The 272,712-nt window shown below is 44.1% G+C and overlaps 3 protein-coding genes and 2 long non-coding RNA genes across 8 annotated transcripts; 2 read left to right on the top strand and 3 right to left on the bottom strand.

Annotated features, from left to right (window-relative positions):
* Nucleotides 1-40,639: 40,639 nt before the first annotated feature.
* On the top strand, nucleotides 40,640-224,483 carry KCNE2 (potassium voltage-gated channel subfamily E regulatory subunit 2). The gene is made up of 5 exons (XM_073009604.1): nucleotides 40,640-41,366; nucleotides 44,696-44,867; nucleotides 45,217-45,275; nucleotides 144,411-144,486; nucleotides 223,930-224,483. The coding sequence occupies exons 4-5, from the start codon at nucleotides 144,484-144,486 to the stop codon at nucleotides 224,311-224,313; spliced, it is 387 nt and encodes a 128-aa protein (XP_072865705.1). The 5' UTR covers nucleotides 40,640-41,366; nucleotides 44,696-44,867; nucleotides 45,217-45,275; nucleotides 144,411-144,483; the 3' UTR covers nucleotides 224,314-224,483.
* LOC140709767 (uncharacterized) lies at nucleotides 223,978-228,867 on the bottom strand. Of its 2 annotated transcripts, none has more exons than XR_012090492.1 (2): nucleotides 228,801-228,867; nucleotides 223,978-224,624 (listed from the first exon to the last, which is right to left on the bottom strand). It is a non-coding gene; the product is annotated as an uncharacterized lncRNA (long non-coding RNA). The 2 variants fall into 2 exon arrangements; XR_012090491.1 differs by having other exon boundaries at nucleotides 228,741-228,829.
* Nucleotides 228,868-228,979: 112 nt separating this feature from the next.
* SMIM11 (small integral membrane protein 11) lies at nucleotides 228,980-255,180 on the top strand. 3 transcript variants are annotated; one of them, XM_037990601.2, is made up of 5 exons: nucleotides 228,980-229,082; nucleotides 232,084-232,159; nucleotides 232,906-233,016; nucleotides 239,327-239,493; nucleotides 242,666-243,150. In XM_037990601.2, exons 3-4 carry the CDS (start codon nucleotides 233,005-233,007, stop codon nucleotides 239,489-239,491), a joined length of 177 nt encoding a protein of 58 aa, XP_037846529.1. In that variant the 5' UTR covers nucleotides 228,980-229,082; nucleotides 232,084-232,159; nucleotides 232,906-233,004; the 3' UTR covers nucleotides 239,492-239,493; nucleotides 242,666-243,150. The 3 variants fall into 3 exon arrangements, with proteins under 3 accessions (XP_037846529.1, XP_072865711.1, XP_007962425.1); XM_073009610.1 differs by lacking the exons at nucleotides 232,084-232,159; nucleotides 242,666-243,150 and adding an exon at nucleotides 254,523-255,180 and having other exon boundaries at nucleotides 228,988-229,082; XM_007964234.3 differs by lacking the exon at nucleotides 232,084-232,159 and having other exon boundaries at nucleotides 228,988-229,082.
* Nucleotides 239,112-244,687, bottom strand: LOC140709766 (uncharacterized). Its single transcript, XR_012090490.1, has 3 exons — nucleotides 244,614-244,687; nucleotides 239,627-239,757; nucleotides 239,112-239,216 (listed from the first exon to the last, which is right to left on the bottom strand). It is a non-coding gene; the product is annotated as an uncharacterized lncRNA (long non-coding RNA).
* C2H21orf140 (chromosome 2 C21orf140 homolog) lies at nucleotides 252,758-254,516 on the bottom strand. Its single transcript, XM_007964244.3, has one exon. The coding sequence runs from the start codon at nucleotides 253,518-253,520 to the stop codon at nucleotides 252,765-252,767; it is 756 nt and encodes a 251-aa protein (XP_007962435.2). The 5' UTR covers nucleotides 253,521-254,516; the 3' UTR covers nucleotides 252,758-252,764.
* Nucleotides 255,181-272,712: the final 17,532 nt, after the last annotated feature.

Raw genomic sequence — 272,712 nt, 5'->3', positions numbered from 1 at the left:
ACGTAGAACAAAGCAACACTCTGCCTTCTTGCTCCAGCTCTCATACTGTAAACAAGCGTCTTTTTCACTATTTAGTGTCATGTGTTTTGCATTTGTGTGCTTTTTTGTGGTGCTTTTGCTGTTTAAAATGGCCCCCAAGTGTGGCGCTGCAGGACTGTGTTCTAAGCGCAAGAAGGCTGTGATGTGTCTTTTGGAGAAGATACATGTTAGATAAGCTTGTTCAGCCATGAGTTCTAGTGCCATTGGCCTTGAGTTCAATGTTAATCAACAGTATGTAGTAAACGTCTTTAAAACGAAACACACATAGCCGGGCGCAATGGCTCACGCCTGTAATCCCAGCACTTTGGGAGGCCGAGGCGGGCGGATCACAAGGTCAGGAGATCGAGACCATGGTGAAACCCTGTCTCTACTAAAAATAGAAAAAATTAGCCGGGCGCAGTGGCGGGCGCCTGTAGTCCCAGCTACTCGGGAGGCTGAGGCAGGAGAATGGCGTGAACCCGGGAGGCGGAGCTTGCAGTGAGCTGAGATTGCGCCACTGCACTCCAGCCTGGGCGACAGAGCGAGACTCCGTCTCAAAACAAACAAACAAACAAACAAACAAACAAAAAACAAAAAAAAAACAAAAAAAAACGAAACACACATAAAACAAGCTCATGTATTGATGGGTTGACATACGCGTTGTGACCGGAGGCTAACCTAACCCTGTATTTCCCCTAGGAACGACGGTTCAGGGTTCTCTTAAGTGTTGATGGCAACTTTAAAGAACGTAACTACTGCACATTACAAGAATTAACTGTGTTTGATGCTGGAATTTTGCTTTGTTTTCTGCTAAGGGTCTCTTTGACATCTGTCTGTAAATCTCCAACTTTTATCTGCAATAAAGGGGAGTTCGATTCCCACTATTTTTCTTATTCTGCTTGTTTGTCTCTCACCATCCTGCTTCCTCTTCTCATGCACACAAACTTTCATTCTCCACCATCTCCCATCTACTAGGCAACTATGACATCTGCGTGAGCCAGGGGACTTCTCTTTGAAAGGAGCCCTTAGAAAAGTACCTTGGCAGAGAGTTTGGTGATGTGGCCAGAAAGGGCCAGACTGTACTAGGAGAGCCTGGATGCAGTGCTCCTGTTACCTTCCAGCCTCAGGAACAGGCAGATTGGATGGGGTTTAGTGAGGCCGTGGAAAGGGATAATTAGTAAATATAGCAACTCCCCTCTGCAGGCACCATGACAGCTCAGGAGTTTTTGAATACTCTCCAAATACAATACATTTTAATTACTTTTAAAACACCAGCAAAGGGTCATTCACAAAGCAAAATCAGAAGGGATTTTAAAGGCGCTGATTTTATAAAGTTAGCAGTTAAAACATGTTTTAAAAGCTTGTTCCTCTTCCATATACCTTACCATATCTAAAAATAATATGAAGAAGTTATTTATAAATGTGGCTAAGTAAAATGCTAAAGAAATCTCTGTTAACTGCCTAGCCATAAAGAAATGGTTTTGGGGTTAAAGCTCTGTTCTGGTAAGCATGACGCTGTAACAGTGAGTGTCCCCACCGTGTAGCGCTATTCATACTCCCTTTCCTTTCCTAAAACTGGCACATGGATTGAGAAAATAGAAACCTATGTTTGTAAAAATCCAAACATACCTAAAAATAACAAGTTAATGTAACAAATTTGTGGAACTTACCACTCAGATTTAATAGATTTTTTAATAGATTTTCAGATTTAATGTATTTTTGCTGTATATCTTTCAGAGCTTTTATTTTAAAGAAAATATTAGGTATAGTTGAAATTCTTTGTACCCCCTCTTATCCTATTCCTTCCCTCAAGAGGTAGCCATGTCTAAAGCCAGTGTAATTGTTCTTGCACTGCTGTGAAGAAATACCCGAGACTGGGTAATTTATAAAGAAAAGAGGTTAAATTGGCTTATGGATCTGCAGGCTGTATGGGAAGTGTGGTGCCGGCATTTGCTCAGCTTTTGGGGGAGGCCTCAGGAAACTTACAATCATGGCAGAAGGAGAAGTGGAAGGAGGTATGTCTTACATGGCTGGAGCAGAAGGAAGAGAGAAAGCAGGGAGGGGCTATATATACTTTTAAACAACCAGATCTCACGGTAACACTATTGCCATGACAACAATTAGGGGGATGGTGTTAAACCACAAGAAACTGCCCCCATGATCCAATCACCTCCCACCAGGCCACTCTTCCAACACTGGAGATTACAGTTCAGCATGAGATTTGGGCAGGGACACAGACCCAAACCCTTATCAGTCAGTGTGTATCATTTATATCCGTATTTTATATTTTTGATACATATATATGCAGCTACAACTCATTCTGTGGATTTTTATTCATGGTATGCAAGCTTCAGTAATAGGCTTTTTTTTTTTTTTTTCATTCCTTCACTCATTTTGAGATCTATCATGTGGATACTTGTTGGCCTAGTTCACTGATTTCTCCTGTCATATAGTATGCCATGTGTGACTATATCCCAATTTGTCCACTTGTCTATTCATGGGCATTTCCAATTTGACAGTTTCAAGCAATGCTGCCATGGACTTACTGCTAGTTAGCTATCTCCCGGAGCATATATGTGAGTGTGCGAACTGAGAAGAACTGCTGGCTAGAGAAGGGAAGAACTGGTTTGTTGGGTATTTTCATTTTCATCTCTGTTATTAACAAATTTCTCTCCAAAGCCATTGCATTGGTTTACGCACCCATCAGCAAGATTTAAGATTTCAGTTTTCAAGTACCTCCCACTATATGGTATTATGTTTTTTAAAGCCTTGCCAGTCTAATAAGTGTCAACAAGTGTCTCTTTAAACTTATATTTTCTCTATTATTAATAAGCATGAACTTTCATGGGAACGGTCATTCTGAGTTTTTCTCCCTGTTAATTGCCTGTTTATAATATTTTATAAACATAATAATTTGCTGATTTCCTTCCTGGATTGTTTGTCATTTTTCTGACCTAAGAAAACAGAAAAGCAATGCTTACTATACAAGTGCAGTTCAGAGAGGGTTTAAGACCACTACCATGAGGCCGGGCGCGGTGGCTCACGCCTGTAATCCCAGCACTTTGGGAGGTGGGCTGATCACCTGAGGTCAGGAGTTCTAGCCCAGCCTGGCCAACATGGAGAAACCCCGTCTCTACTAAAAAGTACAAAACTTAGCCGGATGTGGTGGCAGGTGCCTGTAATCTCAGCTACTCAGGAGGCTGAGGCAGGATAATTGCTTGTACCCGGGAGGCGGAGGTTGCAGTGAGCTGAGATTGTGCCATTGCACTCCAGCCTGGGTGAGGAGAGCAATACTCTGTCCCCGCCCGCCCCCTGCAAAAAAAAAGACCACCACCATGAATTCTCCATGCTTCCCCTTGCACTTCTGCTTCCCTCTAACAGACCCCTGCTTCCCACCTCCTGACCCTCAGAGCCTGGCTCTACTAACTACCTTGAGAACTTTGGGACTAATATTACGATGCCCTTTATTCTTGTTTTTTTTTTTTTTTAATTTATTTATTATTATTAAACTTCAAGTTGTAGGGTACATGTGCACAACGTGCAGGTTTGCTACATATGTATACTTGTGCCATGTTGGTGTGCTGCACCCATCAACTCGTCATTTACATCAGGTATAACTCCCAATGCAATCCCTTGTTGATGACAGTCACCGTGAGAATCCCAAGCCCTCCAGATGATCCCTCACCCTTAGCGACCCAGTCTCCACTCAGCTTCATACATTCCTTCCTTTGACTCAACTTCCTCTCCAATCCTGAAACCTGTTCTCAGTGCCCCTGGAAGTCACAGTCATCAGTGGTCTCTGATCACCACCTCTTCTGTAAACATTTCCTGCTTGTTGCTCCAATGGAAACTGGGGCCCCTTAAAGCCCCTGCGCTTCCTCCGTAGCCCTCTCAGGAGTGGCTCTTTTCTCTCCTGTGATGCCTAGAGGTAGAGCAGGCGTCTCTGATCCTCTTTGTTCCATCCAGACCATTGCCCCCTTGCCCTTCTAAACCCTTAGACATGAATCTTATGCCATTGGGCTAAACCGTCAGGGGTTCTGTCATCTGTGGTTCCCCAGGCCACCTCTTGTGTTCCTTGAAGGCTTCAGCCCCCAGCCACTGTTACTCTCTCCAATCCAATCTCACATGACCCTGGGTGACTTAGGTGATCCTTTCCAAAAGCCTGGCCTCCTGGCTACCCAGTCTCCTCCCTACCACCCTGCCATCCATCCACCATTAGTCAGCCACTCCCGGGTTACACCTCAGGCCCTGTCATTGCCAAAAATGACAATATCCAGAGTCCTAATTTCAAACATCCCACTCTTCCTCCTTGCTCACTCCCTCTTATACCCTGACTCCAACCCCATTCCCTCAACCCCACAGGGGCCCCACTCATCCCACTGGCTATCCATTGTCTCTCCTCACGCCCTCACTGCCCTCCCACCCTCCTTACATTTCAAGTCTACCGCTGCAATCAACTCTCTGGGCCTCTCTTGCTATTCAGACTCGACCACAGCCTGCACCTGTGGGCTGGATGTGCCTGGGGAAAAGCACATCTCTGCTGACTGGTCTCACGACCACAACCACACAGGGGCCTGTGGTGCTCCTGGGGGCACACGGCTCCCCAGACCTCTACCTTCCCAGGGAACTAGGTCCTTCTTTCCCTTCTCAACCTTCCAGCACCTTTGAGCCCTCATTTTACTTCTGCTGATTGGCTTTGTTCCCTATTTTACTGAAAAAATGGAGGAATCAGAAGAAATATTCCACGAATGTTTGAACCACTTCCGCTGTCCTGTGTCTGTGACTGCCCCCTCCAGCCCCGCTCTGGTGAATGTTCCTGATGCTGCGTCTCACTGAGGTGGGGGTCGGGGGAGGGGTGCTCCCATCTCCTATGCCCAAGGTCCGGTCCCCTCGGATCCGCTGGGGACTTCGCCCCACAAATTTCCCCCACCCTGCTGCATCAACAAATTGGTCATGCAGTTTGATGGTCATTCCCACCAGCAAGAAACTGTTGATTTTTCCCAGAAAAAACTCAAAAGAGGCCAGGTGCAGTGGCTCACGCCTGTAACCTTGGGAGGCTAAGGCAGGTGGATTACTTGAGGTCAGGAGTTCGAATCTAGCCTGGGCAACATGTTGAAACCCCTCTCTACTAAAAATACAAAAATTAACCGGGCGTGGTGGCATGCACCTGTAATCCCAGCTACTCGGGAAGCTGAGGCAGGAGAATCGTTTGAACCCGGGAGATGAAGGAGGTTGCAGTGAGCCGAGATCTCGCCATTGCACTCCAGCCTGGGTGACAGAGTGAGACTCTGTCTCAAACAAACAAAACAAAACAAACTCAGAAGAGTTAGCTGCAATTCCTGTCATTTCCTCTCCGTCTCTTTAATGAAATAACGGTTAACGAAGAGAAGCCAAGCTTTGTCCCGAAAGCGCTCCCCACGCCCCTGGGACTCCCCTGCCTCGTGCTTTGCCCCACAAAGGGAACTTCCTTGGGGTGCCGTGTGCCCCACGGTGGGTTTACCAAGCTGTCTACATCAGGGCTGTAATGTGGGCACCAGTGTGGTAACCGAAGGAGCAGTTTGGTGGCCCGGAATGGCGTGCTTAGGGCCAACCCAGGCCTTCCTTGCAGATGACCCTCACGCTGGCTGGTTTTCTTCCAAATTGGTGCCAATCTAATGATGTTTCCATGCTCAAAATTATGTCAATGGGGAGAATGGGGAGATATTGGTCAAAGTACACAAAACTTTAGTTAGACGGGAGGATGAAGCTCAAGAGATCTGTCATACGGCATGGTGACTAGAGTCAATAATAATATATTGTATATTGAAAATTGCTAAGAGAGTAGATGTTAAGTGTTCTCACCATAAAAAGTATGGGAAGTTATGTATGTGTTAAATAGCTTGATTTAGCCATTCCACGATATACGCATGTATCAGAACATCAGGCTATACACCATACATATACACAATTTGTACTTCTCAATTGAGAAATTAAAATGTATATATACATCTCAACCCAAGCCTTCCTGTCTGAGCACTGTTGTGTGCTTGTGACTGTGTTGTTCTCCCACTTGCTGAGCTGATTCTCTTCAGGGTAAATGAATCAGTGTGGGTAGATCCATTTCATTTTGCCTCCTAGGCCTATCGGAACCGCTGCGAGGACTGGTTCTGATGTAGGAGCTGCTTTTGTGTTGAATTGGGTTTGTGACAATGGTGACAGTCAGATGCTGTGAGGGGTGAGGCCACCCTGAGCTGGGGGAGGGTGTGGGGCACTAGTTGTCTACCCATGTTCCATGTTACCATGTGAAAAAGTAGGTTACAGAGCATGTCAGTACAGCCTGTTCTCTTCTTAAAAGAAAATTGGCAGGGCACGGTGGTTCATGCCTCTAATTCCAGCACTTTGGGAGGCTGAGGCGGGTGATCACCTGAGATCAAGAGTTTGTGACCAGCCTGGCTAACATGGTGAAGCCCTGTCTCTACTAAAAATACAAAAATTAACCAGGCGTGTGCTATTCAGGAGACTGAGGCATGAGAATTGCTTGAACCCAAAGAGCCGGAGGTTGTAGTGAGCCGAGATCACACCACTGCACTCCAGCCTGGGCAGCAAGAGCAAAACTCAAAAGAAAAGAAAATTATCTGGGAAAAAAAGACTTCAATGCTGAGCACCAACATATGAGCTGTTGTTATCTCTGAGTGTGATGATAAGGACTTTATTTTCTTCTTTTTAACTCCAATTCCTAATTTTTAAAACCAAGGACCCTGTGTTAAAAAGCCTATTAGAAAAATTTCCAATGACAATCAAGAAAGACAGGACTAGCAAAATAATATAAGAAACAACCTAAATGGTGATCACAGCAAACTTCCCTAGGTTGTAAACGTGAGAGAAATGCCAGGCTTTTATTTAGAGAAAGCTAATTTGATTTGGAAGATCGTCAACCTGGTTTACGAAGTCATTGTCCCTGGGGCCTTATTATGTTCTTTCTGTTCTTAGGAGAGACCTGAACTGAAAAGTTCTCAGCAAAGCATAACTAATAATAGAATTAAGATGATAACAGTTTGGATTATTTAGCCTAACAGAAAATGATGGCTTAAAAATGGTCTTTAAGTTAGTCAAGAGGTTTTAGGCGAGGATACTGACCAATTGTTAGCCATCTTCATAGAGGACAGAACAAGAAGAAATGGCCCTAAATTCATAAAGGGAGAGCTTAAGAGCGATCCCTGCCAGGGAGGCTGATGACACACTGGCTATTGATGAGCACTGGGCTCCCTCAGTCTAGGAGGACTCAAAAGAGGAGGCTCCATCTGTCATAGAAGATCGTGGGGTATTTTCCTGAGGCAGGCTGGCCAGAAGGTTCCTTCAAGTTCCAGACCTATGATATCTTGACGAAGGTGTAAACGTACCTAATCCATTCCTGAATGACCTGTCCTGGAACTCAGTGTCTCTATTTTTGGCCAGGCCCAGTCCTGGGAGAGCTGGTGGCCATCTGTGTGATTGGAGAGCTGCCAAAATACCATTCCTACTGTCAGGCCATGTCTGAGATCCTACCGGGCAACAGTTACTTTTTGGTCATCAAGAACCCGATGGGGCCTGGGCGCCGTGGCTCACGCCTGTAATCCCAACACTTTGGGAGGCTGAGGCAGGCAGATCACAAGGTCAGGAGATTGAGACCTTCCTTGCTAACATGGTGAAACCCCGTCTCTACTAAAAGTACAAAAAAAAAAAAAAAATTCGCCAGGCGTGGTGGTGGGCGCCTGTAGTCCCAGCTACTTGGGAGGCTGAGGCAGGAGAATGGAGTGAACCCGGGAGGCGGAGCTTAAAGTGAGCTGAGATTGCGCCACTGCACTCCAGCCTGGGCAAGAGAGTAAGACTCCATCTCAAAAACAAACAAATAAATAAATAAAATAAAAAGAACCCAATGGGGTGTGAGTGATGCACTTATGGTTTTCTTCTTATTATTCTCCTCCTTCTTCTTCTTGAAGGAATATTTGGGGATTTTGAGATAACTAATTAAGAATTTTCTCTCTTGAGGAATTGTTAAGAAAAATTATCCAAAACTTAGAACTAAGGCAAAGCAGAAAGGGGCATGTCCTTTCAATGTTGTGCTGGGATGTTGTTTGACAGGCTGACCCAGGAGTTACTTTATTTTGAGGGAGAGTATACCTGTGTTTAACTTTACTGTTTACTAGATGATAAGCCTAAACACAGTGAAGTCACACGTTAACTTGTTAATTTCTGTTTCCTAGAAAAGATAACCAGAAAAGTTGTGGTCTTATTCCTGTGTAGGACATTAACCAGTTTGTGTGTGTGTGTGTGTGTGTGTGTGTGTGTGTGTGTGTGTGTGTGAGTCATGGCTTTGCTGTGTCACCCAGGCTGGAGTGCAGTGGTGCAATCACAGTTAACTCCAGCCTCCACCTCCCAGGCTCCAGTGATCGTCCGCACTCAGCATCCCAAGTAGCTAAGACCCAAGGCTGCTCGCCACCTACACCCAGCTAATTTTTTTTTTTTTTTTTTTTTTTTGGTAGAGACGGCGTTTTGCCTTGCTTCCCAGGTTGGTCTTGAACTCCTAGGCTCGAGTGATCTACCCACCTCAGCCTCCCAAAGTGCTGGGATTACAGGTGTGAGCCACTGTGCCTGGCCTGGTTTTGTATCTAACCTAGCAGTCCTTCTCGCATTCTGTTTTGTTCTTAAATGCTTATGAATTCCACAAGTACTCTTTGATTCCTCTTTACTATCCTATTGGCTTGCTCATTAACAAGTTCAATGTTCATTTTATATTTGTGTGAGAGTCACGTGTTTAGATTTTGAAACTTAATACTTTGACAGGAAGGAGAGGAGACATTAAGGCAATAACTTTAAGAGTGTGACGTTGATTCTCCTCTGCCTGAGATGAATATATGGTCATTCCTTGAAGCAGGAATATGCATCAGTCCTCAGGTGACCCATGACTAGTTAACCCCTTGGTGAGCAAGAGCTAATTGGATTTTTTTTTCCAACCTTAACAGCTAGCTAAGCAAGGTCTGCCTGGTGGGTTGTGGGTGAAGCCACCCTGGGAAGCCAGGGTGGGAAAGAGGGAATTCTTCTTTGTTGTTTTTCGAGACAGAATCTCGCTCTGCTGCCCAGGCTGGAGTGCTGTGGCACGATCTCAGCTCACTGCAACTTCCACCTCCTGAGTTCAAGCGATTCTTATGTCTCAGCCTCCTGAGTAGCTGGGATTACAGGCACGTGTCACCACGCCTGGCTAATTTTTGTATTTTTAGTAGAGACGGGGTTTTGTCATGTTGGCCAGGCTGGTCTCAAACTCCTGACCACAGGTGATGCACCCACCTGGGCCTCCCAAAGTCCTGGGATTACAGATGTGAGCCATCATGCCCAGCCTGGAAGGAGGGAATTCTGGCTCCTATTGTGACTGGGGTTCTGAAACAAGAGCCCTGGCGGATGCCAGGGTCAAACTGGAGAATCAGATTTCAGAGGGGAAGGAATTCAGGGAGAGACAAATTCTGGTGCAGTTGCGGGAGAAGGTGGCTGAAGCGGGGTGGGAAGCTCATTGGAGCAGAGGAGTTAAGGCAGAGAGTGGCTGGGAGCCAAAGGAACCACCTGTGGGGGCGCTGAGCTCCCCCCTGATGGTGACAGGCCCTGGGGTGGCAACAGTAGCACCTGCTCTGGGCTGCCTGGAGGGAAGTGGAGCGCTTGGGGCAGAACAAGGCCTCAGCTATGGCCAGAGGGTGGAGCGGCCCCGAAAGGGAAAAGGGTGTCAGCGAAAGTCTCTTTTAAACAGAATGGGGGGAAGGAGTGGGGGGTGGGGGTGCATGTTACAGATCTATACGGGGAATGAGGGTCTAGGACAGAGTTGGATTTTGTTTTGTTTTTTGAGACAAGGACGCACTCTGTTGCCCAGCCTGGAGTGCAGTGGCACGTTCATGGCTCACTGCAGCCTCAACCTCCTGGGTTCAAGTGATCCTCCCACCTCAGCCTCCCAAGCAGCTGGGACTACAGGCACCTGCCATCACGCCTGACTGATTTTAAAATTTTTTTGTAGAAACGGGGTTTCACCACATTGTCCAGGTTGGTCTTAAACTCCTGGGATCAAGCCATCCCGCCCACCTTGGCCTTCCAAAATGCTGGGAGTACAGGCATGAGGCACCTTGCCAGGCCAGGGCCAACATTTTGGACCAAGTCAAACGATTTCTAGGATGAGACGCATGAAGGGAGGAGGCCATGAGAGACCCATCCATCCACCGTGAAAATTATCTGGTGACATCAACAGAGGGTCTGAGTGCCTGAGTGAGGTCGCAGCCTACCCTGCCCAAGCCCAAAGGCACAGGGAGGGCAACCTCAGACACCCGCTTGTAGGGCAGGGACGTCTCCTGTTAGGCTTTTCTCGGGAAGAAAAAAGGGAGGAAGTGGCCTCCCCTGCCTCACCCGCGTGCCGATGTTGAACGTTGGAGGCAGCTGAGGCACCTGCCCAAGCCATAGAACGCAACAGCGGTGCCTGCAGCCTGTGTGCCTGGAGGGCTTATTTTGCTGGTGGTCCACGATCTGCAGATGGTTTAACTCCACTCCTGTCTCCCACCCTGGGGCTGCTAATCTGTCCAAAACTCAGCTGCCTGCTGGTCTCCACTGCGGAGGGCTTGGGGCCCCCACTCAAGGGGCCTGAGCTTCTCAGAGGCGTCTCCTGAATAAAACAAAACGCCGTGTGCTGCGCGCTTTGTGTGAGGACTGCTTCACTCTGTGTCTCTCGATCACAGCTGCAAATTCCAGTTTTATCTGTTGCGTTTTGAGCCTGTTTGCCTTTGATTACAGTTTGGTTTTGAAAGAGAAGAGGCACACACTATCCAGCTCCCTTTCTTCTCTCTCAGATGGAGCAATAAAGCTTTTTTATAGTGGAATTGGTTTTTTCCATTATGGCGCATTTAATTTTATTATTCTACTGCCTTGCATTTTGAATTGCATAGGGGAAGAAACACATAAAAGAATACTCCCCCGCTCTGCCCCCCTAGTTGACTGTGGGGGAAAAAAAAAGATGTAGCGTGATGATTTGTGCCTGTGACCAACAGAATTACATTTTAGGTTTGAAAGGACTCTCCATGTGAATGCTGTTAATGCAACAGAAGTGGATACAAGATTCAAAGTATGGCCAACCCCTGGCATCACACGCGAAGTCCATTTCCTCCATTGCTCATAGTTCTCTCCAAGGCCGCCATGTGCCGCAGAGCACGGTCGCTTGGGCTTCTGAAAAGAAACTGAGTACACGATTCAGTTTGCACTTCCGCCTTTCTATTGAAACCAACTGAAAACATCGTTTAATTCTAGCTTTGGTTACAGCCACTGTGGCTCCCAGTTACTTCTTCATCACCCTGGTCTTTGCTTTCTTGCTCTGGAAAGATGACAAGGAAAACGTCTGTCTTTGGAATCAAGTGTGTTCCTTACTTGCTCAAACAGGCTTGTAAAAGATCTGGTTGTATTTTACACGAAGCCTTGTTACATTTAAAGTTTTCATTCTTAGGTCCGAATCTACATTTTTCACCATTTTCTTTTTCTTTATTTTTGTTTTTATTATTATTATTATTTTTTTGAGATGGAGTCTCACTCTGTCTCCCAGGCTGGAGTGCAGTGGCAGGCTCTCCTCTCACTGCAACCTCTGCCTCCCGGGTTCAAGCAGTTCTCCTGCTTCAGCCTCCCGAGTAGTTGGGACTACGGGTGTCCACCACCACGCCTAGCTAATTTTTATATTTTTAGTAGAGACAGGATTTCGCCAGGTTGGTCAGGATGGTCTTGAACTCCTGACCTCAGTTGATCCGCCTGCCTCGACCTCCCAAAGTGCTGGGATTACAGGCGTGAGCCACCACACCCGGCCACCATTTTCTACTGTGTTTTCTTATGACAGAGCTGGGCTGAGTAGGTGTTTAAATAAGGGGCTGATGCCTGTATTTCTAGTAAGGAAAATGGAATCACAGGGGAGGGCACGTGCCTTGCCTGAAAGTCCTACAATTTAGGGGAAAGGCTTCGATCACACCCTATTGCTTCTGTTTCAATTTGTACAAATAAAAGAGAGGCAGCCAGCCATATCTAATCTGTAACGTAGTTTTTTTTTAAAAAAAAAAAAAAAAAAAGGGAAGCAGATGGCCAGGCACGGTGGGTCACGCCTGTAATCCCAGCACTTTGGGAGGCCAAGGCAGATGGATCACGAGGTCAAGAGATCGAGACCATCCTGGCCAACATGGTGGAACCCCATCTCTACTAAACATACAAAAATTAGCTGGGCATGGTGGCACATGCCTGTAATCCCAGCTACTTGGGAGGCTGAGGCAGGAGAATTGCTTGAACCTGGGAGGCGGAGGTTGCGGAGAGCTGAGACCGTGCCACTGCACTCCAGCCTGGACAACGGAGCAAGACTCCGTCTCAAAAAAAAAAAAAAAAAAAAAAAAAAAAGAGGTACATCTAATTGCTGTTAGGTTTAGGATAAGGACGAAGACTGATCTGCTTCCTGCTGACAGGGGGTGCCGTTTTGGGGAAACGGCAATCGGAGCTCCCTCAGAGGCCTATGTAAGGGTCCCTGGCAGAAGGGGCCATTGTCAGAGGCTCCAATTGCATGACCGCTTGGAGTTTGATGGCCTGAAGGCAAGAAGAGACAAATGGGGTTATTAGAAAACGTGTACCAATACGAAACAAGTGGAGGGGTAAGGACAGCTCAGAAATTCCAAGGCCTTTTACCAGTTTGCACAGGGAGAGGGAGGCCCAAAGCCCAACTGGTTAAGAAAACTTTACCCTTTTGCCAGCATGTTGGGCTTCTGGGTTTCCTTCTCCTGAACCCAGTCCTAAGCCAGCCAGTTTAAGGTTTGAGAAATTAACTCTTTCCAGTTTGGAGGATGCATCTGAGGGGAGTGTCCTGTAGTACAGAGACACAATTGCCTATCAGTGAAGAGAGGACAGAGGAAAAGAAAGGAAAAAAAGAAGGCATTTTTTTCAAACGAGTCCCAGGGGTTCAGAATGCATTTTAAAGGGGTACAGACTGAAGATGAATGGCAACTCATCTAGAAAGAGGGGAGCAGGTATCCCTGGTTCCCTTCTCTTCCTAACAGATACCCGGGGTACTTGAGGGAGAAGGGGAAGAGCATCCTCTCTCCTCTTCCATCCTTGCATTCCCCAAGTCCAGGTGACCTTGGCAGGTCCTGCCGTGAGTGCCAAAGTGACTTGCACCGGTGAAGCAGGGAGGGCCTAGAGAATAGAAACTATCTGCTCTCGCCTATGTCTCTTTCCCACCTACTGTCAGTAACCTTGGAGTTCCCTGGACCTCATTTATGCCATGGATATTAATGTGGCCTTTATCCATGAAATAGGAAACTTGGGCTTGGTTTAATCGGCAGGAATCAGGCACCCTCACCTGTGCTGTGCCTTTTAACTTCTGTTTTTGTCTGCATCTGGATCTCTCAGATCCAGTTTTCTTTCGTAGGACTTTGACCCAAAGCTTGGAATTGAGTTTGGGATAAAAATATGTCTCTGGGCGGTTGCATGGACTTCTTATCATAAGCTGAATGCTAAGGTGAAGATGTGGAACTGAGTCCTCCAACAAGAGAGAGGAAAGGATGTCCTGCGACACACCCAGATAACTGGTAGCTATAGTTATGCTTTCTGGGATTTGGGTGCATGCCACTTGGCTTTGGTTAGCTCCCTTGGCTTTACCTTCCCCCCAAAAAGCCTCTGGGTGATGGACATCCTATTTATTCCCATCACCTGGCAGGATTTGCAGGATGATTACTCAGAACTAGAATATTGATCCAGATTTTTACGTTACCCATCCCTCTTGTTCTTTCTGAGCTGCAGCTGGAGATTGCTGGTTGGAGAAGCAGGGTTAGTCTAAAATGTAGGCAAAAACATAAAAACAACTAGTGAGTTGAGAATTTAATGACAAATATAAGTTTGGAAACATGATTTCTCTCTCTCCAGTCCTCATGTTTGTTAAAAAAATCAAATTATCATAGGACTGAATGGTTTGCAAAAAAAGTTTAGTTTATTCTTGGCTTGATTATTTGGGTAAAGTGCAGCAAGAATAATTATTTCTACATAGGCCTTTTGGATTGGCTTTGATGGAAGTTTGTTCCACAAGAATTCTCAGATAAGACCTTTTAAAGCTGAGCCCAACCGTGGGTTTTTATCCTCAAACACCTGTGAGTTGGGTGATTCTCTCCTCTTAAGGTCCCAAGATAAACTTGGAGCTCCTAGACCTGTTAGAAAGTGACATTCTTTACTGACCACAGGTCAGGAACCCTGTACAGAGACTGCACAGATGAGGGTATGAGGCCAGTTTCCCCCATGGGGCTTTTATCAGCTCTGCAGATTGAGATTGACTCCTTAAAGGGAAGCATACCCTTCCAGTCAGAGCCTTGGTAAAATAATCGCTTTCTCCAATTGTGTCCTGTTGCAAAAGAAAAATGGATTCCTATTGCATTGATGCAAATAACTACATTGCCTTAAGAATACTCACAGATAGTTTCCAAATTCTACAGGAACCAGGCAGAGAGAAACAAACATGCTCCACATTTTTGTTCATAGAAGTATACATTACTCAATTACTAAAGGCCATAAATAGTTCAAAACAAGTTTCCTTGACTATGAAAATCAAAACAAGGATCAGCAATATTCCAAGAAAAAGTCAAAAAGTTTGCCTCAGCTTCTGAGCTCAGCTCATTTAGTTAACTCCACTTTTGCTTGATATTTGTGAACATTTCTGCTTTTTATGAGTCCTGTACATTTTCCTTTATTCCAAAGTCACAATCTCCAAACTTATCAGAAATCTGATCGTCTCAAATACAATCAGAAATTGTATCTGAAAGCACCTGTCAGAGTCTTGTAGCCTGTTATAAACCATCTTTTGAAAAGGATTAAAACAAGACAACAATTGTCTATGAATAGCAAAATGTCCAGAGTAGTTACAGTTAGAAACACAATTGACAAAGAAGTTTGGTTATCTCCATGGTTTACAATAACATAAAAACCTTAATTATGATTGATAGCATATACTCAGACATTAGAATTTTAGAAATCCTATACAATTTTGGAACATATATTAGCATTATTTTCCAAGATATAACCTAAAAAAGATTGAGCATCATTTTGGCAATCCCATGCACCTAAACATGTCAAATAATCCTGTTTACCTCTCTTTTCTGGACACTCCAGGGGACATCTGAAGTATTCAAAAAGCCAGATGTCAGGAAAGACAATTTTGAAACTGAAGTTTGATTTTGGGAAGGCTAGTAAATGTTCAAGGTTTAAAAGATTTGCTATTATGAAATAGAGTTCCAGATTACCATAAGTTATTTATTTTGCCAAAATGATGACTTAGAAATTTAAAGAAACAAAAAGCTTTTATAAATCTTTATAAATTTTGCCAAATAGCAGATTAGAATTTTAAGAATTCCTTGTTATGGTTTTATTTCAATGCTCAATTTACAGAAAAATCATATGTTTGAAATGTTTGTTCCCCGGTGCCATAAAGAAATAGTACTTGAACATAAATTTAATTTTCTCAGCAAGACCATTTTTATATTTTTTGCAGAAAGGGTACACTTGCCAGCAATTTTGCCATGAGAGTATATCAAACAAAGGAGGCAGGGCCATTTATAACCTGACATGTCCACCCTACTGTTATGTCTGGTTTTCATTGGCTGCAACGGGACCTTACGTTTTGTATTTGTCCTGATTGGCTAGCAACTTAGAACTTTTTGAAAGAAGCAAAGGCAGAGGAGAACAAAGAAAGGAGGAAGTAACTTGTGGAATGCTGAGAAAGGTAAAAACACCTTTAAATAAGGAATAGGGACAGGCTATGACCTAATGCTTACTTGGACCTGTATAAGCATGCCAGGCAAATATTTAGGCTAAATTGTGAGACCTAAGAACATAAAGTATATTGATTTTTTTATTACAGCTAGCAGCTATTTAAGAATGTTAGCACAGGTCTTTGAATAAATTTTGCTTTTTTTTTTTTTTTTTTTTTTGAGATGGAGTCTCGCTCTGTCACCCAGGCTGGAGTGCGGTGGCATGATCTCAGCTCACTACAAGCTCCGCCTCCTGGGTTCATGCCATTCTCCTCCCTCAGCCTCCCGAGTAGTAGCTGGGACTATAGGCACCCACCACCTCACCCAGCTAATTTTTTGTATGTTTTTAGTAGAGACGGGGTTTCACCATGTTAGCCAGGATGGTCTCAATCTCCTGATCTCATGATCCACCCGCCTCAGCCTCCCAAAGTGCTGGGATTACAGGTGTAAGCCACTGCTCCTGGCCTAAATTTTGCTTTTAAGAGAAGTTACTATTTTTTCCTAATTAGATCGGGAGGAAAGTTTTTGAAGAGGAACCTTTACTTTACTTTTTACACATATGATACTCTTTTGAATTTAGCTAATATGTTTGCATAGAGACCCTCTTATGCAAGATTAATTTCCACAATTCTTCCACCACTTCTTCGAACCTTCAGTTTCTTCCTTATTTAAGTCAAAACAGTCTTTAAACCCTAGGTAAAGGTTTACATTTCCGTGTCTTCTTATAACTTTTTACCAAAAAAACATATTTTACTGTTCTTACACACCTTGCATGTAAATCTATTTCTAGTAGTTTCAATTAACTCCTAGCAATTTTTAACTTTAAGGTAAATTTGGTAAGTTGCTTTATTTGTGTGCTAAGTGCAGCCAAGGTTTGACTCCAGCATAATTAAGGGTGTAGTTAGTTCCATATGTCCCCAGTCCCTACCAGTTGTGAAGCTGACAAGTCGAATAGTTCTCAAAACCCCAAAAGCATTTTGTAACCTCAAAACAGTTAGCAAACCTTGCATCTGACTTGCATTTTACCAATAGTCTTTAGGGCTGTTTTTATTTCTTAATGATTAAAGTCACGTGAACTGAAAGGTACTACAGTTTTTAACTTTCCTTTAAAACGTTTTAGATCCAACAACTCTTTTTCCAGGCATCACACACAGTACACATACAGACAGGCAGAAGAGAACCCAGTCGCTGGGTGGGGACCTTTAAGAGACAGGGCTAGGAAAACATGCAGGTATCAAACCTGAGTGGGCTGATCCCCTCAGGCAGGATTGCCAAAGCCTCGCCAAGCAATTACCAGCTATGCCCCCAGGATGTAAAGCAAGGTGGAGGCTTGCAACATAAACCATACAGACATGTAAAGCACACTGGATTGACCTTAGCCCAAGACTAGCCCCACAAATCCTTTTTCATAATTAAAACTTTACAGAAAATACAAACAGTTGTAGTTGCAGGGAACCTGGACTAGTAAAGTGTCTTCTAAAAGAAAAAAACCTTTAAAGGTTAACTTGTTGACCAGGTAGATAAGGGGAAAGAAAAAAAAAACAAAAACAAAAAAAAAAACACAGTTTAAAAATGCCTGGGGAAGAACCTCTTATTCTTATGCAAGTGGTTCCTCCACCAGGAAGACAAGTTTAAGCTTAATTACTATCCAATAGGGTTAAACCCCTTGACCATGGAAAGGGAAGGCTATGGCAGCGGCATGTGGCTGGGAACCAGCCAGCAGGCTGTGTGGGACCTTAGGGCCATACTTTCCAGCCCTGGCAGGGTAGGGAGCTGCTGCTTAGTGGTAGGTCCTGAAAAGGAAGGAAAAGGCCATGAAAAGGCCCAGGAATGACGGGGAAGAAGGGGTGGGGGGGGGCATGGAAAAGGCTTAGAAGCAACAATGAGAGGTTTTGAGTCCCCATTTCACTCACTGCTTCTCTAGCCCCACGTTGGGCGCCAAAAATATTGCAGGACTTTTCTTTAGTTCGGTTAAAGGTGGGGTTCTTCAAAAATTCAGGCTCGCAGACAATTTGAATGGTGAATAAGACAGGATCTTATTGAGTGAAAAGGAAGCAAAGGGGGAAACAGGGACTCTTACTAGGCCAGGGTCCCTGCTAGAGTGCTTCCCTGCCACTGCTCAAATTCCAGGCTCCATACAGGAAGAGGAGGGGCCAAGCTCAGGCTCTCCCAGCTGCAAACGTTGTGAACTTCCTGAGGCTGCACCTCAGTAGGGAGGCTAGTTGGAGTTTCTCCAGGGACCCTCTCCCACCTGGCTGTCTCATCATCAGGTGACCCCTCTTCTCATCCCAAAGCACTGAGCTTTTGTCTATAAATTACAAATTTTGTCAGGAATTCCAGCAACATATTGAAACTAAAAATAAAAACAAACCACTGGGGGTATTTTTAAAACTTCAAATCTAGTAATTGATTTATACCAAAAATGTCATCATCATAATACTAATTTGTTTGTTATCGTTATTATTCTATCTAATGCATGATAACCTTCAAAAGTAGTTGTGATCACTCCCGTTTTCAGATGAGGAAACTGGGGTTTGAAGAAGCGCAATCCTTTTTGAAAATCTCCCCAGCTCTTGTGTCTCCAAAGCCTGGCCTTCCTCACTATCTTACAGTCTGCCTTCTGACAGTTTCTCAAATCTGCAAGGTCCACCATGTAGCTGGCACCACGGTGGCATTTTCAGAAGGGTGCTGCTTCCTGCAGAATGCACTTGACCTCGGGCAGCACAGCAGGGTGCAGTAATGGTGACAAGAATCAGCTGCAGTGTGGTTTTGATGTTTTCCAACAAACATTCCTCCAAGTGTGGGAGTTGGGAGCACAGTCCATGCCACTGTCTCCAGTGGGTGCAATTCTACTTGGTAATTAGGTAAAAGATTTGGGCACACGCAGTTTTGCATCTGCACCCCATAATGAATGTGGGGGCAGTTCTGATTTCAGGGACAGGAGGAAGTCATAATATATTCATTCATTCTAATTACTTGGGGGTTGTTCTTGCAGGTAGTTCTTTTGCTATCCCCCAAGGTTCAGGTTGGGTCTGAGGCAAGCTTCCTGGGCCTGTGGGTAGAGTTCTAGTTCGGTTTCAGGAGCAAAGTCACTCTGAGTAACTCCTATCTTTATGCCAGTGGCTTCTTCTGGTTCCCAGTCTGGCCTGCTCTTCCTGTGTGGACCCAGAACCCCAGCTCAGCTGGCTAAACCTATATTTGACTTTTATGGGCCTTGGACTGTTTATAAGACTTTAGCTACGGCTCACTGTTCTGCGTTATCCTTTATTTCCGGGCTTTCTGTTTGCTTTTGAGCTCAGTTAGGTAATAGAATTCCTTCTTTTTTTTTTTTTTTTTTTTTGACAAGGTCTTGCTCTGTTGATTAAGGTGGAGTGCAGTGGCACAATCATGGCTTACTGCAGCCTTGACCTCCTGGACTCAGGTGATCCTGCTGCCTCAACCTCCTGAGTAGCTAGGACTACAGACACTGGCTACCATGCCTGACTAATTTGTCTTTATTTTTTGGTAGAGACAAGGTCTTACTATGTTGCCCAGGCTGGTCTCAAACTCCTGGACTCAGATGATCCTCTGCCTCCTGAAGTGCTGGGATTACAGTCATGAGCCATCACAACTGGCCTATAACAGAATTCTTGTGTTTCATTCTCTTTCTCTGGTGGCTGGATTTTGGGAATTTCACCAGATTATGTCCAAGTGGGATTCTCTTTTTTGCTTTTCAAATTATTATTATTACACTTGCTTGGTACTTATAGTTTACATTCTGGTCCCCAAATTGGTTTTTATTCAATTAAGGAGCATTTTCTTCTATTTGTTTAAGTTTGTTTCTCCATATCTTCCCCAACCCTTTTTTCAGGAACGCCTGGTATTCAATACTTAATAGTCAATATTCTCCCAGTAGCCAATATTCTTGAAGCTGTATTCCTGTCTCTTATATTTTTATTTATGATTTTCACTTCACTGAATTTTTGCTCCATGTTCTGAGACAGTTTCTCTCTGATCATTCAGATCAGCTTGTTTATGGGTACCATCAGGAGATGGGTTAAGGCTAGAGGATGGATGGAACTCTGCATTTTTCATGCTCATTGCTCAGGGATGGTTTACATCTGGATGGCAACAGGATCCCAGATCCCTTGTTGGGGATGCTACTTTGGTAAGTGTGCAGCTTCAGATTCTGAGTCTGACCCCAGATGGCATTTCCAATCTGATGGATCCCAGGATGAATTTAGCTTCTAGAGGGAGTAGCAGTACAGACAGTTTTGAAGTTAACTTTATCCTTTGACCCTCTTGGTTATTTGTTGGACTCAGTTCTCTCTGCTGCTTAAAGGACCCCTGCTTGCTCATTACTCTGCCGCCTGTTCTGGTTATTGTCACTGCTTGTCTCCAGGTCAACTTCCTCACAAGCCTGTGGGTTCCATCCACCTTTGCACCTGTTTTAGTCTGCTCAGGCTACCATAACAGGATACCACACACAGACTGTGGGGACTTCAACAACAGACATTTATTTTCTCACAGTCCTGGGCACTGACAGTCCAGATCAAGGTATTGGCGGGTTTGGTTTCTCCTGAGGCCTCTCTGCCTGGCTTGCAGATGGCTGCCTTCTTATTTATTTATTTACCTTTGAGACAGAGTCTCGTTATGTCTCCAGGCTGGAGTGCAGTGTGCAGTGGTGTGATCTTTTGCTCACTGCAAACTCCGCCTCCTGGGTTCAAGTGATTCCCCTGCCTCAGCCTCCCAAGTAGCTGGGACTACAGGTGCGTGACACCATGCCCAGCTAATTTTTTTTGTATTTTAGTAGAGACCAGGTTTTGCCATGTTGGCCAGGATGGTCTTGATCTCCTGACTTCATGGTGTGCCTGCCTCGGCCTCCCAAAGTGCTGTAATTACAGATGTGAGCCACCACACCCGGCCATGTCTTCTCGACATGTCCTCGTGTGGTCTTTCCTCTGAGTGCTGCACTCCTGATGTCTCTTTCTGCTGTGTCCAAGTTGTCTCTTCTTCTTCTTTCTCCTTTCTTCTCCTCCTCCTCCTTCTCTTCCTCTTCTTCCTCCTCCTCCTCCTTCCCCTTCCTCTTCTTCCTCCTCCTCCTCCCCTCCTCCTCTCCTCCTCCTCTCCTCCTCCTCCTCTCCTCCTCCTTCTCCTCCTCCTTCTTCTTCTTCTCCTTCTCCTTCTCCTTCTCCTTCTTCTTCTCCTTCTCCTTCTTCTCCTTCTTCTTCTCCTTCTTGTTGCTCTGTTGCCCAGGCTGGAGTGCAGTGGTGCAATCTCAGCTCACTGCAACCTCCTCCCCACAGGTTCAAGCGATTTCCCTGCTTCAGCCTCCCAAGTAGTTGGGGCTACAGGCGCATGCCACCATGCCTGGCTAATTTTTTTGTATTTTTTGTAGAGACGAGGTTTCACTGTGTTGACCAGGGTGGTCTCAAACTCCTGACTTCAAGTGATCCACCTACTTTGGCCTCTGAAAGTGCTGGGACTACAAGTGTGAGCCACTGCGCCCAGCCAAGTTTCTTCTTATAAAACACCAATCAGATTGGATTAGGGTCCACCATAACAACCTCATTTAACCATAATTGCCTTTTTAGAGACCTTGTCCCCAAATATAGTCACATTCTTAGGTACCAGGGGTTAGGGCTTCAACATAATGAATTTTGGGGAGACACAATTCAGTCTATAACACACTCCTAGAGCTTAGTGTAGGCTTGGCTTATAGGAGGTGCCCAGTAAAGGTTGAGTGCCTGATTGAAGCTTTCCCAAATGTATTCTCTTTCACCATTTTGATTTTCAAGCAAATTGTGATGCCTAGGATGGCATCACATTTTTTTCTTTTTCTTTTATTTATTTTTACATAGAGTCTCACTCTGTTGCCCAGGCTGTAGTGGTATAATCTCAGCTCACTGCAACCTCTGTCTCTCAGGCTCAAGCGATTCTCCCACCTCGGCTTCCTAAGTAGCTGAGACTACAGGAGCACACCCTCCACACCCAGCTAATTTTTAAACTTTTTGTAGAAAGAGGGTTTCACTATGTTACCCAGCCTGGTCTTGAACTCCTGGTCTCAAGATATCCATCTACCTTGGCCTCCCAAAATGTTGGGATTACAGGCGTGAGCCACTGTGCCCAGCCCAAATTTTTTCTTATGCTAAATTAAGAACTATTACTATCTGTATTGCCTATTTTCAGTTTATCCTTAGTCAGTCATTTTTTTTTTTTTTTGTAAGCAATTCTATAGTGGTGTGGATACATGGTCTTTATATTTTCTTGTATTTCATGGTGAAGAGATGAGCTCTATGCCTGTGGTCAGTTTCAGCTCATAGTCTCTGTGGCAAGACCACTGAATTTTTCACAACAGGCCTGTGTATGTTTCTCTATGGGGATTTGAATTGTATTATAGCATGCTGGATTTACCTTGTTGGGAATTTAGTTTCTTTTTTTATTTCTAAACATGTTTTCTCCATTTCATTGTATTTATTCTTGTGCTCTGCCTTAAGCTCTGACAAATTTGAATTTTTCAAAAGCACAGAGAAATGCATTATGTCAGTTATTTGCAGGTGTTCTAGTTTATAATAATAACAAAAAGGTGGAATTAAACATCTTTTCCTTTGGCTATTCCATTCTTTTGCATTCTTCATTTTGGTATTTTGCTTTGTCTCCTCATTGAATTTTTGATCTCTGAAATAGCAATTTAAAATAACTATCCAATGGTATATGTACCCACAACAGTTTGTTGCCAAGCATGCAAAATGAATGGATTCCTTATTCACATGTTAAATGCCTACATAGCAGAGTCTATGTATAGAACTGAGACGGAAGTCTGGAATTGGGTCTGATGAAGGATACCATCAAGATGACAGCTTCCAGTGCATTTAGAATTTCATTGAATGTAACAGTTCACCAATGCTATCTGATAAAACAGTGTGATTCTCTTCTTTACATGGCCTCAAGAGCCCATAGAAATTCACATTCTGGCCATTCTGAACTTCTTGCAATGACCCACACTTTCTTTTTTCTTTTCTTTTTTTTTTTTTTGTTTTTGAGATGCAGTCTCACTCTGCCACCCAGGCTATTCTGCCTCCTGGGTTCAAGCGATTCTTGTACCTCAGCCTCCTGAGTAGCTGGGATTACAGGTATGTACCACCATGCCCAGCTAATTTTTTTTTATTTTTAGTAGGAACGGGGTTTTACCATGTTGGCCAGGCTGGTCTTGAACTCCTGACCTCAGGTGTTCTGCCCACCTTGACCTCCCAAAGTGCTGGGATTACAGGGGCGAGCCACCACACCCAGACCATGACTCACATTTTCTATGCTCTGGCTTGTGAGCATGACTTTCTGCCTGCTGAGAACACTTTTCCTCCCCTGCTCACTGGGAAGCCTTCCCGAACCCAAACTAGCCTAGGTGTTCTTCAAGCTCTCTTCAAGAGCTTCCAAAGATCCTTGCTGCTTCTCCTGAGCATGTACTGGTTTGCAAGTAATTGTCAATATGTCTCTTCCTTACTTTTGGCTAAGCATTCTTTCTGTGCTGTGGACCATCCTAGGCAGCTGATGAAGTCTATGGATCTTTTGCCAGAGTTATGTTTTAAATGCATAAAATAAAACACATTGGGTTCTAGTTCAGGGCAAGATGGAGTAAGCACACTCCACCCTGATTCCCGGTGAATGTTGCTATAAAACCTATACAAGAATGTATGAAATAGCTACTTAAAGACCCTGAAAAGCAAAGGGTAGCCAGCAAATTGGTAAAGAAGACAGAACTCAAGTACCACTGAACTGGTGGTGAGTTACCATTTTTCCCCCCTCCAGAATCACCTGGTCTGGATTCAGTGCAGTCTGAAAACCCAGAAGTGGGCACTGGTGCAGACAGAGAGCCCAGGTGGAGCCCTCTAGTGTGGCTTGAAGGAGGGAGCAGAAAGGAAGTCTCCTAATACTTAGAAGGAGTGAAGAAATCCCCTATTTTGTTTTGCTTTTTCTTTTCTTCATTCTCTTGTGTCCCAGCACCCAGGCAATCCTGTGGTAACAGGGGCACAAGAGTTCACAGGAGCCCAAAACTCTGAGGCAGGAGAATCTTTCCTGTGATCAGAGGAGCTGCTGTCCCAAGAGAGTGAAGAAAACCCCCAATGCTTTTTATTTTTCCACTCTGTTATCCTACTGCTTTTCCCTGGACACAGATACAGTTGTGGGAAGTATATAGCAGAACAGGCTAAGTAGAGCCCCCGCTTTCTGACCAGATAACCGAAATATTGAGCTCCTGGGAACAGGAAAGTATTGGAAAGTGGGAAGACCTGGGAAAAGCAACCCTATAAAGTTGTTTATGAACTTCTAGACTTACCCCTGGGATATACAAGAATAGAACTTACCCTAAATAACATACATAGACTAAGATAACTGAACTACAAAATAAACCACTGCCCAGGTCTCATACTGGTCACTGGATCATGTACATGTACAAAGGGATAGATCTGAAGTATTGGAAAACAGAACTGATATTGGAACCATAATCCATAGAAGACCAGTGGGACTTGTGACCTGAACTCAGCCAGATCGATTCCCTACTTTAAAAACAAGCAAAACAAAACAATATTCTCTATAGGATTTAGATAAGATCTAGAGTCTTATAATCATCAAAATATCCTGGATACAATCAATAATTACTCAACACATATGAAGAATTGATAAAATGTCAACTAGTATGGAAAAAGATGATCAATATGCCAATGCTGAGATGACACAGAATTTAAAGCAGCTATTATAAAAATACTTCAACATGTAAGGGTAGACATTCTTGGAATAAATGAAAAAAAGTCTTAGAAAAGAGATAGAAGATATAAGGAAGAATCAAAAGGGGATTTCAGAAGTGAAAAATACTGTAACTGAAATAAAAACATCACTGGATGGACTCGATGGCAGAATGAAGACAACAAAGAAGAGTGAATGAATTTCAACATAGACTGATATAAATTATGAAACCTGAACAATATGGAGAAAACAGATAGAAAAATAAAGGAGAACCAAGCTTTATGAACCCATGTGGAAATACCAAAAGTCTAACACTCTTGTAATAGGATTGGTAGAAAGAAATGAGAAAAAATGTGGTACATTAAAAAATTCAAAGAAATAATGGCTGAGGTCAGGCATGGTGTTTCACACCTGTAATCCTAGCACTTTGGGAGGCAGGCTGAGGTGAGTGGATCACCTGAGGTCAGGAGTTCAAGGCCAACCTGGCCAACATGGCAAAACCCTGCCTCTACTAAAATATACAAAAATTAGCCAGGTGTCATGGCGGATGCCTGTAATCCCAGCTACTTGGGAGGCTGAGGCAGGAGAATTGCTTAAACCTAGGAGGCAGTGGTTACAGTGGGCAAAGATCGTGCCATTACATTCCAGCCTGGGCAACACAGTGAGACTCCATCTCAAAAACAACAACAACAACAACAACAAACAAACAAAAAAAGGCTAAAAATTTCTCAAATTTGGGGAAAAACAGAAACTTACAGATTCAAGAATCCCAGGAAATCTCAAATAGAATAAACCCAAAGAAATCCATGCCCAAACACATTCTTATTAACTGCTGCAAACTAAAGAAAAATATATTTACAGTAGCCAGAGAAAAACAGCACATTACTTATAGGACAACATAATTCAAATAGCTACAGATTTTACAGAAGGAAATGGAACATTTTTTAAGTGCTAGAAGAAAAAAACTATCAAACTACAATTCTATATTCAGTAAAAATATCCTTCAGGAATGAAGATAAAATAAACACATTCCCAGGTGAAAAAAATGAGGGCTTCATTATCACCAGCACTATTGTTACAGGATGTTCTTCAGGCAGGTGGGAAATGACATCAGAAGGAAAGTTGGAATATCAAAAAGATATGAAGAGCAACAAAAATGGTAGATACCTGGGCAAACATAATAGACTGTTCTTCTTCTCTTGAATTCTTTAAAATGTATTTGATGGCAGAAAGCAAAAATGGTAACATCGTCTAGTCAGTTTTCAATGTATTTTGATATAACAAATAAGACAACCACAACATAAATGAGGGTGGGTAAAGAAACCCATATATGGTGGTAATATATCACTTGAAGTGGTAAAATATACACTGACTATAAAAAGTTAAGAATATATATTTTAATCCCTAGAGCAACTACTTAAAAATTACACAAAGGGACAGTCAACAAAAATGCAATAGGTAAAATAGAGAACTAAAAAATATTTAAGTAAACAAAAAGAAAGCAAAGGGAAAACATAGAAACTAAAAATACAGAGACAAACAGAAAACAAACAATAAAATAATAGGCTTAAATAAAAACATCAGTAATTACATTAAATGTAAATGGATCAAACATACTAATTAAAAGATAGATATTTAGAATGGATTTTAAAACATGACTCAATTATATACTGTCTACAAGTATATAAGTAATACAAGTGTGTTAATTGTACTCACTTCAAGTATAATGACATAAGTGGGCTAAAAGTGAAGAAATATATATTCAAAAGATGTATATTATTAATCAGAATGAAGGTAGAGTGGCTATAGTAATATCAGACAAAGTAAGACTTCAGAGCAAAGAAAATTACCAGGGATAAAAAGGGGCAATACCTAATACATTTCATCAAGAAGACACAACAATCCTAAATCTGTATATACTAAACAGCAAAGCTTGAAAATACATGAAGCAAAAACTCACAGAACTGAGATAAGAAATACACAAATTCATAATTATAGTTGGAAACTTCAACATTCCTCTCTCAGTGATCAATAGAACTTAGTAAACAGAAAGTCAGCAAGTGTATATTATAGAAAATGGAACTAAATGATAAACAATTGTTTCTAATTGACATTTATAGAATACTCCACTCAATAACAGCAGAATACACATTTTTCTCAATTTCACATGGAACTTTCACCAAGGTAAACCATATCTGGGGCCATAAAACAAATTTGTCACACATGTAAAGAATTTAAATCATATAAAGTATAAAAAACAGAATGATAAGAAAATGTACGAACCCTTAGAATTTAAACAACACACTTGTACATAATCTACAGGTCAAAGAGGAAGTCTCAGGGAAGTTAGAAAATATTTTGAACTAAATGAATATAAAAATATATCAAAATTTGTGGGATGCAGTTAAAGCAGTGGTTAGATGGAAATTTCATCATTACAATGCATTTGTATTAGAAAAGAGAAAGGTATCAAACCAATAATCTAAGTTGCTTCCACAAGAAATTAGAGAAAGAAGAGCAAAATAAACTCAAAATAAGCAAAAGAAAGGAAGTAATAAAACTAAGTATATAAATTTAAAAAATGAAAACAATTTCAAAAACAATGGAGAAAAATAATGAGGAGTTCAATAAACCTCTGGTGAGACTGACAGAAGGAAAGATAGAACACAACTTACTGATATCAGGAATGAAAAAAAGGGTTATCACTACACACCCTACTCATAAATTTGACCATTTAGATAAAATGGATGAATTCTGCAAAAGACACAAATTACCAAAATTCACTCAAGATGACATGTAGATAACTTAAATAGCACTATTAGTATTTAAAAAATTGAGCTTGTATTTTAAAACCTTCTATAAAAGGATTCTTCAGGCCAAGATTCTAGCACACACCATATAGCATATGCTACCAAATATTTAAAAAAGAAATATGATAAGTTCTACCAAATATTTTCTAAAAATAAAATGAATTGTACATAATCTCTTCCAGAAAATAGAAGAGGAGGGAACACTTTTTAACTCATTTTATAAGGCCAACATTACCCTGGTACTGGAACCAGACAGATGGTACAAAAAGTACAAAACAATATCCCTCATGAACATATATGCAACAATTCTCAACAAAATATTAGCAAATATCCGTTAATACATAAGTATACAAAGAGATAGTCAATAATATTGACTTTTAGGGAAATGCCAACTAAAACCCTGATGAGATATAACCTATGGAATGAGACACACCTATTGAATGGCAAAAGTAAAAAATATTGACAATACTAAGTGCTCACAATAATGCAAAGCAATTGGATTTCTCATACACTGCCAGTGGGAATGCAAGATTGTACAGCCACTCTAGGATCGTCCCGCTTCAGCCTTCTGAGTAGCTAGGACTACAGGTGGGTACCACCACGCTTGGCTAATTTTTAGTATTTTTTGGAGAGACAGGATCCAGGTTGCCTGGGCTGGTCTTGAACTCCTGGCCTCAAGCTGTCCTCCTGCCTCAGTCTTCCAAAGTGCTGGGATTACAGGTGCGAGCTATTGTGGCTGGCCCTACTTTGCAGTTTCTTATAAAGCTACACACAATTAACATATGACCCAGAAATCCCAAGTGAACTGAAAACTTGTATTCAAACAAATCCTATGCATGAATGTCTATAGCAGCTGTATTCATTATCACTAATAACAGAAAACAACCCAATGTCTTTCAGTGGGTCGATGGGTAAGTAACCTGTGGTACGTTTCTACAATGGAATACTACTCAATTTAGCAATAAAAAGGGATGAACTATTGACACACCCAACAACTTGGATGAATCTCAAAGGTATCGTGCTGAGTAAAAGGAGCCAATCTCAAACGTTGTACATACTGAATGATACACTTTATATAAAATTCTCAAAAAGGTGAAACAAGTGACAGAGAAGAAATCAATGATTTCTAGCAGTGAGAGGTTAGTGAAGACAATGTTGTAATTTCTTCCCATCTAAATTCCTTAGACCTCTGCGTTCTAATTATGAACCACTGGGAGGGAGGGTCTATGTGCCCCAAGTAAAAAGCCTGCTGTATGCTATATGCTGTGTAGGAATTGTATCTTTTTGTTCATTCTTCTATGCCTCATGCCTAGCAGAGTAAATTGGCATAGTGTGGGCACTCAGTTATCTGGCAAACAAAAAAATAAATGAATGAACAAACTATGAAATGATTTCAACATCCAAAAATGCATTGAGAGGCTCTAAAACTTTAAGAAAAATGGGCACATTTTGTTTAACCTAACACGTGATCACTGTTGATAACTGTGGGCTGCACTCTCTCTAATGACTCTCCTAACTGTATGCTTCTGTTTGGGTTACTGACCAGGTTTTGTCTTGTGTGGTTCTACCTGCACCATTTCTGAGCATTTCTCCTGCTTCTGTCTTGTTGAAGCAACACAATTAGATATACAAATCCCTTCTCCAGAATTATGCAGCTACTGTCATCAAAGATGGTAGATAACTGCCAATGATGTACACATTGGAATTAGTGTTTGAGATTTATCATACACTAACATATGAGAGGACTTGGTGGGCAGTGCTGAGATAATAATGAGGCCTTGCAAATGGCCATCATTCAGCATTGCAGGGAGTCAGGCAGGACTAGGCTAGCTCAACAGAGTACTTGACATGAGGGGGCAACATGAGAAATGTATGGGGACTCGAAAATTATAGTTGCTATTAGAGCCAGAGGCCCTTTGTCTCATTCCTCACCAGGAGTAGGGGCCCATAGAGAACTCAGTCACCAGAAGGTTCTGGGAAAGTTGTAGAGACCGATTAAGTTGCTACACTACTGACCCTGCCATGTGCCAGCAATCTCCTTGATGGTCTCTGGGCAGTCTGTTTCATAGACCTGAATAAAAGATTGGGAAAGCCTACAGTATCCTATTTCATCAAGTCCAGTCTACAATGCCTTGATGGTAAGACCAGCCATTATTTTATATGCCAATAGGAGAGGAAAAACACTGCCAACACACTGTGACAGATGCCTTTAATGACAGTCCTGAATGACATATGAATCAATGACATCAGATTCCTTTTAAATTAATCTTCATCTCTTCTAGAGATTTGGCAATGAAACAAATAACTCGGCAATAGAAAGTAACACAGCGTGTCCAACTGGTGGGTATCTTCCTTTGCGAGGTTTCTGGTGCCGTTGGTTGTTTCTTTGCAAGAAAATATGGACTCATGATCATTCCTTCTGTGATAAATGTTGTTCACTAATACCACCTTTGCATCCTACTGCTTGGTTTCTGTACCTTTCTGACTACAAAATAGTTTGTTATTTCAGTGCTGAATCATAGTGAAATTTCTTTGGGGAGATTCCTACACAGCAGTTAAACTCTGAGGTTAAACTAACAAATGCACAGATCTCAATCAAAGTGGTGACAATGTGAACAGCTACAGCTGGGTGGATGCACATGGCCGATGGCTTTTGAAAGATGCTACTGATTAAGATGCATCTGGATCTCAGCGATGTTAGCCTGTGAAAAACTGTGCCTCTTAAAATCCATAGAATACAGTAATTCTGTCCAATTCAGTAATTTGGTAGGGAGAGTTCTGCACTTATGACATGTTTTTTGGACATCCTTTGTTTGCTGAGGAATGTTCTAGGGCTTCAGTGGGAAACAGGCTGACTCCCCTGCCCACATGGAGCTCACACTGAGTAAGGAGAACAGACAATAAAGGAATAAACAGGACAATGTTCATGTTATTTTAAGTGCAAGGAAGGAAATAAACAGGAGGCTGAGATGGAGCCTCACAGTGGGGCGGGTACAGGATGTACATGAGCATTTGTGATGAGCCTTCTGATTTCCAACTAAGTCAACACTTGGATTTTTGTCTCTAAGAGTCACTGGCAGCCTGTAGGGTGATCATGTGTCCCTAGGTTTGCCTGAGACTGAGGGATTTCATGGGATATGAGCCTTGAAGTCCTATAATGGGCAGACGCCAGCATACTAGTACAGTTCATCCCCCTATGGGGATTCTAACTCAAGTTTCCTTGTAGTTTAATATTTTTATTACTATTTCCATGTCTAATGAAGTCTAATACTTAACCATCCACTGTGGCTTTTATTTTCTTTCGCTCTCATCTCTCTTATTTTCATAAAAAGAGATTAATTCACTAGTACAACTAAAGTCTTATAATTCTTAAATGCAGTTACTCAACACCACCAGTTAAACACCTACTTGAAGTCCTTCAGGGGCCTCAATTGATAGGTCAGGGTAGCTATCAGGGGTAAGAAGTGTCCATCGACAGCTAGAAAATCAGGTAGTGGCACAACAAGCGTCCACCAAAGGTTCCAGCTGGGAGAAGGTGGGTGTTTACTAAGCAGGGATGAGGGCAGGGCGAGCTGCTTTGTTTTTCTAATTTTATTTTATTTTGGATGAACAATTCCAACCAAAGGCTTTGAAGAAGAGCAATTTTCTTTGCCTTTGAAATGAGTTAAAGGCAAAAACAACTCCATCCTTTCATGTTAGGAATCATTTTGGTAAAATAGCACGGCTTTCTGTTTTAACTAAATGACAAGCTGAACTCTGGATTGCAAATGCTTTCATGGCTATTAGAAGTCTAGTGTGTTTGTTTTTTCTCTTTAAAACAATGAAATGCAAATTCTTGGCTTTCTCTTCAAGCAAGGAGCGGTGAGGGGAAGCCACTCTGAGGCTGGATGCAGATGTGTCGTTGTCACTGACACTACAATACTTCTTAGTTTTTGCAAAGTCCCAGTGAACTTCATGTTTGTTCCCTGCCTTTTTAGTCTCAAGGTTGATGTATAACGACTCCTGTGCCTAACGTAATATTCCAAAACTACTATGTCCTTTCCATTCTTTCCCCCTGACCCCGTTGTGTTTCATTTTCTTTTTCTTTTTTAAAAATTTAATTTAACTGAATTTTAAGTTCAGGGATACATGTACAGGGCGTGCAGATTCGTTACATAGGTAAACATGTGCCATGGTGGTTTGTTGCATGTATCAACCCATCACCTAAGTATTAAGCCCCACATGCCTTAGCTATTTATCCTAATGCTCTCCCTCCCCCAACCCTGCTGTGTTTCATTTTCCTCTCATATCTCATGACCACATAATTCCTTCTTCAATGACAAATTGTATTGAATGCAGTGGCCAGTCTTACAAGTGCTGTAATCTGAATGAAAAAATGAAGCTTTCCACTTGATCACTCTGGTATATTATTATTTTTAAAAAGATGGAAGTTGTCATATGACAATGGAGGCATTAATTCTCTAACCTATTCAAAAACTGTAGCTCATATTTGCCAAGAAAACAGAATGCGAAGCCATGTTTGTGCTTGAGGCAGGAGGAAGCAGAAGGAGGCCAAAAAGTCGCCTTAATGTTAAGCAAAACTTTGAATCAGCATTTAAATTAGATATGCTTTAACGGCTGATGTTATTTGAAAGCTGAATAGCCAATGTCAAAAATAGATTTTCCTTTCTTTCCAAAGTGCATATGGGGTCCAGGAAGGGGCTAAAATAACCACATGCCTTTCTTGGACTCCTGACTCTCACCCCCCAAAGGGTTTTCTTGTGTAGGAACCAACAATTCCTTGGATGGAAACACTGGATAGGCTAGTCATTATTTTGAGATTGAAGGGACTGCAGATTCTTGGCAGACCTCTGTTGTTTTTCTAGAGTTGTAGGCAAGTAGTTGGACAAAAAGCAAGAAGCTGATCCATGTTGCTGGCTTTGGATTCTTTGTGAACAAATGAGACAAGGTGAGTAGCTGCCCTGCTCAGCTCCCTCTTCGTTTCGGTGTGGGGGGAGGTGGGGGAAAGGTTCTGATGACTGCAATCCTGGTGTCAGATCTTGGTCTGTTGGAAAACAACGGGCTCGCCGGCCCCTGCAGGAAGACCTAGGCAATGTCTGCATGCTGCCAGTGCAGCCCATGGAGGGGTTAGAAATAGTAGGATTGCTTGTAGAGAGAGAACAATCACTCAATTGTCAGATTTTTTTTCACTTTTCATCCACACGCTGGGTGGCTTTGTAGCACAGTCGGAGATACTGTGTTGAGGAGCCTCTGCTCATGGCAATGTTTCCTCTGTTCACTTTCTGCTGCTTGTGCATTGGAAAATTCCATCATTTAACACTGGGATTATATGTCACCGTTGCTGAAATCATAGACAGAGTCCACTTAATTTGCTACGAGCATGAGAAATAGCCAGAGAATGGGTGAAGCATAGCATTCCCCTGTATAAAGAGAGGATTGAATAAGGTCAGTGAACCAAAGAGACGGCAGGTCACAAACCCTCAGAGGGTCATGAAAATCTTCCCGGGTTTCCTGTCTTTAGGAGCAAAACGGATGCCTGATTAAATTTTTTTAAAAAAGTATTGAAGATTAGCCATGATAGTTGTTTGAGCTGGGTGAGATATTTGAGGGCTCATTATACTAGTTTCTGTACTTTTGCACATTTTTGAAAATTTCAAATGATAAAACATTTTTTACGAAATATTTAAATACCTCCCTGCTTCGTGTCAGAATTCCAGAGCCCCTGAGTTCGTCCCATGCACGCATGCGCGGCAGTAGGGGCTGCTCAACTGAGCATGCTCGTGATTTGGCCTCAGTCAATTTCACCGTGTGCTGAGCCCCTAAAGATGCTAACTCTTGTGCGGTTTCAAATGGTCTTTATTCTTAGCCATATGTTCTTTGGCCCATATCCTGAATGGTTCATTTGTTAAAGTCTAGAAGCATTAGCAACACAGATGTTGAAATTCATGTTAATAATTCAGTAAATTGCCTCATCATAATCTTCACTTTATCTGAAGATGTCCTTTGTCTCGTCAAAGTCTGCCCCTGGACCTCAGAAACCCAGTGTTACAGAAAAAAAAAAAAAGACAGGGACTGTTATGTCTAATTTTGGTTTTAATTTATAGAGAACAAATGGTTGTAAAGAAGTGATTACAAATAGCAGCTAGCTGATATTTTAAGCACAAAATATAAGAATTTCAGACATGAGGTCATGAAAGCAATTTTTGATGCCTCAATTCCTGGTTAATTTCAATTTTTATTTTAATCTGAGCACCCAACATCTGACACAAAATAACTTTTATTGACGTCCTCCTTGTGTCTGGTGGCCCAGAAATGGTTATCTTAAAATGTATTGTGTAGTCACTGTTTCCTGGACCTTGTGGACACAGAAATGGTAGAAGGTTCTAGAAATGAGGCATGTAGGCACATTGTAAGATTTATGGGTTTTAGCCACTCACTCTTGAAACTTGATGTTAATCTCCACATTTGATTAAAAGTTTAAATATATTGATTAAAGATTATAGCTAACATGAAATTTATGTTGATGAAATAGAAAATATTTTGACTATCATTTTCTGCTTTTGCATACACACTATACTGGACATCTGCTATGTGTATCTCTCACCTTCTGACCCATCTTCCACACCAGCCATTGCTGGGGCAGCCAGCTTAAAATAGGTATAACTAGAAGGTGCCTTGTTTCAGCCGCACTGTGTGTCTCTCTTTCTGCCCTGGGCCTCTCTGATACAGTATCCTGGTATTGAGGCTTGTGCAACCTGGAAGTATAAGGGAGTCAACACTCTATGAGGAAACTCTTGGCCAAAAGGGGATGGGAGTCTATAAATTCGTGCTCCCTTTTTTCTTCCCCTAGGCTGCAAATTCAGAGGATCCTCCCAGAAGATGAGATGGATCAGGTCACCACATTCTTTCCCTTCTTCCCTGCTTCACACCCTCAGGCCCCGACTCCTGTCTGCTGAGATCACTCTCCAAACCAATCTTCCTTTACAAAGCCCTTGTTGCAGGCTGTGCCTTCTGAGGGGAACCCAGGCCAAGACACTAAAACGATACACCAACGTGAAGACACGAACACAAACTGCTAAGGGATTAGTTGGATTGCATATCTCTGTGAATGGGACTCAAGAGAAGTTTGGGAAATGCTGGACCAGGTGACCCTTGCAATCATGGTGCACAGAATTAAAACCGTCAAGGTCCCCCATCCATCTCTGAAATGGATGAGAATCTGAGTCTTCCACGAAGAACAGTGGGAGAAGATGCCCAAGCCTTATTAAACTCATGGAATGTCTTTGGGTATGTGTGACATCAACAAGAAGCAGCAAAGAAAACAAAATATTTTCACAAACATTCAGAAATCACCAAATCTTGTGAGTTGTCTGTACCATTTGTAGGTTTAATGATAAAATGGCACATGATGTTGACCTATTCCAAGGCAATTGTTGATCTCAGCTAGGGTGTAATCTCTGCCTACAGATTAAGGCAGAGGAGACCAACGAGGGCTGTTTACTCTGTCATGATCCGTCCCAGGGGAGGGTGGGTTTTGGACCAGCTAGGTTATGGGGGTGGCTGCTGAGGATTCTGAACATCTAGTTACCTCCCTGTACCTCTATCCCATATACCCTAGGCCTGGTTCTTCCCTGGATTGGGCCATCTTTTTCTGAAGGCAAATTTTCCACTAGGAGGAAGGTTAGAAATGCCAGTTCTTGGGTTGCACCCCAGATCTTTGGCAATCTGTTGTGACAGATCTTCCAGGCGACTCTGATGCTGGCTGAAGTTTGGGAACCATTGCCCTTGGCAATGTTCCTGCTCATCCTGGCTTGCAGGCTTTGGAGGCCTTCACTGTTGATTGATTTACACTCCTGTCCACAGAATGGGCTCAGGAAACAAAAGATTACTTAATTAGCTGGGAGGTGAGAAAAAAGGGGCTGGAACTGTGTAGGCAGCCACACAACTTACAAATAGATTATGTTCTGGACTTTGGAAGTCAGCTGTTTGGAATAGAAGCTGTTTTCCTAGGAATGGTAGATAGCTTTTTATGCCAGCACATAAAGGCATATTTAATTCCGAACTTGGCTGAAATACTGCTGTGTCACAATGAAAATGAGCAGATCCCATTGCTCCTGGAGTATTAGTACCTAATCAAAGCAGAACAGAACAATAAGTGAAACACGGAGATGGTGTTTTATGTATGCTGATATTGCTGGTCAAAGGAAAAGGTTGATTTGGAGATGGATTAAGAGATAAATTGGGATAGGTCAAGATTCATAAGGTGTTTCTGGCTTTTCTCTAGAATATGATGATACTCATTCATTTAGGCAGACTTTCCTTAACTGTGGTTCTGAACTGTTACCTTTCTTTTTTCTGAAGGCAAATTTGCCACTAGGAGGGAGGTAAAGAATTCTGAGACCAATTGGCAAGGGTTGAAAAGGAGAACAGAAAGAGTAATGGAATTAGAGAGAATGAAGGTGTATTTATTAATTAATATGAGCATCAATGGAGACAAAAGTAACATGAGTTGTGAGCAATGAGAGGTGGATGGGCATAGGCCAAGGTTAGGATTCTCCTCTACTTGGCAAGACAGGAAAGAAAGCAGACCTATGGGGAGCACATGGGCTGGGAGCTGCTGTTCTGGAAACCTTCCCTCCCACTGTATTTGCCTGCCCTTGTACGCAGTTCCATTTCATGTCACCCGACTCCTTTCCTCTCCCTGGTTACTGATAGGGCACAAGAAGATAAGCTGAGCTGGACCAACTCCCTTTTTCTTCCTAGAGATTTGAACTGAGAAATAACCAGATACATTTCAGTCCGCGATGGGAGGAGGTTTGCAGCTGGCCGTGAGCGCTTCCCACGTTCACAAATCATGCACTTCTAGTTAGCTTTCTTGTGATGGCGAAAATACTTTCTTTTGGGTTTCATGATGCATTTATTAACCATTCTATTTTTGTATCATACAAACGATCAGAGCTGACAGTTGAATGGCTGGGTTTGGAGAAGTGTGGTAGCCCTAATGGAATTAATTAATTGAATAATATTGCCTGACAAATGGCTCCATTATACCAAAGAGGGCTTGAGACTTAATTACTGATGTCATTTATCTCTCTATTTGCACCCCAACAATAAGTGACTCATTTCTCATTAATATTGGGTCATCTTCCAAAAGGAAGAAAAGAGGCCAAAATATCAGGCGGGTGGGTTGGGGGTGAAGCAGTGTCTTTGTTCCCTATCTCATTATTTTGATAAATCATAACAGACTCTGTTAATTAGGTGGGCAGGCTTAACTGGCTGACTCCTGTCCAACAATTACCTCAGAAAGGAGCACCGCTGGGAACACGTCCTTCCCTTGGGAGGACATGAAAAGAAGTCTCTAACAAAAAAGGGAATCGTTCCCTCGGCCATGCTGGGGGCATCACAGTTGTCAAGACACATTTCTAAGACACGTAAGGGCTGGAGCTGTCTCAGGGACATCGCCTGTGCATGATGGTGATGTCTGGGGATCTGATGCTGCCTTCCTAATCCAGGGCTGAGATAACGGTTCTCAGTGCCTTGGAGTCCCCCTGGGAAATGAGAACCTAATTAAGCAGGGGAACAGGTGTAAAGAGAACCTGATTTGATCTGGCCACATGAATTGCTGAGATTGGGCTTGCATTTAGCTGGAAACAGTGAATTAACTACAGCCGGAATACAGCTAATCCCTTGGTTTCGCTGCGACTGTGTATAAAACACACTGGACCTGCTGGGGAACACAAACAAAGAGGGATTTGCAGCGAAGGTAAAACCACATCCTTGCATGGGAAGGGCTGAGAAATGAATGTAGCCACAGAGGGTGGCCATGTGGCCCAGACTCGGCGGCCCATTTTCCCTACAAAATTATCAGTAGCACTGTCTTTTATTCTCAAAAAATGTTCCAGTTTGGGTAATAAATTAAATGGTTACTTTATTTCAATGAGAATTTGAAGCTGGTTTAAAATATTTTTTTTCTTTACCGGAGGAGTGGTATTAAAGGTTGAGGAGTTACAGGTTGAATTTTGTCCCCCTCAACAAAGATGTTGAAGTCCTGACTCCCAGTATCTGCAAATGGGACCTTATTTGGAAGTGGGGTCTTTGCAGACGATCCAGTTAAGATGAGGCCATTAGGGTGAGCCCTAATCCGGGATGACTGGTGGCTTTTAAAATGGGGGGAATTTTGGACACAGTCACAGGGAGGGAATGGTATGAAGGTGGAAGGCAGAGTCTGGGGCAATGTTTGTATAAGCCGAGGAACCCGAGGATTGCCAGCGACCCCCAGAAGTTAAGGGAGGGGCCTGGAACAGATTCTCTCCCAGAGCCCTCAGAACAAACCCTGCCAACATCTTGGTCTCATACTTCTGGCCTCCAGAACTGTTCAGCAATAAACATCTGTTGTTTAAGCCACCCTGCCTTTGGCACTTTGTCACGGCGGCCCTAGCAAACTGACTCACGTGAGCACTAGTCTCAAAGCATCTGATAAGACTCTAATGACTCAAGGTTTGTACAGTTCACAGAACTGAGCCATCTTGATGGCGAAGGCTGGTTGCAGGGTTAGGGAGCAAAGCCGGTTAGAGGACCAGTACCAATTTCCCACCTCCTCGGTGCCAGGCTCTGAGAAGAGGGTGACAGAGATGGTCCTGGTTCCTGGCCTCAAGGGGCCAGCAGTCCGGTGGGCAGGCAGCCTGTGCAGGTGACCTTGTACTTCTTTAGCTAAACGTGAATATGTATCTATGTACACATACCTGGAAGGGAGGGAAGCTCAATATGGGTGGAGGGCAGGCATCCCAAGCCAGGCTAAAAAGAAGCAGCCTTCCCGGGATGGGACATCTCACCTGAGACCTGAGAAGAAAGGGCTACCTAGATTTTATTTTCTTAGTTTTGAGACAGGATCTCCTTCTGTTGCCCAGAGGCTGGAGTGCAATGATGCAGTCATGACTCACTGTAGCCTTGACCTTCATCGGCTCAAGCGGTCCTTCTATCTCAGCCTCCCAGGTAGCTGGAACCACAGGCACACACCACTGTGCCTGGCTAATTTTTGTATTTTTTGTAGCGACAGGGTTTCATCATGTTGCCCAGGCTGGTCTCAAACTCCTAGGCTCAAGGGATCCACCCACCTCAGCCTCCCAAAAGTGCTGGGAGTATAGGTGCAAGGCACAACGCTGAGCTGCTACCTGGATTTTGAAAGGGCAGGAGAAACGGAGAACAAATGTGAAGGTTTGAGGACCAGGGGAGCAGGAGCTTGAAAAGTTCAACCTAGGAGCAGAGAGTGACTGGGGGAGGTTGTTTTCCAATTCGTTTTCTCAGCCTTCATTGCTCGTTTATTGAGTGTGTAGAGCACACTGCCATGCACCAGGACAAAGCCACCGCTTCTGTCGGGAGAACTCACTCATGGCAGGAGAGGAGCCCCCTTGAGGTGAATGGAAAAGCTTTAAATGGGAGAGGAATAGGAGGAATGGAAACGGTTCCCTCCTGGGTCAGAAGACAGGGGCTGTTTGGTCCCTGACCTCTCTGGCCAATTGTTTGCACGTGGCTGGGCTTGGAGAGGTCACAGGTCACATCCAAAAGTGCTAAATTATTTCTAAGTGTGTAATTAGATTATCTGTCCCTGAAGCAGAATTTTGGTTGCAGCTTGTCAGAGTTTCATTCACGGATACAGCTGGTCATTTTAGAACATTCTAGAGAACACTTTTGTCATGGCTCCTTCCTCTTGAGGTTCTGAGCTCCATATCCTTGCACCTCAGACCCCACACCCAGGACCTACCATCTTGAATTTAGGTTTTTGCCCCTTGGCCCAGGGTCTAAGGAAATTATGAGATCCATAGACCCAATCCATACAGTGCTTTTGCTTTTGAATGCCAGCCTTGGCATTTCTTAGGTGCTATTTTCAAGGCGGATTTCTAGGTTGGATGTTAAAGTCATCATTTCTCTTCTCTAGTTGACTTCAATGACCTGTCACCGGTGGGCCCGGGACAAAAAGTTTTGGTAAGGCAAAACTGGGGTCTGATTTTGTAGGAATGGCGTGGATTATGTAAGTGTACAGGTCTGCATTTCAAAATGAAAAATAACAATAATAATTAGGGTTTCTCTGGGCTCCTCGTGTCCAAACCACTCTTGCAAAACCACCTTTGGATGAGCCTGAAGTGTCAGCAAATCAGAAACATGTGGATTTAATTTCCTTTGAAATACACCAGGGGGAGAGGGAGCTGTGGGACTTGGCAGCCTGCTTCTTCGAGTTTGCCAAACCCCAAATATCTCACACTCTGTGAGAGCTATACGCTGGCCCCCAGCAGTCTCGTCTGGCCAGCCCAGCCTCTGTTTCTTGCTGTACCATCTAGGTCTCCTCTAGCCACGATTCCCTTCTCTGGGTGCAGTTCAGCTGCCAGAGGGATGCTCACACCGCCCACGTGCTGTAGCAGGACTTTGGAAGGGGAACCAGCACTGTAATGAAGTGTTGGTTGGCTCAAGTCTTGTCTGGACCCACAAGCCATTTTTCAACCACTGGTGTGCCTTTAAAACCCAAACCAACTGTGAGAGTGGTTTTCTACTTTGATTCTAGATGGGAACATATTTTTTCCCTTTTTTGGTGGATGACAGTGTCAGGTCCCAAATGGACTTGGTTTCACTCCCCTCTAGCACGCATGCATATAATGTGAAACATGCCCACATTCTGCAAGGGCCACAGCCACCCCAGCATTAGGTTCCAAGGCAAATATGCATCCACGGGCCCCCGGGAAAGTAAAGGAGGAGTTTCACGTTGAGGAGCCGAGCCACACAGTCTAGCAGTTCTGACGTCTCTCTAAGGTCCACAGATCCTGGTCTACTAACTTAAGAGTAAGGTTGTATAAATAAGGTCTACATCGCTTGCTGGTTCATTATTTTTCTTTGTTGATAGTAATGCCTCCTTTTTTCTTCCTGTATATTTTCTGTGTCTGACAGCCCCTTTTGTCTAAAATAATGATGTACATTAAATGCAAAGGGCAAATGGAACCATTGAAAAGTACTTTTTGCATCCAAAACAGCCAGTGCTTTGGTACCTGCTATGTGTCAGACACTGATTCTTCTGTCATCCTTATTCTACTGATGAGGCAACTGAGGCAGCTTCAGAAAGTTCGAGTAACCTGCAGATCACACAACTAGGAAGTAAGAGAGCTGGAACTTGACCTTGGGCTGTTGACCTCCAGAAACGATGTTTTTTCCAGTACTCAGTGCTGCCTCTGACTCCATTGTGATGATTTGACTTTATGTGTCAACTTGACTGGGCCCAGGGGTACCCAGATATTTGGTCAAACATTATTCTGAGTGTTTTTGTGAGGGTGTTTTGGTTGAGATTAACTTTTAAATTAGTAGACTGAGTAAAGCAGATGGCCCTCCCTGATGTGGCCAGGCCTCATCCAATCCATTGAAAGCCTGAATGGAACATAAAGGCCAACCCTCCCTCAGTAGGAGGAAATTTCGTCTGCCTGACTGCATTCAAACTAGGACATCAACTTTTTCCTGCCTTTGGACTTGAATACAAACATCAGCTCTTCCTATGTCTTCAACCTGCCAGGCTTCAGATTGAAGTTTATAACATCAGCTCTCTTGGTTCTCAGGCCTTTGGACCCAGACTGGAAGTGCACCATCTGTTCTCTTGGGTTTCGCTTACTGAATCACCCTGCAGATTTGGGGACTTAGCAGCCTCTGTAATTCCGTAAGCCAATTCCTTCTAATAGATCTCTCTATACGCATCCTGTCTCATTGGAAGAACCCTGATACGGTTAGGCTTTGTGTCCTCATTCGAATCTCATCTTGAATTGTAAATCCCATAATCCTCATAATCCCCTTGTGTCAGGGAGGGACCAGGTGGAGGTAATTGCATCATGGGAGCAGTTTCCCCTGTGCTCTTCTCATGAGAGTGAGTGAGTTCTCACGAGATCTGATGGTTTTATAAGGGGCTCTTCCCACTTTGCTCTGCACTTCTCCTTCCTGCTGCCTTGTGGCCTTGTGAAGAAGGTGCCTTGCTTCTCCTTCGCCTTCCTCTATGATTGTAAGTTTCCTGAGGCCTCCCCAGCCATGCAGACTGTGAGTCAATTAAACCTCTGTCCTTTATAAATTACCCAGTCTCAGGTGGTTCTTTATAGCAGTGTGAGATTGGACTAATACAAACCCTAATACGTCCATTTCTTTTTTGATCTACCAGGCAATCCTGTGAAGTAGATGGGTCAGGTAATATCATTGCTATTTGACAGATGAGGGAGAACAAGACCTAGAGAATGAACATGCATGTGTGTACATGCACACATAGCCACACATATGCTCATGCATGCACACACACATACATACAGACCACACACTTCAGGACGAAGGTCAGAATCCAGGTCTAATCATTTGTTAGTATGTGCTTCTTCCCCAGGTTGTCCACAGAGCAGCCAGCCATGGAGGGCAGTGCTAGCTTACTTTTAAAGTGTCCTTAATGTCCAAGATCATGATAGCAAGTCCCCCTTCATGCAGAAAAATCTGCCTCTGAGTATCTGGGTGTGTAGAGGAGCTACTACTATTATTCTGTTCTTCAAATTCCATACTGTAAGTTCCAACTACAGAAAATATTGTAGCAAAGTGCTAAGAAACCTAGCATGTTCCCACCTGGAGACAGCAAATCCAGAGAATGGATCCTCGAGGGCAAAATTATCCTCCAAACAATTGCATGTTGAGCGGGACAAGGATATGTGGCCAGTAGAATGTCTGTATAAGAGAAGGCAGAAATTTCATTATCTTTGTTGGCTGATGTAAAATCTAAGGCCATGCAATGTGTTAAGACTGTTGCCACTTATCCTAGGTGATTACTCAGTCTGTTTACTTGCAAGGCTTTCTGTTTTGCGAAGCCACCCCCGCTTCGGGGTTCAGAAGAAATGCAATGTTCTCCCCCACCTGCTCTGGTCTTCACGATATCCACTCTGGCAGGCCAGGGCCATCGTTGAGCTGTTAAATATTGAAGATGTGTCGTCCTGATTGTATTTAAGTAGTATTTCATTGAAAGTGAGTGGAAGATGGGAGAAGCAATGTTTATACGTCTTCAACTGCTCTTATGAAGCAGACAGAAGTTCAGACAGAGGTGGCTGTGACCTTCTACTGCTGTTTATAAGCAGCAGGGAAGTACGTTTTGGGTTTTGGCAGCCACAAGATCCCTGCATAACCCAACAGTCTTCCCCCATGCTCCCACCTCCCACCTCAATCATTTTTGTGTTGAAATGTCTGCAGAAAATGGATGTGGAATGGCATGCTTGTCTAGGGTAAGTTTTCCACTCGAGGCACAAAACCCCGGTCATACACCTACCTCTGGTTCTACAGGAGCCCATAAACTGGTGCCAGAAGGCTGAGCTGATACTGCAAAGATGTGGCAGCAGATGGGAACTTGTGCCTGCAAGCGGGAGCCTTGGTTTTAATGAATGAAATCTAGCAAGTTCCCATCTGGAGATTGTGAATCCAGGAAGAGGATCTTGGATTGGACAAGTGGATGGGATTCAGTTTGGCCAAAGGGCCAGAAAAAAACTCTCATTCTTTAAATGAAAACCTTCTTGTCTCTTCCAACCTCCTAGTCTTAGGACAATATCATTTTTAAAAGGTCTAGTTTTGTGGCTTCACACTATGAACTAGTTGCTGTGAGTCCCAAAGAAGAAAAGAGCATTTTTTTTTTTTTTTCATTTAAAAAGTGAGCTTCAAACTCAATAGTTGTGCCTGAAGCCAGAAGCTTCCACCGGCATCTCTCTAACCAGCATCTTTCTAATGGGATAATGGGTAGTTTTTGTACTTTGAAAAGCACTGCTTTTTATCTCTGCCAGTTGAGTAAGCTTTTGCAAGCAGGGTTGAACAAGAAACATCGTTTCAGATGGCAACGGTTTTATTTACATTATACCCACATAGGAACCTGTCTTCATAGAGGGGCTCAAATGTGCTGGACAATGGACTCTGAATTGAGGAGTGTGGAGATCATTGAAACATTTTGCTCTGGGGGAAGAAATCAAGCAAAGAGACCTATTCATTCACATTGACCTTGGAGATAGATATCAAGTAATGGGGCAATTCAGGGCTAATTATTTCCCATGGGGCAAGCAGAGCTCCCGTTGGGTGTTCTGTGGCTGTGGGTCTCTCCATTGCAGTCTCAGGACCAGGAGTGTCAGATGCCATTCCCCAGTAGGCTGGTGCCTTTGATGGGTGCTGACTGCCTGGTCACATTCCACTCCATGAGTTGTCCTCAGCAGGCAGCCAGCCCCGGTGTCATTGGCCATGCCACAGAATAACATAGACTTGACTGTTTAAAACGGGTGGCTTTCTACTTAGGTCCCCTCTGGGATATTCTCATCGTGCAAAAGGGGTTTGTTTGCACATTCAGTATACTTAGGCAGGCTTTAGAAATATTGACTTAAGTGGAAATTGCTTCCAAAAATACAGATACTGGCTGGGCATGGTGGCTTATGCCTGTAATCCCAGCACTTTGGGAGGCTGAGGTGGGAGGATCACCTGAGGTCAGGAGTTCGAGACCAGCCTGGCCAACATGGTGAAACCCTGTCTCCACAAAAATACCAAAATTAGCCAGGCATGATGGCAGGTGCCTGTAATCCCAGCTACTCAGGAGGCTGAGGTGGGAGAATTGCTTGAACCCAGGAGGTGGAGGTTGCAGTGAGCCAAGATTGTGCCATTGCACTCCAGCCTGGGTGACAGAGTGAGAGTTAGTCTCAAAAAAATAAAAAATAAAATAAAATACAGATACCTTACTCCACCATCAGATCAAAGAAGCAGAGTCACCTGGGGATGTGACCTGGGCATTGGCACTTAAAAAATCTTCCCAGGTAGGTGCAGCTGGATTGAAAACGACTGAACTCAGGGAATGAAAGCTATTTCTTAGCTATGTTTGCAGGGATTTCTTGGTCTCTATCTCTCACTGTGGGTGGTGATGTGACATTTGTAGGTGTGGACAAAAGGCCACAGGAGAGTGTTCATGCCCCTGGGAGGGGTTTCGTGGTTGGTGGCCCTGTTGTTACGGAAACGGGCAGTGCAGGGGCTAAGCCCACCTGGCAGGTGGACACAAACACACACATACTCTCAAACCCTCTTCCCAGTTGAAAAGCTCTCACATGAGTCCCGTGGTTGGGCACGCAGGGTATCCAGGAGCCACAGAAGCTGCTGTCCCCGTGACCTCAACTTCGAATCTGCGCTCTAATTCTTTCTCACCTGTATCTTGGTTTCTCATTGATTAAGAAGACGCTTAGTTTACGCCAGTGATGTTAAAGGCTCATGACTCTTGGGGACTTTCTCAGCCCTGTAAATGCCACATCCCTCTTCTACCAAATAAATGTTATTATTTTTATTTTTTTGTAGCCCATGGCCCAGTCTAATTATGACAAAAAGGTTTACAAAGAGACACACTTTAAAGATAAGGACATGGATGGGCTCAAGACGGTAAAGGATGTGCTGTATTCTGCAAACCCTAAGCATAGAAGCATAGAAGACTGGAATGGCTACCTTAAGATCAGATAAATCGGACTTCCAGGTATACAGTGTGAACTGAAACAATCCCTGCAGACATCCCCTCCCTGTCTCTCACCCTTACACCGCCTTGGTACTAGGTCCTTTAGACCCTGTGGATGGGCTGTGTCTATGTGATATGGTCTGCATCTAGTGATATGGTTTGGCTGTGTCTCCACCCAAATATCTTGAATTGCAGCTCCCATAATTCCCACTTATTGTGGGAGGGACCTGGTGGGAGATAACTGAATCATGGGGACAGGTTCCCCCACCCACACTGTTCTTGTAGTAGTGAATAAGTCTCACGAGATCTGATGGTTTGATAAGGAGTTTTCCCTTTTGCTTGGCTCTCATTCTCTCTTGTCTGCCATCAGGTAAGATGTGCCTTTCATTTTCCGCCATGATTGTGAGGCCTCCCCAGCCACGTGGAACTGTAAGTCCATTAAAGTCTTTTTCTTTATAAATTACCCCGTCTTGGGTGTGTCTGTGTCAGCAGTGTGAAAATGGACTAATACAGACAGGCATCCTGGTCAGGGCAGGTTGCCTGGGTTGGGTGCCTGGGTTCCCACTCTGGGTGTTCCCCAGGCCCTCTGAGTCCCCACAGCTGCTCCTTAGATTGCCTGGCTCTGGATTCTTCCTCCCTTCCTTCCCCTTCTCCTCTCATCTCCCAGGCCTTTGGCATAATCTTGTCTAGGAATTTAGTTTTTACCAAAGCCAGGAAGAATCTTTTCAGCCAGCTCAAATCCCTAAGGTCAGAAAGTGTGAAGCTGGGTCATGAGCCAGGATTTGATGTGGGTGAGAATAAAAAGAACTGAACCCAGATTAGTATTTTAACAGAGGGTCCTGCAAGGCCTTGACAGCGTGACACTTTCCCCAGGTGCCTACCATCAGGGATCATTGTTTCTGCCTCCTGGGCTCCTCCAGGCTCTCACCTCTGTTTGGATCTTCGCTTTGGAGGTATTTGGCTTTCTTGGCCTCTCCCCAAACTTTAACCTGTTTAGGGCAGCCGTCACTTTTTGCAGGGCCTCCAAGCTCACTCAGAAATCTTGTGTTGAATGGTGCAGAGCTAAGTTGTTCACTCTGCAGTATCATAAGAGAAGAGATTTGGTTTGCCCTGAATCCACTCTGACAGTGTTTGTTGGTTTGGCTCTCAGGTGTGCAAGCTGGTTATCTTCAGGGAAGAGAGCAGTTCTCACTCAACAATCAGACATAACTCTGCTTTTAACAAAATTGCACCTGGGGAGCATCTAGGAACTCCCTGCCCAAAGTGTGGTCTGTGAGCCAGCAGCACCTGTGTCATCTGGGAACTTGTAAGAAATGGGATTCTTAGCAGACCCCAGACCCCAGACCCCGCTGCATCAGAACCTGCATTTTAATGAGATCCCAGATGATTTGCGTACCTGTGAAAATTTAAGAAGCACCACTCCAGGGCATACACATCCCACTGATAGGAATTGAATCAGGACTATTACATATTTTGGAAATATTTTTAAACAATTAAGAAAAAAGTTATAAAAATTTTCCTTATTAAATTAGCAAAGATCCAAAATACAAAGATTATCCCAATATCTTTGTTAATAGATAGTTTTTTTGTTAGACACTGCTGGTGGGACTGTAAGTATATAAGTACAATGTTTCTTAGTATAATGTTTCTAAGGGGCAAATTGTTAGAGAAATCTGAGAACAAATGCACAGCCTTTTTTTTTAAGTTGACAGATAAAATGGTATGTAGTTTTCATGTACAACATGATGCTTTGAAGTATTTGTACATTGCGGAATGGTTAAATTTAGCCAATTACCTCACAGAGGTTTTTGTGTGTGTGTGTGTGTGAAAACACTTAATATCCACTTTCTTTGCATTTTTCAAGAATACAATATATTGTCATGAACTGTAATCACCATGCTACAGGACAGAGCTCTCAAACTTCTTCCTTGTATGTAATTGCAATTACGTATCCTCTGACCAACAGCTCTTTAAAGGAACAATTTCCTTTCTGTGACTTGATCTTAAGGAAAAAATTAGCTTGTGATGTAGCTCCAAGGATATGGGGAAAAGGATTTTCATGGCAAAGGTTTGTTTTTCTAACCTTTTCTTCTTCCTGACTAACAGAACCCCAGTTTTGTGGTGGGACGGGGGCAATGCAATCCACATGTTCTGGATGCTTTGCAGGTAAGGGTGGCTAATGAGATGTAAACAGAAGTCACTGGGAGATACCAGGCAGGAAAATGCTTTATCAGGGGAATCCAGTCAGTTACCAGCATCCTCTGACCTATACTTCTGCACCCCTCTCCCGCTTTGTCCTGCTCTGGAGTCCCGATGGCCTGTTGGAGATGACCATTACCCAACAACCAATGTCAGTGCAGCCTCCTTCCAGACTTTTAATTATATATATATATATAAAAATCTAACTTGTCCAAGTCAGTCTTTTAGTAGTTTGACATTTGCAGGTGAACACAATTCCTCACTCGCACACAACATATATGTACAAAAATAGGGGCTTGATGGATAAATTATCATTTATCCACACAATGAAATGCTATACAGCATTAAAAATCATGCAGAACTGTGGTTTCAAATTATTTCTAGTAGAGGACACCTCCCCTTTTTCATAATCACTCTTTCTAGAATTCCGGTATATAGAACTGTTTAAAAGTAGAGCTCTTCCACTTTGGGAGGCTGAGGCGAGCGGATCACTTGAGGTTGGGAGTTCCAGACCAGCCTGGCCAACATGGTGAAACCCGGTCTCTACTAAAAATGCAAAAATGAGCTGGGCGTGGTGGCGCACACCTGTGGTCCCAGCTGCTCTGGAGGCTGAGGCATAAGAGTAGCTTAAACAACCCGACAGGCAGAGGTTGCAGAGAGCAGGGAACATAGCACTGCACTACAGCCTGGTGACAGAGCGAGACTCTGTCTCAAAAAAAAAAAAAAAAAGATAAAGTCATTAAAGGTCCCTGAAAATGGCTATAACAACAACAACAAAAAATGTGACTTACAAAAAGAAACCTACAGACTTGTCAACCAAATGTAACGTGTGAACTCTGGATCCTACTCTGAATATTGACCAAATATCTGACGATTTGAAGAACTCTTTGGGAATTTTATTTTCTAAATTGTTTGTTATTGCGGCTTGTTTCTCCAATAAAATTTTTTTTTTGTGACTTAAATAAAACAAAAAAAGTAGTGCTCTTCTAGGTGGACTTGGGAGTAGGGACTCATCATCTCTTCCTTCCTTCTGTAAAATGTACTCTCCCCTCTGTAGGGGCCCAAAAACACCTTCACAGGTCTCCAGAATTTGGTAAAACCATAGAACACAGTTTGAAACCCATTATTATATCACTGTCTCTTAATCTACAGGGGGAAAAAAGCTCATGAGATCTTCTTAAGCAAACAGCTTCCTAATCGAATTATGGTATGATCTGATTTTATATTTAAGAATATATATATAGAAATATTAATTTTCCCAAGTTTCAACACTCTTTGGAAAAAATGAAGTCACACTCATCGTCACTACTCAAATTCCCCTGGCTGGTGGATTTCATTTGCGGAACAACAGCACCTTCTTCCTCTATCTCCCTAGTTATTTCTGAAGGGCCTTAGGGGTGTTTCTCATGTGTCAGGAGCATGAACCCTCAAATTCTCTCCCTGGCTTCATGGTATCTATGGCCTACTAAGGTGTCTGAGGACAATCCAGTCCCTACTGGTGCCCTGGAAGGAGACACCATCTGGCCAGCATTCCCACCTGTCCCGCACATGCCTTGGTCCTGCGAGGGGTCTGGCTGTGCCACTTTCTGCAAAGAACCAGGAGGATAAACAACCTTCCATGGGGCTGAGCTGTGGCTCAGGGGCAGCCTGGGTACCAGAGGCCATGCCAGCAGTCGTGCTTTCTTCCCTGTTGCTAGTCTTATCTGGTCCATGCATCCATGCACCGAGCTTCAACCTCCCAGACTTTCTCCACCTTCACCTTCAAATGAGCTGGGGTGGGAGACGGGGATCCCCTCCCCGATCCTCTGTGTGTATGTGTGTGTGTGTGTGTGTATGTATGTAAATTGGAACTTAGAAATTTAATAGTAGTTTCTGAATGGCAAGACTGGGATGCTTAAATTTTTCCTTATTTTTTTTTCTGCGTAATTGTAATTTCGAAAATTTCTACAATAAACATGTATCACTTGTATTTTAAGAAAATAGAGGCTGAGATGGGATAATTGCTTGAAGCCAGGAGTTCAGCAAGACCAGCCTAAGCAACATAGTGAGATCCCCCCACTTCTCTAAATTTTTAAAAATTAGCCAGGCATGGTAGTTTGTGTCTGTAGTTCCAGCTACTCAAGATGCTGAGGTGGGAGGATGCCTTGAGCTCAGGCGTGGGCTCGGTGACTGCTGTGACTCTGCCGCTGCACTCCAGCCCAGGTAACAGAAAAAACGAAGTCACCCCATCTCTGGAAAAAAAAAAATTAGGATGCACCTGAAGTCAGTTCTGACTCTGATCTCTGAATCTTAATCCATATAACTGCGAGTTTCCTGCCATCAACTAAAAGTATTTTCCCTGTCTCAATGTTGGAGGGGTGGAGGTGGGAGTGGGCAGAGGACAGTGTGTGTGTGTGTGTTTGTTGAGAGGGGGAGGAAATACTAAAGACATTAAAAAATCGTGTAGAACTATGGCTTCAAATTATTTCTAGTAGAGGATACCTTTGCTTTCTTGTATTGTTCTTCATAGAATACCAGTATTTACCTACTGTGCACAGCTAATAAAATGTGTGTATGGAAGACTGAAGACAGTCAGAAGATACATTTCAGCAAGGCCCAAGGCACCCTTCCTCTGGGACTGTTCGGAGTGCTAGTTCACTGGGCTCCTTGCTCTGGGGCTGGTGGGAACTGGATTTCAGGACACAGGCTGACCACACAGGGAGCTGCATTACAGCCCTTCCAACTGGGGCTCCGCTCAGTTCCCACACTGTAGCAGTAGTGCATCGGGAGGCTCCAGGAACGGGGAGGGTAGGAGGATGATGAGGACGGTGGTTGATATTACAAAGGACGAGTATGGTTTTCACCGCAGAAAACCACACAATGTCCTAATTCCTATTCACTTCTGCAGCTTGCAGGCCTCTCTTTAGCTGCTAAAGGCTGTCGGTCTTTGCTGATTTGCAGAACGCTTCATGCTCATGATGAGGTTTTCAGTTCAGGTGGGAGCTAGATGAGCAGGTCAGCGCTGCCTGCATGGAGGGTCCCTGTCTCTGTGGAGTCTACAGCATTCGTGGTTTTCCTCGGAAGGAGCTGCTTGCATGGTGAATTCTGCTTTGAGAGCTGGATTTTCCAAGTGCTCCCATGGCAGGGGACAACATTTCAGAGCTCCCTTTTCCCTGTTACAACAAAAGAAGGCCCTTCCTGTGTCTGGTGAGACCCCTGAAATACGAGTCATCCCCACTCCTCACCTGCTCCCAATACCTACCAGCTACTCCTTGCTTTAGTTTCAGAATATCCCTTTTGAGCTTCTCTCTTCCTTCTTGTCGCTGTCCTATGACCCAGAGTTTCCCCTGCCCACATCCTGCCTACAGTGCTTCATGTTGCTTTAAATGACTTCACAGCCCCTTGCTCCTTTAAGTGATCTAAGCTGAGCTGGGTTAGCAGGCCACTTTCTGTGTAGCAAGGGGACGTCTAAAGGCTGCAGCCCAGCTGGGTTAGCTGCTCTAAGGGGATTCCGGTCTTCCCCGCCCCACGAGGTCCCCCAAAGAATAAAACCACTCAATGCTTCTTTTCATCCATCACCTTTTCCTCAACACCACCAGCTAACGTTTGTTAAGCACTTACCCTCTTTTTTGGCCCATGTGATCATTAGCCTAATCCTGACTGCGGCCCTGTGCGGTAGGTGCTTCAATAAGCTCTATTTGTTAGATGAGAAAATCGACCCTGGCCGTGGTGCCCCATGTGGAAGGCGGTGGAGCTGGGGCAGATTCCAGCCCAGGAGCCTGGCTCTTGGCATGAGCAGCCTACCTTAGCACCAGTTCTGTGGTTCTTCCCTCTGAGAAACCTGTATTGAATTGTTTTCCTTTAAGTTGTATTTTGGGTTGAGTTGAAGCGCCCAATCCTCCCATTCAGAGTTTTCAGGGGAGCCAGGTGTGGTGGTGGTTTACAGCTGCAGTCCCAGCTACTCGGGAGGCTGATGTGGGAGGATTGCTTGAGCCTAGTGAGCCATGATTGCAGCACTCCACTGCACTCCACTGCACTCACTGGGTCACAGCAAGGCCCTGTCTTGGGGGGAAAAAAAAAAGTTTTAAGTGGTTTCCATGGTGCCTCAAGGCTCTTCTGCCTGCAGGACTGACTGCTGTGCAGGGCTCTGGCCCTGGAGTTTAGATTAACAGCAGGAAGCCTCTTGTTTACATGGATCCACATGGCTGCAGCTTCCTAGCCAAGGGACCTCAGGACAGGACAGTACATGGTTCCGTTCCTGGTTGACGCTCCAGTTGGTGCTGGCTGTACCTCAGGTTGCCTGAGTTTTAGCTGTATGTTTGAAAAAGTGATGCCCTAATGATCCGCTCTAGAAATAAGGTAGAGAGAATCAGGAAATAGGGTTTTTAAGTTGCTCAAACATCTCTCCGTAGATTATCACATTTACCGCTTGGGCAGATTTTTTATTTATTTTATTTATTTAGAGACAGAATGTTGTTCTGTCTCCCAGGTTGGAATGCAGTGGTGTGATCACGGCTCACTGCAACCTCTGCCTCCCGGGTTCAAGTGATTCTCCGGCCTCAGCCTCCCCAGTAGCTGGGATTACAGGCACCTGCCACCACCCCAGGCTGGGCAGGTATTTTTATTATTAGCCCCATTAAAAAGTTTTTTATTGAGATGCAATTCACATAACATAAAAGTAACCATTTTAAAGCATGCACAATCCAGTGGCACTTAGTACCTTCATGATGTTGTGCGATCACCTCCTCTATCTAGTTCTAAAACGTTTTCATCACCCCCAAGGGAAACCCCATGCCCATTAAGCAGTGACTTCCTATTCTCCCTACCCCCAGCCCCTGGCAACCACTAGCTGTGTTCTGTCTCTGTGGATTTACCTGTTCTGGATATGTCACACAAATGGAATCACAATATTTCATCACATATTGTGTGGGGCCTTTTGTGTCTGTTTTCGTCACTTAGCATGTTTTCCAGATTCATCCATGTTGTAGCAAGTGTCAGAATTTCCTTCCTTTTTTATGGCTGGGTAATATTCCATTTTCTTTATTCATTCATTGATGGACACTTGGATTGTTTCCACTTTTGGCTCTTGTGAATAATTCTGCCTTGAACATTTGTACACAAGTATCTGTTTTGGGTACTTGTTTTTAATTCTTTTGAGTATATGACTAGGAGTGGAATTGCTGGCTCATAGGGTAATTCTCCATTTACCTTTTGAGCCTCATTTAAAAAGTGAGGAGTCTGAGGCTCAACATAAATTATAAGTTGTCTAAAGTCACAGGAGAAGTATGTGATGGGCCTGGCATGGTGGTTCATGCCTGTAATCCCAGTACTTTGGGAGGCTGAGGCAGGCCTATCACCTGAGGTCAGGAGTTCGAGATCAGCCTGGCCAACATGGTGAAACTCCATCTCTACAAAAAATACAAAAATTAGCCAGGCATGGTGGTGAAGGCTTGTAGTCCCAGCTACTCAGGAGGCTGAGGCATTAGAATCGCTTGACCTTAGGAGGTGGAGGTTGCAGTGAGCTGAGATGGTGCCACGGCACTCCAGCCTGGGCAACAGAGCAAGACTCCATCTCAAAAAAAAAAAAAAAAAAAGTATGACTGAACCAGGATGAGGAGCTGGAGTTCGTACTACCTTTATTCAAGGGCCCTGACTGCCAGGAACAGCATTCATTCACTCATCAAACATCTTGTGAGGGCCAGGGCTGCCTTTGTGGCAGATTTAACCATAGCTTTCAGAAAGGAGCTTCCTAATGCAGTCACTCCAGGAGCAAATAAAACATGGGGGCTATTTTAAATCAAAAATCAACACGACTGGCTCACACATAAATTCCATTAAGCCAACACGCTATTTGAACACGCTGCTGAGCCAGGCGTCTTCTGTCTTGCTGCATATTTTAACTGCAAGGTGGCCATTTCAGCCCTCACAATAAGGTCCAATCCCCTTAGTTCTAATTTCCTGCCACCTTCTGCATTTCTTTTGTTCGACCCTGGGGGTGGGGGAGTACTGACTTGGTCCAGAACCACTGTCGCAATTGGGATCTGTGAAAGTCACTGCAGAAAGAGAATTTAAGGGGTTAAATGCCAGGGACAGGAGAGAGTAAGTTCCTGGTTTCAACTCCGGCTTAACTGGGGGATGGGGGAGATTAAGAGGAGGTGCGGGAGGGGGCAGGGTTTAGCTTGATAATCTTATTTTGCTGTCGTTTCTGGGGGGATTTTACAATGAAGAGGTAAATTCTAAGGTCTGCTGTCGACTGTTTCCTCCTCCCTGGCGCACTTTCCGTGCAGCGAGGGGACGTCCAAAGGCTGCAGCAGAGCTGGGTTAGAAAACAGGCTCCCACCCGCCCTCCACTCCCCTCCCTGGCCCCGCTGACCTGATTAATCAGAGCCCTGCAAAGCCCACTGAGGAGGGCTCCCTGGCTAATCTCATCTCCGCACCCACGCGGGGACAGACACCTCCGCTCGGCCAATGAGACGCAATTCTGCAAGCTCGGCTGAGCGGTGGAAAATTCCATGCGCTTGGCGCTGCCCTCGGTGGCGGCCCCTGGTGGGATCGCGCGCTCGGAATGCTGCAGCCCGGGGCCGCCAAGCGGCCACCAGCTGGGGAAGAGCAGAGCGAAACCGCCCGGGGTCCAGGCGTTTTGCCACGAGTCGCCGCGCGACAAGTTGGGGTCTCCCTCGTTCTCCCACCTCTCCGCACCAAAAGCTCTTGAAACAAATCAAAGAAAGCAGGCGATGCCTGTATCATTGCGGAGTAGGGAATGGAGCTGGGGGACAAATGGTGACATTCTCCCTCCCTCCGTGTGTGTGTGTGTGTGTGTGTGTGTGTGTGTGTGTGTATGTGTGTGTGTGTGAGAGAGAGAGAGAGAGAGAGAGAAAAGAGAGACACAGAAAGAGAGAGGCCACAGTCCTCCACTCCCACGCTTGCCCACCCAAGTTATAAATCCTGCCTGTAATTGTCCCCCTGCCTCCACCAGGCTTTCGACCCAGAAATTGTGGGGGAAAATGAAGGGAGGCACCTTTCTAGAACAATCCACCTGTGAACTGTGGTGCCCTTTTAGAAGTGGCCGGTGGGTCCTAGAGAGCAAAGGGTGATGAGTTCGCAAAGGTGTACGAAGGAGACCAAGAACAGCAGTCAAAACCAATGGAGCAAAACGGGTGCCATGATTCCGAGACGCACAGAAAATTCCAGGGCCACCGAGGAGGGACACGTTGCGCATTCTGCCAGCGCGGGGGAGGAGGGGATGGAGGCGAGATGGAGGACAGGACTTAGCCAGGCAGGGAAGGGGGAGGCGCCCCGAGCCTGCGTTCCAGTCCCCGGAGCTAGGGCCACAGCTTTTCCGCGAGGTTGGGCTGTGTTAGGAAATCCTATCTTTCTTAACTCTGCGTGAATTATAGCAATACCTCCCTATTATTTCAGAGGATCCAGGCCTGTTTCTGCTCCTTGCAAATGTGAAAGAACCTAGTGAACGCAGTCCAAAAATTTAGAATGCAACCTGGTGCACAGCAATGGCTGCTTCTGCCATCTGCATCCGGCAGGGGTGGGGAACTGTGGGCCCTAAGCTATCCGGTAGGAGGGAAGAGAAAGAAAGGGGGAAATACAGGTTCTTCTTAAAACAAAGTAGGACGCTTCAGCAAGAATCCACGGAATGGAGAAGCCCTAAGGTTAAGTCCAAAGCCCTGAGGTTTAGTAAACAAAGCCTAGCACTTGGGACCTCAAACCTGGATGCCCCGGTTCTGCTAGTGACCAGCTGAAGGTCCTGGCGAAATCTCACTCTTCAGAGTGTTAGTTTTCGCCTCTGTAAAATCAAGGTCATAACCGTTTCTGCTCCATCTAATCAAGTAAGGTCATTGATGAGACCCAAATAAAATTAAACTACATCTATGAAACAGCAAAGAACTATAGGGAAATATTTTTCATCCGTGTGCACAATGTAAAATCTATGTTGTTTTAGTTCGATTAACTTCAAGAAAGAGCCCCAGCTAAATTAATCCATCAATACATATATTAATGTATTCAGTAAATATTTACTGAGCACCTACTAAATAGCAGGCACTGTTCTGTGCCTGGAGGGATATACAGCTGAACAAAACACAAAAAGCTCTGCTCTTAGAAAGCTTAGATTGGAGGAGACTGGTGATAAAATAAATAGGAAAAATCTTTTTTTTTTTTTCCTACTTTTAGGCAGTGGTAAGTGATACAGAGAAAAATAAAGCAGGAAAGGGGGATGGGGGAACGTGGGGGGGGAGAGTGCTTTAGAATAGGGTGATGAGGAGGCCTCATGGAGAAGGTGCTCTTTGAGCAGAGACCTGACAGGGGGATGAGGGGGTGAGCTCCATGGATTTCTAGGGAAGAACATTCCAGAAGTGGACAGCCAGCAAGTGCAGTGGGTCTGAGGGGAGATGGTGGCCTTTCCTGTTGGAGGAATAGGAAGGCTGGCACTGTCCCTGGAGGGGTGTGAGTGACAGAGTCAGAGGCTGATTGGGGGTGGGGGCAGGTCCTGGTAGAGTTTGTAGGGCCTTGAAGGTGACCTAAAGGGCCGACTTTTGCAGTGAATGTTCCTGACAGCTGGGGGCCACGGCTGAAGCTCTGCCTTGGGTCTTACCTGACTGTAAGGCAACTGCAGTTTTAGCTTGAATCCTAGCAGGGAACTAACAAGCATTTATTGCAAGGCTAGCTGTGTGTTCTTGGCTGCGCTGGGAGCTTTGTGAATATCCAGAGACGTCACACGGATCCTTAGCTTTGGGGAGGCCACAGACTTGCTGTGAATAAAATTTAGCTGCAAAAGGCATTTAGTGACCAATGCAAGACTCTTTGTGTCACTTGCTGCATTGTGTGGAGGGCCTAGAAACATGAGGAAGCCTGGAGTTTTGGGAACCCCAGGGACACCCGGGACTGTGCTGGGATCATGGTAGGTGCTTTAATTGTTTGTGAACAGACTGAGTGATTCTGAGTTGCATACTCAGGGAGCTCTTTGTGGTTAATTAAGTCCTTTTCCTACCCAGGCTCAGGTGGCCAGCAGCCCCTGGCAGCCGCACACATGCTGGTCAGTGTTGCCAACGCACAGCAGGGGCTGCTGCAGATGGTCCTTCAGCCACAGGGTGATAAAAGGCCTCCTGAAGAAGTAAATGACCCTGCTGGTTGCTATATGGAATGTTTCCCCCAGGGAAATTAAAAAATGGAATCCAATGTCCAGGCCTCAGCCTCATGTCTTTAATAGGCTGGTCAAGATCCTGGGGCCAGGGCCTAGGGGCAGCTGCTTCCTGCTGGAGAGGCCCGTTTCCTTTCCCAGTCTCTGACCCTTCACAGTTTTGTAATCCTGCTTGAGACTTCTCAACTCTCACCAGGCGAGGAGGATGATCTGGGATAGAGAAATGACATGAAGTCAGTTCAGAAAATCCCACAATGCCTTGCCACCCAGAATCCTTTGCAGAGCTGGCTGGCTGGCCCCGGGCTCCCTTTCCGCCGCTCTAGAATGCAGCAATGTTGGGCTCCTTTGGGGGCCATCTAGAAGGGCCCTGTCCCTGGGCACCTGCCTCCCCACTGGGGGAGACCGGAGGCTACCTCGCAACCCTGTGTTTCCAGCTCTGGAACTGCCCTTGACTTCACTGGACAGGCCTGAGCAAGTCGTGTAACCTTCAGGGACTCAGCTATGCCCACCCCAGGCTCTGTGAAACCAAGACAACCTCACGTGCTCAATTCCTCAGCTCTGCGGGAGCCAGGCTGCTCTGGGGTAAGGAGAGGGAAAGAGGGGGATATTGTCCTATGCTTCCTTCACATAGCTGAACGTTTTATTTATTTAACTTTTTGGATAAGTAATGCATTGTATGGTTAAAACAATCAACAAGTATGAGATGTTACACAGTGAAAAGTGTCCTTTCCCATCTGCTCAATTCTTTCTTTCTTGTTTTTATTTTTATTTTTATTTTTATTTTTATTTTTTATTTTTGAGACAGAGTCTCAGTCTGTCACCCAGGTTGGAGTGCAGTGGCACAATCCTGGCTCACTGCAACTTCTGCCTCCCAGGTTCCAGCAATTCTCTTGCCTCAGCCTCGCAAGTAGCTGGGATTACAGGCACGTGCCACCACACCTGGCTAATTTTTGTATTTTTAGTAGAGATGGGGTTTCACCATATTGGCCAGGCTGGTATGGAACTCCTGACCTCAGGTGATCCACCCGCCTTAGCCTCCCAAAGTGCTGGGATTACAGGCATGAGCCACTGTGCCCGGCCTCCATCTGCCCAATTCTTATCCCTGACCCTAAAGACATAGCCACTGTTATTAATTTGTTGTTTCTCCTTCTAGAGTTTTGTGGGATTTCTGCACATACAAGCAAATGGAATATATGTTCTTCCCCCGCTCCCAACTCTTTTTCTACTTGATTGGTTATACACAGTGCAGTGTTCCTTACCTTGCTGTTTTCAGTTGACAGTGCATCTTAGAGATCTTTTCATCACAGTACATAAACCATTTCCTCACTTTTCTTTACTAATGCTTGTAAAATATGCCCAAACAATCCCCTATAAACGGACATTTAAATTGTTTGCAGTACTTGCTTTCAAACAATTCTGCTGTGGATAACTGCAATTCTTTGTTCAGCATACAATTATGTTTATGCATAAGGTAAATTCCTGGAAGTGGAACTGCTGAGTTAAAGGGTAAGTGCACCTCTAATGTGGACAGATGTTGCCAAATTACCCTCTACAGGGGGTATGTCAATTTATGCTCTCAGCAGCAACGTATCAGAGAGAGTGCCTGTGCTTCAAAGCTTACCAACAAACTTGGCTTTTAAACTTTTGGATTTTTTGCCATTCAATACATTTTTAAAAAACCAGTATGGTTTTAATTTGTATGTTTCTCATTGTGATTGAAATTGAGCCTAGTTTTACATGTTTAAGAACCATTGTATATTTCCTGTGAGCTCTCCATATCCATGCCCATTTTTCTATTGGTTTGTTTGCCTTTTGACTCATCAATTTACAGAAGCTTATTATATACTAGGGAAATTAATCCTTTGTGATGTGAGTTACACATCTTTCTCATTTTGTCATTTATTACTGATTTTTCTTAGTGTGTGTTTTTTTTTTCAATTGCTTTTTGCCATGCAAAAGCTTTTGGTTTTCGTGCAGTTGAAATTATTCACCATTTATTTCGTGGCTTCTAGATTTTGAGTTGTAGTTAGCAAGGCCTTCCTCATTCTCCCATTTTTATTTGAGTATTATGTTTTTTCTTTTTACATTTAAATCTTTGACACAGTCAGAATTTATTCCACTATAAATGTGAAACCCATATTCAAAATCCAAAAGTGGTGGTTATCAACACCATTTATTGAATAATCTCTCTTTTCCCCATACAGTTGAGGTGCCACGTTAATCCTAAACAAAATCATTGCATGATTTGGAAATTTTTCAGGATTTCAATTCTGTGCCATGTGTCCATCTGATAAGTAATATGCCACTACTATAATGTTTTAATTGTTGAAGATTTTAAATATATTTAATATATAGTATAACTATTCCTCATTTATTTTATCAGAAATAGCTGGTCTATTCTTATTTTTCCATGTAAAATTTAGAATCACTTTGTAGAGATAAAAACTTCTTTTGGCCGGGCGCAGTGGCTCAAGCCTGTAATCCCAGCACTTTGGGAGGCCGAGACGGGCGGATCACGAGGTCAGGAGATCGAGACCATCCTGGCTAACGTGGTGAAACACCGTCTCTACTAAAGAATACAAAAAACTAGCCGGGCGAGGTGGCGGGCGCCTGTAGTCCCAGCTACTCGGGAGGCTGAGGCAGGAGAATGGTGTAAACCCGGGAGGCGGAGCTTGCAGTGAGCTGAGATCCGGCCACTGCACTCCAGCCTGGGGGACAGAGCCAGACTCCGTCTCAAAAACAAAACAAAACAAAAAAACAAAAACTTCTTTTAGAATTTTACTGGGATAACAGTTATATGTTAATGTTTATAAGTTAAGGGAAATTGACATCCCTATGAAGCTAAGTCTTCCTGTCTGGGAACATGATAGGGATTTTTATTTATTCAAGTCTTTTTGTTGTTGTTCTGAGTGTTTAAAAGGTTTCTTAATGTCAGTTTCCATGTTTCTTTTAAACTTATTTTTAAATATTTTATCTTTGTTAGTGCTTTTGTAAATGAAGTCTTTTCTCCCATTATATTGTCTAACTGAATTTGTTTGTATCATATAAACAAAAGCTATTGATTTCTATTAATTTTACATATCCTACTATCCTATTGAATTTTCTTCATGATTCCATAGTTGTTTTCACTTATTTCTCTTGTTTTTTCAAAGTATAAAACCAAATCGCCTGCAAGTAGTGATAGTTTTACTTCCTTCTATCCATTTTTTATATTTTTGATTTTGTTCTCTTTCTAATTGTGTTGGCTAATATCTCAAGTACAAAATTAAATAACAGCATGAGAGTGAGAAAATGCTTGTCTCATTCCTGACTTAAGGGTAAAAGCTTTTAGTATTTCTTGATTAAGCATACTTTTTGTTTTTGAGGTTGAGATACACACACACACGTGCACACACATGCACACACACACACAATATTTAGGGGTTCCTATGTTATTGACTATGAAAAATCGAGAATGGATTTTTAAACTTTGTTGAGTTCTGTTTGCACATGTACAGAGGTGATTACATGATTTTCTCCTTAGAATTATTATCATTTGAATTGGATTTTTTAACACTGAACCATCTTTCTATTCCTGGAATAAGGCCCATTTGGTCAAGGTGAACATTATTATTTCACTTGCTGATGAATTCTGTTGGCTGATATATTTGCTAACATTTTATTTATAAAAGTGCACAAATCTTTAGTTTACACAAAGTATAGAGATATGAAGTATACAAATATATGAATTTATACATATACATGCATGCATTTATATATGCAATATATACATAATAATTTGAATATAAAAAGTAAAATAAAAAGCTAATAGATGAGAAAAATTGAATAGAAAAATACATGATCCATCCTGAAAAAGGCAGAAAACAAGAAACAAAGGAGTAGAAAAGATGAGATAAATAGAAAATAAATACCAACATAGCAGGACTTAATGCACTTATATCAGTAACTAAATATAAATACAAAACAATCCAATTAAAAGAAAAGGTTGTTGGATTAAATGAAAAGAATTGAGACCCATATGTATACTGTTTACAGTGAATACATACTAAATATAAGGACAAAGTTAGGATGAAAATGAAAGGATGAAAATAGTTGTACCATGCAATATTGACCCAAACAAATTTTGTATGGCTACGTTAATATCAGAAAACTATACATTAGGGGAAGAAGTATTACTAGAGAGAAAAAGAGACGCTTTGTTATAATAAAATGATCAATTTGACAAGAATACCTAAGAACTGAAACTTACATGCATCTAATAACATCATTCAAAATATAAATCAACAAAATGAAAGGAAGAAAGAACAAAGCATCCATCATGGTTGAGGATTAATCATGTATTTTTCTATTCTATGTTCTGATTTATTAGCTTTTTAATTATACTTCGTATGATTGCCCTAAAGATTTCATTATGTATCCTTCACTTATTACTTTCTACCTTAAGTTGTTACTTTTACTTCTTAATAATAATGCAATAACCTTATGGCAGGTTAAGTCCATTACTCCCTCCCACACTTGGTGACCCCACCCAAATCTCATGTCGAATTGTAATTCCTAGTGTTGAAGGTGAGATCTGGTGGGAGGTGACTGGATCATGGGGGCAGAGTTCTCATGAATGGTTTAGCACTGTCCCCCCTTGGTACTGTATAGTGAGTGAGTTCTCACCAGATTTGGTTGTGTAAAAGTGTGTGACACCTTCACCCTCTCTCTCTCTTCCTCCTGCTCTGGTCATATAAGACGTGTCTGCTTCCCCTTCACGTTCTGCCATGATTGTAAGTTTCCTGAGGTCTCCTCAGAAGCTGATGCTGTCACTCTTCCCATACAGCCTACAGAACCATGAACCAATTAATCCTCTTTTCTTTATAAATTACCCAGTCTCTGGTATTCCTTTAAAGCAGTTCAAGAACAGACTGATGCACTTGGGGTATTGTTGTTGTATAATTTTATCTTGACATGTATCATAAAGCTCATAAGACATTATTGTCTTTTTTGCTTCAAACAGAAAATATTTTTTAATCTTTCCCTACATGTTTATTATTTTCAGTGCTGTGTGTTTCTTCTTCAAGTTCTGTGCTTCTGTCTGGAAACATTTTTCTTCAGCTTGAAAAAAATTGTTCTATAGTATTTCATGTAGTGCTTCTCCACTGAGGATGAGTTTTCTCAGCTTTTCCCCCGCTGCATTTATTTTTATTTTGCCTTCAGATATAAAGAACCTTTAGCTGGATATAGCATCCTAACTTGATATTTTATTTTAACACTTTAAAGATATAATTCCATTGTCTTCTGGCTTTCATGCTTTCTGTTGAAAAAGTCAACCATCAGTCTTAACTATTGATCTCTTCAAGTGAATACATTTTTTTTTTTTGAGACAAGGTCTTGCTCTGTCACCCAGGCTGGAGTGCAGTGATGCAATCATGGCTCACTACAGCCTCAATCTCCTGGGCTCAAGCAGTCTTCTCCCCTCAGCCTCCTGAGTAGTAGCTGGGACCACAGGCTCATTAAAAAAAGTTTTGTTGTTGTTGTTGTTGTTGTTTTTTGTATAGGTTGGGTCTTGCTATGTTGCTGTATTAGTCTGTTCACATGCTGCTAATAAAGACATACCAGAGACTGGGTAATTTATGAAGGAAAGAGGTGTAATTGACTCATACTTCCACATGGCTGGGGAGGTCTCACAATCATGGCAGAAGCTGAATGAGGAGCAAAAGGACGTCTTACACGGCAGCAGTCAAGAGGGGTTGTGCAGGAGACCTCCCATTTATAAAATCATCACATCTCATGAGACTTATTTGCTACCACAAGAATAGTATGGGGGTAAATAAAATACTGCCCCCATGATTCAAGTATCTCTACCTGGTCCTGCCCTTGACATGTGGGGATTATTACAATTCAAGGTGATATTTGGGTGGGGACACAGCCAAACCATATCAGTTGCCCAGGCTGGTCTTGAATTCTGGGCTTAGGCAATCCTTCCACCTTGGCCTCCCACAGGCTGGGATTCCAGATGTGTGCCACTGTGCCTGGACTACTTTTTCTAGCTGCCTTTAAGGTTTTCTTCTTCATCTTTGGTCTTCAGCTGTTTAACTCAGATATGTCTTGGTGTGATTTTCTCTTTATTTATCTTCCCTGTGGATCACTGAGACTCTGAATCAATGGGTTGACATCTTTCATCAGTGTTAGAAAGTTCTTGGCTATTATCTCTTCAAATATTGTCCTGCCCTTACCTCTCTATCCTCTCTTTCTTGACTCCAATTATGCATTTATTAGATCTTTTGACTGTGTCCCAGATTTCACTTATGTTTTATTTTGTTATTTCCATTCATTTTTCTATCTATGCTTTATATTGTTTTTCAGTTTACTAATCCTGTCTTTTGCTTTGTATAGTTTTCTTTCAAAACCAACAAGTTATTAATTTCAGCTATTGTATTTTTAGCTGTGGAATGTCTATTTGATTATATTCTAATTGTTACATTCATAGATTCTAATTGTTTTCTTTAACACATTCTTCATGTATATATATTTTTGAGATGGAGTTTCACTCTTGTCACCCAGTCTGAGTGCAAGGTGTGATCTTGACTCACTGCAACCTCCGCTTCCCAGGTTCAAGCAGTTCTCCTGCCTCAGCCTCCTGAGTAGCTGGGACTGCAAGCACCTGCCACCACGCCCTGCTAGTTTTTGTATTTTTAGTAGAGACAGGGTTTCACCCCGTTGGCCAGACTGGTCTCAATCTCCTGACCTCAGGTGATCTGCCCACCTTGGCCTCCCAAAGTGTTGGAATTACAGGCATGAACCACCATGCCTGGTTCATTTTTCATATTTTTTCAGAATCATAAAGTCTGCAGATGATATCTCTACCAGTGAGGGTTGCTTTTTCCTTCTTTTAGGCGGATAAGATGAAAAGAGGATTGTTTCAATCCAATCAGGGACTGAGTGGGCTTAAGGCTGGATTCTACTTTAGTAGATGATTTTTACCCCTGATTTGCCTGGAAAGTTCTGTCTTTTGGAGGTTTTGAGCTAAACAATCATCCCAAGAAAGTTAAAATTTGGCAAATGTCTTGAGGGGAAGACTGGCCATGTATTTTGCAGGTTTCTCCCTTTGATGAGATTTCATTTCCCAAACACCTACAAGACTGAAGAATATTTCACTCTGCCTTTCTGACCCCATTCCCCTCTGGACACCCCAGAACTTAGCAAATGTCTCATGGGAAAAAATTGCTTTGTGTTTTGGGTCCTTGTAATTTCTAATCCATTGCATTAACTGAAAGCTTTGCTGGCTTCTCTTCCCATGTAGAGTTCCTCTGAGAGAAGCTGATTATTAGTTCACATCTAACTGGTGACGTTCAGCTCATCTAGGATGAGCTCTTCCTCTTCTGGAATTTTTCTTTACCTAGTCCTTGTTGTTTCCGTGATTCTCTACACTCTTTAGAATATGATTATTTCTCATTTACCTGGCTGTTATTACAGATTGTTGATCTTTCTGACTTACGGTATTCCACAAGTATGTAGAGTACAAGAAGGTCAAGTATCCTGTTTATCAGTCTTTTATATTTAGTATTTGTTGTTGTTGGTTCGTTTGTTTGTTGCTTCAGTATCTATAAGTGAAATTAATTTATGAGTTTTTGTGTGCAGTCCTTGTTAGGCTTTCTATTGTGGTTATTTCAGAAAGACCATTTGAACATTTTTCTCATAAAAATGCTCTGGCACAGTTTAAATACCATTGGACCTACTGCTCTTTAATGAGAAACGAACATGGTTTGGAGCTTTTATTGGCAGAGGGTGGCAGGGAGAAGCTTTTGGGCAAATTTCTTTGTTTCTCTATGGTATTAGTTTATTAGATCTTCTTGTTCTTCTAGTGTGTTTTAACAAGTTATATTTTCTTTTACAACATTGTACAGTATAAGTTGTACAGTACATATTTATATTACATAATATAAATATAAAGCTATATATAGGCAGAGGCAACTTAAGTTGCCTATATAAACAGAGGCAACTTATAATAAAGCTGTTGTAAATGGAAAATATCATAAGTCAAAATGAGTTTAATATACCTGACCTACTGAATGTTATAACAGCCCAGCCTACCTTAAATGTGCTCAGAACACTAACATTAGCCTACAGTTGTGTAAAATCATCTAATACAAAGCCTATTTTACAATAAGGTGTTAAATATTTTATGTAATTTATTGAATACTGTACTGAAAGTGAAAAACAGAACGGTTGTATGGGTATACTCAAAGCATTTTATCTACCGAATGTGTATTGCTTTCACACCATTGTAAGTTAAGGACCATCTGTATAATTTTACATTTTTCTGGTAGCCATATTTTAAAAGTTCTTAAAAAGCAAGTGAAATTATTTTAAATAATATTTTATTTAACCAAATATATCTAACATATTATAATTTCAACATGTAATCAATTGAAATTTTTAATGAAAAACTTTTCTGTTTTATTAAATCTTCAAAATTTAGTGTGCATTCTGTGCTTACAACACATCTCAGTTTAGACTAATTACATTTTAGGTGTTCAATTTTCACATTTAGCTAGTGGCTACTGTATTGAACAGCTCAATTCTAGAACATTGTCCTTTTTATCCATATATTTGAAAATTTATTTTTATTATGTTGAAAAAAGTAATTCTGTATAATTTATTTAATTTCCATAATTTCTCTGGTTGTTTGAATTTATTTAATCTCATTTTTTATATTTACTTTCTTCTTTCTTGATTTTGTTAGCCAGAAGTTTATATATTGCATTGTTATTTTGTTTTTCAATGAAACAGCTGTTGTATTATTTATCAGTTAGTTCTATAGTCTTCTGTTTTATAATTTTTTTTTTTTTTTTTAGTTTCATTCCATTGCCTAGGCTGGAGTCTAGTGACGTGATCTCACTGCAACCTCTGCCTCCCCAGTTCAAGCAATTCCTGTGCCTCAGCCTCCAAGTAGCTGGGACTACAGGTGCATGCCACCATACCCGACTAATTTTTTGTATTTTTTAAAGTAAAAATGGGGTTTTGCTATGTTAGCCCGGCTGCTCACAAACTCCTGGCCTCAGGTGATCTACCTGCCTTGGCCTCCCAAAGTACTGGGATTACAGGCGTGAGCCACCATGTCCGTTCTGTTTTATAATCATCCTATTCTAACTTTGTCACAGTTAACTTATTCATTCAGCCATCCTATCCTTCAGTTAATGTGGTTGCTTTTTAATGACTTATTTATTATGTTGTTTCATTCACTTTTTAAATTTTTTAATGCTTATTAATACAGTTATATAAGGCTCTGCGTTTTCACCAAGTACTGCTTTAGCTGTATTGCTATAGGTACTGATGGCAGTGTCTTCCTTATTACCACCTTCTGTTATTTTGTATTAATGTTTGCAATTTTTTCTTTGACTCAGCAGTTGTTTAAAAGAGTATTTAAAATTATCCACATAGTAATGGCTTTTTGTTTTTTAAATTTTTGATGTTATTTCTACATTGTCATTAAAAAGTTTTTTGTTCTATTTTTGTTTTTCGAAAATTTTGAGGTTTTGTGGTCACTTGACAAGATGGTCTCTTTTTTTTTTTTTTTTTTCTTATTTATTATGTAACTTAGTTCTCTTTCAACCTTGGTAATATTTTCACACGTGCCTTGTTCAGCTTTAGTGTCTATCTCTCTTTGCCTATGGTATTCTGTAGTTTCCTATGGTGTATTTCGGCATGTAGTTATTTGAACTACCCTTCTTAGGTTTTGTTATATTTTTTTAAACTGAGGGTTCATATCTTACTTCAATATTCAAGAGTTTCTCAGTCATTAACTCTTTGAATATTGCCCAATTCCTTCTTTTCTTATTGGACCTTCTCTTAGACATATGTTGTTTCTTCTCATTTAAATGTTCATGTTTCCTCTCTCTCATATTTTCCATATCTTTGTTTTTTGAGGCATGTTGGGTAATTTTGTCTAATCTTCCAGTTTCCTTTTTTGTTGTTTTTGGAGAGAGTCTTGCATAGTTGCCCAAGCTGGAGTGCAGTGGCCTAATCTCAGTTCACTGCAACCTCCACTTCCCAGGTTCAAGTGATTCTTGTGTTTCAGCCTCCCTAATAGCTGGAATTACAGGCACGCACCACCACGACTGGCTAGTTTTTGTATTTTTAGTAGAGATGGGGTTTCACCATATTGGCTAGGCTGTTCTCAAACTCTTGACTTCAAGCAATCCTCTTGCTTTGGCCTCCCAAAGTGCTGAGATTACAGGCATGAGCCACTGCACCCAGCCATCTTCCAGTTTCCTAATACTGTCCTCATTTATGGCAGATATCCTATTCATTACATCAGTTGCACTTTCCTATAGAAAATATATATGTTTTCTGTCTCAGACTTCTGTTTGGTCCTTTGACAATATGCCTGTTTTATTTTCATTCTGTTCATGTTTCTCCCTTTATCTGTTTAAACATATTAAAAATCTTCCTTTATTTATTTAAACATATTAAATTTCTTCCTTTATCTAAACATATTAAAACATGTTAAATTTAAACATACTGTCCTGTTATCTTTGGTTCTTGATATGCAATTATTCTTATTTATCGGATCTGTGGATTTTCCCTCATGGTGATTCATTTCCTCAAGCAGTTTGTTAGTTCTGCTTATCTTTAGTGTGGCTCATATTTTTATGGTAAGCCCCTGTTCCCTGGGTTTGGGGATCCCCTCTACAGAATAGGTTTGCATTTTTCTCTAACATGGTCCTTGTGGATTTCTTGAGTTCTGAACTACTTTTTACATTGATTTGTGGCCTGAGGCTATCGTGCTAGACAGGTAGTAGTAAGTCACTATCCCAACAGTGCTGGCCTGGATTCCAATTTCTAGTATTTTTCTCTTTTTCTTCCCCAAGTTCCAAGTGCATGGCAAGCTTCCTTTTGACTTCTCATCCTGGTGAGAATTTTTCTTATCCGTGTTTCTTATTTTAAGTCAGAAGCAGCAGTTTATGAAACCTAAAATCCTATGAATTTTAGCTCTTTGGCACAGCTCTTCCTGTGCGCACACTAGATTCTGCCCAGGCTCATTTCTCATGTGGGCATTAAATCTGCACCTCCTAGCCTATGTCAAGTCCTGCTTTTCCATACGTCCCTCATCTTGAGCTCCTATCATCACTTTCACTTTTCACGCCTTGGAGGCTATGAATATATTTTTTTCTTGTTAGGTTTTATCCAGAATTTTAATGTGTGAAATAGGATTGAGGGATTTACCAACATAATGTCCAGACATCCGTAAGTAAGATTTGAAGAGAAAATTATTTTTTGTACAATAAATTAAATATGACTCTATTATTGAGTAAAAATTTGAAATTCGCCTTAATTCTTAAGATAGTCTGAACACTAAAGAAATTTGGTTTGCGACAGAGGTTTGGGCCAGTTGCCTTCATCCCCTGAGGTTACATGTTTGTTCTATTTTGTCATAGGGGGTACTTCTGTGGAAAAGTTTGAGAGGCCTTACCCCGAGGTGACCTTGACTGCTAGGATGGAAGTCATTCCGTGGGCAAGTCCCCTGACACGTAAATTATCCACTTGCTGGCTCAGTGGGCTGTAGCTGGTGTTTTGCCTAGGCCTGGGCTAAAACATCAGGCAGCAGATTTTTAAAAATTATTGTTACTTATGACAAAAAGCTAAAACACTACAAAAGGCTGTAAAGTGGAAAGAAAAAGAGCCCTAACCAGCCTCCCTAACGTCCCCCTCCTATTCCCATAAGTCCTCACTGCTAACAGCTTCTCACAAACCTTTCCAGAAATGTTATATTTGTAGATACAGATTTCTTCTTTTTTTAAAAAAAACCAAATGAAATCATAGTATACATGTTCTGCGGATTTAAAAAAAAATTCATCAATGCATTTTGGATATTTTTCCATATCAGCACATGTAGCTTTCCCTCGTGTTCTCAGCAGCTGTAGTGGATTTCCTGTACATTCATAGATGTAGGGTTTCTTTCCCATATGTGTGCTATTTATGAAAACAATTTCGGGAGCATACTTGTGCAGACATCTTTTCGTTAAGTGTGTGAGCAGATTTGTAGGTTAAATGCTGGACCAAAGGTATGCGCCTTTCAGCTTTTGATGGACAAGTTTGAAGTGCTTTCCAAAAAAGCTGCAGCAATTTGTATTCCCAGAAACGGTAGAAGACCCGCCCAGTGAACAGGACTAAGGAGCCTCCAGATTTGTCCTTTCTGCCTGCCTGGCATTCCCAAAGCATGCAGGGATATTGCTGTCTGACACCCTTCCTCCCAAAGCTGCACTGGCTGTCAAGAACGAAAATCTGATTATCGATATCAAGATCAGATGCTGCTTGATTTTGAGGAATATGGTTGCTTGAGTGGCATTGGTATTCCAAATGGAGACCAGGCATGGGCCAGAGGCTGGCTGGGGGGCATAGGGGACAGTGGATGAAAAAACAATCTATTCATGGATTCACCAAACTCTTTATTTCTTAACACATATTGTTGTTTTTTGATAAGTAAGACATTTTCAGTGTTAAAAAGGGGGGAAATATGAAAACACACAAAGTAGTCAATAAAGCTACTGATATGTGAGTAATTAAATAATGCTAATTAAATAAAACTACTTTGTATGTGGGGTAACTGACACCCCAGTTAATAAAAATAATTCCAGTGCTGAGACAAACACTATGTTCAGTCATTTCCCTGAGCCGCTTCCCAGCTCTCCTAATTCCCCAGCTACCCAGCGCCTCTCCAGGACCTCCCAGACCTCCTTATGGTCCAGAAACTAATAGGTCAACACCCAGTACAGCAAAATATGGCCCTTTGTTTTTTTATTCTGGGTGCATATGCGTATGTGTACACCCTACACATAGGAATGATAGAGTCTTTAACCGCTGGGTCAGCATGGACACCGACCAAGCAGGTGGACAGGAGTCTGGGAGGCTGGCTTTTGCTGTACTGGATGTTGCCCCATTAGGTTCTAGACCATGGGAAGGTCTGGGAAGTCCTGGGTGGTGGGGGAGTTAGGAGGGCTGGGGAGTGGCTTGGAAAGTGACTATCATTTATTATGAAATGTTTTTAATATTTTAGTTTTTTGAGACGGAGTTTCACTCTTGTTGCCCAGGCTGGAGTGCAATGGTGCAATCTCAGTTCACCACAACCTCTGCCTCCTGGGTTCAAGCAATTTTCCTGCCTCAGCCTCCCAAGTCACCGGGTTCACAGGCATGCACCACCACTCCCGGCTAATTTTATATTTTTAGTAGAGATGGGGTTTCTCCATGTTGGTCAGGCTGGTCAGGTGATCTGCCCACCTTGGCCTCCCAAAGTGCTGGGATTACAGGCATGAGTCACTGCACCTAGCCCTGTTTTTAATATTTTAGCACCCTCTGTGTCCATACTGGTACATACAGACAGCTCTAAGTGTGCATTCCAGTTTGTGTATTTTTAAATATAATTAAAAGCATATATTGCACCAACTCTTTGCTGCTTACAAGAGATATGCTTTAATGATAAGCATGCAGAAAGTTTGGAAGTAAAGATAGGAAGATACACCATGCAAATAGTTACCAAAATATATACTGATCTTAATGATTTGTAACTCTCTTTTGACTTAACATTGTCCGTATGGTAAAACATTCTTCTGTGTTGTTGCATATTATGTTATGGAATGCATGTATCATCATTCATTTAGCTAATTAAAATATTATTAGATGTTTTAGTAATTTCTAGCATTTTATTTGTTTATTTATTTTGAGATGGAGTCTCACTCTGTCACCCAGTGGTGTGATCTTGGCTTACTGCAACCTCTGCCTCCTGGGTTCAAGTGATTCTCCTGCCTCAGCCTCCTGAGTGGCTGGGATTACAAATGCCTACCACCATGACCAGTTAGTTTTTGTATTTTTAGTAGAGACAGGGTTTCACTATATTGGCCAGGCTGGTCTCAAACTCCTGACCTCAGGGAATCCACCTGCCTCGGCCTCCCAAAGTGCTGGGATTACAGGCATGAGTCACTGCACCTGCCCTAATTTCTAACTTTTTAATATAAAAAATAACACTAGGTTGAATAATTTTGAGTGTATGGTACCACCTCAGGTAATTTTCCATTTCTTTCCTCAGGATACATTTTTGGCTATGGAACCACGATTTTAAAGGTTATGTACATTTTTAAGTCTTTTTGCTCTATTTTGCTAAATTGACCTCTAGAAAGGTTGCATGGATTTCTAGTGCCATTAGCAGCGCATAACAGTCCCAGTGCCACCTCCCATCTCTGTGTGGTATTCATCACTATTTTATGATGAAGCAAATAAGTGAACAAAGCAGGAAAAGAAAAAAGAAAAAATGCATCTATTTTTTAAGCTTTCCTTTTTTTGTTACTCACGAGTGGTAGCATTTTAATGTTTTTTATGTGCTATGAGTTGTATACACTTTATATGTGTGTTCATATTTTAGAGATTGGTCTGTAAGAGTTCATGATAAAATAAGGATATCAAACCTCTGTCATAAATGTTGCAAATATTCCCCTCAGTTTTTTTGCCATTTCTTGATAGTTCTTTTTGAAAAAGGTATTTGACATAGAGTTAAGTTTTATCTTTTTACTTCTCACCTGTGAGTCAGCTACAAGTTCGGAGTTGCTTTTTACTAGGGGGAGGATGCCCTCAAGTCCTAAGAGGCTTAGAAATACTTGGGGAGTCTATTTGTCCAACCCATTAGAAAAGTCTGTTAATGGACAACGGAGATTTCGTAGAATCTGAAGGAGACAGGAACTCTGGGTATAGCTTCCTTTACTGCTGCCTGGATTGTTTCTAAAGCTTCTTGCTATTGGATCCCCCTCAAATGTGGCCACTTGCCTAGTGATTTGGGATAGAGGCTGAATTGAAGCAGTGTGAAGCATACTGTTTTCCAGTTTCAAGGAAGCCACTGTGATATGGAGCCTCCTTGTTGTTGGTGGTGATTTCAGGGCAAGCAGACTGTCTTTTCATAGCATGTCTCTTTAGATCTAAATGTCACTTTGGATATTGGGAGCTTGGATTTTGTCCTCCCTCAAAGCCCATCCATCTGTAGTCAGTAGTACTTGAGTGGCTCAGAATGCAACGCCACTTGTTTTCTTGGGGGAGATCATTAATGAAATGCTTAGAATTCACACCATGGTCTTGATACCAGATGGAGAATGAAGCCCACACCAAAAGCAGAGATGGAAACAACTGGATCATTGCTGACATTCTTAAACCACTTATTCAACTGTCTCCAAAACTCCCCTACAGAGCATTTGTATTATATAAGAGAATGCATTCTATTATTGATGATGCTGGTTCAAGCAGGGGTTTCTGTTATTTGTAGCCAAAGCTTCCCAGTAGGTGGAGTAGCAATATTGCCAAAGCCCCATGAGGCCCCATGGCTTCTTTGTATGCCCCAGAGCAGAATCTAAAATGCACAGATCCATTGCTCTTTTGCAGATCTTCGATCTGAAGTGTCCTTGTGGCCCTCCTGTAGTGAGCCAGTCCTTTCTCCTCAGCTGAAGTTTCCCCTTCCTTTCAGCTCTCACTCTTTTGAGAAAAACCAGAAGAACCTCCCGCCCTGCGCTCATCCCCTCTTCAGCCTCTTGTTTGTGGGGAAGCACGACTCGCTGCTGTGGAGTAAAGGGAAGGCTCACCCATGTGGGGGAGTGAAGAGGCAGTTGACTCACTACTTGGGAGGCAAAGAGTATTTCCAGCCAGAGAAGATTCGGAGAAGACTGGTCACGTGGAGTGTGCTTGGCTTACAGTGTCTCCCTGTCTGGGAACTTTAAGTGGCCTGGGATACTGCTTTTGGGGGCTACTGAGAAGCTCAGAAATAATGGGCTTTGGAGTCATTTAATAGCTACTTCACCTTGATGGTGGTGTCTCTTTCCTTCTCTCTGCTCTGTCATGCTTGGTATTGGCCCCATCCTTGTAGCTGGCTTCAAGATGACAGCATCAGCTCGAAAAATAACATCCTGAGGAGTGAAGGACACTCTTCCTGTGGCTTCTTCTCAGAAGAGAAGACATTGCCAGTCCTCACTGTACCCCCACTGCAGGTTCTATTCACATTGTAATGGCCATCACTGTGCCTTAGGCTTATCTTGAGAAAATCACTGGCTACTGGGAATAGAGGAATCGAGGGCACTTTCAGGCTGTTCCCTGAGGCCCTGCCCTGGGCACACAGCTGCATGAGAGTGGAGCAGATATCTGAACGAAATGGGGGTTCTTTGAGGAAGGAGGATGGTGATAATGGACACCATGACAATCAAAGGCGCCATCTATAAATACCATTTGTGGAGTTTCACCATGTTCCAGGACTGTAATATTTCTAACACCCCCTCAACCTCAGCAGTGAAGTCATATTGTTATCTGGTTTTACAGAGGAATAGACTGTGCTCAAAGGTCAAGATCTTTTGATATTATTAAACGAAACTTTTTCTAAAATACTGTGGTAATAGAGTTTGCCAGTGGGCAGCTCAGGAATAGAACTTCCTGGGTGGTGCAGGGACTTCAGCCAAGTGCAATGTGAGACTTGTCCCCTGCACCTTTCATTGAGCTCCTCAGATACTGGTTCCCCACTGGATGCTCCTTGGCTCTCACCATAGAAAAATCACAATCAGCAAAGCCAGGCCTGTTCCTAATATGAGAAGGCTTGCCAGGCACCAGGTGGACTTACACTGGAGGACAAGGTCAGGCACAAACCTTTATAGATTCACATGTCTTCCCGCCCCCACCCCAGCCCACTTGGGGCCACCCAAAAAATGATGCCCTGGAGCCTTGGCATGCCATTAAAAGTGAAGAAATGCTTAATCAAATCACGCCACTTGAAGTGAGTTGAGCTGGAATGAAAAAATTGTGCAGCGCTGCCCGCAATGGAAATTTACCAGGCCAAAGTGGACACCAAATACTCCCAGGTTGTTTTGAAATAGATACGGTTGTGTTCTGTAAAGTTCTGAGATCCGTTTCCAAATATTTGAAAATCTTTCCATTAACTAGGATTGCTTTAGGAGAACACACACACACACACACACACACACACACACACACACACACCTCCCCCACCCCAAAGGCTTATACTGTGTGCATGGAAGAAACAGAAAATTCTAGACACCCCAAATATCTCTTGAAATTGGCAGAGATCCATGAATCCCCTCTGTTGTCCATTGAGACAGCTCTCATTTTTTAAAGTTTATTTGCGTATTCCCCCCTCAAAAATGTCATGACTAACTTTCCATTCATTATCAAAATATTCTTTTGCCACTAATTTCCCTTCTTGGTTAAAATAAACAAAACAGAGTGAATGCTGTTGGCATTGTATCTAGGATGCACTCAGCTGTAAACAAGAGAACATTTTCTTAACGGATCTTGAAAAGTCCTCCCGTGAGAATTTCCTGTGCAGTCTGTCTCTGTTTCTTAACTCCACTTGGCATGGAGGGCAGAGACTCAGCGGCGGCAGGAAAGCGGAGGCTGCCGCAGGCTTGCCAGGGTCCAGCGTCTCATCCCCCATGGCCAGGCCCCTGCAAGGTACCCGTGGAGTTGTCACATGACGTGGACACCATGTGACCTCGGGTGGCCATTTAACATCTTTGGACCTCAGTTTCCTCAGCCATAAAATGAAGCCATTGGATCTGATGACCTCTAAGCTCCGTCCTGTACCAAAACTCTAGGACTCAAATCTAGCAATGTCTAACTAAAAACAAAAAAAAGTGGAGAAGATACTTGAAAAAAAATCTTAAATTTTAGGATTTGTGAATATGCAGTGAAAGGCTCCATGGGTGAGAGAAACATTTCATTTTTAAAAGGTAGAGCACAAGAAAAGTAGGGCAGAAAACCAGCTTGTCCAAAGCTTCCTTTCCAACAACACAGACAAGAGCTTGTGACCCCCCAGAATATACCCTGTAAGTGGAGGAGCAGACAGGGCGTGCAAAGCAGGCCTCCTCCACTTCCCGGAGCTGGGGGAGCAGAGTTCCTAGCTCTTTAACTCCTTGTAGTGCACAGCCTGATTTGCGTGGCTGCTGCGGCCACTCTGGGATGTGGGGCAGGCCAACAGTCATTTTTGCAGAAGTTCCCCAGGCCTCCTAGAGAAATGAGGAGAGGTCTGAGGTCTGAGGGTGGGAGTGAGGATGACTCTCAGTGCAAAGAGAGGCCCAAAGGTGTCTGTCTCGGGAGAAACTCACCTGAAAGTGACAAGACGCTGAGTCCTCCCTTGATTAATACGGCCACTGAAAGAGGGGGCACTACCCAGTGTTTCTCAGGGAGTCTCAGGGGTGGTCTCCTGAGGACGCATCCTCCATGGAAGGATGTGAAGCAGGAAGAAGAAATGCTAGTGACAAAAGGTGTGACCCTTCAAGGTTGGCCACAAAGAGACATCATCATCTCTGCTGGGGAGACTACCCTGTCTGGAATACTCTCGGGAGGCAGCAGCAGCCCTGTGGCCGAACTTCCTGGAGACCCCTGATGTCATGTAAAGGCCCAAAGTGGGATGGGGAGTGCAGCCACAGCAGTGCGTCCCAACTGCACAGGACCTGGTCAACCCTGGGCATTTGGAAATGGGAAGGGACCTGAGAGGATGGAGGCATGGATTTCTATATTAGTACCAGGAAGAGCCTTGGAGTTAATAACACTGGGAGCTCTGGTAGTCACCCCCTAAATCAGATTGGCTTAGGGAGCTGAAGATGACATTGGCAACACTCTTAACAGGCGCTCCTCAAACATGGCTCCCAGTTCAGGTCAGGAGACCAAGGCTTGGCGGCTGCACCAGTTTCAAGAGGAATGAGATAAACAAGGATGAGACAGTGGTTTCTTCCATACGTCTACATTCATTTCATTTAAAAGATTGTTCTCTATTCTGAGAGTATGTCTTCCCCAATTGTGGCATTAAAAGTGTCCTTTTATAAAATAATGGCAACAGGTGTTAGGTTTAGAAAAAAGGTTTTTATTTGACAAAGGAAGTTGGTAAATTTTGCTGAGCCCTATGGCCAATTCTTATAGTTTTCTCTCCATATTGGCTTTCCCCTTTTTTATTCTAAGAGGAGTTTAAAGGGGTATGTGACCATCCAAAATAAATCTTACAGTTCCCAGGTGTCCCTTGGAGCTCAGTGTGTCCATTTGCCCAAGTTCTGGCCAATGAGATGTTGGCAGAAGTGATGTATACAACTTCTGGGGTGTGTCCTCAAAGGGCAAGGGTCTGTCTGTTCCCTGCCACTTTTCCTCTTCCCAAAGGCTGTAATACAGACGTGGTGGTGAGTTATCTTGATGGTGCAGATGAATGCAATATCCCAGGGGCAGCAGAGCAGCAAGACGTGGGGAGCCTAGGGTCCACTATCAGCCCGGGATGCTTATGGAATGGGAGAGGGAAATAGCCATTGATATTTCATGTCTTTGGAGAGAAAATGAGTCTGCACTTACATGATATTTGCAGAAATAGAGACAGTTGGGATCAACCAGGAATAGAGAGTAGAGGGCGACAAGAACAGTGCCTAGCATGGAGCCTCAAGACCTCCACCATATAATAGTTATAGCTTGGAGGAAGAACCCATAAAGAGACCGAGGAGTGAAGCCAGAGAAACAGGAAGAGAAAACGGTGTGAAGAAGCCAAGGGGAGAAAGTATTTGAGAAATAAGGGAGTGGTCAACCCGTTTCTGTGATGCTGAGAGGCCCAGTAAGATGAGGCCCCAAATGTAGCCATTCTGTTTTAAACAGAGATGATTGGAGACCTTATTAAGAATTGTTTCCTTAAAGTGGTGTGGTGAAAGTCTATGGGAATGGGGTCTGGGGTCAGTGGGAGGTGAGGGAGACAAAAGGAGTATGGCCACAAAGGCAAGAGTAAGAAAGGCTGGGTGCAGTGTCTCATGCCTGTAATGCCAACACGTTCTCCCAATGGGTGGGTGGATCACTTGAGCCTAGGAATTCGAGACTAGCCTGGGCAACACGGTGAGACCCCGTCTCTATCAAAGATTCAAAAAACAAAAATTAGCCAGGCATGGTGGCATGCACCTGTAATCTCAGATACTTGGGAACCTGAGGTGTGAGGATCATCTGAGCCCAGGAGGTTGAAGTCGCAGTAAGCTGTGATCGCACCACTGTACTCCCACCTGGGCAATAGTGCAAGACCCTGCCAAAAAAAAGACAGAGAAGATAGGAGCTGGAGGAAGAGGGGGGTCTTCTGGTCTCTCCTTCCCTTCTCTCCCCTCTCCCTTTTCTTTTTCTTTTCCCTTTCCTTTTTCAAAGATTGCAGCTACGGGGATTTTTATCTATTAATTTATTTTTTTGAGATGGAGTCTTGCTCTGTTGCCCAGGTGGAGAGCAATGGCCCGATCTCAGCTCACTGCAACCTCCGCCTCCCGGGTTCAAGTGATTCTCCTGCCTCAGCCTCCCAAGTAGCTGGGATTACAGGCATGCACCACCATGCAAGGCTAATTTTTGTATTTTCAGTAAGAGATGGGGTTTTGCCATATTGGCCAGGCTGGTCTTGAACTCCTGACCTCAGGTGATCCGCCCGCCTCAGCCTTCTAAAGTACTGGGATTACAGGCGTGAGCCACTGTGCCCGGCTGCAGCTAGGGGGTTTAAATGCTGATGGAGGAGATGGAAGGAACAAGCTAGAGAGGAACTGGTAGCACCAGGCCCTCGAGAAGGCAAGAGGCACAGGATGCAGAAGGCATCTGTGAAGGAGCTGGCCCTGTCAGCAGGAGGAGGGAGAGTTGGGTGCAAACTCAGGGACATCCGTGTGTAGATTTGGTGGGACAGTTGGTCCTCTTTTCTCAGTACAGTAGAAGACAAGGTTATTTGCTGAGTGCGAAGAAAGGAAGGAGTGGTTTTAGGCGTGGTGAGATTGGAGAAGGTTTGAAGGATAAATTGTGCAAAGTAAGAGCCTGTATTGACCGAAGTAGCCCTTTGTGGCTCCGATTACCAGGCAGTCCTGAGGACATAGCCAAGACGAGTGGCTGTGCAGTTCTGGGATGTCCCTCCAGCGGCAATCTGCTGGCTGATAGCAGGTGTAGAGAAGGTGGATGCTGATGTTCACCCAAGACTGGAATTTTGCTAGATAGGTGAGATGTAAGGACAGAGAGGAAGGGAATGTCTAGTACAGACGGTCTTGACTTACAATGGTTCCACTTATGAGGTTTTGACTTTGCAATGGTGCAAAAGTGATACGCATTCAGTAGAAACTACTTCTAGTCCCCATACAGCTATTCTGTTTTTCACTTTCAGTGCAGTATTCAATAAATTACAAGATACCCATCACTTTGTTATAAAATAGGTTTTGTGTGACATGATGTTGCCTAACTATAGGCTAATGTGTTTTGCATACATTGAAGGTAGGCTCAGCTAACCTAGGATGTTTAGCCAGTTAGCTGTATTAAATGCATTTTTGACTTACGATATCATCAACTTAGGATGGGCTTATCAGAATGTAACCCCACCGTAAGTCGAACAGCATCTGTATTTGGAGGAGAGTAATTAAAAGATTGGACTGTTGAATGTAAGCAGGATAAAATGGAAGGTGAAGCGAGTAAAAGTAGTAGATAAGGAATATCTGGGGGATGGTCACTGGACTGAAGGCCTCAGTGGGCATGAGAGAGAGGTTAGGACAGGATGTGTGGTCAGAGAGTGGGGAACTTGGGTTTGAGATTTAGGAGTGAAGGAGCCCTGAGTCTTGGCCAGATCCCAGCAGTGAGCATGGGAGTGGGTGCTAAGGTGGAAGAAGGGAGGTGGTCACTGATCACGGGGGTACCAGGGGCTGAAGGGCCAGGACCTTGGCTGGGCCTTACACAGGGATGCTGAGGCAACAACATGAATGGGGTTGGAGAAAGTTGTGAATCATTTGCTAAATATTGGTTAGATGAGGAAAGGTACTAAGGGCAGTCCAGAAATGTCCTAGACAAGGGCAGTGAAAATCCAGGATTGACCCTAGACCTGGTTGAGCAGATAATTTGCAGGACTGTAATTTCCAGACCACACAGAGAAAAAGTCTGGAAGAGACTCTATGGAGCCAGGAATACAGGAGCCCAACTTCTGGTTCCAAAAGTTTCCATTTGAGAGGGCTGCAACAGATGCAGTATCTCTTGGTCAGACTGGGGCAGCTCGGTCTCCTCAGCATCTCCTGGTGAGCTTTTAAAATGCACATTCCAGGACCTTACCCAAGCTAATTAAATCTGAAGGTTTAGGGCAAGTACCTGGGCACAGGGCTGTTCCATGGCCTTGGACCTGGGCAGTGGAACTCAGACGGGCCCTGTGCTTGTTTTAATGCTCTGCTGCTGCCATCTTGGAAATCCTTAATGTTTGTTGAATAAGAGACTCTGCATATTCATCTTGTACTTGGCTTTAGAAATTAGGTAGCCAGCCCTGTCTGGGCAGGAGTATCTTTTTAAACATTTCCTCAGGGGATTCTGATGTGAACCAGGGCTGGGAATCACTAAGTTAAGCCAAGAGTTGGAGGGAACATTTGGTGAGATGGCTGAGACGCAAAGGTAGAGAGTTCGTGATCATGGAGCAAGAATGTGGAGAGCAGCGTGGGAGGCAGGCGGGAGAGAGGGATGGCAGATTGAGTCAGGAGGAAGATGGCAGAGGGTGGGATGGCAGAGGATGGATGGGTATGGAATTCCCACTCTAGGTTTCCACTTGGTTCCTTGGAGAAGAATGAGTGCTTGGGCATAAGAGAAGTCTGCTACAGCCTGAAAGGAAGACCCAGTGGTGGGGTGTGGAGCTGGAGACCCTTTGCCTTGAGGTCTTCTGGGGAGTGCATGCATGCAAAGGTGGGCTGGGGCGATGGATAGGAGAGCAGGGCCTTTGCAGGGCTGGGCATGAGTATGAGCAGCCTGGGCACATGGCTTTGGGCTGGTTGTTCTGCATATAGGGGTTGTGTGGTTGGGAGGGTCTCCAGGTCTCCTTGGAGCTGACTCATGATGTTCTGGCCAGAGGACAAGAACTGGGAGAGGCCATTACATAGCTGGGGCATAGAGCAATGTCAGCCTCAAGTGTGGGTAACTTGGAATACTCAGGGAATCTTATCAGGGATGTGGCATGTCCATGGGAATCCTATTTTTCCCTGGGACTCCAAGAGGAAGTGAGTGGTACAAAGGAAGCCAGGACAGGGCTCTGAGAAGAGGAGACTCCCCAGAGAAGTGAGCCATAAACACAGGCGCCACAGGGTCATGCATTCATGAAATGTTGGTTGTTTTTCTAAACTATGAGAGATAAGAGGCAGTGAAATCTTCCCTCTGCTTAAGCCCTTTAGTGTAAATATTTCTTTCAAAATCAACCCAGATGGGACTGGGCCTGGAGAAGCAACCAGGTGCACAGTCGTGTTGCTCCACCTCTGTGAGCTGCCTGATCCAGGTCCCGCCATGAAGGGACAAGGCTGGACCAGGTGCCTCTGAGACCCCCAAGGCTCCTCCAAGAAGGATGCCTCCCTAAGAGCAGAGGAGAAGCTTCCCGAGGGAAATTTCATCTCCTGAACTTGTAGCTTGTAGGTTGGTCAGGAGAGCAGTAAGCACCATTGTCACTCTCCCAAACTCAAACATAGCTGAGCAGCAGGAGAGGGTGCGGAAGGGTGTCTTCTCCAGGACACCATGTGAAATCAAAGCTAGGAGCAGCTATCCCTCTCCTCCACCCTGACCCTAGATGCTTAAAGTCTTGCACTTCAAGGTTCCTCTCTTGCTGAGACTTGCCAGAGCCTGTGAGGCTGCACTTGCTAGAAGAATGTCCACTCACTCCTCATCAACCTTCATACACATTAAAAAGTCACCTTCACTTATTCATTTCCAACATCTGAGTTCCCTTTCACTGCAACCGGCAGGGGACGCCATTCTGGTGCGTTCTTTTCCTGGTAGAAATCTTTGTGCCCTTGCAAAGTTGAGAAGTAGCTCCTTCCTCCTCCCCTGAGTGCATGGGTCCATACAGCTATGTCACGCACCTGTTCACGAGGCATATTCATCTCCAGCTCTGGGCTGCTCCATGTCACCTGGCATATTGGTCGGCTCTCCCAGCGCCTTCTGTAAATGTCAGCATTGGTTCCTCTGCCTCAGAAGTTTTTTCTCAGACCTCATGATCACATCACTTCATCCCTGGAGGCATTTTCTTGTCCAGACTGTCTCTGATGCTCAACAGTATCTGTCTCTGACTGAAGATCAGATATAAGGAGATATAAGGACTCCAGCACCCCCTGTTTTTGGTTGGCTAGTGTCACTTATTTATATGCAGCCCATGCCCTAAATCAGTGGTCTCCAAACCTATCTCACTATGTGACACATTTAGAAAAATGTTGGAGGGCAGGGCTGGGCATAGTGGCTCACGCCTGTAATCCTAGCACTTTGGGAGGCCTAGGTGGGCGGATCACAAGGTCAGGAGATCAAGACCATCCTGGCTAACATGGTGAAACCCCATCTCTACTAAAAATACAAAAAATTAGCTGAGCGTGGTGGTGGGCACCTGTAGTCCCAGCTACTTGGGAGGCTGAGGCAAGAGAATGGCATGAACCTGGGAGGCGGAACTTGCAGTGAGTTGAGATCGCGCCACTGCGCTGCAGCCTGGGCGACAGCGAGACTCCGTCTCAAAAAAAAAAAAAAAATGTTGGGGGGCACATAGGTTTACTTATCAACTATGTATTATGTAAATCATAAAATACACTTACAATTGAAACTAAAAGGATGAACAAGATGAAATAAACAATATTTTGAGTATCATTAATTGTGACAGCTTTGTACTACCATTCGTTAGTACCTGAAGGCATAATATAAATTTAGATTTAAGGTTCATTGTTAACAATAAAGGTTATAGGGCCTGGCTCATGCCTGTAATCCCAGCACTTTGGGAGGCCAAAGTGGGCGGATCACGAGGTCAGGGGATCGAGACCATCCTGGCTAACACCATGAAACCCCGTCTCTACTAAAAATACAAAAAATGAGCCAGGTGTGGTGGCGGGCGCCTGTAGTCCCAGCTACTCGGGAGACTGAGGCAGGAGAGTGACGTGAACCCAGGAGGCGGAGCTTGCAGTGAGCCGAGATTGTGCCACTGCACTCCAGCCTGGGCGACAGAGCGAGACTCCGTCTCAAAACAAACAAACAAACAAACAAACAAACAAAACACAAAAAACAATAAGGGTTATAGATACGCATTTGAAGTAGTCTTCTTGTGAATTTCTATCTGCTTTTGACTGGCTTCTTGTCAGATCTGAACAGCTCCGTGCATTTTTATTTATTTATTTATTTATTTATTTGAGATAGGGTCTGGCTCTGTCACCCAGGCTGGAATGCAGTGGCACAATCACAGCTCACTGTAGCCTCAACCTGGGCTCAAGTGATCCTCCCACCTCAGCCTCCTGAGTAGCTGGGACTACAGGTGTGTGCCACCATACCTGACTAATTTTTATTTTTATTTTTGTAGAGACAGGGTCTCACCATGTTGTCCAGTCTGGTCTCGAACTTCTGGGCCCAAACGATCCCCCCACCTCGGCCTCCCAAACTGCCTTGTATGGCCTCAGAGAAGCTTCCCCTGTCTCAGTGTGAGGAGAGAAGTCAGCACTGCCTTTTCTTTTTGCTTTCTGTGGTGGCCAGGTCAGTATAGTCCCCAATCAACTTTTAAAATAGTAATCTACTAAATCTACCCATTCATTGCAAGAGAATTGATTACATTACTATGAGATGGTCTAATCTATAAATCCACTTACCTGCCTGCAGGTAGATTGCTCTGGCCACTCTGACCAGGACGGGGCTTGTCTGTCCCTCTGGGTGTGGCTGTTCTACTCCCTAAGAGGCTTCAAGTCCTGCATGTGAGGGACTAAGTGAGAGGCCCCACAAGCACCTTTATATAAAATATAGTATATTAGCTTGCAAGGACTGGTCTGTCAAAGTACCACAAACTGGGTGGTGTAAACAACAGAAACATAGTCTCTCCTACTTCTGGAGACCAGAAGTCTGAGATCATGGGTGACCACTACGGGGGTTCCTCCTGAGGCTGGGAGGGAGGATCTGTTCCAGGTCCCATGCCCCAGTTTCTGGGGGTTGCTGGCAATCTATGGTACTTATGGACATGGCACCCCCACCTCTGCCTTCATCTTCCATGGTCTGACTCTGTGTGTGTGTGCACATGTGTGTGGTCCAAATTTCTCCTTTTTGTAAGGACATCAGTTATGTTGAATTAGGCCTCACCCTACCGATCTCATTTGATCATCTCTGTAAAGACTTTATCTCCAAATTAGGTCACACTCTGAGGTACTGGGGGTTGGGATTCCATCATATGCTTTTTAGGGGAACGACATTCAACCTGTAACACTCTGTGAAGCTCACTTTTTTCTACTTTCTAGATAAAATAAACAGAAATAGAGGTTCTAATGGCTTCCTTTGGCATCCCCACAGAGAGTGGTCTGTTGCTTCCATGGGGTGTATGTACTTTCCTATAGAGGCCACTGCCTCATCAGTTCTGACCTTCCTCCTCCCCTTGTGATCACTCATCCCTAGTTCTCACTGGGAGCGGGGGATGTGGAGTGTTGATACTCTTTGGCTCTGTGTCCCCACCCAAATCTCATCTCGAACTGTAATCCCCATAATCCCCACGAATCAAGGGAGGGACCTGGTGGGGGGTGATTGGACCTTGGGGGTGGGTCCCCCCATGCTATTCTTGTGATAGTGAATGAGTTCTTACGAGATCTGATCTGTTAAGTGTTTCGCAGTTCCTCCTTCACATGCTGTCTCTTGCCTGCCACTTGGTAGACGTGCCTGCTTCCCCTTCGACATGATTGTAAGTTTCCTGAGGCCTCCCCAGCCATGCAGAACTGTGAATCAATTAAACCTCTTTCCTTTATAAATTACTCAGTCTTGGGTTATTCATATATAGCAGTGTGAAAATGGACTAATACAGGTGTGGAGTAGACCAGGCCTGTAGGAACTCCACTTGAGGTCTTCAGAAGATTGATGTCATGGGAAACTTCTGGTGTTAGGATAGCCAAGTGAGCCACTGTCTAGCCTCCTCTCTGTCTTCTCCCTTGCTCCAAGAAGTTGTACCACACAACTTTTTTTTTCCAGACAGGGTCTCACTCTGTCACCCAGGCTGGTGCAGTGGTGTGATGATCATGGCTCACTGCAGCCTCAACCTCCAGGGTTCAGGTGAGCCTCCCACCTCAGCCTTTCAAGTAGCTGGGACTACAGGTGCACACCACCCTGCCTGGCTAATTTTTGAATTTTCTGTAGAAACAGGGTTTCTTCATGTTGCCCAGGCTGGTCTTGAACTCCTGGGCTCAAGTGATCCACCTGTCTTGTCCTTCCAAAGTAATGGGATTACAGACATGAACCACCATGCCCAGCTCAAGACATAGTTTTAAGTGAACACATAACTGTAAACAAGAAGGGGAAAAAAGGTTTTGCAATCTTCAAAAAGTTAGCCATGAAATTATCATACGACTCAGCTATTCCACTCCTAGGTATATACCCCACATAATTGAAAATGTATTCAAATAAGAAATTGTATATGAATATTCATAACAGCAGTATTCACAATAGCCAAAACATGAAACAATCCAAATGTCCACCGGTGGAAGGATAAGCAGCATGTGGGATAATCCATACAGTGGAATATTATTCAGCCATAACAAGGCATGAGATACGGATACATGCTACAACATGGATGAACCTTGAAATCATTATGCTAAGTGAGGGAAGCCAGACACAAAAGGTCACGTGTTGTATGATTTCATTATATGAAATGTTTGGAATAGCTCAATCCAGAGACAGAAAGCCAGTTTGTGATTGCCAGTTTGTGATTGCCAGTGGCTGGGAGGAACGGAGAATGGGGATTGCCTGCTTAATGGGACAGTTTTCTTTCGGGGTACTGAAGGTGTTTTGGAACTAGATAGAGGTGGTAGTTGTGCAACATTGTGAATGAACTAAATGCCACTGAATTGGACACTTTAAAATGGCCAATTTTAAGTTGTATAAATTTTACCTCCATTTAAAATATAAAGCAAGAAGGAGAAGTCTTGGAGAATCAGAGACGTGGACTGTATAACCAGGAATGGCTTCACATGTGATGGGACTCAGTCTCCAAGTTGGTGCCATCCAGTGTAACAAAGGTCCTACAATCAGCCTGGGCAGCCTCCACCAACTTGGTCGTGTGAAAATTCTAGCAACGACATGGATTTTAAAACAAAAACAAAAACAAATGGCTTGATGTTGTCTGCTGCTCAGAGCTCCAGGACAATATCAACATATTAATAACCACAATTTACAAGACCCCTTCCTGTCTTTTCTGTCTCACTTCCAAACCTTCAAATCTTGTATTTTAAGTTCCTCCTGTTTTCTCTGGAATGCAGTTAATTGACTTGGAATGACTATAATCTCCGGTAGAGAATAACATGCTTACTGGGTCAATAGCTCTTTCTCAAAAGAGCTTCACAAAGCAGATTATGTGTGAATTCAGAGAATGCTCTTTGGTGCCAAGCTGTGTTGGATTTGAAATGTCCTGTCAAGTTTCAGATTCACAGCTTGACATTTATATGGTTATTTATGTCACTTATTAACTGTGGTGTGTTTGTGGCAATCTAGTTATGATTGCCCTCCTAGCTTGTGAATAGCAAGAAGAGATTGCTTTGTGACAAGAGGTCACCCTGGGATGTTCTGTTGAACACAACTTGGGGAGGATGGGGATCGATAGCACCGATGGCTTTGTCATGTATTCTTTTTGCTCTGTGATGTTCTAGAAGCTTTTGCCCCAAGAACACTGGTTGCCAGGTATTCTGTTGCTCTGGGTCCAGGAAGAGGCAGGAAGAAGCTTCTGAAGCTGCTTCAGGTGCATGGTCTTGAACAGCCTTTGTTTCTAGGAGATGCGGAGGCACTCAGAGAAAAGCCCTGGATTTCTTTAAAGTGGTTTGGAGATTTGGCCTGAGTAGGGGATTGTGGAGAGCCAATATTCTGCTTTTGGAGAAATTTGTCTTAATTTTTTGACATACTGGCATTAAAAACAAAGATATTAAACTGTGATTTTTAGCTTTTACCTGAAGTGAAGGGGTAATGCTTTGTGCTGATGGGTGCGTCCTCTCTAATGCAGACCTGGAATGAAATGAACTCACATTCCAAGGCTTCTGGTTATAATGTTTGCCCTCCCTCCACCTTCCCCACCCTGTGGAGCTTCACGGTGAAACGGGTTATGAATGGCAGACTTGGTAGGATGAGGGAGAGGCTGGGGAAACAGAGGAGAAGAGCTCTGGGTTCAGCTCAGAACCAAATCTACTGGGTTCCTCCAGCTTCAGATGAGATTCTTAGGAGGGCACTCCATCCTAACACTTCCAGAAGAACCAGAAAAAATTTTTTAAAAGCCTATCTGGGCCAGACACGGTGGCTCACACCTGTAATCCCAGCACTTTGGGAGGCTGAGGCAGGCGGATCATGAGGTCAGGAGATTGAGACCATCCTGTCAAACATGGTGAAACCCCATCTCTACTAAAAATACAAGAAGTTAGCTGGGTGTGGTGGCAGGTACCTGTAGTCCCAGCTACTCAAGAGGCTGAGGCAGGAGAATCATTTGAACTCATGAGGTGGAGGTTGCAGTGAGCCAAGATTGTGCCACTGCACTTCAGCCTGGGCAACAGAGCAAGACTCTGTCTCAAAAAAAAAAAAAAAAAAAAGCCTATATGTGCTCCTATCAAACTACTAATGACATTCTTCACAGAATATGAAAAAACAATTTAAAAATTCATATGAAACCAAAAAAGAGAATAGCCAAGGGAATCCTAAGCAAAAAGAACAAAGCTGGATGCATCATGTTACCCAACTTCAAATTATATTACAAGGCTATAGTAACCTAAACAGCATGGTATTGGTACAAAAACAGACACATAGACCAATGGAACAGAATAGAGAGCCCAGAAATAAGGCCACACATCTACAACCATCTAATCTTTGACAAAGCTGACAAAAACAGGCAATGAAAATAGGACTCCCCATTCAATAAATGGTACTGAGAGAACTGGCTAATCATATGCAGAAGGTTGAAACTGGATCCCTTCTTTACACCATATACAAAAATTGACTCAAGATGGATTAAAGACTTAACTGTAAAACCTAAAACTGTAAAAGCCCTAGAAGATAATCTAGGAAATATCATTCTGGACATAGAAACTGACAAAGATTTCATGACAAAGACACCAAAAGCAATTGCAACAAAAACAAAAATTGACAAACAGCACCCAATTAAACTAAAGAGCTTCTGCACAGCAAAAGCAGCTATCAACAGAATAAACAGACGATCTACAGAATGGGAGAAAATATTTGCAAACTATGCATCTGACAAAAGTCTAATAGCCAGCATCTATAAGGAACTGAGACAAATTTACAAGCAAAAAACAAACAACCCCATTAAACAGTGGGCAAATAACATGAACAAACACCTTTCAAAAGAAGAGTTGCATGCGGTCCACAAGCATATGAGAGAAAGCTCAATATCGCTGATCATTAGAGAAATGCAAATCAAAACCATAATGAGATACCATCTCGCACCAGTAGAATGGCTACTATTAAAAAGTCAGAAAATAACAGATGCTGGTGAGGTTGTGGAGAAAAGGAAATGCTTATACAGTGCTGTTGGGAGTGTAAATTAGTTCAACCACTGTGGAAAATGGTGTGGTGGTTCTTCAAAGAACTTGAAACCAGAATTACCATTTGACTGGCCATCCCATTACTGAGTATATACCCAAAGGAACATAAATCATTCTATCATAAAGACACATGCATGTGTATGTTCATTGCAGTATTATTCACAATAGCAAAGACATGGAATCAACCTAAATGCCCATCAATGGTAGACTGGATAAAGAAAATGTGGTACATATACACCATGGAATATTACACAGCCATAAAAAGAATGAGATCATGTCCTTTGCAGCAACATGGATGGAGCTGGAGGCCATTATCCTAAGCAAACTAATGCAGGAACAGAAAACCCAGTACTGCATGTTCTTACCTATATGCGGGAGGTAAACAGTGAGAACACGTGGAGACAAAGAGGGGAACAATAGACACTGGGGCCTACTTGAGGGTGGAGGGTGGGAGGAGGGAGAGGATCAGAAAAAATATCCATTGGGTACCCTGCTTATTACCTGAGTGATGAAATAATCTCTCCACCAACCCCTTTGACACACAGTTTGCCTATGTAACAAAACTGCACATGTACCCCTGAACCAAAAATAAAAGTTATGATTAAACTAAAAATAAAGAATAAGCCTGTCTGTAAAGAAATACAACATTGAGCTGCAAGACACTCAGTAAAAGGATGATCCCCAACCCTCGCCCTCGCTGCTGGTTGGGAATGGATTGTCTCACACCCATCTGATGACACCCTGGTGACACTGTCCTCCTCTTGACCCTCAGGACTTCAGAATCACTCAGTGTTTTGGGGCAGGGAAACTTATTCACATTTTACCACCTTCTTGGAAAGTGACCTATACTGCTGGTTTTCACTTTTAGAAAATCTAATTGAGGGCTGATTGACCCTTTCCCTTCCCCAAACTATCTTCAGCTCTTGCTTTGCTTAAGTTAGAATGCCATTTTCCACAGACCTGTTGCTTTGCAACTGGGTGAGAATTTGGGCCCAGGCTACTTGAATCAGTGACTACGTATCTATCCCGAGTCTCTGAGACTTCAGACAATCACAACCACTGGCATTCTGTCAGGCAGAGGAGTTTCTTAAGGGAAAACAGATGAGAAAAAGTTAAGTGAAGACCCACACAAATATGTCAAATTGACTTTTTTTTTTTTTTATCAGCTGGTAGCTCACACCTGTAATCCCAGCACTTTGGGCGGCCGAGATGGGCAGATCACAAGGTCAGGAGTTCAAGACCAGCCTGACCAACATGGTAAAACCCCATCTCTACTAAAGATACAAAAATTAGCCGGGTGTGGTGGTGTACACCTGTAATCCCAGCTACTGGGGAGGCTGAGGCAGGAGAATAATTTGAACCCTGGAGGCGGAGGTTGCAGTGAGCCGAGATCGCACCACTGCATTCCAGCCTGGGCAACAGGGCGAGATTCCGTCTCAGGGAAAAAAAAAAAAGAAAAAAAATTCTATTTCAGAGTCTCATTCTGTCGCCCAGGTTGCAGTGCAGTGGCATGATCTCAACTCATTGCAACCTTTGCCCCACTGGGTTCAAGCGATTCTCGTGTCTCAGCCTCCTGAGTAGCTGGGATTACAGGCATGAGCCTCTGCACTCGGCTGACTTTTGGCAAAGATGAAAAAGCTACTCAGAGGAGGAAAGATGGCCTTTTCAACAATCATGCTGGAGCAATTTATACCCCTCTGCAAAAAAATGGATCTTGACCTAAATCTCACACATTAGACAAAAATTAACTCCAAATATATCATGAACTTAAGTTGAAAATATAAAATTTTAGGGAAATATAAGAGGAAGTTATGGGGATGTAGTGATCGATGACATGTTCCTAGACTTGATACCAAAAGCATGATCCATAAAAGAAAAAATTGATAAATTTTACCTCCTTAAAATTCAAAAAAATTTAAAAACATTTGCTCTGAGAACGATCCCATGAAGAGAATGAAAAGACAAACTACCTCCTGAGAGAAAATATTTGCAAACCACATATGTTAGTCTGTTTTGCATAGCTATAAAGGAATACCTGAGGCTGGGTAATTCGTAAAGAAAAGAGATTTACTTTGGCTCATGGTTCTGCAGACTGTACAAGAAGCATGGTGCTGGCATTTGCTTCTGAGAGACCTCAGGAAGCTTCCAATCATGGCAGAAGGCAAAGGGGGAGTAGGCGTGTCACATGGCAAGAGAAGGAGCGAGAGAGAGAGAGGAGGAGGAGGTACTAGACTCTTTTAAACAATCAATGCTCACAGGAACCAATAGAATGAGAACTCATTCATTACTATGGGGAGGGCATCAAGTCATTTATGAGGGATCTGCTTCCAGGACCCAAACGATCCCACCAGGCCCCATCTTTAACTCTGGGGACCCCCTCCCCTCCCCTCCCCTCCCCTCCCCTCTCCTTTCCTTTCCTTTTTTTTTTTTTTTTTGAGACAGAGTCTTGCTCTGCCACCCAGGCTGAAGTGAGGTGGTGCATTCTCAGCTCACTGCAATCTCTGCCTCCTGGGTTCGAGCAATTCTCCTGCCTCAGCCTCCCGAGTAGCTGGAATTACAGGTGTATGCCACCACATCCAGCTAATTTTTTGTATTTTTTTTTTTAGTAAAGACAGGGTTTCACCATGTTGACCAGGCTGGTCTCGAACTCCTAACCTCAGGTGATCCGCCCGCCTTGGCTTCCCAAAGTTTTTATTATGAAGCTCCCAATCCACCCTGGGAGCAAGTGGAAGAGTGCCTAGAAACAATGGGTTCTACAACTCTTCCTGTCTCACCTGGTCCAGTGGTTCTTAGCCCTGGCTACACGTTAGAATCACTGGGGAAGCTTTGAAAAAGCTTACAGGCGTGAGCAACCATGCCCCATCAATCACATTTCAACATAAGATTTGGAGGGGACAAACATCCAAACCATATCGCCACATGTTAGACAAAAGACCTGTATAGACTGTATAAAGAATTCTCAAGACTCAGCGGTGAAAAACCCCCAAAATCCAATTAGAAAATTGGGGAAAGATATGAACAAAACTTTTCGTTGAAGAGAATATGCAGAAGCACATGAAAAGGTACCCAACACCGTTAGCCATTAGGGAAATGCAAATTTAAACCACAATGAGATATCACTGCACACCTATCTGAATGATTAGTGATAATGCCTGGTGCAGGCAATGATATGGAGAAACTGGATCACTCACACCTTGCTGACAGGGATGTAAATGGTACAGTCCCTCTGGAATAGTTTGGCAGTTTCTTACAGAACTAAACATGTGCTTGCCATATGACCCAGCATTTGCACCCGTGAACATTTATCCCAGAGAAATGAAACCCTACGTTCACACACAAAAACACAAAAACACCTTTACAAAAATATTCCAAGCAGCTCTACTTGTAAGAACCAGAACCTGGAAACAACCTCAATGTCCTGGGGTGAGTGAATGGTTAAACAGACTGTGGTCCATCCATACTAGTGTCAATTTCTCCGGGGTGACATTGTACTATAGTTGTGCAAGAGGGTGCAGTTGTTGGGAGAAGCTGGGGGAAGGGGTCTTCCTGAACTATTTCTTACAACTGCATATGAATCTATAGTTATCTCAAATAAAAAAGCTTTTAAAAAGTCAAGCAATTGTAGGCCGGGCACAGTGGCTCACGCCTGTAATCCCAGCACTCTGGGAGGCCAAAGCGGACGGATCACAAGGTCAGGAGTTTGAGACCAGCCTGGCCAACATGGTGAAACCCCGTCTCTACTAAAAAATACATAAATTAGCCGGTTGTGGTGGTGGGCGCCTGTCATCCCAGCTACTCTGGAGGCTGAGGCAGGAGAATCACTTGAACCTGGGAGGTGGAGGTTGCAGTGAGCCGAGATGGTGCCACTACACTTTAGCCTGGGTGACAGGGCAAGACTCCATCTCAAAAAAAAAAAAAGTCAAGCAATTGTAGATACTGAGGGCAGCGACCCCAGCACTGGGCTTCTTAAGTCCCTTGTGGTGCTGGAAGCTGAGAAAAATGGAGCCTTTGGTTGAAAATGGAATTAATGAGAACACTACCTCTTACCACATGATCTAGCTATCGTGCTCTGTGGTATTGACGTAAATAAACTGAAAACTTATGTCCATGCGAAAACCTGCACACAGTTTATAGCAGTTTTGTTCATAATAGCTGAGACTTGGAAGCAACCAAGATGCCCTTCAGCAGGGGAATGGATAAACGAACTATACATCCTGGCCATGAAATATGACTCAGTGCTAAAAAGAAATCAGCTACCAAACCATGAAACGACATGGAAGAACCTGAAATGCATGGTGCTACGTGAAAGAAACCAATCTGAAAAGGCTATCTACAGTCATGCACTGTATAGCAACGTTTCGGTTGATGACCGACCGCATACATAATGGTGATCCCATAAGACTATAATACTATATATTTACTGTACCCTTTCTATGTTTAGATACACAAATCCCATGGTGTTACAATTGCAGGCAGTAGTCCCTGCTGTAATATGTTGTACAGGTTTGGAGCCTAGGATCGATAGGCTATGTATCCTAGGTGTGGATGTAGGTTATGCCTCTAAGTTTGTGTAAGTACACTGTATGATGTTCACACAACTACATCACCTAATGGCTGATTTCTCACAATGTTTGTCTGTCATTAATAAATGTATGACTCTACTGTATGATTCCAACTATATGACATTCTGGATGAGGCAAAACTATGGGAACAGTAAAAAGATGAGTGGTTGCCAGAGGTTGGCTGGGAAAGGAGGGGTGAATAGGTGGAGCACAGAACCTTTTTAGGGCAGTGGAACTACTTTGTATGATAGTACATTGGTGGATTCATGTCATGCATTTGTTCAAACCCTCAGAATGTACGACACCAAGAGGGAACCCTGATGTAAACCTGGACATTGGGTGATAGTGATGTGTCAGCGTAGCTTCATTGATTGTAGCAGATGTCCCACTCTGGTGTGGGATGTCTACAGTTGGGGAGTCTGTGCCTGTGTTGGGGCAGGGGATATATAGGAATTCTTGGCACCTTCCACTCAAGTTTGCTGTGAACCTAACACTGCCCTAAAAAAGAAAGTCCATTTGAAAATAATATTAATTGCTTCTCAGCCTTTTGGCTAAGATCAATTATAAAAATAATATTAGCAAACCTCTATTAATATTTTTCTACAGGTCAAGGTGCTTTTAAGAACATTTTCTCCTGTAAGCCTCATGACCATCCTCTGGGGTGGGTGGAAGGTGGAGCATGTTAAATGATGGTGAGTGCTGTGTGCAGAGTACATGCAGCAAAGGCCTAGGGAAGAAGTGTGCCTCGCATCCTCTCACTCTCATAGACGGCAGGAGGAACCCATGTGGTCAAGGACACACTTTTCCTTCAAGGATAGGGATAAGGCAAGGGTGGGGATTGGGGTTCACCAGTGGAATGAGCTGGGGGTGGGTGTCGAGGCTCCAGCCCAGACAAGCCAGACAAAAAAGGTGTGTGGTCCAAGCATGAAGGTAGGACCAGGTCAGGGAAGTGCTACATACCAGCTGGGTCACTGGCTGCCACAGCTTAGCATATCAGTGGGACACCACTGTCCTGACAAGGAAGGGAGAGGAGGAAGGCAGAAAGAAGGCCAGGAATGGGGTCCAGTAAAGGACATTTTGGATCTCAAAATGGAAGGGGTATGAGTCTGAAATCTGGGATGGATCCAGTAATAAACCCAAAGTGCTGATTTATGTTGGGAATTTATATGTAGTCAGAAAATGGGAGAGGACACGGTGGAAGTGATTTTTCTTGGTGCCATGACTAGGTCCCATGATTGCTGGCTTTCCTCCTTTATGCCTTCTGAAGTTATCTCTTTACCAAGCATTTGTGCTGGGCACATGGTTGGGTACATAAGCATTCCTGCTCCAAGCTTGGTGGAGAAAGCTGTCTCCTTCTTGTGGTCTCCTGGGGAAACCACTTGCCAAGGAGAGAGGGGCTGGGATTTTGGGAGCCTTCAGAGGCCACCTTGGTGCTTCCAGGTGTGAGGCCACTTCTGGACAAGAAGCACACAAAAATTGCGAAGTAGAGCCTGGGCTTGGCTCTTTCTTGGATATTTTAGACCAAAGGGAATTCACGGGAAACCTGAAAATTGGGGGAAGTGAAGAAGCAAATGAACTGCAGATGGGGCAGAAGATTCTAGAGCCTCAGGGGCTAACTAGTGCTGCTGCTTTGGTACAAGGAACAAAATGTTTGGAAAGAGCCAGGCAGGGAGTGCTTTATCCTCCACATCCTCCTTTTGTGAGCAGCTCCCCTGACTTCATCCGAGATGACCAGGGATACCCTCTTCCTATGCAGTGTGGCAGCAAAGTCCCACTCTTCTGCAGACTGTAATGATATTTCCTTATGAGGACAATTACAGTGATTTGAGAGCAAGCAATGGCAGTCTAAGTACCTGTGGTTGTCTAATTCCTCATAACAGGACCAAAGTCTTGGATTTCCTTGACATCCTTAGAGATCTAGTGTGGTCAGCAGAGGTGTTGACCTGGGCCATGTGGCACAGGTGGCCAAGGGGTCAGTGCTCCTGCCTCCTGGGGCATCCCAGTCCATCTCAGCTTTGGGGGATCCCAAGGTTGACCTCATCCTTACTAGTGACTGAATCCAGAGGTTAAGAAAGGAAAAATGCTGATGCTTACTGGAAAGAGAAGGAGGTTTGCCCTAGTGGCAGCTCTGTTTGGAACTTGAGGAAGTCAGATTGGACGCCCCTGGGAAGCAAGCCCCCCCAACTCCGGGGATGAGGAGCCACTCATCTTGGTGATCTACTGCATTTGGGTGACCTTTAATCACTGCAGGTAATGGCCCATGGCCTGTCTTTCTCTCCCTGCTGATCACGGGCTCCAGGAGGGCAGATCAGGTCCCCTTCACTGGGTCCTCTCTAGTGAAACTCAGCTGTGCCAGGCTGATGGGCTCAGCTTTTTGGCCCTTGTTATGATGCACTAAAACCCAAGACAGTTGGTGAACTTAATTAGAGCCAGAGGCTCTTACCTATCTGCATCTGCTGCCTTTAATCCTAAATGAAGATGTTTTAAAAATCCCTAGACATTTTGCTTTTGCATTTCCAATTTCATTTTATTTTAAACTTTTTAGTTTGAAAATTTTCAAGCCTGCTGAAAAGTTGCAAGAATAGTGCAATGGACATCCGCCTGCTCCTGACCTACACTTACCAATGGTGAACACTGCCACATGAGTCTCTAGCTCTTTCCATATGGAAACTTACTACTATCATTTACTGAACCATTTGAGAATAAGTTGCAGACACCATGATCCTTCATTCTCTAAACACTAAGATGAAGAACACTCATTTTCATGATCACAACACAATTATTACATTCAGAAATTTCAACACTAACACAGTACTAATCTGTAATATGCAATCCAAGTTCATATTTGACTGATGTCCCAAAAATGTCCTTTATAGTAATTTTCTTTTCTGATCCCAAGTAAAGACCTTTTATCCTTAGTGTCAACAATTGTTGAAAAGGTGGATTTGGCTACATGCACACTCACACACCTGCGTGCACACACACCCATAAACACATGGTTTTAGTTTATTTACTCATTTATTTTTTGGTGACAAGCGACCTCCCTTGCTGCTGCAGTCTTCTAAACACTCTCTGGGCTTATTCTTCTCGGTGCTGGAGAAAAAGACTCAAGGGCTCTGTCTCATCTTGTGCGGTGGGAGGAGGAAGGGAGGATGAATTCAAACAGGATTTGAGGCCTGGTCCCAGTTTTCCTGCAAGGATATTCTGCTCTTGAATTATCAATGGGATTCAGGGAGCTTTTGCTTTTAATTTACCATCATCCACGTATAGAATCAGAGAACACGGAGCTGAAGGAGTCCACAGAGGTCACCTGCTGCTCATCTTTCCTCCTCATTCGACAGAGAAGAAAACTGGAGTTCAGGGAGGTGCTGTGACTTTGCCAAGCTTACTTAGCCAGTGCTGATATTTTTTTGAGGTGTCCAGCTGTTTTTCAGACACCCAAATCTGGGAAGCAGGGATCACAGAGAGAGAGAGAGTGGTCACCAGAGAGAATGAGAACCAGTGGCATGAACATGCTTCTTGAAAGATGAAGAGGCAAAACTTTGGGTGCCATGTTGCCCCTGTGACTTGTAGCTGCAGGGGAGCTGGGTGTCAGGCTTGCTACCTCTGAGGGGTGAGGGGCCAGGCTGAGGTGGTTCCCGGGTTCTTGGTGCTTTCAGGGGAGCCCAGGCAGGCAGAGGGCTGTGAGACTGTCTATGCTTCTTGTCTGTTCCAGTTCCTAACCACTCTGGGTTTTGATGTCCTACTTTGGCTTGGAGTCCACCACGAAGAATTGGCCATAACCTGCTCTTCTTGCTTTTGGACTCACCAAGGGATGAGACACTTGCTCAGAGTGAATGAAAAGTCATATTTAAAATAATCCTTTCTTAAGTCATACCCAATCTTACTTCATACAATGTGGATCTTACAGGACTCAACAAATAGTCAAAAAGTCATGAGCTAACAAAATAGGAGCTTTCTGCCAAGAACCCCAGTGCTGCGGGTTTTGGGGTTGGAATCAGTTGCTTGATTTATAGAGATCCCATCCACTGGGAATGCAGAACCGTGTGCCAGAGTGGTGGAGCATCATTCCTCCTGAAGATGGCTTGGAGGAAAGCCTGTCTAAACTGCATCTGTTTTGCAGATTAAGAGAGACACACACACAACAAACTATTGGGTCCCTGCACTTCCATGGCCTGTGACGGCCCAAGCAAAGCTGTGGTGGCTGAGCGTTAACATGCAGTAAATGGAACTTAGCCATCTTTGGAAAAAGTCTTTTTTGTTTTGAAAAATATTTGAACACCATATTCAGAAGTTCATGACTACCGAGAGGGAATTTTGGGCAAATAATCAGCCCCTATCCGCTTTTCAGGATAGATTTTCTGTTTTAATTTCCAACAACAAACAGCATGATCAGAATATGGACATGTATTGAGAGTTTTCTATGTGCCAGACACTATTCTAAACGCATTACCTATTGTTTTCTTCAATCCTCAGCACAATCCTATGAAATAAGTTCCCATTTACAGATGAGGAAACCAAGGCTGAGAGAAGAGGTTAAGTAACTTGGCTAAGGTCACACAATAATGAAGCAGCAAAGTCAGATTCAAATACAGGTAGTCTGGTGCCCGAATACACACTGTTAACCACTATTCTGTATGTTTTCTTAACAAATTCATCATTCTGTTTTGAGTGAGTGAGTGTTAGAGGTGGGATGTGCCTGCAATGCAGATTCCTAGGTGATTCTTCTTGTGTGTAGATCTGATATGATTTTGCTAACTTCCTAACCCAATGTGGGGCATTCAGGTCACAGGACTGGATCTGTAGTGTGTTGTTGAGCCCTGGTAGGTGGTGTGGCCTCTGGTTGAGATATCAGCACTGCTTCATTTACCAGGTGAATACTGGGGAGGAGAGTGGTAGGTAGCCTCCAAAATGGCCCCCAGTGATCCCCAGGTCTTGGTATTTATGTCCTGTGTAATTCCTTCTCCTTCAATGTCAGCTGGACTTAGTGACTTGCTTCTAACGCATGGAATGGGGCAAAAATGATGGAATGCCACTGCCAAAATGGACTTATAAAAAGACAGTGCTGGCTGGGTGTGGTGACTCATGCCTGTAATCCCAGTACTTTGGAAGGCTGAAGTGGGCGGATTATGAGGTCAAGAGATCAAGACCATCCTGGCCAACATGGTGAAACCCCATCTCCACTAAAAATACAAAAATTAGCTGGGCGTGGTGGCACGTGCCTGTAGTCCCAGCTACTTGGGAGGCTGAGGAAAGACAGTGCCTTCCATCTTGGGTACTCATTTTCTACTGAATCATTCGTCCTTGGGGAGTCCAGCCACCATGTTGTAAGGTAACCCTGTGGAGAGACCTACACAGTGAGTGAGTGAGATCTGCTAAAAACGGAATGAGTGAGCTTGAAGATGAATCTGTCTGACCCCAGTCAAGCCTTCAGATGAAACTGCAGCCCTGACTGACAGCTTTACTGCAACCTCATGAGTGACCTTGAGCCAGAGGCACTCAGCAAAGCTGTGTGTGTAATTTTGCCAGCAAAGCTGGCAGTAATTTTGACATGGTAAACGTTTGTGCGTTCAGCTGCTAAGCTTTGGGATGATTGGTTACACTGCAATAGATAACAAATGCAAGGAGCAGCTCGGACCCATCTCCTCCTTTAGGTGTCACCTGAGGTGCTGGGATGGACTAAGCCTTGGCCAATCTGCAGGTTTTCACCAGCCCCTCTGGTGGTTCCTGGGTGTGCACAGAATGTGTATGTTTTGCTTGATGTCTGAGGGTGGCAGGAAGGAAAGTGAGTTTGGACCAACTACCAGGGTGTAGACAACTGGCCTGGCCATTGAAGGCCCTGTCTCCCTCCTCCATTCTGAACTTGGATGAGGAGACAGATCATCCAGGCTTGTGGGAGCCACAGCCACCCAATAAGTTTTACCTCATGCTCTTGCCACCCCAGTACTGTGATTCCCTCACCAAAAAATAAATCTTTACTGAAAACTCTAAATTATACACAGCACTTCCATGTACATTCTCCTTTGAGTTCTTATAATTGCCCTAGGATGCAGGTAGATGAGGAAACTGAGTCTCCAAGGCTGGTGTAACTCTCTGTATTGTTTACAGGTTCTTTTACTTTTGAGGTCTCTCCCAAGACATACTTATGTTTGAGCTCAGAGGAGTTGAAAGAACTGCTGGAGTCAGGACCTAAACTCAGACAAAAGAAAGAGAGCCCCAGCATAGCACCCTCCTGCCCCTGCCTGGCTTCTAAGCCTCTGTGTACCTCTGAGCCTCACCCTGCCTCTTGGGTACCACAGAAGAAATATTTCTCAGGAGAGACCGTCTGGAGAAGGACAGCTGAGGAGTTAGGCTCCCCTCAAAGGGGGTTCTTTAAAAATTCTGAAACGATGTCATTGAAAAATAAGCACATACACAAAAACAAAACCCTCTGAAAACCACATTTTTTCTAGTTATAAATTGAGGATAATAACATTGTGTTTGATTTTGAGGGGTTTTATGAAGATTAATTTTTATGAAGAGTAATTACTTGGTTAATTAATTCAGTAACTCAACAAATATATAACAGAACGTTTTCCATGTCCCAAGTATTATTCCGGATACTCAGAATGGTGGAGCACAAGATCCAGAAAATTCCTCCCCACTTGGACTTGTATTCAAGAGAAAAGATGTACTTACTCTGCAGGAACTAAATATCTCTATGGTTGTAATTAGTGGGCAGAGGTGGGTTACTTTTTTCACTGAATTTATGTCATCTGTACTGTTGCATAGGTTTTAGTCACTTCATTATTAAATAATTTAATTGCTACCATTTACTTAATCTTGCCTAATTGATGGGCATTTTGATGTTTTTAGTTTTGACCATTATGAACAGAGTTTCTGTAAACAATTCTGTATAATTAACTTTCAACAATTCTTTTGAATTATTTTCATAAAATAAATTCATAGGAGGGGATTTGGGCTAAAGGATGTGAATTTTTTTAACTCTTTTTAGATAATACCAGATCATGCTCCAGAAATTATCAAATCAAATAACTATCAACAAGGTATTTTTTTATACCCAGCATTCTTAGCATTAGTTTCTTGACCATTTAATTCCTTTTTGGCTAATTTCATAGGTACTTGAATTTTATGAAGTTGAACATTTTCTTTCATGTCATATAAACAAATCTAATTACATTGGATTAAGATGTGGTAATAACATCTCAAAAGTTGTAGTGACGGCTGGGCATGGTGGCTCTTGCCTGTAATCCCAACAGTTTGGGAGGCTGAGGCAGGAGGATCACCTGAGGTCAGGAGTTCGAGATTGGCCTGGCAAACATGGTGGAACCCCATTTCTACTAAAAATACAAAAATTAGCTGGGTGTGGTGGTACACGCCTGTAGTCCCAGCTCCTCAGGAGGCTGAGGCAGGAGAATTGCTTGAACCTGGGAGGTGGAGGGTGCAGTGAGCGGAGATCATGCCAATGCACTCCAAACTGGGTGACAGAGTGAGACTCCGTCTAAAAAAAAAAAAAAACTATAGTGACTTAAAATTACAAAGGTTTATTTCTTGCTTGTGCTAGATTCCCACTGTGAGTTGACCTGTTCCTGTCCTCATTCTAGGGGCCAGGCTGGTGGGGCAGCCACCATCTGAAATGCTGCTGGTCACTGAGGCAGTAGACAAGGGAGAGTAGCAAATCATGTATAGGTTATTAAACAGTCTGGCTGGAAGTTACACATGTTACTCCTTCTGCCATTTCATTGGCCAAAGCAAGTCACATGGCCATATCCTACTTCAAGAGCAAGGGACCTTTGATTCTCTCATGGGACCAAGAGAAGACACAGAAAAGCCTGGAAGGTAGAACTAATGACCATCACATAATGGTTTAGTATTTGTGAATTTTCTCTTATAAATTGACTATTGATCCTTTTATTGCCTTTGGGTATGCAGTGATCCAGAGAAATGAGTATAATGTTCTTTATTTGATGCTTTTCTCTGGGAATGTTATGTTCTCACATCATCACCCAGTGCAACTCTGATATGGCCTTTCCTCTTCTTCCTGTTCTTTTACCAACCAAGATCAGCATTAACTGGGGGTGTTTCTTACTTTGTCTTCCCTTTTCCTTTTTGCTAAGTCAGAATGACAACCTTGAGAAGCATCCAGTCATCTTTTCCCCATTCTTAATGCCTGGGCATTGCTCCCTCGGGTTTTCCTGTAGTCTTCAGACTAATTGGCATGAAGCCTGAGGAGCCACTTTGAGCCAAAATGACAACGGACCTAACTAAGTGGTGATTACACGATAGTGAGTTACTTGTTCCCTTTCAAAGGCAAGCCAGTTTGGCTTCACTTCTGGTTAACTGGTGCTTCCTTTGATGTCACTCAAGTAAAGAGAGTGTCATTAAAAACAATCGAAGCTGCCAGGCACAGTGGCTCACGCCTGTAATCCCAGCACTTTGGGAGGCTGAGGCAGGCGGATCACGAGGTCAAGAGATCAAGACCATCCTGGTCAACACGGTGAAACCCCTTCTCTACTAAAAATACAAAAAAAATTAGCCAGGCATGGTGGCAAGTGCCCGTAGTCCCAGCTACTCGGGCGTCTGAGGCAGGAGAATTGCTTGAACTCGGGAGGTGGAGTTTGCAGGGAGCCAAGATTGCACCACTGCACTCCAGCCTGGGTGACAGAGCGAGACTCCATCTCAAAAACAAAACAAAACACAAACAAAAAGAACAATCGGAGCATATTTGTGCTCCATTTAAAAAGCCATTTGGTGCATTTTTCGTTATCTGACCAAGAGTATGTATTTGTTTTAGATCAATGCAGATCTAATTTTCCTTTCAATATAAATCTGAGAACTCGAATGAGCTGACTCTTGTCTTTCTCATTGGATCTAGCACTTCATGTACACTAATTAGAAAAAAAACAGTTTGATCAGGTAAAGATGTGGTTTCCATCTGGGGGAGAATCTTCAGGAAAACAATGCTGTTCTTAGTAGGGATTCCTAGCATTGGCTGGAATATCCCCATTTGGGGAGGAAGATCTCAGATAGAGAAAGAAGGAGGAATCACTTATGGTAAGAGAACAATGTGTGTGTGTGTGTGTGTGCATGTGGGTCTGGGAGACCACACAGACACTGGCAAAAGAGAAGCTGAGAAGGTCAACTCCACCCAGGTCTGGAGAGGCAGGTCTCTAGCACACATCTCTAGCGGCTGAATGCTGAGAAATGCCTGCTTGGGTCAGCGGGCTTGAAGGGGGACAGGGCTGTCTTCCACTTGCTCCCAGGGTGGGTTGGGAGCTTCACAACAAAAACAATGGGATCTACAACTCTTCCTGTCTCACCTGGCCCAGTGGTTCTTAGCCCTAGCTACAATTAGAATCACCGGGGAAGCTTTGAAAAATATTGATACCCTGGCCCCATCCTCTAGAGATTTGTATTCAGTTGGTCTGGAGTGAAGCCTGGGCTTCTGCATTTTGTTCAAGTGGACAAGGTTGAAATCCAATGAAGCACAAATGTATCATGCCCCTGCTTGTGCCCAATGTGTCAAAATACCCATTCACCATCAAACAACCACACTTGGGGGTGTTTGGTTTTTCTCATGCTTAAGAGGGGCAATTATATTAACCATTTTCTTTTCAGTTCCATGGAGTGGTGATGTAGTTTGACTGTGTCCCCACCCAAATGTCATCTTGAATTGTAGCTCCCATAATCCCCACGTGTTGTGGGAGGGACCCAGTGGGAGGTAATTGAGTCATGGGGGTGGATTTTTCCTGTGCTGTTCTCATGATAGTGAATAAGTCTCAGGAGATCTGATAGTTCTATAAAAGGGCAGTTTCCCTGTACATGCTTTCTTACCTGCTACCATGTCAGATGTGACTTTGCTCCTCCTTCATTTTCTGCCATGACTGTGAGTCCATTAAACCTCTTTTTCTTTATAAATTACCCAGTCTTGGGTATGTCTTTATTAAGAGCATGAGAACAGATTAATATAAGTGGTTTGAATGGTGGTCCCCCAAAATATATGTGAATGTCCTGGATTCTTTGAATGCGACCTTACTTGGAAAAAGAGTCTTTATTAATATAACTAAGTAAAGTCAGGCAGCTTGAGATAAGATCATCCTGGATTAACCAGATGGGTCTTAAATCTAATGACAAATGCTCTTATAAGAGATAGAAAATGAGAAGACAGAGACACAGAGAAGAGGGTATAGCCATGTGGAGATGGTGGTAGAGGTTGGAGTGATGTGGCCACAAGCCAAGGAATGCCTGCAGCCTCTGGAAGATGGGAAAGGCAAGGAAGTCTCTTCCCCTAGAGCCTCTGCAGGGAGCACAGCCCTGCTGACACCTTGATTTCAGAAGTCTACCCTCCAGAACCATGAGAAAATAAACTCCAGTTGTTTTAAGTCACTAAGTTTATCATAAATTATTACAGCAGCCACAGGAAACAAAACATATCCTATTGAATCCCTTTTCCTTTATGCATCCTTTCCTTAGTGCTTTTCCAGATGTCTTGGCTGTTTTTCCAGAATAAAGTTTACGAAATTTCCATTTTTTTTTCTGATTTCTACACACTCCTCTTGACTGATGCACACAGCAGCAGCTGATGCAAACCCATGGCTGTGGCCCTGTTGAAGAGCCTATCTAACTGGAGTCTTCGTAGTGCTAAGTTGATCCTTCAGGTTGCAGAGAGAAGTGGTGGCAGTAGAGCTAGGAAATAGGGAGAGGGAAACTCTAGGGCATGAGGCTAGGGCCAGAACAAATTTTATGGGCCAAATGCATGATTTGCAGCTGTTTATAAGAAAGGATCCTTGTGCATTGCCTTGGGGGAAGGGCAAGGGTATGTTGGAACTTTAGAGCCTGAGAATGTTCTAGTTCTTCAGAGTCTGAGAAAACTTTAGATCTTCTTTCTTGGTAAATCCCTCTCAATGTCTTATGTAGAAAAATAGCTCCTCCTACTAAAATGGGCAGAAGCAGAGTTACAACACAATATTTCTAAGTATTTACCGGCATTGAGTGAGGGCTCACGTTAACTATGAACATCATGCCTGGGACACCTGGAGAAAATGATGTGAAGGACAAGGGGAGTCCTAGCTGGGTCTTGTGCCAAAGAGTGGTGGAAGAAGGCGAACCCAGGTGGATCCAAGGAACAGATCTGGGGGACCTTGAACAGGAAGTCTAGAAATAACAGGGGCCAAGAAGAGTGGGGGAGTAGTCAGGTCGGTCATGGCCAGCTGGGGAGGGCTCAGACCTCTCCTCCCCACTTCCCACACCAGGGAGCTGCCAGTGTAACTGGAGAGAGAACTGGCTCTGCTGATATTGGGTCATTTTTTTAAAATAAACTTTTAATTTTAGAATAGTGGAGATTTGACATTTGTGGATTTGAGATTTGTGGAATTGTTGTGAAGATAGCCTAGAGTTCCTATGTGCCCCACATTCCCTCTTATTAATATTTTACATGTTCACTAATTAACATTAGTATGATACATTTGTCACAATTAATGAACAGATATAAAGGCATTATTTTTCATTAAAATCGATCCTTTGTTCAGATTTCTTAGTTTTTCCCTAATGTCTCTTTTCTGTCCCAGGATTCCATCCTGGATGCCGCACTGCATTTAATTATCATGACTTCTTAGGCTCCCCTTGGTTGTGAGAGTTTCTCAGATTTTCTTTGTTTGTGACACCTGGACAGTTTTAAGGAGTACTGGTCAGGTATCTTGTAGCCTGTTTCTCAGCTGGGATTTATCTGATGTTGTTCTCATGGTTAGACTAAAGTTATTGGATTTGGGGAGGAAGACCACAGAAGTGAAATACCATTCTCATTACATCATATCAGATGTACAGACTATCAACATGATTTATCACTGCTGATTTTAACCTTGACCACATGGCTGAGGCAGTGTTTTTTTCATATTTCCATATTGTAAAGTTATTCTTTTTCTCCCCTTTCCATTTTGCACTCTTTGGAAGGAAGTCATTATGTACAGCCTACACTTAAGGAATGGAGAGCTGTTTACCTTCTTGAGGTGTAGTCTACCCTACAGAGATTATTTGGAATTCTTCTGCACAAGAGATTTACTCATTCTCCCCCATGTATTTATCTGGGCACTTATTTATATGAGTATGATCTCACTGATATTTATTTTATACATTGGGTTATCATCCAATACTACTTTCTAAATTTTGTTGCTCAAATTTTCCCACCTTTGGCCATTGAGAGCTCTTTCAGTTAGTTCCTGTGTCCCTTTGACATAGAAATGTGGTGGTTTTGTTCTTGCTTTTTTCTTGAGCACTTTCATACTTTTTGGCTCTACAAGACGTCCCAGGATTATTTTGTATGTTTATTTCCTGCTCCAGTCCTAGAAGCAACCATTTCTCTAAGGAGACCTGGTTCCTTTTATTGGAGAATGCTATTATAAACCAAGATCTAGGTGGTAGGTGTGCTCATTGCAACGGAGTGGTCATTGAATCTAGACCCCCTCAAATGAAAGAGTAAGGATATATGTATGTGTGGTATACTAACTTGTGTATTTACACATATCTTAAATATTTTTATATGTAACTACCTGTATCTATATTAAGCCAAATATGAGTTCATACTGATGTCTCCAACTCCAATCTATTACTACATAGATCATTCTAGACTCTTTCCCTTTCCTGTCTGTAACCTCCCACTCTAATAGTAAGAAACCTGGCTCTTACCATCTGCCATCCATTTACTTAATTGTTCAGTTTCAGTATATATATATATATAACTGTACCCTCATGGGAAACGACTTTATCAGCTAGAGTACAGTGCTGGGCTTGTGTACAGTTCCTTAACCTTCAGTCTTACAGACTCCACTCACTTCCAAAGTTACTGTCCCTTATTCCCCTACATTCTGCATTTCATCCTGGGATCTTCTGATTTCTAAAATGATTTTATCCCAGCTTCAATTGAAAAATGCCAGAAAAGGAATTATACTTGCACCAGCCCTTGTAGTTAGAATAATTGGGTACTTTGATCATCAGGGCAATGTTGGTTGCCCAGTTCTGTGCTGACAGATGGTGTTGGGTTGCTGGGATTGTCTCTCTGTCCATAATCACATGACTGATATGGAAGAGGAGAAGGTCCCACAAAGGAAATGGGGTGCAGGACAGACACAACAACAGATGCCCACAGTATTCCACTTCTTAGTCCCACAGCACGCATGCACACATCCATCTTCCCACATTTATAGCTAGAAACCTAGCCTTTCCTAATGAAATTTATATGTCTTCTCTCCCCAAAGGCAGCCAAGTTAAAATCCACATAGTTACTATAAGCATCTGCAAGTCCAGGAGCCCTGAGTGATATGTTTTGTTCTCATCAAGATTTGAATGTGGCTCTTCAGGGTCAGGCAAATTCCTGCCCAAAAGTATTTGGATTCTAACAAAGAAGAAAAAACAGGGTAATATTTAACTAAAGATATAAAATTTTAATAGAAGAATAGCAAGAGAAATTTTCTTGATCAGTAAACATTTGTACTTTTGTAATTCTTTTCATATAATGCTGTGTAGATACTTAATGACTCTATCCATGTTTCAGCCTGAGTCTATGGAGAAGGCAGACAGTGAAGGATATGGATTCATATATTCTGGAGACATCAGTTTCTACCCTCAGCATTGCTTAATGTGTGTTCTAATTTTGTTTGCATACAGGGTTCATTTCTCAGTGCTAATTGAAATTCAAATAAGTATCTTTTGTATTCTCATGATAGTTTCATTTAGTAATCACTTTGTGTCTGTCAAGAATTTTATGTATGTTCTTCTTTAACTCCATTAATCTTAGCTGAATTTCAAAGCATTGTAATTAAATTGTATCAAATTGTTTACTTTGAAACCCTTTTAAAAATGTCAATGGACTGGAATTAAATTCTATTAATTGGTACAGAGTGCCTGCAAAAGCAGAATGAGTTGCAATATGCGACCATTGCTAATATGATGAGACCAGAGTTGACATTAATAAAAGAACTGTAATAATTTACCATCTGTTTGATCAGCTGATGCTTCTTAGCATACCATAAAAGACTACAGAAAGAAGAATGCTATTTTCAGTTCATGAAAGGTAATGATGCTGTGATTCCAAGCAGAACCTCTCAGTGGTTGCATCTTTATCACTTCCATTCTTTTAAGAATTCTGCTATATATCACATACAGACAGTTTCCAAGTCCCTCAAATGGTGGAATATTTTAAATATTTCCATTTAACAAATCAATGTTTTAAACATGAAAATCCAAGTTGAATATAATTGTGCCACCCACAAAAATGATAGGGTTTATAAAAAGTAGGGTTTCATAGATATTATAGGTTATGTAGACCAATATTAGGGCATAAGTTTAAAATCTGCTGAATAAACATCCCTCAATTCTATCAATGTATTGCTATGACTGGATATATGAGCTCATTTGGAAATAATGTCAAAAGCTTCAATTTAAGACTGTTTATGAATGTGGGACCCTGCCCTCTGCTACCTGGCTTCCTGGCCTCCCCATAACAGATAACTCTGATTAGCAGTGCTTCACAGCTCAAAAATCTTCAGTAATTCCTTAATCTTCCACCTATGGTCTTCTACACTTTGGTTATCACTTGCCCATTTCCCTTGTTTCTCATCCATTATTTTCCTTCTCCTATTCTTTCCTCTGCCTGGGAACCCCTTCCAAGTTTTGTCTAGTGGCTCCTGAGGGCAGTGACCCTGTCTGGCTCATGGCATAGCTCATGGGTGGTTATAATATTTCTGTGGATATTTGCCAACAAATGAATGTCTATTTACATTCCACCCATTTTTCAAAACCAGGCTCAAATAATACCACTTCTAAAAAGATCTGTCTGATTCCTTCATCTGGAACTAACCTCTATGTCCATACATTGTGATCTAGAACTCCTTTGTTATAGCACTTTTTACATACGGACATCCTCTGCTGATAATGTCTACTTTCACATCTTTGAGAACATGAGGTAACATAGAAATTCTTTCCTCTTTCCACAGAAAAAAATCACCAGCCAATCTTATGTTTGCCCCACATATTTGCTACTTTTTTTTCCACGAATGACAATATGACTCTTTTCCTACCAAAGTTTACCCCCTCCACGTGAGTTCTAGAACCTACCGTTTCTTCTTTTGATAAGGTACTTGCTCCCTCTAGCTCCTCTAACATCAATCTATCAGTCTTCTTCTCTTTACAGCATCGTTTTCACCAGCACTCAAATATGTTCTAATATTTCCTGTCTTAACAAATAATTCCTGTTGATGTCATATACTTTATGAATCGCCATCACATTCTCTTTCCTCCCTTTAATAGAAAAACTTTTTGAGTTGCGCATGGTACCTGTTTCTCATCCTCATCTTTTATTCTGTCCTCATCCCAGTTATACTGGGTTTATAACCCCACCAGTTCACTGAGGTTGTTTCTACTGGGGTCACCAGATTGACCTCTATGTTGCAAAACTCTACAATCATTTTTATGTCTATATTTATTCGAGGTCTCAGAGGCACGTAACATAGTGTTGATTACTTCAATTTTTTTGGAAATATTCTTTTATATTGACTTTCATGTCACCACACTCACCAGATTTTACTTCTACCTTTTTAGTTGCTCACCAGTAATGGAGATAAAATGAATCACAAAAAATTCTCAATTAATTCAAAAGAAGAAAGTAAAATAGGGGAAAGTGGAGTGAAGAATAGAGAGGATATATAGGAAACAAACAGAAAGATGGTAAACTGGAATACTACTATATTGATAGTTAAATTACATACAAACGGTCTAAATATCCCAATTAAAAGGCAGATTGTCAGATTGGATAGTAAGACCCCATTATATGCTGCCTACAAAAAACTATGCAAAGACACAGATTAAAAGTTAACGGATGTAAAATATATACTCTATTAACACTAATCCAAAGAAAGAGGAATTGTCCGTATTAATATTAGACAAAGTAGTCTCAGAACAAGGACTATTACAGGGATGAAAAAGGAGAGTTCTTAAAGATAAAGTGATCAATTTATAAGGAATACAAAACAATTTTCAATGTATATTCATCAATAATAGAGCTTCAAAACACATGAGGCAAAAACTAACATAACTGAAAGGATAAATGGACAAATTCACAGTTGTAGTTGAACATATCAACACTCCTTTCTCTGATAGGACAGGAAAATCAATAGGTATATGTAAGATTAGAACAATATGTGAACAATGTGATATAACTGACATTTATAGGAAGCTCCCCATGACAAAAACAGAACACTCATTCTTTTAATTTTCATATGGACATTCATTAAGATCATATGCTAAAGCATAAAACGAGTCTCAATAATTTAAAAGACATGAAATAATATGGAATGTGTTCTCTAGTGTAATGGAACTAAATTAGAAATCTATCACAGAGATTGCCCATGGGGAACATGCAGAAGGACAGGAAATATGGTCCAAGATTAAAACTTTGGGGAATACCAACATAGTGGTAGTAGAGGAAGAGCTCTTCAAAGAAGGCCAATGAGAAGAGATCAAAGAAGAATAAGGAGAACCAGGAAAAAGGAGCCATGGAGATAAAGGGAACAGAGAATTTCAAGGAACAACAATGTTGTATCTAGAAATGTCCAATAAGATGAGGACTGAAATAAATCCACTGGATTTGCAGACATCGAGATTACTGGTGACCTTAGCAAGAGAGCAATTGATGGGAAATGAGGAAGTAAAGGCAGTGAGTATCTATTCCTCTTCCAGGCAAATCTCTTTTCTTCTTAGGAAAGCAAAAAACATGAAAACAAGGCAGTGGCTGGAGAGAGTCAGGGTCAGAGGAGGGAATTTTTTTCTTTTTTCTTAATTAATTTGTTGTTATTTTAAAGATAAGAGAGATTTGGACATGTTTGTAGGCTGAATATTAAGAGCTGGTGGTAAAAGACAGTTGAAGATACAGCAAAGGAGTTACCTGTTGGAACGATGTTCCCAAGGAGGTGGGAAGGAATGGACTTATTACTATAGGTGGGGGATTAATCTTGAATACAGATATGAGAGGCAACAATATAAGGATGAGTCTAAATGTAGATGAATTTGTAGGTGGCCATGGAAATTGCTCACACAAAGCACCTTCATAGATTTATCTTTTACCTTTATGCTGACTCCCAAAATTTATTCCTTCTCTTAGCTCTTGAGCTCCAGATCCAACTTCCAGTTTGCACTTACCATGTACAAAAATAAGCTTGTATTCTCCCCAAGTTCCCTTCCTGACTCCTGTCTCTTCCTTTTGTCCCCTTTTGACCCAGACAACTGGAACCTTGAGTTAGCCTCGTGTGTGGCACATTCTAACCTTTTTTCAGATGAAAACTTGGGTTTCATTTGTCAAAACTGCAGAGCATGGAGTGGGCTGCAACGTATGGGATGGGTTGGAGAGTGGATCATAGAAAATGGGTTTTGAGATGATGACAAATCAGAGATGGCCAGGCTACCTGAGTGTTGCCCATTCACAGAGGTGAGACAGATAGGAGATTCCAGGTAGAAAGACAGCAAAATGAAATTCTGTGAGATTAAAAAAGAGTAAAGAGTTTGGAAGGTGGGAAGCAGACCCTCGAGAAAACTCTGAGCTGGTGAAATTCTGGATATAAGCCCTGTCCATGGTGTTCCTTTGAATTTGAACATGAGCTTGGATGGAATCACTGAAAGCACCAACCTGATATGGACTCCCCAAATCTACTGAGGCTTCCAGCATTCTTCCAGACTCTGGATTTGAACTGTGGGCTTTCCTTTTTTGGTTCCTTTTCCATCTTTCATCCCATCCCAGTAAGATTCATTTTTGAGTGCTAGATATTCTTCCTCTGCAATCTCTCTCTACTCTGGCCTCCAAATCATACATCTCTTTTTTTCTCCTCTTGCCAACCACTATCTAGATTCCTTGCACCTTCTGTTTCTAGTCAGTTTAGAAATGTTAAAAAAAAAAAAAAAAAAAAAAAAAAAAAAGCTTTTCTCATAGTTTTTCTACTCTTGGCAGAGTAGACCTGGCCAGAAGCCAGTAGTAGCAATGTGCATGAAGATGGAAAAAAAAAAAAAAAAAAAAAAAACATATATATATATATATATATATATATATATATATATATATAAAATAAAATAATGAAGCAAAACACTGATCCAACCTTGGAAAATAACTTCCCTAAAAATTTAAATTTATAATCTAGGCCAAGATGTCGATTGCTGTTTATTTTCTCTGAGCCAGACTTAGTGGCTACAAGTTGCTTGGCTGTCCAAAGGTTCTCACAACGCATGATAGCCATGCCTCAGGCCCCCTGCAGAGTAGATTTAATTAGGGTAAATGATACTCATGTTTTGGCCTGAAGACCTCTTGCTGTGGTCCATTTGCCCCACTGTGAGGTTGGGAATCACCCATGCTGGGCCACTCATGTGCTCCTGTCAGTTAACTCTGATTTTCACACATGCTTGGTTGCGTGAGCCCTCAGAAAAGTGTCCTCTTTCTTCCTTCATCTTGACCACCTGGGATTACCTGTGGTTTTGAGACCACTGTGTTTATACCATTCACAAACTGGCCAGCCCTTCTCTTTTTGAAATTATTAAGTTTTTCAAGGACAAAACCTCCATTTTGTGGTAGATACAGCTGCTTTTGACATAGAAGAGTCTGGAAACAGGGTCTTGTCAAAATTCAGTTCAGATATGTGGCTGTGTTTACTCTAGCCTTGGTCGGGTGGCAGCAGTATGTCTGTTGAGAATAACGGAGCTACCAGTCATGTCAGCACCCACTCCTGGCCCCCTGCTCACATAATTAAACTGTTCATTCACCCTCATATCCTCACACTCAAGAAATGTAAAAGCCCATTGGGGCATATATTAATAACGGCTCTTTCTGGGTTCCACTGTAAAGGAACAGGTGTCTCTGATTATCATGTGAGGAGAAGAAACCACGACAGATGCTGTCACTGAAGCCATGAGAGGTAGGGAAGATGGCAACATGGCCGACCCCTCTCAGCCCACCCGAGACTGAGCTGGGTAGGGTGGGCGACATGGAAGGCAGGCAGCTTAGAGACTTGCAGGAGAAAGCCCCGGATTTCACCATGCCATCTGGACCACCCGTGGGGGACATGCTCAGGATAAATTTTGGGGGGCAGAGGCTAGGAATAGCTTCCAGGTTCCATGGCTGGTAATACAGTGGTGCATTGGTTCCTGTTGATTGTCCCAGACCTGGGTGTGACTGAGGTAGAAGAAAGACACAGCCCTGGGTCCCTGACTCCTGTTCTGGGGTTTCCCCTGATAGTGGTTATTACCAGGGACCACCTCTTTTAGGGGAGTGTTTGGAAATGTGAAAGGGGCATTTTAGTCACCATGTGTGGGCACTGGCATGACAGGCTGAGCATAGAGGCTAAAACTCAGCAAGACCCAGGATAGTGGCACCAACAGGAAATCCTCCTGCCCGGATGTGTCCCTTTAATAAACATGCAGATCGCAAGGCCTCCCAAGGAGGAGCCCTCCGCGTTTGGACAGACTCTGAGGCAGGTCTGAGTTTAAACATGGCATCCGGCCCCTGCCTTTGCCTGACTGAAGGGCATTGCCTATGGGGGCACAGGGCTCACTGCAGCTGAAAAGAAGGCCCATGGCTCAGCCTTTCAGGAGTGGGCACTGCTCTAGCATTAGCTCGGAACACAAAGTGCCTGTAGAGGTTTGGAAAAGACTGCGGGCACTGGCAAAACAAGCCCCCGAAGGTGATGAGACCCATCCTTCACTATCACCAGAGCAAAGAATGTCTGTAGTTCAGTTACTTTCCTGAGAGGAGCACCAGGTTCTCTGGCAGGATTCAAGATGAGACTGGTGTTAGAGGGATGGATGGCAAACAGTATTAGTTTACTATACCACCTGTGGCCCTCAGAAAACAAAGGTATCCCCAGAGATAGAAGTTCATTCAGCTTCTAGAAGGCTCTAAATGTTTGCACAACTTGGCTCTTCTCTCCCAGGCATTAACCTCTACTCCTGCCCAGTTGTTGGTCTGTCAGTCTCTTTCCTCGAACCAGAGCAATAACATTTTGACAGTGTTTAGAGCCAACCTTGGAAACAGAGGTAGACAAGGTTCTGGCTTCACTTTCTGAATTTCTTTCTCTTTCCTTCTCTCAAGGTAGGAGCAGAACCTGCCAACAGTTTGCTAATTGTCTCCAAGTGAAAAGATTGTTTAATTCAGAAGAGATTTTAGACTCCCAGGGGCATGACACCCGTCATTTCACAATGGAGAATTATTTTTGTGGTATTTATTTTATGATTCCTGACCCTTGTTCTAAATCTTGCTGATGTGTTTTCATTTAAAATGTATTAACCGAGACTTGGCATAGTCACTTGGCTCCATTAAGCTCTACAACAGCTTAATCCAGATTTTATTATATTGGGACTTGAGTCTACAAACTTTAAGATGAGAGGAAGCTGAGGATAAATAGAGTAATTTTAATACTTACTATGCATTTAACTCTTTTGGTACCTTCCGGGCAATTATCTGGAGTGTTTGTGATTGGACTTTGACATTTCCAAAATGTGGCGACAGTGACTGTTAAGTCTTCCTGAGACGAGGGTTCCTGGGAGCACCAGGGTAAGTGGTAGACTAAGGTGAGCATTTAGGGTCCTGTGATTGCTTTAGATCAACAGCCATGCATTGGGCCTGTCTAGTGGATGCAGAGCCCTGCCAGGCATCACGGAGAAGGCAGCCTTGACTCTCCTCTGGGCTCCAGGACATTAATATCTAACTGCCTCCTTGCCAGCTCTGTTTGCTGCTCTCCCAAACTCCTCAACATTAACACTTCCAAGGTGGATCTCCTCACCTTCCTCTCAAACCTGACCCTCCAGTGTATTCCCTTTACAAAAGCAAAGTCACTGTCCACCTGTTTTAGTTGCTCCTACAGCGCTCGCTCCTGTATCACAACCAGAGCCTGTTGGCTCCTCCTCAGTATGTCTGCAATCTGTCTACTTCTCTCCATCTCGACTGCCCCCGCCAGGTCCAGCACCAACAGTTCTCACCTAGAGTCCCCCACCATTAGCCTCCTACCTGTCTCTTCACATCCATTTGTGGCCTCCACTTCTGCAGCTAGAGTGATCTCCTCTAAGTAGAAACCAAATCAGCCTACAACCCTGCCCCAAACCCATCAATGGCTTCCCACTGCACTTGGCTGAAAACGGAAGTGTTCGCACTTCCTGAAGACCCTGTGGATGTACCCCTCTTTACCTTCCAGCTCCTTGCATGCCCTCGTCTCCACTTCTTACTGGGCTCAGTCAGATCCCATCAGTCCCCAAATCATTCCCTCGCTAAGGCTCCTTCATCATTCAGGCTATTTCCTCTGCGAGGCCTTTCCTGAACCCTCCTAACCTAACTGAGGCCTCCATTATACTCTTTACTAGCACCCTGTGCTTCTTTTCCAACCTCCACGGTTTTTCTTTCCCACACACTAACCCTCTACTCCTGCCCAGTTGTTGGTCTGTCAGTCTTCTGTACAACCACGGTGTGTACTTTTATATTTATTGTTGCAATTGCAAATTTAACACCTGTCCCTTCCACCAGACTCTAAGTTCCTTAAGGGTCGAGGCCCTATCTGTTTTGCTCAGAACTAGAAATTCAGCAACTGGATCAGTGCCTGATACATCCTCAATAAATATCGGTTGAATCCATAAATTTAAAAATGGAATGGTTGGCTGGGCGTGGTGGCTTAAGCCTGTAATCCCAGCACTTTGGGAGGCCGAGACGGGCGGATCACAAGGTCAGGAGATCGAGACCATCCTGGCTAACACGGTGACACTCCGTCTCTACTAAAAAAAAAAAATACAAAAAACTAGCCAGGCGAGGTGGCGGGCGCCTGTAGTCCCAGCTACTCGGGAGGCTGAGGCGAGAGAATGGCATGAACCCGGGAGGCAGAGCTTGCAGTGAGCTGAGATCCGGCCACTGCACTCCAGCCTGGGCGACAGAGCAAGACTCCATCTCAAAAAAAAAAAAAAAAAAAATGGAATGGTTCCTGCTTTCAAGAAGTTGATGATCACTGCCACTGGGAAAAACCCACTGAGCCTCACCCATGTCCACTCTAGATAAGGAGAAACATAAATATCTGAAAAAACTCAAAAACTGCTCAAAGCATTGCAAAACAAAGTGAAAACCCATATCTTGGAAAATCCAAAAGACTTATGGTGCAGTCTGGTGAGTCTAACCATGTTAAGGTCATGGACTGGTGGCAGGTAGGGAGAGAGGTACCTTTCTCAGAATGATCTTTGCATCCATATCCTCAAATCTCAGAGAGCTGAGCAAAGGGCTGAGTGGAGAGGGAATCCACAGAAATGTGTGTGGTGGCCACCTAGCTAGGTCCTCTTCTGGGTCCTGTTGGAAGTCCTCTTGTTAATCCATTAAGGTCTATGCATTCGTGGTTCCAGGCATCCTCCTGGGGAAACCCCCAACCACACCCTCCAAGGAGATGCAAGTCTGCTCTCATTTCGTGTCCTCTCTGGATTTCTGCAGCCCCCAGGTTGAGTGTCATGGGGGAACTCCATGGATACTCAGCAGCTACTGGTAGCAAGTCCTTCTTTGTCTCCAGCTGACTGCTGGAGCTGGGATCTTTTGGGCTGGGCTCCTTTTCCAGGAGGTAAAATAAAATGTGCTTAGTTGTTCCTAGCTGCAATTATTTCATTGGCTTGTTTTCAAGTTTTCATGTGGGCCTAGAGAGTTCGTAGATGAAGGAAACTTTTAATAATGGGTTGAAAACAATAGTTTATAGAAAATTAGAAAGAAAAATACGAAGATTGACAAGGGCCTTTTGCTTCATGGCTGCTGGCTCATTCTAAAGGGATTCAAACATGTCACACTTTAGGGCCATATCTGTCTGCTTTTCCCAAGAGCAAATACGATGCCACAAATTTAGGATGGTGGGTTTGTGCTATAGATGGAATGTTTGTATCTCCCCAAATATTTGTGTTGAAGCCCTAACTCTCAGTGTAATGATCTTTGGAGGTGGGGCTTTTGGGGGAGTGATTAGGTCAAGAGGGTGCACCCTCGTGAATGGAATTAGTGCCCTTATGAGAAGAGACTCTAGAGGGTGCTCTTTCCCCTTCCTCCATGTGAGGACACAAGGAAGGGTTGGTAGTTTGCAACCTGGAAGACGGGCCTCCCTAGGACAAGACACAGATCTTTGACTTCCAGCCTCCAGAACTGTGCAAAATAAATGTCTGTTGTTTATAAGTTACGCAGTCCACGACACTTTGTTATAGTAACCCAAAAGGACTAAGACAGTTTGTAAAACACTAAAGGGAGAGAGTCAGGTATTCCAAAAAGTACACAGTCTTTTTCTCATCAACATTTTTAGTGATGGGCTATTCAGGGCAAAGCTTGACAAGCTAATGGAGAATCTAGATAGGCCCCTGGAGGCCCAGGCCTCGGCTTAATCCTCCCAGGGCCCACACTGGGTAACAGGATAAACAGAAGTAAACAGAATAAACTTTTCCCCAGCCAGCTCCCAGGAGGGCAGCACTTCTCCACCAGCTTCTTGAGCACCTCTTTGTTATGTTATGCTGCTGAAAACTGAAAGGGAATTGCTATGGTGTGGATACTTGTCCCCTTCAAACCTGATGTTAAAATTTGACCCCCAGTGTTGGATAATGGGAGGTGTTTGGATCATGGAAGTGGATTTTTTGTGAACAGGTCAATACCCTCCCTTGGGGGTAAGTGAGTTATTTCTCTGTTAGTTTCCTCAAGAGCTGGCTATTGAAACATGCCTGGTACCTTCCCCGTTGCTTGCCCTCTGGCCATGTGATCTCTGTACAACAGGCTCCACTTTGCCTTCTGCTATGAGTGGAAGCAGCCTGAGGCCCTTGCCAGAAGTAGAGCAGATGGGGGTTCCATGCTTCTTGTACAGCCTGCAGAACCATGAGCTAAATAAACCCTTCTTTATAATTTACCTAACCTCAGGAATTCCTTTATAGCAACACTGAACAGACGAAGATAGGAACATTCTTAAGAGCTCTTCTAGCCTGACTCTTTCACTTCAAAAAGGAAGTGAAGAATAAGAAACACCTTGTATAGTTGGATCCAAAGAGATTAAGTGTGTGACTTTTGGCAAGGTCACACAGCTAGCAAACAGCAGGGCTGATGCTAGAACCCGGCCACTTTGAAGGCAGACCTATTTTCTTAACTCCTACATCATATCCTGCCACAAGTCTACCATCCATGGTCCTCAGTATTTGGTGTTATGGTTCAGTGTTTCATTGTTGTGAAATCCCCTCTTGTTTCTCTTCTTTTCCAACTACTCCCCACTTCCCACGACTCCCTAACAGTCCAATATGAAATAAAACTGGAGTAGCTTTCCTTTTAGAGAATGTTCTAACCTCTCAGTCTTCCACCCCACCTCCCTGCCCATCATAACAGTAATTGGAGACATGCTGGACTGTACATGTGCATGAATTGAGAGGTCTTGACACCAAGGTTGAGAAACTAAAGCATTTAGAACTTCATGACTGCTCCTCACACAAGACAATTCCCTTTCATTTGTTGTGCAAAAATGTGCCTGAAACATGGAACATAATCTTCCCTATTTCCAGAGATACTATGCTGGGCTTCTGTTAGCAGCATTATTTTCTTCGGAGCATCAGATACGTATACAGAAGGATTTAATTATGTTTTAGCAATCTCAGTGAGAAAGATGTAGTACAAAAAGTCTATCTCATTTCAAGTAAAGGCCATATGCAAAAATTTTATCCAATTTTAAGTCATACAATCTTATTATATTTTAAGTGGTTTTATAAGTTGCTTAAAATGTTTTAGACAAAATGGTAGGCTGTTTAAGTAATAAAATATATATGCACGCACACACACACAAAACTGAATTCACTGGGAGCAAATCTATAAAGGGTAAGGATACCGGAATTAAGAACATAGAACTAGGACCTAAAATAATATTTTTTCTTGAACTAGTGATAAAAGGTGATATGTGCTATTTTCCCACTGAAACAAAAAGTAATGTTAATTAAGGAGCCACATATAATGTGAAATGTGATCGTGCCTGTGATCTGCCTAAGTCGCTACTCTACTTTCAAGGTAGGAGGATGAAAATTCTCAATCCCTTTCCCTCTCCATCTGCTGCATGTATTCTGTGAGAGTGTCAGGAACGATTTGATGCCTCACAGTTGGGTTCCTCCCTCTGGTGCTGCTCTGTGCATTCCCTGAGAGGAAGCCACCTGCTTACTGTCTTCTCTAACTGCAGGGTTCACCCAGCTACCTCCCTTTCCCAAGAGTTCAAATGGGTAGATTCACAAATGGCACAGATGGAGAAACAAATTAACTTTAGTACAGATGCTGGCATTGATATTCCTGGGACTGAACTGCTTCCAAGCCAGAAATAATCCTCAAGCTTTCAAAATTGGAAAATCAGATGCAATTTACTCTCCTTGTCAGATGGCTGGATGTGGTACAATGCCCACTGGAAAAACGAATGGGAAAAGTGTGAGCCATTCAGGTGGCTTGGATATGAATAGCTTTAAAATTAGGCACACTATTGTGTCACTAGGATTTTCTACTAAGCTATCAGATGATTTTTTAAAAATTTGAAATGTGGACAACTGATTGGATTCTGAGCCCAAAACGAATTGTTTCTAAAAGCCAATTGGTTTATGCATTTATTCAATAAACACTTACTGCATATATGCTAGGTGATATAGGCCAAAGAGAAGTAAGACATGATCCTTACACTCACTGCACAGTGATTCATGTGGGAGATGAGTGTGGACACAAATGGCTATGCTACCTCTTGATAGTGTGCTGTGATTGTCCCCACCTGGGGAGGAAGGACGGCTTCCTGGCTGTCAGGAGCTGAATTGCGGGTCTCCCTCAAATTTATATGTTGAAGCCTGAATCCACAGCACCTGAGACTATAACTATATTTGGAGATAGAGCCTTGAATAAGGCAATTAAGTTAAAATGAGATGGTTGGGGTGGGCCCTTATCCCATCTGACTGGTATCCTTACAAGAAGAGGAAATTTGAACACATGAAGAGACATCAGGGGTGTGAACACACAGAGGAAAAAGACCATGTGAGGATACAGTGAGAAGGCGGCCGTCTGCAAGTCAAGGAGAGAGACCTCGGAAGACACCAACCCTGGCAACACCTTGATCTTGATTTCCAGCCTCCAGAACTGTGAGACAATACATTTCTGCTGTTTAGGCCACCTGGTCTGTGGTATTTTGTTACAGAAGCTTGAGCAGATTGATACATCTGGACTCACCCCCTCCATCTGATTACCCATTGCTTTATTTTATTTTTGTTTCAGTATGTGTTGCTATTTGAAATTATGTGTTTATATTCCATTTCTTTCCAGTAGAATACCAACTCCACAAGGGCAGGGACTTAACTTTATTCATCACTCATTCCCAGTCTCTGGAATAGTGCCTAGCACATTGTAGGTGCTCAACAAAAAGGTGTTATGAGCAAAGGGTTGTGGCAGTGGCAAGGAGGGAGAGATTTCCTGGGGCAAAAGGATGGTGGTGAGGGCTGGAGGGAAGAAGCATTCCCTAAGAAGAAGCGTCTGGATGGTTGAGTCTTACTGGGCAGAGAAAGTGAAGCAAACGCATGCCTGGAAGAAGAGACAACATAAGCAAAGGCTCCAAGGTGTGAAAATGATGTCAGATGGAAAAGTAGGATGCTGAGATGGGATTTTAGGTGAACTGGGGGCGGGGCAGGAAAGGAAACTTCAGGGAGAAAGATCCGGCCAGATTATGGAAAGTTCTAGGTCCTGTACAAAGTGAAAAATGATGTGGATTCACCAAGTTGTCAGAAGGATAATGGCATCGTTCTGTGACTATATGGAATACATACGTCTATTCCATAAGGAATATATTTATGTCTATATTCCATAAAGTCACATATAGTATATATTCACATCTATATTCCAAATAGTCACATATATAGTATGTATGTGTATACATGTAAATAAACTCTCTGTGTGTGCACTGTGTGCACATGTGCCTGTGTGTGTACAACACATGTTCACTGAGCATTTCACACATGGCAAATAACTAGTGAAATTAGTTTCCTTGTATAGTATGTCAAGGAATTTATCCTACAGTGCTTACAGGAACCCATGAGGTATTTAACAAGGGGAGGGGATAATTTTGAAAAGCACCAGAGAAAATATGGAGGATGGATCAGGCAAGAACCTGTAACAGGAAGGCCAGGTCAGAGGTGGGAAGTCACAGGTGCTAATGCCCAACTTAAGGCAATGCCAATTTGGAGAGGCAGGAAAGGTTCCTTTCAAGGGATATTGAGACAGTCAAGGGATAGGTCTTAGTATCCATGCAGATGTAGGGAGTAAAGGAGAAAGGAACTGAGGATGACTTTAAAACGCCTTGCCTTTCACCATGTTTATTGTCATTGACATTATAAGATATATCTGGTCTTTGTTTGCTCGTTTGTTTTGCTGACTGTCTTCTTGAGGCCTTTGGTGACTTTACTCTCTATTGTATTTCATGAATACGTGGCTAAAACTGTGCCTGGCTGATATTAAATATACAATCAGAATTTATGACTGAATTAATGAATGAGTGGAAACGTTCTTTGACCTAGATAAGGAATGCAGGAGAAATATCAAGTTTGGGTAAAGAGGTATGAAAGAAAGCACAAAAATAAAGATCCAGGTGGTGACACCCATGGGCCATTTTGCACCTGGAGATAAGTCAGGATTTTGGCTGCAGATGCATATTAATGTTGGAGTCATTAATATGTCACTGGTGGATGTGAATGAGATCACTCAGGGAAGAGACCCAGGTGGAGAATGAGAATATGCAGGAGGCTGAGGCAGGAGGATTGCTTGAGCCCAGGAGTTGGAGGTGGCAATGAGCTGGGATGGCACCACACTTCAGCCTGTGTGACAGAGTGAGACCCTGGCTCAGCAAATAAAAAGAATGAAAATTGGGTGCACACAAACATGCAAAGGGGGTTAAAGGAGAGAGATGGAACCAAGGCAGGAGATGAAGAAGGCTTACTGGAAGTGTCAAAGGAAAACCACCACAGCGTGCTGCCCTAAACCATAGGAGGAGAAAGCTTCAAAGAGGGTAGTGTCAAATGACCATGAAATCCTTTGACACAATAGTTTTATGATCCAAATTTTGATGGAGAGCTGGGCTGGTGTGTTAGAGCTATGTGCTAGGGCTGGATTGCAAGAACTGATTATTAACTTTTCAGGAATTTCATGAGCTATTATTAAATTAAATTTTGTAATTCATTACAATTAAATTTTGATTAGATTAAAATTAAATTTTATAAGCTTACAGTTGAATACTTTTTTTTTTTTTTTTTGAGACGGAGTCTCGCTCTGTCACCCAGGCTGGAGTGCAGTGGCGCCATCTCAGCTCACTGCAAGCTCCGCCTCCCAGGTTCACACCGTTCTCCTGCCTCAGCCTCTGGAGTAGCTGGGACTACAGGCACCCGCCACAACGCCCGGCTAATTTTTTGTAGTTTTAGTAGACACAGGATTTCACTGTGTTAACCAAGATGGTCTCGATCTCCTGACCTCGTGATCCACCCGCCTCGGCCTCCCAAAGTGCTGGGATTACAGGCGTGAGCCACCGCGCCCGGCCCAAATACATTTTTTAAAAAATGATAATGAATATTCAAAACTCTTCATTTTCTAATGATTTTATTTCATGTTACTATTATCTATACTTTATTGTCCCTGTGTGTAAATACTACATGATGCTTGTGCTATTGATTATGCACCTCTTCTCTGTATTCAGTGATGTCATGTTGGTAGTTTGAAATCAACCATGATAAGAGTATTTACACCATGGCAATTGGCAAAGGCTGTAAGTCAGAGGTCTTCTTTCCAGAGAACTGGTTGTTAAACATGTACTGGCACACCATTGTCTGAAGGGAAAAGGAAAGATCCAGTGTAAGTTTCATTTAGATTAAGGACAATGGAGTAAGAAGCCACTGGAGATGGCAGTGGAGGAGCTGGCAACAGCTGGAACCCTGATGAAGCAGGAATCAGAGGAGGTGGTGGGTTGAGTCCCAGTGCCTGGATGTAGGAGGGCTCATTGTACACAGATATGGCAGAAGTTCCATTTAAGTATGTAACAAAACAATGAGACTGTTTAGTCATACACTCAGAGAACATTTGGTCCTCCATTTAGTCCACTGCCCTTAATAACATTTTAAAATTCCCTTTAAAAATTTGTCTTTGAGTGTATGACCATATTGCCACCTCAGCGAGACAGACCAGCAGCCTGTTTATCTCATATAAACTCTCTTCCTTAGCAAATTGTTGGATAGGCAATTCTTTTGTGTGTTCCTTGCACCTCAAGATCATTGTGGAAGGCAAGACTGCTTCAATATGGGCAATTTCAAGGGAATATCTGCAGATCCAATTTACACGGCATTAAATAGTTTCATAAATACCTAGGACAAGTTAAAAGAGGGAACTTTTTCTCAACCTTTTAAAGCCTCGCTTTTGATAAACATACAAAGCTCACATTCTTTAAAAATATTATTTGAACTTCAAATTCAACTATACATAATCACACACACACAAACATGCACACACACACACACACACAGGAAAACAATTGGGCAAATCATTGCATTTTTTTAAAACTATACTTGCCTCTATCTTCTAGTATTGCCTCTCCCTTCTCAGGAGAGTGTGCTGCCTACAAATTGAGAATAGTAGGAATAATAAGCCAAGCAATGGAGGTCAAACAGGCCCATCTAAAAGGCAGGTGAAATAAAAGCTGAGGAATCCAGTAACTGAACTGCTACATCCCCAGTTCTTTATATCACACACCCTCCTATGGAGGCAGGAAATGTTGCCTTTCGCTCTGTGCATTGCTATGTTTTCTCCTCTTTCCATTTAAAATGATTTTGCATGATACTTCTCAGATTGCATAATCATCTCTATAATTGTCATTCCTAGTGACCACTTAATATTCCATTATATTAATAGAGCACAGTCTGCCTAAGCCATTTCCTCACAGTTGGGTACCTGGGCTGTTTCCAATTATTCATTTTAATATATGAAAGGGCTCAACACATCTTCTTACAAATATTTTTGTTTCCTTGGAATTATTCCTTGGGACATGTTTCTCCAAGAACCCTACTGGGTCAAAGAGTAGGATAATTTTTATGACTTGTCACATATTGCAAAATTACTCTTGAAATGATTTCTTTTTTTCAATTTATGGTGCCACCAGCAAAGTTGAGTGTGTCTTCTTCCCCAAAGCCCTGTCAACAAACAATTTTGTCATTTCTATTCATTTCTCCTGTTGTTCTCCTGATTGTAGCACAATCCATGTAGCTAAGGAGATGCAATCAGGAAAAAACTCTCCCCCTAATTAAAGCCTGGTGCAGCAATATGTGGGTGGTTTTAATATATATCATAAAGAGTTAAGAAACATTCTATCATTCAAGAACAAAAATGAAAAAAATACAGGTTTTTTTTTTTTTTTGGATTGTCCTTGTAAAGGGTTAGGAACAAAAGAAAGAACATACATAAGACTACACAAACAGGGAAATGATGAGAAGCATTGTATAAAATAAAACAAGAATGTAAATGTTCTTGCTTTATTTTCAGCATTTCACGAAGCAAAAGCATTGCTGGAATTACTAAATCTTAAAAAGTAAAGCTGTAGAGTAAGCCTTGTCTTTGTTATTTCTGTTATAAAATATGTTACATTAAACACGATATATGGGGTATTATCTTTCTCTCTATTTGGCTTGAAATCTGTTTTCTCTCTCAATAGACATAATCCAAAATAAGAGCAATGAAAGCACTATTGAATTGGATTTTGCATTTTTAAGAGTGTTCATTATTTATATAGTAATCCCTAAAGACCTCATGTGGTACCTCTGGCGTTTGTAATGGACAATGGACGTATACAGCACATTCCTTCAAGAGGACTGCTGTATTTATACTTTATTATTTTTGGACATTTAAAAAAGATTTCCTCTAAAGGAATGAGACTTGTGTTTTTAGGTTTCATGGAGAATCTTCTGAAAGGAAACAACTGCAATCAAGGTCACTGCCAGATTATTTCACAAATTGCAATTTTATATTCCTAGGGTAGAAGGAAATGTCTCTACGGCTGCATATGTTGTACTCTCCTTTTAGTTGCTTATTAGAGTTTTAACTTCTATGATCTCAGGCTTTTAAATTGTTGACTATTGAGAAGTTTCTGGAACATGTTTAGCACGGTGAGATTTCCCAACACACGTTTTTACTGACTGGGTGCCCCTCCTTGGAACAAAGAGCCTGTGCCTCCATAGCACAGTGAGGTACAACATTGAGGCACCTTCCAGGTAACCCAGGCCAGGAGAACAGCTTCTGCCCCAAGTAGTGGACTTGGTTTCTCTTCATGAGGTGGAATTAAATTCCATTACTGTCACTCTTTCTTTCTGAGAAGTGACTTATTTTTCTCTGTTTTAGCCTAGCTAACATCCCTGTCTGAGAAAGGAGAACTTATTTTTCCCTATTTTAGCTTAGCCAGCAACCCTAATGCATTGGACATACACTTCCCTTTGGGAAATGGCCCCATCTTGGTCTCTGAGACCTTTTTCTCTGGTTCTCCTACCCTCTGGGGACTTCTTTATTTTTATTTTTATTTTTTTATTTTTTTGAGATGGAGTCTCGCTGTGTGATGCCAGGCTGGAGTACAGTGGCACAATCTCAGCTCACTGCAAGCTCTGCCTCCTGGATTCATGCCATTCTCCTGCCTCAGCCTCCGAAGTAGCTGGGACTACAGGTACCCGTCACCACGCCCGGCTAATTTTTTGTATTGTTAGTAGAGACGGGGTTTCACCTTGTTAGCCAGGATGGTCTCGATCTCCTGACCTCATGATCCGCCCACCTTGGCCTCCCAAAGTGCTGGGATTACAGGCGTGAGCCACCACACCCGGCTCTGGGGACTTCTTATCTGGAATCATTTGTGGCTCTTCTTCCTCCTCCCACCTTCAGATGCCAGTGTGTGCCAAGCTTAATGCTTCTTTTCTGTATGTCTTTCTCCAGAGAGCTCATTCATCTCAAGGCTTCTTCTGCCAGCTGTGGACTGAAACCCCAAAATGGACATTTCCAATCACATTCCTCTCCCACAGGCTCCAGCCTCGTATCCCCTGACAGTTGTCCACAATGTCACTGCTGTAGACCTTTCCCCTGCTGCATCTCCCGGGCCATTGCCTCCCATGCAGCAGGTTTGAGAACTCATCATCCTTCCCAGGATGTTCAGGTCAGCTCCTTCTCTCAGCAGCAACTCCCCTCTCAGCCAACCAGACTTACCTCCTGCACCTTTAATGGGCCCTTCTCTGAATCCCCAAATCTGGGTGCCATATTGTGCTGGGTTTACTTTAAAATGTCCCTCATATTAGTCTCCCCATCTCTACCCAATCTGTCGCCCCAATTTTAAGCTCCTCTTCCCGCCCCGCCTTTCAATGCACACTCCTTCCCCAGTCTGTCTCCTGCACCCCTCTCCAACTTCCTGAAACATCATGGCAGTACCACGCTTGGGGGCTGTCAGTCCTACTCCATTCCCTCTACACCAGGTTCCTTGTCTTTCTTGGTCTTTATGATCTGGCTCTATGAAGTGAATGTTACTTCTCTCAAACCTCCTGCATGAATCATTCCCGTGGGATGGCTTTCCTGTTTTGGATCTGGGCCATAATCATGTGCAGGAACTCTCTCATACAGGCTCCCAAGAGCCTGCGCTGAGATGTTCAGGAAGCTTGTGAGCCATGGGTAAACACTGTTGTCATTATATAGTAAATTATATACACTTACAATTAAATAAATTAGGTTTAAAAAGTTAATACATACTCAAAACTCATAGCTTCCAAATGGTTTCACCATTATCTGTACTCCTAAGATCATTCATGGTGGTTGTATCTTAATGGTGGAAATACTCTATAATGGTTTGCTAATGCCCATCCCTTCCAACTACCCATTCCGTGATGTCATGCTGGTCACTTGAGATTAGCCATATTGGGAGTGTTTATGCCTTGGAAATTGGCAAATGTTACTAATCAAGTTCCTCATCCACCAACAGAGGGTTGCTGAATGTTTACCAGCACATCGCTGTACTATGCATGCCTTATATATACCCTCTTTGGGATTTTGTTCTTTTTTTCCTCCTGTCAAGCATAACTTCACCTTTTACCTTGACATAAAATGTTTACTGATCTATTAATATCCAGTTAAGTCTCTCCTTCTCCATGACACTTCCTCTAATGATAGTCACTTTAATTGGTCTGTTTTCCATCCACACCCCTTTATCCTTTATATTATGAACCATAAAACCTAGCCCTTCATAGTGTGTTTCCCATTAATTCATTTTAAATGATTGATCCAATCTCTCGTTATTTCATTACGTTCCTTATAGTGAGTGACACGCCCTATGCTGGTTTCAGTTCTGGCCCAAACCATTTATTACTATTTCATATATTTGGGGGGTTTCTGCAAAGACACTCATAAACCAGGGGAAGCCACCAATACTGCACTTGAACATCGCTTTTGGGCCCTAGCACAATACTGAGCCACTAACAGGAGATGAGCATCTGTTTGTTAATCGACACGACGCTCCGTAAATACTAGGTGCTCAAGGATTAGTGATGGTGACTATGGCTGCATTTCAGAAAGAATGCATTCATTCGAGTTGCTCAAATCTTTTGTCTCAAGTGCTCAAGTTTCAACCCCAAACCTCACACAGGGGGAAGAGGAGAGACTCAGTTCACACTAGTCCTCAACTCCATTCTTCAGTCTTTGTATCCAGGTGATGCTATTTGTTCTGCTTACTGACTTGGTTGCCAGAAAGTATATAAAAGTGCTTGTAAAGTGCTCTTCTAATATACAGACCAAGGACCCCAATAGCCACATCCTTCACCATACTTATGCTATGTTCTTCCTCCAGTCATCTGTAAGCAAGAATAAAAGGACTAATTTATATTGATTACACACATGCTTTTCCTCTTTCTTTCCTGAGATAAGGAAGCAGAAAGCCAGGATTGATACATAAAATGTTGACTAGAAAAGACAGAAGCCTGGGCCTATTGTAGTTATTGCCCCACCTCTCTGAAGGTCGATTGTGTCCAAAAATTCTTCCATAAATACAGCACCCACAGGTGCTTAATTTTGATGCATTTGGCCATCCTGCACAGAGAGCAGGGCAGATATTATTTTTATTCCTGTTTTTTAATCAAGGAAACTAAGTCTGAAGAGGTTCAATGACTTTCTCAAACTTGCATGGCCATCGAGTGGCCAAACCAGGATGAGAACCTGTAGGTCCAGCACAAATCTGTAGATGCCTGTTGTCTCACTCTAAACCATTCAGCAACATCACTCAACTTTCCATCTTTCTATGAAGATTTAGATCCAATTGCCTGTTTGCGACACAGTGTAAAGAACTCACTTTGGGAGTCACCCGGATTTCTTTGGAGCATCTCATACCACCATGGTGTGCCCTAGAGGCTGACACATCTGTCAAAGGAGATGATTGTAGTTGTACCCACCTCATGGGGCTTTGAGAGGATAAAAGGAACTAGTAGGTGTGATAGTCCTTTGAAAATTAAGTTGCCACATGAATACAGGACAACACAAAAAATAACAATAGTTCTGTCTCTTTGAAGTGGCTTCTAGAGAAGTTGGTGAATGAAAAAGATCCAAGTGCATTGTACTCTTTGGCTCTGTTCTCTTTGGTTTTCCCTGAGTTTTCCTGACTGCATCGTCCATACAAAGGGCATTGAGAAATCCACATGGTTGTGTTCCCTCCTTTTTTTTTTGAGACAGAGTTTCACTCTTGTCACCTAGGCTGGAGTGCAATGGCTTGATCTCAGCTCTCTGCAACCTGTGCCTCCTGGGTTCAAGCAATTTTCCTGCCTCAGTCTCCCAAGTAGCTGGCATTACAGGTGCCTGCCACCATGCCCAGCTAAGTTTTGTATTTTTAGTAGAGATGAGATTTCACCATGTTGGTCAGGCTGGTCTCGAACTCCTGACCTTAGGGGATCCACCCACCTTGACCTCCCAAAGTGCTGGGATTACAGGCATGAGCCACCACACTCGACCTGTGTACTCTCCTTTGCAGGGTATTTAAGACAGTTATGGCAGTTTGTCTGAACACCTTTTCATCATGTGGCAAAAGAGATCAGCCATAAGTTGGTAACTTTGTACAACTGTTAAGTCAAGCCCCATCTGTCATTTCTGACATTGAAAAGACATCATATTGTCCCTCAAGTTCCTGTCATAGTCATAAGTACCCAGTTCTCATTGTGGTGGGGTCATATGACGGTTGTAGGGTCTGACTAGATGGTTTGAGAAGTAGCAGAGATAGGGATGAGTAATCATCCCATGGAGACACCAGGTGGGGCAGGCTTTGGGCCTTTGGTGAACCCATTCTCATCCACTAAAGTTTTCGTGTAGTTCTGAGAACAGAAGCAAATAGGGCTGAGGACAGGCATTTGACTGAGTCTCAGTAATCGATTTATGAAATGGGGATAGGATTTTTTGTTTTTTGGTTGTTTGCTTTTTGTTTTTGCAAACTACTCATGTGCTTTTCCCCTTGGCATTTTTGTGGGCAGAACTTCCGCCCAGTTCTCCTTATGCAGTTTGAGCCATCTGTTGCCCCTCAGGGAGGTTGGGAAATAATCGGAATTGTTATGTCAGGATGCACAGAGAAAGGAAGTTTATGACATCCAAAATAGAATTTTTGAAGGAAGACAATAGTCCTGAAATCCAGATTTTGCAGAGAGGAAGAGGACTTTCAAAATTTATTAACATTTTAAAACCCAGAGGTGGAAGACTGATATTCTAAAATGTTTCCATAATTATGGAAGAGACAGACTTCAGCCTGTGGCAAGTAGGCTTTGAGTCTTGTTGCTCCTGGGCAGGGGGAGGCTATGATCTATGAGAAGAGCTTGAAGGCCACCCTATGTGGACCTGGAATTGTGAGTGCAAAGAAGAAACAAGAAGGAAGACAATACGGTCAGGATCATGGATCTTGATCACAAACTTGTATCCCATGGGGCCACCAGAAACATCCAGATAGCCATGAGAAGGCCAAAACATCAAGACTAGTGACATTCCGTCATAGGTATATAAAAAGGGGCTTCAGGCTGAGCATGGTGGCTCACGCCTGTAATCCTAGCACTTTAGGAGGCCGAGGTGGGCGGATCACTTGAGGTCAGGAGTTCGAGACCAGCCTGGCCAACATGACTAAACTGTGTCTCTACTAAAAATACAAAAAAAACCAAAACCAAAAACAAATTAGCTAGCCATGGTGGCAGGTGCTTGTAATCCCAGCTATTTGGGAGGCTGAGGCGGGAGAATCACTTGAACCCAGAAGGCAGAAGTTGCAGTGAGCAGAGATCACGCCATTGTACTCTAGCCTGGACGACAGAGTGAGACTCTGTCTCAAAATAAAAATTAAAAAAAAGGGTCGGGGGCTTCAGACCTCTTGGAGGACCCCTGCTTTTGGCCACTTCCATAGATGCAGAAGGATTGGCAGAGGGCTGACAGTAAAAAGGGAGGCAAGAGACCAAGCCCCATTCCTAATATCTCCTCTCCTTTTCACACTCCCAGAGTTGATGGTGGTGGGGGACTGTTGGGTAAACTGAGAAACACCATTTAGGACTCTAGCAGGAGATTGTTTCATAGCCTGTCCCTGCACCAGCCTGGGCAATACATATGAGTTCACTGGGTCAGGCAGAGGGAAAACCAGAGATTAGCCTCTTTAGATGCCTTCGACACCAGTAGGGAATGGACCAACAGAAGTGCCTGGGTGCCCTCAAAGGGTCAGGCAGAAGTTGATAAGGAAATCTGGCTAGGGGAGCTTTCCAGAAGGGGGGTGCAGAGATGACTCTCCCTCCCACTTCAAAATCATGAAAATTCCATCTTTCCTCCGACACTGGCTGCCATATTGGAAAGTAACAAAGCAACCCCAGGAGGAAATCTGAGCAGTCCTATATACACTATTAAAATATGAGCTATCCTAAAGGGAATTGAACTTTGAATAAAAGGACTCAACGTTTAAATTGAAAGGAAGCAGTTTAAACTAGAAAAAAACCCTGAACTATTGTCAATTGGCCAGTCTTAGTAGCTCCTACTGCCCAGCAGGCTAGCCTCTCACGAGAAATATCAGATGAAGCTATAGAGACAGTAAAGAATAGTTTCTTTGAATCTCTGAGTTGTAATATGAATAAATTCATGGTCTCCATATAATTGCATTCTATGTCCCCGCCCCGCCAGCAAACATTTTGGATCGGCTTCCACCCTCCTGCAAGCTTCTCTGAAAAATGGCAACTGCCTAACCTGTGTTGCTGTTCATAGTTAGTGATGTCCTAGGCTAAGGTGAAAAAATTGGCTGGTCACGGGGCTCTATTGGAGGTTTCAATTTTCCCTTTGCTGACAAAGGTTAGACAGGGTGTCTGAAAGCCTCACTATTAGAGTCACATATTCCTTCTCAACCCTCCCTAATCCACAGAGGAGGAAACCCCATGGGCATGACACATACTCATACACAAATGCATGTAAAGTAAATATGTCCAACTACATAAGAGTTTGCATTCACCTGTCAAGGGCATGGGCTGAGGGCATTCATCTCTGAAGGAGTATGACTTTGCAATCTTACACGTCTCCCCCACTGCACCAGAAGCAGGGAACAGAGTAGACTTTCTGAAAAGCATCCCGACATCATTTAGGTCTTGTAGCAGCTATTTTGCCCCCTCAATTCCTACAGTGTTTTCTTACTGGATTACTTTCCTATTTCTCCCAAAGCTGTACGCTTGCTGCTGGGGTGGGGTTATGATCCTAGCCCTGGCTAAGCTAGAGTGGAGACAAAGTGACCTGTCCACCCTCTCTCTCCTCTCTCTCTCCTGGGCCCTGGCTAGGTTACCAGAAAGGTCTGGGGTAATTTCTTGGCACGGCTGCTCACCAAGGGCTCAAACAGCGACTGGGAATTCTCTACAATATGTAGACTAAATCCCGAATTAGCTTTTAGCTTTCACAGGGCTCCCAGGAACGCTGAGATAGAACAATCTGGGTTTAGTCCTTAGGACTAAAGTCTTAAGATATTAAAGGTACAGTTCGTTATCACATCAGTATTCACGGTGGGGCAATACTACCACGAGGTACTACCCAGGATGTTGACATAAAGAGTCCCAGGGGTGTGGTTTTGAATTTAAAAATGTTCTTAAAATCTATTACATTTTTAATGTAGGATTTTGATGTTTTTGCGGTAAAATGGAAGTCTCTTTTGGGTTATGTACATTAATACATGCACAATTTTTAGAACAATGCTTGTCCCATAGCTTGATCAATATTAATAACATATCATCCAGCCTTAAGAAGTTTCTGTCTGGATTGATGCATAGTAGTGGGCTGGTGAAATTTACTGTTTCCTTGCAAGGCTGGGATAAATGATTTCTGAGGACAGGTATCAACATGCATGAAGCACTTCCTCTGTAGTTAACCTATTTTCCCTTTGGCCTCGTAAATGGGAATTTGAATAAATATTTACTGTATTGATTAGTTTACGTGGAGCAGGAGTCACTGAGCAGTGCAGTGAGTTTAAAATACAACCCTCTAGCAAATATTTGAGAAACGGCCCCTTGCCCTTAATTCATGTCAAAATACACTCAGAAACGATCCGACCCTGTCTCTTGCCAAACGCAGGGACTGTCTTGGAGATTTTTAGGCCCCTTGGGAGTGTCTACCAACAGGCAGTTGTCTTCGCTGGGCAGTGAGGATACCACAGCCCCTCCATGTCGCCAGTTCTGGTTAAGACAGACTGGCTTGTCTTCTGCCTCTGAGACTCCTGGGTCTTAGCCAGACTTTGGGGTGAGTTGGGGAGTGAGGCTGGGGCGGGGTAAGGCTGCCTGGGGCTGGAAGATGAATGGTTTCATCAGTTTGACGGAGGAGGAGGGAGATGGGCTGCAGGGCTTGCAAAACATCACATCTTGGCAAAAATACTTTACAAAACAGGAGATTCCTGGAAAGCAATAATGCTGACAGTGGAGAGCCAGTTTCTGGTTCCGATACAGAAGGGGTGCTGAGTCCGAGAACAGGCTGGCCTCTCCCGCTGTCTGCAGGCGCTATTTTGGCCACAGGCAACTGCCTTCAGCTCCTGCTCTTTCTGGGGCCTGTAGCTCTGGGGATGCTTGCAAGCAGCATCCCCAGAGCTACGATTGGAAAACTTGCCTTTGCTTGGGTCAGAACAGGCCTGGAATCTGGTCATTGTACATTGTGCCCCCCACTTCTGGGATCCCCTCCCATTTACCCGCAGCCTTCCATACTCAGCTCAACGGCCACCTTCCCCCAAGCGTTTCTCACCCAGGCCTGGGGTCTGACCCTCCTCTAAACGGTACCACACCTTGTTCCATCTTGCAGTGCTTTCTCACAAATAGCAGTGCTTCTCTTTGACGCAGATGTAGGTATCTTTGCCCTTTTAGAGTAGATTTCCTGAACTGTTCTGCCTCTTCCATTGTGAGGGTCAAACTAATTCTCTTCAAACAGCTGCATGCAGCCTCCAGCAGGCTTTGGTTGGTGCCTGGGCCCGTCTCCGCGTGGGGCCCTCCACGCGGCCTCCTCTGTCCGATGAGATCACACGTGCTCCAAGCAGGCCTGGACCGAGTGCTTGGGTCCCGTACGTAACTAGAGCACTGCAGGCACAGCAATTTCTGTCACCTGGAGTGTGTGTGAATGCTTTGTGAGACTCTTCTCTGAAGGCTGGGGGCCACGGCTTTGAGGCAGGGTAGCTGATCAGTAAAAGGCACTAGGTGATGCCCACCGACAAGGGAGATGGGGGTCTAAACAGGTGAGGACCTGAGCCTGCCAGTTATTAATTGCCAACACTTCTTCCCAGTGAACTTTCTACCAGAGCCGTGAACCAGAAACAGTTGACTTAACTGAACTTTCTGTCTTCCTTAACTCACTCCAACTCATGAGGAATATGGCAGTGGGTAGTCTGGCTCTGAGGCGAGGCGCAGGAGGGCTTGGACTTCCACTGGGTGCATGCTCTGTGGCTGTCGTGGGCTGGACTGTGTCCTTACAAATTCATATGTTTGAATTCCTAACCTCCAGGACCTCAGAAGGGGACTGAATTCGGAGATAGGGTCTTTAAAGAGGTAACCAAAGTTAAATGAGGCTGTTAGGACGGGCCTCAATCCAATCTAACTGGTGTTCTTATAAAAAAAAATTAGGGTACAGACTCACAGAGGGATGAGCATGTGAAAATATTAATATCAGAAGCAGGTGGCCATCTGTAAGCCAAGGAGAGAGGCCTCAGAAGGAAACCAACCCTGCTGACACCTTGATCTGGGACTTCCAGCCTCTAGAATTATATTAAAACAAACAAACAAAACAAAACAAAACAAAACTCTTGTTTGGCCGGGCACAGTGGCTCATGCCTGTAATCCCAGCACTTCGGGAGGCCAAGGTGGGCAGATCATGAGGTCAGGAGATCAAGGCCAGCCTGGCCAGCATGGTGAAACTCCATCTCTACTAAAAATACAAAAATCAGCTGGGTGTGGTGGTGCGTGCCTATAGTCCCAGCTACTTGGGAGGCTGAGGCAGGAGAATCACTTGAATCCGGGAGGCAGAAGTTGCAGTGAGCCTGGATCGCGCCACTGCACTCCAGCCTGGGTGACAGAGCAAGACTCCAGCTCAAAAAAAAAAAAACAAAAAAAACCCCAAAAAACAAAAAAACTGTTGTTTAAGCCACCCAGTCTATGGTACGTCGTTATGGCAGCCCTAGCAGACTAATATAGTGACATAGGCATGTGTCACCATGCATAGTCGTGAATCATCTTAAATATTCACATCTTGAAAAGTTTGTAAGCAATACAAGTGTCACTCATCCAAACTCTGGACAATTCCTCTCTTGGGGCTGTGGAGCTAGCAGGGGAATTCCAGAAAGGAAAAATACAACAAGTTTATGATCTAGAGTGGGAAGCAACATAAATGTGTGTTGCTTGTTCTGCGTGCCCAGGAGAGTCTGACGGAAATAAAGATCAGAGGCCAGGGAGGGTTTGGACCTGGGAGGTGCTTGAGGGTTGCTCACCGTCCTTGAGTTGAGTTAGGCTTGGTGGATTACAGAAAGGATGTGTGATGCCACCTATCCCTAAGCTGGCCCCAGGAGTCCTCTGAGACAGACAGGAAGACCTTGGGGCCACCGGAGACTAAAGCAGGCCTGAGGACTGATCACCGGGGTGGATTTTCCACAGCTTCTGCTGACAGCTTCCTGGAGCTTATGAGGACCAGGCACTGTGACTCCATTCAGAAGGTCACAGAGGGCAGGCTGTGAGCATCGAAGGGATTTCATTCCCCATCTGTGGTTTCTGAAGTTTGTCACCCTGGAGCTTGCCTGAGAGTGAGTTTGTGGCCTTGGTATGACACTGCCAGTTCTTGTATAATTTGCAAAGATTGAGGCAATTTATTTTAATTGAAAACCTCTAGGTATATTTCCAGCAGTGATATTCCCCAGATGACCTCCTTGGTGGATGGGAAGCTAAGCAAGAAAATGTGTGTGTTTCAGGAAACCTGATGATTCCAGTTTCAGATAAGTCCTTCCAGTCCATCCTCCCAGTCCTGCATCTGCTAATGTGCAGATGAAAGGCTCCGTGTAACTTGGATCTACAGAAAGTGTCAATTCTGAAAGGCTGCCTTTTGGTCTTAAAAGGTGTCCTTGAAATTACTCCCAGGTTTTGGCCCCGACTGACTTTCCAGTGAAATCTAATTGGCCGGGTTTAAAACACAGCTGTGAGGATTTTGAAGCTGCCTTTGAAAGTGAACTGCTGGTGCACTATTGCAGTGAGGACATGCACAGAGGTCCCAACCACAGCTCAACAGTAATAATACTGTGATACCTTTTGGAAAATGTTGTTGTCAGGTAGACCCGGTGGGGTGGGAACAATGAGCTGGTTTTCAGGTAGTTCATCTTCCTCTCCTCAGTTCTCATCACCTTTGTGTGACTAACGGACTAATCTGCAGATAGCTGTCGGGCAATGGGTGTCATCTCTGGCCACAAGCAGAGAAAGTTAATAGACTCCGAGAAGACCTGCCCCATGGCCCGAGCTTCATTATGTCTCTCGGTTTCTAGGCATGTAAGTCGACCATAGATGTACAATACCATGCAGATATCTGCTAATGACAGAGCATCCCATGTGCCTGCTAGGACGTCCTGCCAGCACCTCACTTTTACAGTGGCCAAATCCAAACATTTATATTATCTTTGACCAAATTCATATGTTTCTCCTACCCTCCTAACTTGTTCTCCTACCCTCCTTGTTTCTGCTAATGGTCCCACCATCCTTCGGTCACCCTGGTCAGAAGCCCTTGGCTGCTTGTCCATTGCTGGCTTTTCCTTCATGTGTTATTACTTGTTTCATTCTAGATCAAGTCCCTCTAGTTTATTCACTCATCACCTCTCTTTGGCAGAATCTCTGCAGCCACTGAACTGGTTTTCATATCTCCCACTTCTCCTCTATCTAATCTGCTGATTCATAAATTTCAATGTACATTAAAATGTACATTAAAATCTAGGAGACTGTTAAAATATAGATTCCTGGGTCCTACACCCAGAAATTCTGACTGGAGGTCTTGGGTGTTCCCATTTAAAATGATCCTGGGGGGTTCTGATCCAGTTGATAGAAGACCACATTTTGAGAAGTTTTGCTGTTATCTTTCCTGGCCCCTGTGGTCAAAGAAGTCTTCCTATGGCACAGCTGTAATTGGGCTTCTTCTCAGCTCAAAAGTCACTCAAGTCTCCCCAGTGCTTAGCACACCACTACTGTACTGAGTCGGGCTTTCAGGGCTTTGTGTATGTCAATAGTCAACAGCCTAATTTCCCACTTTTCCGACTAACCATGTGGTCTTTTCAGTAAATTTCAAGCTTATTTAGGAGACAGTCAATTAAAATAACTGTATAAATAGTGCAGAGTCAGTGTCCTATACTAAATTCTAGTTTAGACAACTGGTCACAGGGACCAAAGACATTTAAAAAATTGTAAAGGGCACATATGTAAAAATTTTTAAAATTTGATTATTTACTTTGATTTTGGGGGAAGAAGCAGTATTAGCACTTGTTGATATTCTTTGAGCAATACTTTGGCCCAACCCTTGAGATATTAGGATGCAGAGGGGGTGCATAGTTCGGAAAACATGGCCTAATTAAACATGGCTACTTGGCTGTGATGGTTAATTATGCGTCAACTTGACTGGCCACAGGGTGCCCAGATTAAACATTGTTCCTGGCGGAGTCCGGAGGATGTTTCTGGATGAAATTGGCATTGGAATCAGTGCACTCAATAAAGAAAATTGCCCTCCCAATGTGGATGGGCATCATCCAATCCCTTGAGGGCCTTAAGAAAACAAAAGGGAGGGGAGGAATTTGCTTCTTTTGGCTTCCTGCCTGCCTACTTGACCTGGGACAGCTTCTCTCATCTTCTCTGACCCTCTGACTGGGATTTACACCTTCAGCTCCCCTCGTTCTCTGGCCTTTGGAGTCAAATGGAATCACACTAGAGGATTTCCTAGGTCTTCAGTTTGCAGACAGCGAATGCTGGGACTTCTCAATGTCCACAATCACGTGAGCTAACTCCTTATAATAAGTCTATATATGTACATCAGTATCAAAATCCATATTGGAGTTTTCCAGAGGACCTGCATGAGAGTTCTGTTTCTCTGGAGAACCTAATAGAGATTTGGATACTGAGAGTAGTTCTAGAGAGCCAGAATTTTAAAGATGAATTTTCTAAAATAAGTCCTTGGGTTTCTGAAATTGAATCTCTAATCTGATTAAATTTAAAGACACTAATTATGCTATTTCCAGTAGTAAAGAGAACAATGACAGTCCATGGTATAAACTGTTTATAGAAATGCACAAAATACCTGCATAGAATACACTTAACTACCTATGAGAAGCAAGGATCTAGGTGAATCTGTATATAATACTTTCAAATATTTCTGGAAAATGAACAAATATAGTGAATTGGTTGGTTGTTCCTAATGAGCTGAGCTCAGGAACTTGAAGTGCTAAACAGGAACTCCCAGTACAGGTGCTACATAAATGACTCGAGAGCTTCTTTGTATGCCCTAAAAAAGACGCTCATCATATGTAGCCACAGAGCTGAAATGCTAAAAATCAAACACAGAACCTTATCTTTCAGCTGGCTGAATTACAACACAAAGTGAGCTCCCAGCCTCACAGGGTAAAAGTGAGGGCATTGATTAGGAAAAAATGGGATCCTGTAAATTGGGATAGGGAGGTGTGGGAAGACCCTGATGAAGCTGGGGACACTGAGCCCCTAAATTCTGATGATTTTGCTTTGCAAGTGACAGACGTCTCCCTATCTCCAGTGGAATTGACCTCCTTACCCCCAGCAGAAGTGGCCCCCTCAACCCCAGTGACCATGGCCTTCCCACTCTCAGGTAATGACACCATCATCCCAGTGGTATCAGCCTGTCCACTTGGGTCTCAGGAGGATTAACCCTGCATTGCCTGAGGAAATTGTAATGACTTCACTTGAGGCAGTTGCCTTGGAAGACAATGCTGATTCTCTTCAGGACCCACTCCCACCATCCCTCTTTGCTTCCAGACCTATTACTTGACTTAAGTTCTAACAGGCTCCTAAAGGTGAACCATGTATGAGCCAGGAGAGTAATTATAATCAGAAGAACTGCTTGAGTTTTTAAATTACTGTAGGCAGAAGTCTGTGGAACATGTGTAGGGCTGTATACTAAAAGGGTGGGATAATCGTAGAAGGAACATAAAGTTGGATCAGGCTGAATTTATTGACATGGGCTCACTAAGCAGAGATTTGGCATCTAATATTGCAGTTCATGGAGTTAGAAATGGCTCTAACAGTTTGTTTGGTTGGTTTATTGGTTGAAACATAGATCCAAAGGTGTCCCACTGTGAGCAAATTGGAAATGCCCTACCTACCTTAGTTTAACGTAGAGGGAGGGAATCAAAGGCTTAGGGAGATTGGAATATTAGAGCGGTTTTGTCATTTAGGATCTACTCACCCACACTGGGAGACTGTAGAAGACATACATTTCACCAATACTGTTAGGAGTAAATTTGTGAGAGGAGCCACAGCGTTCTTGAAGACCTCTGTGATTGCTCTTTTCTGTAGATCAGACCTCACAATGAGAACCACAGTTACTGAATTGGGGAATGCAAACACAATGGGAATAAATAGATTCCTGGGTGGCAGGGACCAGGTAGTGGCACTGAACAGTCAAAGGTAAGGTGAGCAGGGTTACTGTAATGGATAGCAGAGTCAAAGCAGCAGTCAGAACAGTCTACTCCTGCAGACTCTGGCATTAGCTAATTGATCAGTGTTCATAGAAGTGAAATAGATAGGAAGCCTACTAAATTCTTACTTGATCTGTATAAGCAGAAAAGTTATAAGTCAAGTGAACAAAAGTCTAATTTGAATCATAAAAACAGACTCATGACCCCTCAATAAATTCCGAGACTTGAGCCTTTTACAGACTCAGAACCCCTTGAATGAGACTGGGCCCACTCAAGGAAGAGCCCTCATTATACTATAGAAAATTTATACTATTAATCTTTTTCCCAGCTTTCCCCAGAGGAACACACAGCCTTAACAGGGTAATTATATTAGGGAAAAGGAAACAATCAGACCTTTTGGGGAGTGCTGGACGCTGACTGTATTAATCTATTCTCATGCTGCTGGTAAAGACATAACAGAGGCTAGGTAATTTATAAAGGAAAGAGGTTTAATTGACTCACACTTCCACATGCTGGGGAGGCCTCACAATCATGGCAGAAAGGGAAGGAGGAGAAAAGTAATGTCTTACATGGCAGCAGACAAGAGGGCATGTGCCGGGGAGCTCCCTTTTATAAAACCATCAGGTCTCGTGAGACTTATTCACTATCATGAGAACAACATGGGAAAGACCCACCCCCATGATTCAATTACCTCCCACCAGGTCCCTCCCATGGCACATGGGATTTATGGGAGCTACAATTCAGTATGAGATTTGAGTGGGGATACAGCCAAATTATATGATTGTGCCCCTGGCCCCTTCCAAATCTCAAGTCCTCACGTTTCAAAACCAATCATGCCTTCCCAACAGTCCGCAGAGTCTTAACTCATTTCAGCATTAACTCAAAAGTCCACAGTCCAATGTCTCATCTGAGACAAGGCAAGTTCTTTCTACCTATTATCCTGTAAAGTAAAAAGCAAGTTAGGTACTTCCCAGATACAATGGGGGTACAGGCATTGGGTAAATATACCTGTTTCAAATGGGAGAAATTGGCCAAAATGAAAAGGCTACAGGCACTATGCAAGTCTGAAATCCAATAGGGCAGTCATTAAACATTGAAGTTCCAAAATGATCTCCTTTGACTTCATGTCTCACATCCAGGTCATGCTGATGCAAAATGTGAGTTCCCAAGGCCTTGGGCAACTCCACTCCTGTGGCTTTGCAGGGTACAACTCCCCTCCTGGCTGCTTTCATGGACTGGTATTGAGTGTCTGTGGCTTTTCCAGGGCACGATGCAAGCTGTCAGTGGATCTACCATTCTGGGGTCTGTAGGACAGTGAGCCTCTTCTCACAGCTCTACCCCATGGTACTCTCATGGTACTACCCCAGTGGGGACTCTGTGTGGGGGCTCTGACCCCACATTTCCCTTCTGCACTGCCCTAGCAGAGGTTCTCCATGAGGGCCCCACCCCTGGAGCAAACTTCTGCCTGGACATCCAGGCATTTCCATACAGCCTCTGAAATCTAAGCAAAGGTTCCCAAACCTCAATTCTTGACTTCTGTGCACCCACAGGCTCAATACCATGTGGAAGCTACCAAGGCTTGGGGCTTGCACCCTCTGAAGGCATGGACTGAGCTGTACCTTGGCCCCTTTTAACCATGGCTGGAGCAGCTGGGATGCAGGGCACCAAGTTCATAGGCTGCACACAGTAGTGGGGCCCTGGACCTGGCCCAGGAAATCATTTTTTCCTCCTAGGCTTTAGATCTGTGATGGGAGGGGCTGCCATGAAGTTCTTTGACATGCCCTGGGGATATTTTCCCTATGTCTTCGTGATTAACATTTGGCTCCTTGTTACTTATGCAAATTTCTGCAGCAGGCTTGAATTTCTCCCCAGAAAATGTTTTTTTCTTTTCTATGCACTGTCAGGCTGCAAATTTTTCCACACTCTTATGCTCTGCTTCCTCTTGAATGCTTTGCCACTTGGAAATTTCTTCTGTCAGATACCCTAAATCATCTCTCTCCAGTTCAAAGTTCCACAGATCCCTGGGGCAGGGGCAAAATGCTGCCAGTCTCTGCATAGCAAGAGTAATCTTTACATCAGTTCCCAACAAGTTCTTCATCTTCATCTGAGACCACCTCAGCCTGGACTTTATTGTCCATATCACTATCAGCATTTTGGTCAAAGCCATTCAACAAGTCTCTAGGAAGTTCCAAACTTTCTGACATTTTCCTGTCTTCTTCTGAGCCCTCCAAACTGTTCCAACCTCTGCCTGTTAGCAGTTTCAAAGTTGCTTCCACATGTTCGGGTATCTTTATAGCAGCACCCCACTCTACTGGTACCTGTTTACTGCATTAGTCTGTTCTCTCTCTGCTAATAGAAACATGCCCAAGGCTGGGTAATTTGTAAAGGAAAGAGGTTTAACTGACTCACAGTTCCACATGCTGAGGAGGCCTCACAATCATGGCAGAAAGGGAAGGAGGAACAACGTCATATCTTACATGGTGGCAGACAAGAGAGCATGTGCAGGGGAACTCCCCTGAATAAAACCATCAGATCTCCTAAGACTTATTCACTATCACAAGAACAACATGGGAAAGACCTGCCCATGATTCAATTACCTTACACCAGGTCCCTCCCACAACACGTGGGAATTATGGGAGCTACAATTCAATATGAGACTTGGGTGAGGACACAGCTAAACCATATCACTGGCTCTGAATGGAGAGACCCCAAATTTCTCTATGGATTATCAAGGTTGAATGATCAATGGAGTTTTAGCTCAGGTCCATCTTCCAGTGGGTTCAGTAGACCTCTTAACCCATCCTGTGGTTATTCCCTGAGTTCCAGAATTCACCACTGGAATGGATTCTGCCAGCTGGCAGCTGACAGAATCCTTACAATGGTTCCCTGAACATGTTGAGTGAGAACTATTATGGTAGGAAAGGCTGAGAGCCATTAGAATGTTCTCTACCTAGAAAAATAATAAATTAAAGGCAATACTGCTTTCCTGGAGGGATTGCAGAGATTAGTGCCACCATGAAGGACTTGAAAGATGCAGGAGTAGTTTCTCCATTCAACTTTCCTATTTGGCTTGTGCAGAAGACAGATCATAGAGAATGACAGTGGATTATGATACACTTAACCAGATAGTGGCCATTTACCAAGTGACCTAAAAAGTTGCTAGTTTTGAGTGGGACCTAGAAAAAGAAAACACTCTGCACTAGATCCCAGATGCTGTGACTGATGCTCTGCTACTCAGGCTATATGATCCAGCAGATCCAATGGCGTTTGAAGTGTCAGCATCAGATGGGGATGCTGTTTGGAGCTTTTGGCAGGCCCCTGTGGGCAAATTGCAGCACAGGGCTTTAAAATTTTGGAGCAAGGCCTTGCCATTATCTGAAGGTAACTACTCTCCTTTTGAGAGACAGCTCTTGGCCTGCTACTGGGCCTTAATAGAGACTGAACATGTAACCGTGGGCCACCAAGTTACCATGAAACCAGAGCTTCCCATCATGGTTTGGATATTGTCTGACCCATCAAGTCATAAAGTCAGGCATGTAAAGCAACACTCCATGATCAAATGAAGTGGTATAAATGATTGGTTCCAGGTGGGCCCTGGAAACACAAGTAAGTTACATGAAAAAGCGACCCAAGTGCCTGTGGTTCCACCCCTGTTATGCCATCTCTCCCAGCTTCGTGGGAGTTTCCCTATGGCTTCATGTAGGGAATCAGTTGAGAGGGGAAGAGAGGACCCAGGCCTGGTTTACAGATGGTTCTGCACAACATCCAGGCACCACCTGAAAGTGGATGGCTGCAGCTCTACAGGTCCTCTCTGGGCCATCCCTGAAGGACAGTGGTGAAGGGAAATCCTCCCAGTGGGCAGAAATCTGAGCCACACTTCTGGTGGTTCACTTTACTTGGAAGGAGAAATGGCCAGACATGCAATTATATACTGATTCATAGGCTGGGGTCATCCTGACTGGATGATCAGGAACTTAGAAGAAACAAGATTAGAAGATTAGTGACAAATATTTGGAAGAGGTAGGTTGGACACACCTCTATAAATAGTTGAAAAAAGCGATTATATTTGTATCCATATGAATGCTCACCAAAGGGTAACCTTAACAGAGTAGGACTTTAATAATGGGTAGGATGACTTGTTCTATGAATACCTGCCATCCTTTTTCCAGCCACCTCTGTCATTTCCCAGTGAATTCCTGAGCAAAGTGGCTATGTTGGCAAGGGTGGAGATTGTGCATGGGTTCAGCAACATAGACTCCCATTTGCCAAGGCTGACCTGGCTATGGCCACTGCTGGGTGCCTCATCTGCTGGCAGCAGAGACCAACACTGAGCCCTTGATATGGCATCATCTCCTGGGGTGATCAGCCAAGTACCTGATGGCAGATTGATTACATTGGACTGCTTCTGTGATGGAAGGGTAAACATTTTGTTCTTACTGAAATAGATACTTATTTTGGATACAAATGTGTTTTGCCTGCATGCAGCTCTTTTGCCAATACTACCATCCATGGACTTACAGACTGCCTTATTCACCACCACGATATTCTGCACAGCATTGCTTCTGATTAAGAAACTTAGTTCACAGCAAAAGATGTGTGGCAATGTGCCCATGCTTATGGAATTCACTCTTCCTACCATGTTCTCCACCATCCTGAAGCAGCTAACTTGATAGAACAGTGGAATGGCCTTTTGCAGATGCAGTTAGTGTCAGCTAGGTGGTAATACCTTGCAGAGTTAGAGCAAGGTTCTCCAGAAGGCTCTCTATGCTTTGTATCATCCTCCAATACATGGTGCTACTTCTCTGATAGCCAGGATTCTTGGGTCCAAGGAAACTGGAGTGACTCACTATTATCCACTAGCAAAATTTTGCTTCTTATTCTTATGACCTTATGCTCTGCTGGGCTAGAGGTCTTATTTCTGGAGGAAGGAATGCTTCTACCAAGAGACACAGTGATGATTCCATTGAACAGAAAGTCAAGGCACATATACACCATGGAATACTATGCAGCCATAAAAAAGGATGAGTTTGTGTCCTTTGTAGGGACATGGATGCAGCTGGAAACCATCATTCTTAGCAAACTATCACAAGAACAGAAAACCAAACACCGCATGTTCTCACTCATAGGTGGGAACTGAACAATGAGATCACTTGGACTCAGGAAGGGGAACATCACACACCGGGGCCTATCATGGGGAGGGGGGAGGGGGGAGGGATTGCATTGGGAGTTATACCTGATGTAAATGACGAGTTGATGGGTGCAGCACACCAACATGGCACAAGTATACCTATGTAACAAACCTGCACGTTATGCACATGTACCCTACAACTTAAAGTATAATAATAATAAATAAATTAAAAAAAAAAAAAAAAAAGACTGCCCTCTAAGCACTTTGGGCTCCTCATGACTCAAAAACCACAGGCAAGGAAGGGAGTTGTGGTATTGGCGGGGTGATTGGTCCTGATTACCAAGGGGAAATTGTACTATATCTCCACAATGAAGGGGAAATTGTACTATATCTCCACAATGAAGGAAGAGTATGTCTGGATTATAGGAGATACCTTCTTGTATCTCTTAGTATTACTATGTCCTGTGATTGAGGTCAATGGAAAATGACAACAGTCAATCCAGGCTGGGCTAGTAACGACCCAGACCTTTGGGGAAGGAATATTTGGGTTGCCCCACTGGGTAAAGAACCATAACCAACTGAGGTGCTTGCTGAAGGCAAAGGGAAAACAGAATGGGTAATGGAAGAAAGTGATTATTAATACCAGCTACAATAATGTAACTAATTACAGAAATGTACTTAACTGTCACAAATATTTCCTCCTCATTCTGCTATGAATGTGTGTGTGTGTGCATGTGTGTGCATGTGTGTGTATCTTTGTTTTCTTTCCTCTCTTGTTCCCTTACCATGCAACATAAGATCCACTGATTTTTGTCATAGTATTTAAGTATTGTGAATTTTAAACCACAGTGTTTAAATTAGAGGTATCAAGGGAAAGAGTAAACATCACTCAAGGACTTTACTTCATCTTCCGGGGAAGGGGTCAGTGTATTTTTTGTTGTATGCAGGATGATTGTATCATGTTAGGTGGAATTATGACCTCATTATTACCTTTATTTGGAGATTAAGTATGGTTTAAGGAGATACGTATGGGTGCCCAAGTTGACAAGGGGTGGAGTTGTGATGGATAACTTTATGGATAAATTTGACAGGCCTCAGGATACCCAGATTAAGAATCATTTCTGTGTGTGTCCGTGAGGGTGTTTTCAGATAAGAGCAGCATTTGAATTGATGGACTCCATAAAGTAGATGGCACTCCCCATTGTGGGTGGGCACCATCTCATATCTCATCTGCTGAGGGCCTCAATAGAGCAAAAGGAAGAAGTGGCAGGAATTCGGTCTCTTTTGCTTTGTGCCTGTCTGCTTTAGCGTAGATAACATATCTCATCTTTTTTGACCCTTCTACTGGGATTTATACCATCAGCTCTCCTGGTTCTCAGGATTTTGGATTCACACTGAATCACACCATAGGCTTTCCCAGATCTCCAACCTGCTGACAGTAGATGCTGGTACTTCTTAGCCTCCATAATCACATGAGTCAATTATTGTATCCTGCTGGTTCTGTTTCTCTGGAAAACATAAGTTCAGTGTTAGCATTCCCAAATAGAAAGGACATGGGCCTCAGAGTCAGCCAGGTCTAAATTCAAAATGTGATTCCACAATTTACCAGCCTGTAGCCTTTTGTCTGTGACCTGTAACTTAGCCTATCTGAGACTAAAAAATAAGGACGATAATGTTTCCTTTGGGGGTGAGGTGTAGGTAAAGGAGAGTCAGTGTTAGTGAGCAAAGGGTGAGAGGCTGGTGGGGAAGAGAGGACTATGGCTTGACCCTTAGGCAGCAGATAGCTCCCTGAGTTGAAGGAATGTGATCAGCTGAGAGTTCCCAGGAGCATAACCAGCTAGTAATGTGAAGAGAGATTAAAAGGGCAGATTACAGCAAGAGAGACCAGTTAAGAGCCACACAACAAACCATACCTGAGGCAGTTTGGGCCAACCAAGATGGTGGCTATGAATGAGGTAGGAGAGGAAGGCTTGGGGAGACACTTCAAACTGTTTCTTTTCCCATGAATGCTGAGATTATAGTAGACCTCAGGCCTCTAGTGGATCATTTAGCAGATAACAGCTGTTAACACAGCAGAGGCAGTTCATAGCTCCTAATTGTCTTGTCATCTTCCATTTTCTCCCAGGTTGAATCCATTCTTCAGGAAACCTAGAATGAACTTTCCAAAGCACAAATCTTACTGTATACTTCCCTGTGTTCATCTTCCTTGGGCTCCCCACTGCCCACAGGATAAAATCGTACTGCTTTAGCATGACCTAGATGAGGCCCTTCATAATCTGGCCCTCGAGCTTCCTTACTGAAATTCTCCCTCACAAATATCCTTCACCTGAATCCTATGGCCACACGGAACTATTTGTTTTAACACTCTGATACCTTCATGCCTCTGCATATGCTTTTTCCCCTCTGCTTGGAATGTCCTTCCACCGTTTTCTTCTTTGAAAACCTTTTGTCCTCAACTAAAATCTCATCTACTATGAGACACCTTTTCCATTGCTTTGAGAAAAATTAAAATACTTCTGTTGGGTCACATGGTACTCCCTGTGTACTTCTATTTAAGCTCCCATCACAGAGTTTTGTAAAGATTTGGGTAAAGCATTGATTTCTCCTAGGAGTCAATGCCTACTAGGTATTCAATAGTTAGTGCAAGTGTTGTTTCTTCGTGTCCACAAGTCTAGATTCCATCCTTTGCTATGCTCTTTCATAGACCTGAATCTTTCTCTCAAAATCTGCATGTTCATGAGACAGATTATCCAACCAATGTCCCCTTTCCTCCTAGGCTGCAAGCATCAGGAGAGCAGAGACCAGATTCATCATTGAATCCTCAACATCTAGCACAAGATGCCTGGCATATGGTAGGAACCCAATAAATATTTTTTAAATACATGGATGAATGAATGAATGAGCGAATGGTTGAAGAGCACCTCCTTTGGGTACTGTGAAGATCAATAAATCCCTTCCTCTGGAACTACTTTCTTCATTAGATAGAGTTCTTCTGGTTTCAATTTTAGAAAACTCAACAAGTTGAAGCATTAACAGAAATTTGTTAGAAGGTTGCTTGGCAAATCATTTCATTCAGGGAAGAGTTGAATGAGTCCACTCGAGAAAGACAGTAACTATGCTGTTCAAGTGATGTCAACCTCAGGAGTTAATAGACCCTTCCTCTGGAACTTTGCTATTAATGTGATTGGTTCTCATTTCATCATCTCTTTCTCTCATTCAAATTTCAGATTCCTGAAAGAGAGAAGTTGATTGGCCCTTTTAGGTCAGGAATTTGTTCCTATACCAGTCAGCCCTCAGGAGGCAATTTCATGCAGGATAAACATAGCTGCCAGCAGCCCATTTCTGTGGTTCCCAGAGAAAAAGGAATTCCCATGAGCAAAAGATGTAGAGTTACCAAGTCAGGTGTGCAACTCAGTCTCTTGATTCATATCTAGGATGATTTCTTCTTTCTGTCTCCCTATTTCTTTATATGATTTATAATGATGCTGATGGAGTCTGTAGGGGTTGTAGTAGGGAGAAGTGACTGTGATGGAACGAGGGGCAAGGAACAAACACAAACTGGAGTTTGGTAACATTCTGAAAGGTGTGTCTTGAGCATCATCCTTTGCATTGCGTAAGGCAACACTAGCTGCCATAAAACCAAACCCAAGAATGTGTTAGGGCTCAAACACCATAGAAATTTATTTCTTGCTCTCCTAAATTCCAAATATGTTCCTGATCTGCTGGTGCCTCTCCTCCAAGAATTGACTCAGGGACCCAGGCTCCTTCAATGTTGTGTTTTTTTTTGTTTTTTTTTCCCATAATATACAGAATCTGCCAAGGTCACTATATTAATATGCATCAAGTCAGTGAAGGGGAAAGAGCAAAGCAGATAAGACTTGGAAGTGATGCCCAACACTTTTGCTCATATCCCACTGGCTAGAACTCAGTCACAGGCCACATCTAGTTCCCCCAGAGACTAGGAAATAGAGCTAATCTGTGAGCCCAGGAAGAGAAGGAGTGATGTTAGATGCGCTGTTCCCCCATCGATGGACTGTTAGCTGGATATACCTGTAGTTGTTTCTCCCGGCAAGTGGGTGTGTGCTTGTACCTGTTTGTTCTGCGCTGCGTTACCAGGGGGCATATCTGGATGCATAGGAAGGTTAGAGTGTGCTGAGTGCCCAAAAGGATGGATTTTCTCTGGACTTGTTCAGCTACATAAGGATTTTCCTCTGTCTAGAAACTTCCCCCTAAACCATAAGATCAAAACCCTATAGGCCTTGCTGATACTGGATGACCTCCCTGGCCTGGGCACAATTGGTTGGCACAGGGTCAGATGCCTGAATGATCAGTCAGATTCTCATCTGGAAATCTGGAATTCAATCAGGGAGTTAGATCTTGGAGGTGGGCTGTGGAGTCATCTACATAGCAGCTGCATGGATAAAGAAAGCCCTGGAAGAACTGTGGCTCCAGTCCTCCCAAGGCCAGTTGCTCATGGCTTCCTTGGCTGGGGGTATCTGAGGTATCAAATTATTTTATGTGTAAGTTACTCACATTGGTATTGGTGGCTATTTCTTGCAGCCAAAATAATTTTAGTTAATAAAGAAAAATGTCATGTTTATTTGACCCTAAGCAAATTACTCTAACAGCCACAGATTTCTCAGATATAAAATGAGAATAGTTTCATCTGCTCTGCCTACCTCTTGGGACTGTTGTAACAGTTTAATGGAACAAAGTACATGAAATGCTTCAGGAACAGTGAAAATCCATACACACATTAAGTGGGGCTATTTGTCCACAGCAAGAAGAGTTTTAAGAGCTTTCTCCAAGTATGAAATAGATTTTCTTTCCTTCTTTTTAAACTTTAATAGCTTTGTGGTCAATCCCTCTCAAGTTCAGGAAGTCTCCATAGTTGGAGGCTTACTTTTCTTTTCTTTTGCTAGATATTTAATACTCCGATTACTTCTGACACTGAAATTACCCATTATGGTGTTGCCCTTTGCCAAACCAAGCCTGAATTTTGTATTATTATTGCTGTTTGGGGCCATTTTCTGCAGCCCTGCTTGACAGTCTGAATAGAGGAATTGTTCTCAACCACATCATACCCAATGTCCTCTTTGCATAACACATTTCACACCTCCTTACTTTTCTGGAATGAAATTGTATTAGTTTGCTTGGGCAGCCATAACAAAGTATCACAGACTGGGGTGGCTTAAACCAGGGGTCTCCAGCCCCTGGGCCATGGACTGGTACTGGTGCATGGCCTGTTAGGAACTGGGCCATACAGCAGGCAGTAGGTGGTGGGCAAGCGAGCATTACCACCTGAGCTCTGTTTCCTGTCCAATCAGCGGCGGCATTATATTCTCATAGGAGCGCAAACGCTATTGTGAACTGCGCATGTGAGGGATCTAGGTTGCACGCTCCTTATGAGATTATAACTAATGCCTGATGATCTGAGGTGGAACTGTTTCATCCCCAAACCATCCCCTGCCCAACCCCATCCCATGAAAAGATTCTCTTCCATGAAACTAGTCCCTGGTGCCAAAAAGGTTGGGGACTGCTGGCTTAAACAACAGAAATGCATCGTCTCAAAGTTCTGGAGGCCATAAATCTTGTCATAAGTGTCATTAAGGTTGGTTCCTTCTGAGGCTATGAGAGTCTATTCCAGGCCTTTCTCCTTGGCTTGTAGATGGCTGTTTTCTCCCTTTGTCTTTTATACCATCCTCCTTCTATGTGTGTTTCTGTGTCCAAATTTCCCTTTTTAATAAGGACACCCTTCTTGCATTAAGGCCTATCCTAATGACCTCATTTTGACTTGATTGTCTCAGTAAAGACCCAATGTCCAAATAAATATGTTCTGAGGCCCTGGGGGTTAGAACTTCAGCATATCTTTTTTGAAAGACACAATTCAACCCAGAACAGAATTATAATTCTGTTGTAATTAGTCATAGAGAGGTTATAATTAATCATATAACCTCTCTACACATATTATTTTTAAAAGGTGGACATAATGCTCTGACTTAAAAATAAATGGAAAGTTATTTATAATAAAACAGTATGTGTCTCCATAGGTAAATGCTCAGGCAGGAATAAAGTAGAAAATATAATACCCAAGTTGATACCTGTGCCACTATGCCACCTCCCTGAGAAAGAAACATATAGAAATGCAGCCTGCTCAAGTGAGCTACGTTGCCACTCAAACACTGTAAAAGGGGCACTGCTGTCAGTAACATGGTGTCCCAAATGGTGAATGACTCTTAGCAAACAAAATACAACCCTCCCTCTGTTGACATGATAGTCACATTCCTGGAAAATTCAACATATTTAAAAACCTTCCAAGAAATGCTTTGTGTTTGTATGTAAAACAGAACAGAGATTTTACCTACATGAAGCCCTGGTGAAACACTTGAACACCAGGCATTATGTGGATGACTCTTCTCTGCAGGGGATTGTCCTAAGCATTGCAAGATGTCGAGCCTTCTTTGCCCCCACCAAACAATTATCAGTAGGACATCCCCCAGTCATTGTGATGAATGAAGCACACAAATTGTTAAAATGGTTCTGACCCATTGAGAGCCCTTGGAGGAGAGAGGGCTTCAAATTGTCCAAGGGAGCAACTGCAAAGAAAAGACAGGTGTGAGAGCCAGTGGGGTGTGCCATGCTGAAAGTATTGTGTCTGTCTTCCAATCAGATACTTGGAACCTCCAGGGTTAGGAGGATGGCAGAGGACACAGCAACCTGAGCTTTCCTGTCTGCCATGTCATATGCCTACGTGGGACTTGGAGGTCTCAACTCTCTTCTTTCATGAGTCAGATATGCTAAGCCCAGCAAAAGACAATTGCTGATTTCAGAGTGTATAGTCTAGTGATGAAGAAAGACTCAAGCAGGTATATTACAATACAATGTGAATTAAGTATTGGGTACTATGGGAGTGTGTAAAAAGGGACACTGTACCCGGGCTGAGATGATAAGGGAATTCTGGTCAAATATTAGGGGGCGACAGAAAGAGTGCCCCAGGGAGCAATGTACTGCTGTGGTGTTGCTTTCCTTCTCAGTGGGGACAGAAGATGATGCGTGGACAGAGAACCCCAGTTTCACAGATACGAAGCAGGATGTGGGGTAGGAAGCTGGGCTGTCCCCTTGGACCCCATTCTCAATCCTGGTGCCACCTGAACTTCAATCAATACCTGGAACTCCCAAAGTCTCTGTGCCCAAGTCACATCCCATTCTTCTTCCTGTTTTGTCACCTTACTTAACTCTGTCTTCTGAATGTAAACTCTACCTAGCAGCAAAGAACAAATATTCAAGGGTGGCATATCCTGGGGGTTCAGGTCTGGTTTGAGCTTTGGAGAAGCTGATCCTCTTGGGAGTCACAGTAGGCTCCTGATTCCCTAGACAGCCCCTAGATGCATCTTTCTGGGGCTTGCACCTAAAAAGATACGGGTACAATGTGCTGTACCATCTGGCATCTCCTCCATAAAGGCAGAAGGAACTGCCCTCCCTTAGTCCACCCCCACCTCCCATCTGTCCTCTCCTCAGTTGCACATGTTCCCAGCTGTGTTCACCATCAGGGACGTTTACATCCATGTCCAACCTCCTAACAAGGAACTCTGGATTCCAGCTACAAGATGGGGACAGAGACATGTTTAAATGCACTCCTAATGTCAACAAGAAGAATCAAATTAAACAAAAAAGCTTCTGAGTGGGGTCCAGGGCCTCAAGAACACATCTTTGTACTATGACTTGGACAAAGACTTTGATGAAGGGAACGAATGGGGAAAATGCAGTCCCTGCTTGCCCTCTGTGAAGCTGAAGGCGGCATAAACACTTCCAGGCATTATTTCTAGCCAGGGAAAGATGCTGACCAGTTGCCCAAAGCCAAAGACTGCCAGGAGTAATAAGAAAACTCTTTAAGTATGATTTTCCCATCTGTTTAATTTCTTATGCTGAAAAAGAAGAAAAAAAATATAAATAAATGATTCAGAGAAATGTCACATGCAATTACCTCCACCAGGGAAAAATAAACAAAGCTTCACTTCATTAGGAAGGTTCTCACGTGACCTGCGTCTTCTGGTGGAGTGCTGTTCCTCCCGGCTGGAGGTCTTCAACCTAGGAGCTTCCAAGTTGAGTTGCTCAAGCTCAACTTTGGCTGAAACTTAGCTCTGGCAGCCAGGCAGGACCGTCTCTAAGGGTATCTATCCCACAGGCACCTTTCTGTCTCCTCAATCACATTGTCCAAAGATGAAATCAAATGAAAGGGTGCATTGGAGCAGCCTAGAGTATGAGAAGTCAATGATGGGCCTATTGGTGTTGGCTCAGGTGTGCTGGTGCAGGGAGGCAGGGGCTTGCCCTATGGGTGTGCTCACCAGCCCACCATCTTTTAAAATCTAAATTTAAATTTACATTTTTTTTCAGCACCAGTTGTGCAAACCAGCCTTTAGTCCTTTAGTAGCATCCCTGGAATCATTGAGATCAAATTACAACCTGGTGTCAGTTGGAAAACACTCTGATGGGCCATGCCCTTGGGGTTGATTCTGTCCATCAACCTCAGAGCAAAGAAAGCCAATTTGGATCTTTAACTTAAATCTAGTCTTTCGAGGACGGTGAGTGTTTGCCATCCTTGTAAGCCACAAGCAGTTGGTCATTCAACAACTCCCATTAAAAACAGTGTCCTTTAAAAATGCTCTCTGCAGAGCACTGAGCCCAGGGTCTTACAGGCTTGAGTCTTCAGTGAACAGTGAAGATGGCGAGTGTTGTTAAGTGGTGGTTGCTTCCTGTGCTAAGATCTCTGCCCCCATGTCTACCACAAGCAGAGGACCACACCACTAGTTCTTCAGAAAAAGCCAAGGTCAGGTTCCACTAGCTACTTCAACTTTTCTGTTTCATATATCATAGTTTTTCTAGATATTTCCTTCCCTTTTTATTTTCTTTCTCTTTTATCTCAGAAGAAGGAAAGAGGAGTATGTGTCTTCATCTCCTTTCAGACAAGACCCTAACCTATGTATTGGTCTCATCTGCTCCTTTCTCATTTGGGATCTTTCTCCAACAATTCATTTCACTTCTTCAAATTCTCCCTCTCTACTGCCTTCTTCCACTTTGTCTGCAAATGCCTCTAGCTTTCCCTTCATACCTCAAACTTGGCTTGTCTAAAAATGCAGTTGTGTTTTGCCTTACAAAACCAGTCCATCTTTCCAATGGGAGAAGGTTCTAAGCAACTGAGACCAAACTTTGGAGTTATTTTTGATTCATCTGCCTTCCTTGCATGTCTCTGCATTCAGCCCTCTTTTCCATGACCACTGACAAACTTAGCTCAGGTCCCCATTATCTCACATTGGGAATACCAGTGATAATGACAATTGTTTATACAGTGTTTACTCTTGGCCGGGCACTGTGCTGCATACTTTAGATGCATTATCTTACTGCTCATATTAATCTTAGGAAGTACTTTCTATTATTATCCACCTTTTGCACATGGGGAAACTGAGGCTTAGTAAAGTAGCTTATCCAAGGTCTGTATAGTTGACAAATGGAAGAGCTAGGATTCACAAGCAGGTCAACTGACCCGCAGCTTGAGCTTTTAGCTATTAACACCAGGCTGACCACTGTGGTTGCTTCCAAATCAATCTCATAAACACACAGGTCTTCTGTGCTTCCTCTAGTCTACCTTCTTTTCTCTCTCTAATGTACCATTGGGCCTACATCTTCCCTGGCTCAAAATGTCTTCTTGGCTCTTCATTGTCTGCAGGATCAATTGCAAACACCTTAGCTTGGATATTCAAGGTCCCAGTTCAAAGAGGAGATTAATACCTATCTTCTCTGAGAAAATCCTTTCTTAGCTTTGTCTACTGAAATCTTCTGTCTCCTCCAAAGGCCATCACAAAGGCCTTCATGAAACATTTTCTTACCACAGTAACTGAAACAATTGTTCTCTTTGTTTAGACTGACATTGTGCTTAATTTAGGCCACTCATATGGTGCTTGTGCTCTGGACAGATTCATAATATGATTATTTGCATATGTGTGTTATATTCTTGAGGTCAAGATTATTTCTGTTTATTTTTGCAGCCCTCATAACATCTATCAAAACATCTTAAACATAAGAAGTGTATTAATTAAAGTAACTCTGGCTTCTGTAACAGATAGACTCCCAACATATTAGTGACTTAACATAATGCAAATTTATTTTTCATTCATGTAAAGTTCAACTGATGATAGGGGTGGGAATAGTGCTGTGCTCCACAGAGTCACTCAGAGGCCCAAACAGATGGAGACTCTGTCGTCTTCAAAATATGGCTTCCAACTTTGCTTTAGACATTGACAGCAGATGTAGTAATACAGAGGATGAGGAGGAAGATGGCATGGGAGGTTTCATGGCCTGGGTCTAGAAGGGGCACATTCCATTGGCTGGAATTCAGTCTCATGGCCACATAAGCCATAAGGAAGACTAGGAAATGTAGTTCCTGAGTGTTAGGAAGGAGAAGAAGTAGATTTGGGGAATAGCTAACAAGTCCATATTTGTGGAATAAATAATTCATATATTGCTATTTATTTATCAGGGAGGGAGCTGAGTTAGGAATGGTGGTCTCCGAAGCAAAGTGGACACACCTCATGTGCTCAAGATAATCCATTGCTATGAAGAAATATGTAGTAAAAGATCTTTTTCAAAAGTCTAAAACAATAAGAAAGAACTTCAGTGTGGCTGACATTCAGTATATGGAATGATACTGCTGCTTACATTTGGTCCTCATATCACTAGTCTCATGTCTCATCCAACACATGAGTTGCCTTGAGGGGAGAATGTGCCCCTGTGTGCAGGGGATGACAGCAGCCCCTGTAATTATTCACTTGCATTCAGAGCATTTTGACAAATTGCAAAATCTGTGAGCTTGGGTAAGTGGGTTCATCTTGTTTTTAACAAAACCAACCTCCATGAAGTGGATGAATAGCTTTCAATAAACCTGTAGAGAAACTGCTTGCTGTAGATAATACTGATGCACACTCTTTTTGGCCACATTATGAGGCAGAACCATATGAATAGAATCTGTTCTGGCAAAAAGTCACACATACACAAGAATTAAAATGACAAAAACAAAAAACAAAAAACAAAAACAAAAAAACCCAAACCTGCTTGAAATATGAATTTACATTCTCTACTATTAACAATGAAACTCAAGCTAAATACATACTGCAACTTGTGCTATCAATTAAAGCTGGTGTGAAGTGAACATTATTTGCAAAACATTGAAAAATATGTTATCTAGAATGTGAAAGTAAACTTTTATAATTCTTTGAATGTTTAGAGCCATTCATTAATCATTCTCAATCCAGCACTTTACCACAATCACAGTAAATTTGATGATCACTGTTTCTTAATAGTAAAAGGTGAAAAGCTATATGCTATGAAGGAAATGCTTGTGTTTTGTTTTGTTTTGTTTTTGTTTTTGTTTTTTTTTGAGAAGGAGTCTTGCTCTGTTGCCTAGGCTGGAGTGCACTGGCACCATCTTGGCTCACCACAGCCTCCACCTTCTGAGTTCAAGCGAATCTCCCACCTCAGCCTCTTGAGTAGCTGGGATTACAGGCACACACCACCACACCCGGCTAATTTTTGTATTTTTAGTAGGGATGGGTTTTCACAATGTTGGTTGGCCAGACTGGTCTCCAACTCCTGACCTCAGGTGATCTGCCCGCCTCGGCCTCCCAAAGTGTTGGGATTACAGGCATGAGCCACCACACCCAGCCAACACTTGTTATTTCTGTTGTAGTGGCAACAGCTGCAAACTAATGTGTAGAATGCAAACTGATGAGTAAACTAAGATGTATTCTTGTGTCGGCAAATGCAGCTGGAAGATGCCTTGAAAACATCACTAAAGAGTTGAAGAAATAAATACTAGGAGAAATGAGACAGTGTGGGAGGTTTACTCCATAGTTGGATTGATGTGCGGATGTTTCTAACATGTGGAATATGTTAGGATCATCTTATGGAATTTGCTAATTTCACTCAGTAATGGAACACATCCAGGACTACCTTCCTTGTGAACCTCTAAAAGAAAGACGGACTGGAGAAGATAGTTTTACTGCAAAGTGACTTTTGTAACAAGAACAGTGGTTTATGAGAGAACAGTATTAGTGCAACCATAGATTTGGCAGCCAATTTGACCACAGTATAAAAGGAATCCCAGTAGAATCCTACAGAGACACGTCCAAAGTGACTTTCATTTCCCATTTCTTTCACAGGCAAGCTATCATTACGAAGAAGTTGTCCCCAGAGGGTACAAAGTTTTAGAGGACAACAGTGAAGAGGCTAACTTTCAAAACAAAATGAACCAATGAAATAAACACAAAAAGCTTTAACATATGCAAGACATTTTAGAGTATTCTGTAACAGAAGGGGAAGTAATGGTGAAGGTATTTTGTATCACACAGAACTTTGCTAGTTATCTGTTGTAAAATACTTGAAAGAGTTGCCCAACTTATAGATGAGGTATCTAGTTTATTTTACTACAACTAGCATTGCACATCACAGACACTGTCTGTGGCATGTGGCTGTCAGTGAGGTGGCAGATATTTTTGAAGTAATAAATAGACATGATCTATAAAGAAAAAGGGGGTATTTTAACTTTGAGTAAGAACGTTACTGATTTTCAAGAGTAAATCACCCTACGGAGAAAGCATTTTGGAAACAAAATGCTTGGAAATATCTTTACTACTTTGCTGTATTGTTGTTGAAAATGACGTGTTACTATAAAAATTCATCATCTGCGTATTTTTCAAATGGGAAACCATTTTTAGTCTGCTCAAAAAGCTTCCGGAGAAAGAATTTTAGAGCGTTTTTAATGTATTTGTTAAAAATATTAAAATGTCACTGTCCTCTGACTAGATTGAAAGAAAATTTTACTGAGTCAGGGAAAAAGAAATTAGTCCAATTTCAAGAAAACCTTCATGGTGGTTAGTATAAAGGATTGGATAATGAGTGTTCTGATCCAGCAGGTACATACAGATATGTGCATGGATCTCTTGTATTTAGACAGTAACTTTTTTAGTCAGGACATCCAGTAAAACCATGTCTCTAAAACCAACATTTTGTTGTTTCACAAATAATGAAACTAAGACCTGCAAAAATAATGAAGTATATTCAATCATCTTGCTCTCATTAAAGATTTTTTAAAAGTCTCCTTTAATTATCAGTGCATATTCTATGGGAGACGAGTGATGATGCTTTATTTAGTTTATAAAACTCTTCCAAACGCATGACCACATGTCTTCCTGGCATCTCCACACCAGGTGACTGTAGAGTCATCAACAATAACAAAGTTTCTTAGCACTTCGAGGAATTTAATAGTTGGGTTCCAAACTAGGTACAAGAAGTTTTCATTCTAAAACAGTCATCGCTGGAAACAATGAACACAGTGAAGAGACAACCCATAGAGTGGGAGAAGATACTTGCAAACCATATATCTGATAAGGGGTGAATATCCAAAATATGTAAGAAACCCAAGCAACTCAATAGCAAGAAAAACACTTAGCCTGAATTTTAAAATAAGCAAAAGATCTGGACAGACATTTCTCATAAAAAGACATACTAATGGCCAACAGGTTCACACACACACACACACACAAAATGCTCAGCATCACCAATTATTGGGGAAATTCAAATTAAGCCACAATGAGACATCACCTTACACCTGTTAGAATGGTTATTATCAAAAAGATGAAAAATAAGTGTTGACAAGGATGTGGAGAAGAGGGAACCCTTGCACACTGTCAGTGGGAAAGTAAATTAGCACAGCCATGATGGAAAACAATATGGAGATTCCTCAAAATATTAAAAATAGAGCTACCCTATGATCCAGCAATCCCACTTCTGGGTATATATCAGTTTGTCAGAGAGATATCTGCACTTCTATGTTTATTATTCACAATGACCACGAAATGAAATCAAAGTAAGTGTCCATCAGTGAATGAATGGAAAAAGAAAATGTGGCATACATACACAATAAAATATGATTCAGCCTTAAAAAAGAAGAAAATTCTTTCTTTCTTTTTTTTTTTTTGAGATGGAGTCTCACTCTGTGTCTCAGGCTGGAGTGCAGTGGTACGATCTTGGCTCACTGCAACCTCCGCCTCCTGGGTTTAAGCAATGCTCTGCCTCAGCCTCCCAAGTAGCTGGGATTACAGGCACGTGCCACCACGCCCAGCTAAATTTTGTATTTTTAGTAGAGACGGGTTTTCACCATCTTGATCAGGCTGGTCTTGAACTCCTGACCTCGTGATCCACTCGCCTTGGCCTCCCATTCCCTGGCGCCACTCGTGGGGGGCCCAAGTCCTTTTGATCGAGGCCCAACAAGTGGAAGAAAATTCTTTTATTTGCAACAGCATGAATAAACTTGGAGGACGTTATGCTAAGTGAAGTAAGCCAGGCACAGAAAGACAAATACCACATGATCTCACTCATATGTAGAATCTAAAAAAGTCAAACACATAGAAGTAGAGAGTAGAATGGTGGTTACCAGAGGCTGGGGGAAAGGGTGGCTGAGGGGAATGGGGAGATGTTAGTCAAAGGGTACAAAGTTTCTGTTAGGTAGAAGGAATAAGTGTTTGGGATTATTGCACAGCAGGGCAACTATCGTCAATGATAATATATTGTATATTTCAAAATATTCAAGATAGTCCATTTCAAATGTCTCACCACAAAAAATGAACAGTGAGATGATGCAGGTGTTAATTAGCTTGATTTAATCATTCTGCATTGTACACATATATCAAAACATCATTGTACCCCACAAATGTATACAGTTATGATTTGTCAATTGAAAGCAATATTAATTTTAAAAAGCTATCCACTGACTTACCCATGCAGAATTAAAATTTGAATAATGCTTAAATGGATAGGTAAGGTGAAGGAAAAATACCCAGTAATGTCTCCTGCACTGATTCAACACTTACTGGTTCTCTCCCATGTGGCGGACATTGTATGTACAAAGATACCTAAGATAATGTTCCTGCCCTCACAGAAATTATAGCCCAGATTAAACCGACGACTGAACGTGGCAAAGTCACACCAAAATGCTGACTACAAATATTTCCTCCCCCCACTTTTTTTTTTTTTTTTTTTTTTTTTTTGGTTGTTAAGTTTCTTTTGGAAAGTGGCGTAATTCCACCTCTCCTCCAAATTCCTGTCATTGTGCTTCTGGTGTCCCTGACAGGAACCAGAAGCCTGTCATTCCAGAATCATGACACTTCCCTGTAACTAATTAAGGTTCTTCTAACTGTTCATCTGTTTTTAGCCCAAATCTTCTTAAAATCTAAAGATTCGTATCTCCTGACTCTTTTTACATTTTCCTCACAACTTATTCAATGTTCGTCTCGAAGCTGCTGACAGCATTCCCTTACCTTCCTCTGGTAGGAAAACAGAGTGGCAGGCTGGATTGACGTACGAAGGGCCCTGGAAATAAACAACCATGATTTATGAGCATTTATTGTCTTCTAAGTATGAGGCTGAGCACTTTACATATTTTATTTAAATTTCCTGTGGCTTTACCAAATGACTCAGTCCCCAGGAAGACATCCACTTTCAAGGAAGAGGGCAGGACCAGAGCCTGTGTCCGCACGACTGTGAGCAGGTGACAATGCCCATCCCTGAGTGGGCATTCAACATTTCTTCTCCCCACTCTTGTCATCTCCTGTCATCCCATACCTCTCCCTTGGAGAACAGCACTTTGTATAGCGCAAGTGATTATCATTTCCAAATAAGCCAAAAGACTTTAAAAAATTAGCATCCAAAAGTATTTAGTGGAAAAAGTAAAAAATAAACCCAAGACTTATTATTCCTCATCTATGGATAAAAACTCAAAGACTGCCAAACACTACGCAGTCATAGGATGGCTTTCCCATAAAAAGAGAGGGGAGGGAGGGTGACAGGCCTCCCCATGCTCCTCTAACCCAGTCTCGGTTGGACCTTAGGATCATCCAGAGACCCTTCCCAGACTAATTAAGTCAGAATCTCTGGGCATAGGGCCAGGGCATCATGATTTATTTAAACACTCCCCTGAACTATTCCAGTGCCCAGCCAGGGTGACAGCACGAACCTTGTCAGTTTGTATCCCACCTCTCAGGGAATGAACTTCTGGAAGTGAACTCCTGGTCCCCAGTGGCCACATCTCCACAATGTCCTGTTGCCTGGTCTAACCCAATGAGACAGACCCCTAGTGTAAACCTGTGCACCTGTCTTCCTCCCCATGAGGGCTTCGTCAGATGCCAAGAGGACATAGCAGTGCTGGAGAGATGGGCTAAGGGAACTCCAGGTCCACGGCCATGGTGTTCTGGACTTCTTTAAGCCCCAGGGAGAATGGACTTCTGGTGGAGCTGCCAAGGTGAGAACCTAGTTTCTCAAGGACAGGTCACAGGTCACCTGGTAGCTATCCCCCTGCCTCCTGGAATCAGTGATCCAATCCCAGCTGCTGCCTGACCAGCTCTCTCTCCTCACCCTGCTCCCCACGCCAGACATTTTTCTTACCCCGACCCAGTGAGTGATCATCCTGCGTGACCCCTGCTCCTCTTACTGCCATCCTGAACTCTGCCTTAGGCTAAAATTCGGATTCAGATCCACTATCTGTTCTCAGACTCCCTGGCCTTCTGGTATGGAGTCCCCCAAGCAGAGATCCATGGCTTCCCCTGAACCTAGGGGTCTGTCTGTCTTCCAGTTCTGGTGTTTTCCAGCCCCCTCATTCCCCTTCCTGTCCAAGCTTTGCTCATGACATTTTTCACAATTGTCTCATCCAAGGTTTCCACAAGGAACCAGATCTGGTCCCCACAAGTGTGCAGTGAGCTTTAAACAAACACTCACAGTGCCATGATGGCCACCAACGTTAGCTCCCAGGGAATGGGTGAAAACTCAGAGCAGAAGAAAATGTGGTTTCCGGCGTCAGTCTTTTAAGTGTATAAGTATCCTGGTGAGTGGTAAAAGAACCCCAGCTGTTTATTTTACTTCTCCCTCAACTCAAGTTGAAGACTTCTTGCCTATAAACTATGAAGATGCAAATTACTGTGGCCATTTCGTGGGCTTTTCTATTATAGCAACCACTCGTTTTTATGGTGGTTCAACATCATGCAGTTTTGAAATTTTAGGTGAAAAACTTGATGAACTCCCAGCATTCCTGTTTACACCAGTGGAATTTTACCAAGCTTGGGAAGGGCAATTGATCCGGACACTTGTGGAAGCTACAGAGAACCAGCGTTGGGCACAGTTTGGCATCCACTGTGGCATGCTCTTGTGGTCAGCAGCTAGAGGCTGCAGGAAGTTTGTGGAGACAAATTTCCTGAGGGTCCTGGCCTGGGGAGCATACTTTAGATTCTCGCAACTCAAAGTGTGGTCCGAGGAGCAGCAGCATCACCTTCAACTGGGAGCTTGCTAGATATGCAGAGTCTCAGGCCCCACCCAGTCCTACTGAACCAGTCAGGAGATTAACAAGATCCTGGGGTGACTCAGGTCCCATATTTCCAGTTCGAGAAGCAGCAGTGTTTTCAGCCCCTTCTTTCTCTTTCCCTGAGGGTTACTATTCTCTCTCAAGGAAGTACTTGATCCAATAGCCCCGTTTACCTAAAAGCCAAGAAGACAATGATGACTGGGTTTCACCTGGTTCTCAGGTTGCCTGTCAGGAGGGCAGTGACCCTGCAATGAGGGTGGGTTGGGGCAGGGGAGGCCTTCGTAGATATTGTGCCCGCAAGAGATGTGTCCTTCTGCAGAGGTCAACGTCATTGGGGTGAATAGACAGGAGGGTGTCTGCCTTCCCCTGCTAGTCCTCCACATCCGTGAGAACTTTAGCATAAGCACTCTGCCCCCCACTGCCCTCATCCTGTGCACCTACACGGCAGAAGACTCTTTGGGCTGAGGTTTCCTAACCCATCAAACCATAGCTCTTTTTTTGAGGCAGGGTCTTATTCTGTTGCCCAGGCTGGTGTGCAGTGGCATGATCACAGCTCACTACAACCTCAACCTCCCGGGCTCAAGCCATCCTTCCGCCTCAGTCTTCTGAGTAGCTGGGACTACAGGCGCTCACCACCACTCCTGGCTAATTTCTTTTGTATTTTTAGTAGAGACGGGGTTTTGCTCCATTGCCCAGGCTGGTCTCGAACTCCTGGGCTCAAGTGTTCCTCCCGCCTTGGCCTCCCAAAGTGCTAGGATTATAGGTGTGAGTCACTGCGCCTGGCCAAATCTTAGCTTTCTCAGTTCCTTTATCCTTTGCTCATGTAGGTGGGCATTACCAAAACCCTACATTATCTGACAATTGTTTACAATAAGATGGATTGTTCATGAAGTATGCTTCCCTATCCATTCAGATGGCTTCACATTTGGTTATTTCACTGCCCAGTAGCTCCTCTTCCAGGAGGGAGATGAGGGAGATTAAAGGAAAGAAGGGATTTTTTTGGACTTATTTGACTTTGACTTATTTAGGTGGTTCCACTAACTCAGCAAAATAGTCCTCCCCACCCCCAAACTGTTCTTATTTAGTCTGCATAATCAAAAATAGCATACAATACAGAGTTTTGGGAAAGAATTTGCAAGTTCTTTCTCCATATTTGTTTCACCAGTGATAAAATAAGGAAGGCAGGCACCTGTAGTACAGTGGTTCTCACCTGAATGAAGATAGGAATCACTTGGGAAGCTTTTTAAAAATACCAGTGCCCAGGCCCCCTTCCAGCCCTATTAACTGGGAGTCTTTGGAGGCAAGGCCAGGCAATGGTATTGTTATCAAAACTCCCCAGGTGATTCTAATGGAGAACTCTTAAAATCATTAGGGGCTGGGCGCGGTGGCTCACGCCTGTAATCTCAGTACTTTGGGAGGCCGAAACGGGCAGATCACGAGGTTAGGAGATCGAGACCATCCTGGCTAACACGGTGAAACCCCGTCTCTACTAAAAATACAAAAAATTAGCCGGGTGCGTTGGCGGGTACCCGTAGTCCCAGCTACACGGAAGGCTGAGGCAGGAGAATGGTGTGAACCCGGGAGGCGGAGCTTGCAGTGAGCCGAGATCGCACCACTGCACTCCAGCCTGGGCGACAGAGTGACACTCTGTCTCAAAAAAAAAAAAAAAAAAAAATCATTAGGAGGTTGAGAACCTCTGGTCTAACAAACTAGTCAAGAGCATTAGTTCCCAAACTTTCATGCACATCAGAATCTTTCCAGAGACATATGGGCCTCAAGAAGTTATTTATTTATTTTGAGACAGAGTCTGGCTCTGTCACCTAGGCTAGAGTGCAGTGGCACAATCACAGCTCACTGCAGCCTCGATCTCCTGGGCTCAAGCAATCCTCCCAACCTCAGCCTCCCTAGTAGTGGGAACTACAAGCGTGTGCCACCATGCCTGGTTAATTTTTGTATTTTTTTGTAGTGATGGGGTCTTGTCATGTTGCCCAGGCTGGTCTCCAACTCCTGGGCTCAAGTGATCCGCCTGTCTTGGCCTCCCAAAGTGCTGGGATTAAGAAGTTACGTCTTTAACAAGTTCCCAGGTGCTGCTGATGCTGCTGGTCTTTATTCCGGGACCAACTTTGAGAATCATTGGTCAAGAGACCTAAGATGAAATTCCAACTCTGCTGCTAAGTTGTCATATGATTGGAATAATCAATAGCTCCTCTTTGATATTCTACAACTGGAATAGGCAAACATTTTCAGTAAAAGGCCATATAATAAATATTTTTAGCTTTGCAGGTCATACGGTCTCTGTTGCAACTTCTTAACTCTGCCATTGTGGTATGAAAACAGTCATAAACAACACCTAAACAAACAGCATGACTGTGTTCCCATAAAACTTCATCGAGGTGGCAGGATCTGCTGACCCCCATCCTACAGTCTCACGAGTGATGTCTCTAAGTGAGGATTTCTTTGTACTTATCTAATTTGGTGCTCTTTGGGCTTTCTGAATCTGAGGGTTGATACCTTTCATCGATTCTATAAAATTCACGGTTATCATCTTCTTAAATATTGCCTTGTCTACATTGTTTCTATTACCAATTCATGATACTCAGATCTGGTAATGTGTTAGACCGTCTCACTTTATCCTTTGTGCCTCTTAGCCGCGTATATATTTTCTACCTCTGTCTCTCTGTGCCACGTTCACATCTATTTTTTGTTTCTCATAGTACTTGTTGGCTTCTTATCAAGTCTGCATATTTTGATAGTCTCTTATATCTTCATCGTGTATTCAATCACCTCATTTATTTCCTGAAACATTTTCATATGAGTTTATTTCATATTCTGTGTTGATTTTTCCAATATCTGTGATCTTCAACGGTTTGTTTCTGCAGTTCATAATTTCTGTGGATTTTCATTCATGATAGCTCATTTTATTCATGATGGCTTGTTTCTTCATGAGTTTAGTAAATTTTGATCCTGACCTCTAATTCCTTGGAACTTTATGTATGATAATTTTCTGAGTCTTAGTATCCATAAGGCAGTGCGTTAGTTTCTTTTGAATGCCTGGAGATGCTCCTTTATACAAGTTGTTGGGGAGCTTTAGAGCTCCCCAAGTAGTGTAAATTTTGGTTTGCTATTAGAAATTGTCAGATGACACATTTCTTTCCTGCCATTTCCTAAGGTGGAGACAGGCAAGTTCTTCTCTTGACAGGCAAGGAGGGGCAAGTACTTGGTCTCTGGTTCAGTTCCTGAAGGTACTGCTCTTTAGTGGTCTTAGCCTTATGCGAGGAGTCTCCCAGCCATCTCCTTAATCCCTGGTGCCTGCAGAAACCTGGGCCAGGCCAGTAAGATATGGCCCATGCCCCACTTGGTGACCAATGCCTTCAGCATTAGCTCTTCTCTCTAGATTAATGCTCTCTCAAAGTTTCTGACCTCCTAGGCATGACTTGTTTTGATGCCAGTTCAACTGTGCTTTAAAAAATTATTTTATTTAAATATCATCTATAGTATTTTGAGTGGCCTCTTTGGGAGTGGTGGCATAGTATTCCCAGGGACACCAGTAGGTAACCAACCACTTCCAATTTCTGGTTCCTCATCTCTGAATGGAGAAACCAATAGAATCAGAAATGTTTCTTCAATACTTTTTTATAATGAATGAATCAGTGTTTTTTTTTTTGTATACTGTTCTCAGTATTCTTATTGTTTATTGTAACTATGCCACTGTGCAATGTGGAGGATAGGCTAATGACATGTTTCTCAGATTAGATTAGGTTAATAATATGAACTGACTTCATAAGCTCTTTTTTAAAAGGTGATGTATAGAATTTGTGGACCTATAATTTGAAGTTTTGAATTTCCCTGTGTGATTCGGAATCCCTCATTTGGCTAAGGCACTAATATGAACTAATTACACCATGAAGCTTGTATTGGGAGCAAATCATTTACCATCCTCCATCCTCATCCCAGTGTGGGGTGCGGATCTCCTCTCCTTGACCACTAAAAGTCTCTTGAAATTATAAAACTTAGAATTTTCATGTGTGTGAAAAGCAGTTCTCAAGCAAGAGCTAGATGTTTTGTGCGAGTTGAAGAGGCAGCTAGGCAGCTAGATTGTGGTGTACGAGATGCTCAGGAAGCACTTAACTCCCGATGGAAATATGATTCGGGAAGGCGCCAGGAGCCTGTACAAATTTTCCACATTCTTGAGTTGGGGAATTCTGGAAGAATCAAGAGTGCTATCCCGTGAGGATTTCAAGCGCCTACTATTACTACTATTACTGCATATTAATACGTAGCTTTTTGAAAAATAAAGTGAGGCAGAAAAGCCAAATTGAAAAGGAAACTGCACAGTTTAGCATTTTCTTACAAAACTAAACATACTCTTGTCGTACAATCCAGCAATTGTGCTCCTTGGTATTTACCAAAAGGGACTGAAAACTTATGTCTGCACAGAAATCTGTACACAGATGTTTATAGCAGTTTTATTCATCATTGCCAAAACTTGGAAGCAACCAGAATGTCCTTTGGTAGGTGAATGGATAAATAAACTGTGGTACATCCAGACAATGGAATATTATCCAGGGATAAAAAGAAATGAGCTTTCTTGAAAGCTCATGAAAAGACATGCAGGAACCTTAAATGTATATTGCTAAGTGTAAGAAGCCAATATGAAAAGCCTACATCCTGTACGACTCCAACTACATGACATTCTGGAAAAGGTAGAACTACGGAGCCTGTAAAGAGACCAGTGATTGCCAGGGTTTAGTGGGGAGGGAGGAATAGGTGGAGCACAGAGGATTTGCAGGGCAGTGAAACTGTTCTGTATGAAGTTATAAGGTGGATCCATGTCATTATGCATTTGTTCAAACCGGTAGAATGTACACCATCAAGAGTGAACCCTGATGTAAACTATGAACTTTGGGTGATAGTGATGTGTCATTGTACGGCCATTGATTGTAGCAAATAGATGACTTTGGTGGAGATATTGATATTGTTTGGAGGAGGCAGGGGGTGTATGGGAATTCTTAAAGTTGCCACTCAATTTTGCTGTGAACCTAGAACTGCTCTAAAAAATGCAGCTTATTAATTTTAAATAAAGGATTTTGCAGAATGGAATGAGATGGTACCTTGGCTACCTCTTTGGAATAGCTGTTACATGCTGAGAAAAAAAATCAAGTTCAAGTCACACACAAGGCCTAGGCAGGCACCTGGCCCGCTGTGTGTCCCTGCCTGGCTGGAGAAAAGACCTTAGGCCCCAGGATGGAGGCAGGAGCAATGGCTTCTTGGGGCTTAGAGGGCGTGGAATGGAAGGAGGACCTACTCCTGAAAACCTGGGCATGCCCACTGCAGAGGGGCCAGAGGGCAGGAAGAAAGGAATTCATGCCTTTGGCATTTCCTGCCTCCCCAAGCACTGCAGGAGTGGTTTGCTGGGAAGGCTGGTGTTGGACCAAAACCTGCACCTCTGGGAGTCAACAAAGAGAGGCTGGAGAGGCTGGAAGGGCAGCTGGAAGATCCTATCTCTGGAATCTTTGCAAAATAAGGACCTACCTGTAGACACACACTAGCATATACATGGGAAAACACACAGATTTAAACAGGTGAACAGGCATACAGTGACACACACATACCAGCACACACATGCACAGTCAGATGCCTGTATACATTCAGAGTTCACATCTGTTGTAGAAACACACACAGATGATCAAGGCAGCTTGCCATTCTGGAAGCACATCATAAGCAGTAGCTGCCGATAAACATGGCCTCTTGATAGCCCGGGGAGCAAATTGTTCTAACATGTGTCCCCTGAGAATGCAACAGCCTTCCAGAACAATTAGCCCTCCCTTCTCCATCACTCAGCTGCACTTGGTGGAGCTCTCTCTGTCTGAAGCTCCCAGTATGGTTTCTGGCAAATGCACAGGTGTGTTCATCTCAGTGTGCCTGCAGGGGGCTTCCCACCCATGCGTCTTCAATGCTCTAGGCAGGTTGTAATTTAGTGCTGTCAGTTCATGGCAGTCACTTTATCCACATGACACTGGAGGTCTTTGGTGGTGAGAACTTGCTGCCCACGCTGCCTGAGAGGGTCAACAACAGAAGCAGTGAAGGAACTGAATCTTGCTGGGCCACAGGAGCTTTTGTTTCCTTATGTCCCCTATAGCGTTGCTCTTCTGACTTGGGGCCTTCCTGTCAGTTGTTGTGTAAGCTGTGGGAGAGAAATTGGGGGTAGGAGGCATTTTCAGTAGTTTGGGACACATCTTCCTTGGGGCAGCACTAAGTGGAAACAGGCCCATTTGCACATTGGCAGATGGAATCCAACTGAATGTGGAAAAAGCTCCTCCGCAGAGGGCTCAAACCAAACATTAACCAAAACAACACCTTTTAAGTTTAACAAGGACTTAGAAGCTAGTTTGAAAAACTTCTGGTACTAATAGACAGCTTTTTAAAAACCAATTTAAAAGCTCTTCTGTTGAGTTAAAAAGCAAGAAGGCTTTCAATGCTTCCATTCTTTTCAGATTCTCTGCTTTTGAACATAATCGGATTATTTTCTTTTAAAATTATTTCACTGAACTGTTTTGCAACTGCGGTAGACAGAATAATGGCCCCCAAAGAACTCCATATTTGAATCCCTGGAACCTGTGAGTGTGTTACCTTACATGGCCAAAGTGACTTTGCAGATGTGATATAGAATCTTGACATGGGAGATGACGCAGGATTAACTAGGGAATCCCAATGTAATCACAGACATCCTTAAAAGATGGAAGAAGGAGAGTCAGAGAAGGGGATGAGACCCTGGAAGTAGAGGTTGGAGTGATGCACTCTTAAGGCAGAGGAAAAGGCCATAAGCCAAGGACTCCACTCATCCTCGATGGGCTAGATACAGAAAAGAAATGGACTCTCTTCTGGAGCCTCTAAAAGGAAGACAGCCCTGTGAATACCTTGATTTCAAGGCTGGGCACAGTGGCTCATGCCTATAATCCCAGCACTTTGGGAGGCCGAGGCGGGCAGATCACTTGAGGTCAGGAATTCAAGACCAACCTGGGCAATATGGCGAAATCCCGTCTCTGCTAGAAATACAAAAATTAGCTGGGCATGGTGGCAGTTGCCTGTAATCCCAGCTACAGGAGGTTGAGGCAGGAAATCACTTGAACCTTGGAGGCAGAGGTTGCAGTAAGCCGAGATTGCACTAAGGCACTCCAGCCTGGGTGACAGAGCGAGACTCTGTCTCCAAAAAAAGAAAAAAAAAAAAAAAGAAAGAAAGAAAGAAAGAAAAACAAAACAAACAAACAAAAAACCCCTTGATTTCAGGATTTTCAACTTCCAGAACTGTAAGACAATATATTTGTGTTGTTTTAAGTCACATTTGTGGTAATTTGTTACAATGACAGTAGGAAGTCAGTACAGCCTATTGGGTATGGGTCAGATCCTGCCTGCTAACTTGAAAAAAAGACCAACTTACTGAGAAATAAATGAACCCTTTCACTGGACCTCATATAGTTCTTTGGTTGCCTTTCTCTGCTCAGGTGAGCTTGTAGTATGAATTTTACACATATTCCCCACTGTGCTAAGTGGAACATTCATGTTAGGAGGGTTAAATCTAACTGTATCTGACTCCAAGCATCTTTGTCTATCTTTGTTGGGGATTATCCTATTGTATTAGGTTGCTCGGGCTGCCCTAACAAAATATTGCAGAGTAGACAGCTACAACAATAGGCATTTATTCTCTCACAGCTCTGGAAACTGGAAGTCCAAGATCAAGGTACTGGCTGGGTTGGTTTCTCCTGAGCCCTCTCTCCTTGGCTGGCAGACGACCGTCTTCTTGCTGTGTCCTCACATGGTCCTTCCTCTGCACATACAAATCCCTGGTGTTTGTATATCTAAATTTCCTCTTCTTATAAGGATACCAGTCAGAATGGATTAGTGACCACCCTAATTGACTCGTTTTAACCTAATTACCTTTTTAAAGGCCCCATCTTTCATTAAAATCTGAGGTACTGTGGTTTAGGGCTTTAATATATTAATTTTAGATGACACATTTCAGCCCATAACACCTACATTGACTACAGCTAAGAGAGGTCTGTACAAGCCAAGAAGAGAGGACTGTACTACTTAAGTGGCGTGTCAGGACTATTGTCTATTATCCATGTTTAAACTCAAGTTTACTGCAATATGCAGCAATTGGAACTATATCACTTAGTCACCTTCTGGCCCAGAGGAAGTGTATTCCAAAGACCATTAAGCTAAGATGAGAACAGGCCAGCTCTTTGAGTGGCAGAAACTCTCTCATAAAAATCTTACGGGGTTGGGGGTAGGGGACTGGGGGAGAAGCGGCAACATAAATGCAACTGAGTCCCTACCTCATACCATACACCTTACACATAGGAAAATACACTACACCTTACATCAGTAGACCAAAATGTAAAAAACATACTTCAAAATGAATAAAGAAAATAAAGGACCATATCTACATGATCTTAAAATAGAGAAAACTTTTTTTTTTTTAAAAAGAGCTCACAAAGCCCAAAGAAAAAGAGATAAATTCAACCACTTCAAACTTTAAAATTCTGTACAGAAAGTGTAAAAAAAAATTCCGTTGGCAAAAGTTTAAAAAAGGTGCTTGCAACCACATTAAATAGACTAGGAATTTGTACATAAAACACAGAATAAGAAAAATAAAAGCAGGAAAAAATAAATTAGCTGCCAGAAGAGTAAATGTGAATTGCCAATAAAAAAAAGATGCTCAAGGTCAGGAAAGGGAAAGAAGAAGAACAGAGAGAGGCCATATCCCACCCATGGTATTGGTAAAATCAAGTTATCAAACGATCTCAACTGTTGGCAAGGTTCTAGGGGAAATGGTACTCTCATAAATTGTTGCTGGAAATGTAAATTGGTAAAGGCATATTGGAGAGAAATTTGACGGTATCTAGGAAAATGGAAAATGTGCCTACCCTATGTCCTGGGAATTATGCTTTGGGATACACATTGAACAAGCTTCTACATATTTCCATTAGGGTCCTATACATGATGGTGTCTGTTGCAGCATATTTGGTAATAGCAGGGAAAACAATGATCCCTTAATATAGAAAGGAGTAAGTAAAATGTAATGTTTTCCTGTGATGAAATACCATATAACAATTGACAGTAAATATGAAGTTTATACCAGCCTGAATAGATTTTAAAAACAAGGTAGAATATAAAAAGCAAGATGCAAATTGATAGGATATTTACAGATGTGGATATTTTTAAAAACAAAATCATACAATGTGTGTTTTAATTAATGCATATGTATCTAGAAAAAAGTTATTCTTAAGGAATGCAATGGATACATGACCATTTTAGTTTCTGGGGAGATGCAGAGAAGAGTGGGTGCTGGTGGTTTAGGGGACATGAGCTGGTATCTCTCCTTGCCTCACTCCTCCTCTTCCCTTCCCTTCCCTCCCCTCCCTCCTCCCCTCCTTTCCCCCATTCCTTCTTTCCTTTCTTCCTTTTTTCTTCCTAAAAATTGACAAGAAGGAGATATGGCAAAAAGCACTTGTTAATTCTAAATTGTAGGAATATGGAAGTTATTTTTAAAATTTTATGGTAACTTCTAAATTTCAGAAGGCAGAAACCAAACCAAACAAAAACCCTAGTATTTATAAAAATAAAATCATAAACTATAAAACTCTACTGCAGGGTATCATTCATACTCCAAATGTCAGCATCACGGAATATATCTTTGTAATGAATCTGCACATGTACCCACTGATTCTAAAATAAAAGTTAAAAAAGAAAAAAAAACTCTATGAAGGAAGCAAAGGAAGACTTGAACAAGTGAAGGAAAGGATTATTTTGCATCCACTGTCTTCCAGAGAGCCAGCCACTTCCCGACATCATAAACTGACTCCTCAATGTTGAGAGTCCTCACTGGCTTTTGAGTTAGAGAGAACCATATCGGCTATTCTGTGTTGAACCTCTCTTTTCATCTCCTCCATGGATGCCTCTACCTTCTTGAAGTACTGTTACAGGTGTCTTTTTTTCAGGGCCAGTAACTGGCCCCACTCTCCTGAAGCTGGGAGTTTCATTTTTAGGCAGCTGAACCTATTAAGAAAAATTCTTCCTTATTTTTTAGAAGAAATCTATTCCTGTAGACTCCACCCCTTAGTTCTAATTTTGGAGGAACAGAGATCAAGTTCAGTGCTCCTTTAGCAGCAATGTCCTTCAAAATGTAAAGACAGCCCAGGAGGCCGAGTTTCGATCCTGCATTTGTAAGTTTTTAGATCTAAAAATGTAGAGGGTTTCTTACACAAATGCAAACTCATGAACCTCATATGAAGAGATCACCCTAAAATATCTAAACAGCTGTGAAATTCAACTTTTAAACTTCTCTTTGGTAATATGGAAGAAACTAACCTGAGAACACAGAAAGACAGGCTTACCTCAGGTGGTGGATTTTTCTCTGGGCTTGGAGGTGGAGGTGTCTTCCCTGGGAGGGAGAAGTACATAATTCATGAGCCATGCTTATCAGACTCCAAAGGAAAAGATACAGAGGGGAACTGGATACCTGGTTAGAAACTGATACCTCAACAGACATAAGAGGGAGCTACACGATCTCCTTATGAATGACACTGCATATTTTATAAGGGAGTAGCAATGGCTTGCCAATTTCAGTGCTAAGGTGGGTTTACAAAGTTTGACTTAGAGGTAGGCTCTGGAGACACATTCCCCACTGGGTTACTGTTTACCAGCTGGTTTCCTTTTCACCTGCTTGAGAAGTAACCGATGAATGAAAAAGGCTATTGGCACTCCGTTCTAGAGAAGTGATTGGTTGATGGTGTGTCTGAGTTATGTGAGACGTTGTATATCATTGTGGGAAAGAGGAAAGGAGAAGAAAGGAAACTGAAGCTTATGTTCTCCCGTTAGTAGTGAAACAGGGATCGAAGCTCAGTCTCCTGGGCTCAAATGTTCTTTGTTTTGTTTAAACCTTACTACTCTCACAGAGACTGTAAAGGCATCAATAGCAAATACAAAAAACATTTAATGACTGGTACCAGTCAGTCAAAATGGACTCCAGCTGCTTTATGGGCATATGTTGGTGAGATACCTGTTCTGCCCACAACCATCACCAACCAGAGTCCAAGAGATGCTTTCAAAGGTGAAACAGGAGGAGCATTGCTCAAGAAAATTATAACTAATTATATTGTCCTTGTCTTCTTTGATGAAATGGCTTTGTTTCCACCCAGGCATAGTGGCTCATGCCTGAAATCCCAGCCCTCTGTGAGAGGCCAAGGTAGGAGGGTCGCTTGAGCTTGGAAGTTCAAAACCAGCCTGGGCAACATAACAAAACCCCATCTCTACAAGAAATACAAAAATTAGTAGGGCATTGTGGTGAGCACCTGTAGTCCCAGCTACTCAGGAGGCTAACATGAGAGGATTACTTGAGCCTAGGAGGCAGAGGCTGCAGTGAGCTGTGATTGCGCCACTGCACTACAGCCTGGGCAACAGAGTGAGACCCTGTCTCAAAAAATTTAGAAAAATGGCTTTGTTTCCCAGTAGATCTCTCTGAAATTATATTCTATGCATGAAGCCATTTCTTCTTAAAACTTTTTGTAGGAAATCACGTCAACTCTGACTGTGAATGCAAAAGAAAGTAAAGGAGAATGGATACAGGGAAGGGATGGCTTCATTTTTCTACATTTTGAGGTGGCTGACAAAACTTGCTCCTTCTTAAAGTCCTTCAGTGTCCTGAGTCAAGAGAGGAGATGCAAACATCCTTTAACTCTCTCTTCCCATAACCTCCAGCCCCATGGTTTTATCTTTGGAGAATGTTCCCTTCTTTAAACCCTATCTGCCGTCTCCACCTGTTGCCATCTTATCGTAAAATCATTTCCAATAGGACATCCACTGCACAGCCCTCCTCGTCGCCTTGCCAGGTTCTATCTGCCTCTCCTTTCAGTCATGAATACGTTTCCCAATCCTGACTTATCCTAGGAGGGTAAATACATCTTCAGGTGATAGTTCCCAGACAGCATCCCTAAATTTGGGGGTGTCTGATCACCTACAATGAAAGACAATTATTTTACAACCTTTCCCTCACTGCCCTCCCACCCAGTGCTGTATGTTTGTTTATGACTAGAGTGAATTAAAATCAGTTTTGTTTGGAAGATTTCACAACACTCCTTGACATTTTTGGAGTTCCGATGGAGAAAGATTGAAGCCGGAATGAAACCTAAGGGCCTGCTGCATCGCACGTGTTTGGGGGTTTTCTGTTTCGTTGTGCAAACTCAGTCCAGTGGGAGACAGGCATAACTGCTGTGGGGAGGCATTTCCCCATTTGCCAAAAAGTAATGGTGCGGAATAGTTTGAGAGACCACAAAATTACATTTCTCTACTCAGCACTGTGAAAAATTGTCATGGAAAAGTATATTACCAACTCACATCACCTGGATCTACTACAGCCAGAGGGCAAAAGAGATTTCAACCCAGTCACTGATATGTAATGGATTAACTCACCCTGAGTGTTTGTTGTGTCTCTCTGCTGTCTTTTGATTCAAACACATAATTGTCTAAATTGAGCAGTGAAGATTGCCTGGCTCCTTAGTTCTTGGGCTTCTATCCCTTTGAATTTGTGTCATTCTGATTAAGGGAGAGAAGAAGGCAAGCAGGAAGCTTCCAGTTTGGGATTAAAGCATCAGCCCCAATTCTGGCCCCAGCATTTCAGGTGCGTGAACACCGGCTGGTCTCTTCAGAATGTCTCTGGTCTGGGATCCATTTGAGAAGTTTGCTCTCCAAAACTCAAGCCTCAATAATTATAAAAACTTATTGGAAGTGTTTTCAATATTTTTGAAACTGAAAATATGCCCATATATTTTAAGCAACCCCAAAGAGATCAAGAATGGGAAATGGCAGGGCTGGACAAGAGGCAGTCTGAAGCTAAAAGCCCAGGTGGGAAGGTGCCAATGTCAAATTATTGGACAACAATCAAATATTTGAGGCCTCCAGCATTTGTGGAAATTATTTTAGCAGGGACAGTGGCACCAACACAATGATTTGTTTTCTCCAAGTCCAAATAAAGAAATTGTGTGGCTCCATGTTTCTTTTTTAATTAAGAATATAACCTTTTCTTTAAAAGACTCTACCTGAACTACTAAGCCCACAAGACAGGGCTCTGCATTTTAAAATGTCAGGGAGTCTGAAGACCCAAAAAACTGCTTAGTAATTGATGTTCAGTGATAGCCAGCCTCGAATGACTTCCACATCTATAAATTGTAAGCCAGAAGGAGACACTAAAGAGAAGAACAGAAGGGTTTGTTGGGAAAGTACCACAAATAATTAAAAGTTATGGGAACAGAGAAGAAAATAAGACATGTTGATTAGAAACATCAGGATGAATTGGCATTGATTTTGCTGTACAATAGAAAACTTGTTTCAAATTTTCTTCCAATAGATGCATAGCATGGGGAGTGAGGAATTGAATTTTATTCCAGGTTCAAATTTAAGTTTGGAAATGAAATTTGGGAAGGTATGCCTCATTTCACAAAAACTAAACAACTTTTTGAATACTCTTACATAAGGAATCCCACAGAAATGGGTCTAATTCGATTATCCAGTATCTGTAGGCTCAGAAAAATGTTTCTCTTGGTTTTGAATTTTAATGCATGTTTAGCCCCTTTTTTTGTTCATTTGCTGATACATTTAATATTCTTCCTTGTGAATCTTTGCAGGTCCTGTTACAGTCTGGTTGTAAGTGCTCATCCCTTTTAAAAACAACCAACATTTAAAATAAATTCCTTGAGAAAAATAATTGCTTGTTATACGGCTACACAATATGAAAGCATACATTCTGTGCGGTTGAATTGCAGCTGTTACTTTTCCTTCTGGTCCTTAATAACTGGACCAAATATAAAAGTCACATGACTATTTTATTTGTCCTTTTAAATGAAGAGTTCGTTAGCACTATCAGTTTTCTACCACATTCTTTTTTTTTTTTGAGACGGAGTCTCGCTCTGTCACCCAGGCTGGAGTGCAGTGGTGCCATCTCGGCTCACTGCAAACTCCGCCTCCAGGGTTCACACCATTCTCCCGCCTCAGCCTCCCAAGTAGCTGGGGCTACGGGTGCCCGCCACCACGCCCAGCTAATTTTTTTTTTTTGTATTTTTATTAGAGATGGGGTTTCACCATCTTAGCCAGGATGATCTCAATCTCATAACCTCGTGATCCGCCCACCTCGGCCTCCCAAAATGCTGGGATTACAGTCGTCAGCCACCATTCCCGGCCTCCACCACATTCTTAACATGTGATTTGACTGCCTGTGGAGCTAACATTTTTCTCAGAGGGATGGGTCCACATGATCTCGTGACAAGGCCAACCTGTCCTCCAGCCTGCCAGAGTGCAGGCACAACACTGGCCCTTGGCACGGCTTGCAGATGGGCACAGCCTCTGGGCTGTGTCACAGCTGTTCCCCTAGACGTCCTGTGAGAAACTGGTGCCCCAGAGGGACTGTCCCCACCCTGAGCTCTCCTGCGGCCCCACCGCTTAAAGGCCACCCACAGCTCACTCCATTGGCCTTCCTCTGCCCTAATTCTCAGCTCAGGAGCACCTTCACTGTTAATAGGTCCTTCCTTCCAAGTCTCAGAAGGACTTTGCTCATGGGTGCCTGTTTGCAAGGCTGGGATTTCTGCACAACTGATCATCAACTCCAGAGAGCTCCTAGTTCACTGCTCATGGCAGTTACTCCTGCCCCCAGGGCTCCCCTGGGCCCTCTGGGCAGTTATCACCTCCCATCTTATTCTCAGCAGATACCTGGGCCCACTAGAAGATAATGCAACCCACTAGAAGCTGAGAAGCACCATGAGGGATCATGATGCATGTACTGATGTCCCCAGTGCTTAGAAGAGCACCCAGGATAATGCCTGGCTCATAATCTGTGCTCAACAGTGTTGTTTCCTATTGGACAGACCCTTCTGTGCACTCTTTTTCTCCTCCCTCCATTCCCTTCAGAGAAGCAGACACAGCCACTCTCCTAGTCAGGAATGACCTCCCCCTGCCCTGTCATGCTCTTTCTTCTAAAACCCTGATCCTTTCCTTGTTTCTTTCCCAGAACCATCAATGTCATCCTCACCTTGCTTCCAGCATTGACTCCCTCTCTAAGTGACACTATTTCTCGCCTTCTCTCCTTCACATTCCATACCAAAAGTTGCAAACTTTTTTTTAATAGGGTAAAGAAAAGTGCCACCACTTAAAGAAAGGATAGGTACTCTAATAAGGAATTAAGAGGAAACTTTATGGAAGAAGTGACATTGGACAATAGCTTGGAAGCATTCTTAGAATGTTTGGAGTTACTTGCTGATGTGGTTTGGATGTTTGTCCCCGTCAGACCTCAAGTTTGAAATGTGATCCCCAGTGTAAGAGGTGTGAGGGTCATAGGGGCAGATCCCTCATGAATGAGGTGGGTCCCCTTTCCAAGGTAATGAGAGTTCTTGCTCATGAAATCACAGGAGATCTGGTTGCTAGAAGAGCCTGTCACCTTCTCTGCTCTCTTCTTGCTCCCTCTCTCACCATGTGACAGGCATGCTCTCCTTTGGCTTCTGCCATCAAGGGAATCTTCCTGAAGTCTTTGACTAAAGCAGAAGCTGGCACCATGCTTGTACAGCCTGCAAAACTGTGAGCCAAATAATCTCTTTTCTTTATAAATTACCCAGCCTTAGGTAGTCCCTCAGAACAACGCAAAATGAATGAATACAATTGTCAACATTATAAAAAGAGAGATTTTAGATAAAATTCAAGATTTTTGCAGGCTTCTCCTGAAAAACAAGAAGCTCTGGTAATGCCTGGCCAATATAACCACACCTTAACAGCCACAAGAAGCTCAGGAGCAACTGTTACTGTCAAGAAGGCCTTGCACCAAAGACACATGCAACACATCCCACATCCTGCGTGATCCTCTGCAATGAGGAGCCATCAAGAAATACCACCCTGCCATCAAGAGATGGAGTCAATTCTTCTCCCCTTGGATCTGAACTAGAATTGGTGATTTGCTTGTTACCTATCGAATGCAGGCAAAGAGATGCTGCATGATTTCTGAAGCTAGAAGAGGCAAAGCCATGCAACTTCTGCTGCTTCTCCTAGACACTTCCTCTCAGATGCACCCTCTTGAAATCCAACCTCCATGTTGTGAGGAAGCCCAAGCCATGTAGGGAGGCCACGTGTAGGTGCTCTGGACACCAGTCCCAGCCAAATGCAGGCCTTCAGTCAACCCAGTCCAGAGGTGAAAAGCCTACAGGTGAGTCCAGCTTCAACACCATCATGGGTCAAGTCTTGATGATCAAGACCATCACAGATCACAGACAGATGATCACTGCTGAGTCCTATTCAAATTGTGATCCACAGAATGCAGAACATAATAAAATCATTGTTGTAGACCACTGAGTTTTGAAATTTTTTGTTACCTAGCATGAGATAACTGGAACAACATGTCTTTATATTTTCCAGGATTTTTAGTACAAGGTCACTGGCAGAGTAGTTGCTCATTATTTTTTAATTAATTGGGTCTTAGAAAGTAGAAGGCAGTTACAAAGTGTTCACCTCTGTTTTTTTTTCTTCTATAACAATTACGTTTTAACATCTTGGGATGCAAAAAGCCAACACTCCACTAGAGAGGAGAACTATTTCCATGGTTGGCATGTAGAAACAGCACTTCTTAATTTTATTTACAAAGATATCATCAGCTACACAACCTTCCTGGACAGAGACCCACTCTGGCTTCTGTTTGTGTAGCTGATAATTATTATTATAAACTTGATTGTAGACTGTTTGCATTACAGGTGAAGAGAAGAAGAGTATGAACTACCACTAAACTCATTTCCCGCTGTCCTGCAATCAAATGCAACGACCTTCAGCTACTCTCACCACTCTCTACCAAAAACATCCCAACTATCTGGACGGAACTCACCTAAAGTTCCCCAACATCAAATAAACCACATTCCAAAAGATTCAGAGCCAGAGAGAGACAAAATACCCTTTGTTGATGAAGCATTTACTCAAACATACATACATGTATGTATATATATATGTGTATGTGTGTATATACATTTATATACATACATATATATATACCCACACACACATATATATATATATATATATATATTTTTTTGAGACAGGATCTCTGTCACCCAGGCTGGAGTGCAGCGTGCAATCTCGGCTCACTGCAACCTCTGCCTCCCAGGTTCAAGTGATTCTCTGCCTCAGCTTCCCAAGGAGCTGGGACTATAGGTGCATGCCACCATGCCTGGCTAATTTTTGTATTTTTTGTAGTGAAGGAGTTTCGCCACATTGGCCAGGCTGGTCTTGAACATTTACTGATATATTTTTGAAGGATTAATGGACATCAGAATATAAAAAGAGGCTGTGTGCAAAATGCCCTAATAAAAACATATATTTAAAACCTTGATTACAGACATAGTTCACATTCATTGCAGAAAACATAGAGAAGCACAAAGAACAAAATTAAAATTACCGCTAACCTCAACATCTAGAGGACAGCATTGTTAACATTTAGGCCAAACTTTTCCTTTATATTTATTCATAGAAATGGAACAAATGGTGTTCCATAGATCAGATCTCATTGTAACCCCTGTTCTGCATCATAATACTGTACACATTTACCCATGTCATTAAATAGTCATCTACAGTATAATTTTATGCATAGTATTCTATTGTATGAATGTATCATAATTTTTGTAATTATCTCCCATTGTTGGACATTCAGGTTGTTTCCAGTTTTCTCTTACTGTCTACAGCATAGCAATAAACATCCACCCTTATCATATATTTTCATATGTCCATGATTATTTTCTAGCTCAAACTTGTCCAATCCATGGCCCACAGGCCATATACAGCCCAGGATGGCTTTGAATGCAGCCCAACACAAATTTGTAAACTTTCTTAAAACATTGTAAGGTTTTTTTTTATTTTTTTTTTATTTTTATTTTTTTTTAGCTCATCAGTTATCATTAGTGTTAGTGTATTTTATGCATGGTCCAGAACAATCCTTCTTCCAATGTGGCCCAGGGAAGCCCAAAGATCGGACACCCCTGTCCTAGATAAATGTCTAGAAAGGGGTTTACTGAGTCAGAGGTATGATATCATTAAGGCTTTTGGCACTTATTGCCAAATTTTCCTCCAGAATCACATTCCCCAGGCAGTGCATAGGAATTTTCATTTTACCAAACCCACACCAACTGGAAAACATTTATGGTCTGGGAATCAATGGTTGTAGTACCTTGGACTCAACAATAATATACCAACAGACAGCTCCCAAGCACTGAAGATGGGAGAACAGAAGTCTCTGAGAATGCAGAATGGCTCCTTTACAAAGGAGAAGACCGAGGGAAGTGATTTTTCCAATGTTATACAGATAGTCAGTGGGTGTCTGTTTGACATTCGACCTGGGTGTAGTCGTTGGTCTGGTCAGCACAATGACCAAATCTGGTTACAGTGTGGAATCAGTTAATGATTGTCCTAGTCTTACTTGACCTCCCCTTGCACCTTCCATTTTAAAGCATTGCATTTAGGCAGCTTCCCATACTGGTCTTGATGGACCACGATGACTAGAAGTTCTCTAGGACCATGAAACTGGCCTGGATCCTCTTCATCTATGCTTATAAATGTATGTTCTGTGTCTGGTCACATTTGCTCATCATGAGCCTGTATCAGGCTCAAAAAAGGGCTAAATAATCTGTGACCAAGAGTGGCAGGTTCCCTGAAAAAAAGTGCATGCCCCCATATCTCCTCAAGTTCAAGATGCATGACAAGTTGCAGACAGAGGCAGCTGGTAGAGACTAGAGAAGCGTTGACTGTTAGTATTTATGGCCTCTGTCCCTTGAAAGCCTGCTGCCTAATTTCTAACGACATAGACACTGGCTCATCCCTGGCCCTGTGGCATTTGGCATCCCAGACCGCCACCCACACTTCAGAAATTTCTTTCCTCCTCTGACTTCTGTGACATCCGTATCCCTCTCCTGGCTTTTGTCTTACCTTCTTGTGTCTGTTTCAATGTCTCTACTTTTTCCTTTTAGTCTTAAATACGTGGCACAAATCTCAGGTCATGAACTCAGAAATGTTCATTATTTTAATTTTTAAAATAACCAATTTTACATTCTGTTACAAGCTCTTACTGTGCTAGATGGTGAAAACTAAAATGCCGGTGAACCCAGAGTCATCTCAGATTCTACCTCCCTGCCCTGTTCTCCCTTCCCTTGGAATGCTGATGACTTCTGGTGGTTGGGGAGCAGGAGGCTGGCACCAGGTTACCATTCATTGTCTTCCATGCACCCTGGTGCACCCTGAGGCTTCTGTCATTCTTGTCAGGTCCCTGTTCTCAGCAATGTAGGTCAATGCAGCATCCTCCCTGGGCCCTGAGTGCCTCTCAGGGCTGGCATGCTCTCTATTGCTTCAGTGCAACTTTGGGCACCTGGGAGATATCTGGCTACTCTCAGCGCTGATGTGGGTGCAGGGAAGTTGAAACATTATCTAATTGTCCACCTGGACATGTGTCCCCCAACTTTTGCTTCTCTAGTACTCATGACTGGCATAGAGCATAGAGACACCCTCCAAGGCTTGCTGCCTTTCAGGAATCCTCAGAAGTCGTTTTTCCTAAGAAAGATTCCCCACACTCTTCCGGCACTTCTGTCCTTCCTAGTCCTGCTCTCCATCCTCCCCTTCGTATATCTCCATATCACCCCCACCTTGGCTGTATCAGATTGAAAAGTCCTAACTTTGCAATGCCCTAATTTATAGAATAGGAGAAGTTGGTGAGCAGAAAGGAATGTGTAGAACTAATGTCTAGAATTTAAAATACTACTTTAAATACTCAATATTATTTTGATGTGACTCATGAATCCATCCTCAACCGGGGACACTCTGAAATTCTAAGAGTGTCTTCGCTCTGCTCTGATCTCCCCACATCACCTCTGTAGGGTTCTATTCTCAGCAGTTACCCCTAATGGATGGCGGCTCACACGTGACATAGCCAGAACAGAAATCAATGTCTGCCTCTCTTATTTTGTGGAATAAGAGTACATCCTCAAAAAAAAAAAAAAAAAAAAAAAAAAGAGTACATCCTCCACCTCCACCCTCTTGATTCCCTAAAGTCTACCCTGCCACTCTGCCACTGTCACTCAGTAATGGCTTCCTTCTTAAGTCCCGTAGCACTTACTGTCACGTGTGCACATCTCACTAAGGACAAGCTGCTCAGAATTGTAGTTCTGCAAGATATTGCAGAGGCTGTGACCTGCTAAGGGGCAGAGACCTTGCTTCCTTCACTGCTGTGTCCCCAGGGCCTGTTGTAGCATTGGACACACAGTAGGAATGCATCAAACTTTTAAAAACGAATTTTTTAAAACATTGATGAATTCTGTTAACAGGGTTGAAGGCTCCTCGAAAGATGGGCTTGTGTCATACATGAGTCCTTAATATGTGTCTAATATTGAGCCTGGAGAAATGGAAAATGGAAAAGAAGTGAAGACTGTTTCAGGGGAAGTGCTTATCTCCCAAAGACTTAACAGCCTTGGGAGTCAAGGCATAAACACCCTAAATAACAAAGAGCAAAAACTTGCTTTTGCAGCAGAGACCCCCAAAAAGGGCCTAAGCAGCTAAAAAATTGAGAGATGAGAAATCCCCACAGGGAACCATGAAATCTTCATAGACATGATGATGCCTGGGTTGGACCTTATGTCATTAGGTCCATAGTAACATAAACATGCCCTTGTGGACATCCAAGAGCTTTGACCAATACTCAATACTATGTGTACTTAATTTGAAACATAACTTATTAATCCCATAAGCCTATTAAATATTGTTCTAAAAATTTAAACGCACCGAAATAGGAATGCTTTTATACCGTTGGTGGGACTGTAAACTAGTTCAACCATTGTGGAAGACAGTGTGGCAATTCCTCAAGGATCTAGAACTAGAAATATCATTTGACCCAGCCATCCCATTACTGGGCATATACCCAAAGGATTATAAATCATGCTGCCATAAAGACACATGCACACGTACGTTTATTGTGGCACTATTCACAATAGCAAAGACCAACCCAAATGTCCATCAATAATAGACTAGATTAAGAAAATGTGGCCATATACGCCATGGAATACTATGCAGCCAGAAAAAAGGATGAGTTCATGTCCTTTGTAGGGACATGGATGAAGCTGGAAACCATCATTCTGAGCAAACTATCACAAGGACAGAAAACCAAACACCGCATGTTCTCACTCATGGGTGGGAATTGAACAATGAGAACACTTAGACACAGGGTGGGGAACATCACACACCCGGGCCTGTTGGGGGTCAGGGGAGGGAGGAGGGATAGCATTAGGAGATATACCTAATGTAAATGATGAGTTAACAGGTGCAGCATACCAACATGGCACATGTATACATATGTAACAAACCTGCACGTTGTGCACATATACCCTAGAACTTAAAGTACAAAAAAATTTTAAATACGCCCAACTAATAAAACTTATGAATTTACAAATTTAAAAATTCCTCAGTATTTAAACATTAATTGCAAACTTCTTTAATAAAATTTTTCTAATCACTCAATTAAACTCACAAGTCTAATACATTGGATTCATTTAGATGCTTCAAACCATTTGGATATTATCACAACAATAATGAAACTTCATTACAGTTACATTTAAAACAATTATAAAGATACTAGTATTATGGACCTGATTTTTTGATTATATTTTTACTAATTTTTATGCTTTTCTGATCCTGAACTTGCAGTGACTATATAAGACAGAAATTCCCGTACCTTCCTAGGTGTATTAGTCTGTTCTTGCATTGCCATAAAGAACTACCTGAAACTGGGTAATTTATAAAGAAAAGACATTTAATTGGCTCACAGTTCTGCAGGTTGTACAGGAAGCATGACTGGGAGGCCTCAGGAAACTTACAATCACGGTGGAAGGTGAAGGGGAAGCAGGCACGTCTTACATGGCTGGAGCAGGAGGAAGAGGGAAAAGGGGGTGGTGCCACACACTTTTAAACAACCAGAGCTTGTGAGAACTCACTCATTATCACAAGAACAGCAAGGGGGAAATATATACCCCCGTGATCCCATCACCTCCTACCAGGCCCCTCCTCCAATATTGGGGATTACAATTTGATATGAAATTTGGACGGGAACACAAATCCAAATTGTATCACAAAGGTAATGATAATTTATCAGACTCAAAGTAAAAGCATGATCTCAGCCTAGTCAAGGAAGCAAGCTCTAGGTTTTATATCAATTAGTTCTTAGGATGTAGGGTGTCCTGGCTACAACATCCAAGGAAATTTAATTCTGAATTTCTCAGCTGGGATCCTTTTTATAGTTGAATTTTTATTTCTGTGCTTGTTGCATATCTTCTCTCTACCCTCCTACATCTGCTTGGTGCCCTGTTCTCTGCCCTGGGAGCCTGCACTATATGGATGCACGTATGGGATCATGGAGACTCTGCCTTCTGGTTGGGTTCAGCTAGTGGGGTGCCCAACGTGAGATCAGAGGCAGGCAGGAGGTGTCAAGGGCTGGTCCCTTCCTGCAAAGTGGTTTGGGTTGGCTGTGTCCCTCACTACACCTCTCAAGGTGGCCTGCTCTGTGTGACCCTCCCATACCATGTTTGGGTACTTTACATTCCTTGTCTCTTCAGTATGGGTCCATAACAGCACCAACACTGCTAACCCTGGTATCCTGCACCACCCCAGGTGGTTTTGCTACACTCCCTCCTATTTGTGTAATTTTTCCATCATTGAGTGATCTCGTTTTGCCATGCCACATGTTTCTTATTGGGATCCTGACGATGGTGAGGGGTTTAGGAGAGGCAGAGATGTGCTTGACTGGTCTGGACACCCAAGGAGGTTAACTCTGCCTGGTCAGCAGAGGGCAGGGACAGGAAGGGTGTCTCCATGCAAGTGTGCTGATTTTACAAGATGGTGTCCAGCTTGGTCAAAACAGCCCAGAAAGCTTCCCTCAGGAACAGGCCTGCTGCAGATACCCCTAGGAGTGAGCGTACAGGAGACCACGGAAAGGCATCCAAGATGACAAGCTTGGCTGGGGCACCAAGACGATCCTCAAGGTGGGAATTACAATTTCCAGCATTACTGTAGACAACTAGCATAAAAAGCATTCATCAAACCCGCTGCCAGAGGAATTGTCCTTAAATACAAGTCCTTAAACACCAAGCAGTTGCGGCAGCCTGCTGCTCAGCAAAGCCTGGTTCTTCCTTTCTTAAATCGGCATTATCATTACTATTGTTGCCCAACTTCGAATGTGCTGGCTTAGGTGAGTGGGTGATTTGCCAAGGTCACGTCTTCATGGACTAACTGAACGGCAAAGGCAATTATGCAGATAATTCACGCAAGAGCCTCACTTTGCTGAAGTTCGCTAATTACCTGAAGAGTTTGTTTTTCAGTGTCTCCAATGGCACATTCAGACAAAAACAATTCTGTTTTCTGGATGATTGCCTCACTTCTTTGGCTGTGTGACTTTCGCCCCAGTGGAAAAGTGATATTCATCATATTATGGTCTGTGAGCCTGTGAAATCAATAAACAAGGCGCCGTGATCTGGGCTGGTAACAGCTCCAACTGTGCACGGCAAAACCCCCAGAGCTGTTCGTTCTCCCACCATGCAATTCCCCTCTCGTTCTGTAGGCCTGAGGCCAGCGGCCCAGCCTCTCTTTTGTTGCATTTCTGAGATGATGGTCCCCATTGCAGAGGTAAATCTTTCACTGAGCTAATTTAAACAGCATATGAACCCCCACTGCATATCTAATGAATTAAAACCTTGTTCAGTGTTGGTGAGAGGTGATTGGACACTTTGTGAAAACCAGCTCATGAGACTATTCCTTGGGCTCCTCAGTGTGGCCAGCACATGTGCGCAGCTGACTGGGGGATATGATGTGGAGAATGCAAGGAAGGACCCTTGGCTTTCCACAGTGCCTGCAATTCTACTGTTAGAGATATACTTCTTTGGCTCCTAAACTACTGTTTTCCACTTTTAAGAGCCTCATACTAAAATGTTACCTCTAAGAGAAAAGATATTTCCTTAGGACTACATGAATGCAAATAATGACGGCAATGCTTGTTCTGTGCTTACAAAATCCCACTTCATCCTCAGAAGCTCCATAAGAGGAAGGTACCATTATCATCTCCATTTTATAGATGCGGCATCCGAGGCACAGAAAGGTTCAGTAAGTTGCCCAAAACCACACAGAGAATAAGTGTGGGGGTCAGGACTGGACCTGGGCAATCAACTTGGATCACTGCTCCTTTCTTCTGCTTCTTGGAAGCCGTTAGGTGAGTGCAAAAGGAATTGCGGTTTTTGCATTATTGGAACTTGCTGTTTAATATTGGAATATATTCTTAAATAAGTGTAGTTATGTTATACATCATTTTAACGGGCATTTCTCACTTTTTTTTTTGTCAATGGCATTACTTGCTGTTTACGTTTATTTTAGACTATGGAAATGATGTTAGACAAAAAGCAAATTTGAGTGATTTTCTTATTCGAGCTCAAAATGGGTCATAAAGCAGTGGAGAAAACTGGCAACATCAGCAATGCACCTGGCCCAGGAACTGCTAAGGAATGTACAGAGCAGTGGTGCTTCAAGAAGTTTTGCCAAGGACATGAGGGCCTTGAACATGAGGAGTGGAGTGGCCGGCCATCGGAAGCTGACAGTGACCAGTTGAGAGCAATCATGGAAGCTGATCCTCTTACAACTACATGAGAAGTTGCCGAAGAACTCAACATCGACCATTCTATAGTTGTCTGACATTCGAAGCAAGTTGGAAAGGTGAAAAAGCTCGATAAGGGGATGCCTCGTGAGCTGAGTGAAAATTAAAAATGTTGTCCTCTTGAAGTGTCATCTTCTCTTATTCTACTCAATAACAATAAACCATTTCTCAATCAGATTGTGATGTGCGATGAAAAGTGGACTTTATATGACAACCAGTGATGACCAGCTCAGTGGTTGAACTGAGAAATAGCTCCAAAGCACTTCCCAAAGTCAAACTTGCACCAAAAAAAGGTCATGGTCATTGTTTGGTTGGTGGTCTGCTGCCGGTCTGATCCTCTGCAGATCCTGGATCCTGGCAAACCCATTATATCTGAGAAGTAGGCTCAGCAAATTGGTGAGACATCCTAAAAACTATAACCCTTCAGCTGGCATTGATCAACAGAAAGGGCCCAATTCTTCTCCACAAATCACACAACCAATGGTTCAAAAGTCGAACAAACTGGGATACAAACTTTTGCTTCATCTACCATATTGACCTGACCTCTCACTAACCGACTACTACTTCTTCAGGCATCTTGACAACTTTTTGCAGGGAAAACAGTTCCACCATGAGCAGAATGCAGGAAATGCTTTCCAAGAGTTCCTTAAATCCTGAAGCATGGATTTTTACACTACAGGAATAAATAAACTTACTTCTCATTGGCAAAAATGTGTTTATTGTATTGGTTCCTATTTTGATTAATAAGGATGTATTTGAGCCTGGTTATAATGATTTAAAATGTATGATCCAAAACTGCAATTACTTTTGCACCAACCCAGTAAGTCAAGTCCCTCTCCAATGGTGACATCAGCAGGAGAAGTAGAATGCACCCTAGCTGGCTTTGGGCAGGGGTGGCGGGGGCTGGTGGGGGAAGCTGGGAGGGAACAGAACTCAGGACAGGGAGGAAGAGGTCAAGGGGTCTCAGCCATAAAGGTCCTGGTCTTCTTCAGAACTGCCTGGGCCTCCATGAGAGAGGACATGTTCCACTGGTCCAGGGTTACTCTGGGCAGGAGGAGCCTCCTCTCACCCAAGGGCATGTAGTCAGACATACAGACATGAGGCAGAACATGCCTGGTGGAGCTGGACTCCTTGCAATTGGGTTTTGGCTCTGTTACTTTTTAAAAGGGAGACCCTGGGCAAGTATAGTTTGTTATTGCTGAGACTCTGTTTTCTTGCCTGTGAAATGGGAACGAGGATGGCAAGAGAACTGTGCCCATCCTGCAGGGTTGCTGAAAGGACAGCAGTGACAGCCAGCCATAGGTATGCAGTGGTGCTTGTAAACCAAAAATAAATAAAATTCTAAGCTCCCATCTATCTGAATGGACCCCTCCTCTCAGGAAGGGCATTCCAAAGTTAACCTGAGAAACTAGTTCAGGCCATGATGGGAAGGGGGAGCTGGACATGCCTCATTATCCCCTCCTCCTTTTTGGAATTACTGATAGAACAGACCCTTTAAGTCTGATAAGAAACATTTAGAATCTGTTCTCTCTAAAGCTTGCTACTTGGAGGCTTCATCTACATGATAAAACCTTGGTCTCCAACCCCTTATCACAACCCACACATTCCTTTCTATTGATAATAACTCTTTCAACTGATTGCCAATCAGAAAATCTTTGAATCTACCTATGGCCTGGAAGCCACCATTTTGAGTTGTCCCACCTTTCTAGACCAAACCAATGTACACCTGACATGTATTGATTTATGTCTCATGTCTCCCTAAAATGTTTAAAACCAAGCTGTATCCCAACCACCTTAGACACATTGTCGTCAGGACCTCCTACGGCTGGTCACAGGCACGTCCTTAACCTCGGCAAAATAAAGTTTCTAAATGGATTAAGCATCTGTCTCAGATGCTTTTGGTTTACATGCTTCTCAGCGGTGCAGAGCTGAGGGGCAGTGCAGAGTGGGCTATGGGGATCTCTGATGGACTCAGAAAGTTGGGGCTCACTTAGACTTGGGGAAGGGTGAGGAAACCTTGGAGGAGATGGGAAATGAGTCGTGCAGGACAGGGTGGGGTGATATGGGCTGGCACAAGTCATGGTGCACAGAGAGGGGAAGGAGGTGACACCTCTAGCAACAGGCTGTTGACTTCCAGGTGCCATTTTGACTGTCTGGAAATTCATTGTGTGTGATTCTGTGATTTGCCCCCAAAGCACAGCATCTCAGCCAGGCACAGCTTCTAATCTCCCTGCTCATAGCCTTGTGTTTCTCCTGCCTCCCTCCCTGGAGTGAGGATTTGCCTAGGGGCTCAGTCTTTGGCCTTGGAATGAAGAATTTTATTTGATGGGGTGATGGGACAGGAACCAGACTACAGACATTCAGGAGTGAAGAGTGACTATGAGATGTGGTGCTGGGTAGAGACCCTGTGATCAGGAATCTTGGCTGTAGGAACCCACTGGGGAGGAGGTGTTAGAGTCCACTGGGGAGGCACAGTAGGCTCACGAAGATGGTTTTGTAATGTGAGAGTCTATGTGTGGGAAGGGAGAGGAAGTTCCCTTGACATGAAGGCAGATGCCAGACCAGAGTTCAGGTACAGAGTGGGCCCTGTGGAGGCAGGGATGCTGCTTTCCTGAGGCCAAGTAGAAGGAGAAGATGCCAGACATGAAGGGAAGTCATCACCAAAGACAGATGATGATAGCTGGAGAAAATGAAGACAGTCCATTTTTCATGACAACAGCCTTCTTTACAATTCTGTGGGTGCAGTGAGTGACCAGGAATGAGAGAATATATTAAAAATTGAGAAAGAGTCTGTATTGGTCTGTTCTTGCATTGCTATAAAGAACTACCTGAGACTGGGTAATTTATAAAGAAAGGAGATTTAATTGGCTCACAATTCTGCAGGCTGTACAGGAAGCACAGCTGGGGAGGCCTTAGGAAATTTACAATTATGGCGGAAGGCAAAGGGGAAGCAGGAATGTCCTACATGGCTGGAGCAAGAGGAATAAGGTGAAGTGGGAGATGCCACACATTTTTAAACAACCGGATCTCATTAAGTCTCACTCACTATCATGAGAACAGAAAGGGAGAAATTTACCCCCAGGATCCAATCACCTCCCACCAGGCCTCCCTTCCAATACTGAGGATTACAATTTGACAGTCGATTTGGGCGGGGACACAAGCTCAAACCATATCAATCATCAAGCGTAATACCGAACACTTATCTATGGTGTTACCATTGACTGCGTGTTTGTTTGTGCCTCATCTCACTTAAACAGAGACAAGAAATCTGAAATTGCTACTGTGGTGAGACAACTTTGCAGGACCTGAGCATTTACAGAAAGTTTTGTCCAAAAAGAGAAACTCGGCAAGGAACCTGTGGCTGTCAAAAATGGAGGGTGAAGAGGGTGCCTTTCACTTATTGTTAGTAAGGTACAGTAATGGTATTTGGCCAGGATCCAAGCCACTGTGGTTGGGAGAGCTTTTAGGTTCTCCCAGATTGGAGGTTTAAGTTCAGAGATGGCCGATGTCCAGTATTTTCTAAGCCAAACAGACTAAATGTAGCTTAAGGGCCAGGACTGTGGGTGAGGGGCATAACCTGTCATCAACGCGTGGTCACAGTGTCCCTGGAAACCCTGCTGCATAGGAGAAGGCTCAATGTGCAAGCCTCCCTGCTCTAGTCCTCTAGTATGTTACATGGTACAGGTACGAGGGAGGACAGAGTAACCAATTCTTAAATACAAATAATTTCTCTGGGGAAAGAAAACAGATTATATAAGGATGAAATCATACCTGACCAATTTATTAGAGCTTGACATGAAGGTAAGTAGCCTAGTGGCGATAACTTATATAGACTTTCAGCAAAGCTTTGTCTTGTCCATGGCTGGACATGACGTACTGACTTGCTTTATTTATTTATTTATTTTTGAGACGGAGTCTCGCTCAGTCTCCAGGCTGGAGTACAGTGGCACGATTTCGGCTCACTGCAACCTCCGCCTCCCGGATTCAAGCAATTCTCCTGCCTCTGTCTTCCCAGTAGCTGGGACTACAGGCGCACGCCACCATGACCAGCTAATTTTTGTATTTTTAGTAGAGATGGGGTTTCACCATGTTGGCCAGGATGGTCTCAATCTCTTGACCTCATGATCCACCCACCTCGACCTCCCAAAGTGTTGGGATTACAGGCATGAGCCACTGCGCACAGCCACTGACTTGCTTTAAAATTGGTGAGGATGTAAAGTCATGAAGAGGGAATTGGTTTAGGGGCAACACACCTGTGAGTGTGCCCTCCAGAGCTGTGTGACCTAGTGGCCCAGAGAGAGTGTGGAATCTCCAGGGCTATCCAAAACACTAAATTATTTGGTACTTATTCATTGAATCAATGGAGAGCCTTGGGGATGGCATTTGGTACAGATCTGTAAGTAACGTATGAACATCCATTGGTCTCTAATAGGAATAGTGGCAATTTTAGCCATCACAATTATTTAGCCTGTGCCTGCTCTGTGCACAGATCCTGTGCCATGTGCCCTGTCACTCTTAACCCTTACAAGAGCCTGGGAATTAGAGATAATACTCGTACTTTGTAGATCAGGAAACTGAAGCTTGGAGAGAGAGAGTCAGAATATCTGATCTTACGCAGTGTCTTAGTCTGCTCCGACCACCATAACAAAGTATCACAGATGGAGTGGCTTCAACAACAGGCACTGATTGCCTAATAGTCTTGGAGGCTAGAAGTCCAGGATCAACTGTTGGAAGGACTGGTTTCCCCTGAGGCCTCTCTCCTTGGCTGGCAAGTGGCCGTCTGTGTGCATCCCAGGTGTCTCTCTGCATGTCCAATTTTCCTCTTATAAGGACACCAGTCAGATTGGATTAGGGCACACCCTAAAGACTCATTTTAACCTAATCACCTCTTTCTCTAATAGGAAAGGCCTTATCTCTAAATATAGTCACATGCTGAGTTACTTGAGGTTAGAGCTTCAACATATAAATTAGGAGGGGTGGGGTTCAGAGATACAACTCAGCCCCTTTCAGACAGCAAGTAGGATGAATTAAGGAGAAAAATGAGACTAAGGTGGCCATCAGGTCTCATTAGGTCCCCTCTCAGAAGCCAGGCCTGGGGCCGGGGATGTTTAAGGGTAAGAACACCCACATGAGGCTAGGAGGACAGAGCATGTCTCTCTCCTTCCTGCACTCCCTCCTTCCATCCCATACTAACGCACCAGTCTTCCCTATAGATCAAAATCATTTCCTTCAGCCTAGAACCTAAACTCCAGTTACAGTGAGAGACCCATTCGCGCCCACTGTGCACCGGGGCCAGATCGGAGCTGACGGGGAGCCATGCCAAACACAACAACATTCCTCAGCGCATAGTTGAGGTGGAACATGTGGAATGGGCCTGAGGTTCCTTGAATTCTTTTCGAGGCTGAGTTCTTTGCAGCCCTATGGCCCCAAATCCCTCTCTCTGCATTCAATTTGTAGGAAAGTAAACAATTTGTAGCCAGTAAACAGGGAGTCCATTGTGACAATGTTCTGGGGACTGGGCTTCAAAGAGGTCTTTGTTCTAAGTGATATTTAAAAATTCTTCATTAGCTATAAAAAGTTGCTTTAAAAACTCTTTCCCAGACACCCAAATACCTCTCAGATGAAAAAAAAAACAAAAAAAAAACAACAAAAAAAAACCCCACAAAGCTTATGAATAACAAGGAATGGTCATCTGTGGCCCAGACTTCTAGTGTGGTCAAGTCAATGGGGTGTGCGAGGCTCAAAGAGAGAAGTTGCAGGCGAGGGAGCTGAGCCTCCTGCTATGACGGGCCTGAGGAGCAGTTGGGGACAGGAGTAAGACCATGAGCAAACCAAAAATGTCTGCAGTGTCGAGCCCTGTGATATGTACACTATTGCTTGGGGACAATTTAAAGAAGGCAGGGCCACTGGCTCCCACTGTTGCAGGGGGCATCCTTCATCCAGGTCAGTTATCTCAACTGCAGTGTGAATGTTGCCTCTGCAGGGGCGTACACCCAGGTAAACCTGAGCCAGGTACAGCAAAAAGTTCTAGAAGAAGAAAGCAGGGGGCACCTGAGCTAAGGAGACTGGGCGTGCCTCCTGGAGGGGTTAGGACTTGAATGGGTGCTTGAGGAATTTGGGCAGGGAAGTCTACTTTTCCAGAGGTCTCCCTAGGGACATGGAGAACCCCCCCCCCCCCAGCATCTATGCTACTAAACCACCTATATGACCCTAAAATGCTCCCAAGGGCACCATGAGAGCAACTGTTTGTACACAATGGCCGTTCCCCTAGGGCCCATCCTATCTCCAAGGCTGGACTCTCTGCAGAGCAATATTGCTTGGGGCCTGAGAAGCAGGCTAGCGATAGAATCTCCGTATCTCCAAGAACGTGCCCAGTTACTTCTCAGGAGCTCACGGGAAGCTCCTGCTGCCCTGCTGCCCACGGACTGGTCAAGAAGCAGGAAGGTGCATTCTCTGAACACCGAATTTTGCAAACATGATGGTCTAGTCATTTCCCTAATTATCTCTTTCAGCAATAATCTTCGCATCCTTTTTTTTTTTTTTTTTTTTTTTGAGTCAGGGTCTTGCTTTGTCGCCCAGGCTGAAGTGCGTGGTGCAATCATACATAGCTCACTGTAACCTCAAACTCCTAGGTTCATGCGATCCTCTGGCCTCAGCCTCCCAAGTAGCTGAGACTACAGGCACACACCACAATGCCCAGCTAGTTTTTAAATTTTTTGTAGAGGTGGGGTCTTGCTATATTGTCCAGGCTGGTCTCGAACTCCTGGCCTCAAGCAATCCTCCCTCCTCAGCCTCCCAAAGTGGTAGGATTACAGGTATGAGCCACCACACTTGGTCCACATCCTATTCTTACTGAGGTGTTTGAGACTCAAATGCATTCTGAGAATTCTTAGATAAATTTCACTCTTTATGTACCAATGGAGGAACACTGCAGTCACCTAAGTCATGCCCCTCCTTATGCCAATGAGGAAACTGAGGCCAAGACAAGGAGCCCAATGCCCAAGGCACTCCCAACAAGTTAAGTGACTCTTCCAGTGCCCTCCTCCAAAGCATTGTTGGATACATCAGCATGACTCTTGCCTCCTGCTCTCAGCTCATTCTTCAGTTTTCCCAGTGAGAATTCCAACCCTTTATCTGATGGCATTTATTCCCATTATAATATAAATATATTAACATTTGACCTGTGATCAGATCATTTCCTAAGAACAGGTTTTGGCAGGAGAGAGGGGAAGAGCCTAAACTGTTCTCGTTGGTGCATGTGTGTATGTGTGTTTGTGCTGGGTGTGTGTGTGTGTATGAGGCAGACCAGAAGGAAGACAGGCAAGAGTTAGGGGAAGGACAGAGAAAAGGCAGAGACAATTTTGCCCACTGCACAATATTGCCTCCATTTGGCCTGGCTTGGATGATCTGAAAGACTCTGATATTATCCAGAAGACTGGGGGTGCTGACCAAAGATTTCTCCAAGCTCTCAGAAGTTGTCCTTCCAAGCATATTCCTTGGCTCTCCGAGAACCACAAGTAATTGATGACACCTCCCACCCCAGCCCCGCCTTCTCCACATCCTATTCTTTCCAGTTTCTGGGCAGATAGATGTGCTTGTTTGTAGACTCATTCATTCCAGGCTTTGCAGTAATCTCAGACTTGACAAACACAGCATGGTCGCATTCATCGTGGTCACCTGGTCCTCATTAGGGCCATCGGGAAGGCCGGTGCCTGGCTTTGTGATGAGCGGTTCCTCCTCCACGTGGGCTCCAAAGCGCCCACCAGCCTTTTGTTGTCTGCATGAAGGCCTTGAGTGACTCTGCCAGGCTCAGCTCAACATTTTCCACATGACTGATGGCATTCAAAGCTTTGCATTGCCAATAGGCAAATGTCTTGACTGGCTTTGTTTCTTGTTGGTTCAGGTGGAATAAGGTTGATTCTGCCAGAAATGTCAGTGTGAGGCTGGGAGGTTGGTGTTTGTTCATAAGGAGGCAGGAAAGCAGATAGTTAGGTGCCCGGGTGCCCCGGGGCCTGGGTGCCCAGTGCCAATGGTCAGAAAGGTTGCTTTGGTGTTTTTCATTGTTAGTGAGACAGAGATGGTGTGCCTTAGGGGTAGCATGGGCCAACAAAAGGGGTCTTCCTGGGGGTTTTGCAAATGCCTTATGCTCACTGGCCAGGCTGTTGTGTTTTTGTTTGTTTGTTTGTTTTTGAGACAGAATCTCACTTTGTTGCCTAGGCTGGAGTGCAATGGTGCAATCTTGGTTCACTGCAACCTCCGCCTTCTGGGTTCAAGCGATTCTCCTGTCTCGGCCTCCTGAGTAGCTGGGACTACAGGAACGTGCCACCATGCCCAGCTAATTTTTGTATTTTTAGTACAGATGGGGTTTCACCATGTTGGCCGGGCTGGTCTCTAACTCCTGACCTCAAGTGATCCTCCCACCTCAGGCTCCCAGGATTACAGGCGTGAGCCACCATGCCTGGCTCAGGCTGTTGTTAAATTCTGCTTCATGCAGTCTCCCAACGGCACGTGGGGCCTAGGGATGGGGTGGAGGGTGATCTGGGACTTGTCTTTCGTTTCTGCAGCTGTGAGAATGGCTTGGCCTCAGCCACAGTTCTCCCATTTTTCTCTTGCTTCATTGGGACATTTCCGGAACCAAATATATTCAGCTAGTCCTCAGCGTCAGGAGGTAATCAAATATCTGAATGCTGGTCCTTCCATTGTCTGATGACCAGATCCAGCTGAAACACCCAATTTTGTAAAATATTCTGCTCTGGCATTTCCATAATTATCTCCTTCAACGACAACGTGTTCACATCCTGTTCTAACTGAGGTGTTTGGGACTCACATGCATTCTAATAATGATGATAAATTCCTCCTTTGTGCACTACAGTCATCAGGTGAAATTGCTTTTGCTTGGGGTGTTTTGTTCTACTGTACTTTGACATGGATTCCAAAGTTTGCATCGTACAGAAGACAGGCGATTGTAATTATTATTTTGAAATGGACACATGGCTGAGCTCCTGGAACTGAGCCTAAAGATAAACACGAGCACTCAGGGGCCTTGAAATCCATACCAGGCAGCTTCCTGATTCTTGCAGGCCCGTTTGGTCACTGCCAGACTAAACAGAAGCTGCCCCTCCCCTCCCTGGGCCGGCACTTTGGGGCTTTTGCTAGTTGGGCAGGAGTGCAAATCCTTGAAGACACTCTCTGTGGAAAGCCTGCTTCTTTACACTCTCTGGCTGAGACCTTGGCCAGTGCTGGCAACGTGGCCTCGAGCTGCCCTGGGGTTCCTTGACATTTCCTCCTTTGGGCCTCTGGGGTCTTTGCTCCAACTCAGCTGTGTATCTCAGGGGGCAGGAAGGAGCGGTAGCCTATGGTCTTGTTTCTTAGCCTCTGGAATTGGGAAGAAGCTTTGGAGTTAGGAAGAGTCCCAAGCCACAGGCCTTGGCCAGTTTCTGACCAGAGAGGTAGAGGGGCAATCAGGGAGGTGGGCTTTGGAGTGGTGAGGGGGCCTGGGGGCAGATGGCAAGCAACAGGGAGTGTGTGTTTATTACCCTGTGCTAAAGGTGTATCCGATGCCACTCAGTCACTGAGCGCCCAGGAAGGTTACCGTCATGTCCAGCCAAGCACCTGCAGACACATAGATTCATTGGCTCTCAGCCACATATGGTGATGGGAAACTCTACTTTGTCCCATGTGGTGGCATTTTAGTGTCTACTGAGTATCACCTGCAACGCTCCCGCACTGTTCCCTGGCAGGTCCTGGCGCTGCAGGTCAGTTTCGGGGGCGGCAGTTCTTTCCACAGGGTTGCCTCCCTCCTCCTGCCTGCCACGTCTCCCACTGGCTTCTCTTACGACTTTCTCTATCTCCAACTCTTTCCAGAAAGACACCAGAGAAGAAGGGAGGAAACCCTCCCATCCAGGGAGTTCCCTCTTTTCACTCCTTTTTCTTTGGTTCTTAACCTCAAGCACTCCCTTGTCCCACCTGGGTGACCCTGCTTCAAGGTAGCTCGCCTTTGGGGCCTGTTTTCCCTTGTCTTTGGAAAGCAAGCCCCAGAGGTGAGTCAACATTCAAATATAGAACACGTTCCTCGGAATAAAGAAATCCCCCTTACATTGTGGCTGGTGACGGTGTGGGGCACAGATATGTGGAGGGCGGGCACACAGAGAGGGGAAGGGACATGGATTGGGTTAGGGGAGGCCAAGTGACCCCACCATGTTGCAGAAGAACCTCAGCTGCATCACAGGAAATGGCATCTGGGAGTCACCATGGAAGCCACAGTTTAAAATGTCAGGCCACCTTCCTCACAGCTGAGGAGGGGCAGATAGGCTGATGGGGGAAAAGTGCATGAATTGTTCTGGTTCCATCAATGCCTCTGAGAATCAGTAAAGAACAAAAAGAGCAAAGCCCAGACACTTGACCTGGTTGAGGACCCTTGCACTCCTTGAAGTCAGGAATCAAGCCTTGTTCATGTTTGCATTTCAACACCAAGCACAGTTCCAGGCTCCACGAAGCGCTGGCTGCCCTGAAGGTGCTCGGTCTGAAGGTGTTGGGCCCTGGTGTAGGAAGCAGAGCCAGAGGACCAGGATGGGAGGCACTGGGCCCAGGGTGGTGAGTTTCTGCAGATGCTGTGCTGAGAGGGCCATCGGCAGAAGAAAATCATGGAAAGGCATTTTGATGACATTTCTTCTTAAAAATTTTTAAAATAATGAGCACTCATTTTCACAGTACTCATCAGAACAACACAACGATGTAATCAGAACAAGTTGTACTTCCCTTCCAACCCTTTGCTCTCCCTTAGAATTCTGAGATTTCACCAAGTTCTGTCTAGGTGTGTGTGATTTATAAAATAACCCTGTGTGAGACTTGGGCCTTTCAATATGCAATCTAAAGTCTTCTAGCAGGTCAGGGAAATTTTCCTGTTATTTTTTAAATAGCATTTCTCTTCCATCTGTTCTCTCTTTCTTTCTCTCTTTCCTTCTGGAACGTTTACTATTTGAATGTCATGCCTCTCGTTTTGTCCTTTAAGTCTCTTAACTGTTCCCTCCTGGGTTCCACCTCTTTGTGGAAGAGAAATGCTATTTAATGTCGTGAACTTGATCTTCTCAATCTCAAATTCACTACCCAACAGTGATCCTCCTCTCCCTCAGTCCATTTTCTGAGTTTTTAAAAATAAAATAAAAAAAAGAGAAGGTTTTCTTTTAGCTCCAAGAAGTCTTCTTCTCAGACTTAAATGGTATCTTCTTGAGCATTCTCTTTTTACTTGTTTTTCAAGCCTCTTTTACCTCCACGGGGGTGCTCCCTGGGATGGAGATTTGGTCCCTCTCCCCCTCATCACAGAGGTCCTTACATGCCCATGATTTTGCAGGCCACGGACAGGCAGATCAGGGCATGAACATTCATCAGGCAGCAGATGTCACAGACATTTCTGCTTTTCAGAGCCAGCAGCAACAAACCAAGTGACCAGCCACTTCTCTGCAGATCAGAGCAGGGCATCTTCTCTGCTTTGCACTCTTTCTGGGATTAAAGTCCAGTTCTTGAACATGGAGGGATAGGGAATTATGAGAGCAAAGGTGGGAGAATTAGCTTCAAAGAGCTAGGGAGGGGAATATACCTTCTTGTGAGCCTGCAGGACTGGCAGGAGGGGTTGCAAATGTGGACCCTGTAGATTTCGGCAGTAAGTTGGGGGATTTCATGGTCAATGACAGAGATGGGCTCAAGGCAGCCATTTGAATGTTTCCTCTAATTCAGAGAGAAATTGCCCCTGAGGTATTGCCTTCAACCTCCCAGGGCTTTCACCTATCCCAGGCAGCCCAAACAATTGACTGCTGTGGGATGCTGAGGAGACTCAGAGGCAGAGATCTCACTCCCACCTCAACTGCTTCCCTCACCCTTCAAGGTGGTTTAATTACCACCTCCTGAATTCTCCTTCATCTGAGCCGTCAGAGGCTTCGGTCATCTGTCCCTCTGTTTGCTCCCTCTCTGGGGCTCTGGGAGGATGCTACAGCGGCCCTGGGGTTAGCTCCTCCACACAAACACGGAGGAGGTACAGGGTGGCTTGCAGGTAGACCCCCGGGCTTTCACCTTCCTGAGCTGCCCTTGGTTTACGTGTGGTGAACATAGGACCCAGGGGAATTGAGGATCTGGCTGGGGTTGGGGTGGGATCTTGGCAAGGAGAGCCCAGGGGAAGTCACAGCCAGAGTCCGTCTAAGGGGAGGCAGAGTCCTGGGGAACAGGAGGCCTCTGACAGAGCCAAGTAAAGACTGAGTACACAGCCACAGCCTCTGGAACACCATGTGCAGTGTGGCAAGATGCAATCAGAAGACAGGACATGGCCCAGGAGAAGGAGGAGGAGGCGGTGGCGGAAGTCCCCACACCACAGAGGCTCAGGCGTCCTCTCTGCCTTGGTTGCAAACCCACCACCACCCCACACTTTCAGAGGCTGTGACCACCTTCAGGCCAGGGAAGAAAAACCTCAGTGACTTATAACTTGTGTTTGTTTTGTTTTTCCTAAAAGTCTGAACATAACTGCGAGAGCTGTTTAAATTTAGGATCTAAGTTATAAAGCAGATAGGACTAAAAATTCTCTTTCCTAATAACCAGCAAGACCCAGAAGGAAGACAAATAAGTTTTAGACAAAATAAAGGGACTTGACTTTATTTCCTGCACATCCAGGTTACACTGTGAGTTGGAATTTGCAAACTTCCCCTACCCCCACACTTTCATGCCTTTTTTTTTTTTTTTTTTTACTTTTTCCAGACCCCTTGGCTAGCAAATGACCTAAAACACATCGGAGAAACAACAAAAAGAGAAAATGCTCATTAGAAAATGAGCATAAGACATGAATAGACATTTCTCCAAGGAAGATAAACAAATGGCCGACAAGCACATGAAAAAGATGCACCATGTCATTAGTCACTAGGGAAACACACATCCAAACCACAACAGTATGATAACACTTCACACCCACGATGACACGATGATGGCCACAATTATTTTTTAGAAAGGAAAATGTCCGAGTGCAGTGGCTCACGCCTGTAATCCCAACACTTTGGGAGGCCAAGGCGGGTGGATCACTTGAGGTCAGGAGTTCAAGACCAGCCTGGCCAACATGGTGAAACCCCATCTCTACTAAAAATACAAAAATTAGTTGGGCGTGGTGGCGGGTGCCTATAATCCAAGCTACTCGGGAGGTTGAGGCAGAAGAATAGCTTAAACTCTGGAGGCAGAAGTTGCAGTGAGCTAAGATCATGCCACTGCACTCCAGCCTGGGTGACAGAGTGAGATTTTGTCTAAGAAAGAAACAGAGAGAGAGAGAGAGAGAGAGAGAGAGAGAGAGAGAGAGAGAGAGAGAAAGGAAGGAAGGAAGGAAGGAAGGAAGGAAGGAAGGAAGGAAGGAAGGAAGGAAGGAAGGAAGGAAGGAAGGGAAGAAAGAAAGAAAGAAGAAAGAAAGAAAAAGAAAGAAAGAAGAAAGAAAGAAAGAAAGAAAGAAAGAAAGAAAGAAAGAAAGAAAGAAAGAAAGAAAGAAAGAAAGAAAGAAAGAAAGAAATGAAGGAAGGGAGGGAGGGAAAATAACAAGTGTTGATGAGGATATGGAAACATTGCTGGTGGGAAAGTAAAATGGTCACTATGGAAAAGAGTTTGGTGGTGTCCCAGTAATTTAAACACAGAATTCCCATATGTCCCAACAATTCCAGCCCAGGTGTAAACCCCTACAATGAAAACAGGTGTTCAAGTAAAAACATGTGCACAAATGTTTATAGTATCTCCGTTCACAATAGCCAAAAGTTGGAAGGAACCCAAATGTCCATCAACAGATGAATAGATAAACAAAATGTGGTATATCCTATCCATACAATAACCTATTATTTAACCATAAAAGGGAGTGAAGTATCAATGTATGTTACAGATGGAGGAATCTTGAAAATATTATGCTAAGTGAAAGAAACCAGATGCAAAAGCCCACATACGATATGATTCTATTTATATGAAATGTCCCGAATAGGCAAATCCACAGACACAGAAAGCAGGCTAGTGGTAGCCAGGAGAAAGGGGCAGGGGAGAAATAGGGAGTGACTTAAAGGGTGGTGAAAAAGTTCTGGGACTAGATAGCAGATGGTTGCACAGCGTTGTGAAGGTACTCAAGCTACTGAATTGCACACTTCAAGATAGTAAATTTGGTGTGTGTTGGTGCACACTTGTAGCTCCAACTACTCAGGAGGCTGAGCTGGGAGGATGGCTTGAGCCCAGGAGTAGAAGCCTGCAGTGAGCTGTGATTGTGTCACTGCACTCCAGCCTGGATGACAAAGGGAGACTCCATATCTTAAAAAAAAAAAAAAAAAAGTAAACGTTAAGTTGTGTGTACTTTATCACAATTAAAAAAAAAAAAAAAAATCCATACAGAGGATGCTATTGCTGAAACATTGACCTTGTGTTAAGAATAGCCTGCCTTCAGTAAGTGTTCAGCATGTGCTGGGCATTTTGTGTGGACTATTTGTTTTGGTTCTCCCAGTGATCCCAGGAGATAATATCATTATTCCCATTTTGCAGGTGAGGAAACAGACTTAGCTCAAGGGACAGCCCAAATCCCAGAGAGTCTGACTCAGAAACTCAAGCACTTAGCCCTCCCAGCATGCAGCGAGGTGGGAGGGAAGGAGGGAGCTGCCAAGGCTTCCTTCCTTCTTAGGACCATAGGTTAGAGTTCAGGGCACAGCACCCAACTTGGATGGCACAGGGTGCTCCTTCCTGGCCTCGGGCTGAAAAGAGGGTGGCACTATTATAATTGCCTCCAGCATTTGTCTCTAACATATGGAAAAACAGCATGGGTAAGGGAATCTAGAAGGAGACATCCTCCTAAAGCCCATTGGAAGGACGCCCGAGGTTGCAAGGACCATCATCCATGAAGGAATAGCTGGTGTTACCTGGCACCTGAATGTAGGGCCTTCTCCTCTCTGGAGAATGTGGGCCTGACCCCAGGGAAGCCACTTCTTCACCATTTCCCAGCCCTGGAGGCTGCAGTCCTCTCATGCCATCACTTCCCATTAGCTTCCAACAATAAAGAGCCCAGACTCAGCCTGCTGAGCCAGAGAGATGAGCAGGCATTGGCTGGAAGCCACTGCGGAGGGGGCAGCTGTCTCTCAGAACTGACTTTGGGGTGGTGGCTGACTCTGTCCCTGCGGTAGCCAACTGCAGGCAAAAACTGCAATTGAAGGACAAGTTTCAAGGGCGGGATGGGGTGAGTAGAAAGGATGAGTCCCTGGCAGTGGCTGTCCCAGCCCTGGGCCACCGTGCCTGGGTCTGCAGTGAAATCCCATCCAGCGGTCATCATCAGAAACCTAAGCCCTGACTCCAGGATCAGAGGTGACTGTGACTGGAGTGGACCGACCCAGAGGGGTGACCACAATGACCAGAGGAGGTTTCTGGACGGGGAGGGGGTGGAAACACCATTTGAACTCTATCCTGAACATTCAGCTTTGGGCAGGAATTGGCATCGAAGCCACAGTCCTGAAGTAGGGCCGCATCACTTCACTCTTATCTTCAAGGAACTTTTTTTTTTGTTTTTAAAGAGACGGGGTCTTATACTTTCTCACGCAGGCTGGAGCACAGTGATGCACATGGCTTACTGAAGCCTCAAACTCCTGGCCTCAAGTGATCCTCCCGCCTTGGCCTCCCAAAGTGCTGGGATTACAAGCATGAGTCCCTGTGTCCAGCCAGAAGCTTTCTGATGATATTATAACTTTCTGACGATATTATAATGATATTTAGGCCTCTTGTGAGTTACTAAATTGAAGTGGCCAATCCTGTTCAGCTCCCATGCCAGCTTCTATCGATTTGTTATGCCTTCCTGGACCACAGGGTTGAGACGGATTCTGAGTCTAAGGCTCAGTGGAAAAGATAACCATCATTGATTAGTGATGCCTGCAGTGGGCACACAGCAGGAGCAGCAGTGGCCATGGCTAACTCCTGCAGCATGGGCAGCAGCTCCTGTTAAAACGGTGGCTCAGCTAAGGATTGGGATAAGCATCCCTGTTATCACACGTGTTCATAGGAATGATTACAAGGGAATTCATGACCTGGACAGTTTCTGGAGGTGACGATCACCCGCTTCCATCCAGAAAAATAAATCCTCCCAGAAAGACTACTTCCTTTCTTCTCCATTATCTTGTGTTCCCAAGAGGGGCAGCAGGTCAAGGAAAAGGGCTATCTCCTCTTCTTTCCCCAGGAAGGAACCAATGATTGGCAGGAGGGGGCCTCTTTCTCCAAGGCTGTTCTGGAGCTCTTGTTGGCCGAGGGCAGCTGCAGCCACACAGCTCATTTCTTGACAGGGAAAGCTGAAACTTCTCGGATCCCAAGCTAAATACCGCTGCTGTGGAACAGCCAGTTTTTTTTCATGGGCCCCTGGTGAATTAAAACCCAGCAGCCAGAGGCCCACCTGCCAATTATTGCAGTTAATTCTGTGCAGGCTTGACTCAGGAACCGAGACAGAGCGTTCTGTTTGCTACCGGGGGTGTGCAGGGCGGGCGGGTGGGAGCCGGCTGTGGCCACGGTGCTGTGAATAACCTCTGTGTGTGCCGGGCTAGGCCTGGCAGCCACAGTGCCCTCCCTTGCACCGTGAGCTTGGCATCCAAGTGTGACTTCAGTGGGGCCTCTTTCTCCTTGAGTCTGCCTAAGATCGAAGATTCCATCAGGAACTTTCCTTCCTTCTGCTACATGTGCAGCCCCCCACATACCCCTGAGGAACTCAGTGACAAACACTTTTATTTTTTCCAAGGAACAAGAGAAAACAGCACTCAGCTTAAAACCGTGGGGTTTTTCTGTGGCCTTTTCTCCTCTGACCCAATTGCCTTGAAAGATCCCGCTGGTTTGGGGAGAGAACAGTCACCCTTTGTTGCCCGGAAGCCCCTTTTGTAGTGGACCACCTTTGAGAGGGTGACATCAATGCTGGTTGGTTGCTCAAGGCTCTCCCTGCTGGGTTCTTCTAGGGCCCCTTCGGTCGAGTCATTGGTTTATTTATTAGTTCATTCATTCCTAGGCCCTGGGAAGACCGTGGAGGAAAAGATGGAGTTCTTGTCCTCTAGACTAAGTCAAGCAGGAAAGTAGCAAATGGTTGGGTGCTGATAGTGAGGCACAGGGAGCCGAGGCTGGGCTCCCCGGATTCGACCCTGTCCCTGCCGCCTGCATACAAGTCACATAGAGCAACAGCCCCTGGCATGTGGTGCAAACATATAAGGAGGGGCTTCATCTAACTGAGAGGGAGATGCTACCCAGGAAGTTGTCCCTAAGGAGGGGGGTTTAAGTAGAGACCTGAACAGTGAGTAGATGTAGCAGGGAGTGGAAATGAAGGGGCAGGAAAACAGGCTCAGGGGAGGAAACAGGGTACAAGTCCCCCAAGGCACAGGGATCCTTCTAATAACTGAGAAATCCAAGAGGCCCGGAGTGCAGATAGCTAGGAGAAGCCCAGCATAGCATGAGCTAGGGCGGGTGCCAGGCGGCCATGCCTGGCCTCAGAAGCCAGGATAAGAATGTTGGCCTCCTTCTTCAGGATGCAGGGAATCGATGGGATGACTTAAGCATCCCAAATTTTGAGCACTGCACCACAGCTCCTGCTCTTGTCTTTTGGACTAGATACTTGGCCCCTGAACATTGTCTTCCAATGACTCAGAGAGATAAGCCATGTAACAGTGGAGTTGCCTGTGGTGAATACTATACCAGGGCCAAGGCTGGTGGAAAGATCATGAAACCTAAGCCCTGACTGCAGGGTTGGAGGTGACTACGAGTGGAGTGGACTGACCTAGAGACGGGTGACCACAATGCCCAGGGGAGGGAATAATGGCTTCTTCTGGATGGGAAGGGGTTGGAGAACATTTGGAGAGGAAATGCCATTTGAGCTGCATTTCGAAGATGAGGCTCTTGGATGAAGGCCATCTGAGTCACAAGACCGGGGGTGCAGAGGTGTGAAGGCAATGGTGGGTTCAGGATCAGGGTTCGGAGGGAATGTTTTATTGGGCTGTGCATCTCCTGGCCCTGGAACATTCAAGCCTCTTTACTGACCCAGACAGTGGGTGGCTGATGAGAACCATATGCTGGAAGTCTTCTGGTGGGCAGGAGGGGGCCTCATTCCAAACCCCATGCTGAGAAAGGAGCTGGCTGTCTCGGGCCCCTTATTGTCCCCTGCTGGGAGGGGTGATGCTGCGGCTTGCTGGACTAGTTTCCCTTTGATGAAGGATTCCATCCTCTGGGATGGGCAGCAAAGAAAGGGCCAGCCTGTGACTTCTGTCAGCTCCCCCTTGCATCTTAAATGTGCCTATCCTGGGAGATTTCCGGACCAGAAAACTCATCTTTAAAAAACTTCATACCTGCCCCAGGTCCCAGGGGATCCTGTGTCCCGTGCTCCCCTCTGGCCCCAGCTGCAGCAAATGTCTCCTCACAGGGGCCCAACTCCCAGTAGCCACCTTAATCACATGGCAGGAGTGTCTATTTTCGTTACGTAAACAGAGTTGTCTACATTTGGATTCCGGGGCTGGCTACAGGAATTTGTAAACAGCGTGGTGTACGTGTTTCACAGAAAGTTGCCAGGCCATGCTCTCTTTCCCACTGCCTGTTGTCCAGTTTTCCCTTTTATAGAGAGTCTGGCTGGGAAAGAGAGACAGAACTTATTTGGGAATAGAGGACAATCTCTCAGGCGAATTCCTCTCCCCCAACCCTAGTCACCGCTACCTCCTCGGCTTCAATTTTGAGGTCTGATGCAAAATTAAGACCGCTTCTGAATTATGAATCCCTCCTAAATGCTAGCTTCTATAAATATAAATATAAACCTCATGGAAAACAAATTTGGGGAGATTTTATTCCCAGAAGGGTAACGAGGAATTTTGAAGTTTGAGGTAGATTTTAAAAACTCTTGGACACTGCTGTCCCTATCTGAGCTAAGACCCCATGTGACATCATGACATTCTACTGGTCCCCTCTTCTACTTCCCCCAGGAGCTGTCTTGAGCTTGCAGCAGAAGCTTTTAAGGCTCCAGAGTGAGGGCAGTGGTAGCCCCAAGGAAAAGGTGGCTCACACCTGTAATCCCAGCACTTTGGGAGGCCAAGGCAGGTAGATCACTTGAGGCCAGGAGTTCGCGACCAGCCTGGCCAGCATGGTGAAAGCGTGCCTTTGCTAAAAATACAAAAATTAGCTGGGCGTTGTGGTGCACTCCTGTAATCCCAGCTACTCAGGAGGTTGAGACAGAGAGTCGCTTGAACCCAGGAGGTGGAGGTTGCAGTGAGCCAAGATCGCGCCACTGCACTCTCACCTGGGAGACAGAATGAGACTCCATCTTAAAAAACAAACAGACAGACAAACAAACAAACAAAAACCTGCAGTGAAAGGTGGACTTGTTAAGAGTCACTGAGATGGATTTGGGATGGCAGAATGGATTTGCTGAAGGAATGAATGAAAAATAGGTCTGTGACTGACAATGAAGCCTGTTACAGTGGTTGAAGTTGAATCTGAATCTTAAATTCAGCGTAGGCTAACTTTTGCTCTAACCAAAAGCTAGGGCCACAAGCCATCCTGCTTTGCCTGGGACTAAGGGGATTCTCAGGACACAGGATGGAAAAGTTCTCAGGCAAACTACTGCAACTTGGTCACCCTACTTAAAATTCAAAGAAAAGAGAATGAGGAAGAAAAGCTCCTGTATAGGAACTATCCAAACTAGGAAAAACAACCACAAGAGGTCACTGGGACATGAAGCATATATGAGCAGTTCTTTTTCTCCTTTTATGGGAGAATGAAGAAAAAGAAAATAATCTATCCATGTAGAAAGAAATAGAGGGAAATTAATGGGTTATGAGAAATCGGGCATTGGCAATCAAAACAAAAGGGCTTAGATTCTCAAAACATTCTGGAACAAACCTGGCATTAAACAAAGCTACTGATACATTTTAACTTCATCTGCACAGAGGACTGCAAAGAAATGCATGGCTTTTAATCACTTCAAATGCTATAAGGGTCTGAACACATCCATTTCCCAATAACATCTGTATTCAGAAAAGGTGAAGTTAGAATAAGCAGCAGTTTAAAACGTTTAATAAGAAAGGTTTTATGTTATATCTAGATGTTGTATTTACTGGTTGCTGTAAAGTGTATCCTTTTCAGAAAGATGTGCAGATGTTAATAGTTAATGATTTTCAAGGAAGCAAGGATGTCTGCTATTTTAATAAAGAGCTTACTGTGCTAGAAATGTCATGGTTAGTTCCGCAAGCACCGTGATGTCAAATCAGTTGAGGGCTCTGGGAAAGTGTAGCCGGTCCCCTGGATTAATAAAGCTCTGCTTTGGCGCCACCTGGCGGCAGCTACCCAAATTTCAGGTACAGAACCCACGAGGAGAGAATCCCACCGCGCTTTTAAGTTTAGCAAGCGGCAGAAGGCCAGGCGCGGTGGTACATGCCTGTAATCTCAGCACTTTGGGAGGCCGAGGCAGGAGGATCGCTTGAGCCCAGGAGTTGGAGGTTGGAGACCAGCCTGGACGACATGGCGACACCCCATCTCTACAAAAAATACAAATATTAGGCGTGGTAGCGCGTGCCGGCCTGAGGTGGGAGGATATGTTGAGCCCAGGAGGTCAAGGCTGCAGTGAGCCGTGACTGCATCAGCCTGGGTGACAGAGTGAGACCCCGTCTCAAAAAAAAAAAGGCAGCAAAGGCTATTTATATCACCAAAAGCAATATTTTCTGCATTTTGAACTGTGAGGAGTTGTGCAAAACAACCTGGGTCCTCTTGTCCAAAACTTTTCATTCAGAGTGTGAGTTTTCGCAGCCTTTTTTTTTTCTCAGCTGTCAGATGAGGTTCTTTGTAACTACCTTGCAGGGTTGGCATAAAACCAGAGCCATGGTATATAAAGTTTCTTACGATATGAAATACTACGCAGCCATAGAAAAGAACAAGATCACGTCCTTTGCAGGAACGTGGATGGAGCTGGAGGCTATTATCCTTAGCAAACTAACACAGGAACCGAAAACCCAATACTGTGTGTTCTCACTTGTAAGTGGGAGCTAAATGATGAGGACTAATGGACACAAAGAGGGGAGCAACAGACACGGGAGAATACTTGAGGGTGGAGGTTGGGAGGAGGGAGAGGAGCAGGAAAGATAACTATTGGATACTAGGCTTAGTACCTGGGTGACAAAATAATCGTTACAACAAACCCCCATGGCACAAGTTTATCTATATAACAACCCCTGCACATGTACCCCTGAACCTAAAATATACGTTGCTTTTTTAAAGAAGCTATTACTTAAAATAAATAAATAAATAAATAAATAAATAAATAAATAAGGTTTCTTGCACATTGCCTGGCACTCAGGAGTTGCTCAATAAATGGGAGTAGCTGAGCCGGTAGCAATGGCTGCTGACGTTACTAATGGGCAGGGTGAACCTGAAAGTGCTGGCTGTGGGCTGTAAGTTCAGATTGCTTTTGAACTTTGCTGCCGTCAGTAATTTCCTGAGAGTAGATAATGCAGGGTTGCTTAAAGAGTCAAGATACATGAGAATCTGAAAGTGCTGCTGGAGCCTGAGCTCTCTAACGGAAGGTCAAGGTCAAGTTTCCTGGGCAAGACCTTTCCCAGAGGCTCGAACAAGGACCTAAGTTCCTGCCCAATCTTCGACAAGTTTCCAGAGATGTTATGAAGAGCAGACAGTTCTTTCTGAGACTGGGCAAACAGGGAAGGTAGTGAAAAATACTAATAATTTGTTTTGGTTTGGTTTGGTTTTGAGACAGTCTCGCTCTGTTGCCCAGGTCAGAGTGCAGTGGCACAATCGCGGCTCATTGCAACCTCCACCTTTTGGGTTCAAGTGATTCTCCTGCCTCAGCCTCCCCAGTAGCTGGGACTGCAGTATGCACCACCCCACCAGGCTAAGTTTTGTGTTTTTAGTAGAGACAGGGTTTCACCATATTGGCCAGGCTGGTCTCGAACTTCTGAGCTCAGGCAATCTGCCCAACTCAGCCTCCCAAAGTGCTGGGATTACAGGTGTCAGCCACCACACCCAGCCTAAATACTAAGAATTTTCAAAGAAGGAATTGATGCTTATAGAATTTTGGTTCCTTTTTCTGTGGAATCAACAGGCTGGACTATATCATCTTTAAGGCCCCATATAACTGTTTTGTACTTTTTTGAGACATCGTCTCACTCTGTTGCCCAGGCTGGAGTGCAGTGGCGCAAGCACAGCTCACTGCAGCCTTGACCTCCTGGGCTCAAGTGATCGTCCCTGCTCAGCCTCCTGAGTAGCTGGGACCACAGGCATGCGCCACCACACCTGGTTAATTTTTATTTTTATTTGTAGAGATGGGAGTCTCACTGTGTTGCCCAGGCTGGTCTCAAACCTGGACTCAAGCGATCCTCCCACTTCTGCCTCTTGAAATCCTGGGATTACAGGGGTGAGCCACCATGCCTGGCTAATTCTAACATTCTTGAGTCATAAGAGTTCATGACCAAGGAATACAAACAGCACAGCTTTGTGGGTGAGGATTTGGAGCAGCTGGATCTTCATTCATTGCTGGTAGGGATGTAAAATGGTCTACAACTCTGAAAACTCATTTGGCAGTTTCTTATAAAATTAGTCATGCACCTGCTATGTAACCAAGAGATTGCCCAAAGAAATGAAAATGTATGTTCACACCAAAACCTGTACATGAACTTTCATAGCATCTCTATTTGCAATGCAAAAACTGGAAATAACCCAGAGTAACAGATATTTAGTGGTTAAATATTCATATGATGGAATACTAGTTAGCAATAAAACAAAATTAGCTCTTGATATACACAACTGGGATGGATGTCAAGAACATTATATAAAGTGAGGAAAAGCTGATCTCAAAAGGTTGCCTGCTCTCTGTTCTTACTTCTCTAATGTTCTCAAAATAACAGATATATAGAGAGGGATACCTGATTAGTGGTTACCATGGCCTAGGGATTGGAAAAAGGGTTCAATTATTAAGGGGGTGGCACTAGGGAGTTTCTTAAGGGTGATACAGCAATTTTGTTTCTGGGTTGTGGTGGTAGTTTCCCAAATCTATACATCAGATTAAATTATATCAAGGCTGGGTGTGGCGGCTTACACCTATAATCCCAGCACTTTAGGAGGCCTAGGAGAGCGGATCACTTGAGACCAGGAGTTGGGCAACCTAGCAAGATCTCGTCTCTATAAAAAAATAACAATCACAAGAAAATTACCTGGGTATGGTGGTATATGTCTGTAGTCCCACCTACTTGGGGGCCTGAGGCAGGAGTATTGCTTAAGCCCCGGAGTTTGAGGTTACAGTGAGCTGTGATCATGTCACTGCACTCCAGCATGGGTGACAGAGCAAGACTTTGTCCCTGGCGCACACACACACACAAATTGAATCACTGGGTGTGGTGGCTAACACCTGTAATCCCAGCACTTTGGGAGGCTGAGGCAGGTGGAGCACCTGAGGTCAGGAGTTCAAGACCAGTCTGACCAACATGGTAAAACTCTGTCTCTACTAAAAATACAAAGTTATCTTGGAGTGGTGGCGGGTACCTGTAATCCCAGATACTTGGGAGGCTGGGGCAGGAGAATCACTTGAACCTGTGAGGTGGAGGTTGCATGAGCCAATATCACGCCACTGCACTCCAGCCTGGGCAACAGAGACTCCATCTCAAAAAAAAAAAAAAAAAAAAAAAAAAAAAAAAAAAAAAAAAAATTGCATCAAATTACACACACATACACACACAAATGAGTGCATGGAAAAAATGGTGAAATATGAATATGGTCTGTGGTCTATGTAGCTACAAGGGTTGTATCAGCATCAGTTTCCTACTTTTGATATTACACTATAGCTGTGTTCCATGTTACTATTGGAAGAAGCTGGGTAAAGGGTACACACAACATCTTTGCAATTTCCTGTGAATCTATAATTCTTTGAAAAAATAACTTAAAAAGAGAGAAATGTACAAAATGGTTGTATCCTGCGTTCTCTAAAATTGGAAAAAAAAAATGGAAAAAAAGAAAAGCAAATTCCAAAGCCTTTCTCTGTGCTGTTGGCAGCCGCTGCAGGCAGCGGAGGGAGCACCACCTGCCCAGAGCACGTGAGGCTGGTTTTCATTGTCACTGCAGAGGTGACACCTCTGGACTTTGCTGCTGCTTAGGAACCAGGCACACTCGGCAGCACAGTGGGGACACAGTGTGGCCATTTTGAACACCACAGCCTGGGATTTAGATTTTTCTTTCTCTGGCCCTAGCAAAAGGGACCCCTATGGTAAACACGCTGCCTAGTGAGGCTTGAAAGAGAATAAACGAGACTGTGGTTGGCAGGGGTTCTCCAGATGTGGACAGCAGGCTCTCCTGGGCCATGCCCTTTCTGAATACTCAGTCAAGCTGTGCTATCTCCATGAGGTTGCTAATTGGAAGCAAATTCTGAACGCCACCCCACTTTGGGTGGCTTTCTGGGATTTCAGCCAATCCCAGAGAGGCCTGGAGATGAGTTTCCTTTAAGACAAGGCAAGGAACCATGGGTTTGTTCTAAATTTTCAAGGACATGGAATCCTTTGAAAAGATTTCTTAAGGGAGAAGGTGCTTGACTTTGGCGGACATCCCAGTTGAGTCCAAACCTGAGAGCATCAGGAAAGCAGAAGGTGGGAATTCATGGTGAGGGGTGTGTGTTCCCAGGGAGAAGCTGGGGGCGCTTTTCCTGCCCTGAACATTCTCCATCCTGGGTTTCTGTCTTTGAATTAGAAACAAAAGTTCCAGGGAAAACCCACTTCAAAATCTGCCCAAATAAAGGGCTGTGACAATAAGGAGATGTTGTCAAAAAATATGTCTTTATGGTTTGGATCTGTGTCCCCAACAAATCACATGTCGAATTGTGATCCCTAATGTTGGAAGTGGGGCCTGGTGATAGGTGATTGGATCATGGAGGTGGATTTCTCATGAATAGTTTAGCACCATCATCCCCTTGGTGCTGTTCTCGTGATAGTGAGAGCTCTCGTGAGAGCTGGTTCTTTTTGTGGGAGGGGGGAAGGAGAGGGATAGCATTAGGAGATATACCTAATGTAAATGGTGCGTTAATGGGTGCAGCACACCAACATGGCACATGTATACATATGTAACAAACCTGCACATTGTGCACATGTACCCTAGAACTTAAAGTTAAAAAAAAAAAAAGTGTGGCACCGCCCCCCCACCCTCTTCCTTTTGCTCTGGCCATGAGAAGTGTTGGCTCCTCCTTTGCCTTCCGCCATGATTGTAAGTTTCCTGAGGCCTCCCCAGAAGCTGAGCAGATGCCAGCATCATGCTTCCAGTATAGCCTGCAGAACCATGAGCCAAAGTTTAACAGGTTTAGCCTGTTTTCTTTATAAATTACCCAGTCTCAGGTATGTCTTTATAGCAGTGTAAAAGTGAACTAATACATACACATCTGTCAGAAAAAGATACAACATTTAATAAAGATGAAATGTAAACATCAAATATTTTTATTTACAAACAAATAAAAGTTTTTAAATAGAACTAAAATAATTGCTATAACACATGTTTTCACTGTTCTTCAATATTTCTCTTTTAACTTTTTAAAGATTTTCTTTTTAAAATTTTCTTGTAGAGGTGGGGTCTTGCTATGTTACCCAGTCTGGTCTCGAACTCCTGGCCTGTGATCCTCCCTCCTTGGCCTCCCAAAATGCTGGGATTACAGGCAAGAGCCATCACACCCAGCCAAGATTTTCTTTTTTTATTGTCTGTATTTATTATATGCAACAAGATGTTTTGACGTACATATATGGAGTGATTACCATAGACAAGAAAATTAACACACCGTTAACATATTACATGCACCATTAACATGTCCTTGTTCTTGTGAGTGTGTGTGTAGTGGGGGGTATGTGTGGTAAGAGCACCTAAAACCTACTCTCTTGGCAGATTTCCAGCGTACAATGTGTACAATGCTTATAAACATTGTTCTCTATTAAAACAAAACAAAAAACCACCACATATATGGAAAGGGCTGCGCTGGATGCCTTAAGAGGAAGCTTGATGGTTCTAAGCAAAGAACCAAAAGGGGCCTGATCTACAGAAAAATTGGAAAGCCGGCAAAGTTTGCTGTGAGAGCCCTTTCTCTGCTCCCCCCTGTGCTGATCTCCTTTCTTCCTACAAGAGCCCATTGGCCTTTTATAGTTCCTGGGGAAAATGAAGCCCCCACGGTTGTGCCACCTTGAGTTCGATACTTCCCCCTCTCCTTCCCATCCAGTTTCAACCCCCACACACCTGTGGCCTGCACACTGGGGGTTCTTTTCTATTTGTTTTGATTGTCTTCCTCTTTGAAAATAATCTTCGTAAAACAAATCTAATACGGCACCATTTCCCTCCAGATTCATGCTCCAGGAAGAAAGGGTGCTGGAGGCTACAGGGGGCCTCACAGCCCACAAGATCTCTGTGTTACATTCATTTTCCACTAACAGAAATCACAGAACACACCCTGCCATTAGGCTTATGCCAGGTGTCTTTGTTAACTGGGTCTTGCTGAAGTTGAGTAATGTCAGGGCAAATAGAACACAAGGAAGCTGAGGCGTTCTCTGACTTTCCGTTGCAAAATAGGCCTGTTGATGCTTGGTGACAAGCTTCTCAATCCCAGAAGCATGAAGCCAGCAAGGCTGGGAAAGCACCTCGGGTGAAGGCTCCATCAGAAGAGAATAAACTTTATCAAAACGTGGTTAGCCCTATCACAGCAGCAGCATTTCAGAAGCATCCTACAAAGTTGCTTGTTTCGTTGACAAACTAAAGAAACCCCACACGTTTGGAGAGTTCTTGGTGAAGCCTGTTCATTGGAAGTGGGTCATGCTTGTGTATAGCTTAGAGAAGAAGAAAATTCCAGTGGTTCCTCAGTCAAATGGTGTAATCCCCTCCAGAATCATTGCCATCTCTTCTAATATTCTGAACCAGGCATAGAGAAAGTAGAAGCTCAGTGCACAGCTGAATGAAATTACCAGAGATTCTCAAGGCCGCCATTTCCAGCTTTTCACAAAACCACTGTGCTCACATCAATAGCATCAAGGAAAGCTTCCTACTCCGTGAGCTCCACTAGAAACGTCACGTATTGTTCATGGTTTTGAAAAGGTGAAAAGTTTCTTTTCCAGAATATTCTTCATTGGAATGATCATCTTGGTACCTTGTAAATCGATGGGGTTGTTGATTTCATCACAACCAGAATCTAGAATTATCACCATTCTTTTGGGATACAGTGAGAGCTTTTTTCCAGCCAGACACAGAATGAGCAATACAGGTAAGGTCCCTGTTGTCATGGAGCTCAAGTTCTGTTAGAGACAGGAAAGAAAAAAACAATCAATAAAACAGGATAACTTCATAATTCAAAGACATGCACAGCTGTGAGGCTATGCACAGGAGCCATTCAAACTATAGACTAAGTGACTGCTACCCCCTGGATTAAGCCCTGCCCTGCCCTGTCTGGGCAACAGTACATGGCATCCCCACACAATTCAGATAATAAAAAGTGCTATCAGGAAAATAAAACGGGGTAGCCGATGACAGTGTGGGAGTCAGTATTGCATATTGCACGGGCAGGAGAAAGCCTGTCTGAGGAGGTATCATTTGACGTGAAGAAGGAAGAAGCTGAGCCAAGATCAGGGGGAAAAGCATTAAGAGGCAGAGAGAGCAGCGTATGCAAAGGTGCTGAGGCAGTCTGTATAATTGCACCATGAAAGGTCCCTGTCCGAATCTCTGGAAGCTGTGAATATGTTACCTTACCTAGTAAAATGGACTTTGCAAGTGTGATTATTAAGTTAAGGATCTTGAGATGGGAAGATGATCTCGGATTATCCAGGTGGGACAAATGCAATCACGAGGCTCCTTATAAGAAGCAGGCAGGGGGCTCAGAGAGTGGGAGAAGATCTGATCGCAAAAGAAGAGGCTGGGCCGGGTGCGGTGGCTCACGCCTGGAATCCCAGCGTTTTGGGAGGTTGAGGCAGGCAGATCATTTGAGGTCAGGAGTTTGAGACCAGCCTGGCCAACATAGTGAAACCCCATCTCTACTAAAAATACATAAAAATTAGCCTGGCATGGTGGTGGGTACCTGTAGTTCCAGCTACTAGGGAGGCTGAGGCAGGAGGATCACTTGAACCCAGGAGGTGGAGGTTGTAGTTACTTGAGATTGTGCCACTGCACTCCAGCCTAGGTGGCAGAATGAGACTCCAAAAAAAAAAGAAAAGAAAGAGGAAGGAAGGAAGGAAGGAAGGAAAGGAAGGAAAGGAAGGAAGGAAGGAAGGAAAGAGGGAATGAGGGAAGGAAGGAAGGGAAAGAAAGAAAGAAAGAAAGAAAGAAAGAAAGAAAGAAAGAAAGAAAGAAAGAAAGAAAGAAAGAAAGAAAGAAAGAAAGAAAGAAAGAAAGAGAGAGAGAAAGAAAGAAAGAGAAAGAAAGAAAGGAAGGAAGGAAGGAAGGAAGGAGGGAGGGAGGGAGGGAGGAAGGAAAGAAGAAAGAAAGAAGGAAGGAAGGAAAGAAAAAAGAAAAAGAAAGAAAGAAAGAAAGAAAAAGAAAGAAAGAAAGAAAGAAAGAAAGAAAGAAAGAAAGAAAGAAAGAAAGAAAGAAAGAAAGAAAGAAAGAGAAAGAAAGAAGGAAAAAGAAAGAAAGAGGGAAAGAAAAGCAGAGGCTGGAGGGATGCCAGGATGCCACGGAGAGGGCCAAGAGCCAAAGAATGTAGGTGGCCTCTGGAAGCTGCAAAAGGTAAAGAAATGGATTCACACCACCCCCCAGCCTCAACCCCCAGAGCATCCAAAAGAAACTCTGCTGCCATCTTGATGTTAGCCCAGTGAAATCCACTTTGGACTTCTGACCCCAGAACTTTAAGATAATATTATAAATATGTGTTGTTTAAGTCACTTAAGTTTGTGGTCATTTGTTATAACAGCAATGGGAAGCTAATACAGATCCAAAGACAAAAACAAAACAAAAAGCAGAGAAGCAGGATGAGACTATGTGAGAAGAAAGTGAGCTCACAGAAAGGACCAGCGGCCAGCTTTCCCATGGCCTGGCCAGCTGTACTAAGCAGTCTGGATTTTATCTTCAAGGTGAAAGAAACCCAATGGAGAGTTTCAAGCAGGTAATCATACCTGGCTGATTACAGGTATGAGCCACCATGCCCAGCCTCTTTCCCTTTTAATGAATTCATTTACTGTATAAATTTGCCTCTAATGTTCACATTGTCTACATCCCAGAAGTTTTCATATATATTGCAGTTCCTTTGTGATTTAATATCGTATTATTTGTGTGTTTTCCTCTTTATCCATATGTTAAGTGTGATGCACTTATTTTTTGGTTTTCAGATATATTAAGGTGTACAGACTATATTTTTGTTGATTGATAATTTAATAGCATTGTGGTAATAGAACCCAGTCTATATAAAGCTGATATTTAAAAATGTGGTTGGACTTCTTTTGGACCCAGCACATGATGAGTTTTTAAAATCGTTTTATGGACACTTGTAAAGAATGCACATCATTTATTGGTTAGGTGTGGGTTGTCTCTATCTATCCATTTTATAAAGGTAATTAATTCTATTACTCAAATATTCTATATGTTTGCTTTTTTTAAAAAAATCTATCAGTTTCTGAAACCTAATTCCTACCATTGTGGATGCCTCAATTTCTTGTAAACCTGCCTGTTTTGCGGATTTTACTATCTTCCTCGCAGGTTGTTTCTTTTATTAAATTATAGTGACATTTAATATCCTATGGATCACTGAAATTTCACTTTTTCTTAGATTTCTGCATTTTAGCCTTAGCTTGGTATGTTTTTCCATCACTTTATTTTCAAGTTTTTATTTTGGATGTGCTTTATTTTGTATTTTATTTTTTGAGAGAGAGTCTCGCTGTTTCACCCAGGCTGGAGTGCAACAGCGTGATCTTGGCTCACTGCAACCTCTGCCTCCCAGGTTCAAGTGATTCTTATGCCTCAGCCTCCCAAGTAGCTGGGATTGCAGGCGTGCGCCACCATGCCTGGCTGATTTTTATATTTTTAGTATAGATGAGGTTTCACCATGTTGGCCAGGCTGGTCTCGAACTCTTGTCTCGGCCTCCCAAAGTGCTGGGATTACAGGAGTGAGCCACCGCCCCAGGCCTGATGTTTATCTTTTAAGAAGCATATAGCTAGATTTTATTTTGTTATTTAATTTAATAATACTTCTTTTAATAGGTGCTTATTTTATTTAAGGATATTGTGATTATAGATATATTTGGATATTATCTTAGTCATTGGGGCAGTCATAGTAAAAATTATAAACTGGATGACTTATAAACAACAAAAAGGTATTGCTCACAGTTTGGAGGCTGGGAAGTCCAAGATCAAGGCACTGGCAGAGGCAGTGTCTGGTGAGGTCTCCCTCTTTGGTTCATAGACGGCGCTTTCTAGCTGTGACCTCACATGATGGAAGGAGAAGGAAACTTCCCTGCAGCCTCTCTTAAAGGGGCATTACTCGCATTTAACGGGTCTCCATCCTCTTGGCCTAACCACTTCCCAAAAGTCCTACCTTTTAGTAATATCACATTGGGAGTTAGGATTTCACTATATGAATTTTGGGGGGACACAAACATTTATGCCACAGCAGATATATTTCTACCACCTTATTTGGTGATTTCTGGTTGTTGTTTTTTTTAGACAGAGTCTTGCTCTGTTGCCCAGGCTGGAGTGCAATGGCATGATCTCAGCTTACTGCAACCTCCGCCTCCCAGGTTCAAGTGATTCTCCTGCCTCAGCCTCCCAAGTAGCTGGGATTACAGACGCCTGCCACCACGCCCAGCTAATTTTTGTATTTTTAATAGAGACGAGGTTTCACCATTTTTGCCAGGCTGGTCTCGAACTCCTGACTTCAGGTAATCCACCCCCCTCAGCCTCCCAAAGTGCTGGGATTACAGGCGTGAGCCACTGTGCCCGGCCGGTGATTTCTGTTAAAAATTTTTTCTTAAAGTGTTTTTCCCACCTAGTTTTTCATTGAATGGGTAAAACATTCTACATTTGCTTTTATTAAAATAAGAAATGAATTTTGTTACATTTCAATTTACAGATTTTATTTCTGTTTCTCGTGATCACCCACACGTTGTTAACATGATAGTACGTGCCATGTGAGGTCAAAGACTGCTCCACACTGGGAGAACTCATTCAAGCAAAACAGCAGAGCTGTCCCTTAAAATTGATTTCTGGGAAGATAAATTACTTTTCATTTCATTCATACAATTTAATTTTATTTTAATTCATTTTTAAGGGAACATCACATTTCGTATGAAAAAAAGATTTTTAAAAATATTCTCCTTATGGGAAATAAATATATTTATAATTACACGCCTGTAATTACCAAAGCGTAGACAAACACGCTGCTTTGATTCTCCTCTCCTGGGCACCAGGGAATTCAAGAGTGAAGTTAAACCACAAGGGCTGTTAGAAGATTGACCTCAGTTCCCTGTTCCCACCAGCAGGTGGCACCGTCTCCTAGCGGAATTCTTACTAGAATGTTTTGCTTCCGTTTCTGCAGAGGCATGGTGAACGGAGTTGCACCATCCAAGGGTTCCTCCTGGCTGAGTTTGTGTATCTTGTTCAGTGAAGGCAACCCATGAGGACAAATGGTGTTAATGAGAAGCTTGTGCGAAGTTAAAGGGATCCTTCTATTTCTTTAAAATACACGTAATAACACTAACTCTGCAATAATTTGTAGATCATTTTAAATCTTAGCCATCTTCCTCTTGCCACCCAGTGTGCTTCAAGCCACATGGTTCAGAGCACCATTTAATATGAAACTCCAATTTTAAAACAAAGTGAACCTTCCTCTTACAAAACCATGAGACAAGTTACAGAGTAATGACCACCCACATGACCTTGAAGTGATTTTGAGTGAGTGAATGTAACTTCCATGGCTGCCATTTAAATTGGATTCAAATCCAAAGGGCTTCATCTCCATGTCATCGGACCTCTTGTGCCCTGATTCCCTTGGCTAAGTTCATAGTACCTTCTACATCGGGTTGTGGCAATGGTTACCTGAGGTTAATCATTAGCACTCCTAAATGACAGCCAATATAAAGACTCAGTTCTCCCAAATCCATGATAGTAAAGGATCTTTTGGTAAATAGAGTTTGCTTAGCTCTTGCTAGGTCTTTAGATACTTTGCTAGGGCCAGGCACCATGGCTCACACCTGTAATCCCAGTGCCTTAGGAGGCTGAGGCTGGAGGATCCCTTGTGGTCAAGAGTTTGAGACCAGCCTGGGCAAGAGAGCAAGGCCCTATTTCTACAAAAAATAAAAATTATCCAGGCATAGTACACACTTGTAGTCCCATTACTTGGGAGGCTGAGGCAGGAGGATCCCTCAAGCCCAAGAGTTCAAAGTTGCAGTGAGCTGTGATGGTGCCACTGCACTCCAGCCTGGGTGACAGAGTGAGACAGAGTAAGACTCTGTTTCAAAACAACAACAACAACAGCAAACAAAAACGAAAACCTCAAAACCTCTTTGTTGGACTTACTTCCGTCTCCTCCATGTAGTACTTTAGTACCCTTGCAGCTCGTTTCTCTTTTACAGGACAACAATGTTGTTATAAAGTCATTTGGAAATGGTCCCATGGAGGAGTATTTACACAAAATTTAGCGTATTTAGTATCTTCAGAACATGGCACTTGCCTGGAATTATACTGACCTCCTCAACCCACACCAACCACCCAGAGATGGCTGTTCTCGACTCCTCTCCCTGGGGCCCTGTCCTTCTTCTCCTTCTCCTCCTCCTTCTTCCTTCTTCCTTCTTTCTTCCTCCTCCTCCTCCTCCTCCTCCTCCTCCTCCTCCTCCTCCTCCTCCTCCTCCTCCTCCTCCTCCTCCTCCTCCTCCTCCTCCTTCTTCTTCTTCTTCTTCTTCTTCTTCTTCTTCTTCTTCTTCTATCTTTCTTCTTTCTCCTTCTCCTTCCTCTTTTTTTTTTTTTTGAGACAGAGTGTCACTCTGTCACACAGGCTGGAGTGCCATGGTGTGATCTCAGCTCACTGCAACCTCTGCCTTCTGCGTTCAAGTGATTCTCCTGCCTCAGCCTCCAGAGTAGCAGGGACAGAGTAGTATTTTTTAAGTAGAGATGAGGTTTCACCATGTTGGCAAGGCTGGTCTCGAACTCCTGATCTCAGGTTATCCTCCCGCCTCAGCCTCCCAAAGTGCTGGGATTACAGGCGTGAGCCACTGCACCCGGCCCTTCCCACGTGTTCTGGCAGGGAATGCTGTTGTCCCCCAAGCCTACCCTAAGAGGAAGACTTCTTCTGGGGAGAGATGCTCACTGTGCCCAGGTCCTTCCCTGGCTGGAGCTGGCAGGAAGGGTCCCAGAGCAGGGTCTTGTGCCACTCTGCCCAAAGCCAGAGTCCCTGAGGCACCCACTCCATGAGGCACCAAGGTGAATTCCAACTGCCAGTTAGTATTTAACTTTCCACATACGATTAGATTAAACATGTGGGTTCATAAAAGCCTAGGATTGCAGACTGCAGTTGCAAGGGCTTAGATGGTCGTAAGGTGAAGGTGCCCAGCAGGCTGAGGCTTGTGTGCAACCCACAAGAGAGCTCGCTAACACCAACAAGAAGGTTCAGAACAGCCTGGCTTTGGAAAGGAATTTCATCCTGCCCACACACTGCATAGGTAAGTCTTAGCACGCGTTCTTTATTTTTTGAGGAATTAAGTAACAAAGTTATCTATTTGCCTTTTCCAGAAAATGATAAAAGGAATTATTTTCCTAGTATATGGCCTGGCTCCTCATCCACTCTTCCTTCTTTCCTTCTTGTGTTTTCCATACTCATTTCTTTGTTAATTGCCTTAGAATGAAAATTTGAGAGTTTTTTTAAAATGGAGGATTCATAGTAAATGTAGGTAATCATATTGTTTTCTTTTCTTAATATGAACATGAAAGACTTTGCTGCCTTTTGTAGGCCCGGGTGATGTGAGCGATCTACCATGTTTCAAGAAAAGAAAACTTTGGGGCCAGGCGCAGTGGCTCACGCCTGTAATCCCAGCACTTTGGGAGGCCAAGGGGGGCGGATCGCCTGAGGTCAGGAGATTGAAACCAGCCTGGCTGACATGGTGAAACCCATCTCTACTAAAAATACAAAAAAATTAGCCAGGCATGGTGGCTGACACCTGTAGTCCCAGCTACTCGGGAAGTTGAGGCAGGAGAATGGCATGAACCCAGGAGGCAGAGCTTGCAGTGAGAGCAGATCATGCCACTGCACTCCAGCCTGGGTGACACAGGAAGACTCCATCTCAAAAAAAAAAAAAAAAAAACTTTGGACTTTGGGGTCAAATGAATCTTACTTTCCTAATAGTGCCCTGATTGCCCTTGTCGTGAATAACACACATTCATGACAGGAATGGCTGGAATTAGGGGATCATTATGTAGCCTAGAGACAGGGCACCACTAATGACATGTGTAAGCTCAAACCGTGGTCTTGATCTTATGTCTTGTATCCAGTTGAGCCAACTGGTCACAGCAATGAAAACAGAGTTACTGGAATGTGTGACCTCTGCTAGGACAGTCAGTGCTGGCCCCTGGTTTGGGTGACGTGAGTTCTAGTCCAGGCACTGTGGCCAACTTGAGAGGCCTGTGATCTTGGACAGGTGACTTAAGCTCTCTAGGCTATAGTTATTCCACATATCAGAGAGAAAACTAGCCTAAATGATCTCCAGGGCCCAGCCTGTGCTAGGACTCAGCAAGAAGCATTCACTGGAAATGTAGATCCTCCTAGGTTGATAGACGTTAATTGCCCATATTTGACCATTTCTAACTTGTATATAAATGGCCATTTCATATAATTCCAGAGAACATAAATAATAGCTGTCTTACTATTACTAAAGTAAATGCCTATTATGATACTCTACTTAGGGGTAGGATAAGTATGTATACCAAATACGGTTTGTTTTGTTTTTATTTTTGAGACAGGGTCTCACTGTCACTGCTGAGTGCAGTGGTGTGATCATGGCTCACTGCAGCCTTGACCTTCCAGGTTCAAGCTATCCTCTCACCTCAGCCTCCTGAGTAGCTGGGACTATAGGAGTGTGCCACCACATCCAGCTAATTTTTTATTTTTTGTAGAGGTGGTGTCTCACTGTGTTGTCCAGGCTGATCTCAAACTCCTGGATTCAAGCGATCCTCCCGCCTCAGCCTCCCGAAGTGCTGGGATTACAGGTGTGAACCACTGCGCCTCCAAATATGGTTGATGTCTATCAGTTAAACAGTAATTCTGGGGAAAAAAAAATTGAAATCAACCCACTTATAATTTGAATGTCTTGGTATAATGTCCTTCAATGGAACTGTTTTCACACACTGTGATTTGTTTTTTCCCTGTGGTCATGGAGCAGGCGTGGGCCACTCAGCCACATCTCATGCATCCGTATGCAAAAGCCAAATCCCTTTTGGATCCTGTTTATTTGGCCTGGCCAGGGGTCAGCACTCAGGTATTTAATCCCCATAGGCCCTTTCATCCCTGTGATTAAGTCTTATCAAAAAGCACCTCCTGACCTGCTTAGCAATGGGGCCTTTGTTCACATTAGAAGGCTTGAACAAATAACGGGCAGTTGGGGCCAGTTAGCTCTAAAAGGCTGGTGAACGCTGCCATGCCTGCACCTGGAAACAAACCCAAATGACTCCAGTGGAATCCAGCACTGAAGTCCCTCATCTCAAAGACCTTTTGTGGCAGAGATTCTTGGATGGGCCTTAGAGGGCCCAGGAGTCCCCTGAAATTGAATGTAGAGTTTCCTATGTGCATATGTATACTTTCTTGGGGAAAAATAAAGTCACATCATTTTATTTTACTTTTCGAGGGATCTTTGGCACCGCTCCTCGCCCACCCCCAATTCCCACACCCCTTAAGAATAAATTAAGAATCACTGTTCTGGTAGTTTCGAATTGAATTCCACAGAGAGAGGAACTGTCATTCATTCATACATTCATTCAACAAACTTTTAGTAAAGATTTGCTACGTACCCATCGCTGTGTACGGTCCTGGGATTCAGAGATGAGTAAAGCAATCCCTGCCTTCAAGGGGCTCAAGCTCTCCTGTCATCGGGACTCAATTACTTAATCTCACTAAATATCCTGAAGGTAGGAGTTTATAGAGTGGTTTTGAGGATCACATGAATAAACACACAATACATGGGTAATTGAAAAACGAAAACAAAACCAACATGGTCGTTTGCAGAAGGGGCACAGAAAAAGGGCCTCTGCCTAGACCTGGGGAGGTCAGGGAAAGTACTGTGGATTGGTAACAGCTGGCCAGGGTTCCTAGGAGAGAAAAATAACTATACCCACAGAACCAGACCCTGTCTCTTAAAAAAAAATGGCGTGGCACGGTGACTCAAACCTGTAATCCCAGCACCTTGGGAGGCTGAGGCAGGGGGATCACTTGAGGCTGGGAGTTTGACAACATAGTGAGACCTCATCACTACTTTTTTATTTTAAAAAAGAGTTAATAAAAAATAAAATGAAAATAAAAGGGTAAAAGAGCCACTGGCAAAGTCTTGAGTGGATTAAAGCCAGCTCAGCTAACTTTCACAGCAGACTATATCACTGAAAAGGGGAAAAAGCACATGTCTGTTACATTGCTTGGGAAATGTGCTTGGTATATCCCCTGGGACAGTCTTATCTATATTTGTTAAGTTTCCTTCCAGTCCACTAGTCTGTGTGACCAGAAGAGGGAGAGAAAGATCTGAGAGCTCTCTAAGTACTAGAACTTAAAACATCAGACAGAGAAGAGTATATTATCTTGGTGACGGTAATTCTCAATGAGGAAGATCCTGGGGAGGGATGTTCTGTGGGAGAAATGCCTGCAAGTTTATTTGTTTAATAGGTTTGTTTATTCAGTTTATTGAAATTCCTTTCCCAGATGGGGAGATCTGAAACTTCTCTTTTCGTGAAGGAAACAAAAGTCGCATGCTAGAGACGGCAGGTCTTTAGAATAGCAGCAGCAAACCCACTGCTGGGATGTTGGGGCTTTTACTAGTGGCCAGTCACAGGTTTACCTCCTGCCTGTGCTCCTTCCAGCTGCGTTGAAACCCACTTGCCCCATCTGTGAACCGTGTTCAGCTCCATTTTCTGAGCCCCCTTATCTTTCTGTCCATACCTGTTACAACTCTTTGCACATCTCATCGTCTTTGATTTGGTCTCTTCCATTCAACCGAGCCTTTCACAGAGTTCCCGTCATCTCTGAAGTTTCATCGCCTAGCATAGTACCTGGCACTTTAATTCATGCATCAACCGTCCATTGAGTGCCTTCTATGTGTCAGAAATCTGCTATACCGAGCTAGACAAAGTTGGCAGATATGACAGCCGAGTTGGAAAGATGAGACCCTAAACCAATAATCTCACACACACACACCCCATATATATGTATGTACAAAAAAACTTGGCCGGGAGCAGTGGCTCACACCTGTAATCCCAGCACTTTGGGAGGCCAAGGCAGGTGGATCACGAGGTCAGGAGATCGAGACCATTCTGGCTAACACGGTGAAACCCCGTCTCTACTAAAAATACAAAAAATTAGCTGGGCATGGTGGCAAGTGCCTGCAGTCCCAGCTACTTGAGAGGCTGAGACAGGAGAATCACTTGAACCTGGGAGGCAGAGGTTGCAGTGAGCTGAGATCATGCCACTGCACTCCAGCCTGGGTGACAGAGCAAGACTCTGTCTCAAAAGAAAAATAAAATAAAATAATAAAATAAAATAAAATATTTTGCCTTGCAATCGTTTGCCTTGATGTCTAAAGCCCCACAATTCTCTAAAAACAGAGATGTATAAAAAAGCTCACGTACATAATTCTCTGAAAACAGAGAATATAAATGAGTAATTGCTCCATTTAACTAACATTTGTTGAGTGCTTGCTATAAATATGGCATGATTCTAGCTGGTGTGAGGTTACCAATCTTTTTTAAACAAAAGTAATATAAATATATACACACACATTTAGTTACTGCATATGTGACGTGTGCTTTTGAAGAAAAAGGAGATGCTGTTGGAAGAAAATGGTGCTGGTGGTGGGAAGAGATTTAGAGTAGGGCCAGGGAAGTATTCTCAGAAGGGACAACTAGCTGGACACTAAACAATGAGGTTACAAAGATTGGTAACCTCACACCAGCTAGAATAATGCCATATTTATTGCAAGCACTCAACAAATGTTAGTTAAATGGAGCAATTACTCATTTATATTCTCTGTTTTCAGAGAATTATGTACGTGTGCTTTTTTATACATCTCTGTTTTTAGAGAATTGTGGGGCTTTAGACATCAAGGCAAACATCAAGGCAAATGACTGCAAGGCAAAAGATTTTATTTTATTTATTTATTTTATTTATTTATTTATTTTTTTGAGACAGAGTCTTGCTCTGTCACCCAGTCTGGAGTGCAGTGGCACGATCTCAGGTGGAAGAGAAAGGCAAAGGTGTTCTAGGTTGAGAGAACAGGATGTGCTAACGTCCTGAGGCAAGAGAGCTTACTGACAGGGAGGGAAGATGTCAGGTGTGACCGAAATGTAGTGAGCAAAGGGTAACTGAGGAGGTGGTCGGGAGCCTGCTCAGCCAATGGGGTAAATGCTGTTAAGGAATTAGGACTTGATTTTAAGAACAACCATCGCATCATTTTACAAGCAAACAAATGACACTATAATTTCCCTCTTCAAAAAGGCACACTGGCCGGGCACGGTGGCTGATGCCTGTAATTCCAGCACTTTGGGAGGCCAAGGTGAGTGGATCACCTGAGGACAGGAGTTCGAGACCAGCCTGGCCAACATGGTAAAACCCCATCTCTACCAAAAACACAAAACTTAGCCAGGCGTGGTGGAACGTGCCTGTAGTCCCAGCTACTCGGGAGGCTGAGGCAGGAGAACTGCTTGAACCCAGGAGGCAGAGGTTGCAATGAGAAGAGATTATGCCACTGCACTCCAGCCTGGGCAAAAGCGAGATTCCGGAAAAAAAAAAAAAAAAAAAAAAAAGGCACATTGATGGCTATTCAAGGCAGAGAGGGTCACATATAACCCCAAAGAGATGGCTCTGGGGAGGGTTGTGTTGTGTTACATTGTTGGCATTGTATTATCCAGGTGAGAGATGCTGGCGGCTGGGCAGTGCCAGTGGGAATGAAAAGGAGAGATGGATTTGAAACATAGGAATAATCTCTCAGATTGTTTCTTGGCATCACTTACCTAAAATGCTTCTTTCAAATATGGATGTACACACCCCTCCATTTAGGATACTTGGGACAATGTGCCACCTAGACATAGGGGATGGAACAAATTGGAGAGTCCGTCAATGCCCCCTGCAATCTTTTCCCTCCATGTTATCTCATAATGCCCCACAATTCTCTAAAAACAGAGAACATAAATGAGTCATTGGTTCATTCAACTGACGTTTGTTGAGTGCTTATGAATGTGGCGGCATTATTCTAGCTCTTGTGAGGTTACCAATTTTTTTTTTTTTTTTTTTTTTTTTTTTTGAGGTAGAGTGTTGCTCTGTCACCCAGACTGGAGTGCAGTGGCGCAATCTCGGCTCACTGCAAGCTCTGCCTCCCGCGTTCACACCATTCTCCTGCCTCAGCCTCCTGAGCAGCTGGGACCACAGGCACCCGCCAGCACTCCTGGCTAATTTCTTTTTTCTTTTTTTTTGTACTTTTAGTAGAAACGGGGTTTCACCATGTTAGCCAGGATAGGCTCCATCTCCTGACCTCGTGATCCACCTGCCTTGGTGAGGTTACCAGTTTTTTAAAAAACAAAAGTAATGCAAGATTGCTGATGAAAATTTGGAATATGAGAAAAGCATAAAGAAGAAAATATATCTTTAAGCACACCACCCACTGTTAACATTCTGATCTATGTAGTTCTAATATTTTCTCCATTTTCATATGTATACATACATTTATTTACATGCATATGTAGATATCAAAGTGTATATATATAATTTTGTCTGCCTTTAACATTTTTATTGTACAATAAAAATGCATTGTAAAAAAAAAAGTGAAAATGTATACAATCAGTTTAAAGACTAACAAAATATGCATTCAATCACCAGCCAGGAGATGAAGAAATACTATTACTTCTCCCCTGGCATCTCCCTCCCACCTTTACATAGCCAAATCCAGAAAAGATCTGTTTTCCTAACTTTGTTCACCTATTGTATTATTTAAATTGCAGCAGGAAGGAAGCATGTCTACTTTATCCAATTTCACACAGACGCTGGAAGACGTCTTCCAAAGGATTTTTATTACTTATATGGACAATTGGCGCCGGAACACGACAGCTGAGCAAGAGGCCCTCCAAGCCAAAGTTGATGCTGAGAACTTCTACTATGTCATCCTGTACCTCATGGTGATGATTGGAATGTTCTCTTTCATTATCGTGGCCATCCTGGTGAGCACCGTGAAATCCAAGAGACAGGAACACTCCAATGACCCCTACCACCAGTACATTGTAGAGGACTGGCAGGAAAAGTACAAGAGCCAAATCTTGAATCTAGAAGAATCAAAGGCCACCATCCACGAGAATACTGGTGCGACTGGGTTCAAAATGTCCCCCTGATAAGGGAGAAAGGCACCAAGCCAACATCTGACATCCAGACATGAAGAGATGCCAGTGCCACGAGGCTAATCCAAATTGTCATTGCTTAGAAGAAAGTGAGTTCCTTGCTCTCTGTTGAGAATTTTCATGGAGATTATGTAGTTGACCAATAAAGATAGATGACATTTCAATCTCAGTGATTGATGCTTGCTTGTTGGAGCAATAGTTTGTGCTGAAGACCTCTTTTGCTTTCTGGGCAAGTAAATGTCATTTTAATCAATGTCAATAGTGAAAATAAAGTCAAATTTGAAGTAAAGTGTCTGGGCAGCGGCCTTGGGGATAGAAAGGAGAGATTTACAAATCACTGAATCTTCTTTCTCATGAAACATCATTTGTGTGTGACAAATTCAATTTATAAATAACCCAGATGTATTATGTAGAAGCTGAGGCTCAAAGGCTATCACTTGCTTACCAGACAGACATAGGAGCATTTATCTATAACATTAATTCTTGAGTGTTGAATTAATGAATAAGCAAACCATAAGGTTACTTTATACCTTATGGTTTGATAAGGTATAAAGAGATGAATAAGCAAACCATAAGGTTACTTTGTATTTATTGTTTTCCTGGTCTTTAAGCTATTTAGAAGTCTTAAGACATAATGAACATTTCTCTTTTTCTCTTTTTCTTTTGAGACAGGGTCTCGCTCTGTCACCCAGGCTGGAGTGCAGTGGTGCAAGCTCACTGCAGCCTCAATCTCCCAGGCTCAAGTGATCCTCCCACCTCAGCCTCCCTAGTAGTTGGGACTACAAGCACGTGTGCCACCACACCCAGTTAATTTTTTTTTTTTTTTTTAAAGACAGGGTCTCACTATGTTGCCCAGGCTGGTCTCAAACCTGAACAAACATTTCAAACGACAAACAATCCATAACAGAGAAGTCGAATATTTAAGAACTACCCAGTATAACAAGAACACATTTTAAATCTAACATTTAAAGTTTTGCAGAAAACTAATCTTAAAAAGTTCTCATTAAGAAAAAAAGTTACAATGTTGCTTTATACATGTATTCTTTTAACTCAATTTAGTTTTCCTCTATTTACAATTACTTATTTGCATCTGTGTTTAAGAAGCTAAAGGATACAGAAAGGGTCTAAATTGCTGATGCCTTCTGAAGACCTAGACAGGAACTACTTAATATTTTACACCATGTGGTGCAGGATATCATAGAATGTCAGGGCTGATCATTCTACTGTTGGCAGAGACCACTTCACTTACAGATGAAAAAACTGTAGTCCACTGAGAGGAGATTATTTCATTCACTAATTCAGTCAGGCAACATTGACCTACTTGGTTCACTGGCCTAGACCCCAGGAGCATAAGGATGAACAAGGCTGGGCTCGGGGACTCACGCCTGTAATCCCAGCACTTTGGGAGGCCGAGGTGGGCGGATCACCTGAGGTCAAGAGTTCAAGATCAGCCTGGCCAACATGGTGAAACTCCATCTCTACTAAAAATACAAAAATTAAATGGGTGTGGTGGCAGGTGCCTGTAACCCCAGCTAATGGGGAGACAGAGGCATGAGAATCGCTTGAACTTGGGAAGGGGAGGTTGTAGTGAGCCGAGATTGTACCACTGCACTCCAGCCTGGGTGACAGATGCTAAACATCATAGTGCAATATGACAAGGTCCTAACAGAGATCAATGCAAAGGGGACACAGCCAGCCAGCACAAGGACAGGAGGGCATGTCTAACGCAGGTCAAGATCTTCTCTCTCAGAGCAGTGGAGAGTAGCAGGCCAATGGCAGCAGAGAGGTGTGGGGCCTTGGCATCCCATAGCTTCATGCCTCCTAGTCTACCCTGTTCTTCTCCCTACACCCCAGCCAAGGCACAGCAATGATGGGCAAGGCCTCAAGCCTCAGGGTGTTAGGACAAAATTTAGAAAAAGAGGCTCTTCTTCAGAGAATGCTTATAGAACTCCTTATTCCAACCACAAGCTTTGTCTCTTTAAAATTAGAATGAGATATACACAAGGTATCTACTTCTTAATAACGGATTTGCAATTATGCCACCTGAAGCATTGAGTGCAGTGTTAGAGAAAACTATCCATATTCCAAGAGCAGATGTAGGAAGAGTGACCTCCCTCCTCAGATCAGAAACCCAGAAATGCTGTCCCACCCAGAAACATCCATCTCAGAGAGGCCAGAGCAGCCATCAGGCTTTAAATCCCAGCCGTCTGCTCTGCATCTAGACAGAAAACCGAGGTTTCCATCAGGTGACAAAGACCCTCTCCTTAACCAAATTTTCAGGCTCCTCTGAGTCCACTTCCTGACTACAGCCCAACTGTGCGCTATAAAAACTACAGACTCTTGGCACAAATGATTTCGCCCACCTTCGCACACACTAAGAGACTTAAACGCTAACATAGGTTCTAAGAGCTGAAAACTAAAGTACCTGCCTGAGAAAAGTGAACGCCGCCTGAAGAATTTACCATTTGTTCCAACCGAAACCTGGTGACAGGCAGATAGTCCCCTGATCCCTCTCTTAAAGCAGTTACTTTAGAAAGTTTACAATTATAAATCCTTGCTCTCTCCCTTGAGATGTAAATCTTCTACCATTCAGAACTGTACTGTCTCTTTGAAATGCAAACATTCAAACTCTCTTTGTTGGATGGGTGCCTTGCTCTAACTTACTGCCCCCCATCATAGGCAGAAGTTTGTTTCTCCTCTAGATATGAGCCATTTAACAAACACAGATCACACTGACCAACCCCTTCCCACTTTTTATGCATTTCCACTTTCTTGACTCTGCTCAAGCCCCATCCCCACTCAGTTACCTTTGCACAAAGGGAAGTTGAGCTGGGTCTCTTCCCTCTGGCAATAGCTAATGATTTCAGTCAATCCTTACTGCTTTAACTAGTGACTGGCTTTCTTTACCTTTGACACAGGTAAACACATGGAGAGCAAAATCGAGGTTTTTCTGGTGGGGTGCAGTAGCTCATGCCTGTAATCCCAGCACTTTGGGAGGCCAAGGTGGGAGGATCACTTGAGGTCAGGAGTTTGAGACCAGCCTGGCCAACATGATGAAACCCCACCTCTACTAAAAATACAAAAATTAGCTGGGTGTGTTGGCGGGTGCCTATAATCCCAGCTACTCGGGAGGCTGAGGCAGGAGAATTGCTTGAACCTGGGAGGTAGAAGTTGCTGTGAACCGAGATTGTACCACTGCACTCTAACCTGGGCGACGGAGTGAGACTCCATCTTAAAAAAAAAAAAAAAAAAATCGAGGTTTTCCTAATTAAGTACATTTTATTATCATCACTGAAAGTACAGGTGATAACATAGAGGGTTATCAGCCAACTTCACTTTTGGGGAATGAAAAATGCTGAATCTCTCCAAGCAAGTTGGGTGTCTAGTGGTTGAAGCCATCTGCCAAGATTGACACTCTAGGATCCACGCCCACCCAACCTGGGCTTTTCACTTTCAACCCAGCAACTGAAAATGCCAGTTCAAACAACTTGCTGTTTTTTTCTACCCCATTTGCTTTTAGAGTTCCATCTGCCTGTTCTACTGGCTCCATATGACCGGAATATCACTTATTTCATAAAGCATAGTTCAGATGTTATTTCAAAAGGAGCCCAGGATAGTGACTGATTTGATAGAATCTAGACCCAGATTACCCAGGGTCAAGTCCCAGCTCTGGTACTTGCGGCCTTTAAAACCACGGAAAAATTACTTTAATCTCTTTGTGTCTCCATTTCCTCATTTGTGAAATGGTTATCATTATAGCACCTCCCTTACAGCCTTGTTATGAGACTCAGGCAATAGCCACGAAGTGCTTAGAACAAAGCTATTTTTGTAACGTTCTCCAGGAACACTTCCCTTAACAGAACCAAGCCCTCCACCCCTCAGTTTGTTCTTCCCTACACACCCTCTACCATTCTAACATAACCACAAAAAGAGTTCTGATGGGATTTGGAGTTACACTGCCTGGGTTCGAATCTCAATTCTGCCACTGCCAGTCGCGCGTTTTCTATTGCCAGCCACCTTACTCCCCCCGGCCTCAGTTTCCTCATCCTTAGAAGGGGAGCAGAGCACATGGTGGTAACTCCCTGCACATTCCTCTCGTTCCTTGTATTGGGTGCCCAGTTTGTACCCTCCCATGGCGCTAGCACTGAGTGGGCTCAAACTCTGCACGCGTTTACTAAGCATGTTGACTGAAGAAAACTGGGAACCTAGTACCGGGGCACCATACCGTTACCCCAAAGGAAAATGCATGCACTTTGTCAGAGAAGACGAGCACTGCGTCTGGAAACCTCTTAAGGGCACCCACGTGTCCTCGGCTGCAGACAGCAGCGAGGAGACACCCAGGTAATGCGAGACAGCGGAAGGCGGAGGGGTCCCGCGACAACCCACCCTCCAGCTCAGGTGAGTTCAGAGCGAGAACACACCGTCAGGCTTTGACAAAGGCACCCGATCCACACCCCAGCGCCTCCCCAGCGCCTCCCCACCGGGTCCTACGTGGACTTCAGCCTCCAGCCTTAGGACCGAGAGCTGCTGGCCAAGGTTGCCCGCCTGGGCTCACTGCGCCTGCGCACGGAGCGGCGCACCCCAGGACGGCTGCCCGGGCCCACTGCGCCTGTGCACGGAGTAGTGCACTCAGGTCGCCTGCACTGGCCCATTGCACCTGCGCGCGGAGTGGTGCATTTCGGGACGTGTAGTTTTCCCTGGCAGGACCGTGGAAGTCTTGGTTTGTGTGTGGCCTGGCGCGGGAGGCTCCGCCACCGGGATCAGTAAGTGTGTGACGTCGGGGTAGGAGGGTGTGACCCAAACTCCAAAAGCTCTTTGGGGTGCTGCGATCTCGCGGCCGGCCCTGCGCTCGAGTTTTCCCTCCTAGACAAAAGTCGGCGGGCGCCCGGTCGCGCCGGGGCGGGGATCCGGAAGGTGAAGGCCGCCAGGCTTCACAGCGGGGCGCCCCAGCTGGACCGGGCCGTCGGGCGCCGTCAGCCCGCTGAGCAGCGTGTTCCGGCTGGCACGTGGCCCGGGCGGGGCCCATGATTGGTTCAAGGCTACGGTGTTGGTCTCCGGCGGGTCTAGGGGGACGAGCAATCCTCTGGAATGGTGGGGGAAGCGATGACAGCCCCTGGCCCTCATCCTCCGCTTTGGGGGATGGGGGGTGGTGGGTGGGGAGGGCAAGTGTTTCTCCCTGAGTGTTGGGGGAAGGGGGTGAGGAGAGGACCCTGAACCGGCCACCGGGTTACCCAGGAGGAGCTGAGGCCCAGAGAGGTTCAGCGACTCGCCCAGGGTTGCACAGCGAGCACAGGCACCGACGTTGCCCTCTGGGGCCTGGACTTCCAGCAGGGAGAGACGCAGACACCTGTCATCGCTTCTTGGCGGATCCCTGACATGTTGAGTTGTGGAGTCTGGGCAGCTGAGATCGGGCAGGGCTGGTTTCTTGAAGGTCAAGGCCCCCCGTGTAGCGGGCCAAGTCATGCCCAAGGTTCACCTGGCAGCCCCCTCCCTGGACCTACCCCTCCTTATGATTGGGTGAAGGGTTGGGTGAAAAGGGTAGAGACCGGGGATGAGAACAGTTTCAGAAAGTTCAGACAGAGGGTGCAGCGTGATTAGTGACTGGAAGGAGACAGCAAGCAGTAGACTGATCCTTGAATTTGTTAGGTGTGCCAAGAAGAAGTAGTATTAATAGATTGTGGACGACACATTATCCATATTGCTTTAGTTGGTCTAATCAAAATAAGCGAATAGCTTTTTTGTTTCTAAGAGAAACCTGACAAAGGAAGACGGTATTTTTGCAGTGAAGGAAATAGAAATATTTGGAGTTGTATCTAAGCCACTTGTTACTTTTGTGTTTGAAGCTAAGATCGTGGATAGTTCCAGGGAAAGTTAAAAATTTCCCACACTTCATAGATTTTATGCCCCTCAAAAACATCCCCACCTTGTTGGCTTTTGCGGTTCAACGCTCAGATACCAGCTGCCTCTTTTCTAATATTGCATCAGGTGTTCATATGGCAGCAGAGCAAATAGCTTACTGATACTTTTAGCTTTTTTCTTCTCATTTGCCAAAGGCTCTATGAACATGGCTGGCTTGGGCATGTAATTGAAGGGAGGTGGGGAAAAGTGGTAATTCAGAGGGAGAGGGTGGGAATGAGCAGGGCAGATCAGGGTGGTTCACCCTCTTGACTCCCACCTCACTGCAGCCCTTCTGCTGCTATTGCAAATTGACTCTAAATATGTTTCTTTCCTAAAGAGCTTAAATTTGATCACTCCAGGTATGCAGCTGAGGCAGCCGCCAGTATATTTTGGCAGTCAGGGTCTGTGATATCAGAGAGGATGGTGAATTGTGAATTCCAGAGTTGCAGAATTGTTCTTTAGATTCTGATTTTTTTAAAACTTTGGTTCAGAGGGTTAATGACTTACCCCAGGTTATATGCCACGCCATGGGTGCCACCACGAGTAGAGCTCAGATCTCCGGTTCTCCTGGTCCTCAGGCTACTGATCTTTATTCCCTGCCCTGCTGTCTTGGAATGACTGCATTTTGCCCTGGATGTCACTAGCCTATATCCACTAGCTTGGTGTGTCCGGTCATGGAAGGAGAGAGATTTAACATAACAAGAATGGCTGACATTCAGTGCTTTCTGTGTGTTGGCCGTGGTGCTTAGTGTTTACAGTCTAATCTGCAAGAGAATTTACAGACAGGCAAGTTGAGGCTGAGTGAGGCCAAGTGACTTGTCCAAGGTCACACTGCTAGTGCACATAGTACGTGTTTTCCAGAGGGCCAGACCGCTGGATATTTTTTCATTCATTTCCTCCTGTAAGATCGTTGGACCTATTTCTCATTCTTGACTTTGGGAATCAATATTCTACATACATCAATTCACTGGGTATGCAGTTTTGTCTCAGAAAATTTTCAGGGAACAGCCAGACTCATCTACTATATCTGTATGCAACTCAATTAAAGCAGAAATTATAAAAATAAAATTTGTAAGACCTTTAACATTTTAATATACAACATAGCTATTCACTAAGATTATTAGAGATACTCAAAGTGAAAATTGTAGCAACAGGTTATAACATGTGAGGAGCATATTTCTTTAGGGCAGGTCAGAATCTGCTGCTCTTTAAAGACAAGTGGGCCATTTACACATGAAGGTAACGAGCATGTTCAGCCACCATCATTACAGTTAAACAGAGCTACGATTTAAATTCCTATCGCTACCTTATCTGACTTTGAAGAAGTCATGGGGAAATCTTGGCTACCTTGTGCCAACTGCTAGCTTGTTTTCAAGATATTATAATCTTGAATAGATGGGAGATCTTTGTAATTGAAAGTTTTTAAAAAAACATCTTGCCTGAAGTTCATCTTATCCCCGTTCTAAAGGCCTCTGACATTTTCAGCCACTTTTCTTAATTATGACGGTAAGTACATTTCAGAAGTGTTTCCCTGACGTTTGAATGCAAAGCTCTCTGCCTGTGTCAGGATAGTGCCAAGGTTAGAGCCCTGGAGCCAGACTGGATGGGTTCGAATCCCAGGCCCCCCCCGTGAGACCCTCGATGTGTTACGTAAATTTTATTTCCTCCTCTCTAAAGTGGAGGCAGTAAGCTGTTTCATGGGGTAGTTGTGAGGGCTAAATGCCTTAACCCGCCTAAGCACTTTAGCCACTTTTTTGTGTCTGGCACGAAAAAGTTAAGCTATGATTATTGTGCTATAAAGCACTGAATTTCAGAAAACGTAGGGGCACCGAACACGATCTGCTTGACGCCTTTCTTCACTTACAGATGGGACTGAAGCCCCAGCAGAAAGTCACTTACCAGAGGGTGTAGGTTCTTCATCCAGAGCTCAAGTCTTCTTGGGGTAAGTGTCATATTCTAAGAGTAGTGACCTACAAGACCTTGGAGGGAATCCCAAGGCTTGGGCTGCCGGCCCTGCCTTCTTACTTCCATATGCCACAGTGTGGCATATGACCTGGGGTAAGTCATTAACCCTCTGAACCAAAGTGCTGTCATTTAAAAAATCAGAATCTAAAGAACAATTCTGCAACTCTGGAATTCACAATTCACCATCCTCTCTGATATCACTTCCTTCCCCATCTTCTACTAGGTCTCCCTCAAGCTTTAGAGAGAATTCTGCATCTGAATTGCATCCGACAGTTTTTCTGCCCTATCCCTTATTCCCTTGCTCCCAGATCATCTTCGAAAAACCAAATTGAACTTCATTAACACTCAGAGGACTTGACAAAGACACCCAGACGAGCTTGTGTTTCAGTCTGGAGGCAGGTGGAGGGACGGATTTTAGACTTGGGCTCTTAGGTCCACAGATGAATGGAATGGGAGCCCATGTTCCCTCAGGAGAGGTGCTGTGCTGCTGGGGGCTACAGAGAGCTGCTGAGGAGAGCTTTCTGCTCAGCAAGGGCCAGGCCTGTCTGGGCCCTCGCCCAGCCCATCCACTTCCCACCAGTCTCTCAATCGCCTTGTCAAGGTCACAGCCCACCTCTCTGCGGAGTTGGCTTTCTGTTCACATGCCCTCTCTCCATCAAAGAGACATCTTTCTAAGCTGGTCTGCCCTAGGAACTCCAAACTGTCCTGTTTCTTCCTGCCCAGATCAGACTTTCCAGCTCCCTGGACTTGACCTTCCAGCTGCCTCTCATGTACTTGTCTGTTGGGGGTTTGTGTTGATCAGGAGTGAATTCACAGTCTACCATGAACTGGAAGGTGAGTATAGTTTTAAATATTTATGGCTTGGGGTTTTTTTCTTCCTTCTGATTGTGAAAATTCAGAATAACAGTTCTATACAAGTAGACTGATTAAAAAGAAAAAGTAGGTGAAAGCCTAATATTTATGTTTCATTTTAAGTTAAAATGTAAATGTACATTTACTCACTGGACTTCTGGAAGAAGGCCAGGCCTTTTCTTTGAGTGTACATTCACTAACTTCAAACCTTCCTCATTTTTGTTATAAAAACTATACCTTTAAAGCTTTACCTGCAATTTTGCATTGTGCTTTCTTTTTTTATACATTTTTTTTTTTTTTTTTGTAGTGATAGGGCTCCACTGTTACCCAGGCTGGTCTTGAACTCCTGGACTCAAGCCACCCTCCTGCCTGAGCCTCCCAGAGTGTTGGGATAACAGGAGTGAGCCGCCATGCTCGGGCCATGTTGGTTCCTTTAAAGTAGATGCAGTGGACTGAATATTTGTGTTTCTCCAAGTACATGTGTTGCAACCATAGTGCCCAGTGTGATGACATTTGGAGTTGGAGCTTGTAAGAGGTAATTAGGTGATGAGGCTGGAGCCCTAATGTTTGGAAGAGTGACTTTATTAAAAGGGCTCCAGAGCGCTCTCTTACCCTCTTTCTGCCGTGTTGGGGGTACAACAAGAAGCCAACCATCGGCAGTGTGGAAGAGGGCCCCGCTAGAACCCCCTGTACTGCACCCTGATCCTGAGGCTTCCAGCCTTCCGAACTGTGACAAGTACCTCTTCAATAAGTCACCCCGTCTGTGGTCCTTTGCTCTAGGAGCCTGCATTGACTAAGACAGTGGATTAAGATCTTATGAGCAGTGCACACACAGAATCGTTCCAGCGTTTCACGCTCTTCCCTAACCTTTCACAGTTGTCTTGCCAACAGCATTTTTTTCCAACTCAAACTTGAGTCTTTCAAAGCATTCAACTTAGTTTTCGTAAAAACTCTTGCTTTACACAGTCATATTTCACAAGTGTGATGTTTAAATAAGTTATGGAACATAGCGTGAAGTACAACTTAAATAAACTGCTTGGCAAGTAAACACACCTGACCCCTGTGAAACATTAGATTCAACTGGTGGGAGCAGAAGTTCAAGGGCAGCCAGGGGTAGGTCAGCAATCAGGTTTCACCGAGAGAAAGGAGAAGGTCATTGTAAGTCCCAGAAGTCAATAAGGTGAGGTGGAGGTTGTTTAAGAGAGCAGCCACTAAAATAACGTTTATTGTAGTCACTTCGCAAAGTCTAAAATCAAGCAAAAGTTGTACATCGTCTCACCATCTAGAAATGGCTACTATTAACAATCTCAGTATATTCACTTTTTCTGTATGTATGTATGGCATGTTTTCATACATAGGATCTTATTATATGTGTTTTTTTCAATTATTATAAACATTTTCTTCAAAACATCCCACTTTTTCTGTATGTATGTATGGCATGTTTTCATACATAGGATCTTATTATATGTGTTTTTTTCAATTATTATAAACATTTTCTTCAAAACATCCAGTGGTTTTCTATCGCAAGGAGAAACTGGAAAGGTCTGGAAGCAGGATCCGGGAGGCAGCAAGGTAGCTTTCCCATCTTCCCCAGCTCTGAGGGGCGAGGGGCTTGGCAGGCCCTGCAGGAGGGCCGAGGGCCTGGGACCTGGTGTAAGTTAAAGATGCAGAGTGAGTGTTCTGTGAAGGGTTGGAAGATATAGGAGAGTTTGTTTAGAATGCCTTGAGGATCAGAGCTCACGGTGGAAAGGTTGGGAAGGAAAGAAGAGGCAGTGAGAGGATGGAGAGGGGAAGGAGCGGAACGCAGTGTGGGCCGAGGTTTAGGGAGGCCATTCGCCCACTGCAGTGGCTAAGTCAGTAGAGGAGAGAGGTAGTAACTGGTACTAAGGGCTAAGGTTCAAAGCATTAAACCTAATGCCTCAAGGCGGTGTTTCTCACCCCAGAGCACTAGTTAAGGCAAGGATTTCGAGCCTGACTCCAGAGTTTCTGATTGGGTAGATCTGGCTGGGGCCTGAGAATTTGCACTTCTCACAAGTTCCAGGCGGTGCTGGTGCACACTGGTCAAACGCAATGCGTGGGGAGTTTTCCTCTTTAATTGTGGAGTGACACCAACCCACGTGACCACTCGGGCCAGTCTGGCTTGTGACAGTTTTTTCTGCCATCAGGAACAAAATCTGCCCAAACCTTCCCAGCTTTTGCACCGTGACTTCCAGGGAGCAGCTTTGTGTTTAAACACAGCCCCATCTCATGTAGTGTTAGAAAGGAATGGCCCCAGGCCGGGCGCGGTGGCCCATGCCTATAATCCCAGCACTTTGGGAGGCCGAGGCAGGCAGATCACTTTGAGCTCAGGAGTTCAAGACCAGCCTGGACAACGTGGCGAAACCCTGTCTCTACAAAAAAATACAAAGGTTAGCTGGGCTTGGAGATGCGTACCTGTAGTCCCAGCTACTAGGGAAGCTGAGGCTGGAGAATTGCTTGAGCCTGGGAAGTGGAGGTTGCAGTGAGCCGAGATCATGCCCCTGCACTCCAGCCTGGGCAACAGAGTGAGATCCTGTCTCAAAAGAAAAAGAAAGACATAGCCCTGATTGCAGAGAGCTGCGGAAGGTGGAAGGTTTGGTAGCCCCCAGTGCATCTGGTGGCCTTCACCCTCTGGCTCAGTGGGCCATGGCCGGCAGTGACAGTCTACAATGCTACCTGTGCATTAGCAACAAGTGTGGCCCCATTATTTAAAAACTTAGTTATTCCCGGCTGAGGCGGGCGGATCACGAGGTCAGGAGATTGAGACCATCTGGCTAACAAGGTGAAACCCCATCTCTACTAAAAATACAAAAAATTAGCTGGGCGTGGTGGCCGGCGCCTGTAGTCCCAGCTACTCGGGAGGCTGAGGCAGGAGAATGGCGTAAAAGGAGCTTGCAGTGAGCCGAGATCGCACCACTGCACTCCAGCCTGGATGACAGAGCGAGACTCCGTCTCAAAAAACAAAAAAAAAAACTTAGTTATTCCCATTTCACAGGTATTAGGGTTTTGTTTTTAAAAGTTAATGTAGATCTGGGCCAGGCACGGTGGCTCACCCCTGTAATCCTAGCACTTTGGGAGGCTGAGGTGGGAAGATCACATAAGCCCAGGAGTTCAACACCAGCCTAGGCGACATAGTGGGACCCCGTCTCTACAAAAAATCAGAAAAAATTAGCTGGGCTTGGTGTCATGTGCCTGTAGTCCCATCTACTTGGGATGCTGAGGTGGGAGGATGGCTTGAACCTGGGAGGTCAAGGCTGTGAGAAGCTGTGATCATGCCACGGTACTCCAGCCTGGTTGGAGTCTCAAAAAAAAAATTCATGTAGATCCAGTCTACCCTGGCAGCATTCATTTTCCTCCCCGAAGGTCTGTATGTTTCAAGAGAGGTAAGGGATTTGTTCAAAGGAAATTGGAGGAAGGGGTTTCATACACTGAAGGTTAGTGCCTAAGAGGGGGCAGGAAGGGGCTCTGGAGCCCTTCGCTTTACCCTATGAGTGTTCTTGACCCCTGCTGCCCTTGTGCTGCATCCTTCTCAGTCCACACTTCTGCCTCTTGCCGTGCCTCTCCACTGCCTGGAAAACAAAGTGAACACTGAAGCCTCCCACCGGCGTCCATTGGCTGATATGTTTCCATTTCCACGCGTTTTCTAACCTCTGGATGAGAGAGTACATTCCTGCAATTGCTAAAGCTAAGTTTCCTATTTGGATTGTAGATAGCTATGGGCAGTAATGTGGTCTTCATTATATCAATAATAGGGCTCTGGCCAGGCGCCGTGGCTCACACCTGTAATCCCAGCACTTTGGGAGGCCGAGGCGGGCGGATCATGAGGTCGGGAGTTGGAGAGCAGCCTGGCCAACATGGTGAAACCCTGCCTCTACTAAATATACAAAAAATTAGCCGGGCGTGGTGGCACGTGCCTGTAATCCCAGCTACTCGGGAGGCTGAGGCAGGAGAATTGCTTGAACCCAGGAGGTTGCAGTGAGCTGAGATGGTGCCATTGTACTTCAGCCTGGGTGACAGAGCAAGACTCCGTCTTGAGAAAAATAATAATAATAGGGCCCCATTGGTTTATTCAGAGAGACTGAGAAAGCTGGAAGAGAGTAGCTTTTCCCAGTGTGAGTCAGTGCGTCAGGTAGCCTGGAAAATCCTAGTAAACAAAAAGAAGTTTATACAACAACATTCTTTTCATAGCTGGTTTGTAGGCATGGCACCAAACCTTCACCTCTAAAATGCGAACCTTCAAGGAAACAGGATTTCAAGGTTTACTGGAGGGATGGGATTAGCCGAGGTCTGAGGGAAGAAGAGCCTGGAAACGAAGTCAATGTTTAAAGCTACTTATATTTACCAGAGTAAAAGGTTGAAAAGTTTCACTTTCGGAACTTTTTCAGTCTTTTATACTGATGCCAGAGTGATCTTTCTGAAGTGCATGTGTCGTGCTTGTTCTTTACTGTTAAAACAATTTCATGGTTGAAAACTATTAGCTAATTACCGAGTGTTCTTGTGTTCTTACTGTTTTAGTAAAATTACAATGATTTAAGTATTTGCATCCCTGCCTCCTCCCATGATTTTCATTGTATTTCTATCATATCATGCTATATCCCTTCTGCAAATATCCATACATAACCAGTTCCATGATTTCAGAGGTAGCGAGTCCAGTTGCCTCTGGAAAATTCAGTAGCCGAGCCAGAGTGTATGTGCATATTGTAAATGTGAAGTGGATGGGTGTGAGGAATGAATCATACACAGTACAGGATAGTGTGATGCTACAGAGTTGGGCTTTGGAGCATTTGGAGCTGGGTTGGGCCCTGCCTCGCTGACTGCTGGCCTCCCCGCCTCTGCATTTTGTCAGCTCCCCCACAGTCAGGGCAAGCCATCTGCTTCTGGAGGTGGCTAAGGGCAGAAGAGAAGGAGCCGCGTAAGGCAGTTTGCACGCCGTGAGTTCCCAGTCTACAGCAGCTGATGCTACAGCTTCTAAGTGTGAAATCCACATCTAGTTCTGAGTCATAAAGAGTTTCGATACAATCATAGGAACATTTATCTACATACCTTGTGATTTCATGAATTGCAGTTTATTGAAAATCAGGCTTCAGTGGAAGGGAGACTGGCCCCGGGGTTAGACTGTCCTTCCAACTGTCTCCTCACGAGGGAGCTGTGGGACGCCTCAACCGCTCAACCTCCAGGAGCTCTACTTTCCTTGCTCATATAAACAGCGGGTGGATTAGGTCCCCTTGGAAGTTCTTTCCAGCCCCCTGGTTCTGTAAGCATGTTGTACACACTAACTAGGTTCAGATCAACTTCGGTTAGACTATAAGAGGCAGGTGCACATGTATCCCCCGTAGTGGAATCTCGTTGGTATTTCATATAGTAAGTGATTGGCAGAAATAAGGATTTCATTGGGATAAAATCCTACCTGGTCCTCTAAAATAATGATTGCTCAACCAAAGCATACCTTTTCACCATTTGGGAGGGAATTTTTTATCACACAAAAAGTACATAATTATCATTCAGGTCATAGTAACCATGTGTATGGAACTAATATTTACTTTGAGGTACTACTGCAATATATAGAATTTCACAAAAAAATCCTACTAGTGCAAAGAGTAATTCAAATCCATAGTTTTTCCCTAGACTTTATTTTAGTGAATGGGGTTGCAAGAGCAGTTAGGAAGTAGCCATGTTTTAATGTTTTGACTTCTGTTGTGTTTTATTTTACCGTCAATTGCCATTGCTAATGAGTCTCTAGAAGCAAAAGAAAATCCCAGAATACTAAAGCTGCAGTTTCCAGAAGCAAGGTCTGATTCACTCTTACTTTGCAGATGAAGGGGCAGGAGCTCAGAAAGCAAGAAAGAAAGGAGCTCATTACCTGACCCAGGTCACACAGTCAGTCAGTGGCAAAGTAGAGATGTGACCCAGGCCTCCGGGCTCCAGCTCCTTTTACTGGATCTGGCTGCTGCCTCAGAAGCAAGGGCCTGGGTGATCAGCAGGTTGCACGGTTGAGCTGTGAGAGGCCAGAGTTACCACGCCTGTAGATGACTGGTGATCCCCTCCATGAAGCCAGTCGCCAGCAAGCAGCAAAGAGCAGAGCTGTAACTTGACTGTTGGTCGTGTGTGGATAGAGAGCTTTTCTGCCTGGTCTCCCATGTAGCCCCAGCCTCCTATCCTCGTGCCTGTTGCAGAATAGATGCTAAGTAAATATTTGTTGACTGAAGGAACATAAGAGAAACCTCCCATGTCAGTGATGGAACATTTAGTTAACATGGCTTCTTTCTTCTTGAAGGTTCTTGAGCACGTGCCCCTGCTGCTGTATATCTTGGCAGCAAAAACATTAATTCTCTGCCTGGCATTTGCTGGAGTGAAAATATACCAAAGAAAAAGATTGGAAGCAAAACAACAAAAACTGGAGGCTGAAAGGAAGAAGCAATCAGAGAAAAAAGATAACTGAAGGTGAGTCCACAGTACCCGGCCTTGCAAGTGGGAGCTGGCCAGTGGGTTGGGGTGACCGACCAATGAACGAGAGAGGTCTGAGACTTCCCTGTCCTTCGGGTCTGAAGGGCTGCGTGGGGGCATGTGACCTCACCTGTTCTCTAAGGTAGAACCGCTCCATAAAGGGCCAGGTGTGCAGATCCTGGTCCTGGGATCTGAGTGCTGCTGAGCCAAGGCGCACGGAGGATGAGTTCATCCTTCTCGAAACCTGCAGTGGCAGTGGTTCTTGACAGGTATTGGGTTAAAAATTGAGGACTTAATGACAGCTGTGGGCCTTCTTCCCAGAGAAGCACACATGCTAAAACCGTCTGCGTTTGTGTGTAGGGAGAAGTTTGCAGAAGTGAGGCGTCCAGGAGTACAAGACCAGCCTGGGCAACACAGCAAGACCCCTTCTCTACTAAACATTGTTTTACAAATCTAGCCAATGTGGTGGCATGCTTTTGTAGTCCTAGCTACTCAGGAGGCTGGGGTGGGAGGATTTATTGAGCCCAGGAGGCTGAGGCTGCAGTGAGCCGAGATTGTGCCACTGCCCCACTCTAGGCTAGGTGACAGAGTAGGATCCCATATCTTAAAGGTCATTTGAAATTCCAAGATTAAGAAACCCTGTTACCTTTAAGATAAAGTCTGACTCCATGGTATGACAAATAAATCCCTTCCCTGTCTGGTCTTAACCCAGACCTCATTTGCCACTTCTCTCCACTCCCCATCCCCCTGCAGGCCATTCCTCTGCCACCATGGCCTTTGGCCTTGCTTATTAGGTTCTTCCCAAGGACCTCCTCACCAGGCTTGAGGGTGCAGTCATCATCGTCACCCAGTGCCTATCACAGTACACACTGGTGGGCTTAGAACATACTTGGGGAGTTACAATACATCAAAGCACCAGAAAGTTACTGGTAAGCCCCTGTTACAGATTTAACACATGACAATTCACAATTACCCTGATTCCAGTGTGTTGATGCCATTTCTTCACTTTGCAGGTTGAGTGCTGTACTTTAAAAATCAGAGGATTCAGCAAGGTGTGGTGACTCATGCCTGTAATCCCAGTGCTTTGGGAGGCAGAGGTGGGAGGATCATTTGAGCCCATGAGTTCAAGACCAGCCTGGGCAACATAGTGAGACCCTGTCACTACAAACACTTAAAAAAAAAAAAAGCTTAGCCTCACGCTTATTGGGTGTGGTGGCGCATGCCTGTAGTTTCAGCTACTCGGGAGACTGAGATGGAGTATGGCTTGAGCCCAGGAGTTCAAGGCTGCAGTGAGCCATGATCACACCACTGCACTCCAGCCTGAGTAACAGAGTGAGACTGTCTAAAAAAAAAAGGATTCAAATGTGGTGGTGGGGGGGTTCTAGGTCAGTGGTTCCCAAACCTAGCTGACGATCATAATTGCCCAGGTGTTTGTTTAAATGAAGATTCCCAGGCTTCAGCCCAGAGAGATTCCATAATGGCTCTGGTTAGGTTTGGGTGTCTGGGTTTTTTGTTACTGTTTTTAAGATATGGGATCCTACTCTGTCACCTAGGCTAGAGAGGGGCAGTGGCACAATCTCAGCTCACTGCAGCCTCAGCCTCCTGGGCTCAGGCAGTCCTCCCACCTCAGCCTCCCGAGTAGCCAGGACTACAAGAGCATGCCACCACACCGGCGAGGTTTTTAAAACAATTTTTAGTAGAGAAGGGGTCTTGCTGTGTTGCCCAAGCTGGTCTTGTACTCCTGGGCTCAAGCGATACTTTCACCGCAACCTCCTGAAGTGCTGAGGTTACAGGCGTGAGCCACTGTGCCCAGCCTCTGCTCTTTTGAAAACCCATTAGATAATCCTTAGGTTGTCTTCTCAGCAACAGGTAGGAACCACTGGGCTAGGTGGCCTCCCAAACCCAGCCCACTCTGAGATTCCATGCTTCTGTCAGTAGGAATACCCTTGCAGTGCCATCAGGCTTGTTGAGGCTAAAGGCCTACTGATGAGGAATAGTAGCAACACCTACTGAGTGGTTATTCGGTGCTGGGGACTTTGCTAAGCATTTCATGCACAACCGTGTTATTCAACCGTGATGACTCTGTGAGGCATGTTCAGATTGAAAGAATGGCTCATTCTACATGGTGAAGAACAGAACCAGAAATCGATCCCAGGTCAAATGCATTCAATCACCAAGCCCAAGCTGCACTGCCTTCCCGAATACAGGCAAGTGAGCTCATAGGGACGCTTCGCTCTCTGTTACTCACCCCTTCTGGCATCTGCTCACTTGCTGGTCCTCAGTGAACTGTAGGCTTTTGCTAGATAGAAGAAGTTACTTACTTACTTTCTTTTTTTTTTTAAAAGGTGTTTTATTGACTGAAATTTAGGAGTAGGCATTACGATGGGGAGGAGAGAAATTAAAAAGGGTGAGGGAAGGCAGTTTAGATTAAAATCTTGCTGATTGAATTTATATTCCTGACAATCCCCATTTTGTGTGCTAAACTGATCAAAGGAAGAAAAGATGAGATGGAAGATCATAAAGGCGTCGTCCCTCCCACAAACATCACCAGAGACCTGTAGTTAAGTCAGGGCTGGATGGCTTAGAAGCAGCTCAGGGAGCTGGTCTTCCTCTGTAGGCTGGCAGAAAGCTCTTAAAGACTAGAGACTTCCTTCAAACTAAAAGGGTTTTCAGGTCGGGTGTGGTGGCTCACGCCTGTAATCCCAGCACTTTGGGAGGCCGAGGCGGGTGGATCACTTGAGGTCAGGAGTTTGAGACCAGTCTGGCCAACATGGCGGAACCCTGTCTCTACTAAAAATACAAAAATTAGCTGGGCGTGCTGGCACGCACTGGTAATCCGTTACTCGGGAGGCCGAGGCGTGAGAATCACTTGAACCTGGGAAGCAGAGGTTGCAGTGAGCCGAGATTGTGCCACTGCACTCCAGCCTGGGTGACAGAGACTCTGTTTTTAAAAAAAGTAAAAAATAAAAGGGGGGTGGGGTGTTTCAGATGGAAGGGAAACTGTGATGCTAAAAATACATTCATTAATAAATAGACATGAGCAATCAACTTGAGTGGTGTCCGCTTGTTAAGTTTAAATGGTTGAGCAGAGGTCTTTATGCTGAGCAGTAAACCTCAGGTATACTCTTATCAAACATTTCCTACTCATCCCTTTGGTTTTCCCTTCTAGATTCTGCCATGTAAATGTCAGCTTGAGTGGACTCCAGCTAAGAAGAAAGAAGAAATACTTAATTATTGAATACATTGTCAGAGGATAAACTCCCAACCTAGACCTTGCACTTACAATAGTGTGAATTTGTCCATGTTTTTAAAAGAACCAGTCCTGGCCGGGTACGCTGGCTCTTACCTGAAACCCCAGCACTTAGGGAGGCCAAGGCAAGTAGATCATCTGAGGTCGGGAGTCTGAGACCAGCCTGGCCAACGTGGTAAAACCCCGTCTCTACTAAAAATACAAAAATTAGCCGGGTGTAGTGGTGCACGTCTGTAATCCCAGCTACTCAGGAGGCTGAGGCAGGAATTCTCTGCTTGAACCCGGGAGGTGGAGGTTGTAGTGAGCCTAGATCGCACCACTGCACTCCAGCCTGGGCAACAGAGCAAGACTCCATCTCAAAAAAAAAAAAAAAATTAAAATCAAAATTAGAAACATAAATAAAAGACCCAGTATTTTGTTTACTAAATAAAATGCCTTTGTAAAAAAAGGTGTCGTGGCCTTTGGAATAAGTCAAATTGTATATCTCTTTCTCTTTCTCTTACACAGCACCCTCCACCCCATGTTGTAAAGGGGGGTGGTTTGTAAACCCACACCTCCCCCACCATCTCAAGCTGGGAGTTCCCAGGTGAGTGGCTTCCACAGAGGACAAGGTGGTGCAGAAACATCTGCTGTGGAGGTGGGGTCCCCAGCACTGGGTGCCTCAGCCAGCTACCCCCGACCCCGGGCCCCCTCATAGGCTGCCCTCCGTACCCTCCTTTCTCCTCTTTTCCTCCTACAGGTGCCAGACCCCTGTGAGAGTGTTTCAGAGTGTTTTCATAGTTAGGGTGGAGGGAGGCTGTGTGCGTCCAGGTGAGCTGGCCCCGGCGGGGAGTCGTGGGAGCCCACCCGTGTGCCTCAGAAGTCCAAGGCGGGGGATCTGCTGACCAGTAGACACTCATGTGCTAAACACAAGTGCTTTTCTAGGCTTTGGGATTTAAAGCTACACTTTGGAATTTGTGGAAGATCTGGCCATCTTGGAAAATTAGGTAGAAGATGACATAAGGACTGGACTAAACCACTGATCACGCCAGCGGTGCCCACGGCTTTTCTGTTGTTTGTTTTTGTTTTTTTGGAGATGAGGTCTTGCTGTGGCCCCCAGGTTGGAGTGCAACGGTACAATCATAGCTCACTGTAGCCTCGAACTCCTGAGCTCAAGCTATCTTCCCACCTCAGCCTCCCGAGGAGCCGGGACTAGGCCCTGCTAATTTTTTATTTTTAGTTGAGACAAGTGTCACGCTGCACTGCCCAGGCTGGGTGTAGGTTTTTTGTGAAGAGCATTTGGGAGTTTTGTTTTTGCTTTGTTACTTTTCCTATACACTCTTCAACCACTAGGGGGAGATGATTAATCACTAATTGAAGGGATTTTGTTCGTTTTTTATGTTCTGAGTTTTTTTGTTTGTTTTTTTCAGTAAAGAAGGAGTTTAACTGAAGTAAGGCAGGCCACGCAGGAGATGGAGTTATTATTCACGTCGGTCTCTGAAGGCTCAGAGGTTAGGGGTTTTCAAGGTGGAGTTCTTAGGTACGTGAAGTCGGTAGATGTGTAGTTTGATGTTAAATTATTGGTCAGATGCATGCACCGCTGGTTGTAGAGACTGGTAAAGCCCACTAGCAGGACCCCACCTGGACCACAGCGATCCCGCAACCCTCTGGACTATGACCGAAAACAAACACAAAGGACCTGAGATATGTTGCAAGGCCAGAAGCCGACATCCACATTCTCCACCCACAGAGAGCCCCAGAGTCCCTCATGCACATCCTGCTTGATCACATTACACACATTCACACATTCCGAACACATTTGTTTGGTTTTCACGCTTACAACATACTAGAAACGGGAAGGAAGAAAGACTGTCAGCAACAGAAATACCTTTGAGTAAGAGGGACGGTCTTTGAGAAGCAGACTTGAGAACTCACAGTGTGCTCTTCATGTGCCAGACACTGCAGCAGCCACAGCGTCCCACATGGGATGCCACATGTGATGATGTTATGCTCCTCGCGATGACCTCAGGCATGAGGAAGAGGTTCAGCCGTTTCACAGTCTGTTTAACAAGTACATACATAACCCAGACGTACATGAGGAATCTCAGAAACCAAATAATTCAAAGAGTCTGGGATTCTCTCAAAAGGGTTGCCTCTGCCCAAGCTTTCTTCAAATTCTGTCTATAGGGAAACATAGCTGTCAATGTCTCATTCCCGAAGCCTTCCAGATGCCTGGATCTTTAGAGTTCTCTCCCTCACCCTGAGCTGAGTACACAAATGTTCCTGGAGGTCTGCTTAGTGCCCTGCTCTGTGCTGGGCGCCACAGGCAGAGATGGCAGGTAGCCAGGCCTGACACTGGAGAGCTCCTGCGCCACTGCCGGAAACACACGCACCATCACACCGTGAGGGAGGTCCCCCGTGCAGGCCTCATCTGTGTCAGAGTGAAGCCAGAGGATGGACGGGGGAGAGTCCAGGAGAAGAGAAAGGAGGATGGATTCTCAAATATGAGCAAGCAGGAGAGGCCGTTTAAAATGCAGACCCTGGCCTGGTGCGGTGGCTCATGCCTGTAATCCCAGCACTTTGGGAGGCCGAGGCAGGAGGATCACCTGAGGTCAGGAGTTTGAGACCAGACTGGCCAACATGGTGAAACCTTGTCTCTACTTTAAAAAAAAAAAAAAAAAAAAAGTTAGCTGGGCGTGGTGGTGCGTGCCTGTAATCCCAGCTACTCGGGAGGCTGAGGCAGGAGAATTGCTTGAACCCGGGAGGTGGAGGTTGCAGTGAGCCGAGATCGCACCACTGCACCCCAGCCTGGGTAAAAGAGTGAGACTCTGTGTCAAAACAAAAAAACTAAAAACTAAAAATAAAATGCAGACTCCTGGGCTGGATCAGTGCATCCTGGTCCAGTGCATCAGAACCTATGGGAGAAGGACCAGGAATTTGTGATACGAACATACCCAGGCAATTCTTGACCCTTCTTTTGAGACCTACGCTGTAAAGATGGGTAGAGGGAGAGGCAGCAGGAGCCTAGCCTGGGAAGGAGCCATGGGGGTAGGCGGGAGGAGGGGCAGGAGAGAGCGTGTGTGGCAGCAAATCCTTCAGTCCTTACTCCCCAAGAACTCACAGCAGCCTGCATGGAGGGTAATGGTATCATTATCCCCTTTTCGCAGATAAGGAAACTGAGGCAGAGAGGCCCTGCCTAAGGTCACCCAGCTGGTGGGAGGCAGAGACAGGCACCAGTCCTCATGGTCTCACTGAGACTGGACTCTTCATAGCTGTGCTTTCGAGTCTGAGCCAAGTAAAAAGAGGACTAGCAAGAATTTTTGTACTTCGAAGTCTGGGACATAAAATCTTCAAGACGTCAGCGTCAGTGACACGATGGTGACAGAGGCCAGCATTGCTGGAAGGATCCTTAAAAGGGACAGGATGGGCCCTTCTTCCTCCCTTTCTCCTTTTTGGCTGCTGGAATACTAATGCAATGGCTTGTTCCACAGCCACTTTGGACTCAGAGGTGTCTTTGAGACCTGAACCGAGTCTAGGACAATGGAGTAAAAAGATAGGATCCTGGGCTCTCAATGACTATGGATCCATTATTTCACCCCTGAACTGATACCTTGATACTTCTTATTTTTGGTGGTGGTGGTGGTGTAGCTTCTATTTCGTTGGCATCTCTGTGATCTATTCATAATTCACCTGTTTTAGCTGAAACATGGAGCCAGATAGAGATGGGCTCAAGGGCTTCCTGATAGGAAGACTTGGATTCTGGTCCCGACCCTCCTGTTACTACTGTTATGTACGTGGTTGGGTACAGGTTAGGCCCCAGCCTGGCCTTTGTAAAATAAGCTCAATGATCACTGCCCTCCGTACTGTACAGTGTTCATCTGAACTGAATGAGGTCAAGCATGTAAAGATGGTCTGCATGTGACAGCACAATCACAAATGGAAGGGTGTATACTGCCTGGGTGGGCAACTCAGCCACCAGTTGGCCAGGCAGGGGCTCCATCCAACCCAATTGGATTGAGCCAATGGCCAACGAACCCCATTTGCTAGTTTACCTCTTGGCTCCTTCTAGGGACAGCACTGTTTCCTAATGTACCTCCACCTTGGAAGCCACCTTGGTCCGTGGGAGGGAGAGGGGCTGTGGGTGTTAGTGATGGGAAAGGTCAGAGAGGATGGGATGTTCCATCAGCCAACCACTCAGAAGGAGAATAGCGCCACCAACATCAGGAGCTCTCTTCTAGTGAACATGTCTAGAGATACGTGGCTCAGCCCGGTGTTGCTGCGTGTGGTCACCCGCTCTTGACTAAATACAGTGCTCTAAATACGGTTGCTCCCAAAGAGACTGTGGGCTGTCCTCACCAGCCGTCCTGTCCCACCCCCACCAGAAGAAACCTCTTCTTATTATTAATTCCCTAACCAACTGCAGATATTGCAGATGGTCTTAAAGGAAATGCCAGAGAACAAAGTTTCCTCTGATCAAAGTATCTTAAGATGTGTCTACTCTCATTAGATGCCAGTGATAAAAAGGAACAAAAGTTTTTCTCAAAGAATGTAAAGGAAATGAGATCAGTGATGATAGGTCTAATTGTGGACATGTTTGCTTCGACCTTAGCATGGACCACTCACTCAGTGGGTGCCAGACATGATGCAGTGGCTTGGCGCAGGTTATGTGATGTTTTGTTTTGTTTGTTTGTTTGTTTGAGACGGAGTCTTGCTCTGTCATCCAGGCTGGAGTGCAGTGGCACGATCTCAGCTCACTGCAACCTCTGCCTCCCGGGTTCAAGCAATTCTTCTGCCTCAGCCTCCTAAGTAGCTGGGATTACAGGCATGTGCCACCATGCCAGGCTAAGTTTTGTATTTTTAGTAGAGATGGGTTTTTGCCATGTTGTCCAGGCTGGTCTCGCACTCCCAACCTCAAGTGATCTGCCCACCTTGGCCTCCTAAAGTGTTGGGATTACAGGTGTGAGCCACTGTACCCGGCCAGGTTATGTGATTTTTAAAGTCCCACTGTATTTTATTAAGGAGTTGATTGAGCCTCAAGGAAGTAAAGCAACTTATCCAGAACATATAGCTACGAAGCTAGAAACTCAAGATTCCAACTAGGTCCATCCAATTCCAAAAGCCCGGTGAATTTTCTATTACTTTCTATGAGAAGTTTTCAGGTTTAGTATAAAGCAACATTTCTTAATTATGAATACAATCTTATGTAACCAAATTGCACATTAAAGCATAGTCCTTTTGATCCTTCTTTCCTCTTTTCTAATAGTTTTACAAGGCCTCAAAGGAATAGAACGCTAAATCTGTTTTATTAAATTGCTTTAGTTTTCAAACAAAAATAGCTCCTGTTGGTTTATCTTTAGCTGTTAACCTAAACACATTCCTTTTTTTATCGCTGCAAAATAGTGTGTATTTAAAAGATATTCTGTCTCCTCTTTAATATTATGTTGAAATAAAATTTTCTGGTGTCCAGGGGGAGTTGGCCATTTTGGCGACTGGTGTCTCATCTGAGGTCAGAGGTGAGCCTTGCAATGTAGAAATGATGGGGGTGAAAAAGGAAAAGCTCAGCTTCAATAACTGAGCTAAGCACGGCGGTGAGGAGCACAGGCTTCAGAATCTTACAGCCCTGGTGCCTTGCCAGCGCCTAGTTTCCTTATCTGTAAAACAACTGACAGGATTAAGAGAATTAAACTAAATTATAATAGTTGTGTGTTAGTGGCGAGGCAGCATGAATAATGGCTCTAAGTGTGAATTCTGGGTTGATTCTCTCTGTGCCTCAGTTTTCCACATCTTTTTTTTCTTTTTTGAGAGGGAGTCTTGCTCTGTCGCCCAGGCTGGAGTGCAGTGGCACGATCTCGGCTCACTGCAACATCCACCTCCAGGGTTCAAGCGATTCTCCTGCCTCAGCCCCCTGAGTAGCTGAGATTACAGGTGCCCGCCATCACACTTGGCTAATTTTTGTATTTTAGTAGAGATGGGGTTTCACCATGTTGGTCAGGCTGGTCTCAAACCCCTTACCTCAAATGATCCGCCCACCTCGGCCTCCCAAAGTGCTGGGATTACAGGAGTGAGCCACCGCACCCAGCACATGTAGCTGTTGGTGCCTATTATTCCAGAACCCCGGGAGGCGTGGAATAAACGGGATGTCGGGCAAAACCCACTCATCTCCCAAAACTCAGGCCACCCACACATGGGCCTGCACAATGAGAGCACATTGAAGTGACCAGGGAAGTTTGAGTACCATGGTTTGCTCTCAAGGAACTTAAATCCTAAAATGTACATGAAATCCTGAGGGAAAAAAACCTCACAAATATACCACACAATAGGAGCTGTTTCACCAGGTTAATTGCCAATGAGAAATGCAGTATTTCTACTGACAGAGCAAGACTTCCTTTAGCACCTGTGGCTTGCTGAATAGTGGCCACCAAAGATATCAAGGTTCTGTTCCCTGGAACCTACGAATGTTGCTCTTTATGTGGAAAAAGGTCTGCATATGTAACCAAGTCAAGGATTTTGAGATGTGGAGATGGTTTTAGATTACTCAGGTGGGCCCTAAATGCAATCTCAGGTGTCCTTGTAACAGGGAGGCAGAGGGGGATTTGACACAGGATGAGAAAGTGGTGTGGCCACAAGCCCAGGAATGCCAGTGGCCACCAAAAGCTGAAAGAGGCAAGGAACAGGTCCTCCCTGGAGCCTCTGGAGAGAGTGCTGCCCTGCCAACAGCTTGCCTTTGGCTGTCTTGTCTGTCCTGTCCTATGCTTTTTATTTTCTTTCTCTCTCTCTTTTTTTTTTTTTTGAGATGGAGTCTTGCTTTGTTGCCTGGGCAGGAATGTGGTGGTGTGATCTTGGTTCACTGTAACCTCTGCCTCCTGGGTTCAAGTGATTTTCCTTCCTCAGTCTCCCAAATAGCTGGGATTACAGGCGCCCACCACCGCACCCGGCGAATTTTTGTATTTTTAGTAGAGATGGAGTTTCATGCCAGGTGCGGTGGCTCACGCCTGTAATCCCAGCACTTTGGGAGGCCGAGGCAGGCGGATCACGAGGTCAGGAGATCGAGACCATCCTGGCTAACACAGTGAAACCCTGTCTCTACTAAAAATACAAAAAATTAGCCGGAAGTGGTGGCGGCGCCTGTAGTCCCAGCTACTTGGGAGGCTGAGGCAGGAGAACGGTGTGAACCCGGGAGGCGGAGCTTAAAGTGAGCCAAGATTGCGCCACTGCACTCCAGCCTGGGTGACAGAGCGAGACTCCATCTCAAAAAAAAAAAAAAGAGATGGAGTTTCACCATATTGGCTAGGCAGGTTTCCAACTCCTGACCTCAAGTGCTTCTCCGACCTTGGGCTCCCAAAGTGCTAGGATTACAGGCACGAGCCATCCAGCCACCGTGCCTGGCCCACTTCCCTCCCCTCTCCTCCCTCCCCCTCCCCTCTCCTCCCTCCCCCTCCTCTCCCCTCCCTCCCCCTCCTCTCCCCTCCCTCCCTTCTATCTTTCCCTTCCCTCCTCTCCCTTCTCCCCTCTCCCCTCCCCTCCCTTCCCTCCCCTCCTCTCCCCTCCCTCCCTTCTTTCCTTCCCTTCCCTCCTCTCCACTCTCCCCCCCTCCCCTCCCCTCCATTCCCCTCCCCTCCATTCCCCTCCCCTCCATTCCCCTCCCCTCCATTCCCCTCCCCCTTCCCTCTCCTCCTCTCCCCTCCCTCCCTTCTTTCCTTCTTCTCTCTTTCTTCTTTCTCTCTCTCTGTCCCCTCCCCCTCCTCCTTCGCCCCCCCTCCTTTCTCCCTTCTCTCTCTCTCTTTCTTTCTGAGACAGGGTCTCACTCTATCACCCAGGCTGGAGTGCAGTGGTGCGATCAGAGCTCACTGTAGCCTCCAACTTCTAGGCGCAAGCGATCCTCCTGCCTCAGTCTCCTGAGCAGCTGCAACCATAGCCACTATACCTGGTTTAATTTCTGTTGTTTTAAGTCACCAAGCCTGTGGTAATTTGTTTCAACAGCCACGACAAACTAATATAGCACTGTTGACTGTCAAGTGAGGCCTGCAGCAGTGGAAACTTTATAGTTCTGAGTGGTCAGCTGTTTGAGGTGTGATTAATCTCCAGGAAACATGTTACCAGGATTCCCTGAGTAACCATGACAAAATGCTGCGGAAGTCCACCACTTAGTTGCTGAAAAGCACTGAACATTCGCCTTCATCTGACAAAGCCTTTCTGAATAATACAGGAAGGTTCAGGAGGGAAAGAAGGCAAGCAAAGGATAGGATGCCTTCTGCACTTCGCTGTCAGGAAATTCTGGGTAGAAATTATTTCTCTCTCTCTCTCTCTCCCTCTCTCTCTCTCCCTTTTCTTTTCTTTTCTTTTTGAGACAGGGTTTGACTTGTTACCCAGGTTGGAGTGCAGTGGCGCAATCTCTGCTCAGTGCAACCTCTGCCTCCCAGGGCTCAAGTGATTCTCCCACCTCAGTCTCCTGAGCAGCTGGGACCATAGGTGTGCACCACCATGCCCAGCAAATTTTGGTATTTTTTGTGGAGATGAGGTTTCGCCATGTTGCTGGCCTCAAACTTCTGAGCTCAAGTAATCCTTTCACCTTGGGCTCCCAAATTGCTAGGATTACAGGCATAAGCCACTGTGCCCAGTCCAGAAATGTTCATAAATTGTTTTTTAAAGACCTTATTTTTTACAGCCATTTTTTAGATTCATGCAGAATTGATTGAATTGAGTGGATGCCCCACCACCCACCACTGCTATCAGCATCCCATATAAGTTTACAAGGTTTTTTTTTCTTCTCTTTTAGAGACAGAGTTTCACTTTGTCACCCAGGCTGGAGTGCAGTGGACAAACATAGGTCACTGTAGTCTCCAACTTCTGGCTTAAGTGATCCTCTTCCCTCAGCCTCCCAAGTAGCTAGGACTGTAGATGCATGCCACTTAGCCTAGCTATTTTTAAGTATTTTTGTAGAGATGAGGTCTTGCTATGTTGTGCAGGCTGGTCTTGAACTTGTGACCTCAAGCAGTCCTCCTGCCTTGGCCTCCCAAAGTGCTGGGATTACAAGTGTGAGCCATTGTGCCCAGCCATAAATTATTCTTTTTACACACCTCAGAATGATTACCTCTAAAATTACTGTCCGAATATACATAACCAAGAGTGAATTTTATGATATGTTTAATGGGGGTCAAGCCTTTTTCTATAAAAGTGAAAAAGACAACCACAGATTCTTACAACAGACATCGGCAGCAGCCCCAAACCTACATGGGGGGTGTTGTCCCAGCTGCAAGTGGCTCAGCTACGGGGTTTCAAGATGAAACTCCATGGCACAGTCTAATGACCTGCTGGGCTTCCTGGAGTTGGTGGGGAGATTGGCTGAATAAGTGGTCTCTGCAGACCCCCATGCATGCCACCCCTTTGCCCACCATAGCCCACTTGAACCCACCACTGTCATAACTTTCCAGGTCCTAATTGGGACCACCTACTCCCCTTGGAGGGTCCGGATGGAGTCTCCCCTCCGCGGATGCCTCTCACTCATCCTCCACCACTTTGCCGACAAGGAAGGAAGGATAATCGGCTGGAGGGAGTCTTGCTTGGTGACCATCTGGACAATACCTCACACATGGCAAGCTGGATGCCTGTGGGTGACTTTGGTCGGTGGAAACTGGTTGGCACGCTATTTAATTTGGGCTTTTTGTGGGATGACTGCACACTGGTTCTCTTTTTTTCTCAGACCTGAATTTTGACCACACAACCTGTCAGCCTGCTCACCCCTGCTTACTGCCATCCTCCTTTGGGCTGGGTTAGACTAATCCTTCCCTTGACAAAGCCTTCAAAGCAGCCTTCACAAGATAAGAGTCGAGACCCCTATCTTACCAATACATTTTAGTGAAACTTCTAGTAAACTCAAAGTGCTTGCCAACATCCTTAGGAACAAGTTAAGTTCTCGCAGCACCCCTGTGGGGTCGCTGTTGAAGTATCTTTGGCTGCAGTGGTGTGGAATCCATCTCAACAGAGTTGACGGTAAAGACCAGACATGTAGCAGCCTCACTGCTTGTTGGAGGAATCGCCCTTAGGAAAATTTCCCAAGATAGTAGTTTTCCCATCTCCGTACTTTGCTAGTTAATGTTCTCCACTTGCTTGGGTTTATCCTTTCAATTCCTTTGCTAATTAAACTGCTGAAAAGTATACATTCGTAAGAATAGACACTGTCAATGGACTGCAAACAAAACTCTTTTCTGTTATTGATGATAAACCATTTCAGAGAAGACCAGGCTGAGTCTAAAGGGTTCAGATAATTACAAGGGGAAGGCAGAGAGAGTAGTTCATGGCCATAGGACTTGGCCACCTCTGGGCAACATGCAATGCTTGCTAAGTTAATGACTGTAGGGATATAGAACTGACCCTCAGCCTCTCTGTCTTCCTTTGGCTTCTGCTCTTCCTGCTGTCTTCTCTCTTTGACCACGATGACACACTTTCCATAGGCCTTCCTCACCACATCACAGAACTCAGAGAAGAGGTTGTCTTCTTGTTTGATACACAGCTCATCTCTTAGGAACATCCGATATTTCCAAGGCACCCATCCTTGACTACCCGCAGCGTGCACAATACACCAAGTTGGGGTTTGTATGAAATATCCGTCACTAATATCTTCCCCAGTTACTAGACTTTCTGAGATATTGGTTTCCCCAAAATATACAGTCTTAAATCCATCATACTGCAGTGTTCTCAGTGTTTTCAGATACTGGAGGCATTGCTTCCTCTTGATGCCATCAAATTGACTTCTAATAATGACGTTTCTTAAAAGAGGGCTTGCAAAGCGAGGCATGGTGGCTTCTCAAATGTTTTTAAAAGCTTGCACGTCTGCATCTGGGGAGAGATGGCAAGTGGGGGATGATGACCTCATAAAGGGCTTTCTTACAGCAGTCCTGCAGATACACTTCAGGTTTCAAAGCATCATGGAATAAATACTCAGAACAACTCCCTTCTGACCCATAAAATATGGAAATTGTAGATGCTACCCATAAAAAATGCTACTTTGACATCACTTCTGCAAAAGAGGTTAGCAATCTTTTAATAGTGATGAGCCTACCCATTTGGCTTAAGATGGGGAGAAATGTTTACATTCATTTATCCACTTCAAAAATATGTACTGCCTACCTGCTATATACCAGGCATTGTGCCAGGCACCAGGGGTATGGTCATGACACACCTAGGGAGTCCTGCACTTACGTGTTGTGTGTCTGTGTATGCACAGAATTTGTGCCAACTGCCTTTCCATTTGCACAACTAAGAGTGATTTTTTTCCAGGTGGCAGAAGGAAGGTATGGCAAATAGCAAAATAAAGTCAGTCTGCACACCTAGCTTCCACTGGAGCTTGCAGGCATTATTATTATTTTTTTTTTCTGAGAGGGATTCTCTCTCTGTTGCCCAGGCTGGAATGTAGTGGTGCAGTCTCAGCTCACTGCAACCTCCACCTCCCAGGTTCAAGTGATTCTCCTGCCTCAGCCTCCCAAGTAGCTGGGATTACAGGTGCCCACCACCACGCCTGGCTAATTATTTGTATTTTTAGTAGAGATGGGGTTTTACTATGTTAGTCAGGATGGTCTCGATTTCTTGACCTCATGATCTGCCCGCCTTGACCTCCCAAAGTGCTGGGATTACAGGCGTGAGCCACCTTATCCCACCAGGAGCTTGCAGTTATTGAGCTAATTCAATACCTCATCTTGAAAGCACTTTTAATTTTATATGCTCAGGCAAAAATGACAGTTTGCTTCAATCTCTAACAGTCTCTTCAATTTCCTTTGTATTTTCTTGCCTCTTTAATCAGAGCTAAAGACGTTTCAAAAAATGGGCATGAAGGATTCCCTCAAATGAAGATGTGGACAAAATGATTGGTCAGGTCCTTTGCTCTACTGTTGAATGGAGGAGGATATTTTTCCCCCCCACACAGGGGTTTTCTTGGAGCTTAAGTTTGGACAACCCCAGACAGTAAGATAATCTCATCATGGTAAAGTTAATAAGAAATATGTGGTCTCCAGACAGCCTCTCCCGGAGGCCAGGATCACCAGGTTTGGGTGGATAATTGGCTTGTGGTCATTTTCTCTTAGGATTTTTCTTTTAGTAGTGGAAACTGTCTTTCAGATCAAATTTGGATGCCAACTATGTGGAACAGAAGTATGGCTGCTGTGGTGGATTTGATCCCCCTGTCAGCCACACCCTTTGTCTCCCCCTACCCCAAGGGACTCTGTGGCCTGGAACCGCAGTGTGAAATGCTATATAGTGCAATGAAGTCAATTCTAAGACAAGAGTTCTTTGCCTCTCTCATCTAATATTTAGTTATGGAGATGAGACACTTGTTCAGAAGTATGGAAAAGTATATATAATATGTTATCTTTTAGATGTGGGTATAAATATGCATATGTATGCAATATGCTTATATTTTAACACATAAACAACATGAATAAAGCAAACACTCTAGACTTCTCCAAATGTATCTTGTTTTATAGTTTTCACTTTGGAAAATGTCAACATTTTTACATTAAAAAATATTACTCAGCCATAAAAAAGAATGAAATCACATCTCTTGCAGCAACATGGACAGAACTGGATGCCATTATTCTAAGTGAAATAATTCAGAAACAGAAAGTCAGATACCACGTGTTCTCACTTTTAAGTGGGAGCTAAATAATGTGTACACATGGAGACAGAATGTAAAATAATAGACTTTGAAAGGGAGGTTGAGGCAGGAGGACCATTTGAGGCCAGGAATTTGAGACAAGCCTGGCCAACATGGTGAAACCCCTTCTCTACTAAAAATGCAAACAAATTAGCTGGACGTGGTGGCTGACACCTGTAATGTCAGCACTTTGGGAGGCCAAAGTGGGTAGATCACTTGAGGTCAGAAGTTTGAGACCAGCCTGGCCAACATGGTGAAACCCCATCTCTACTAAAAATACAAAAAAATTAACTGGGCATGGTGGTGCGTGCCTGTAATCCCAGCTACTTGGGAGGGTGAGGCACGAGAATCATGAGCTGAGATTGTACCATTGCACTCCAGCCTGGGTAACAGAGCAAGACTCTGTCAACAAAAAAAAAAAAAAAAAAAAAAAAAGAGGAGGAGGGCGAGGGATGAGAAATTACTTAATGGGTACAATGTACACTACTACACTCAAAGCCCAGACATCACCACTGAGCAACCAATCCATTTGACAAAACTACACACCTGCACTTGTACCCATTCAATTTATACGAAAACAAAAAACAAAGGCAAATCAAAAAGGAAAATAAAACAAAATGATCTCTAAACAATACGAACAGTAACTGATGAACCTAGCTGCGTATTGTGTCAGTTCCAAAATCACACAGAGACGAATTTCTTTCAAATGACCCTACAACACAGTATTTTGATCATATATTCTCCAGTAGGGTATAAGCTAAGGACTAAGAAAAGCACATGAAATCTTAGATGGTACCTGGTAGTTTTATTGTTAATAATGATGCTGGTATTATTATTTTGAAACTCATGTCCATTTCTCAGCTACCACTTGATGTTAATTTTTTTTTTTTTTTTTAAGATGGAATTTTGCTCTGTCACCCAGGCTGGAGTGCAGTGGCATGTTCTCAGCTCACTGCAACCTCTACCTCCTGGGTTCAAGCGATTCTTCTGACTTCAGCCTCCCAAGTAGCTGGGACTACAGGCGTGCGCCACCACACCTGGCTAATTTTTGTGTTTTTAGTAGAGATGGGGTTTCGCCATGTTGGCCAGGCAGGTCTCAAACTTCTGACTTTAGGTGATCCGCCTGCCTCAGCCTTCCAAAGTGCTGGGATTACAGGCACAAGCCACTGCACCTGGCCAGTGATTTTTAACCTTTATCAATCTGATAGACAAAAAGATCATTTCATTATTTTAACTTCTTTAATTATGAGTAAATCTGGCAATATATTATGAAAACAATGACAAGAATAATTTGATATAAAATGCACAAAATCAGATGTCCTCGCAGATCATTTTAGAGGCAGCATGAAGTGGGGGTGGCGATGGTGGTGGGGGCTGGGTGTGGAGAAAACCAGCCAAAGGAGGACTCATGAAATCCTGAAGCTTTTGACTGGGGTTCACTTGGAGCCCAGACTCAGGCCAGTTCTGACAGGAGCACCTGCCAGGCCTCAGCTTAGGGGCACAAGGTGGGACCCATGGACTGGGTGTGTGGTCCCAGGGCCTAAGAGGCACCAACAGAGGGGTCTCTGCAGAGACCATCGTCTGGCCAGGAACTGCTTTTGCACAAGGAGCCAGAAGTAGTTTGCCCCAGTAAATGGGGGCCTGGACTCACGCAAACCATTGCACCATGGATGGCCAGAGAAACTCAGAGAACCTTCCTGTGCTTGTTAACATACTCTCTCACTTCCTCTGTAGCCTCCGCCAAGCCAAGCAGCCAGCTCCTAGGACTCCCCTCCCTCCACCTGAGGCTTCTTCTCCTCCCTTCCTCAGGAGTCTCCAGCCTCCTAGGGTTTCCCCTCCCCGCTGCCAGCTCCAGCAGGGGCTGTCAACCGCCTAGGAGAGAGAAGTGGGCTTCCTGGGGCCACCTCCCCAACTTTGGAGCATTCAGAAGGTGATGGAGTGACCACCAGGGGGCAGTGTGGACAGGTCTCCATAGGACTGGTCAGGCAGTCATCTTTGCAGCGACCTTGCAGGACGGGAGCCCTCCACACACCTTTCCCACCGGAGCTTCTCCCTCCACCCCGAGTCACTACTATCTGCTTTCCTAGAAGGCACTTCTTTACTTCTAATTCTTCTCCGCTCTCCAGGTACCTGATATTCTCACGTGGGGCACTGTAATTTGTTTAATTCATTTAAATTGATTTCACGTAATTGGGAGATCAAGATTGTTCAGTTGCAAGACAAAGTCTTAACTTAAACTCTCAGGACAGGGGTGGGTCCCTCAACTCAACGCGTGAGTGTTGCTGCAGGGCTGTTGGGCCTTTTTCCACCTGCCATAGATCATATTCTTCATCCAAGAAGAGGGAATATTTAGAAACTGGCAGTACAAAAACAAAGCAACACAAACAAAAGAAAACCAAAACAAAAAACACCAAATCACCAAAAACAAACAAACAAAAAAAAGCCCAGAGAAGTTGCTACTGTAAATAGATGTGTGTATACATGTGGCTGGTATGAACCTTATCCACAAATTCAGTTTTGTGGGAAACATCACATTTGTTTATTTAAATCGACTCATATTGGATTTGGGCATGGTTGGAGGTTCTTACCCCACCCCACTTCCCAAGGCCAGTGCACAGGCAGGGCCTTGAGGTCACCCTTGGGTCCAGGTGCCCAGACCCAAGCCTTTGTGGTCCCATCATGTGGGCACTGGCATCTTTGCTGAGGTTAAGAATTTCAAAGCTGGGATACAGCCCATTTAGGTAAACCCAAAGTCACTCTCCTAGGTGGCCCAGTCATCTTCATGAGAACAAGAGCCATGAGCCTCAGTTCCCTGCCTCAAGAGCCTCCATTCAACCCTAGGCTTGTGGACAACTCTGCCTCTTCTCTCCCCTCAGTGTCATGGTCCCCTGTCCCATCCCTCTCTTGAACAAGTACCACAACCTCCCCACCATACACAGGGAAAGGGCCAGCCCTCAGGTTTTTGGCCTGGCATCTTGAATCTCCTCCCAGGCAAGAGGCCACAGAGGGCCTGACATTCTCCTGTGAAAAGCTGGGTGGAAGGGAAACACAGAGAACAACCCCTCAGAGAACAAACCCTCAGACAACAGACCCACAAAGAAGAAATCCACAGAAAACAAACCCACAGACTACAAACCCACAGAGAACAGACCCACAGAGAACAGACCCACAGACAACAGACCCGCAGACAACAAACCCACAGAGAACAAACCCACAGACAACAAATCCACAGACAACAGACCCACAGACAACAGACCCACAGACAACAGACCCACAGAGAACAAACCCACAGAGAACAGACCCGCAGACAACAGACCCGCAGACAACAAACCCACAGAGAACAAACCCTCAGACAACAGACCCACAGATTACAAGCCCACAGACAACAAACCCACAGAGAACAAACCCACAGACAAAAAACCCGCAGAAAACAAACCCGCAGAGAACAAACCCGCAGAGAACAAACCCACAGAGAACAAACCCACAGAGAACAAACCCACAGACAATAAGCCCACAGAGAATAAACCCACAGAGAACAAACCCACAGACAACAAACCCGCAGAGAACAAACCCGCAAACAACAAACTCTCAGAGAAGAAACCTAGAGACAACAAACCCACAAAGAAGAAATCCAGAGACAACAAATCCACAGACCACAAACCCACAGAGACCAAAGAAAAAACGCGTAGACAACAAACCCACAAACAAATCCTTAGAGAAAAACCCACAGAGAACAAACCTATAGACAACAAACCCACAGAGAACAAACCTATAGACAACAAACCCACAGAGAACAAACCTATAGACAAACCCACAGACAACAAACCCGCAGAGAACAAACCTATAGATAACACACCCGCAGACAACAAACCCGCAGAGAACAAACCTATAGATAACACACCCGCAGACAAACCCGCAGAGAACAAACCTATAGATAACACACCCGCAGACAACGAACCCGCAGAGAACAAACCTATAGATAACACACCCGCAGACAACGAACCCGCAGAGAACAAACCTATAGATAACACACCCGCAGACAACGAACCCGCAGAGGACAAACCTATAGATAACACACCCGCAGACAACGAACCCGCAGAGGACAAACCTATAGATAACACACCCGCAGACAACGAACCCGCAGAGAACAAACCTATAGATAACACACCCGCAGAGAACAAACCTATAGATAACACACCCGCAGACAACAAACCGCAGAGAACAAGCCCACAGGCAACCAGCCAAATTATGTCTGCTGTGCATCTCAGCAGACGATGCTGCCACCGTCTGTGTATGAGCACGTGTGTGTCAGACTTTCCTGTAGTCTCCAAACTTGGTTTCAGAATAATGCTTCCAGTGAAATGAGCCAACCGCATGAGATCACAAAACCCCTACTCTGTTCAGCACCTGGAGTAAGTAAGAATATTTTGGAGCACCTAGTGTGGGGAGTAGCCCTGACCCATTTACATGTCATGTCTTAGTTCATTCTTGTTGCCATCTTTGGACTTGAGACCAACATCATCCCCCCATTTGCCAGACAAGCTGCTCGGGAGGAGGGGGCCACAGCCCCTTATCTCCTCGCCAAACAGGAGAAGATCCACAGTTGCTTTATTTTCTATGGAAGAGATTCTTTTAAAAACATTTTTTTCATGGAAAAAAAAATCTGGAAAAAAAAAAGAATGAAACCAACCCAATAATCCCATAGACAGTTTTTGTTTTTGTTTTGGAAATTGACACTTCTGGTCTTAAAGCTTGAAACTTAAATTTGTTTTATCTGAGTTCCTTCCTCAGGAAAGGAGCCCGAGTCCTCTCAAAAAGTATCAGAGAACTGACACTCACCAGATCATCTTGTCTAGACAATGAACCGTTGGGCCCTGCATTCATCATGACTGCTTCCTTACCCCTCCTGAGTTCCTGTTACATCTCTTCCCTGCTATATAAACCCCTAATTTTAGTCAGTCCAGAAGATAGATTTAAGACTGAGCTCCATCTCCTGGGCAGCATCACTCAATTAAAACCTTCTTCCCTGGCAATATTTATTGTCTCAGTGATTGGCTTTCTTTCCCTCCCTCCCTCCCTCCCTCCCTCCCTCCCTTCCTTCCTTCCTTTCTTTCTTTTTCTTTCCTTCCTTCCTTCCTTCCTCTTTCTTTCTTTCTTTCTTTCTCTCTCTCTCTCTTCTTTTCTTTCTTTCTTTCCTTTCCTTCCCTTCCTTCCTTCCTTCCTTCCTTCCTTCCTTCCTTCCTCCCTCTCTCTCTCTCTCGCTCTCTCTTTCTTCTTTTTTTAGATAGAGTCTCACTCTGTCACCCAGGCTGGAGCACAGTGGCTCTATCTTCGCTCACTGCAACCTCTGCCTCCCAGATTCAAGTACTTCTCCTGCCTTAGCCTCCTGAGTAGCTGGGATTATAGGCACCTGCCACCACAGCTGGCTAATTTTTGTTTGTTTGTTTGTTTTTATAGAGATGGGGTTTCACCATATTGGCCAGGCTGGTCTCAAACTCCTGACCTCAAGTGATCCACCTGCCTTGGCTTCCCAAAGCGGTGGGATTACAGACGTGAGCCACCACACTAGGCCTCCCAGTGATTGACTTTCTGTGCAGCGAGCAGCAAGACTTAGGCCAAACCCCTGGTGTTTCAGAACACTTTATGGAACTAAGAAGACCTAACCAGGACCAAGGGGTCTTCTTCAGCTTTCTTGACCTGTCTCCAGACCTCCTTTTCCTCACATGGAAAATGAGAGAACTGGACCAGGCAAAGGCTGAGGTTCATTCGCCCTAAAGTCTGGCCTTTCTCTTCCTTGTGAAACTAGAAAGGTGTGTGATTGTGCATGTAAGTGCGTGTGTGTGGAGTGTGCATAGGTGTGGCAAAGTATGTGTGTGCCTGTGTATATGTGGGGTGTATTGACCCATGGGAGCGTGTATATGTGTGTGGGAGGTTGTGTGTATGAATGTGTGTGTTTGTTTTTTGAGACAGAGTCTCTCTCTGTCACCCAGGCTGGAGTGCAGTGGCACGATCTTGGCTCACTGCAACCTCCATCTCTCGGGTTCAAGCGATTCTCCTGCCTCAGTCCTCTAAGTCACTGATATTACAGGCACCCACCACACCTGGCTAATTTTTTGTATTTTGAGTGGAGATGGGGTTTCACCATATTGACCAGGCTGGTCTTGAACTCCTGACCTCAGGTGATCCACCTGCCTCGACCTCCCAAAGTGCTGGGATGAGAGGCGTGAGCCATCATGCCCAACTGAGTATGTGTGTCTGTGTGTATGCTTATGGGGATGTGTAAATGCATGTGTGAATGTGTGCATGTGTCCGTGTGAATTGTGAATATCCGGGACTTGAGCAAAACTCAGCTCCTGATGCACTTCCTGTTTCCTCAGCAGCCAAGCTCTGGTCTGGCAACGAGTGACAGTACACCCGGGCACCCCTCCCACACCTACTTCCCATGGCATTCCCAGCTCCCACCACTGGGAAGGAGCTGGAATCATGAGTCAGGATAATCATCGAATTCTCTTCAACCTTCCTCAGCTCCTGGTTTGTTGAGCCAAACCGGCATCTCTGGCTTCTCCTGGGCCCTCATCTGGGATAGGAGGAGGCAACCCCGGAGCTGGAAGCTGCTTCAGGGCTCGCCCAGAACAGCAGACTCAACCTGGGCCCATCCAGGCATCACCTGGGAGCTTCACGCAGCTGCTTCTGCCTGGCAGCAGCTCAATGGTTCTGACAGAATTGGCCTGGGGTGAGGCCTGGCATCCATGGGATTTTTACAAGCTTCCAGGTGATTCTATGGGGAAGCCAAGGTGAGAACGCCTGTCCTAGAACCAGGGGCTGGTGGGGAACTGTGGGTGGAGAACATTAGTGCTCCCAAAGCCTCGGGGTTGATTTTGAAAGGAACATAACACATTTTTTTTTTCTCACATAGACATACAGAGGAGATGTTTTAAAATAGACATATATAGAGAGATGTTTCAATAAAGAGAGGTTTGGGTTTATATAAGTAAAAAAGATAGAAAATAGGGAATGAGATTAGGCTCCCCCTTGCTCTCAAAAAATGGTTTGAGAGTCTTGGAACTGGTTCCACTCTGTGACAGCGATGAGTACGGTTCCCCCAACTTTTGGCTCTCAGCCTTCCAGGCGCCGGTGGGATGGGACTTCCCTGCCCCTCACGGTTGAGAGGAGCCATGGGCTTATTCTAGCCAATGAGTGGTGGACGGACGTGATGCATGCCTCTCCCAGGCTGGAGCATTTCATTGTCCAGGTGAAATACTCAGGGACTCGTCCCTCCAGCGCAGAGAATGGCAATGTTTCCAGAGGGTCTGTGGGAGCAACCTGATCTCAGAGCACAGCCCCCAGAGGACCTGCTGCACACATGTGGTGGGGCAAAGAAAGAAAGCCAGCTGTCTGCAGCCACTGAGAGTTTGGGGTGGCTGTCTTTCATGACGAAACCAGCTCACCCTGACTTATACAAAGTCTTTGAGTTATATAGATGGAGAATGAGGCTCTTGGGTGCCTTTGTTCTCACAAAGCAAGAGTCTAGCTAAATCCATCTATCGAGGGAGTAGAAAAGGGGAGGTGCTGGCTTGCACACCCTAGACAGCTGTTCAAGAATCAGGACACCAGGCCTGGAGTGATACTTCGGCCACCCTTCTAGTTGAGGGTCTTGAGGCCACACAGACAAGAAGTGGCAGAGATGGGACACACATTGGTCTTCTTACTCACAGTCCGGCCCTGAGCTGTGGGCTACCAGGACACCATGCCCCTATACGAGTAGCCTTCCCACTCCTTACCTTGAAGGAAAAGTGTTTTTTGGACAAATACCTAATGGAAACATTACATGGGGCTTGGAATCTGTTAGACCTAGCTTCCTGAACTTCTTGCTAGCTGTGTGACAATACACACATTTCTTAACCTCTCTGAGCCTCAGTCCTCTAATTATACTCCCCTCATAGAGTTTCTAAGAGCATCCTGGGGCTGGCACGTGTCGATGCACCCAGTATTTGATAGAGCTTGTTAAACATTGGTTATCCTCTCTCCCTATTGCACCTCAAATGGTAAGTGCTGCCTGTCCGCTTCCATTTCCCCAGTGCCCTGAGTCGTTCAGATGTTCATCCATCTCCCACGGAACTCAGGTTCTTTTGGAGGAAGCCACTTCAAGTCCTGCTCCAGGCTTAAGCCAGTCAGCACATTCCATGCTCTGCCCCATTGCCAGAGTTCAGGAGTGTGCTCATGATCTAAGCACCCCCACCCCCAGATACATCACAAGATTTTTGCTTGGACTTCTAGGCACTCAGGTTCCTCTGAGAGGGAATCAAACTTACTTCTCTTCATGTCCTTTCCTCTAGGAGATGCGTCCTTCATAAAATTCTCATCAACACTGTTCAGACATGTCCCACCCCAGCAGGGGACAGCCTGGGCTCAAGCTGGGATCCCTACTTTATTTATTTTCTGCTAATTAAACTTCCTAATATACTCCACGCTAAGTGTGCTTGCAAGGCAGGGGGTGTGGGATAAGCGGCCCTGCCTGGCTGGGAGAGGGGCAGCTCCCTGCTGTACTGTGTATTAATAAAGAGACACACGCATGGCAGTGCTTGTCTGGGCCTTGGTGGCAGCTTAGGACAGAAGGCACGTGACAATCAGGGTTTCAAACAACCCAGGAAGAACACTGCTTCAGGGAAGACAGCTCAGCATCTCCCTGGCAAAGAATAATGACATTGATAATACTCTCCAAAGAATTTCAGGATTTTGAGCAAACAGAAAAGCAACACAGAAATTCATGTCATCAACACGATATGGCTTTATTGGACACTGAAGACTTTTACTGGAGGCTCAACAACATAATCCTGCTGGTTAGTTTTACTTCATTGATTTTCCACTGTGTCTAATTACATTGCTAATGCTGATGGTGGATGAGCTACAGCTCTTTTCCTGCCTGTCCTGAGGTTTATCCACCAATGTTTCAGTTCTGTGGTAAGATACTGTCCTAAGCCCCCAACATCTCATGGATGCTGTTTTTTTGTTTGTTTTGTTTTGTTTGTTTCTTTCTTTTTACAAAGAGTTCATAGCCTGTGGAAGACTCTCCTCCGTCACACACTTATGTTCCCTCCATACCAGGCCTGGGAGGAGGAGTTTAGCTTGTGGGGACTGTACATACGCTGTGGCCCATGCAGAACCTGGAGAGGCCGTGACCCCTTCTAGAAGTGATCTGCCCTGAATCCTTCCCTCCATAGGAGGCATTTATTGAAATGCCAGGTTCCTGAAAGGCTCTGAGATGGGCACTCCCTCTCCTGAGCCCTCCCATCCATTACTGCTTTCCTATTTCTGGCCAGGGGTCCCTGGCCCTCCTCCCCGCTCCCGTGGGACCCCAGTTCACCTCCATGTTTGCTCAATTGCCCTGCACTGTAGTAGTCCATTGGCACTCTGTCTTCTCCTGGAGAAATAGCTGAAGAAGTTTATAGGATTTCCTGGGCCAGGGCTGTTGTACAGTCACCGGGCAGCAGGAAATGACCCTTCAGGGCCTAGGAGGGCCAAGGCTGGCGGGCAGGTACAGGGGGAGCCAGCACTGCTGTCCACCACTGTGCAGCCTGGAGGCTGTTTCCCATGACCCTGCTGGTAGGACCCAAGGCACCCCAGGCCGCCCACTGCCCTACCCCCGGCAGGCTCTCTGCACCCCGGCTTCCCTGCATGCCTGCTTGACATGGACAGTGCACCCTCACACCACACTTGCCCTGCCAGTGAGCCGCCAGTGAACTGGGAACTCCACAGAGCACAATGACTCGCCCCAACACCGTGCTGAGAGACTTCACCAAACTGTAGCCTGGCTTCCGCCTGCACTAAGCCGCGTCCCCAAAGGCGACCCCAACCCTGGTTGACCCTTGGCTCAAGACTTTGCAATGCAGCCAAACCACAAAATGCACCTCGTCCAGCTCACCCTGCTAAACCATTTTCAGTAGTTCTCCTCTCACCCTTCTGGAACTTTCCATTTCCACATGGCCCCCGTGTTCCATTTTTCATTTGCCCTTAAGTCCCTTTTTGATCCCTTTCTGTTCTCTCTTTGAAGACCTCAGTCACCGTTTTCTCAGTTGGGATTGAGCTTGGTCGGTACTGGAGTCTCTCCCCGCTGCTGCAGGAGTCTGAAGGAATCAGTCTTGCTGCCTGTAACACATGTCCAGTGCTGCTTTTTCTTTGGTGAGTGTCTTAGTCAGTTTCGGCTGTTAAAACAAATGGCTTAGGCAACATACATTTCTCTCTCACAGTTCTGGAAGCTGGAAGTCTGAGATCAAGGTGTTGGCAGATTCAGTACCCGGTGAGGACCTGCTTCCTGGTTCACAGGAAGGACACTTCGTGCTGTGTCCTCACATGGTGCAGAGAGAGGGGGGGTCTGGTGTCTCTTCCTGGAAGGGCACCGATCCCATCATGGGGGCCCTGCCATTGCGACCTCATCTAAACCTCCCGAAACCTCATCTAAATCTCACCTCCATACTATCACATTGGGGATTAAGGCTTTAACACGTGGATTTCGGGGGACAAAGGACAAAAGCATTCAGTCCATGGCACATGCCCAGTGCCCTGACTCCTGCAAGTGCCACGCCACAGCCTCGCCGGGGCTCTGTCCTGGAGGGGTGTGCCATGGACCCTGTGTACCATGGGCGAGGCGCACAGCAACCTCCCGGCCACCCCACCAGCGAGTGAGTTCCCAGCACCCTGGCTCTCTCTGGTCACCCATCTACCAGTCTTGTTGCTCCTGTGCACTACAGGACCAGCTGCCTGAGGACTCTGGGGCAACTGTGGCCCCGGCCACCCGTGAACCTTCTCTCCAGCCAGTGGCTGCAATCACATCTTCTCTAAAGATGTACGAAGCCTAGCCTTGGGGAGCTGAGTTGGTCCTTCCTTGGGTACTAAGCCCTAGGGGACTCTTGAGAGTTCTCTTTGTATCTTTATAGTTTCTTTCTCACCAAGCTTAATCATTTCTTTACAGGAAACTTCCTCTGTTCAAGTGACTGTATGGTTTCTGCCTCCAGCTTTGTTCTTGGGTGCCAAAAGAGAGGCAAGCAAGGAGCACGGGGGTGCAGGGGATGGGCAACTGGCAAGCGGGGAGACGCATGCAGCGCACTTAGTGCCTGGTACACACCAAGCCTGGATTTCATTATTTTTAAATGGGTATTGCTATTTTTAAAAGAACAGTTGCAAATATTTATCGTATGTTTTGCAATAAGTGGGTCAAGATCAATAAGATATTGTTGATCAATTGATCAATAAGTTACCTTTTATTCTTAAAAGTCATATTCTTCTGGTTCAGTGGGGAACACACTGCCGACCTGTATTTGCAGCATTATGTGATAAGTGTTCTCCTTTTCGGGTGTGTATTAGTCTGTTCTCATGCTGTGAATAAAGACATCCTGAGAATTTTTTATAATTTATAAAGGAAAGAGGCTTAGTCGACTCACAGTTCCTCATGACTGAGGAGGCCTCAGGAGACTTACAATCATGGCAGAAAAGGAAGCAAACATATCCTTCTTCGCATGATGGCAGGAAGGAGAAGTGAAGAGCAAATCGGGGAAAGCCCCTTATAAAACCATCAGATCTTGTGAGAACTCAATCACTATCACAAGAACAGCATGGAGGTAATTACCTCCCACCAGGCCTCTCCCACGACACGTGGGGATTATGAGAACTACAGTTCAAGATGAGATTTGAGTAGGGACACAGCCAAACCATCTCAAGGTGCCGCCAGCAAGCACCTACCTCCACCCCTCCCTCATCCTTGTCCTCATTCTACAATGATTTGGTGAAATCTGGTCCCTGCCTCAGTTTTACAGCCTCCCCATGACTCTGGTTACTTCCTGATTAGCTTAAACTAAACCTAACTAGGTTACTCCAGGAAAGCATTTCTGTTCCTGACACCCCTCATCTGCCTGTTGCTTCCACTCCACTTGTATGTGTCTGGGCACATCTCTGCGTCCCTTTGCTGGCTTCTAGCCCACTCATTTCAAGCGTTTATCCCATGAGTTTCATAAAATTGTAGAAGATCAGGGCTTGAGGCAGTGGTGGGGAAATGATACGAAAGACATTTCTGGATGTATTCTGCCATCCTGCAGATCCCTAAACCACTTCTCCCTCTCCTTTCCCTCCCTCCAGAGAACAGCTTCTCCTTGTCTCCGGTGGAATAGTTCCGCCCACATTCATGGGCCCTTCCTGTACCAAAACTGTACAGGTCTCACTTCCTGTACCAAACACTTGGCAAAAAAATGTCCCGTCCTTGGAAAAATTCTGTTGAATAAAATTTTCTCTCTTTGATCCATCCAAATGTTTACAAAGTGCTACAGAAGCCCTGGAGGAACAAGTAGTTCTGCCTTAGGGATCAAGAAGATTTCACAGAGGGGGTGATATCTGAGCAACAGTGCTTTTTGTTTTTGTTTTTGTTTTTGCTTTTGAGATGGAGTCTCGCTCTGTCACCCAGGCTGGAGTGCAGTGGCGCAATCTTGGCTCACTGCAACCTCCGCCTCTCAGGTTCAAGTGATTCTCCTGCCTCAGCCTCCTGAGTGGTTGGGATTACAGGCACCTGCCACCATACCCAGCTAATTTTTGCATTTTTAGTAGAGACAGGGTTTCACTATGTTGGTCAGACTGGTCTCGAACTCCTGACCTCAAGTGATCTGCCCACCTTGGCCTCCCAAAGTGCTGGGATTACAGGCGTGAGCCACTGTGCCCAGCCAACAGTGCTTTTAATTGGCATTTTCTTCAAAGACTTTGATGCCCTATAGGAGGGGGCCCATGACTCAGCCTCAGCCAATCAGATGACTCCATTCCCTGGGCCACCTACACACCTGCTCTTCCCTGATCCACGGCAATGTCCTCACCCTGAGATCTGAAACAAGAGGCAGACATGGGAGCTGAGCTGTCTTTTGGGAGAATCCTAGCGAGAAGGTTCTCCAACTGGGGCCACCAAGTGAAGGCCTCATGGCAGACGAATCCCTCCCCTTCCTGAGGCTGGGAGGAGCTGCTGCCCTTTTGATTCTGAGAGCTACCTCAGTTGCCTTCCCCAAAATCACACACACACACACACACACACACTTGCATGGGCTAGGTAGAGCTGTTTTCTGTAATTGCCAACAGAACACTAACTGTATTTGAAGAATAAGCTGGCATTCTTCTGCTCTGGTAGAAATCAAGGTAATTGGTTATGAGAATCAGAGCCCACCTGTGACTCCAGGAAGAGATGCATAAATACCAAGAATTTAGTCTCTAAATTCTTTCTTTAAATCATTTTTTAGAAATGTGATGAGTATATAACACAGGAAAAATCAAATTGTAATGCAACCGAGTTGATGCAAGTTTTATTTAGGAAGTGGGTTACAATCACCTGGGGAAGCTCTAGTTACCTTGATTTGGTTTGGTACAAACCCTGGTACCATCAGCCACAGATCCCCGGAGGAAGTCATTCCTGGATGACTTCCTTATCGATTTTAAATAATTTCCATTTCAGAGGAAGGCCTTTATCTGACCTGATCCCCTAAATCTTGAGGGGAAACTTACATAGGGACAAAGACAGTAGGTGTCTGGAATGTTGAGAATCAGTGTGTTCTGTCACTGTCTCCTTCAGGGCTGGTGGCACATGCAAATCTCTTTCCCACTCTCCGGTTGAATACTAACGCCATGGTGCCCACACCTTCCCTATTAGTCTGTGTACATGGGGTTTGTCAAGACAGTGGTTCATGGTTCTGACCCTGAGCTTGTGAGATTTCAGGGGCTTTACGCAAAATATCCATACTACTTGGGACTATTTCTCATCAGTATTGCTCACAATGGAGCCTACACACCCGTAGTTCCCATCCAACACATCTCCAAGGCAGACTCTCAGACCAGCTCCCAGAAAGGGAGAGAGTTTAGATCAGGCAGCAGAGAGGTGGCCTAGGAAGGCGTCCTTGGAGCTCATGCATCTGTGTTTGGGCGCCAACAGGAAGATGGTGGCTTTTGCTCTTTGGGAGATACCTTTGGAGCCAGTCTCTGACCACATGTCTAACAGGGCAGGCATCCTTGGAGTTTCCATGGCAGTCTACTGACAGTCAGCGGTGAGGATTCAATGGTACAGAGTCTCACTGAGTGCTCTTTGAGAGGTCAAGCAATGAGAAGTCCTACAAATGATCATTGAGCTAAAGTAAGAAATGTACTGAATCTGTTTTTTCCCCTATAAATATAAAAGCCTATAAATATAAAAATCTTGGTGAAAAAAAGTGATCCCAGCCTCCCACACAGCACATCACACATCTTCTCTTTTCAAATTTGACTCCAAGGCCCACTTCCTTCAGGAAATCATTTATCCAATGGTATCATTTAGGATATTTTTGGTTGTGAAGAACAAAAGCCAAGCTCCAACAGACTTAATAAAAAGAACTCATGGGTTCACAAACTGAAAAACTCCGGTGGTAAATGAAGGCTCTGGGTACAGTTGGTACAGGCTCTGGTCTCTGTAATTTCCTCATTCTGCTCCCCTCTAGATGCTGTTTTTTTGGGTTTTTTTTTGTTTTTTTTTTGGTTTTTTTTTTTTTTTGCCTTCAAGTTGGTTTTCTTCATGGTGGCAAAATGAATCCAGCAATTCTGTCAGAGGTTTTCGAACCAGAGCGACTCCATCTTAATTAAAGGCTGTGTAAAATGAGGATGAGACCTGCTGGGCTGCATTCCAGGAGGGTAGGCATTCTTAGTCACAGGGTGAGACAGGAGGCCAGCAGGACTGGCATCACAAGATACAGGTCACAAAGACCCTGCTGATAAAACAGGATGCAATAAAGAAGTCAGCCAAAACTTCTTTATCAGAGGTGATAAAAGTGACCTCTGGTTGTCCTCACTGCTCATTATATGCTAATTGTAATGCATTAGCATGGTAAAAGACACTTCTACTAGTGCCATGACAGCTTACAAATGCCATGGCAATGTCCAGAAGTTACCCTATACGGTCTAAAAGGAGACCCTATATAGTCTAAAAGAACTGAGGGTTCTGAGAAATCCCTGGCCCTTTGCTGGAAAATCTATGAATAATCCACCCCTTGTTTAGCATACAATCAAGAAATAACCACAGTGTACTCAGTCAAGCAGCCCCTAGTGCTGCTCTGCCCTTGGAGCAGCCAGTCTTTTGTTTCTTTACTTTCTTAATAAACTTGCTTTCACTTTACTTTATGGACTTGCCCTGAATTTTTTCTTGTGCAAGATTCAAGAACCCTCCCTTGGGGTCTGGATCAGGATCCCATTCCCGTAACAATTCCAGGCTCAGATCTGCTTTTAACACCATCCAGAGCAAGAGAAAGCCTTTTTGTTCCAGAATTCCGCATTAAAGTTCTTCTGGTCATTCTTATTGGGTTGTGTTGCTTAGGTCAGGTGTCCATCCCGGTCCCAAGCAATGAGACCAGGAGATGGGATGCAACGACTGGATCAATCTAGGCCTCTTATTCCCACTTCTTAAAACACTTATTCTTATTATTTTTAAAAAATTATTTTCAGTCAGCTTTCTCATGTTGAAACTTATTCCAATTCTTGAACTGGGGGTAGTTTCAACTTCCCTAGAGCTGCATGGGTCCTCAAATGAAAATTCGGGGCAGCTGGATTAGAGGAGGGGGAAATGCACGCTGCAGGGCCAACCAACAAGGGGGGTTGTGCCAATTCACTCTTCCTATCCTCAGATTCACCTAAGTTCTGGCCATTCAGCCCGATTTGAATGCATTCTGCATTCCTATGACTGTGGATTACATTTTTGTCTACCTTTGTGTCTCCTGTTTTGCCCTGCCCTGTAAGCATCTCAAACATATGCATAAAGACTATATAAACTATATAAATAAACTAACACTTCTGTTTTCAACCTGTAGGATTACGACAATGATGACGACGACAATGATGATAGTAATGATGTGGAAAATGTGAAAAGAAAAAGAAATACTTGGAAATATATCTCACCCCCCATAAATAAAGCTCAGGGTTTAATTCTGACCATTATGAGTTCATGGGGTGAACTGCACACCACTGTCTGTGGGCAGGAAAAAGATATTTCATCTCTAGCCCCAGGGACATCTCCAGAAGCTGAACTAGATGAACTTTATATAAATTAGTACAAAATATAATTTTCTCTTTGCCTGCTGAAAGCCACTTGTAGAAATTCTGTTAATCAGAATCTCCCTAAGTTAATCAGTCATCTAGACAAGATCTTATTTCTTTTTTAGACAAAGAAAGGTATTTAAGTAACAAGTATTTGTAAAACATTTGAGTGTAGCATATGGTATGTAATGTAAGGAAATCTAAGAATGTCCACATGGGAAATCTCATGGATTCAATTGACAGCACAGGTCATCAACTGACATGCAGACGGATTCTCTTGTGGAACAAAACAACACCGCCATTGCTTAGAGACTAATTGTCAATGAGTTAGTCATTTCCTGTTTCAGAATAACATCATCACCACCACCATCAATGCCAACATCAACCACCACCACCTACACCACCATCATCAACATCATAACCACCACCAATAACATCACCAACACCAACACTGCCATCAACATAAACCATTGCCACCACCAAAACCATCAGCATTGCCTAGCACCACCAGTCACCGCCATCACCATTCACCACAACAAGGCTTATATTTACATACTTATTTTACTTTTCAAAATTCATTCACATGCATGGTTTCATTAGATCTCATCTACTTGGTAAGGTTGACAGATCTGACATCATTAGCTTCATTTTATCTGTACGGAAACTGAGTTCTAGAGAAGAGAAGTGATGTGTGAAAGGACACCGGAGTGGTTGATAATCAAACCCAGACTAGAGTTTGGTTCTTCTGACTCCAAAATTAATGCTTTTTTTCTTTAAAAAAATTATTATTATTATTATTATTATTATTATTATTATTATTATTTGAGACAGGGTCTCACTCTGTCACCCAAGCTCGAGTGCAGTGGCATGATCACAGCTTACTGCAACCTCAACTTCCCAACCTCAACTTCCCAAGCTCAAGCAATCCTCCCACCTCAGTCTCTCAAGTACCTGGGACCACAGGCACATGCCCGGGCGCAGTGGATCATGCCTGTCATCCCAGCACTTTGGGAGGCCAAGACGGGTGGATCACGAGGTCAGGAGATCGAGACCAGACTGGCCAAAATGGTGAAACCTCGTCTCTACTAAAAATACAAAACAATTAGCCAGGCGTGGTGGCACATACCCGTAGTCCCAGCTACTCAGGAGGCTGAGGTAGGAGAATTGCTTGAATCTAGGAACCAGAGGTTGCAGTGAGCTGAGATTGTGCCATTGCACTCCAGCCTGGCAACAAGAGCAAAACTCCATCTCAAAAAAATGGGGTCTG

Source organism: Chlorocebus sabaeus, chromosome 2 (assembly GCF_047675955.1).
Source record: "Chlorocebus sabaeus isolate Y175 chromosome 2, mChlSab1.0.hap1, whole genome shotgun sequence".
Lineage (NCBI taxonomy): Eukaryota > Metazoa > Chordata > Mammalia > Primates > Cercopithecidae > Chlorocebus > Chlorocebus sabaeus.
The sequence above is the reverse complement of the archived record's forward strand: the minus strand, read 5'-3'. Positions and strand labels throughout refer to the sequence as shown.

Bases quoted from the DNA above. Each gene is read 5' to 3' on its own strand.
- C2H21orf140 (XM_007964244.3), bottom strand. From the start codon at position 253,520: ATGCCTCGCTTTGCAAGCCCTCTTTTAAGAAACGTCATTATTAGAAGT.